Source organism: Molossus molossus, unplaced genomic scaffold (genome assembly GCF_014108415.1).
Source record: "Molossus molossus isolate mMolMol1 unplaced genomic scaffold, mMolMol1.p scaffold_m16_p_20, whole genome shotgun sequence".
Lineage (NCBI taxonomy): Eukaryota > Metazoa > Chordata > Mammalia > Chiroptera > Molossidae > Molossus > Molossus molossus.
In genome coordinates, this window is record NW_023425356.1 from 23,801,434 (window position 1) to 24,084,081 (window position 282,648).

Sequence of the window (282,648 nt, forward strand, 5' to 3'; positions counted from 1 at the left end):
ACTGAAAGCACCCACATTCGGATTCAAACCACCTCAACACACATTTAGAGAGTGCCTACTGTGTGCAGGGTAAGGTAGCAGGTCCCTTTTCATTTGGGTCAAGTTCAAACAAGAAAAGAACCTGGGTTGGATGTGGGATGTGTGTGTGTGCGTGTGTGTGTGTGTGCACACTTGCAAACACAGGTTTATATGGGTATTGATACTGGATGGAAAATGTGGCTTTTTATTTTTCTGGGGTTCCCCCCCATCTAAATTGGGTTTTATGATTGTGTAAGGTATTTAGGGAAAGAATGACTGTTTTGGCAAGTTGTGGGCAGCTCTCTTTCCTTGTCTCCCAGCGGCTTCCTCAGACAGAAGGAAAAGAGAGAGGTGTGCCGAGGACCCCAGCGGCGAGGGGCCCATTCCCCAAGCCTGACGCCCTCTCTCCCGGAGGGACCCTTTGCTGGCGGTTCACTGTTGGCCACTTCAGTGCATTTGACTCCCACCCCCCTGTGAACACCTGAGATTGAGCGTGGATTTCTGGTCTCCACCAACTCTGCAGCAAGGGCCCTGCCAGAGGTGTTGCTTCCTGTCATCTCAGCTTCCTTCTCCCAAGTAGAGGCACCTAAACAGAGATTAGATTTCTGGTTTCAAGGCATATCCAACCAAGCACGCCGAATGAACATGAGTTAGTTAATTAGCTCGGTCTCTCTTCTCTGCGTTCCCTGGTCTCAGCGTTCCTCGATGGCAAAGTGACCAGGAGAGAGTCGGTTTGCGTCTTAAGACCTATGGGTAATGCTTCTGGAGCGGGGAGGTTTATTTAGCAACTGCTCGAACTTGTGTACGGGGTTGGGAAGGAGGTGGAGCTGACCCCGATTGGGCTGTCGGACAGCGGGGTGCGGGTGGTGCCCACCGCCACGCTGCCGCCCCGGGCCTCCAGGATGGCAGAGAGCAGCTGCTGCTGCTGCTGGCGCAGTGTGTCGGCGAGGAGCAAGGGCAGGGAATTGCAGCTGGCAGCGAGGTGCTCCAGCTTGGACTCCAGGCTCCCGATTTGCTTCTCCAGGTCTTCGCTCCGCTCGTTGAGTTCCGTGATTAAGTCATACATGACGTTCTGCATCTGTAGGAGAGGCAGAGAGACAGGGAGATGACAGGTCATCACAGACAAATCTGCAACAGGAAAAATGAAAAACTCCTCCAGATTACAACAGGAGCAACTTCCACTCCAGCCAGGCCTGACGTGGCCAGGGAGCAGCAGCGGCTCACTTTCCTGGAAGCAACGGAGGCTCGTTACAAAAGCATGCATATTAATTACACAAAGATATTAGAGAATGTGTATAATGGGAAATAATCAGCACTTTTTTCTTAAATGGAGTGTTCTTATTATACCCAACCTTTCCGTTCACATGGTGCTAGCCCGTAACGATGGAGGAGAAGGCACTGTGCTGGGGAGGGGACAAAGCAGCAGACTTATAGTCAGTAGGCCAGGGTTCGAGTACAAGTCTGCAGCTCACTCATAGTGTGCCCTCCCTCAGGCCCCTTAACTTCTCTGAACCTTGGTTTCCTTATAAAATAGGAATTAATAAAAACAACACGTAGTTATGAAGCTATTGTCCCCCTGCCCATTTTCAACACAGCAGCCAGGATGTATAATGTATAACGTAACTCACTCCTGGGCCTGGGCCTTAGTGATAGGGAGCTGAGGGGACAGCCCTGCCCTGGCCTGGTCAGTGCGGAGGTATATTGCCTCAGTCAGGGACATCCCTGAAGGGCCAGTCCACCTCCAGAGCTCCACAGGTCATTGAGGACTTTGCCAATCATATCACAGTTTAAACTTTCCCTCTGCCCTGTCCCGCTTCCCTTACTTCCGGACAGGTGCCCCCAGTAACCTGTGCTCAGTGCTATTCTCCAGTGGCCCAGGGACCCACCCAACCATCTGTGCTCCCCGCTGCATCCCATGCTTGACAGCCTGGCCTCCAACAAGCACCCTGCTCAATACCGCACCTTGTCCCACCCCTACTGCTGACCCCACCAGCCCTGCTCAGCTCTTTCTGTCTCCCGTGTCACCTTCGCATGCAGGAGAAAACCTGCTATTGCTTCAGATTATTGCTGTTGTCTGTCACCTTCCACTGGAAGAAAAGCTCCTCCAGGGTTGGGTCGTTTGCCTGTTGTGCCCACTAATGTGTCCCAGGGGCCTCAAACAGCATCTGGTACATAGTAGATGCTCAATGAACATTTTCTGATGGACAAATACACATAACGCAAGGGGGTCTGGTGCACGACTGTCACTAAAAGATGTTGGTAGAGCAAGTGAACAGATCAAGTGCTGGCACAAGTAAAAATCCCCGTCCCCGTCATCCTGTGGCCAAAGCAGCACTTTCAGTGATGGGAACAGACCTTTTCCACCACCAGCTATTTCCATATACTCCTAAGGTTTCTCAGTGTTTACCACCAGGACCTGAGTGTGAAGGAAAGCAGCCCAGGGCCCAGCCAGGGCTTGCTCAGAGCGGGTCTCACGAAGCTTCTGTGAATGGATGCAAAAGAGGTCAGGAGAGCAGGAGAGCAAAACTGGGGTTGCCTCCAGGAAACTGAAAATAAAATAGATGTAAAAGTCATAAAGTAAACTGGCCTTCAAAGTTAAGTCATAAAACCAGGTCAGAGCAGAGCTAAAAAGGGAGCTCACCCCAAGGGCACCATTTTCCTCCCCAAATCTGCTCTTTGCCAAAGCTCCGTCTCCCTGCGAGGCGGTGCCGTCCGTCAAGTTGTCCTGACCAGGAACCTGGACGTTACCCTCGTCCTCGCCCCTCACATCTCACAGTCCAAAGTCCTGCCCACTCGGCCTATAAATATCCCTCAAAGTCAACTCATTTAACAGCAACTAAACCACTTTGTTCCAACCAGAACCACCCGGCAGCCTGGGAGGCACTCAACCCAGTTCTGACTCCACGGTTTGGACTCACTCTTAGCAGGCAACATCCTTGGCTTCCCGGGTGCGTGTGTAGAGCCCTCATCTAGGTGACAGCCACATCTTTCCCACAGATTAGCATTTGATATCAGACTTGGAGCAAGGTTCATAGGCGTCTCCACACTCCCAGGTGTTCCTGCGGCTGCAATAGCGAGGGCCAGCTCGCCGGTGACTTTGTGTGCCCCCACCAGCTACCGTGGCCCTTGGGCTTTGGTCACTGCCAGTGACACCCTGATCTCATTTCATCTGAATCGGCAAATTACTTCAGAAGACGCCGAAGCCTTGGCGCCCTCGGGGCCCAGGGAGTAGGAAATAAGGTGAGAGGGAGAAAGAGGAGTAAATGAAGGTGGCAAACGTGAAAAACCAGAGAGAAGGTGGGGAAGGGAGATAGAAATGTAGCAGTACCTTCCCAGCGGCGGACAGGCCTACGAGGGACTGACTGGGGCCCTGACGGAGCTGTCCCAGAGGTGGAATGAAAGCAGGCTGCCCTCGCGAGACAAGGGTACTCCCCTGGGCGCCCTCGGGAGAAAGGGGGGCTTTGGAAGTGAAAGTGCTTCCTTCATTAATCAACATTAAAGAGCCACCCCAAGGTGCCCATTCTTCCCGGAATGCACAAAACCACAAATAGATCTGACCGCAGGGACACCCCGATGAGTTCTGGGCTGAGTCTGGGCCCCTGGGTCGCGGCCCCAGCTCTGCTGATCGCCGACGGCCTGACCTTGGGATGGTCACTCTGTGCCTTTGGATCTTGGTTTTTCTCATCTATAGTCATAATCAAAACTACCGTTTGCAAACCCTTTACAGTTGGCAAGGCATTTTCGCAGATGTCATTTCGTTTGATCACTTCAGCCTCAGACGTTAGGGATTGTTTTTACATTTCAGTTGAGGAAATTAAAGTTAGCAAATAAAGAGCTCGAGCCCTCCCAGCCCTGCCACCCTGTATTCAGTGCAATGGCCACATGACATTTCCTTCATCTAGAAGGGACCAAAGGGCAGGGCCGGAAGGCGGAGAGCTGGGAGGATGAAGCGCAGAAAGAAAAGCGAGAGAACACAGCATTATCTCCCTGTGGCGTTGCTTGGTGACAGGAGGCCAGGGGGATGCAGACCAAAGGGAAATATGCTAAGCTGCTGCCAGGACCTGTGTGACTCCCTGGGAGGAAGAGACAAAGCTCGGGTGGATGTCAGCAGTCCCCGTTTCTCCAGGTCTTACATCGCACCTGCCCGGCAGCCCTGCAGAGGTCTCCCCTTAACTCTCCCCTCTATCCCCTTTCGATCCAGGGAACTTGCTCCCAGATTATTGATGATTACTTCCCCCATCCCGTTCGCATGAGCCTCTTTCCAGTTCACTGAGGTTTATGCTTCACCCGGTGTTCTGTGCCGGGCTGTGGGCAGACCGAAGAAATGCAGGCTTGAAAGTCCCGTTTGCCTGATGGGCCCTGGAGCACTTCCTACCAGGTGAGAGGTGAGGCAGGAAGCATCACTACTTCTAGAAGAAACTTCTTGGGTTATGTGTTGGGCTATTCCTGCATCACACAGGGTGGGCCCCCGGGCCATGTTAGTCCCTCTTCCTGACCACAGCTGATAGGTCCAAAGGTGGACACGTGACTCAACCAGCCAGTCATCTCATCTCTTCTGAGAGGGTAGAACGAAGATCAACAGCCAGCCAGTTGTCTTTGCCTGGGGCTGGAACAGGGGCCTGCCTCGGTCTGCTGTGGAGGTCACAGGCATAGCAAGATGTCAGGGCCAAGGGGGTGGGGGGCTGAGAAAAAGAGAGAGAACTGAAGCCGGCACTTGAACAGAAGGAGAGAGCAGAAAAGGTGAGAGAAGATTTCCTGGTGCGAGGGCTTTCCAGGTTGGGTTCTAGTTCATTCCTTCCTGAAGTTGGACCACATGCCTGCTTTGAGGTTTTGCCTGGAACGAGACTTTGTTGTAGCTTTATAACAAATGCCTCTATTTTTAAAATGAGTCCTGGTGGTTTTCTGATATGGGACACACCCAAGACCCCAGGGGCTCCCTCCTTCCCTTCACCTGCCCCCTCCTCCAGGTTCTCAGGAGCCCTGCACTCCACCTCAGCAGCCCATCCGAAGGCACACCGGTCTGTGGCTTCTTCCCTGTACTAGCCACGCATTCCCAGGCTGGAGTCGCCTCACCCCTGGGGCTCGGGAGGACCTTTCTCTGGCTTGACCCCTTCCTGGGATAAGGTGCCAGCAAAGGGCTCAACACCTGCAGTTCTGCGATTGCCTAAGGGGGCTTCTCTAGCTCACCCAGGGAGCCATGTGCCATTATTGACATCTGCTGGAATATTCTGCCGGCCTGGCCCTGGGCTGTACACTTGATACACAATTTCTACCAGGAGTCAGTGAGGAGAAGGGCCTGGGTAAGGGGTGGGGGGAGGCCCTCTCTTCAATGGTGTCTACACTCAGCTGCACCAGCAGGACAGACTTAGGTTCCTTCACTTCAGTGATTTGCAGGAGGACAGAGTCTCTTGACAGTATTTATAGCAGTTCAGTGCCAGAAACGCAGAATGACAGTGCGATATCCTGCCCTGGGGTTCTTAAAGGAGGACTCTCATTTTTAGCATCTTTATAGTCATCATAGGATATTTGCCTCTTGAGAAGTAAAGAAATGCACCCCACCACCAATTTGGGGCCAGAAAAGCTGGGTTATAAGGATTGAAGTATGCAAGAAAACAAATGTCCAATTACAGCAGAAAGCTGGAGGGTGTTCCCAGGTGCGACCTCGGCAGCATCATGCCCATCATCACCAGGCGGTTTTCATCAGTGTGCTTCATCCTGTGCAAACTCAAGCTCATCTTAGGAGCCCTCAACGTACAGCTAATAAAGCAACACACTGAAAAGTTTTAGTAGGTCAGCTAATTAATTCCAAGCAAAGACAAACCTGAGCGATTGAACTTAAGAAACAAATACCAGGTTTTAAAAGACAAGACACATGAATAGACTGCAAGTGTTAAGAACTTGAACCTAAATTATGTTTTAACCAAGGAGGAATTGTTCTTTGCTTTCCCCATCCTGCACTCTGTAGTTCGAACACGGTCTGTCTTCATAGCCACACCCGAGCAGTCTAAATGCCAGCATCTGAGGACTCTTTAGGATGTCCTCAGATGTTGCCACTCACCTTGGATAGGTCCACCAGGGTGTTGGCTTGGTCGCTCAGCTTCCTCTGCTCCATCTTGACACTCCTCAGTCTGTGGGAAAGAGTGGTAACAGCCACAGTCTTCAAGTGCATGTTAAGGTTTAGACCTACAAGCAGATTCCTCATTCACATCAGTTCATCTGGTTTTGGAACCCAGCACGGGAACCTTGGTCATGGGTGATGACTGACCAGAATCAAGGGCTTGTCAGTTCCCCAAGAAAGCAAAGAATTATTTCCATGCCTACTTGCCTTGTATCGCTTTGGCTCCCTCGCTCCTCCCAGATCATTTTCCAGCTCCTATGCCTTTGTCTAGGCTACACCTTCCACCTTGAACGCCCTACTCTTGGCCTTTCGGGGTTTCCCCAAAACCTCCAGGTCAGAATAACTGTTTCCATCCTTTACCTTATCACTATACTTTAAAAGTATGTCTCTTATAGAAAGCACTAACCACAATTTGTTCTGCTTCAAGTTGTAATGTGTGTGTGCATGTGCGTGTGCGTGTGCGTGTGTGTGTGTGTGTGTGTGTGTGGACTGTGAGAACCCTTAGAGGCTCTCACTCTAATTTTTACCTTCCTAGCAGCCTGCCCAAAGTCTGGCAGTGGCGGGCACACCAAATGAATAAACAGACTGATCTGGGTCCCATTTACCGCCCCTAGTGCTTACTGAGTGGGAGAGAATGGATTTCTCCTATGCTTCTAAGTGTATAAGGGCTTACTGGTAGAGCTGTGGGCATCCTACCCTTCCTAATGTGGTCGTCTGATGGCCCGATCTCCCCGGCATACTCACTGGTGGATAGCTTGGAGGAACTTCCTCTGGTGTTTCCTGACTTTGGCGTGATCAATCTTCTTTAATAGCTTTGTGTGTTTATAGATGAGCCATGTTTCCCGAAGGACATTGGCTGCAGCATTCTTAATCTAAGGGAAAGTAAACAAAACACGTTGCTATCTGGTTAATATTTTGTTTCACATAAGATCTTTTTCTGTCTGCTTATATAGTCTATCTTATAAGGAAGCAATCTTGCAGTGATCTAATTCCTTAATCAAATCATGAACTCCTAGGATGAATGATTAAAATTCACCTCTTACTAACCCTGGATTGGCTGCAGTACATTGATGCCTGAAGTTCAGGGTGTTTCTTGTTCCTGCCTCGTTGTTTCAGGACTGCCTCTGACTGTTGCTGGTGCTATGTTTAGACAAGCTCATTAACAAGATCTGGGTCCTGGGGCACCTTTTGAATAGATAAATATATACCATTGCCCACGCCTGCAGAGTCCCAGTTCTGAGACTTCCATGGGACATGTTTTGCATTCAGAGAGTAAACAGATTTCCTATCAGCTGGAGATTTTTAGCCTTTGAGCAAAAGCCTTTCCCACCAAACGAAACTATAGGTGTTAACAAGTTCATCGCTTCCTTTCCCAAATGGCCAAAAAATTTACACTGCAATTTCACATGTAACTGGAGTTGGCATTAAACGGAAATAATATAAAGCAGCATCTGAAAATTGGTGAAGATATTTAGGGGTGAAAACAGAGCTGCCTCTTTCCCCAGTCCATCCCCTTCACTGTGCACGGCACCCACAAGTTTCAGAGATGACGCCGCCATCTGTGGACAGGGACACCACTGATATCACCCGGCCTGAGACGGAGCTGAGGCATATCAATGGCATCCAGATGGCTGGGAACAGTTTAGTCCAAACACAGACATCCTGAGCAATTAGTAACAAGAGCAAGAGGAAACATTTCTTATTAAGCACAAGCTAAACAGATTTTTGGTTAACCATTCCCATTTCTGTCAGCCATGCACATTGGCGCAGGCCCACAGGCCGGGGGCCTGAAGGAAGTAGGCCAGCCTAGTGGAAATCAGTTCACTAGCCAGAAAAGATTTTAATAAAACTGGAGAGTACAAGCCAGCTTCTTCAGACTGACACTAACAGATGGGACGTTGTTAGAAGACTGAGACATTCGGGAAGGCTTAGGAAACATTGTTTTGCAGGCTGATAACTTGTGTGTGTATGTTTCAAAAATTTATTGCTAAGACTGGATTACATTTTTCTTTGGTGCAGAAGTGATGTTTTTAAAAGAACAGCTAAGTCTTCTCAGAAATGTCTAAGTGACATAAATGTTGCTTTTTGTTGTTGTTGTTCAGTAAAAATCCCCTGTAAAAATGGTTTTAATGACTTCATGGCCCACCTCTGGTAATTTGTCACTTGAAAGGAAGCAGGTAGTGGTGAGCATAAGCTGGAAACAGTGAGTGTCCAGGTGAGGAGAGGGGAGGGGCCGGAGGGGTGGTCTCGGGGTTCTGTCCAGGGCCTGGAGCAGACAGCAGCCAGGAGGCACAAAGGGAACCGCTTCTCTCTGCGTCCACACACTCCTGCTGTCTTTTGTAGGGAGAGGGCACTCTGACATGTGATCTCCTCAGTCTCCCTGGGTGCGTAGCCTCCAAACAGATCCTCCCAGAAAAACAGTAGGGCAGAGCCCTGCCCCGGCGTGTAGGAAGCCCAGCAGAGCCCCAGCTCCAAGACTCCAGGTCGGAGTACGGATTAAAGGCGCTCGCTAATGGGCCTTTGACCGTCCGCTCTGTGTCTGTGTGGAACAAACATTTGCATTTGAAAAGCCTGCAAGTGTCCCAGCAGTTATTAAGCAGTTGAGGAGTAAATGCTTAATTATCTGTAAGATGGGAAAAATCAATCCTTTCTTCAAGGGTTGATAATGAAGCCCAAACAAGGCAGTGGGGAGGGTGCCGATGGTCTGAGGCTCACAGCTAACACCAGCACAGGTCTGAGCACTTCATGTGTGTGAATCAGTTCATCTGCACAACAACCCCATCGGGCAGGTACTAATATTATCCCCACTCTATAGATGAAGAAACTGAGACACAGACCAAGACCATAAAATTTGAAATGGCAAACTGAATCAAAGTGGATTTAAGTGCTATATAAACTGTAAACATAATGATATTAGTTATTATCATCTAGCCCGAACCCCTGTGTGAAAGGAAACAGCTTCAGAGAGAGGATGTGAGGGCCAGAATCACACAACTCGCTAACAGCGAAGTCCAAACAAAAGACAGGTCCAAGAAGAGCAGACGGTTTTCATGTGGGCTGAAGAAAGACCTGACTGGATTTGATCTCTACACAAACAAAATTATTTCCTGTTTTCCGGGACCAAGGAATTGGAAAGGACATTCGAAATTGCTTTAAATCATCTTGGCCTTCACTTAGCAATATGACAGAACAGGGAGTCCGTGTCCTACACTCCACCCCAGATGTAAAGTACTGAAATCACGGCGCGGCCTGGGCATCTGAGAGACGCTGTCACATCATCTTTATTCGTTTGAAAGGAGGCCCCTGCGTATTCGGGAAACTGATGTTAAATCAAGACTGGGTGCTGACTCTGAAATTAATTGCCAGTAAACAGCCTGGCACAAAGCTAAGTAGATCAATATCTGCAAGAGAAAAAGAAATAGGCTTTTAACTGCACTATACTTTCCCAGGTTGACAGTAACTGCTTCTGCGACCAGGGTCTCTCTTCAATTCACCTGGCTGATGAGCCTCATTAGGCTGGGGAGCCGTTGAGGTCATGTGCCTTTCCTATGATTCGCTGAACCCCTGATGGGGGCTTGGGCACCTTCTGAGCTCTCCTGGTGGATGGGGGCACCAGGGCCAAAAGGTGGGGTGGGGTGGGATGGGGTGGGATGGGTCAGGGCACTGGGAAAACCGGAGCAAGGCTAGACACAATCAGATGGGTTCGGGGATGGTTAGAAGAGGACCTCTGTGTGTGAAAGGCTGGCTATTCTATTCCCCAAACCCATAAGCCTATGAGTTGTTTTCTCTCTATATGTTCTCTACCAAAAAAAAATGTATGCTTTTATTCTGATGAATGCCAGAGATTGGGCTCAGTGACCTACATACTTTAGGAAGGGCTCTAAGACTAATGAGGTTGAGCAAGGAAGTCATCTAAATAAGATCTTGCAAATAGTAGCGACAGTGAACATTGACTGAGCCGGCTCTGTGCCACACATTTTGTGTTTACAGGTTTTTATTGGCCCTCAGAAAAACCTCGCAAGTGGACACAATTATTATCTTCTCCTTGGACCTGTTACTAAATCTCTCTGAGACTCAATTTTCTTCAAAAAATATTTACCACCCTGGCCAGTTTGGCTCAGCGGTTAGAGTGTCAGCCCACGGATTAGAGTCCCGGGATCGGTTCCCACTAAGGGCACATACCTTGGTTGCAGTTTGTCCCCGGCCCAGGTTGGGGTTGTGTGGGTGGCAGCCACTTGATGTGTCTCTCTCACATCAATGTTTCTCTCTCTCTCTCTTCCTCCCTCTCTCCTTTCCACTCCATCTGAAGATGAATGCAAAAAAAAAAAAAAGTCCTCGGGTGAGGATAAAAAACAAAACAAAACAAAAACATTTACCAAGCCCTGACCAAGAGGCAGACACTGTTCTAGGAAGTGAGGAGACGAAGATATACAGACCGATCACATTCAAGTCCTCGTGGAGTTTGTAATCTTGTGAAGACAGAATGCAGTATCAGGTATTAAATGCTTCCAGAGAAAAATACAACAGGGAGATATCTCGATATGATGCTAGTGCTACAGATCTGTAAAATGGGATTGTAGTGCTGATTAAATGAGAATATACTTAAACACTTGGCACAGAGCCTGGCCACAGTACTCTTCAATATATGGTAATTCTCCACCCCCCCCCCAAATAAATGTCACCTACTCTCTCTTCCCTCCTTCCTAACAAAAGAGAACATTGACTATAACACATATGCCTGTTCCTTGAGCTCTTGGCCATTGCACCCAAGTCAATGGCTTGCTCTGGCCACCTCTTTGCACGGTGACCTGCCACTCAGTGTTACAGAGGGGCCAGTGGTTACAGGAGGAGCACGAGGCAGTGTGAGAGAGGCGCCCTTGTTGGACCCCTGCCCCCCATGTCTCCAGAAGCAACAGGGAGACCTGGGAGAGTAATCCCAGGAGTCCCATGGAAGACATCGCTGGCATGTCCACTCGGCTGCCAGGAACCCTGCCCAGGGAAAGGGTGTCCACGGGGAGGTTGGAGAGGGGAGAAGGGAGGAGGGAAGGTCAGGCTGCAGATTAAGTGTGACTTTAAGGAATTACACAAGCTGCTTTAGAGGAACTGAAGGCTGATGAACATCACAATCCGAGAACCTAAAGCCAGCTCCATCTTCAGACACCTGACCGGAGGTGTCCATTGGACCAGGGTGGGGAACAAGGGTGCGCATCTTCCACCTCTACCAGCCCCTCTCCCCTTACCCTCAGCCACACTGACTTTCTGCAGCTGCCACGTCTTTTGTCTCCCTCCTTCTTCGCTCTCTCCTTCCTCCCCGTCCTGCTCCACCCTCCCTTCTTAGGCTTTCCTGCCCCCTTCACCTGGAGCCATCCCTGAACTGGGGCGCCACCCCCAGGCCTGGCAGGACATTTGGGCAGGGAGCAAGAAGAGAGGTATTTCTGTGGTTCAGAACTGGAGTTTGAAGCTCTTTCCCCCCAGCAGTATGGCAATGATGGTGCTGGTTTCTGTAATGCTAGTCATGTGATGCTCAGTGAGTTTGGAGGTAAACTGGCTTTTCTCTCGAGCAGGCCGGAACCCTAGCCTCCATGCTGAGCTTCAAGGGACTGACTGCTCTGGAAAATCCACTGGGTGATGGCTGGAGAGTGGTCGGCAGGCCTGGGAACAAACTAGCCTGGCTAGGACCCAGCTGCTGTGCACCGCTGGGCCCCCCTCGCCCATCACCGGGCCGAGGGGCACATTCCTAAGGATCCTCTCAGCTCAAAAGCTCAGTTTCTATGACTACTGTCCCAACCTGTATGGGACAAAACCCTTGTGGGTAATGAAATGTATAATCCCCTTCTGGGGAGAATTAGCATTCCTGATGACTGCTCAATCAATCACCTGATACATTTTAAAGAGATTATGACCTGTTCTGGGGATCCACTCTTGGGACCAACCAGTTGTCAGCCATGAATCTAGTGTCCTTTAACCAGACTTTCTGTACCTGGTACAACAATGACTACTTGTCTTTTCCTATAAAATATCTTACTATGAATAAATCTTTGAATTAGTCTGCTGGGAAAAAAAATGTTCTGCTTTTTGCGCAGGATTGTGATAAAACTTTGACATATGCTCATAATTCTAAGTTTTCTTCTGCACTGTTCAGTAGGGATGGAGGGATTATTACAGGTTTCTGAGCAGGGTGCTGATAGATTCAGAGCTAAGTCTCAGAGTCTAAGGAGACGCACACGGAGGCAAAGTGGAGGATGATGGGGTAAGGGAGGACCATGGGCAGAAGGGCTAGCAAGCAGCTATGACGGTACAAACTGCGCTGATGGTGGCTTTAGGTGGGCAGAGGGCCCTGAGGGACCAGCGCGTGAGCAGCCATGGCCACGGCGAGGTCAATTCAGGCTCAGACACTGCTCGTACCCCGGTGGGTCCAGATGGTGCTAAGTTTTCAGGCATGAAGACAGTGAAGTCATTAGCTGACCATGAAGTTGGGAGAGGAACTAATTTAGAGAAGATTTAGGTTTGGTTTGGGTTTGGGTTCATGGGAAAATGTACTTGGATGAAGTATTTGGGGCAAGAACCCCTTGTGGCCAGGACAGAGACACAGTCCTCAGCCAGTGGCACACCCGGGGTGCTGTGTGTAGGTCAGATGTGAGGAGAAGGCATAGCAAACAGAACATCTGTCCACAGTGACTCTGAAGCCCAGTGTGGCCCTGGGCAGCCTATCTTGCCTTTAGAAAAGAGAGGTGCTTTCTCAGGGCAGGCAGTAAAGGTGAGGACTGGGACCATCTCTCACTCATCTCGATGTCCCCAGAGCATTAACTGTGGCATCCAGCAGGTGACCCTGTGATGGATGTGTTTAGTTACACAGAACAGAGAGACGGGGCCATGTAGCATCGAGTGGGAGAAAAACGGGGACCTAGTGTCTTCTTTACAGTCTCTCTGTGTGTCATTTACATACATATTATCTAATGGCCTAGAGGTTAGCAATAAATTATAATTATAGAATAACAATGGCAGTAACACAGCAAAGTCAGCGTGAGAAGGTCCGATGGCCTTACACACAGACACAATGCTGCCATCAGGGTTGACAAGTTACACAAGCAAAAGAAGAAAAGCCACGGGATTCAGGAAAACCAGAAACTGAGCTCTTACCCTGTGCTACCCCCACCCCACCCCCGATAAATACATAAAAATCGTGTCTCTGATTAATAGGTACAGTTCCTCGTGGGTGTTTGAAAAATGAAGGTTGCATGTGTTTGTGGAGATTGCTTTGAACTGTGAAATTGAGCTGCCTACCCCTGAGAGGTCTGGAATCATGTTACAACTGGTTCCTCCCACAACTGGATCTTTCTCTGAGATCTTATGAATAGACTGAGCCAAACATCACTTTGACCCGTGAGCCACTGCCGCTGGACACGCTGGGCCATTTGGAGAGGGCAGAGGATAGACCGGGCATGCCCCGGGGAAGGAAGGGGGGCTTCTCTGAGCAGGCCAAGCTCGCAGCCAGCTCCCCACAGTCCAGGTTGTCACTTTGGGAGTCCCAGTCCCTCCAGCTTTGAAATCCTCTCTGCCAGACCATCCCTTGTGTGTTGTTTGGTTCTCTGGGAAAGAAATACTGGACATTAAAGGGACATTTCAACAGATTATGTGTTCTGAGAAAAGTGAGATATTATTCGATTAAAATGATGCCTTGCACTCATGAATGAGCAATAAATATCTGTTGATTTGATTCTCAGTCCTACTTTCCAAGGAGTAAGTGGACTGCCCAGAGGAGGATTTTGGAGAATTATTTCTGAAAGATTAGAATTAGCAACCACAATCTCATCTCCTTTGCAACCGGATTGCAGAAATTGTTTATTTTCCTGTCATGTGAGAGAGCTGGTTTTCCCCGGTTTTATTTTCCTCTGGAGTCTGATTTACAGAGTGAAAAATGGAGAGGGCAAAGGAATAACATGAAATACATAGTATATCCTTGGTTTCAAAAAGCAAACAGAACAGAGAGACTGTCTGTGACTGCTCTAAGGAAACAGCCTCTTTTGCCTTCGGTCCTGCACTAAACGTTTCAGGGAAGGAGATGCAAGTCTATTTGCATCCAGGTGTTCCCATCACTCTTGCAATTGGCTCAGTACTAGACAAAACTTCTGCATGGGTGTGATGGGCTGGAGGAGTGCAGCCAGGTTACAGGCTGTGGTGAGACCCGGCTGGCCTACCCATGGGCACAGTCCTGCCATCTGGATGTCACAAGTTCTGTCTTCTATTGTACAAGGGACAGCTCCGGTCCACTACATACCACCTGCAGTAAGCCCTCACTTGACATGATAGACAGGTTCTTGGGAATGTGACGAAATAACATGCAACAAAGCCAATGTCACCTTCGGCTGACATACACAAGAATTAAGTTCCTACGGCATTTCATCCGTGTTATAACAAAACACCGTTGTTCGAGGACCTGCTATACACCATCTGTATGTCAACAGCATAAAAATATGTGCCTGTGCCCGTTTCGATTAACATCTGTGGAGGCTCGTAGAAAATCCGATGGGTGTAATCAAAGACCAAACAGCCGTGCACCGTAAATAATCCTGCGGAGACACTGGAGGGCCTTGGCTGCCGGCACGCTCCCGCCTTCCCAGGGGCTCGCTCGCTCTCTGCCCTTCTCCCTTCCTGCCTCTGTCTCTGTTTCTAACACATTTGTACTGTGCTGCAACATCGATCATGGAATCTTTTCTCTAGCTTTCAAAAACGCAAATCAAAATGTGGTCACTTATGGGCCTTCTAACCCACTTTCGTCCTAAACGAGAAGCGCTTGCCGGGGCGGCCACGGCCCCAGCACTGGGTTTGGATTCTCGCTCATCTCAGAAAGAGGAGGTTTTGCAGGGAATCTTACCACTGACCCTGGTTCAGCTGGCAGCACCAATGAATGTTCCGTAAGAGCTGTCATCAAACAAGCAGCTCCTGCCTGCTTGTTTCTGTCTCCTCTAAATGGACCTTTTCTTCCCTGACAATTCAAAGGGGTGTCAGATTCTCCGCAGCGAAATGCTCTCCCCGTTCCTGCATGTTTTCAGTTTTCATCCTTCGAGACCACTTTCATAAGGGTACAGATGAGAAACATTAGCCAGAAAACCCAGAAGGGGAACACTGGGTAACGACGTTGTTTGGGGATGCGAGCTCTACAGCAGCGAGCGTCTTCAATGACTTTTTTAGGGGACCGGATTCAGGTGCAGTTCCAATATCATTTTTAAGACTCTCTACTGCCCTTCCTAATGAGAATCATGAAAATGTTGGAGCATAAACAAAACCGTTGCTTCATGCTGGGTGATTTATTCAATTACCATTAGGCGAGGGAGCGAGCCACACCACTGTATGCTTTAGATTTAATGATGAGGGAAATGGTTTGGTTGCCTAAACCACGCGTGGTCATTTAGTAGAAGACAGAACTTGGAATGAGGAGGTACTCGCCCATTTTGTGGAGGCTGTTTGCAGGTGTCTGGGGCTCCCTCAGCCCCCCACAGCAAGGTGTGGCCCTAATCCACACCACATGACTACTTCCTTTCTGATTGGCTTCCCCGTTGGTCTCAAGTCCCCCGTTAAGATAGGAACAGTGGTGTTTTACCCGTTTGGTGAGCTGCGTGTCCATCATGAAGTTGTGAACATGCTTCTCCGCTTTGGTGAGTTCCAGCTTTCGGGCCACCACGGCCACCACAAGGGCAGTGCAGCCTGCACCCTGTCGGGGGACAGCAAGAGGACCAGGGGAGAGAGCACATCATTAAGAGACAAGGTTCAGGCAGAAGACTCAACGTGCCCGTGACCACGGTGGGGTTTCTGGGAGTGGAGGAGGGACTTGAGCTCTCTGGATGGTTAAAGCCACAAAACCTGCTGGGGCCCTGCCTTCTGTACCCACAAAAAGCTCTGCAACACTCTTGGATTAACTGCAAAGCTGACCTCTGGGAGACTGAGTCTCCGTAGAACTTGCCATTTCGTAATGCAGCAGGACACCGAAGGTGGCTGAAGCTTTGGGGAATTTAAAACCACGTGCAGTCACCTGGTCACCACCAGGCTGTGCAGGGATGCAGAGGGTCTGGCACACACAGGCCCCTCTCCCTCGTGTGTCCCCATCCCCCTGCCAGCTCCAGACCAGGGGCCCAGGGGGAACGAAGGCCACACAGACACTGCAGTGTGAGCGGAGCACCTTCTGGTGATGAAGACTTTTCCTGAAAATAATCTAATGAAAAGGCAACGCATTTCCCCCCAGATCGCTTCCCAGGGGAACACTAGTTGGCATGAGTCTGTTCACTGGACTGCTTGCTCCTCAGTTGGGTCTTTTTACCTGCAGGTCTAGGCTGTGACTCAGCATAAGGAAGTGATTCTTGCTTTCACCAGGAGGCTTATGAATACACCATCATGCAGAGATTTTTTTAAAGATGACAACAATCTTGCCTCAAACCAGGATTTTCAGGGAACCCACAGGGGGCCCTCAGTATTTCCCAGAGCAGCGCTCCTATTCTGCCTGGGCAGGCCTATTCCAGGGGGTATAAGGGAGGGTGAATAAAAGAAGCAGGTTTCCCCAGGACTCACGCTCTCTCTCCTGACCCTCTGGGTGTGTGCTCGACTGTCTGAGAAATGCGCTCAAAAAGGAAAGCGGCTCATTCTAACACTCTTCTGATGGGTTTTCAAGTCCCCTCCGCTGTGCTTCTCGGTTAGCCTGTGAGCACTGGGGAAAGTGAGAGATTCACCCCTCCCCTGATTCTTCTGCCAGCAGCAAAACTCTGCCCTTGCCTGGTTCTTAGAAGACAGCACACTCTCCTCAGGGGCCGGCACCTTCTCCCTGCACACTGTGCCCGGACCGCCCTGACCTCCACTCACGGGAAGAGACGATAAGCTCAGCAACAGTCTAATCCTCAGTTGCAACAATAACTAGAGTTGCCACAAAGCCTCATTTGCAGTTAAGGTTCCAGGATTGGAGGACTCAATCAATCACATTTTTAGCCCATCAGGTCTAACAGAATGTGATAGAAATGGTAAAGAATGTTCTCAAAGGTACATTATCTGTACCAGAGTTGGGAGGAATGGATATGGGTAGATCGGTGCCCTGCTGTTTCCTTTACAATCTTTTTTTTCCTCTTCCACAGGTTGACAAAGGCTAGTCTGTGGAAGGTTTTGGCATGGCTGAGGTTGGCAACACATTTCCTTAGCTTTTCACAAGGGTTCCCATGAAAACAATCTCATGTATCTTGGTACATTTGGTCATTTGGTCAGCCACCCATTTCTTTTCCTTTTTTTTTTGGCTACCTTTTTCTAGCACAACAAACTGAACCTTCCTTTTCTGACCTCAATTTCCTCTCTTGTTCAGGGACGGCCGGGTTTTCTTGGCATCTGTGACTTGCAAGAGACTCTGTGCCCAATTTTCAAAGGATATGTATGGGCAGTTGGACAGCCTAGTCTGTAGCTGTAATCAATTCAGCCAGGCCTCCAAAAGCAAAAAATAGCATAAAAGAAGCTGTCCTAGAGGGCAGGCAGGTGTGTGCTCCATTCTGCTCAACCAGATCAAGTATAATCACTCTGCTTTATATGGAGTTCCAAAGGTACTTTGGGCTGCCCAGAGAGGGATATATCAGAGTGGTAAAAATGGAACATCGGGTGGAGAGGGTTCTCCCCAGGCTCCATTCCTCCTCATCTCCTGGATCCAGGCAAAACTCTATTTAAATCACCCCTGAAAGCTGGGAATGGAACAAGCCTGAAAAAGGAGTTGCCCTGCTCATCATGCCACTTAGTGAATTTCATCAAAACAATCTCTCATCCACCTTCCTGAATTTCCAGGGTCAGGACGGAGTGCTCCGTGGTCTTGCCACAGCTCACAGTAGAGCAGTTTGAATGTAAGAGGCTTCCAGTGTATGTGATTAGGATACATTTCTGCATGGAGGCAAAAGGGTGGACTAGATGGCGTTTGTCAGTTTCTTTCTACTTAAAGATGTCAAGACTTCCCTGTGGACATCTTTCTGGAGGATGCTGGGCTCTTAACCCCTAATTCTAACTTGAATAGACAGCAGTGCATATTCCAAATTTTATTTTTCTTTTAGAAAATCCTATCATCTGGATGTAATTAGGGAAGTTGCCAATAAGGAAGCCTAACTTGGTCATTTCCATTAAGAAGCAACCTTGTGAAGCTGGGGTCAGACATCTGCATGGACAGGGTGCTGAAATCCAGACTGGGGTTCTCTCCAGAGTGTGTGTGTGTGTGTGCGTGCGTGTGCATATGTGTGTGTGTGTGTGTGTGTGTGTGTGTCAGAGAGAGGGAAGGAGAGGGGGAGGAGAGGGAAGGGAAGGGAAGAGAGGGGATGCAGAGAAAGAGAGAGAGAGAGAGAGAGACAGAGAGAGAGAGAGAGAGAGAGCGAGCACTGGAGTGGAGACAGAGATGGGAAACAAATTGTCCCAACAGCATGGGACAGAACAGGGAAAGAGGAGAGGAAGAAGCAGAAACATAAGCAAAGAGGATGAGCCAATGGGATTGAGAAAGGAAGGCAGAAAAGCAAGGAGCCTAAGACTTGATCATGGTCAACTATGGCTCTTTAGAGGAAGTAAAGGAAGTGTTATGGGACCCCCTTCCCTCCTGTTGTGCTCGCCTCTAGGTGGTGTAATGATCAACTATGTTCCTTTTGGGACCACGATCCTTTTTACTTACAGTGTATGGGTCTGATGTTCCCACGGTGGCAGCCTGGGCATACTTGTGGGATGTGGGTTGGTTTTAAGAGACAAACTGCTGAGGACTTGGCTGATTTTGGGGTGTGAGAGTGTGTGCTGTCCTGGAGTGGAATCTTAGAAATGGCTGGTGGACAGCGGGGGCATGTGAGGGGAGGATGGACTGGGGCAAACAGGAAAGGGTCAGCAGCTGCTGGTATAACTTCCATGGGGTCAGACTGTGGAGATAATCCATGACTCAGACTTTTGCCTTCAGAGGTGCCAAGCCCTGAATCACAGTTGACACCAGCTAGATTCCCTGGGTCTTCGCTGTCCGACTCCTATTTCCACGGGAGGGTGGTAGGAGGAGGTAGGTCCACCTCTAATGAGGTCAGACTGTCCGAGGTACATGGTGAGCAGGAGCACAGGGGTGAGCAGAGAGAGTAGCTGGCATGGGGTGAACATGCCTAACTTATCTCTAGATTTGGACCCAAATCAGAGACCCAGGCTCTTCCATGCTGCTCCTCCTACTTCTTGTTTCCAAGACACATTTTCCAGCTGGAAAACCTTAGAGTCTGGAAAAACAAGTGCCCCAGGGGGAAAAGTATGAGGTGTTCTTAACTAAAGGAGCATAAAATAAAAATAAAAAACATAAATGAAAGTGACAAATGGAGGAGGGAAGCCTGGAGGATTTACAGTTGGATTCTATTTCCAACTGAACAGATTCCATGTAACAACTAAAATAACATCAATTGGTTTGAAACCAAGGTGTTTTAGGGAGAAGCTCATCTTCTGAAACTGACATTGTGCAGATGTCTTGCTGATCTCTCTTTTTCCCTCCTCCAAAATGACTCAACGTGTTCTACCTTTTACTTCATCATCACTTTCCTTTTGCAGTTCAAAGAAGTATCTGTCATGAAGCCTTGGGGAAGAGCTCAGCGTCCCCAGCAGACATCCTGGGAGCTTTTGTCTATTTGTCCATAATTTATCAAAGGTCCACACGGTGAGTCCAGTTTTAGAAAATGGCTCTATTGAAACAGGGCTCCTACCAAGCAGTCTTGGGTCTTCCAGATGCCTGTAGAACCACAAAGCCTCCGAAGGCATCTCTGTAAGGTTTGTTGTCGTCTCCAATTCTGGATACTAAGTATCGAGAGCTTGCTCTCTGCGTTGTAACTGTCATAAAATTCTTTATGGAAAAAACGACAGACTTTGATGTATCTGCTTTTGCGGTTGAAATCGCTCAAACACGCCAGGTCTGTGCCAACAATGTCAAGTTGTTCAGACAATTATATACCCTGCTTAATGGTTGATAATTACACCGTCACTGGGATTGCCAAGAGAAAACAATGATTAAGACTATTTACAGCCCGCACACACAAATCTTTCCTTTCCCTGCCCGGGCAGGCCCCGTCTCGTCTTGGCCTGCACAGTGGCCATGGTAACCAAACAGGAAGCCATACCTTTACTTAAGGCACTTGCAGTAATAACTGGGAGATGTACACAGTGCTGGGAGCCTGGGGGAGGGGATAAAGGGATTTTTTCAGCCACCAGAAACCCTTGAAAGGAGCGACTCAGGTAGAAAAGTCACATTCTTTAGAAAAATGCCTCTGGGGTTCGGCACTGACCCCAGAGTGAGGCAACTGGCTTTAATTTGGGTAAAAACACTGAGATGAACGGAGGAACCTTCCCTGTTCCTGTGTATAGAGAGGTATCGGTTTATGCAAAGGGTTCATGCAAAAGGAGAAGGTGGGAGGCTATGTTGTATTTTTTATATGGGAGGTGGAATTGGTTCCTCCCCATCCGTTTGTGCTTCCAAGTTTGAATACAACTCTCTCCTCAAGGAACAGACACTCCCTTCCAAGGAGCTGCTGCAGGATGGGAGCAAACAAGGGTGCTGGAGACCACGCTCCAAGGAGAAGGCGGGGAAGGGGCCACCGGGTCCTGCCTGCCCCACTCGGCTTTGTCAGCGACAAGCCAGGAGATGCCTGCCAGAGGGAAAGAAGCTAAGGGGCTGCTCTTTGGATGGGACACAGCTCCTTGCTGAGAGGGAGAATGACTCGTATTTAAAATAACAGAGGCCTCCAGCAGGGCCCGCTCACCTAGTGGCCACCCACCCTGCCTGCCCACTCTCTCTGTGCCTGCCTTGGCTCAGCGCTGGTTCTGAGCACAAGCCCACCCCCCAGGGGTCTCTGAGGCAGGAAAGCGCTGGTCTTCAGGCAGCATGTCATTCCTTGCTGAAAGAATCATTCTCTGGTTTCCTGGTGACAGCTGGAGCTGTGCCAGACACTCCTACTAACCAATGGGAGGTGTTTGTTTCAAGGCCTTACACTCACCCGTGATTTATCCCAACCCTGTGCGAAACCTTTTGTCATGAACTGCTGTTCAGGGGACCTGCCTGCCTGTGTGCACCTGCCCTGGGTTTTAGTGGAAAAGGAGAGAGGACTGTGCCCAGTGGTGAGGTGGCAGCCCTGGGCCCCTCCTGCTCAGAGGGCCCGTGGCCCCAGGCCTCTGCTTTGAGCCCCCTGCTTTGTCACCGAGATCAGTCCCAGGAGGCCACCAGGCGTCGGCGGGGTGGGAGTGGAGAAGCCTCCACACCTGGTGAGGGGTTAATCCCCTTTCTACTGCAGAAAAAGTCATTTCTTTTCCGAAGGAGGCTTGTTTTTTCCTCCTGGGAGAATGAATGAAATCTGAGGGGGACTGAAAGGAAGGATCTCCATGGGAGCATAATGGGGAGCAAAGAAGGCTCCCCGGGAGAGGGCTGTGGGACCACCCATGGAGACCTGGGACAAGCTACAGACATCCTGTCCACCCTCACGCCCCCACCAGACCCCAGCGATGCCCAGGCTCAGATGGGTGCTTTCTTCTCTGGAGCCTGTGTTCTAGGGTTCCAGGGCCTAAAGCTCAACAAGGCCAAGGAGCCTCCTCACCCAGCCAGGGGAGGGGGCTGGGGGTCAGGGACGCTGAGGACCCCACCAACGCTGATGGCATCTGTAGCTCCTCGTGCTGAGGAAGCTCACTGACAAAAGCATTGCCTTGCGTCCTCCCACCAGCCAGTGAGGAGGGCAGGGCCGGCCCCCAGCCTCGCTGTGTACTGGAGGGCGCTGAGGTCCCGCAGGCTGAGTGCTCCGCCCAGGTCCACAGTGAGGACGGCAGTGGGAATTCAGACTCTGGTTCTGACTCCCTATCCGGGTCCCTCCCACACCCAGTGCCACGACAGTCATGTGATGGGCAAGAGTGTGTGTCCAGTGGGGGTGTCAGGACGATGGGCGGGAAAAATGCACCTCGAAAGGATGCAGCCCGGCTGCTGGGCCCCTGGGGGGAGATGGAGATGGAGTCCCAGTCGAGCCAGAGCTGGGAAGGGCCTCGCTCTTGCAGCCCAGCACCCCAAGATGTGGAAGCCAAGTGTGGGGGAGTCAAGAGCTGGCCCAGGGCCATGGAACCAAACAGTGGCCTACCCAGTCCAGGGCCCAGGTCTCCTACGGCCGGTTCACGCTCTCTCCCCAGTCCCTCCCTCCACGAGTCCCAGCTGAGCTTAGCAGATGTGGGGCCCAGGGGCGGAGGGCAGTGAACTAACCTCAGGCCTAGATGCTCACTGAGGGTGGGCACACTGCGCATTCAGACGGCGTGGGTGGAGAGGGCCAGACCGACAGCCGGCTCCACCCAGCCCGTTTTGGGGGCTGGGGGTGAGACCACTAACTGTCGGGAACCAGGGCCTTCTCCTGTCTTGGGAAAGGAAACGAAGCCATCAGAGACCATTGCAGCGCTCACGCCTGCCTCTCTGTGTGCAGGGACACGCATGCTGGCCGGTCCACTAGCAGCTCGCCCCACGCCGACCAGAAAGCCCCTCCAGGCTCGCAGAAAGGGCTCTCATTCGGAGGGTGGGGAAGGGCAATGGGCAGAGGCAGGTACTCACCATGATGCCGGTGAGAAGACAGACACCTTTCCCACAGTATGTGTGGGGCACCATGTCCCCATAACCAATGGAAAGGAATGTGATGGAGATGAGCCACATGGCACCCAGAAAGTTACTAGTTACGTCCTGCTGGTCATGGTACCTGCCAAGGGGAAGACAGGAGTTAGTCGATGGAACTGCCATTTCCAAGTAAAGGCTGTGGGCACATCTGGACGGGGAAGGAAAAGAGACCATTTGCTGAGGCAGAAGCAGCAGCGATGGCGACACACACAGGCCTCTTTGGGCGGCTGAAGGGGCCGCAACTCTGACACCCGGGTCTGCCTGCAGCGCCCTGCTCCCCCAGCCCTGCCACACGCCTGGGCCCAGAGGTGAAATGCTGTGTCATGATTCGCACCACATGGTAGATGTCCTTTTGGTGCTGGTAAAATCGCTTTGGATGAAATCCTGCGGTAATAAAATTTAGATTTTCCCTTTCCAGCTGACAGTCTAAATGTATGTGGATGTGATTAATTTGAAACCACAAGCTCCTGAAAAGGGAAAATGTAAAAAAAAAAAAAAAATCACCAAACATATTTAGCAAGGCTTCTTGAAGGTTGGTGGATCCCCAAGACTGGCACCTCCCGGCGTCTGGAGGGGGGCCCTGGTGGGTTCTCAAGAAGCAGTTTCCAGGGGTGGTTCCGGGCTCCCCACAGACGGGTGGTCTATACCTTTGAGGCCTCGTGGTTGCCTGGCCCTGGAAGGAGCCAGCTGGAAACATATCACCACCACTCCCTCTGCCCGATGCCCATTCCACCCCATCCTTTTCCTCCCTCCCTTTATCCCCAAACACCGAGGTCCACTGTGTGCCAGGCTCTGTGCCAAGTACTGAAATACAGAGATAAACAGGACCGTCCTCGGCCTCAGGGCTCTCGGCCCGGGGCAGGGTCCGTGGGGGACGCAGGCATTTGCAGAAAGGTCAGTGAGTGAGTGGCGGAGGCACCTGGAGACAGAGGAAAGGATATGACCTTTGTCCCACACGCAGGAGGGCTAATCAGGCTCCAGTTCCTAGGCGGGCCGGGGGCGGGTGCTCCAGGCTGACGGGAGCCGTAGGGACGCCCGGCCTTGACTCGAGCCCAGCAGAGGGCAGCGGCCCTAGGGGTGGCAGGGCAATGAACGTGGGTCCCCTCCCAGAATGCTCTCTAAGAAGGTAACCCTGAGTGACACACAAGGGACTCCGCATTTTATCCTGCAGGGACATCACTCCTTGGTAAACCTCTCCATCAGCCTCTGGGAGGCCCCTGGATGGGAGAGTTGAGGTGGGTCCGGGAGACCGAGCACCCCGGTGGGGTAGAGCAGAAAGCCATTCGGAAACTCTAATCCGCAGGTTGAGTTACTAAAGCGCACACATGAATCAATGCATGTGACGAACTGGGCATGCGGCCTGGCAGACGGGGCCTCCAGAGAGTGCCAGCTACTATTGCCAGTGCGCTCCTTGCCCCACAGGGCCCGGTGCCCAGTGGGTATTGGCAAATGTTGCTTTTCCTGCCCTCTCCCCCAGGTCAGGTGTGCAGGGAAGGCTGCAGGTACAGGAGCATCTGCAGACGGGCCTGCGGGAGGCAGAAGCTCTGCTAGTCAGGAAGAGGATGGTGGCACATGAGTCAAAAACACCTGGGACACAGAGTGATGGACACCGTCACTGGCTCCTACTGTACTAGGGGCAGCCACACAGCACATCCTACCGTGTGACTTGCACTTTGTGTACAAACACTCAAATTCTCAAACACCCTGTCAAGCATTTTCTCGGGAAGTAACTGGGAGCCCAGAAACGAAGTGACTTGCCCGAGGACACGCAGGGAGTAACCAAAGCAAAGTCCAAGCTCTTTCCACTGCTGCACTCAGCATGGGGGAGGGGTGGTGCTATGCGCCTTGGGCAACGGTGAAGAAGTTAGAGCAAGAAGATGGCACCTGCGCGCTGGTCACAGGGGACGAGGTGGCTTTGGAGACCAGGGGTCCAGCTTTGGAAGGCTTTGAATTTCAGGATGAGAGCTTTGGATTTGGTCTTAGAGGTTTGGTTCCTGAGCAGATGAATGACAAAGTGACAAGGACTGCCGGGAAGAGTGGTCTGCAGGCGGTGAGCAGGATGTTTACAGAGATGGAACACAGGTGGGGCAGCCAGGTGAGAAACAGGTGTGCAGTGCCAGGAGGGAGGTGCTGGTGCAGCCTGGCAGATCCCAGCGAGCACATCGTCAGTGGGCTGTTCAGCCCTGACTCCGTCCACTACCAGCAACCAGAGGGGGCGGTGTTAGCCTTTCCATAGCTGTCCTCCCAGGACACGCATGCCTGGAACTCCAGGGACATCTGCAGACTTCCCCTCCCCAGGGCTAACTAGTGAGGCACCTTACCTGCCCTCTCCTACCTGCTTCACTCACTCCCCAGTGATGCTTTATTGCCATCCTTAGGGCACCCTGGCTGGCTGCTCCTGCCAGTGGCACATTTTCCCAAGGTTGGGCCCATGTCTACTCATCTGGTCACATCAGAGCAACGAAGACAGATGGTGCCCCGCTTTGATCCCCATGATGGAGTGTGCCTTTCCCCTGACCCAGCACACCGGCCCCCTACCATCCCCACAGCCTGTGGCTCTTCCAGGCTCTCAGCCACCAGAGTCCCCTTGACTCCCGCCATGGCGCTCACGGTCTATGAGGTGGTGATGGAACATTCTTCTCTGGAGGGGTGGACTTCGGAGCCTGAGAAACAACCAGACTCAGTGACAGCTGAGTGTGGGGACCCAGGAGGGAGAAGAATGAAAGCTTCTCCCTGCCACAAGCCAGCAGCACGTAAACACGTTGTAGAGTCAGTCAGGCATCCGTTCATCAGAATGGGTTTCTCGGAAGAAGTCTTGGGTTGGAGTGGTGAGGTTATGTGGTGGGTCGGGTGGAGGTGAGCCAGTGGTCTAGGGCTTGGCTCACCTGGCTGCAGGCCCCAGCGTCACCTCAAGTAGCTCCATGGCTGTGGGCAAGGGATTTAACCTCTGTGTGACCCAGTTTCCTTGTCTGCTGATGGGAGGGTTCAGACAAAGAACCCACGGTGCTCAGCCCACAGTAAGTGCGCTAAGTGCCAGCGGTGTCTACTGTTGAGACGGGCAGGTGCTATCAGTCTGAGAAACAGTCTACAGAAAGACACAGAATAAGGATTTCTAAGTGCAGTGGGAGAGGGTCCCCACAAGGGCGTGGTGAAGACGTTTAAAATTTTGACTGGAGACCTAGATGATAGAGGGATGAAAGGAACCTACTATAAGTTTTTGGACAAAGAAAGGACACAAGACACTTGGCATATAAAATGATTCTTCCAGCAGCTGCATGCAATTCAAGTGAAAGAGAGCAGGAAGACCTGCTAGAAAGTTTGCAGATGCACAAGAAGCGATGAGAGCCTTGAAGGCTGGACCATGGGGTCTGGGTTGAGTTTGCAGCCTCTCTTGCTTGTACTTTCTTGGCTGTGCCGTGTACACAGGTCTCCACAGTCCTCCTTTCCTTGCAGACCCTGAGGCTTAAATGAGTGTCCCTGGCTGCTCAGATGCCCTCAGGACCATGGACCACCCTACTCACACATGGACTCGACGTAAAGAGATTAGAGCTCAAAGTGGAATTAAGCACATGGCAGCAAGTCATCTGTCTCTTTTTACAGTTGATGTTTGATTTACTGCTTTATTTTTCTCTAAATTCCCTTTATGTGCCTTTGGGTTTCTTTTTCGTTCACCATATAAAATCCTGCTGGTGCTGACTATGTGTGTGAGGAGGAGAAGTGCATCTTGAGGAGGTTACTCATTCATCATTTGTCAGACTTCAACAATCTCTGTCCTCCGGCAGGGGCTCTCAAAGACGTCAAGATGAATCGGACAGACATACCCTCCTGTGGCTTGGAGCATCGTCATGGAGGTAGGACACGCATGCAACCCGCCAAGCAGGACATGACGAGTGAGCAAGCAGGCCTGGTGATTCATACAGGGGGTGGGGTGAGGGTGGGGAGGCCGAAATTATTAAACTTATTCACAATTTTACAGTGGCTTACAGTAGTCACAAGTTCACATACGGATTTCATGCTATTTTCTATAATCAATAATTTTTTGGGGGAAAAATAGTTCCCTCTTTTTCTTTAAGGGCTAAAAAGGAAAAGGTGTAGTTTTTTTTGGGCGGGGGCAGGGTTATTATGCTTATTCATTTATCATTAGGATGTGAACTGTGATTTTTTTCACTTTTTAATATTATGAAATAAATGTATGACGGGGTCAAGGTGTTGGATTAAACACATATGCTGCTTTTGCCCCTTTTCAAGTCCCTCTGCAACTAGCAGTTTTGGTCCCATGCTTTTACAAATAAACAGACAGCCAGGAATCCCCAGACAGCTGAGCCAAGTCTCTAGCATCAGGCACAGACCAGATTAGTCAATTAAACAAAGAAACAGAACTCTGGATCAAATACAGGCCATTCACAGAGAACTCTTGGAAAAAATCCTGTAATTAACATCGTAAGAGAGATAAAACAAATATTGGACCCATGGGACCAGAATGGCGCCCTTTCTCAGGAAGCTACAGGAGGGTGTGCGGCACCAAAACAAAGGAGCACCCCCCTAAAAAAGGAAGCCCTAGTCATGTGGGTGGCAGCCACTCGATGTGTCCCTTTCACGTCGATGTTTCTCTCTCTCTCTTTCTTTCTCTCTCTCCCTCCCACTCTATCTGAATAAAAAATCAAAAAATGTCCTTGGGTGAAGATAAAAAAAAGGAAGCCCTAGGGGGAGGGCACTGGAGACAGCAGAGGAGAGGCCCAGGGTGAAGGCCACGCACCAGGCATGGAGGCCACCAGTCCAGACTGGAGCACGTCAGAGGCTCCGGGAGACATTTCTCCAAGAAGATGAAATTGATAGAAAACCTGATGTGCCTGAACATCTGGAGAAGAGATTTAGACAACCACAGAAACTGGAGTTGAATTAGTGATAAATATATAGAAAACTAAGCAAATGAATGAACATGATAATTAACCAGAGAAAAACAAAACTTCTGCAGGAAATGAGAAATCATCCTTTACTACAAAGGCTCAGCTATGAATAGAGTCAAATTAGTGTTGACTGAGCAATGCAAACACTGATTACTGATCTAACCAAAATTATAACATGATTATGAAAGGAGGATGGGGGACAGGAAGAGCTCAAGGGCGGAAAGGGAGCTGACTCCTTTCCAGGGAGGGAAGGGAATGGATCATGCCGAAACCCAGGCATCAAAAAGTAGCAATGCAAGCCTGTCATAGAGACATGGAGATAAACACTAAACACTAAAATCAATTAAAGAAAAAGTATTAGTTATCTATTACTGTATAATAAGCTGCCCCATGACTTAGCAACTTAAATGTTATTTACTATTTCGCCTTTGCTATGGGCAGCTTGCTTGGGTACCTCTGGCTCAAGGTCTCTCATGAGATTATAGCCAACCTCCGGAGAAGGATAAATGGGAAGAACAATGGACTCTGTAGTGTGTGCATGTGTAAATTCCATGACACATACAAAACCAAACCCGAGAGAAAGAAACCAACAATACATGTAATGTAAAATTAAGCTATAAAGCATGAAAATAAAAGAACCATTCCTGAACTCACTATGGAACCCTGCCCTGTTGAATGTACTTATGTGTTTTCTGCACTCAAAGTCCTCCCATGTCCCCCCAGAGAAAATCAATATGCTGAATTTCATGCTTATCATGACCTTGTTTTTCTTCATACGGTAGTGTTTTCACATAGGTGTGTATACCTAAACCACAACCATGTGAGTGAGCTTGGACAAAGAAAGCCCTGAAGTCGAGCCTTGAGGTGAAGTTGCAACCCCAGGTGACAGCTTGACCACAATCTCACGGGAGACCTTGAGCCAGAGGTACCCATGCAAGCTGCCCCTGAGTTCTTGACCCATAGAAACAGTGAGATAGCAAATGCTTTTTTTGGTTCATTTTTTTTTTCTTTTTTTTTACATTGATCTTAGACACAGAGACAGAGACAGAGAGAGATGTGAGAGAGAAACATCCATCAGTTGCCTCCCATACATGCCTCGACCAGGCATCGAACCTGCAACCTGGGTATGTGCCCTGACCGGGAATTGAACCTGCCACCTTTTGGTGTACAGGACAACACTGCAACCGACTAGCCGCACCAGCCAGGGCTATTATAGTCCTCTCTGTAGCCTGTTCTAGGCACCTTCTCAAAGCCTAAGCAGAAGAGTTGCTCAGTGAACACCTGTGGACCAGATGTGGCCGGATGGCGGCTGTTCCTGCCTCCCTGGGAAAGAAATGCTTCAGTAACTCCGTGAAGCTGTTCAGGTTTGCTTCAGCTGTTCTCTTCGGCAGATACACTTTTTTTCCAAGAGGCTGCCAAATATCCTGGGCTTGGAGTCGGTTCTTGCTATCAATAAGAACAACTTCTTGACAGTAGCTGTGACCTAACTCTATTCACATGAATCAGTGATTTGATGTCTCCAGCCATTTGTCCTGTGTCTGGTTTGTTTGTTGGAAATTTGCAGGAACCAAGCCAGGCCTGCTGCAGAACTCTAGCCAAGGGGATTGCTTTGTCTTCATCGTCCAGTCATTCCCCGCTTCGCACAGTAAACCCTTGTCCCCACTGAGCTGTGGGCCCTGCACTTGCTAAGTTCTCCAATGAAACACCCAACATGGACTTGACTTGGCCCCTGGCGGCCGTCGACTCCACTGGTGCCTCCCTCCTCAGCACACTGCCCCGTTGGCACGTTCAGTGTCTTGCTCTGCTGATTTCCTCCTGCTCCGACCACCCTTGACATCTCCCTCTGCCTCCTCCTCAGTGTGGCTGTGCCCCAAGCTTGCCTTGGGCACACACCTTTCTTGCTCCTATCACGTCTGCCACTGTCCTCGCAGGTCCCTTCTAACTGTCCCTTCAAGACCCAGCTCAAATCCGACCCCAACTCGCCCAAAGTGAGCTCTTTGTTTCAAACCCCACAGCACTCAGCCTCACACGGTCTCATGCAGGAAACAACCAGGCTGCTCGGGGTCAGGGCCAGATGCATGGGCTCTGGGGCCAGCTACTCCGTCTGAATGCAGGCCTTGCTTAGCGTCTGCATCGCCTGTCCTCAGCTTTCCCCCCTGCACAGGCGGTAATGCTTGTACCTGGAGTTACCATTAGGGTTAAATAAGCCGATATTTCTAAAACCATTAGAACAGTGCCTAGCACACTCGTCACACCGTGGAATATGGGCTCTAGTCTAGGCTTGGCATAGTGGAAAGAATGCCTTTAACACCCATTAGGTTTGTGACCTTGAACAAACCCACTGTCTCGGGGTCTGTTTCCTCTTCAGGGAATCGGGGCACAATAGCACCCCTCTGCCTATCTCCGGAGGCTGTGGCGAGGAGCCAGTGTGGAAGGGCGTAGTCAGCCTTGAACTTGGGGTACCGACAGAGGCTGTGACGGCCCTCCAAGAGCCTCCCGCCAGTGCCACCTCCCTGGGGCTCCCTCCTGGGGACGCAGGCAGCCACGCGGGGTGTGGAAGAGCAGACAGCAGACACTGCCACGCAGAGGAAGTGTCCCTTGTGCAGGTTCTCCCTTTACTTGTCCTTGTCCTCGCTCTGGGTTGACCACGGCCCTTCCCTGTGTGTGACTTGTGGTGTGAACCCTTCTCTCTATCAAATCCTGTCTGTTTCAAAATATGCCCAGAACCTGCCCCATCCCCACCCCCCTGCTGCTGCCACCGGGCCCAGGCCCTGGCCTCTCACCTGGGCCCCTGCAGGGCCGCCCGACTGAGCTCCCTGCTTCTGCCTGCACAACCCGCCCACCATCTCGTGGACAGCAGCCAGCTTGGTCCTGTCAGAAAGTCGGACAGACCACGTCACCCCTCTGCTCAAAAATTCCTGTGTCCCTCAGAACAAACGCTGAAGTCCTCGTGGGGGCCGACAAGGACCTAAACACACCCCCAACCCCTGCGGCCTCTGCCCATCTCCCGGGAGCGGCTCTTCCGCAGCCAGCCCTGCCCTCCGGTCCGCACAGCCTTGCCCCGGCCCGGCGGGACTCCCGTCGCAGACTCCGGTACCTACCCTTCCTCCACCTGGAAAGCTCTTTGCTCAAACGTCAGCTTATTAGTCAGGCATTCCGTGACACCCTGTGGACAATGGCACTGTGCCCAAGCGCGTCACACCGGCCTGCCCTTCCCGTGTCAAACTCCGCCAGGCGCACGTCACGTCTGACAATATATACGTGCCTGTTTGTGTGTTTATTGACTCTCGACCCCTGTTAAAATACAAACTTCATGAAAGGACGTCTCCTGTTTTGCTTACTGCTGTATCTCTAGTGATCAATAACTACTTGTCTGACGAATGCATGATTCCATCCTGTCTTCATCACAAGCCAACAGGACCAGGACAGCAGGAGAGAGGCTGTTCCCCTGTTTATAGTAGAGCAAAGAGAAGCTCAAGAGAGTTACTGACTTCTCACAGCAAGCAGAGAAAAAAGCTGGGGCTGAAACCCGTAATATTCCTGATTCTTAATGCAACAGCTGCAGCAAGCAGGGCATGGGTGGGAGGCGGTGGCAGCCCGTGCGCCTGGGCAGGGACGCGCCTGGGCAGGGACCGCCTGCCCGAGCTTGGCAAAGCACCTGCTCAGTCCCTGCCAGCAGGGTGATCGCCAGGAGGCCCTGTGTGACTGGCGAGTGCCAGCCTGCACAGGATCCTAGGAAGCTCTTACTAAAGAGGGATATTGCCATGGAGTCCTGGTTTACCCTTACCTCGACCTTTGTCCCTTTATTAGGACCAACTCCTAATTATCAGGTGCCCTCAGTGTGCAAGGGTGAGTCCAGCTTTGGGGAGAAAATCGCCCTTTCTTAAGGGTATTCTAAAGCTCCGTTTGGGAGGATTTCAGGAAATGTTGAGGTCCGTGACAGTGGACCGTTGACATTCAAGGTCAGCTGGGGAACAGATGGCAGATGGTGACTTCGGAGCTACTACTGCTTTTCCAGCTACATCGAGACCAAAAACAAGTTTGTTCTTTTCTTCAAAACAACTTCCTTTCTAGACATGTTAAAATGTGACATAAACGGCTTGGGGGACTCAGGGCTGAGCGTGAGCCTACCGGTCCTCGGGCCCATGATGACACAAGCGTACAAAATGTCACCCCTCGTCGCTTCGCTCCGGTTGCTAGTGTTCTATTTTTGAGTTGGCTTTGAATTTAGGAAAATAAGGACGTTTCCGTCTACCAGGTACTTCAAGGCAACAGCCCTGGATCTTTCCGACGCAAATCTAAATCTAGTCTTTTATTTCGAGCCCAAAAACTAACAGCAGGGGTGCAAGGCCTCGCAAGTTTTAAAAGGGGAGAAAACCACGCAAACACGGCCATTCCAACAAACAGGTTGCAACTTGCCACGAACACACATGGCTGGCTCTCTTTCTGAGCACGGGTGGTGTAGATTCTTCTCACCCGTGGGGTGGTGGCATGCATGCACTGTCGAATGTGGAAGAGTCAGGACATCTGGCTGGGGTCACACATCTGGACGCAAGGTTTCTACAGCCCTTGGTGGGAAGTCTAACCAAGGACACCAGCTCAGCTTTTTTTGAAGTGTGTGTTTCTTTTCTCTGGTTTAGCTAAGATGTTTTGCTCAAAGCCTCACTTCGCAAATGGATACACCATTAGAGGGAAGCCAGCTGCCATTCCTTCCACTGTCCATTTTCTTCATAAAGGGAGCGCTGTCAACCTCTGAATGGTTATTAAGTTAAAAACCAGATGGCTCATCTGGCAAGGCCTTCTGAGCCAGTGTCTCTATTTGCACTATTTTGTTTCTTGTTATTAAAAATATTTCCATGTTTCCCGATTTGGAAATGATTCACAAATGCATGAAAATGGAGAAAAACAATATGTTTGGAAGAAACACGGTTCCCATGGGAAGCGTGTCTCCCACAGTATCAGGGGTGGTGCGGCGGCAGGGAGGGCGGGTCAGATCCCAGCCCAGCCACGGTTCTGCGTGGCCCGGCCAGGGGCTTGTCCCTCCAGGTCTCGGGCTTCCCTCCCGTAAAATGAAGCATGTGGAACCTCTCCTGATGCCATGTTGGTGGTTACATGAGGTGACAGACATAAGACCAGGCACAGCACATGGCACGCATTTGAGCCTTAATAAATGAGTTTATTCTGTAAACAACTACACATGAGCCCCCACTATGTGCTAGACTTCAAAGACCTTACAGTGCGGAGACTAACGCCAAGCAACCCGAAGGCAATAAAATGAAAAGGCTGAGTTACCATGGAGACGAGTGCGTAGTGGGGACCTTCTCAGAGGGTGCAGCACTCATGCCACGCAGGACACAAGGGTGGGGTGGCGAGGGCGCTCCAGATGCAGGGACTAGCTCCAGAGAAGGAGGCTGGGGAAGTGGAGCTCCCGTGGAGGGAGAGGCAGGGTGGACAAAGAGGAGGGTTCTCAAAGCCACCAGCACTGGCTCTGCTGACCTGTACGGTCGCCTTGTACCTCTGGGCTTTCACTGTCCCTCTTCCCCCTCTGTTTTCCTTCCCGTCGCCTCTCTGTTCTGTCTTCTCTCTTGTCCTTCTTTCTCTCCTTCCTCGTCTGGATCACCGCCCTCGCCTCTCTCCCTTCTCATCTCCCGTTCACCGGCTCAGCCTCTTTCTTCTTTCCTCCTGTGAGGACCCACCGTGGGAGCCCCACCACGAGGGGTTGACAGTCCCGGTGGGGACACCAGTCTTGGCTTCCAGTTGGTTTTGCTTATCCAGCAAGCTTGTATTTTGCACCAAGCAGGGGCCAGATACCAGTGGCCTGAGCCGGAGCCCCCAGGGGAGTCGGAGCCCTGTGATGTGAAGTGGGAGGGCTATGCAGAGTTGGGACACACTTCCTTGTCTTCCCAGGGCCACAGACCACAGCACCCTGCCCTTCTGGTGACCATGTGCCCCTCGTGGTTTCTTTGTCACCACCCAGACCTCTGAAATGGCCCCAACCCCTGAGCTTCAGACCTGAGCATCTATCTGACCACGTGGAACACCTGGGGGATAGCAGGTCAATAACCCTGCTCATCATCTGCCCCTTTCCTAACGCCCAGGTCCCCCCCACACTCACCCCTCTTCTTCCTGCATCTCCTTTCTGGGGACAATACCACCATCTAGCCATGTCAGGACGCTGGGCATTGTTCTCCGACTTCCTCCACCATCGCCCCACATCCACCGAGGCAGTGCTGTCAATTTGGGCCCCTCTTGTCTTTCAAACCTGTCCCTGACTCTCCTCCCCAATGGAAGTGGCATCCTCTCCCATGTACATCACTACAGCACTGTCCCCAACTGGTCTCCTGGTCATCCTAGTGTTCCCCTCAAGCCTCCCTGCACATTGCAGCCAGGGAAATCTTTCCAAACACAGACCCTCCCTGCCCCAAACCCACCAGCTCCCAGTAGCCTAGGGTAGGGGTGGGCAGGGGCTGCTCTCCGCCTGCGTGGAGACACGCTGTGGTATATGGACCCTCTATCTAGGACAAACAGAATTAACATTTGTGAATGATGTACTGTTTTGTGTCAGGGTAGTTTCAAGGCCGCCCCTATGATAACATCGCTCGCACTCTCTTGTATTCCCTTTGCTTCCTCCAGCAGCGGGGAAGGGGGGCACTCCAGCTAGCCTGATGGGAATGGTTTATAACCCGGGCACATGTGCAGCACAAGTCAGGTGTCTGGGTACCATCTCTCCTGCATCACTGGATTAAAACATAATTGTTTTATGAACAAGTACATAAATAAGGTTTGGAACTGTTGGCTTAATAGAGGAATAAGCCAAAACTCTTCAAACTGGTGAAAGAGGCCTGGCCCCTGCCTACCTCTCTAACCTCGAGTGCAGCTGACCCGCAAACAACTGCGGATTCTTTCTCCCACCTCTGACTTCTGCTCACGCTGGGCCCTCTGCCTCAAGTCCCCTCAGGCCCCCAAAATCACCTCCTCCAGAAAGCCTTCCTAGATCAAGTGCCCTCCGCAGAGCTCCCTTAGCCCCCTTGTTCCTCTCTGTCCCCTCCCACCACGGGACCTATCGTGTGCTTATTGCTCACACTTCTGCACGGCCGGTGCCAGCCCCGGCGGCCAGGCACTTGGAGGAAGCTCAGCAGATGTGCGGAAGGAGGCAGTGGGTGAAAGACGGCTCCAGGGCTGGCGACGTTGAAGCCTGTTCTTGTCTCCTGCCCCTCTTTGGGCCTCTGATTTCTCTCACAGCTGCTGTCTCTGGTTTTCATTCAGCTTCACAGACAGGGGCCTCAGTCTGCCACCTGTGAGCTTTTCTCTCCTGGTTGAGCCTTTTCCAACATCCATCATCAGTCACAGAGCATGACTTGGAAGCAAAGGGGCATCACAGGTCTTAGTTCTTCTTATACGGAGACAAGAACAACTGCAGTCGAAATTCTTGCAAAATATTTCCTCTACAGCCTTAGAGATGATCTCTTTCTCATCTCATTTTATTTCTGGGACTATCTCTGAGGCAGGCAGGACTAGACACTTCACCCTATTTTAAGAGGTAACAATCACCACTTGGCAAGCATCAGTCATGTGCCACATGGGCCACGTGTGGTGTGTGTTATCGCACCGCATCTTCACGATAACGAGATCAGTGGTGTCGTTCCCCATTTCCTTGGGTTGGAAACTCAGGCTCAGCCAGATTAGGGAACTTGCACAAAATAAAACACCTACTGAGTGTGGGAAACTGAAAGCTCAGGCTCGGTTGGTTGCACACCCCTTTCTTGACCATATTATGATGTTGAGGAAGTGCGGGTCCAGAGGGGTTGAGCGAAGAGATTGCTGAGGCGTCTCCCTTTCTCAGCATCTGATCTTGCGTCTGTGTTGCAATGAGCCAGCCTCACAGGGAGTCGGCCAGAGCCGGGCTTCCCTGTTCAGCAGCAGCGGAGGTGTGCACAGTGCAACTACCTGCAGGGCTGCCTTCCACCAAGACTTCAATGTGAATGGCGCCCCCTGGAGGGCAGTGCTGCACAGGCAGTGGTCCTGGCTGGAGCATCAGAAGAAAGAAGGGGTTTTCTCCTCTCATTCGTGCTTCCTAAAGGCCTGCAGCTCCCCAGGTGAGCAAATATTGAGGAAGGGACAGAGCTGCAGTCTCAAATGGGCGTTAGTGTGGGAGGGAGGTGGGGATGGTCCTGCGACTAAGAACGAGGACAGAGGTTGGAAAAAATTCCTTGGGAAGGAGTTTTCTTATGACTGTTTTCCAGGGCAGTGGGGCTCCCAAGGCAGCATGTGGGAGCTCTGGGTGGATGGCTTCCCCTGCCACTGAGAAGAAGGGGAGCAGAAGAGGAGTCTGGACACAGGGTGAGTGGGAAGAATTCCGACCCATTCAGGCAACCACCCTGACCTGGGGTCACGTCTCCAGGGGGCACTGCAGGATGCTCCCCGGCCACGAGCAGATGCAGGTGGAGTGCGCGTCTAACCTCTGGCCTCTTGCCACAGGCCTGGGCATCCAGGTGGCACACTTCCTTGGATTTGTGGGGTGGACTTTGGCCGTGTGAGGGTGATCAAGTCTGGGGCAGACAGGATCTCAGGGACTGGTCCAGGCCGCCGGTCATACAGCCAAACCACGCAGGCCTTGGTCTGTGTGATTAACTGGAACGTCCCGGTACATATCAGAAATGATGCTAGTTCTGAAGCTCAGAACTAGATGAAGGAAGGAGCGGAGACAGCCAGCTTCCCCCCAAGGGTGCTTTTCGCTAAAGGAACTTCTCTTTATAAATTTTTTTAATTGATTTTAGAGAGAGAGGAAGGGAAAGGGAGAGAGAGATAGAAACATCGATTAGAGAGAGCACTGATTGGCCGCCTCCTGCATGCCCCCCACTGGGGATTTGGCCCACAACCTGGGCATGTGCCCTGACCGGGAATTGAACCAGCGGCCTCATGGTGCATGGGCCGATGCTCAACCACTGAGCCACACTGGCTGGGCTGAAGGAACGTCTAAATCTCCAGAGCTGTTAGGCCCCAAGATCTCTGAGAGCAGCAGCTAGAAGAGGGCTCAAGCTGGGGGGCCTCTGCTCCCCTCCCTGCTCATCTCCACAGCCCCAGAGGGGAAGGAAGGGATGCAGCTGGGGCCAGACTGGCCCTAGCACCAGTATTACTTTTTTCTGCCCCTTGAACTGAGAGATTCTTGCTGGAGGAAAAGAAGGAGCAAGACAAAGAAGAGATGACCCGTCTGGAGATTTCTCTTGTTTGCAGGGCCCGAAGGAAACAGTATAAAATGCCCTTAGTGTCAGCTGTGCCCCCAGAGCTCTGGGCCTCCATCTGCTCACCTGAGAAATGGGGGGGCCTGGGCCACCGGAGCTTTCGGGTCCCTTCCAGCTCTGAGCAGCTGTGACTCTCTAAGCATTTTACTTTTAACAAAAGGAGTTCTCCCCTTTTTTAAATTTTTTGTTCTTTATTGATTGGCCACTTCCTGCATGCCCCCCACTAGGGATGGGGCCCTCAACCTGGGCATGTGCCCTGACCAGGAATCAAACCAGCGACACCTTGGTGCATGGGTCAACGCTCAACCACTGAGCCACACCAGCCGGGCTCCGAGCACTTTTCCTTACCCATTGTCCACGCAGGACGGAGAGCTGGTTACTGGGGAGTAGACAGCTGCAGCTCCCATCCTGAGATGTTTAGGGGCCATGTTTGAAAAGATTTCCAGAAGGATTGCCCTGTGCTGAGAGTCTCTTCCTGCAGAATAGGAGTTCTCCTAGGGAGCATTAGCCCAGAGGCCAGGATTCCCCCCAACTTCTTGGCCTTTCTGGGGAAGGGAGCAAACAACATGGTCAAAGACCTGAGCAGGAGGCGCTTTGCTGTTGGGTCAGCTTTGTCTCTGGGAGTCACTGAGTCTCGGGCTACCTCTAGCCTGACATTGTTTCAGGTAAGGAAACAGAGGCCAGAGGGGAGCGTGCTGGGCCCAAGCCCACTGTGCTTCTCACCTCTGTGCTGTCTGTCCAAACCCCATGAGGCACCAGTCATGTCAACCGGGACGGTCGACCCCAACCCAGAAGAAAAACTCCAACTGGGAGCTCACACTCTCCAACTTGCTGTGTGCCTCTGGACAAGTTGCTTCCCTTCTCCGTGCCTTGGTTTCCTCATCTGTAACATGTGAGGATTTGGTTAAATAAGCTCTAGAGCCCCTTCCAGTCCGAGGGGAGGTGTTTCTCTGCTCACACTCGACCACCTGCCGGCAGCACTCCCCTCCAGCCAGCCTCGGGGGAGCTTGTGGCTGGGCAGGTGCCGAAGCCAGGCCGTTCACAGACTGCGGCCTTCCGGACCCACGGGAAAGAACCTGGAGTGAGAATTCAGCTCGGGTGGGAACCGCCTAGCAGCTGTCACTCAGGGCTAGCCACATCTCAGGGAGCCGCAGCAGTGACCACCACGTTACCCAGAACCTCTGAGCGCCCCTCACCAAGACTTTGGACCACAACACACCTGTGGTCCCTGAATCAGGACAGGAGCGGTGAGCTGGTGCCTCAGCCATTATAAAACAATCAGCCGCTCCTCTTAGAGTCACCGTAAGGCCAATCTGTCTGCCGGTCTGTCTGTCTCCTCCCGTCCTCCTCCCCACCACCCAGAGAAGTCCCCAGTGGCTTCTTAATCCCAGGGTCCCTAGCCCTGGCTCTGTTCTACAGGAAGCAGCCATCACAGAAGACACTTGTTACATGTTGCCAGGCAACAAAATGCTGCCTGAAAACTGCAACCCACCTCTGACACTTCATAGGACTGGAAGCAGCAGATGAGAGGAGGCTGCCAGAACAAAGAAGAGTCGGGAGGGAAAATGCTGGAAAGCAAAATGAAAGAGCCCAGACAGTTGCATAAAGTGCCAAAGAGCAGATGGGAGAAAAACTAACTCACTGAAATGAGGGAGACAGAGAAGGAGACGTGGAGGAAAGTCCTCAGGTGTCAGTCCTCAAAAGGCCTCTTGTTTTTTTGTCTTGTTTTGTTTTGTTTTGTTTGGGTTGCTTTTTGGTCAAATCTGTCCTGATGAGAGTCGAGTTGTTGATAAGGAAGATGATGGTCATGATGATGAATGATAACGATTCCCGTAGCTAAACACTTGTTTGTGGGCTTCTACTTTTATCTGATGAATGATTTTATTAAAAATATCCTCAAGCTATGGCACAATCCTCCACAGACATTTCCAGGAAACACGATTATTCTCTAAAGCAAAGATCCCCGCTGCCATCATTGTCATTCGTTCAACCAAATAAAGGGTCATTCATTCGCTTGTGAGCATTAAGTGACCTTGGGCTCCGGAACTGACAAGCACTGAGTGGATGAAGGAGAGCCGGAGCCAGCCTGGGGGATGCTCAGGCTGGATGACAGCCTCGCTGCCTCCCTCGGGCCCTCGGAGGGAGGTGTGGGACAGCAGGGGAGTGCTGCGGGTGGAGGACTCTCCCTCTCCGGGCGGGAGCCCTGGGCCAGCAGTGACACTCTGCTTCCCTTATCTCTGGAAGCCTCCTTTCCCGAATTTCTAAAATGGGAAAATTACTCCTGCCCTGTCCGCTTCACAGAGTGCTGGGGCACAGAGGGGAAGCTGTGTAGATGGGAACGCTGTAAACTATAAGATAGTTTTCCTTATTTATTCCGAAATCATCACTAACCTCCTACCAGTGCTAGGCTGTCTAGAAGACATTCTCTTACAGACCTACCGCCTGCTGGGGGACAGGCCATTAAACAGCAATCTCCCACAATGCTGCGCGAGTTTTCCCACTGTCCGTGGCCTCAGTTTTTCCATCAGTGAAATGGAGGTAATACTGCAAAAGCTCTTGGAAGGGTTAAGTGGGAGGATGTACGCAGGAAGCACTGAAATGCACTTAATAAATGATGGCTCTCTCCTTCCACGGGCTTTCAGGACCCTGGCTCAGAGTCTCACCAGCCTTCCGGCTTTTACTAACTTGGCCACGGTGACAGTCTGGGAACCCTCAGGAGGGCATAGTCTAATTTCTAAAATACTGAAAAGCCTCAAGACACATTTATTCCCTAAATAAAATGCAAAGTTTAAAGTATAAATAAGAACAAAACAAATTAACTGGGAGCAATTTCATACGCTAAACTTGACAAAATAATTGTAAAGCTACTGCACAGTTAACTGTATTCACATTTACTTACCTCTAAGTTGAAAAATATAGCTGTTTACTTTGTTAATTTTGACATAAACTTTCTCAGAAAATGTCTCGCCAGTCTCCAACCCTGCCCATCCCCCCAAATTGATGTGGCACTCAAGGACAATGGGCTGTTTCTACCTTTGTCCACTAACGGAAAGTGGCTCCCAGTGAAAAATTACTGGTTTACACCCTGGCTGGTGTAGCTCAGTTTTTGAAGCATTGTCTCATGCACTAAAGGGTCGCAGGTTCAATTCCCGGTCAGGGCACATAGCCGGGTTTCAAATTCTATCCCTGGTTAGGGCATGTGCAGGAGGCAACCGATCTATGCTTCTCTCAATTGATGTTTCTATTTCTCTCCCTCTCTCTCAAAAAAAAAAATTATATATATATATATATTACATATATATAAATACACACACACACATTACTAGTTTTCTCTATCACCAATCACAATTTCTGCCTAGGTACAGGATAGCATCTCCTCAAATAAATTATAAAATGACATCATAGTCCAAAATAAAATAAAAAAGCTTACTTTTCTTTGTGCATTATGCTTTCTCCTGTGACCGCTACACAGTCACATAAGACAACTCCTCAGTTTAACAAACACCCAAGAGCCCTGTGGCAGTAAGTAGGTTCCTGGGGTCTCAGACCTCCACTGCCCTACAAGTCAGGGGCTGGGGTAAATCACTGAGCCTCGCTGAGTTACCATGTCCTAATTAACAAAAGGTGGGCTCTGGACTCCATTCTGCCTGCTCACTTCCTAGGGCCACCGGGAGACACAGAGGAACAGTCTTGCATTTCATGGTTGCCTGGCTTCTCATGCCTTCTCATGTCTGAACGTTATGACCCGCCTAGGAAGCATGTGAGATAGGCTTTACCACCAACCTGCAGATCAAAAGAATGAGGCCCGGGAGAGGAAAAGATCCAGTGTTTGTCAAGAACCAGCTACAGTCAGGCACTGTCTTCTTTAATAGAGGGTAAGTGACTTGCCCAAGGTCACATGGCTGGTCCATTAAGCTAGGCTGTGAGCCTGGGTTTTCCGACTTCAGGCGTCACTGCTTTCAATTTTGTAGGCAATAAAACCTTACATTTCGAAATGTGAGCTGTTATTACTGTGGGGGTTCACAACAGTCCTTCTCAAGATGTGCCACTTGGGCATGTGAATTATTTTGAGCTAAAGGCAAATGAAATCCTGTGGGCTCATGAGAAACTTTTCCCTCTCCCTTAAAGAATTTAAATTAGGGGTCTTGTCCATAATATGAGTTATCACCAAAAATAATGTATTCGACCTATCTATATGGCTGTACAAACATCTAATTACTGAACAACTGCTCTTCTTACCGTCCAGTGGATGACCCTCCTCCCCTCTGAAACCCCAGGCTCCTGACCTCATCCTTAGCTCAGAATGTCACACGCATCTCATTTTAACTTTCTGTCTCTTTTTTTTGTTGTTGTTTTGTTTTTTAATCCTCACCCGAGGATATTTTTCCATTTTTTGTACAGATAGAGTGGGAGGGAGAGAGAGGAAGGGAGAGAGAGAGAGAAACATCGATGTGAAGGGACACATCGAGTGGCTGCCACCCGCACGACCAACCAGGGCCGGGGACAAACTGCAACCGAGGTACGTGCCCTTAGCGGGAACCGAACCCGGGTCTCTCCGGACCGCAGGCCGACGCTCTAACCGCTGAGCCAAACTGGCCAGGGCTAACTTTCTGTCTCTTAACCTTTCATGTATGCAGGGTTTCTGTACATACATATGTAATTAAATTAGGTCACTTTCTCTTGTTAATTTGTCTCATGTATATTTAACTATTAGACTAACTGAAAGAACTTTGAAGTATAAAAGCAAGTTTCTTACTCCCCCACATTACAGTCATTGCTAATGTTACTGAACCAAACTGGTTTTATCATGGATTGGCCGGGGCTGGACTGTAGAACTTGGACACTAGAGCAAGGGATATGGACTTAATCTTCTAGAGAAGATACTGAAGGATTTTAGGGGTGACAGAATGTAGGTAGTGGTAGCATAATTAGAAGCCAGAAAAATGATTTTCTTAGCCCAGTATAAGAGGACAGGAATCTATCTCAGTGAGAGACACTGTAGAATGAGAACCACAGGATTTGATGTCGATTAGAAAGCTGAATGGGGTCAGGTGTGGGTCCAAGGATGGTGAATAATTTTGAGCCTAAGAGATAGTTATGGCCCAATAGCCCGTCTCCTCTTCTTCATCGGTAAAAGAACCCAGGAATGAGCAATATTTACCAATAATAAAGACTACAGTTTTCCAGGCATGTGAATGACCAATGGATGTAAAGGGAAACAACATGTGCTACTTTCCGGAAATGTCTTAAAAGAAAAAGAGCACATCTTATTTTGTCCCTTCCTCCTTCCTTCTAGCTGGAAGGTAGAAGGAATGGCTGGAGCTCCAGCAGCCTTATTGAACTGCTGGAGAAGCCGTGTACTAATCCGTCCTAGTAGTTTGCTCACTCACTTCCAACTTCTTCTCCACAAAGATGCCAGAGTGATACCCGTCTGTAGCTCAGATCCTGCCCCACGCACATACCCATCCATTCTACTCTCCTAGTGACTCATACACCGTGCTCTTCACCAGCTCAGGGCCTTTGGACATGCTGTTCCTCTTCCTGGAAAGTCTCCCTCTCTGTCTGGAAAAGGCCCAGTTCTTATTCTTCAGGTCTCAGCTGAAACATAACCTCTCCAGAGAGACCGCCAAGCAGGTCCCAGCTGAACAGGTTTCCTCTCCAACTCCATTACTTTTTAAAAAAATATACGTTTTTATTGATTTTAGGGAGAGAGAAAGGGAAAGGGAGAGAGAAAACAAGAAACATTGATGCGAGAGAGAAACATCAATCTGCTGTCTCCTGCGCCCACCTTGACCCGGGACAGAACCCAAACCTGAAACCTGGGTATGTGCCCTGACTGGGAATCGAACCAGCGACCTTTCAGTGCATGGGACAATGCTCAACCAACTGAGCCACACCAGCCAGGTCAACCCCATTACTTTTTAAAAAATCATTACAACCTTGTTTTTAACTCCTCCACAGATTTGAAATTGCACACTTATTTGTTTCTTGTCTTGCTATCAGTCTTCCCTGGTAGACTATAAGCCCCATAAGAGAATGAAAATCATGTGTAGTTTATTCTCTAAGGCATATTTAATCCCTAACAATATTGTCTGGCAAACAGTCAGGCTCAATAACTATTAATAACATTATTATTATTTAGCAGGAGGTTCCTAACAGCATTTCATGCCAGGGAAGAGGCTTGGCTGGACATTTTGACTGAGGTGCGGATGCGCCCTCGTGAGTGGGTGCATGCTCTGAGGCAGCTGTGAGGAAGGGAAGGACAGAGAAGGTCCACTAAAGGAAGCAGCTTCTGCTAGATCAGAAGGTGATGCTGGAGAGGACCAGCCTGAGATGGGTCCTGCGGAGCAGGGGAGGCCGTCTCAGTACTTGGTGCTCAGGCAATGCCTGTTGAAGATCTGCGAGGGCCTGATAACCACTGCCTTTAGCAGCAGGGAAACAAAGGCAGAGAAATGCCCCCCCATCTCCCAGGCCAGAACCCCTTCCCCTTGCTAAAGCTGGGAGCAGGACATGAGTCCCTCGACACGCAGAGTACTATCTGTTCCCCACATGGCTTCAAAACCCTTCTGTCCTTAATTCAGCTGTGGCTCCTGTCGGGTGGTGGGCCATGTGGGGTTGGGGCCAGTCACCCCCACAGGGCTCAGGCTAAGCAGGTTCTTTGCAGTTGTACTGAGGAAAATTTAACAATAGAGAATGTGGCTATAGAATAAGGGCTGTCAAGGCAGCCTAACCTAACCAGACCTGTGCCCTGGGTCTCACTCCCCACTTCCCAGGCCATTATGCCTGTTCTGGGAGCCCCTTCCCCTTCCTGTGGGTCACTCTCAAGCTGCATTCAAAGAAGAACAATGGTGAGAAAATGAGAAGTTGCCTAATACTTAGACACTATGTCCACTTTGTGGGGACACTGATGACCAGGGAGGTGGGTGAGCAGAATAATGGAGTCTGACAGAGTCCTGTGAGGACTTGAAGGATTAGAGACTATTCATTTGGAGACAATAAAACCTGCTCTCAAATATTTAAGGTCCCTTCAGTGGAAGAGGGAATACCAGCCTGCCTCACCGGGTGCTCACTGCATGCCAAATGCTTTACCTTGTGCTAAGGGCTTCTTGTGAGTGATCCCATTTCCTGCATGTCCTGAGGCTAGCTTGACCAAGGTCATCTGCTAGGAAGAGCATGAGCAAGACCCCGTGTCCATACCTGTCTAGATGGCAAAGATTGAACCGCTAGCCAGTGTCGCTTGAATGTCTTGTGTGTGGATACAGAAAACAGAGGTAGGATTCAAGATGGAAATGACAATAGTTAAATTTTAACCAATACTAGGAAGACATTTCTAAGTCAGAGCTGTCCACACATAGATTGAATGGCCTTTTAAAGTGGCGAGTTCCCTGTCCCAGAGGGTGTCCAATAGAAGTGGCGTGACTCTGGTCAGGTTAAGTACACTTACAGTGTGCAAGGTAAATGGTGGAACCAGGAGCCAAACAGTTCTTTTACCCTGAGCCCAGGCTGAACCCTTCACGGAGCTCAGCCTCTGGTGCACGACGCTACTGCTAGCGTGTTGGCTCAGCTGAAACAGGTTGACATTTTTCAAAGGAAGTTTTATTAAGTGTTGTGGCCCCTCTGCTACGGGGGCGGCAGAGCCTATCAGACCTGTCTCAGCATGTCCGGGCCAGCCTGCAGGGGCTTTGTTAGCTGGCTGCTCCCATGAGCCTCTTGGGAGAACAAAACGACCAGGTGTGCTAGGGCTGGAAGGTTCCCAGGGCCACTGCTCCCGAACCACCAGACTATGGTTGTGTCTAAACTCCTACGCAGTGCACAGAGGCAGGTAGTAGGCATCTAGGCAGAGGGATTTGGGGGTTACTCAATGAAACGTCATTTGGAGTATAGCATGCTCTCACCCATGCCCCTCCCAGCTCGTCTCTGGAGGACTGGGACCAAGTCTCAGGATGAAGGAGTCAGTACTAAATGGAAGGAGGAAAGCTTATGAAAAATCCCTTCAGTGTCTGGGCTGTGAGAGGCGGGAAATGGGGGCTCCAACCAGCCAGGGCAGTGGACAAAACAGGGTGGCAAAGGAGCCCACATGAGACAACCTAGGCCACCGAACACATGAGAAGGCCTGTGGATGAAGGCCCAGTCCCTGCTGGCCGATGCCCGCACTAGAGATGCAGGGTACGATGGGATCGGCTGGGGCAGGCAAAGCAGCCCGAAGTTGACATAATATAGATTTCCTGTCTTGGCTAATGTCAGCCCATAAATAGATGTGGCTGGCTGGTGACAGGAACCCCTCCCTCCTCAGCTCTCTCCAAGGACTCCTACCCTTGCAGGATTTGGGGCTCTGTCTCCTCCCAGTGGTGCAGACCTTTCCACTGGCCCCAGGGGAGGAGGAGTCAGCCCAGATCCCCTTCGGCATCCATGACAAGAGACACGGTACTTAGCTGTGTACCATCCTTGGCAGAATGGGAAGTTGGGCATTCCAGCCCATTTTTGTAGGGCTGAATTCTCTCTCGGATCCCTGGTGGGAAAAGGTTGGATAATCCTTCCCAGCTGGAGAAATAACCCTGCACTTAGAACCTGGCACTTGGCTGCATCTACCTAAGGTAAAGATGCCGGAAGCAGAAAGCTGTTGTTGGTCACTTCCCAGCAGACAGAGTGGAGGGAAACCCAGGGTTCAGTGTAATACAGACGAGTAATTTGGGGATTGACCCGACTGGAAAAATGGAATGGTTCCACAGTGCAATATGGAGTTCGCTTTGCACCCACCATCCCACACTTAGCTTCGGAACACAAATTTTACAGAAATGTTCCTCATTTCCCCTGTTCCTGATTCTCCTAAGATGTCATTCATTAATTAAAATATAATATAGAAGTAATGTCATTCTTTAATATAAATAAAAGTGTGAAGAAACTTGTCCCAAATGAACCACTTCCATGCTTAAGTGTCAACGAGCACAAAATTACTGCAAATGAGAAAGAGGAAAGGACTGTTGACTCAGAAATACAGAGAAAGACAAAGTGGGCTGGGAAGGAGCAGGGATGGGAAAAAAACAAAACCTGCAAAGGAAATGAAACCGGGAGTTCCACTAGAGGCCCGAGTGAGAAGCGGCCCTGGAGCAGCGCACGCAGCCGCAGCCACTCCCGGGGGCACGGGCGCCCGAGCCACAGCGGGATGAACTTGAACTCGCGTGCGGCCCGCCCACCCGCCCGCGTTCGCGCTCCCCACCTGCCCGCCCAGCGCCCCCTGGTGGAGCAAGCCTCGGCCCAGTCCCGCACCAGCCTCTGCTTGGCCTCGGCGGTGCCAGAACCACCCGCAGACACGCGGTTTCTCCCGACCCGCCGGGCCACCTGAGCCTGTCGTCGCTGAGCCGGTGCTGAAGGGCTAATGGGGCCGTGCTTCTGGTCACCCTTCACCTGCAGAGTTTCACCTGCCCGGACACTGATCCTCTCATGAAGTCCCGCGACCACCGAGGGCTCTGCGACACACTGTGGGGGGTGGGGAGGGCTCCCGCCTACGCTCACTTCGTCCCCTTGTCTTGTCCTCTAAGGCCACACTGGCTGCTAGGTCGCAAGGGAACCCCTCAGCAAGGAACATTCGTTGCACTTTGCTGAGAGAATTATGTGAAAACTGAGCCACTGAATGTTACTTTCCAAGCCCTGTTGATATAAAACATGAGTTCCTGTGGGAGATGAAGAGGGGTTTTGTGGAGAGAGAAACAAAACCAATGCTACCTCTTCCCATTAAAGAAAGAAACAAACAAATACATATATATTAAGCCATGTATTCTCATTGTAGAAAATATAATACAATGTAACAAAAAAGTATATATAACATCCCACAGGGGAAACAATCTAATATTTACATACGTTTTCCAAGCATTTCCTATGCATATCTATATATTTTAGATTGATAACATCCTATATAATACTATTTTGTATGCTCCTTTTACAAGTATCACATCACTATCTTCCTACCTTATTATAGTCTTCAAAAGGCTGATTTTTTAAACTGTTGCCTAACTACCCATCATATGAATACACTATAATTTATTTTACCATTTAAATCCTGGACAGTTGCTTGGTTTCTCCACTACTGGAGATAGCATCATGCTAAAGAATCTGGACATAAATTGATTATTGTATTAGAATAGCTTCCTAGAAGAATTACTGAGTTAAAGTTGCAAATTTGTACAGGCTAGCATGACAGACTGTTAAAGTGTTGGTTTTCCTTTCTGCCATCAATGTGGGAGAAACAACTCCACCCATCACGACTAATAACAACTTTTTACGTAGTGTATTGTATTTATTTAAATTTTTCTCAATTCCAGAAGAGAAAAAGTCGTTCTCCTTGCAGTTTTAACTTGCAGTTCTTTGATTAATGAGGCCAAATATGTTTCATTTTACTGCCTTTTTGTATTTCTTCCTTTGTGGTTGTCTATTTTTAGCCTTTTTTTTTTCCCACTGAGAAGCTGAGTTTTTTTAATTGTTGTCCAAGGCAGCTTTGCATAATAGGGATATTTACCTCTTGTCATGTTTGCAACAAATACTTTAACTAGTGTTACGTCTGTTTTTTAAAATGTTTATATTTCTGAAGAACAGAAACCTAAAATTGTACATATGATGTCATCAAATACACCAGTCTTTTCCTTCATGTTTCTTCTCTTCTGACATTTCATGCCGACCAGTTCCTTTCCATCTCAGAACTGATGAGATCTTCACTCTGTTCTCTAGAGCTTGCTCAGAGTTGTTCTCTTACATCGGACTCCAACGAATGAGTTTACTTTGGTGGCTGGTGAGAGATGGGGTTCTAATGTGAATTTTCATCCAAACATCACATCTCCCCCTTAACATTTATTGAGTAATGCGTTGCTTTCTAATTGGGTCTCTTTCTAATACATTGGGTTCTTACATACTAGAGTTTATTTCAGAGTTTTTCCACTAGGTTTCATTGATCTGCCATTACTGATTTTTCAGTAGTGCCATACTGATTTCATTACTTGAGTTTTATAATATATTTTAATATTGAGTAGAGAAAATTCTCCTCAATGTTCTCTTTTATTAAACAACAACAACAACAAAAAGTTTAGCGCCCCCACCAGCGTGGCTCAGTGGATTAAGCGCCATCCCACCGACTGAAAGGCCCTGGTTGGATTCCCAGTCAGGGCACAAGGTGGGGTTGCGGGCTCAATCCCCAGTAGGGGGCGAGCAGGAGGCAGTCCATCAATGTTTCTGTCTCTTCCTCTTCCTTCTTCTCTCTCTAAAATAAATAAAAACATATTAAAAAAAAAAAAAAGTTAAGCTAGTTTGTTTATTAAAACATCCTCAGGCCCTGGCTGGTTTGGCTCAGCAGTTAGAGCATCGGCCTGAGGTCCCGAGAGACCCAGGTTCAGATCCCGCTAAGGGCGAGTACCTCAGTTGCAGTTTGTCCCTGGCCCTGGTTGGTCGTTCGGTGGCAGCCACTCGATGTGTCCCTTTCACGTCGATGTCTCTCTCTGTCTCTCTCTGTGTCTCTCTCTCTCTCTCTCTCCCACTCTATCTGAACAAAAAATGGAAAAATGTCCTTGGGTGAGGATAAAAAAAAAAAAAAATCCTCAGAATCAGTAGTTATTCTCTCTTAAAATTTCTAATTTTGTTTGTGTTTCCTAACGTTTTTCTTTATTAGATTTATTAGACATCAGTATCTTTTGGATTTATAAATTCTGTTTTTCTATTTTTTTAAATCCATTAATTCCTGTCTTTGTCTTTGTTATCAACTTAATCTGCTCTCTTGAAGTTTGTTTTGTTCTTTTAATGAATTCAATTTATTTTCATGCCTTTTTTTTTTTTTTTAACTTTAAGGATATTTTTAATCTGAGTACAACTTTGGTCACACCCTGAGTTTTGATATATAGAGTTGTCATTGTAATCTTTTAAATAGTCGTCTGAATAAGTCTCTTTTGATCAAGTTGTAATGAGGAGATTGCTTTAAAAGCCCCCACAAAAAGGTTTTTTAGTTGAAGTTTTTTGGCCTTGTAGTTAGAAATGTATCTAAAAAAAATTTTCCTGATGTTTTGGCTAAGTGTGTGGCTAAGAAGTTGACTGACTTTTACAAATGTTCCACGGATGCTTAAAAAGGAGATGTATTATTTGTTTATAGGCTACAATGTCAACATTTATTAGTTAATTAAAACATTTCATAATTCAGACTCTCAACCTCATTTATTTTGCATAAAAATTAGAAGTGTTGCTATGTTTAGTCTTTTTATTGCTATTAAAATGGTTCCTTTGGACCATTTAATGCTTTTTGCTTTGAATTCAACTTGATTCAAATTGGTGATTTGTACTTAATTGCCCTTTTGTAATAAATCTGACCTAATAAATCTTTGTTATTCATTTATTTTTCTTGGTCCTTCCATTTAGGGTACTTCTTTTGTAAACAGCATGTAATTACATTTTGCTTTTAAGTCCTATCTAAGTAAGAGGCACTGTCTTCTAATAGGGAGGTAAACTCAATTTTGTTGATTATTATAAATTTTAAGTTTGGTTTTCTCTCATTTTGTTTCATGTGTTCTGTTTTTAAATTCTTCCTTCCCGCTTCCTTTATTTTTCTGTCTGACATTGTGTGTCTCATCCACTGATGTGGAAAGTAGATGTTCTCAGGGCAGGTAAAAGCGAGGCTCTCTGGCAGTGTGTTGGGGCCTCGGGTCGGCCGTACCCTGGCTCTGTGACCCAAGGCACATTTGCTTAACCTCTGTGTGCCTCAATTTCCTCAGAGGAGGAATGGAGAGAATAATAACCCTGCACCTCACAGAGCTGTGGTACTAAGTGAAATAATACCTGGCTGATGCTATTATCATTATTGGTATACTTTAAAAATTCTATCTGGTTACCTTTAGGTTTAAATATGATTTAAACTATATTTCTCTAATTATTAAAACCTAGTGATAAGGCTTTTCAAGTTCTTTTCTACCTAAGACGTTGAATTTAGCATGCTTTTACTAATCCTTTCTAGCCTTCTCTCTCAACTTTTTAACTTGAGGGTTTGCAACCCTCTGATAATTATGGAATTATTGTTGTTGTTTTGTTTTTAGTGTCTATTGATTTTTGAGAGAGAGAAAGGGAGAGGGAGAGAGAAATATAAACATCAATGAGGAAGAACATCGATTGGGCCCACAACCTGGGCATGTGCCCTGACCAGGGAATCGAACTGGCGATCTCTTGGTGCATGGGTCGACGCTCAACCACTGAGCCACACTGGCCAGGCTGGAATTATTATTTTTATTTCATACAGTTACTCTTTCCAGAATCTGCTTTTTCTAGAATTTAGATTTGCAACCATGCTTAAATATCTGAATTTGATGTTACCAGATTTCAATGCTGTCCGCCTGTCTTTCTTTCACATTGTTCTTTTTTGAAGATCTTAATTGTGATTCATCCCTTGGACAACTGGTAGGCGAGCTCCCCCAACGATATAGGTTGTTGACCTTCTGAGTCCATAAAACTCCACGAACGACTTTTGCTTTTCTTGTTTCCTCATGTGAATGGCAGTAATGTCCTAACGTCTCCGGAGGGAAAGTCTGCACTGTGTTGCCTGTGTGCTTCTAGGATTGCTTAACCTGGTGATTCAGTAAATTTTCCAGAAAAAAATACCCTCCGCATTCTGACTGGGAAACAGAAAGCCTTCCTGATCTGCCTAATCTTAACCTCCCCACTGCCCCTCAGCTGGCAAATTCTGGAAACGTTTTCTTCATGCATGTCCTTGATTATGCTTTTACCCAAATTATTCTGTTTTTTTCCTCCAATTCTTGGATTTTGTCTTTATTCTATGGCCTTGAGTTGGGTCCCAATCACTCTCTTCTCTCATGTCTTTCTTCTTGGCTTCTACATTCAGAGAGAACTTTTAAGTTTGTCCTCCACATTCCACATTTTCAAACATTCAGTGGCCCCACTGTGGGTTTTCTTTTTGCTAAAACAATTTTTGTTTTCTGGAACTCTATGCTTGTGTGAAACAGATACGTTTTCATTGCACATCTGCCCAGTCTTCTCCATCACAGAGACCGCATCTTCTTGCACCCTGGTAGGGGTGCCCAAGCATCTTCTGAGGTTGCTTTTTGTTCCTCATAATTAAATATTCTCCTGCATCTCCAGGGTTATTTTCCTCTTTCTTAACACTGCACATCTGTTTCAAAGGCCTCATGTAGGATCCCCTTCCCTCATGTCCTCTCTCCCTTCCTCACTTTCCTCCTACCCCCTGCCATGAAATTCATCATGGCATTACAGTGATCTGTCCAGACCGGGCACTGGGCAGCAGGGTTGCCTGAGGCAGCTCGTCCGCCCTACAGCGAGCTGACTTCTTTCTCTAGCTAGAGGGGAGGGTTCCTGGATCTAGCAGGCTTCATTCAATGCGGCAGGACACACTTGTCAACTAGTCCTCTGATACCCCAAACCAATGGTTTACAAACCTTTAAAATCATGGACTCCTACCAGTGAAGTGTGTTTGAGCATGCACTCCCCCCTGCTACTACATGTATGTTCATCATAAATCGCACCCACATATTACTGTCTACCTGCATATTAAAATATTAGCAGTGCTAATTTTTAGATAAAAATAACTATGACTAGAAGTTCTGATCATTTCTTCCCGTTGCTCTGGGGGTCCCCACATGTGGTCCACAGTGGAGGTTGTGCCTCAAACCCAAGGGGCCGTGGAAAACCACAGTCCTCAGCCCATGGTTCTCAGGGTTCTGCTTAGCTCGGCCCAGCACACAAGCCCTACCTGGGGGCTCGCATTCCTGATGCAGAGTGTTTCATCCTGTAGATGGTCCCCCTACTGCTTCCTCGGAGCTGAAGGCCCCGCCAGAGGTGGGAGGAGTTTGTGGGAGGAGGGAGGTTCTTGCTTCCTGCCTCTGGTTGCTGCAGAGCTGGGTGTCTGAGATGGAGGCAGAAGAGAGTGGAGGAAGGAAGCCTTTTTGTTTCCCTTAGGATGGGGGTGGCTCTGTTTTAATGAGAGAAAGAATGGGCCACTTATTGTTTTTCTCCAGTTCTAGGGCCCGGGTCTCCAGAATCAAGTGTCTCATTATAACACAAGTAACCAGAAAAAGATGAAAATTCATAATTTTCTCCAGAGACCTATTGACAGGCTAGAGATACAGAGACAGCCCATGTGTACAACGCCAAGCCTCAGGAAGGAAGGGTCCAGAGGGAATCCATTCAAGAGGCTGTCAGGTCATTTACAAAGCCTAGCGCTGCTCCCAAGACTCGGCCCGTTTTATCAATGTCACAGGAGGCTTGCTGCTCCTCCAATAGAGATAAACACACACACGAGAGCTGGCAGACCTCCACTCAGGGCGTGCCAGGAAGGCCCGCTTCCCCAGCCTGCTGCCCTTAGGACTGTGGCTGTGAAGGTCCCTCCACCAGGAAGGCTGCTCAGCGTGTGACAGTGTTTAATGAGGAGGTTCCTCAGATAGGCTCTGGGCAGCCTGTGGGAGCCGGGCAGGCGGCCAGGAGAATCCCAGAGTGCCACCACTGTCAGGCTTCGGAACCCATGATGTAATGCCTCACTGGGGTCCAAGGAAAACAGGCTGCCGCTGTCACCGCCCTCCCAGCGACCAGCGGCTGCCCTCCCCACAGCAGGCCATTCTGGGGAATTACTCATTCTCCCTCCCTACTTGGAAGGAGGAAATGTGCAAAACCTTTATTGCCACATAAAAGCCAGCTCAAGACATGAGAAATGTCTTTCAAAATGCATCTTGCCGAAGCAGGATTTCCATAGCAACTTCAGAAGGTGTATATACAACTCGAGATAAGTCCAGGCTGACGGACGCCACCTGGAACGCGAACGAGCCCTGCTTTGAGTATCAGGCAGGAGTCTTCCTAGAACCTGTCATGCTGCTGTGTGACCTTGGGCAAGTCACTTACCCTCTCTGCCGTCTAAGGTGACAGAATCATAATCAGATCAGGCTGAGAGAGATCAAGGTCACCTTGCCCACAGCACCCTCCCACCCAGTCCAATGTGTCCGATGCATCGGTCCCCCGAGCAGCCCCCCTTCCAGTAGCTGTCCAGTCTCAGGTTGATAAATTCCTGTCTCGAGGTTTCTGCCAATCTTGCTTATTATTTGACATTGGGAAAGGACAATATTCATTCTAAAAGAAACTGCTTGGTCTTTTAAAGAGAAGCATGTTGCCTGATTAAGAAAACAAATACTTATTCATACACATTTTCACAGTTCTATAGGTCAGGTTCCTGGGAAAGAGTCTCTGAGACGCTGAAATTGGGGCGCAGGAAGTTTGTTGGGGCTGTGCTGGGATTCACACGGGGGGCGTGAGGGCAGTGGGACCGGGCAGGGGGGTGAGATGGAGCGCCTGCAGCACAGTGGAGGCCTCTGGCATCCCCCCGGGAGCCCTGCAGACAGGGCTGGGGGCCCTGAAGAGCTGTCCTGCAGAAGGGGAAGGGGCTGTGCGCTTGCTGCCCTGGCCAGGGAGCTTGACCTTGGCTGAGGCCACTCCCTTCAGCCAGGGCAATTCTGGGAGAGGGCCGGCCACACAGACAATCCCAGCTGAGGGAATGAGAGCCTGGACCTAGGGGGAGCATCTGGGGGATGCACCGCGGTACCCACTGCGCATGGATCTGTTAGAATCTAACGTGAAGTCAGCCCCGAAGACACTGTGGTAGAACGGTTTAGAGCACAGACATCAGAGGAGACAAAACAGCAACACTGGGATTTCAGTGCAGTCTCGGAGGCTTTGAGATTCTCAGATGGGGAAAGTCGCCGGGGCAGTCTAGGCCACAGCTTCCCTGTACGTGCAGGATTCAGCCCGGGGTGGTGACAGAAATGCGAAGTTCAGAGTCAGAAGTTCAAGTCTTGGCTTCACATTACTAGCTGTGATCTCAGACTGGTGCCTTTACAGGCCTGTCCTCGGCTCCAAATTGGAGAGTCATGCTGCCTCTATCCTAGGTTATTACGGGGGAAACAGAGAAACACATAGGAAGCCTCTCACAAAAAACTCCCGAAAAACAGGAGCAGTGAGAACACCCCCCGTGGCTTTAATATACCTCATGTTAGAGCTAAGTAGAAGCCTTTTGGTCGAAGGGCCTTTCATGAGAGAAAGGAAAACCTGAGGCGAACTTCTGACGTGCTCATTATTTCTCCGGGCCTTTGCGCTAGAATTCGGCTGGGGCTTGTCAGTCATGTCTGCGGACAGAGCCTTGCGGGGCCACTCAGTGCCAGATAAAGTGCAACAGAGCACTTTGCAAACTATGCACTTTGAAGCATGCTGCTTTTCCAGTAAAAAATAGTCACTTCTTGTTATGCATTCAATAAATGACGAAATCGCACTGGCACGCACTGCCCCACGTTCAGCCCATTTTGGGTGACCGTACATGCCAAACAGTGTTGATTTGAGGATGAGGAAGATTTCAACACCTTACTGGGCTATGCAGATTCAATTATTGTTAGAAGACTCGGCTTCAATCATTTAGAAAGGAAAAGAGGAAGAGCACAGTTTGTTCGCATTAGAAGAGGGCACCCACGAAATTCCCAAGTTGTCAAAGGCTCTTCCTATTATTAATTTTCACTATATTGTATTTCAATGTACAGTTCACACACACCATCTTGTTTAACTCTGACAACAAATTCTGTAAAGTAGGTATTACTCTCCCAGCTTGCAGATGAGAAAACTGAGGCCCAGAGAAGTAAAGAGACTGGCATGATGTTGCTCAGCTAGGAGTAGTATAAGAATTTTGGGACCGGATCCCAAGCACACGCTTTCTGGCAGGCAGAAAGAGCATCTGCCTACCAGAAAGGATTCATGGGGCACCGTGAAGTGTGGTCTTAAGTAGAGCAGATGCTGTGATGTCAGCGGCTAAGTAATTGGTAGAGTTCTGAATAAATGATTATTGTGTCCCCTGGGGATATGTATGTGAAAAGTGTTCCCCAATTCTGCACTGGCTCTCAGAGACTGACTCTGCCAGGCTCAAGGGCCCTTGTCCTGCTGCCGAAGAATGCCCGCCTAGTCTGACTGCGTGTCTCCTGGCCAAATATCTGAAAGAGATGTCTGTAAACAGAACATCTCAAAATAGGTGGGAAATCTGGCTCAACTATCCACTTGAGATGTTTTCAGGCAACTCTCCTCCAGACTTCGTTCGCTTATCCCTGCTGGGATGAACACTGTGCATGGAAGATTTGGCAATACTGCTGTATGTGTTGATGAATTAAGAGTGACTACCAGGATCCATGTAAATAACAGGATGCTTGACCAAGCTTCCCAACATAATAAAAATAACCTCTTAAGGGAACATATCTTCCTTTTATCTTAGGAGACCCTCATTTTAAAATAAGGGCACAGAGGCCAGAGAGGTTACGTGACTTGCCCAAGGTCTTGCAGCTACTTAGAAACAGAATCCAGGTTTCTAACCTGGGTGTTTAGACTCTACCCTTGAAATAAGATTAAAATGAATATCCAGGGTCAGCCTGAAAAGGAGAGGTGTCATCAAGGGCAGCTTGAGGGTGGTGGCGAAAGGAGATGGTCCTACCCTTGAGCTTGGTGGTGGCAGTTCTGAGGGGCTGGCATTTTGAGGTAAAGCCCTGGATCTATTAGGCCATACCCCCCTTCTCCTGCTGGCTGCTTCTCCGAGTCACTGCCCAAGCACCAGCCTCCTTAAAACAGTGTTTCCCAAAGTATGTCCCACCAGTACACTTTTAAGGTGCATACAAATCAGCCAGTGAACTTGTTAAAATGCAAATTCCATTCAGTAGTTCTGGGGTGAGGCCTGCAGTTCTGTATTCTAACAAGTTCCCAGGGATGCCGATGCTGCCGGTCTATAGACCAAACTTTGAGGAGTGAGGCATCAGCAGTGTTATACGTTGAAAAGGGTTTGGGGGCAAATACTTTTGAGAAAATTTGCACTAAATAAAGTCAAACCAGTTTCATTACTGTAGGACTTCTCAGAGCCTTTAAAATGTTAATGAGCATACATAGGTCATCTCCAATAGGAAGGGATAATTCAAAAATTATAATGTTATACCTGAGAATGGTTAGTGATGTAACCAGAATGCGCTGATATATTTTGGTTTACAAAGAGGGAACAGAAAATGAGTAATATTATACATGCATTTTTCCCAGCTTACCTTGGTTACAATGTTTCCACGTTGCAGTTCATATTCAGCCTGACTGGGCCCTCCCCTTTCCCATTTTCTCCTTTGAGGTGCGTGGATACATGCCCATCTCCTCCATCAGGCATACACATCCTGGCACCCTGGTCCTCTTCCCTCCCCTCCCCTGTGAGGGCTCTGGTTTCCGAAGACCTGGGCTGAGTGGAGAACGCGACCCGCAGGAATACCTTTCGCAGACGCGGACGGTCCAGGCCGCGATGATCCACAGCGAGATGCTGAACACCAGCAGCACGGTGCCAGGGCAGATGGTCATGAGGGTCTTCATGACGAAGCGGGTGTTGAAGTTGATCTTGTTGAGGGCCCCGATGCTGCGGGACGAAGCGTCTGTGAAGAGCTTGCTATGCAGCAGCATGACACGCGCGATCAGGTACAGGCGCAGGAACATGGGGATGGACAGGATGATGTCCACATCGGCCTCCGCCCGCGAGGGTGTGTAGGAGAAGGCCAGGCGAGCCGTCCAGAAGAACTTGTACTCGCCGGGGATGGGGTGGATGGCGCACACCAGCATCTCCAGGCTGATGTAGAGGATGCGCTCGTAGGTCATGGCTATCCGCCAGTCGTCCGCACCATTGTCGATCACGAAGAGCTGCGGGAGCGGAGAGCATGTTAGTGTGGCTAAGAGGGAACCCACAGTGCTCCGCGGAGGTCAGGCAGCTGACGCACCTCGGGCCCTCTCTGGCGCCCCCTGTGGTGAGCGCCCTGGATGGGGAGTGGGTACACCTGGCTGAGACATTCACTCTGGGGGCGCCCTATTTCTGTACCTTGCTTCCCAAGGTCCCTTCCTGCTCTAAGATGCTCCCAAAATGGCTATTCCATGAGGAGGAGGAGGAACAGCACATTTGTATTAAAACCAAGTTCCTAAGCTCCTGCCAGGCCCTGAACTAAGCCCTGGAGGGGAATCTGGAGATGAAAAGTTATGTTTCCTCTATGATTGAGCTGGTACAGGTTGGCACAGACTCCTGTTCCCAATCAGAGGAGGAACCCACAGTGTCGGCTGGCAGTGCTTTGCTCTCACAAAGAGCACGGGGTGTTAATGCATGGGCCCTGGAGAGGGACTGCCTGGGTCTGACTCCCGATCCTAACACCAACTAGCTCTGTGACCTTGGGTACCCCTGTGAACCTCTCTGTGCCTTAGTTTGCTCATCTGGGACAATGATAACACCTGGAGCTGCATGGTTTCACTGTGAGCCTGCAACCGATGAGCATACACAAAGCTCATGGACTCCTGCCTAGCATCCAGTAAACACTCTGTTCGTATTAGCTATTATTACTTTCAGCATTATTAATATATGGGGTCTCAGTCTTTCTATAAAATAAGTGCTGGACTGAGCTCCCTTCCAGCCCTAACCTTCCATGAGGCTGAGGCTCCTGCTGTCATGCCAGGAGAAGGGCAAAGCAGCTGAAACAAGCATTTACTGAGCACCTGCTGTATGCCCAGCCCGGACTTGTGCTGGGGTTTATTTATGGGGAAGGACCCAGACTTTGTTCTCAAGGAGATCCCAACAGGAGCATTCAGGGTTGAACAAAACAGCTCTGAGCATGAGGATCATGGAAGGGATCCATGGGAGTCAGTGCGAGAGCAACTGGCTGAGGGGCCGGCCTCGCCTCAGGTGGTTCTAATTAGGAAGGTGCACTCTCTAAACAGGAGAGGGTACCCAACACAGCACCAAGCCTAGACACCCCCACCCTCCTTCCCCAGTGCAGCTAAGCCAGACACATGTCTCCACCATCTGTGGGAACAGAAAAGACCTAATGGCTGCTCAAAGGGTCCCCTCTGCTCCTAACTGCCACCAACAGGCCAAACCATGGCAACATAGCTGGCTGGACGAACTCTTTAAATACAAAATGAAAACCACCCACCCTATCTATAATAAAGAATTACATCCGGTTACTATAGTAACTGGGTTCACTCTGGGCAGGAACTGAAGCAACGAGTCACAGATTCCTCTGAGTCCCTGATGGGGAAGGAGATTGTATGCCATCCAAGTTAAAGGGGGGACGCATCACCACGGCCCAACCTGACAGGAATGTTCTGGACTAAACGGTGTCACAGTGTCACCACTGCCTCTCAGGTGCCCTGCTTCTGTTTCAGGTTCCTGGTGCTATGTGGGTGGGGGCAACACGCAGGGTGGAGGGAGAAGCTGGTGAGCTAGACTGAGGTCTCACACATCCATTTATTAGCTGTGTGATCTTAGGCGGGTCACACCATTTCTCTGAGCCTGTTTCCACATCTCTGTCATGGGACTATCATAACCTTGACTCAGCTCACTCTTGGGATTAGCATTAGGATCCAATATTACAGATAATAAGAGGGAATGTGCTTTACTAACTACTCTAAAAATGTGAGGGATATTAAGCCGGTGCCCTGGGGAACATTCATAAACAGCAGAGGGCGGGCAGTACTTGGGGTGGGGGTGGATGAATGGTGGATAACCATTTTATCTTGCACATCGAGAACCTCTGCTTGGTAGGGGCTGGGTTCCCATGCAGGGATTGTGGATCTGCAGGGTGGGCGATATGCCCCAGAAGATTCTACTGCTGAGAACACAGTTCTCTAAGCATATCAGGTAACAGACACCCCACCCTGCTGTGTCCTCATTCAGCAACCAGTTCATCCCTTACACATCACAAATCTCAGTGAATGTGTTTGCGTTCACTTGGTTTCTGTCTCTCTCTCCCCTAGAGCAGTGGTCCTCGGCCTCGCTGCTCATTAGAATCACTTGGAGAACGTGTTTGAGATACCCATGCCTGGGCCACCTAGCTCCAGCAAATCTGGGTCTCTGAGCATCGGCCCTGGCTCTGAGGTTTTCCTTGAAGCTCCCCAGCTGATTCTAAAGTGCAGCCAAGATTGGGACTCAACAGTCACAGGTGAACCTCCAAAAGGATAGGGACCGTGTCTTCCTTGTTCCCTGTGGTATCTCCAGTGCCAGCCCAGCTCTTGGTATATAGTAGATGTTCAATAAATGCTTGTTTAGTGAATTAGTAACTACCACTTACTGAGTGTCTCTAGATGTCTAAGCTCTCTCTCTCAGGCTGTTGCCTCCTCTGAGGAATGAGGGGTAGATTCGATGAGGTATTTCCTGCTCCAAAGAACCATAATTCTGTAGTCTTTTTTTTTTTTATCCTCACCCAAGGATATGCTTATTGATTTTAGAAAAAGGGGAAGGGGAAGAGAGACAGAGATAAGAGAGGCACGTTGATCAGTTGCCTCCTATACAAGTCCCAACTGGGGATTGAATCTGCAACCTTTTGGTAAATGGGACGATGCTCCAACCAACTGAACCACACTGGCCAGGGCAATAATTCTGAGGTCTTATACAGCCCTTCTGGCCTGGTACTTCCCACCTTGTGTATGTTCTTAAGGCACGTGTGCTCTCTGGAGACAGGACCCACGTCTGGCTCATCTTGCCTCTCTCCAATGCCTGAGGCTGTGCCTGGCACACAGTGGGGAGTCAATAGAATTTCAGTGAATAAAGTAGTAAATATGATTGTGTCATGTAAAGAAAACTCATTCCTAAGCCTGTGACTAGTGAAGTCCCCGACGATTCAGCTTATGCCATGGGAAGGACACCTTCCTAGTCCCAAAGAGTGGTCCATCTGAAATCGATTGTCCCGGGAAGTTCTGGAGTTAATCTAGAACCAGGATCTTGAGTAGCTCTGGACCAGAAGAGTGAGGGGGTGTGCAAGCAGCTCCAAGAAGGGCTGTCCTCCCCTACCTCTCGGCCACCCGCCCCGCCCTGGTCTAGAGCAGCCCAACTGTCTGCCCTGGTGGGTTTTGGAAGAGTAACGAGGTGACATGGACAGGATTTGGCACGTTCTGGACTATCATGAAGCAGAAGCCTCAGAGACCTGGGGCTGACAAACAAGGTTTCTCATGACCTGGCCTGGCTTTGCCCCTTGTGTGCTGGCTTCCCTGGGTGGGGAAGGAAAGCCACATTCTCCAAGTTTCTGAGTCTTTCTGCCTTCTAAGCCTAAAACAGTGATTTCACTCATGAGGGGTATGGTCAGCCTGAAGATGCTTCAGTGCCAGGGCCTGTGGTCTCCTGCAAGCCCCACACTTTCCTTAAAGAGTGCCCTGAACAGAGCTGGCTCCAGACCTAGCCCTCCTGCCGCTCAGCTGAGAGCCTGCAGGACGTCAGTCTGCTCGTATCTTTCTGAGAGCTTTGGAAAGGAGACCTGATGTGCCAGTGCAATCCCAAACTTGCCTTCCAGGAGCTTGTAATGAGAAAGCTCCCAACTCAATTCAATTCAACTCAACTCAATGAAAACAACCAGAAAGAACCAACCAGTACTTGAAATGTGCTAAAAGAGTATATCTTGAGTGTTCTCACACATACAAAGAGGCAATGACGTGAAGTGATGGATGTGCTTATTAGCTTTATTGTGCAGATCACTTCCAGTGTGTACATGTATGTGAAATTATCAATTATACACTTTAAATATATACAATTTTGGTTGTCAATTATACCTCAATAAAAAAGAACCAACGAGGTGAGGACCCTGTGGTGATATAAATATGAATCAGATTCATATCCCATGAATCAGCTCATAATTTCAAACAGCTCTCGCGTGGCAGGCACCATTAGGCCCACCTTAGAAAGCTTCTTGGCCAGGTTAGGGTTTCGGTGGCGCCTGGAAGGCTTGTATCAGATGGACCTGGGGCAGCAACTCGTCCACGTGGCCACAGGTTCCCCCCCATCTTGCTTGTTTGCTTCTTCACATGTGACTTTGCCTCTCCTAGTGAGAGGTGCAGTGTCTTTCTTAACCCCTTGAGTCTGAACTTGGCCATGCGCCTTGCTTTGGCCAATGGGACATTAGAGAATGTGCTGCAGCAGAGGTTTGGAAGATGTCACTGCAGTGGAGCTTGCTGTGGACACGTGGCCCAGTTTACAGCCAGGCGCGTGAGCGAGGCCATCTTTGACCAGCCGCATGACAGAAGCACACCCCAGGTGAGCCGACAGAAGAACTCCTGAGCTGAGCCCAGCCCAGGTGGCTGACCCACATCATGAGCGAAATGATTACTGTTTTAAGCCATTACTTTTCAGGGTACTTTGTTATGCAACAAAACTAATGCAAAATAGCACTGAAAGGTTGCCCATTCGATTCCTGGTCAGGGCACATACCTGGGTTGCGGGTTTGATCCCCAGTCAGGGAGTACATGGAAGGCAACCAATCGATGTCTGTTTGTCTTGTCTGTCTGTCTCTCTCTCTCTAAGCATGTCCTCAGGTGAGGATTAAAAAAACAAACAAAAAATACACTAATGCATAACAAAACTAGCTCATGCACTTACTTAGCACATGTATCAGAAGAGTTGGGTAATTTGCCCAACATTTCCCTTTTAGCTTCTCATGCCTCAGCCTCTCAGGAATGCCCACCCTCACCCTCCCACCCCACACAGTTGCTCAGTCAAGGTTGGCCAGTCTTTCTCAAGTAACTGGGTAACTGGATAGGGAGGAGGTCATGATCCAAAGGCAGTGGCCACATCATTTTGTATAACAAAGAATACCTCTAAGGATTTAAAACGTTATTTTGCAAGCCATTTAATGATTTTGCATACAAAGTGTTTCTCACAGGTGAGGAAGTCCACTGGTAGACTGAACCAAGGAACAAAGGCAGAAAGAACTTACTGAGTGTGGGAAAGCGAAGAACAGCAGGGAGCCATGGAACAGTGATCTTGTTGAGAAATTTGGGGAGTAAATTGATTAGTTGGCAGCTAGCAAAGAGGTCAGCTGTGGGTATTCCATCCTTGAATGGCCAATTAGCGATATCAGAGAAAAGAACTCCAGTTATTTAAGGATCTCCAGAAACCCTGGAATTTGAGCTGTGGCACATGGCTATATAACAGGTCGGTCTCTCTCTCTCTCTCTCTCTCTCTCTCTCTCTCTCTCTCTCTCTCTCTCTCAATCTGCACCTTCCATCTGCACCTCCATCAGCCAGACCAGGTCTGCATCCTTCCCTTTTCCTTTCTCACAGCTCCTCATGGGGGCCAACTCTGAAGGGCCATCTGGTCACCTCAAGACAGGAATTTGTTAGCCCACCGTGTTAGCTTCAGGGCCGGGACAGGCCCGGAGCCTCTGGTGTGAAGCTGACAGAGGGCTGAACACCAGGCTCCATGAGCCCTTGCATTTTCCTTGGAAGCACATAGGAGACCTGCCTTTTTTTTTTTCTTTCCTGGTAAATAAGTTTGGAAGTGATTCATTGGATTCAGTAGTTTCCCCCATTCTATTTTGAAAGCCTGATGCCTTTCAGGTTCTTTCTTTAAGCAATATCTTTAATTAAAATGTTCTCGGCTGTTAGGGGAGATCCTGCTTAGACATTCTGACCAATCTGAAAAACGTTCATTCTTGTGCAACTATGAATTTTTTTAAATTACAGGAGAGAAAAGGTCTTTTGTATTCTCTATTGTTCTCTCTCTGTAAGAGAAAAACTCCAGGGAAAATTTCCATCATTAAAAATATACATGTGTGTGCAGAAAAAAGCAAAAGGAAAAAAATGAAAGATTTTCTTAAAATCCAGTAATAATATATTTATTTTTTTCAACCTCCCTGGATCATATATTCTGCATGTACACCATTACTACGAGGGTTTCCATGGAAACAACATCAAAAGTCCTATAATACCTAATTAGGTTTCCCCAAGGACAAGAGCTGATTGCCAGTGATGAAATGAACTCCTGGGTTTGCAGTAATGGTTAACATAAAATTTCCAGTCAGCAAATGCACCACAGAACTAGCTGAAGAAAAGGAGAAAGGGGAGAAGCAAAGGTAGAAAAAGGTACCTCTACAAGAGGCCAGCAGGTAAGTCTCTGACTCTACCACTAAGACTGTCAGAGGGCTGGGGTCCATGCTAGCCAGCGCTGTGTCTTTCGAAGAAGAAATCCTCCCCGTCTGAAACTGCTGGGATTTACTGAGCTGGGATTTACTTGGCCATGCGTGATGTCCCATGGTAGCTCTTTGGCCTGGCCAGGCCAGGGTTCTCCTGCGTGCCCCCTGGCACAGTTCACCTGCAGCCTTCTGCCGTGAGCATGAGAACCCACGGGGACTTTTGAGTCTGAAGTTTGTTTGGGACAGCCAGAGACCGGTGGTGATCACAAATCCTTTCCTGTCCCCAGTTCTTAGAGAATGAAAGCCAAGTCATACCAGCTGAGGAAGCCAGTTCTCTTCTCTGACATAACAAGGATTTATTGACCTCTGACCACAGCCCACTGGGGATTCTGTACTGACCTGCTATGAGTGGGCAAGTCCCTTTTCCTCTCTGGTCCTCAGGATCCTTAACATGAGGGGTTGGATCCGATTTGTGGTTTTCCATTTTCTCTTAGTGGTGGAGCCATTTCTTCTTCTTTTCTTTTAATATCTTTTTAACCGATTTTATTTTATTTATTTTTTATTTTTTTATTTTTTTATCCTCACCTGAGGACATTTTTCCATTTTTTGTTCAGATAGAGTGGGACGGAGAGAGAGAAAGAGAGAGAGAAACATCGACGTGAAAGGGACACATCGAGTGGCTGCCACCCGCACAACCCAACAAGGGCCGGGGACAAACTGCAACCGAGGTACGTGCCCTTAGCAGGAACCGAACCTGGGTCTCTCCGGACCACAGGCCGACACTCTAACCACTGAGCCAAACCGGCCAGGGCTTTTTAAACTGATTTTAGAGAGAGAGGAAGGGACAGGGAGAGAGAGAGGTCCTGCATGACCCCTATTGGGAATCAAGCCCACACCGGGAATCAAACAGGAGACCTTTCTGTGCATGGAATGATGCCCAACCAACTGAGCCACACCAGCCGGGGTGGAGCCATTTCTTCTAATGAGATTTTTCATATACGCCCAATGTGGAAACAGATAAACTCAGAGCTGTCCTAGATGAAAGGATAGAGAGAGCATTCAAAGACCAACTCATTCATCACCTCCTCCAGCCTAGCTCTCTGTGGTGGTCCCGTACCCCTCCACAGAACTGTGTAGTTGGTAAACCACTGGATGAACTAGCTAGCTTCTAGTTGGAATGAGGGATAAGGTGTGGTGCAGGAAATCAAAGTGTTTGGGTCTTGTTCAAGAGATGCTGGATGCACAGGCATGGAGTTTACCCAGATCAATTGGTTCATTCATTCATTCATTCACTCATTCACTCACCCATTTATTCATTCATTCATTTAGTATGGATTGAATCCATACAGTATTATGTGACGATCACCATGGTGGGCTCTAGGGATACAGCAAGAACAAGTAGACAAGGCTTTCGTCGTCATGGAACTTAGATTCTAGTGGAGAAAAACATAATAAATGGGTGAGCCATTTAACTTCATTGAGTGATGCCTCAATGAAGAGACTAAGACAGGGCAAAGGAAATGAGAGCAGTCTGGGTAGAGGCAGAGCTGTCTTAGGCTTGCACCCTGGTCAGGACTTTCTGAGGAGCAGACCTTTGAGCGAAAGTAAGTGCTGCAAAGGTATGCATTAGTGGCAGAGGGGACAGCACCTGCAAAGGTCCAAGGTAGGATGGAGCTTGGAGAGTTTGAAAGATGAAAGGAAGAAGGCCAATGTGGGGAATAATGGGGGTGGTACCAGATGAGGCCAAGAAGGTAGCAGAGCCCAGATCACTGGGACCTTGTAGGCCACGCAAGGGGCTGCATCGAGGGTCAGGGAGACCACAGGCCCACGCCCACGCAAAGGGCCGTGCGTACTTTGTCACCACTTTCTGAAGACAGACTGTCACAGTTTAGATACATAACTGCGTTAGCCTGCTTGGCTTGCCATCACAAAGTATCACAGACTGAGTGGCTTAAACAACAGAACTTTGTTCTCACCGTCCTGGAGGCGGAAGCCTGAGATCCAGGTGCCCTCAGGGTCGGTTCTGGTGAGAGCTCTCTTCCTAGCTTGCACACAGCCACCTTCTCAGTGTGTTCTCACGTGGCAGAGGTCTCATTCTCCCTCTCTCCTTTTTTTTTTTAAATCCTTACTGGAGGATATTTTTCCATCTATCCTCAGACAGAGTCGGAGGGAGGGAGAAACATTGATGTGAGAGAGACACATCAGTTGGCTGCCTCCCGCATGACCCTGACCAGGGCCAGGGACGAACTGCAACTGAGGCATGTGCCCCTCCCAGGAATCGAACCCTTGACTCTTTGGTCTGTGGGCTGACGCTCTAACCACTGAGCCAAACCAGCCAGGGCTCTCTCTCTTTATTCTTATAAGGCTGCAGTCCTATCAGATTAGGCCACTCTTGTGATGTCATTTAATCTTAATTACCCTGAAGATCCTTTCTCCAGATATGCCACATTGGGTTAGGGCTTCAATATATGGATTTGGCGGAACACAATTCAGTCTATAGCAGAGTCCTCGAGTGTCAAAAGTACACCAAAGCCCAACTACAGGCCAAGCCAGGTGATTTTGTACATGCTGTCTCATTTAAACCTTAAAACCTTCCTGTAAGAAAGTGATATCATGCCCATTTTTCAAAAGAAGAAACTAAAATGCAGAGAGGTTAAGTCAATCTTCCAGGGCCCTGCAGCATCCAATCTGGTCCCAGGTCCCAGGTCCTTTCACTGTCAAACAGAACCATCTGCTGGGGATGAGCCAGTTTGGCCTTTACTTGGTTTTATTCCAAAAAAAAAACAAAAAAAAACCCAAGCTCACTCTTCAAATGTTAATTTCTCAGAGGAGTCTTCACTGACCGCAGGAGCAGTATACAGTTAGAATAGGCTGGGTCTGCACCCGCACTGTGATTACAACCCAAGTTGTCCTGTTTGTGGCACTGAGGCGGCTGCTTTCGGGTCCACAGACATGATTCACGCATCATCTCTCCTGACCTCCTTGTCCCACCCCCTCGGGGTAGGTTTGGTGGCAGAGTTCCCACATCTTTGCTTAGGAGCCACCTATATGCCTAAGCATATTTGCTAATGAAGATTCCCTTTGGGCGAAGTCAGTGTGGGGGCACAAGGGACCGACACAAAGCTGCCCTAGAAATGAACAGGAACTTTGGAGGTTGGGACCGTGGGCTGAGGGATCAGGGGAGAGGGGAAATGGCCGAGGAGCACCTGTGGAGTCCCAAGACAGGAGGGAGGATAGAGCCCACTTAGAGGCAGCAGAGCAGTCATGAGACTTTCAAGAACAAGAATGCAAAGTTCAATGCCATGTTGTTTGCTGTGCCATCAGCAGCATCACCCGTTTCCCTTGCTCTCAACCCACAGAAAAGTCAGCCAACCAAAGACCTTGATCGTGGGTCCTATGGAGATAAAGCGACCTGGAGGGGAGCCGGTGCCCACAGAGGTCACTATGTGCAGAATGGAGCCGGAGAATTCAGCAGAAGCAAGAGTTTGCCAACTCATCAGAGGAGCTGCCAAGAGAGAAATAAACGTTCCCAAGAACCCCTGGAGACCTGTGGAGAGACGTGGGTCCCCTTCTTGTGTGGGGTGAGAGTTCACGCCCGATTCTATTTGCAGCAGTAAGGGCAAGGTGACCCTATCCAACACTTGGGTTACAGTGGCCACACCCAGGTATCATAACATGCCCCACCCCATCCACTTTCAACTCTGCTGCTAAAATGAAAACCAAACTGTGTTACTTCCCTTCTTAGAGCCTTTCAGTGGCTCCCCAGAGCAGTCAGTATCAAGTACAACCCTCTAATTGTACTTGACCAAAAGGCCCTTTTCTGAACAGCCCCAGCCACCACCCCAACCTAGCATCTCAATCCAGCCAAACCAAGTCACCCATGATCCCTGAACTTCTGTTCCATTGGCGTTTGTACAAGCTGTTCTCTCTTCTTAATTTCTTCACCAGAGAGCTCCTTCTCCTTCTTGAAGATCTAGATCAAGCATCTCCCTTTCACACGTCTTAACTGGCCTCTTCCCAACCCCAGACAGGGTTAAGTGTCTCCCTGGGGATTCCCCTGTCCCTGTGCTGTCACAGAGCCAATCCTCAAAGAGCAGCTGAATAGCCAGAAGGTCTGCAGCACTAGCCCCAATGACAGGGGAGATGGGAGGGAGCAGGGTGGCCTCCCCATCAGACACGAGGGATTGCAGCCTCACAGAGTCCAGGCCCCATGCCCTGTGCTTTGCAGGCATTGTCTTATTTAGTTCTAATCAGGTCTGTGAGAGAGGTATCATTATTCCCATTATACAGATTGGGAAACTGAGCTTCAGAGAGATTAAGTAATTTTCTAAAGACCATACAATTAATAAGGGGCAGATCTATGCTCTAAAACCAGGGAAGACATCCTCCAAAGTCCACAGCCTTGACCACTGTGTCCTGGTCCCAGGCTGTGTGAGGTGGGCTTGGTGGGCCAACCCAGGGTGTATGCCCACCTCAGGTCAGGCCAGTGGGTATTTCTGGGTCTCTGTGTGCCTTGCAGATCAGGGAGTTAGAAGGTTTCTGGGCACCTGCAAAGTCTTGGGTGAGAAGAATAGTCTTCTCAACAGGAAGTTTCTGGTAAGTTGCTCTTTCGTTTTGACACATGATGGATCCTGCTGAATGTTTGTGGAGTAACAGTGTGATCACTGGGGCTGCCAGACCCCTGCTGATCCGCTGTAACGCCAACCTGGTTGCCCCTGGAGAGAGATTCTTTAACTCAGGCTCAGAGGGTGTTTTTGCAAATAAAAATAAGGAGGTTTCTGGACTTTGTAACAACCTTAGTTGCTGGAGAACCAAGTCAGGACCTGGTGTTAATGGTGGGTGGGGACCATTTGCTTTTCCCCTAATGACTAAAATAACCTTCAGTTCATGCTCAAGAATCAGCTGATCCCCCTCAGAGGACTGTCCTAACCCCCAGTGGAGGGGGCCCTGCACACAGCAACTTTAGCCCACTGGTTGTTCCTACTGCTGGCTAGGTCCAAAGCGCTTTTCTTTCTTTCTTTCTGTTTTTAATTTTTATTTTTTATTTTATTTATTTATTTATTTATTTATTTATTTATCCTCACCCGAGGACATGGCTTTGCATTCATCTTCAGATAGAACGAGAGGGAGAGAGAGAGGCACATTGACTGGCTGCAACCACACGACCCCAACCAGGGCCGGGGACAAACTGCAACTGTGGTACGTGCCCTTAGCAGGAACCGAACCCGGGTCTCTCTGGACCACAGGCCGACACCCTAACCACTGAGCCAAACTGGCCAGGGCAAAAGCATCTTTCTTTACATTAACCCTCTTAGTCCTCACAACAACCCCACGAGAAAAGTACTGTTATTTTCCCTGCTTCATAGATGAACCAACTTCCCCAAGATTGTATAGCAAGTGAGTGGTAGTGACAGGATTTGAATCCAGAGTCCACACTCAGCTGTTAAGCCCCTTGCACTCCCGGCTGCAGCAGGCCTGTCCGCCTGCTTGTCCATGCCCAGGACCCAGCGTCCACATTCCCACAGGGCTCTTTGAAGACAGAATGTCTACTAGGCACCATGTTCAAGAAACACAGGCTGCCCAAATGAATGCAGAAATGGTGGCAAGTAGTCTGAAAAGGTGACAAGGCAACAAAACCATGTCAGCATGACTAAAGAAAAACATTTTAATTGTTCACCATTTCTAGAATTCTCTCAAGGCGGGATAGTCTTTGCAGCATACGCATAAGATAGAGGAAGAACCAAATAACATTTTAAAGAGAATTGCCAATAAAAATTGCTAATAATAAAACAAAACAAAACACACCGACCTGGGAACAATCTGAACACATGTCAATAGGAAAACATTTGATAAATAATGGTACCCATACAGTGGAACATTATTGGCTGGTTTTTGTTGTTGTTGTTGTTGTTAATCCTCACCCGAGAATATTTCCATTGATTTTTAGATAAAGTGGAACGGAGGGAGGGAGAGAGAGAGAGAGAAAGAGAAACATCCATGCGAGAGAGACACATCAATTGGTTGCCAGGGATCGAACCAGCAACCCAGGTATGTGCCCAGGAATCAAACCCAAGACCCTTCTGTCCATAGGACGATGCTCCAACCACTGAGCCAAACCGGCCAGGTCTTGACTGCTTTTTAAAATGAAGTGAACTTCCTGGCCGGTGCAGCTCAGTTGGTTGGGCATCATCCTATGCACCAAGAGGTTGCTGATTCAATTCCCAGTCAAGGCACATGCCTGGGTTTCAGACTTGATGCCCAGTAGGGGGCATGCAGGACACAGCCAATGGATGTTCTCTCTTATAGATGTTTCCATCTCTCTCTCTCTCCCTCTCTCCCTTCCTCTCTCTGAAATCAATTTAAAAAAACATTAAAATGAATGGATCTATTTTTAGAAAATGTTTATGATATATATTAAGGAAAGAGAGAAATTTGCAGTCTAATGAGTACAGTGTGATTCCTCTTTTAACAAAACAAAACAAACGCCAACCTATAAAAAAAAAGTCCCCATATATGTATATATAGCTTGGTATATTTTTTACGTGGATACACACACACAAGGTGGTAAAGCCTTCTGGTTAATCACTAAATTAACAGTACCTCTGGGGAGGTTGGGGGGGGGAGGGCAGGGAAACTATTGATTAATTTTTTCTTTAATAATTAGATCACATCTCTGTGTTAAAACAAGCCCATATTGTTTTTGTAAATTTGAAAACCCAATAAAGTATTTTTTAATTGTCCTGGGGAAAGCCGCTAGTTGAGCCTAATGGGGATGTTTAAAGCACGCCCGTTCGAGGAACAATACTCTCCGGAGTCCTTTCCCCACCCTGTAATTTTCTGTGCAGAGCTGCAAAGCCCCCAGGAGGCCCCACCCCAGGGTTGTGCGAACAAATCCCAGCTGGAAGATGCTAATAACTGACCTCAATGCTCAGGGCTCCCACACCACCAAGGCCAGTTCTAGTACCTGTTTCCTAGCCCTTCTGACTACAGACCACCCTGTGAAATGTAGTCTGAATGTACTTATTTCAGGGCCCACCTCTTGTGCACATTTACACCGTAGGTGCTGAGAGTCACATCCGTCAGCAGAAGACTCACCAGGACTTGGCCACAGCACGCCAGGCACAGCGCCAGACTCCGTGGGTTACCACAGAGATTAGGGCGCAAGTTTCTGTGCGCAGCTGGCAGCTTAGAAGTCAAGAGAAGTAAACAAAGATGAGGCCATGAAAGTGACCCGCTTGGCAATGACAGGCAGAGAAAGGATGATTACTATTTGTAATTCAGGGTCCTGTGACACTGCACTGCAGTGCCCACACCTGGTCCTGCCCTGGACCCAGATGCCAGTTCCTGCACTGACCCCTCCCCACTGGAAGGCTGTGCTCCATCCCTTCTCTGGGCACACCTCTCCCCATGGAGCCAGGAGCCCATAGCATCGAGGGGCCCTGTCACCCCCACCTTGTAATCCATCCTTCGAATATCCAGGACCCCAAATTCCCTATCTGAGCCTGCTTCTAGGATTTCACCACCTCTTCCCCCATCTGTCCTGTAACAGGCAAACCATGGCTGCTTGTAGGTGTAGCCTTAACCCTGAAGGTGGCCACGGTGCTTCTGGGGGTGGGGGGTGGGGGGTGGATAGACCTTGGGCCTGAGTCCACAAGAGTCCTTGGGGTACAGGATAAGTGAGGGCAAGAAAGGAGGGGCATGCTCGGGGCTGAGAGATAGGGGCTTGGGTGCCTCCGTCTGAGGCTGGCCCAGGCCTGAAGATATCAGAGGTGGGTCTGTCCTTAATCCTTGACTATCTGGGTTATGTATATACTGCAGCATCAGCTATATTTTCTAGTCAGTTCCAAGGTCAGATAAAGAAGACCCTGGTGTTTGCCAACGATACATCGGATAAGGAGTTAATATCCAAAATATATAGAGCACTCATACAACTCAACAAAAGGAATACAAATAATCCAATTAAATGGGCAGAAGACCTGAATAGACACTTCTCCAAATACAACATACAAATGACCAAGAGACATATGAAAAAATGCTCAAAGTCACTAATCATCACAGAGATGCAAATTAAAACAATTATGAGGTATTACCTCACACCTGCCAGAATGGCAGCCATCAATAAATCATCAAACAAGTGCTGGCGAGGGTGTGGAGAAAAGGGGACTCTGGTACACTGCTGGTAGGAATGCAGACTGGTGCAGCCACTATAGAAGACGGTATGTTGTTTCCTCAAAAAATTAAAAATTGAACTGCCATTTGACCCAGTGATTCCACTTCTAGGAATATATCCTAAGAAGCCTGAAACACCAATCAGAAAGAATATATGTACCCCTATGTTCACAGCAGTGCTATTTATAATAGCTAAGATCTGGAAACAGCCCAAGTGGCCATCAGTAGATGAGTGGATAAAAAAGCTGTGGTACATATACACAATGGAGTACTATGCAGCTGTAAGAAAGAAAAATCTCTTGCCCTTTGAGATGACATGAAGGGACCTGGAGAGTATTATGTTGAGTGAAATAAGCCAGTCAGAGAAAGACAAATACCACATGATTGCACTTATTTGTGGAGTATCATGAACAAAATAAGCTGTTGATCAAAACAGATCCAGAGTCATGGAAGTAGGAAATATACTGACATACCTCAGAGGGAAGGGGAGTTGGAAAGAGATAAACAAAAGGACGTATATGCATGTATGCATAACCAGTGGACACAGACAATAGTTTGGGGGAAGCAGGAAGAGGGTAGGAGGGGGAAGAGGAGGTTAAAGGGTGGGGGGAATGCGGGACATCTGTAATGCTTTCAACAATAAAAAATGTTTTAAAGATAAGACTGAACCAGCAAATGAATGAATGAATAAATAGATAAACAAACAAACAAGCAAATATATAGAAGAAGACCCTAATATTCCCTCTCAGATAGCCTGGCCCACCTTCTTCCCTTTCCATGGCAGACCTGGGCTCCCAGACTTGCCCTGAAGTGGGATCTGCCAAACACTAGTCCTCTGGGAAGCTCCATAAACAGAGGGTCCTGTGGTCAATGTTTGGGAAATGTCTCTGGGAGATTCACCCAGCTCCTTCACATATTAAAGGTTCTGAGAATTCCCAAGGAAAAGAGAACCAGTCAGCTTTGAAATGCAGTTTTTCCAACGAATCTGACCATGACTCTGGTTTGGGAATAACAGTTATTAATGTTTCAAGGAAAACTGGAGAGCAGAGGGCGGGGCATTCACTGAAACAGATGTTGAAGTTCATCCTTCGGCATCTGTGCTTTATTGGAACCAAACAGTCTTCCTGCGAGGCACCAGCTACTCCCCTGCCTTTGGCAATGGGCTCTGCTGAGCATACCAAAGCCACCAAACCACGCCATGTCCACCTGCGCTGTCCTGTGAGCCAGGTGTGTCCACGTGCCACGTAGGAATCTATGTAAGTACACAGCACCTACTAGGCTCCAGGCACTGTCCTCGGCGCTCTACAACTATCAGCTCCTTTAACCCTCCTAACAACCCCGTGCTGCGGGCCTTATTATTTTCCCCATTTAAAGATGAAGAAACTGAGGCACGATGAGGTTAAGCGACTTGCCCAAGGTCACACAGCCGGTAAGTGATGAAGCCTGGATCAAACCCAGGCAATCTGGCTCCAGAGTCCATGTGTATTACATTCCTACTGCTGCTAACAAATTAGCACAAAATAAGTAACCTTAAAACACACAAACTTAATTCTCTTCCAGTTCTGGAGGCAGGAAGTCTACAATCAGTCTTACTGGACTGAAGTCAAGGCCTGACTATTTTGGAGATTCGGGGGGGCGGGGGTTGTTCTTGGTCCTTTCCAGCTTCCAGAGGCTGCCTGCATTCCTCGTCTCCCAGCCCTGCCTCCCACCACCCCAACCTCTGGCTGCATTTATCGTATCTCCTACTTCCTCTTCTGTAGTCAGATCTCCCTTTGCCTCGATTTTATAAGGACACGTGTGATTACATTTAGGGCCCACCCAGAAAATCCAGAAATCTGACCACATCTGCAAAGCTCCTTTTGCCATATAAGGTAATAGTCATAGATTTCAAGGACTGGGACCTGGATATTTTGGGGGCCTAATTACCCTGTCATACCATGCTTTTAATCACTGTGCTATGTTAGTTTAATTTTCCCCCAAATTCTGGGAGGATGTTGTCATTATCCCTATCTTACAAATTAGAAGATTAAGGCTCCAAGAAGTCATGTGAGCTACCAAGGGTCACCCAGGTCATAAGCAGTCCAGCTTGGATAGATGTGGGTGACTTTGTCTGTGCCTCCCCCAAGACAAGATATGCTCACACACCACATTTTGCATGTAGTTTCTGGGAGTTTACAAACGTTCACTCTTGAAAGCAAAATCTCAGAGAAGTGTTTGCCCACCCATGTTCATAGCAACATCATTCACAACAGCCAAAAGATGGAAGTAACCCAAGTGTCTACCGATGGATGGATGGAGAAGCAAAATGTGGTGTACATATACAATGGAATATTACTCAGCCTTGAAAAGGAAGAACATTCTGACACATGCTACAACCTTAAGGACATTATGCTAAGTAAAATAAGCCAGTTACAAAAAAGTCAAATACTCTACAATTCTACGTATATGAGGTACCTACAGTAGACAAATCTATAGTGACAGAAAACAGCGTAGTTGCCAGGGGCTGGGAGAGGAAGGAATGGGAAATAGATTTTCGACTTTGCAAGATGAAAAGAGTTCTGGAGATTGGTTGCACTACAGTGCAAATGTACTTAACACTAGTGAACTAGATACAGAAAATGGTTAAAATGGCACTTTTATGTCATGTGTATTTTACCACAATTTAAAAAGAAAAAAACACTTGCTTTAAACTGAGAGCTCTTGCAGGGTAGGGATCAGTCTTGTCCCTTCTCGTGGCTGGTGCAGGTAGGGAGGGCTCAATAGACATCTGCCTGTGACCAGAGACCAAGTTGAACAAGTGATTCTCCTTGTTGGCACTTCTAGAAGCCCTACTCACTGGCAATTGAACAATACCCCAGACTTAAAAACAGAAACAGTAAAAGCATTGAGAATTGAGAGTGGGGCGAGGCCATTGTGGTAAAGAATGGGTGGCGGTCACCCAGTCTTAAAGAGGATCTCAAGCCCTGGCCGGTTTGACTCAGCAGTTAGAGCATTGGCCCATGGACCAGAGAGTCCCGGGGTCAGTTCCCGCTAAAGGCACGTGCCTTGGTTGCAGTTCATTCCTGGCCCCGGTTGGGTTGGGGTCGTGTGGGTGGCAACCAGTCAATGTGTCTCTCTCACATCAATGTTTCTCTCTCTCTCTTCCTCCCTTTCTCCCTCCCACTCTTTCTGAAGATAAATGCAAAAATGTCCTCAAGTGAGGGTTAAAAAAAAGAGGATCTCAAAAGCCCTGGCCAGTGTGGCTGCTGGTTGCAGCGTGGCTCATGCACTAAAAGGTCGCGGGTTTGATTCCCAGTCAGGGACACGCCCAGGTTTTGGGTTTGAACCCCAGGCGGGGTGCATACAGGGAGCAACTGATCGATGTTTCTCTCTCTCTGTCTCTCTCTGTCCTTCTCTCTCTCTAAAATCAATAAAAACATATCCTCAGGTAAGGATTAAAAAAAATTTTTTTAACAAAAGAGATCTCGAAAGGGAGCAAGAGACCCTGATATGCATTTTACAAATAACCGGGGCCCCTCTAACTTGAAATTGACTCAACGCCTCTCCTATGGCTTAAAGTGACAGTTGTGTCCCTCGGTTGCTAAATAGTGGGGTTATGAGATTTTTTTAAAAAACTCTGTCTGCATGAATTTGGGAGGAAGAATCAAACCTCTTCCAAGAGCTGACTGTGTTCCTTTGGACATCATGCCAGCCCCTCGGCAATCACCTCCTCTGTCAACCTGTCTGTAATATCCCGTCTGTAAGAGCGTCCTTCCACTGAGCCAGGGGATGGCAAAGGAAACAATGTAATTGCAAGAAAATCCTAGCCAGAGAGCCAGGCGGCACCTGTGCCATAATCAATGGAGAACGACACCATTGAGGGTTCAGCATGGAGAGTGGGTGGAGGCAGACAGCCGGAGAATAAATCCTGTCACCATTGTGGTAAAAATGGGTGACTCTCACTGTGGGAATCTTGAAAGGGAACAAAGAGCCCTGATGTTGCTAATGGGTGTCCCTCTGCAGAGGGTCAGGTGACTCACGCAGCACCCTGGATGGGTTAGCCCCCGTCCCTCTCTCTGCTGTGCTCCTTTCATCAGGACCGTGTTAAATAGCCTTTCAACCAACAACAGAAGGAGGTGGGCTCTTAGTGGAGCCCAGTCTAAAAATACAGGGTAACAATAGGAACCAGAATGCTCTGCAGGAAACTGCTGGGACTGCCCTCCCCGCGCAGATTTTCACAGGGATTTCTGCAACTGTTCTCCCCAGTTATCGTCCCAGAATGGTAATAACGAACTGATGAGTTTATTCATGTAATATCCACAAAGACGTAGGTCTCTTTCAAAGGAAATGGAATTTGCATGTTTTATCTCCATTCTTTATTCCAATCTAACTGGTCCTGAAGAGGCTTTAACTATAGCAAGAGGAATTTTTGTTATAGAGACTGTCCAACCTTAGGGGTGGGGGGACACACACACACACAGAGAATCAGAGAGACAGAGAGAGCGAGATGTTGGAGAAACTCCCCCAGGGAAGTGTTTTCAAAATGGAATCTGGACCTATCAACCTGGAAAAATCCGTGTGGATCCTGAAGTCCTTTCCAGTCTGTTTGGATGAACTACCTTCCCTTGCCTGTGATCCAGATAAAATGTTCACGTTTTTCTACCCCTCAAGGTGTTGGCAGAACAAACAGGTTTCTCGGCACACACTCCCTCCTTCAGCCCGGGTCTCCAGTGACTTCCAGTGTGTCCTTCCCATCACTCCCTCCCAGCCAGGCCAAGGGGGCGTTTCCTGGGTGGTGGTCCTGGGACTTGCACTAAGGAAAGGAAGCCCCGACCAGTGCACTCAGGAATGTTCTCACCACAGGCACCTTCCCATTCCAAATGGATGCTGTCAATCCAGAAAAAAAGGGGTTATTTAAAAGCTGTAATAAATCATGTGCCAAGTGAGGTATCAGACATGCAAACCAGTGAATGAGAAGTCATAGAGCTGCAAATAAAGTGGTGTGTTGAATCGCTCACAATTGTCAGGCTCCATCTGCCCGCAGCAAAGGCCCAAGGCAGGGGGAGCACTGACCCTGCCTCTTGGCCAGGGGTCAAGCGAATGTCTGCTCCTTGGCAAGAGGCTGACATTGAGAAGTCCTCACCTAGATTTCCATCCCTGCACCTTACAGTAAAGGGGGTGGGGGTGGACGGTCTGTGTGGTCATGGGAAGAAGAAAGCAACCAGTGAGGGTGGCAGACCCCAATGCAGCCTGCAGACCAAACCACCAGGCTTGGGCCCTGGCCAGTGTTGCTCAATGGTTAGAGCATTGGCCCACACACTGAAGGTCTTGGGTTTGATTCCCAGTCACAGGCACATACCTGGGTTGCAGGTTGGATTCTCCACCCTGGTTGGGGCGTGTGCAGGAGACAACCAATCAATTTCTCTCTCATACATCAATGTCTCTCTCTCTCTCTCTCTCTCTCTCTCTCTCTCTCTCTCTCTTTCCCCCACCTCCCTCCCTCCCTGCTATTCTCTCTAAAAATCAGTGGAAAAAATATCCTTGAGTGAAGATTAACAAAAAAATTTTTTAAACCCACTAGACTGGGGAACCGACAGACCCCATTTGAAAGTTACAAACCATACAAAAAACTACCTTTAATGATAGTTATTAATGTAAGCTTTACATTCACAATACATCATTAATAATGCTTTTAATAAAAAGAAAACAACAAACCAATTTTAAATCTTACATGTTATTCAAGATACTGAAGACTATTATCCAACTGTTAGAAGGAAAAGAAAGCAGAAGTTGAACACAAAGTGCCTGTAGTGAAATTTCTGTAAGAACGGCCAGGACGGGGACTTAGCTGATGTGGTCACAGAATTGCCGAAGACCTGAAGCTAAGATCTGGCCTGTACCAAATCCCCACACTTAGCACTGGAGAAGGAGGCAGGGGGTGAGAGGTGGGGGCAGCATCTCGTCCAGGGTTTGCAAACCCTCCAGAGAGCATCCATCATCCCGTCATGCTCAGTCCTTCTCTCTGCGGATCCCTTCATCTCTCACTGGGGTGATGCAGCCTTTCCTCAGACACGTGTGTGGCCCTGTCCCACCCAGGTGCTGGAGACACAGAACAGTGGTGCTGTCTGGTGGTTTCCTGCTATGCAGAAGGAAGGCACCTCTTCTCAGGGCCTGCAGGGCTCCAGGGGACCTGGTCCCTCCCCCTTGGCCTCCTTTTGCATGCCATGTCCCCTCGCTCTCCCACTTCAGCCACGCTGGCCACCTTGTGGCTGTCATCCTCATCTTCTCCTTCCTAACACATGCCTTTGTGCATGCTGTTCCTCCAGCTTAGGATGCTCTTCCAAGTTCGTGCCCATTCATTCTCCCATTCATAGGTCAATCCCAGGCTCTCTGTGGTACTCACTATAGATGTCATTTTACAGTTATTTGTGTAATCATCTGACTAAAGTCTGATCTGTTATGAGACTGCAGGCTACTTGAGGGCAGAGGCCATGTCTGTTTCTACCTCCATTGTCTCTCCTGAGCCTGCCCTTAATATGAGGCGCTTAATAAATACCTGATGAATGAAAGAATGAAGCCTACCTTAAAAGAGCTCATGCCCAGGTGGAGAGACCCTCTTTGGTCCTCCATACAAATGACTCCATCAGGTCTTTCAGGAAATATCAGTTTTTAGAGTGAGGAACTGTGTCCTCTGGTGTGGGTCAGGGGCCCTCTGAGAAGAGAAAAGGCTTGGACTGTGGAGGGCAGACTGTTGGCATGCCCAGTATACTTCACTATTGCCTTCCTGGTCTCCCTTTGAATTAGCAAGTTATTCCGCTGCACTGAGTCCCCAGGAACGGGCGCTTTGTCTGCGGTTGAAGCAGTTGCAGGAGCACCAGTGCGTGGGTCTGGGCGTCGGGCACTGATGTGCAGCCGGAGACAGCACTACGCCGGGAAAGAGAATAGGCTCTTCCCTCGTGTCAGCTCCAAGTGATTGGACGTGCTTGCCCAGAGCGCTCCGCGAGGATTCTGGGAAGAAATCTGAGCTCATCTAGAAAGAATGCTGGGATTGGGTAGTCATGCCTGCTCCGGGCTTCATGGGATCCCAGCGGCATGCCTGTCACATGTCAGCCAGCCCTGCTCTGAAGAGGCAGGGGAAGTTGTTCATTGGCCTTCTAGAGAGCTCTCTCCTGCCCAATCTCTGAGGGCCTGTCACTATGTACCAAGGGAGGCCATTTCTCCAGTTAGTGGTCAGGGCTGGATTTCCCACAGCTGCGAGTTCCTTAAGTAGTTACTGAGGCAGGCGTCACCTTAGGTCATTCATATTTTCCACAGAACATTCTCTGAAATGCTGTTAATAAAACCTTGTCAGAGAATAATATTCTAGCATGCCCAGGGGAACAGGGGGTCACAGTGCCCAAGTTCTAGTCTTTGTGGTCTCAGGACACTTGTGCAGCTATTGGTTAAACAAAAACTAAAATTCCGGCATTAGGTCACCTTTGTGTAATCTGGGAAGCCATGTCCCTTTTTCAACTGGCTTCTGAGGAAAGAATTGGCCACCTTGGTAGGCTGACCACCTGCAAGCAAGCACTTTGTAAACATAAGAGGGGACATAAGGGCATTCCACAGAGCCATCTTCACAGTGGCAGGGACAAATCCCTGCCTACTGACCACAACATGAAGAGAAGGTTTCTTTGAGGGTGAAGGCTCAATTCTGGGACCTCCCAAGTTAACATGTGAAAGGACAGTAGTTGTATACAATTCACTCACTTGCCAAACATTCCATGAGACACTTCTGTCAGATGCTGTAAAAGGCCTGGGAGAGTCAGAGAGGCATGGGCCGGGGATGCCCCCAAAGAACACACTAAAGAGAAATAATCATGTAAGCAAAGGACTGTTTTGCATACGAGAGGCACAAGACAGGTCTGTATGCATGAGGCTGAGTGGGGGCTCCGAAATGAGAAGTCGGCTCCAACTAGGGAAGTCAGGGGGGCCTCCCAGCATAGGACAGCTCAGGCTGGAGAGAGGAGCAGGTGTTCATCAACCAAGCAAAGTGGAGAAGGGCACTCAGGGTAGGAGTGGCATGTGCAAAGGCCCTGTGGCACATGCAAAGGCCCAGAGATGCAGGACAGTAGGGTACAGGAACTCCAGGGGTAATGGCACAGGTGTGTGGCTCACAGCAGGGCAGGGCCAGCTTCCCGAGGGCTCTGGAAGCCATGATGAGGATTCTAGACTGTACTCTAAGGACAGCGAGGAACTGCTGAAGATTTTCAGACAAGGACAAGGTCAGATGTGTGTATCTGTTGGATTTCTTGGCAGCAATGTCGGCGGGATGGGGTGACGAAGGGAGGGCGAGGAGGCAGGGATACTGGTTAGAGACTGCCCTAACAGTGCACATGAGACCCAGTGTGGGAAGATGGGTGGAGACAGCAAATGCTATAGTTAAGAGGTGTTCTATCTTGGAAGATATACACCCAGCAACGACAGAGGAATTACTCATAAGTTCTTGGAGAGCCCAGCTTCCCAGCACCCTTTTCCCAGTCTCCACTCCATATCTGAATTCCCGCCTCTTCTCCTGGTCTCCATAGCTCTTTGCTATTAGCGTGTCTCCTTGAATTACAGTCCAGAGTATCTTCTCCCACCCAGGGTGAGGGCAGGAATGGCAATCCACACATCTCTGTGTTCGTTCCCCACTGGCTTAGCGCCGTGCCTGACATCCAACTATATATATGCAGTTTCTTGCATACATGGATGTTTAGACACAATTTTATTGGATTAATTTTGGTGTGCGGACTTCTCAGGCCGCAATTCACCTGGCTGCAAAGGCCCACGGCGAGCCTGCCACAGGCTGTAGTTTGGGAGACAGCCGTGATACAAGAACTGACTGTGCCCATAGAGCAGTGGGTTTGCAAGTGCCTGAGGCCGGGAGCCGAGGGGGAACCAAGCCCCCCACAGCTCAGCACGATGGCTCACAGATCGGTGTGTACAGCAAACACTTGCCCAAGTGTGCAAGGTGCTCCTGGGCACTTGTCAATCGTGGAGCAGGAAATGAGGCAGCGCCCAGAAGACAGAATACGGGTTTTTTGATTGTGTGGTTTGCTTTTGTGATAAATGAAGGTGTTTTTCATATGAAACTGGTGGAATTGAAACAATCACTAAACCAGGAAATGAAAAGGCTTTTGGGAGCTGGGAATCATGCCTGTCAGCCTAGTGTGCGTGCAGAAACAGGAAGTGCTCTGCCCGGCTTCGAGAGGAGCCTGGGATGAAGAATTACCTAAAATATCCAGCCCTCTGACAGTGATTTCACTCCTGATGAGGACAGTCCCAGGAGAGGAGGGGGAAGGCCACCTGGATAATCTACCCTATTCCTTCCCCTAGAACAGGAGCCAGAGAGCCGGGCCATGGGGGTCACTGAAAGCTCATATTAATGGTCACCTTACTACCACGAATATTAGGGCAAGGATGTCCTAATCCCTGGAGACAGTCAGAGATGGTGGGAAAAAACTTGACCTTTGGAGTCAGGCAGATTAGGATTCAAATTATCTCTCTTCAACTGACCAGCTCTGTGATCTTGGGCAAGTTAATTAACCCCTCGGAGCCTCACTTTGTTTCCTTTTTTTTTTTTTTTTTAATTCTCACCCGAGGATATTTTTCTATATATCTTCAGACGGGGGGAAAGGGGGTGACGTTGACGTGAGAGGGACACATCGACTGGTTGCCTCCTGAGCAACCCCCACCAGGGCCGGGGATCAACCACCACTGAGGTACGTGCTCTTGACCAGAAATGAACCCGAGACCCATTGGTCCGCGGACCGACGCTCTACCGCTGAGCCAAACCGGCCAGGGCTGAGCCTCACTTTCTTGAGGAGGTAATATTGCAGTACACAGGGAAAGGAGCTAGTATTAACAGAAATATATCTCACAACATCAAAATCATCATCTCAAAGAGGTTCTTCTTGGAACCCCGACCCTGATCGATTCCCCCCCATCATTCTCCATCACTGTCCTGTTTTGTTCCCTGTCCTCATCTGCATTCGCACTGACCTATGTACTTGCAACTGTCCCTGTCCCTCTCCACTAAACTGGAAGCTCTATAAAGGCAGGGGTCCTACCCGTCTTGCTCATTATTGTACCTCCAGCGACTGGAACAGTGTAAGCACCCCCTACACTCGGCACAAACAGAATGGGGAACACAGTGCCTGGCATATGGTAGATGTTCCAGGGAGGGTGGTCACTGTGACAGACACCTGGAAGGCCCAGAGGCATGAAGCCCACCTCTGGCCTGGAGCAGGTCTTTGTAACTTGCTGTGTGGACTCCAGTGAGTCTCTTCCCCCTGTACGTCAGTTTCCTCATGGATCCATTGGGGAAGACGATCTGAAGATGATCGCTGAGCCCTCTCCAGCTTTCCCTGGCTGACTGTCTCTGACTCCCACATGGGCTCTGGACTTTCTGGACTGAAAGGCCGGCTCTACCGCCAGAGCGTTTGTGTTAATGCTCAGCTCCACACCACCTGCAAAATGAACCAGAGAGGCCCGGGTACAATTCTGGGGAAGAGGTGGGCACTGGGAACAACCAGCAACTCCCACACCCCACTCCTCACTCCCCCTGCCTTTGCTGCTTGGTGGACGTGCCAGGATTCGCCTGTTAGCCTTAGACTTGGTCTGAAAACTGAGGGAGGGAGGGAGAGAGGGAGGGAGGGAGGGAGGAAGGGAGGTAGGGAGGGAGGGAGGGACAGAGAAAGGAAGGAGGGGGACTGTGGGCATGGACAGTGCCAAGCCCAATGCAGGTGCTCTGGCATGTACTCGTTTATCTGGTCCTCACATAGCCTGGGTGATATCATCACCCCTATTCACGGGCCAGGAGGATGTGTTAGTAATACCCATGGAAGCATCGAGTGACGCAGAAGACAAAGCCGAGCCTTGGACTCGAAGTCTCCCGCCCTGAAGAAGATGGTGGAGTTGAGACTCCAGGACGCTCCTCTAGGACTGCTCATCAGGATACACCCCAAGTATAATTTATGGCAAGAAGACACCACTAATTCAGGGGCAGCCTCTCCAGGTAGCACCGTTTACACTGAGGGGATAATAATAGCAGTGAAACCCGCTAACATTTCCAGCCTTTGCTAACGGTGACACAGGCTCAGCACTAAGCCTTTCACAAGCTCTCTCCTGTCTTATCCTCCCCGGGGAAGAAGCACTCCGCCTGCCTGGCCCTGAGAGAGCAACGTAGCTTAAGTGCCTGAGGTCACACAGCCAGCAAGTGACAGAGCCAAAGTTCAAACCCTGGTCGCTAACTCCAGGCGTCCAGTCCCACCACCTCACCACACCCTGGACAGACTGGTGAGACCATTGGGGTAAACTTAATTATATGACATTAACATTTATTGTATTTGTGTTACATTGATACAGTATTTACCAAAGTGTACTATATACATAATGATTTGTACCAATGCATTACCTACACCATGATCGACGTGAGATGAGAAGAGGTGAGCGCTCTCCAATCGGCCGGCACTGACACCCAGTGCACTGGGTAATTCCCTGGGGCAGTCAGAGGCTCGCGGTCACTGTCACTGGAGACTGCATAGTAGTGCTAGGCATCTGCCATGTTCTGGCCAGGGAGTCTGCATAGACTTTTCACGGGAACCATCCAAACAGCTTAGCCAGAGTCTCCAGGGAATGTGGCCAGGTACCTGCTTTTGGAGCCCAGGCAGTCCAGGCACATGGAGTAAAGGTACCCGGGGTCATGACCCTCCCTGCAGAGGGTCATGTAGTAACTCAGCTGTAAGTGCCCTACAGTGAAAGGGCTTCCCTCCTAAAGGCAAAGAGCCTCCACTGCCGCCCTAGGAACACCCAAACCCCTGGGGATGGGGAGACTTGTGGCTGATAGCCAGGGGTCATAGCCTGGAGCTGCCTGGTCAGCATGGTGGCCTCCCCGCTCGAGGGATCAGGCAGCACGGAACCTGGGAAAGGTCACTGAGATGCCTTCGATAGCTGGACTTGAAACAGCTTTGAGTGCTTAAGTACTGGGGCTCTGAACCCCAGATCAGAGACAGCATCCTGCCTTGCTGTCTGGACAATTCTGGGCACGTACCTTGACCCGTTGGCCCCTCAGCTGCCTTATCTGTGAACAGTGGCTAGATATCAGTCTAGACATGTGACTCACATGTGGGAAACAGCTTTGTAGAACGATAGTCCTGAACAAATGGAAAGGACTTGAACTTACTATTTTGGCCCCTAAATCATCACTGTCTTTATGCTGTTTGGGATGGTTTTGTTGGCTGTGTTCTTACAGAATGGGCCATATAAGTAGCTCATTCAAATAAAAAGAGGGCCTCTTCCCTCCCTGCCCACTGACCCAGCCACAGCTACGCCTAGAATCATGAGTAGTCACCTACCCCGTGTGGAGAAGATGCTGTAAGTTCCTTCATGTGTGAGTAGGTATTTGCTGACTCCACTGGGTATTCACTCAGGGCCCTCTGGTGTTGGTACCTCCTTGCCCTCACAGAACTGCTGCTCTACCACAAGACAGGGACACGGGAGCCAGAGCTGGCTCAGGGCGGGTTTCTGGCTCACCTTCACCCAGGAGATGAGTGCTCAGGGCCAGGGATTGTCATGGGCCCCAGCGCAGAGCTGCAGAGCTGGTCTGTCATAACTGGCCAGGTTACAGGACCCACAGAGAAAGCGGACATCACCCAGCCCTGTGCAGAGCAATGCGCGGCACCGGTGTGATGACAGTCAGCCTGGGAATTCCGTCCCGAGACTCCAGGCTTCTCCAGGAGATACCCTTCAGGAGGGAACAGACCAAGGCTCTGTCCACAAAGCTGGCCTGGGCCCAAGCTGGTCAGTGGAATCCAGCCTCCAGCCTCCTTTCTTTGAGATTTTTGGGGAGAGCAGGAGAAGGGAGATGAAAAAGACTCCCATTCCACACAGGGGGGACCTTCAGTTTTACATGGAAAGCCTACTTCTTTGCTAACTCCCTCCAACTAAAGAGAATCGGTAACCTTGGCAAATGGGAGAAGGCCCTTCACATTCTGAAATGAAGTGTCAGCAGGCAGGGACCATGAAAACCCCAAGATACCCCAGAGTTTTTTTTTTTCTTTTAAATCCATGATAATTAGGAGATTTTTTTTTTTAATCCACACAGTGGCAGTTTCTGTAAAACTCATTCACTCGAAGAAAATAAATCAACGAGAAAGGCCCAGCCCAGAGAGGCCAGCACACGCACCCTTCCCGGAGCCCACACCCAAAAGACAAAGGACACGCCTCCCACCCCTGCAGGAAGAGCCGGCCCAAAAGGCTTTCACTAGGGCTCTCTCGCTTATCTTTTGTACAGTAAGAACAAAAGCTCTTTCTGAGAGCAACATATTTTACACTTCAAACAAGTGCAACTTTGCCACGCATGTGAAGTGCACTCGCCCGCTAACGCGAAGGCAGAGAATGCAGGAAGAAGGGCAAGTCGGCGCAGCACAGCTGTTCCGCAGCTGGGTCCCCAGCCAGCAGCTGCAGGACCTGGAAAAGGTTCCCGAGAAGAGCTTGAAGAGCCGACACCCCAAGAGGAGGTGCAATCCAAGTGTGAAAAACTCCACCTCCAGTGCTCTCTTTGTCACATCGGCTCACAGGTGCTCCGAGATGCTCGGGGCAGCTGGGTGGGAGGGCTGAGCACCCGGCCCTGAGGGGGGAGGGGCCACATCCACGCGCGGGGGAATAAGAACACAGCTCAATGTTCATTCACTTATGTATCGATTCTGCGATTATTCGCACCTACTGTGTGCCAGGCACTGGCAGGGACAGTGGGATGAAATAAAATAGCAACAGACTGCCTGGGCTGGTGTGGCTCAGTAGACTGAGCGTAGTCCCATGGTCTGAGGGGCACCAGTTTGATTCCCGGCAGGGCACATGCCTGGGTTGTGGACTCCATCCTCAGTAGGGGGCATGCAGGGGCAGCTGATGGATATTTCTCTCTCTCTTTCTCCCTTCCTCTCTCTAAAAAAGAAAAAACCAATAAAAATATATTTTTTATAAACTAGCAACAAAACTAATAGCAGTCACCATATTGAACTCATACCTTGTGCCATCACGCTGCCGAGTGCTTTCTGTGCATTATTTCATCTAATGGCCACAGCAACTCTTTAAGGAAAGTACTAATAGGATTCCGCTTCACAGATGAGGAAACTGAAGCAGAGAGGCCCAAGCAACTTGCCCCAGGTTTTATACCTAATAAGAGGCTGGGGTCTGTACCAGGTCGCCTTGACTCCCACTAGAGAAGGACACGCCGTCCGTGCACAATTTCTGAGACTGTCGCGTGAACTGGCACCGTGTTTGCCACACACACTGCCCTGCATCCAGGAGCTCGCTCTCCAGCCAGGAAGGAGGAGGGTTCACGTAAATGCAGGCAGGGGGATGGGTGAGATCTAGTCCATATTCAGTGACCACAGGGCAGCTGGCCTGGGCCAGCCCCAGACAGCACGGAGCCCAGCCACGCTGTGCGGGGCCTTGGAGTCCAGCCTCAGGGGTTCAGCTCTATCTAGAAGTCACTGAAGGATGAGTAGGTGAGAGAGGATAACCTACCCAAAGTCATGTTTTAGGAAGACTACCAGCTGCAGATGAATATTTATAACCTGAGAATATGAGGTAAAACATAATATCTAGAATATTACAGAAAAAAAATGGGATTCATTTGCTGAGACCCTCCAGTCAGACTCAACCCCAGGAAACTTGAATTTGCTGCTGACACAGGCGTGTATGGGCCAGTATCATGAGGAGGCCACGGGTCCCAGCCTCCCCTTCCTGTGGCTGCCACTCAGAGGTCCTCCTCGGCCTCACTCTCCAGACTTTTCATGGAGTCGTCTGCCCTGTTGGAAGGGACAACCTGCCCGTATTGTGAGGGCCCTTATCTCACATGACCAGTCACCGCTCTGTCCTCGCACAGCTCACCAAGGCTGGGAAGCGCCTGTTGGGGGCAGAGCTGTCGTTCGATGCATGGCCTCTGCTCCAGCTGTATGCATCGGGCTTTGTCTGTAGCCAGGCCCGTGACATGGCTCAGAAATTCCCTGGGGCCCGACTCACCAGTGAGCCTGAAGGTCCTGCGCAGATTCCTAGAGACTCCGGGGGTTCGGGAACAAGAGGGGACGTTTGTGACCACCAGCCAGGTGCACAGATGGATTACTAGGGCATCCAAGTGGCCCCAGGCAACGGCAAACATTTTGCCATAATCTCATCAGGGCTGCAACGGAAAGGTCAGCAGCTTCGAGCAGGCGGCTTCAACAGATGTGAGGTCTGAATGATGTTTCTGACAGCAAACCCTCTGAGCTGTAGGTCAGGATTGACACCTGTCATTTGGGTAACAGCGGTATCATTACTGGCTCAGTATGACCCTTATAAACACTCATCAACATCCATCTGCCCTGAGACAGGTGAATTTCTTCAAAACAGGAAAACCTACAGCCTATCAGGCTGTCACCCACAGTCCTCTGCAGGCAGACGGGAGTGAGCTTTTGTCTTCCAAGTGCATATTTCATTTAATTTTTTACATATGTTTTTATTGATTTTTTTAGAGAGAGAGGAAGGGAGAGAGATAGAAACATCCATGTGAAGGAGAAACATCGCCTCCTGCACTCCCCCCACTGGGGATCAAGCCCGCACCCCAGGCATGTGCCCTGACCGGGAATCGAACCGGGACCTCTCAGTCCATGGGACAGTGCTCAATCCACTGAGCCACACCAGCTGGGTCAAGAGCACATTTTACAATTTGACCCTGAGGAGGACTGAGTCCTGTTTTTTAGTGTGTTCAACCAAGCGGGGCCTGGGAAATGTGCCGGGGTAACAAGGCCCAGAGGCAGTACACAGCTGTTCCCACAGCTGGCAGATAGGCCTCAGCTACCAGCAATGTGGGCCCACATTGAGCAAGGGAGGGGTAAGCCAAGGGGGGGAGGGGGCCGCCGCCCTCTGGCTGGAGGGGTGGGTGGGCACATTCTGCCAGGGCTCACACCAAGGATGCACCTCTCCTTTCTCACTAACCCCGTGGCCACTTGCCCAGGTGGGCCTCTCCCCCTCTCCTTGGGGGTTGTAAGGCCGCAGGGAATTCTAAGCAGCTTCACATGAACTGCTGCCATCACGCTCGCCTTCGCGTGACATGTCCTCCTTCCTTACACTCCCAGGTGGATCCCCACTGCTCTCTGGGATGTGTCTGGAGGGGCTGTGAAACTCTCCTTACAGGGCCCCGACTCTTCTTCAGTGGCAGGCTTCCCTGCCAGGGGCATTTTCAGCAGGAATGGGTAGCACTTGTGCCTCTCAGGGACACACTGATGCACGCACTGCAAACGCCTTTCGGTTCAGAATCTCGGAAGTGTGCTCGGCCGGGACGAATGCATTCAATTTCATTAGAGCTTAGCATTCACAATACGCCTTCACATCCATGGTCCCAGGGAATCCTCACGTGTGGATGTCCCCTCTTTATAATCCCATAGCAATTTGCTGTAAACTCTTAACATTTAAATTTGGCTGCCCACCTGTTGGACTCCTTCCCCTCCCAAGGCCTTGAGCTACAGGAGGGCAGGGAGCACACTTCCTCTTTCCTGTCCTGGCACTGAGTACAAAATCTGTGCTGATTTAGTTGAATCCCACGGGGCTAGGTTAAGAGATTAAGAGCAGGAGCTGGAGACACAATACTAGCAAATACTTACATAGTCTTGCTAGTTCAAATCCCTTTGACGTAGATAAAGCCATGAATTCCCACACCGACCCTAGGTGAGCCCTAGTACTATCCCTATGTTACAGGTGAGAAAACTGAGGCGCAGAGAGACGGATACTTTGCCCCCAGCTCACAGTCAGAAACTGGCAGGGCTGGGATTAGAACTGGCAGCCTTGTTCCAGAGTCCGGTCTCCAGTCCTCTTCACACGCTGCCTCTCACATTGAACCGTTGCAAACTCCCTGAAACAGTTCATTATATTTTCTAGGAGAGACCCTTGATAGAAATATAACATATACAAGAGGGATATTAATAAAACTCAGTTCTGCCAACAGCCATGCAAAAGGGGCATGACAGACACAGGAAGAGAATATGCCCCGATCCCAAAGGGGAGGGTCCTCTGTGCATGTTCGATGCTGCTCTGCACACAGCCAGGACTCCAGGGAGCCAGCAAAGTCCCAGGGATGGGAGGGGTGTGGCCTGGGCTCCGTCAAAGGACAGGCTGTGCACATAGTGGGGTTTGAGGGGTACAAGGAGCATGGCTGGGCTATGAATGAACTCAGAGCAGTAATTCCCACACTCTACTGTACTTTAGAATCAATCACCTGGGGAGCTTGGAAAATACCCTGAATCCAGTGCCTCCCCAGAGCAATTCCACCCAGTCTCTGGGGTAGGGACTCGACTCCCTGGGTGATTCCAATGTGCAGCCTAATTTGAGGTCCATTAGTTCATAGTCTGTGCACTTGTATTCACCAGAGAAGGCTGTTCTTTCATCACAGACTAAGATGGTGCATGGGGATCCAGCCTGGGTGAGCTCCTTCCATCTTCCCTTCCCCCGCTGCAGGCGCTGTCTGGGGGCGATTCGGGGGGAATGTGTTTTCTCTGGTTTTCTAGGGAGTTCTTTAGAGTGGTGGTAGGTCTTAGATCACGGAGCTTCAGTTCAAGTTCCAGACTTGTCACTTGCCAGCTGCATGGCTTTGGGCATTTTGCCCAATATCCGAGCCTCCGTTTTCTCATCTGCAAATAGGGAACTGTGGCAGGCAGTATAACGGCCCCTCAAATGTCCACATCCTCACCCCCAGAGCCTGTGAATAGGTTACCATATGTGGCGATGAGGAATTAAGGATGCAGATGGAATTATGGTGCCCAATCAGCAGGCTTTAACACAGGGAGATTATCCTGGGTTATCACGATGTAATCACAAGGGTTTTCATGTGGAAGCCGGAGGTGAGAAGGGTCGGTGGAGGGATGTGACGTGAGCAAGGCTTGACTGGCTCCGGCTCTCAGGAGGAAAGTGCAGACCGCTTCTCGGAGAGGCAAGGCGGGGACAGGGACTCTCCCCTACAGCCTCCGGAAAGGAATGCAGCCTGCTGCCACTTTGGTTTTAGCTTAGTAAGACTAATTTTACACTTCTGACCTCCAGAATTGAAAGATAATAAATTTGTGTTGTTTGAAGCCACTAAGTATGGGGCAATTTGTTGCAGCAGCGCCAGGAACGAATACAGGATGGATGGGAATGAATCAGGGATGGTGTGAAAATTAAATGAGATCAATTTTGTAAACCATGTGCTTTTCTGCTGTGAGTATTTTTACCATCACCCTCCTGTCAGGGAGCTGCCACCTGTGGTCCATGCACCTGCCATGGGGCTGCCCACTTTCTGCCCCCCATGCCTAGATCCAGTCCCCAGCTCCTGAGGCGGCTGAGGGGTCCCCGGCCCCGTGTGTCAGCAGCAAGCCTGGTTTCCTGACCTGGACCTGAGCCGGTAGGAACCAGGGCAACAGGCTCCCTCGAGCTCGGCAATGCCCATTAACACAGCACCCACCCATGTTTCTGCTACTGGCTCTGTTCAAGAAACAACAGGAAATGGGCCCTGGGGGAGGGGGGAGGGGGGAGGGAGGGCTCCAGGAAGTATAGGGAGTATTCCTGACCACCAGCTAAGAATGAACCATGGGAATGGTGAGCAAGGGCCTCAGAAACTTCATCTAAAGGGGCTACAGGTGTCCAATAGCCGCCTCCAGCAGGTGAGGGCTGGAGCACATGCCATGCGGTTTGCAACAGTGGTCGGCTTGGCAAGGAGGGTCCTCAGTTAAATATTCTCAAGACCCCACTGTGGTCAGCCCTTTGCCCATCTCCTATAGTGGGTGCGCACAACACCCTCTGGCCACTGTGAACAGAACTGGATTCAAACTCTTTTTTTTTAGAGAGAGTGGAAGGGAGGGAAAGAGGGAGGGAGAGAGGGAGGGAGGGAGAGACAGAGAGACAGAGAGACAGAGAGACAGAGAGACAGAGAAACATCGATGTTGAGAGGGACACATCAATTGGTTGCTTCCCGCACAGCCCAGGTCAGGGCTGGGGAAACCTGCAACCCAATCACGTGCCCTTAACCTTCCAGTCTTCGGGCCCACACTCTAACCCCTGAGCTAAACCGGCCAGGACTGGATTCGAACTCTTGATTCTGAATCTCTATACCATATTTCATGTTCTTCTCAGAAAGTCCCAATTAATATTTTAGTCCTTACTGGTTTCACCCTAAGAACATAAGAACACAGCTACTACAGACTATTTGTCTGGATTTCCACCCTGAAATGTGCCAGCCATAAAAATGTAGAAGCTCCAAGAACTACAAACACTTAGAAAGGGGCTTGAGGGAAATTTGGTGCCAGATGAATACATCTGCGTCATGTCAGGGTTGCCGAAGTTGCACTTCTGCATGACGGTCATAATGAACCTCGGGTTTCCTGTGGCCCCCGAAGCGGACCGGGCAGGTGAGGGAAGACACGTCCACTCCCCACCATGGGTGTCCAACGACTCCCACCAAATTAGAACATTGCACCAGCCCTGGGGACTAAATTTATCCTGCAAGCTCATCCAGATCAGAATGTTCTCTGCTACAGCGATCCTGTCCCTCATTGTCCTCCCCTTTCTCTGTTTCCAGAGCCGGGCAGTATCAGCTGTACAGTTCAGCCCTGTCAGTTCAGCCTGAAAGCCCCACACACGCAGCCAGCCCCCAGCCACAGCCACGGCAGGTTCAGCTAGGAAGGATTGAAGGGAGTGAGAAAGGAGAGCCAGGTGGAAAGAAGCGGGTTTAGATGATGCTGATAAGAGGGCTGAGAAGAAATGGAGAGGAGGGAAAACCACCTCCAGGCAGCTGCTGGAGGCTGTCCTGCTGAGCCAATGGCAGCAGGAGCCACAGACGGATGGTTTCTGTGCCACGTCAGCTGCTTCCTGACCAGCCGCAGGCAGCTCGGCTCCTACCTCTCCCCTGCGGTTGCACCTGTCAAGCCCACTACAAACTGAGAGCCCCCCCCCCCCATCTTGGGTGACATCACTGCTCCCTCAGGCAACAGCCAAGCCCTGAGGACAGGAGCCCATCCAGGCAGCACTCTGCGAGGGTGGCCCTTCTGTTCAGACCAGGGGTCTCCCCAAAGCTGCAGGTGGCTGCAGGCAAAGGAAGAACCAAACTCTACTTGCGTGGACCCCGGTCTCCCAGACCACTTGGGAACAGAGGACTTTTAGGTGGAGGCTGGGTTTGAGAACAATAAGGAAAGACCAAAATTGTAAAATCTTGAGGTTCTTGTACAGTCTCAGGGCAGTTCCCTGTTAAACATCGGAAAAGCTCCGACAGAGCAAACTTGGCTCTCACGGCCCTGGTTCTGGCGGCTCATGTTCCATCCATGAGATCACAGAACCTCGGATTGGGGGCCAGGAGGGGAGTTTTTTTCATTCCTCTCACTCTTGAACAAGACTGTACCAGGTGGCTGTCATTTTTACTGCTAAAGATCCCCTGAGGAAGGAGATTTTTACAACATTTCCTCCAGCCCAGTCGATTCTGGGCTTTAAAGTCAATGCAAGTGCCCGATGGGGAGGGGGTGGTCCACTGCCATCATCTCCACCAGTCTCCCCACCCCAGCCCACCCCTTGGTCTTACGACTGACGAGTGATGTTTCCTCTATCCTATGGAAAATGCTCTACTAACACAACTTGGGGATCAGTCCCCTGAGTCCCTGTTTCCCCTTCAGACTGCCATCCCTGAGCCCCTCCTAATGAAGTTATGCAGCTCCTGCATAGACATGAACTACTAATCTCTCCTGCTCCGACTGGCTGGGATCTGATTCCCGCCTCCCATTTCGCTCTCATGCTTCATCAGTGCCTTTATGGCCAACCGTGTCTCCCTCCTCCCAGAAGCTCTGAGCTTCCCTGGCTCTCGCATCTGCTCAAGCAGATCCCTTCCCCTGAAGCTCCTCCACCCCGTCTGCACCTGTGGGCACTCTGCCGGGTCATCGAGGCCCAGCTCAAAGCCTCTGCAGGGCAGGGGCCTCATTCCACCCAAGGGGAGTCCCTCGCTCTGCCCACCAAACCCTTGCTCCACAGCTCAGCTCTTGGCACTGGGCAGCCAAGGCGGGAGCGTGAGTGCTTATCTCCCTGTTAGATCACAAGCCCATTTAGGGCAGGGACCTTGCCGTCCCCAAGGTGCCTGGCTCAGAACAGACCTTCTGTTCTGAAAACAGCTCTGTGTCTAATGAATTAATCATTTTTTGTCCAGCCCTCAGGGTAGGTGGACAACAGTTATTATTTCTAATAACAGCAGGAAGACAAATATCGCCCTGCCCACCCCCACCCACCCCCACACACACACCCGGTGGTGGGCATTTCTCTTTGCTCTCAAACCAATAAGGTTGCTCGCATATTCTCGCAAGAGGCATCAGAGAGCCTGGAGGAGCCTTGGAAGGCTCTCAGCTCCCTGCCCAGGCTGTACCAATCAGGAAACCGAGGGGAGTGAGGGGCAGGGCTGTGGTCACTGGCACACCCGAGGGTGTCAGGGGCATACCCGACTTGTGGTACTGAGTTCTGAGGCTTCAGCTGCTCTGCAGCTGGCAGACAGCTCCATTGTGACTGCCTACTGATCTCTGGTGCGTGGTGGCGGTCAGTGGCACCACAGGTCAGCCGTCACGGCCACACCCAGCAGCGGCTAAGAGCGACCTTGGGAATGCTGGAGCCACGGAGCGGCACCCCCGTAAGACACAGCCTGCTGGAGCGACACTGCGACAACCCAGCTCTGCCAGGTGGGCAAGCACCTACTTCACCCTTTCATTTCGCAGCCCGTGAGCGGCACAAAGACAGGGTTCGGCCTGCTCTCTCGCGCACCAGGGCACGGGGCTGAGGGTGTGGGGGGCATCTAACCAGAGCCTCAGGGAGTCCACAAAAGGTTTAGAATGAAAAGGATTTGCACACTTTCTTTATTCATCCTCACCCGAGGACATTTTTCCATTTTTTTGTTCACATAGAATGGGAGAGAGAGAGAGAGAGAGAAACATCGACATGAAAGGGACACATCAAGTGGTTGCCCCCCCATATGACCCAACCAGGGCCGGGGACAAACTGCAACCGACGTACACGCCCTTAGCGGGAACCGAACCCCAGTCTCTCGGGACCACAGGCTGACGCTCTAACCGCTGAGCCAAACTGGCCAGGGCAGGATTTGCACATTCTTGAATTTCTTTTTCTCCATTCCTCCTGTCTTTAATCCAACAAAAGGAAGCTGACTTCCCCAAATTCCATTTCTGGTCCCGCATCTGTATCAGCGCTGCTTCAGATGAAGTTATCCGAGTCGGGCGCGTCCAGTGTGGGAGGACAGGAAACACGCGCAGCCGAGTGAGAGGCCCAGAAACCCAGACAGACTATGAGGAAGGGCAGAAACGCACGCGGGGAAACCAGCAGAGACAACAAAAGGGGCAGCTCTTGCCCCCAAAAGCCACTGTACGAGCAAGGGTGGCACAGGGCAGGGGCTGTGGCTTAGCAGCTGTGAAGAACACAGAGGTTTCGGTAAACATTTGACTCCATGTGAACTGACAGGCTGCAGTGAGGGAATGAACAGGCGGGTAGGGCCTCTCCACTACATCCCCGAGTACAGCAGGGAGGAGACAGGGCTCCCAACTGTGCCGGGGAAGTTGCTGTCTCGTTTGGGGAGACCTGAGTGTGAGACTGCTGTCCCCTTACCACAGGGACAGTCAGAAAAAGAGGAAGTGACGGGGGAGGGGGCGAAGCCTAGGGGCTTGCTGACGCCGGCCCACCCAGGCTACCTGCAGCCCAAGGCTGTGTCTAAGGGGAACACCAGAAGCAAACCAGGCAGCCCGGGGCTTGCAGGTGGAGCCAGGTGTGGTCCCGAGGGCAGGTTACTGGCAGAGACACGGTGGCTCCAGGTGTGGGCACAGGAAACAGGAGCCAGCCCCTTGGAGAGCAGGGGGAAGACAGAACAAGACAGCGTGGAGCCCGGCCAGGCAGCCAGGGCCTGTGGGAGACCCAGCCCAGCCAGGAGCAGGGGCGCAGGCAGGGCCCCCAGAGCAGCATCCCAGTGAGATGGCAGCTCCCAACTCCCTACAGCGCTGGCCCCCTCGGGGGCAGGCCTGGGACCCAAGAGGAGGACATCAGGGAAACCAGAATAAGAAAGAGCCTTCTAATGGGCAGAGGAGCCAGCAGAGGGCAGAGCAGAGGCTGGGGTCCCATCTGGAGGCGTGGCTGGGACCAAGGGCACAGGTGCTGGTCCGGGTTAGACCAGCAGTGTCCAAGAGGCTCTTCAGCCCTCGTTTTGTCAGGTTCACTCTTCTCACCCTGTTTTGGAGAGGAGCCCCCTAAGCTCAGCCCAATTCCCGGTGCGCTTAGGGACTGCAGGAAGTAGGGGTAGGAGACAGGATGAGGACGGAGCTCGCTCCCCAAAGCAGTGAAGCCCGACAGGCTTGGAGACAGTCAGCCTGGCTTGAGTCCCGCTCTGCCTCTCGCCAGCCACACGACCTTGACCACAGCACAGAATCCACCTCACCCGGCTGCTGCGAGGGTTCACTGAGGTCATAAAGCGATCAACAAATAGAGGCCGTCTTTATTATCACTTGTGGGGTGACAAGTCATTCCCCAAATCTAAACTTGGAATCAGAAGCCAGGCCTGTGACGAGAGAGTACGAGGCGTGGGTGCAGGGGAGTCAGGGGCTGAGCAGCGGGGTTTGCTGGCAAGAGGTCAATGGATGGAGCAAGTCCGCCATGGCCTCGGGGGCACCTCCACCCACGAGCCATCAAATGACAGGTTACATAAAAAATGACAAAGTCAGTTCTGGAGATGGGCGGTGGTGATGACTCCACCACAGTGGGGATGTACTTGCTACCACTGAACTGTATACTTAAAGAATTATTAAAATGGTAAATATTGTTATGTATATTTTACCACAATAAAAAAAAATGTTAATGACGAAGTCACAACTTGGCCCCAAGTCTACTGATCACAACCCCGGTGTCCCTCCCACCACCAGACAGGTGTGTACTAGTGATATGTTCAGAGGGAATGGAACTCTGAATCGTATTGACTTCCTTTCTTCAACGATAAACCAAGCGCTGTTCAGATCTTTTCCAATTACTGGGTTTGGGACATGTTGAGCACTGGTACATGTCATTTTACCAGATTCTTGTCAAACAGACTAGAACTATTAAAATGTTCTTGGTAGTACAATGCAATGATAATTGTAAAGAAGCCCCCAAACACTGAAAGTTCTACATGCCTTCCAATTTCCCAAATCCTCGGGCGGTCACTCATCTCTAGCCCACGGTTACCATCACTGAGCTCCTACTACGTCCAAGACCCTTCACTGGGCAGCAGGGACGGCCACAGCGACGGCTAAGAGAAGACAGCCGCCCTCAGCTCACAGGGAGCAGGTGTTTCTCCATGGAGTGGACACACTGGAACCCCTGTGGGGCTCTCAAAACACACATCCCCAGGCAGTGGGCTCCCTCGCCTGCAGGGCCCACACAGGGTACAGGGGATCTGATGCATCTCTGATTGAGAACTGCTGTTGTGGGGGACAAGATAACCATTTAAAAATCAGAACAACAACACAAAATGGAATGAATTAACTGAAAAAGTCACGGAGGTCTACACGGGCCCTCTCAGGGAGATAGAATACACTATTAAATTGACACTCGTTCCCCAGTGACTTTGGAGAAGGGGGAGTTTGTATTCATGGAAGGAGGTTGGAACTCGGCATTGAGGAAGGGAACTCAGTCACTGACTTTAATTATCTTAAAAGCTTTAAGATGTCTGACCAGTTTATATTTGCAAGAGTGTTAAGAGGAGTCACCTTTAAACTTTAAGATGTTGGAGCCTAAAAACACTCTTTTTGATTATTTACTGTTTCAAGTTCAAGGTTATATTAAGAGGACAGCCTGATCCCTTACTGGGCAGAGAAGCCAGGCAGTTAGGAGAAGGGACAAGGTTGCTTGGACAGTCCCCCACAGGGCTTCCGGAATACAAACTGTATCCATCATTGTTAGTAAAAAATATTCACAGTGACTCTCTGTTTTTCTCTCCTTATCACTGAGCATCCTTCAGACATGGATACAGTCAGAGGCCCCAGAGAGAGTCTGGTCCAAACTGCCCACTTTCCAGATGACAAAACTGAGGTTGAGAGAGAAGTAGTCCGTCCAAGCTCGCACAGTGATTGGAATCCCGATGGACACGCCCCAGGCTCCTGGCCCCAGGTAAGGGTGGCAGAGGCTTCTGGGCGGAAGCCCCACTGTGGGACAGGCCCTGGGCTGTTCTTCCTCAGAACCCTTTCATTCCTTAGCTGCCCGTGTCCGGAGGACGACATCCTGTACCCGACTCACAGCAGAAGCTTCTTGAGAGGTGTGCCACCCTCCTCCCTTCCCAGGGCCCAGGGTGAGGGCAGTGTGTGGTTTCCAAAGCAACTCACAGATGGATGGATTCATCCTCCACGGCCACTTCGGAGGCAGCAGGGGAGGGGAGTGGGGAGCGAGGTGACGCCAACGTCCCATTCACAAACACGGACCCTCCGGAACCAGCTTCCCCGCTGCCCCGCCTGAGCTCAGGGGAGGAAGACACCTCTGGCATTCTGGACTCCTGGAGCCAAGGAAGCTTCCAGAGGACTTGGCGAGAGGCATTTGCCTGGAAGCCAATACAGCCCAGCAGGCTGACTCCAGAGTCCAGGACTGTCCCTCCTGGCGGGGGCAAGTCTTAACATGCCGGGGCAGTGGTTTGCACACCTGTTAACAGACACTGCCCACACCCTGCTGGGAAGCATGACACAGGGTGACATTTCCAAGTGACAAAACAGCCAGTGCAGGCAGCTGCGCACCCTGGCACACAGGCCCACAGCTCTGCGGCTCGAGGCTCACGGCCTGGCGACAGCAGCAGGGGGCCGTCACACCTCCAGGAAAGGGCAACGGGCAGGAAGCCCTCTTTGAGGCAGAAAAAGTTAAACCCACATGTTTAAATATTTAGCAAATATAACCAAAATGTCACCCAGAGAATGTCAGGGCTGGCGTGGTAACCATGGCAATCCACGGCCAGCAGCAGGCCCAGGGGTGAAGAGGTGCTGGGACTGAGGAGAGCCAACAAGAGGGGATGCGAGGGTGCTGGGGAGGGTCACAGGGGGTGTGGCAAGCTCGCAGGGCCCCCCACAGAGACCAGAGACACTTAGGAGTCAAAAGCACAGGGCAGAAGCTAGGACTTCTCAGACCAGTGTCTCAGCCATTGACTCAGTTTCCTCTTCCGTAGATGAGGGGAGAATAAGCCTACCCCCAGGTTTGTCATCCATTCACTCTTTTTCTTTCTTTTTTTTTAATCCTCACCCGAGGACATTTTTGCATTCATCTTCAGATAGAACAGGAGAGAGAGAGAGAGAAACATGGACATGAGAGAGACACATCAACTGGTTGGCACCCACACGACCCCAACCGGGGCCAGGACAAACTGCAACCGAGGTACGCGCCCTTAGCAGGAACCGAACCCAAGTCTCTCTGGACCACGGGCCAACGCTCTAACTGCTGAGCCAAAGCAGCCAGGGCTGTCCGTTCCCTCTTTACACTTACGGAACACCTGCTCTGTGCCGGGTGCTGTCTCCCGTCAGCCCCCCGACATGGACACAGCTGGGGAACAGGCGCGGGCCAGCCGGAGTGCTCAGTTCCACACCGGCACACAGTGCCCAGGCCAGTGCCCAGGCCATGCCCAGGCTGAGCCTCCTCCTAGAAAGGGTGCTCGGCTCGAGAGGGGGGGGTGGCTGGAAAGGCTCCAAGAGGAAGAAACATCTGTGCTGAAATCTAGAAGTCTGGGAGATGACGTCAGGCAGGCAAAAGGTTTGATAGTACATGTGAGAATGCTCCAAAAAATACGAAGCACTAGACAAGACAAGTTGACGTCATCATCACTGAGGCAGTTGCTAAAGTGCCTGACTCTGGGCTTTCTAGGGTCGTCTGACAAGGACTGAAGGTGTCCAGGCTGAGCGCTGCTCCCCTCCTCTCCTCCCTCGCTCCCCTCCTCACCCCCTGGCTCCCCTCCTCTCCCCCTCGCTCCCCTCCTCTCCTCCCTCGCTCCCCTCCTCACCCCCTGGCTCCCCTCCTCTCCTCCCTCGCTCCCCTCCTCACCCCCTCGCTCCCCTCCTCTCCTCCCTTGCTCCCCAGCCTCCCTGCGTGCAGGCGCCTAGGAGGAGGGTGCAGAGTGTCCTCAGCCGATGCACCGCAGTGCCCGAGCACTATCCCCTGGAACACACTCCCGTTTCCAGTCTCTTGTGTGTGCGGAGACCTGGCCAGGGAGCGTGTGTCAGAGTGGAGCGGGAGGTGGATGTGAGCTTGGCAGAGGAGGCCGCTAGCTGGAATGTTCCCATCAAGCTCTATACCCCTGTGGTCCTGGAGCCACGCGATGCTCAGAGCTCCCTCCTCATCTCTGGCAGCATGCCTGGGTTACGGAGCTCATGTCCTCAAACCAAGCAGGCTGAGAGGGCCATCTGTCTGGAGGTCTCGAAATCTCAGGGGTCCCCAGTCCATTCCTCTCAAAAGGAATGCCTTGGCCTTCGGAGCATCTCTGAGCCCAGTGAAGGCAACTCAGATTCATCAGCCGACCAGTCAGACACTCGCGGGGAATGTCTGCCAGCGGCCTGCAAGGAGGGGGCCCCAGCCTCACGAGGGTTAGGCAGCTGCCACCTGCCCCAGAGGACAAACACACCTTCCTCCTGTCCTCCCTCCATGCCTCTTAAATTCTCAGGCCAGTTTCATCCCAAACACACACTCCTCTTCTATGGCACTCACTAGCCTGGGTCCCAGGAATCAAGTGGAGGACCAGCAGCTCCCAAGGCAGGGCTGGGTCTGAATCACTTCTGAAGTCTCAGTGCCTAACACAAGTAGTCCTCACCTTCCAGGCAAGCTGAGGGTGTGACCTGAGCCCACTGTCTTCTCCAGGGAGAAGGGAGGGTGAGGACACACCGTGAGATTCAGCTGAAACCATCTGCCCATCCCTGATGGAAAGATGCCACTCACCCACTTAGCAGGGGGACCCCACAAGCACCTGAGCAAGTGACACCTCTGCACTCCAAATGCCTGCGTGCTGTCGCCGTTATGGAGGCTTTATGTACCCAGGAGGGTGCTCCGATCTCTGGACATCATGCCACCGCAGGTAAGCCTTTCTGCAATGCCAGCTTTCTCTTGAATAAAATTTATGTCCTATAATTTGAAGTAATTTTCTTGTCAGCTGAGAACACTATTGGTAGTTAATAAAAATATCTACTTTTACGTAGCTAATAAATGAAAAGTCTCCCCTTTTATGGGCCCCCTGTGTTTCAAGCTGATGAAGTCGCAGGCCCGTCTCTCGTCACAACCATGCTTCTGTCAGGTTTGAGGACACGAGAAGCCACCAGAGCCAGTGCCAGATCTGGAGGGAATCAAACTGTCAGACAAGAGTGGATGCCCCACCCTTTTGGTCTAACTGATGATTCTACTTTGCATGTGGCCAATAACCACAAACTGAAATGATGTCTAAGTCTCCATCCACACACGGAACATGGAAGAGCTACCACTGAACGATGTCCTCTCCTGGGCTCCCAGCAGTCCCCCCAACTAAATCCAGCCAACACCATGTGCCAGGTTCTGTCCTGCAACTGCTGTCCCTGCAGCTTCATTAAGGACACCAAGGCTCCTCTCGGGGCCTTCGAGGTGGGTGTGTCTGCACCCACCCTGTCCCTCCCCCACCCCCACACCCAGGCTGTGTGCCCGGCACTTTCTGCCTGGGGCGTGGGACCCCTTCCCTCCCGTATGCTCCTGGGCAGGGACCTGGTTATTTCCTCTCCCTCTCAACTGGCTCCTTTCTGTAGCTGATGGACACATACCGTCTCTCCAGTCCCCACACACAAATCAAACAGCCCTCCCTCAGCGCTGCCACTCGGGTTGTCCTCCATGCACAGCCAAGCTTCTTAGAAGACTGGCGGGCATTCCCTGCCTCCACTTTCTCACCTCCCACTCGGTTCCCCTCCGCCACCACTGCCCGTGACTGCCACTCCCAGCGGTGCACTGAGGAGGGGCACAATGACCTCCCCAGGGCCTAAGGTCACTCCTCGACCTCCCTGCGCACATCCCACACTCCCTTCTCTGCCCCCGGCTTGGTGACTGGAACCTCCTGGGTCTCCTCTGACCTCCCTGACTCTTCCTTCTTCAGATCCTCTGTGGACTCCTCTTCCTCCTCCCACCTCGCACCTGGCCAGCATCCCTGCAGGGATCCGTCCTGGGCCTTCCTGTCATCTCACTCCCCTGCTTACCCAGCCCGGGCCTCTGCGTCACTGTTCCGGAGGTGGCTGGACGCCCACCCCCCAACCTCGAACTCAACATTGCTAAACCCACCTGGTTATCAGTCCCCACCCGACTTCCTGTGGTTTCAGTTTCAATAAGCGGTGCTCCCAGCCGCTGAGTTACTGGAGCAACTCCGAGACGCCTTATCTTCCTACAGATGGTACCTCCATCCTAATTGGTGACCAAGACTGGTCGATTCTACTTTTTCAACATCTCTCATGTCCAGCTCCTCCTCCCATCCTGGTTCTTGTCTTACCCTGGTTCAGCGCGTGACTGGCCCTTACCTAGACTATGGTGATGTGCTTCTAACTCGTCTTCCTGCCTCAGAAACTGGCCCTTTCATTATTTGCCAGCCTGCAGCTAAAATGTAGATTTGATCATCTCTCCCACCCCCGCTGGAACCTCTTCCATGGTGTCCACTGCGCCCTACAGGACAGTTCCAAAACCCTTCAGCAAAACAGACAATTCCTGCCGGGCCTGCCCATGCTCCAGAGTCGACCTGTACGCTGCCCCGACCTTGACCTAGAGCTGTTCCAAGTGCAGCTACGGTTTCCTATCTCAGGGCCTTTGTTTATCTGAAGGCCTCTGCCTGGGATGTCCTTCCTACCCAGTCCGCCAGGCAAACACATTCTCATTTAAGCTAAGGTGTCTTGCATATATTATCTAATTTGATCTGCACAACAACCCTTTGTGATGGGTACTATTATTAGTCCCATTTTGCAGGAAGGAGATAGACTCAGAGGGATTAAGTAATTTGCTAAAGGTCACTATATATATACACTACAGTGTGTCAAAGAGCAGGATTTGGCCCTGGCCAGTTTGGCTTAGCAGTTAGAGCGTCGGCCTGCGGACCAGAGAGTCCTGGGTTCGGTTCCTGCTAAGGGCATGTACCTCAGTTGCAGTTTGTCCCCGGCCCCGGTTGGGGTCGTGTGGGTGGCAACCAGTTGATGTGTCTCTTTCACGTCGATGTTTCTCTCTCTCTCTTCCTTCCTTTCTCCCTTCTGCTCTATCTGAAGATAAATGCAAAAAATGCCCTTGGGTGAGGATAAAAAAAAAAAAGAGCAGGATTTGAACCCAAGCCAAACTGCTCTCAAGTCCATGTTCTCAGCCACCTGCTATCCTGCCCTCCAGGATGGCACCAGAGATATTAATTAGAGCCATAGATTTACTGAAGGTTGAGAACTCCTTGGAGGAGTAAAGGTGATTTCAGAGTTTCTAGCATAGAGAACTGGGCTCCCATCCCAGCTCCGCACAGAGGAGACCCTCCTAAGTGTTGAATGAGTGAGCCAGATGGGTAATCAAAGACTAGGGGAGGGCGAATACGGGAGGCAAAAGGAGCTCCGTGTTTTACACACTGAGCCAGGGACGTGCCACCGGCACGTGAGCCTCAGCCTGGAGGCTGCCACTGCCCAGCTGGGAGTTGGTGACCACCAAGCCACGGGAATTAGTGCGCTCGCCGAGGGACAGTAAGTTTTCCAAAGTTTCGGTAAATTTTTTTTAAATGCATCGTTTTTTGTGTTTTCATTTCTTTCCAGGACACACTGGCCTGAGAATAACAGGTGGCTGGGGCTTCCGAAGCCCCGTGCTCACCAGTGAGAGGAGAGGAGACTGACAGAGCTGGGCTGCCCTCTTCAAATGCCAGAGGCTGCCTCGCGGGACATGTGGGCACCTCCTCGTCCCTGCTCCAGAGCCGGGCTGAGTGGAAGTCGAAGGACGCCAGCAGAATGTCTCAGACCGCCTGCTGCCCGTGGAGAGACAGCCTCCCGCGAGGCAGGGACTCCGTCATGCACAGGCCCGCAGAGGAAGCAGGGGTCCATGCACCAGGGAGAGGTACACTGAGTCAGCTCTGAGAACCTTCTAAGCCGGCAGCTCTCTGACTCAGAGCCAGAGTTTGACTGAGAGCTACCCAAAATGTTTCAGAATGTTTCTTCCTCAGAAACACAAGTTCCCAAACTAACAGACAGGAATACTATTCTAGAGGGCACCCCAGTATCATATGTGTGCAGGACCAGGACCTGGGGCAGGGTTGGGGGAGGTGGGGACACGGTCACCTGGTCCCTGCTAAAATGTAGCCAAGTGACCAACCACTGGTATGGATGAGAGAGGTGATAGGCAGATCCTTAGCACAGCCCCTGACATCACCCACCGGAGGCAGCGAGCTGCCCCCTGCCCCTGCCCCACCCTGCCCCTGCCCTGCCCTCACAACAGATGAGCAGCAGCATCCTCCCGGAAGGTGCTTCCCCAGCCCCCCTGGGGTGAGTGCTGGCAGTCCGCCCTCTCTCAGGAGGCAGGTCTCCCCGACCAAACACCAGAACCCAATCAGAGAATTACAGAACTGGGGGACTTAGGAGCCCCAATTAACAGATGAGGAAACTGAGGTCCATGACCACAGAGCTAAATATTGGTCTAAACTGCTTTTGAAAGCAGATGTCTTCAATCCAGCACCTTTCGTTCAACACACACACTGCAAACACCAGCTCTCTGTCAGACACTGTGAGTCCCTAGACGTGGAAAGATTGATGAATCGTTGTCCCTGAGGTAGAGGAGAAAAACATGGAAGAAACAGGACAGTGTGGCTGGGTGAGGTGCACACTATGGAGACAGGTGTAGGAGCGAGCCCTCCCTGCTTCCCACCCCCATGACAACCTGGGCCCCAAACACCCCCATTTCCCTCTGGCAGGACAAGGTCCATCTACGTGCAGAAAGAACTTTCCTGGGAAGTTAGGAGACACAGAGGGTGTCAGACACTGGTGACTTCCCATGAGACCGTGGGTCCAACAGGATAGGGGCTGGGCGATGAGCGGAGAGTGCCGGCAGGTTTGGCCAGAGTGAGAGGGGGCCCAGCGAGTACATGGACAGGGCCCAGCGAGTACATGAACAGGGCCCAGCGTGTACATGAACAGGCCCCAGCGAGAACATGAACAGGGCCCAGCGTGTACATGAACAGGGCCCAGCGTGTACATGAACAGGGCCCAGCGAGTACATGAACAGGGCCCAGCGAGTACATGAACAGGGCCCAGCGTGTACATGAACAGGGCCCAGCGTGTACATGAACAGGGCCCAGCGAGTACATGAACAGGGCCCAGCGTGTACATGAACAGGGCCCAGCGTGTACATGAACAGGCCCCAGCGAGAACATGAACAGGGCCCAGCGTGTACATGAACAGGGCCCAGCGTGTACATGAACAGGGCCCAGCGAGTACATGAACAGGGCCCAGCGAGTACATGAACAGGGCCCAGCGTGTACATGAACAGGGCCCAGCGAGTACATGAACAGGGCCCAGCTGGAAGCAGTGGAGCAGAAAGGGGATGGAAGTTTTCATTTCGTGAAAGCTCAGTCTGCACTCTCTCCTGTGACCGGCCCTCTTAAGAGTTCAGCAAAGGGGGTGCTGTGCTTCCACACCTCAGATGGGGAGACTGCGGCCCCAGGTCATTCAGGCCGAGGTGTCTAAGCCAGGTCCCAAACCACTGATTTCACTTTGTTTCTCCAAACTGTGAGTGCCAGGCCAAGATAAGTGACTGAAATAGCATCCTCTCCTGCCCAAAATTAGGACAAAGCACAGATTAGCTGTGAGCTGGGGATGGGACAAGGGTGCCCAGCTTGGTGCTGGTCTATCAGCAACATGGCCCTGCCAGGAGGCCAGTGGAGGCCAGATCACGTGTGAGAGCCACGGCTGCAGGCCCTGAGCTGGGAACAAGGACCCCAGGAGAACGGGGGGGGGGGGGGGGGGGACAGCTGGCCCCTTGGCCCCAGTGCCTGCAGTGGGGAGGGGAGGCGGCCAGGCTGAGAGGAACTGAGTGCGGGGTCGTGCTGGGAACTGCTCCTCCCCCTCTCTCAGGCCGCATTGTCAGCCGGGCTGTATGATTCTGCCGTTTTCTTTGGCCTGTGTGACACCTTCCACACGGGTCAGGGTGACATACAGTAAGACAGACTCCCTACCAGTGAGGACACGGGGCTGGGAGGGGCTGTGGGACTCCCCGGTCCATGACTGGTTTGGGGAAGGAGAAACCTGGTCTGAGGCCCACTGACTCCTGGTCCTGTCGGTTCCTGCCCGTCCCTCCTACCTACATTCCTGGCTCCTTTCTGGGGTTGACTAGACAATGGTCCAGGTAAAAGGTCACACGCTTTGTCCAGTTCAGGCTCCATGAGGGAAGCGGCTTGGTAGCATCTGGGACTGTCAACCCTCCGGCACATCTCCCTGAGCACCTGCGACCTCCAGAGACTAAACAGTCCCAGCCTTCTGGATTAGAGTCATCTGGTCATTGACAGACTGGAGCCCTGCCAAGATGGCCTGGAGCCAAGGCCCCTGCGTCCAGGCCAGCCACAGCAGCCCGACATTCAGCAGGAAGCAGACCCACTCTCCAGGAGGAGGTGCTCACACCCACATCTGTCTGCACGGCCCCAAAACAATGAGTAACGAAAGGTTCCTGTTTCCTGAGCATTCGCTCAGATGCTCCTCACCCTGTCCTCACGGCCTGTAAAAGGTAGAATCAAACCCTCATGGTCCAGATGAAGAAAGGTTCACACGTTCCAACCCAGAAAGGTCACAGGACTGGCCAGACACACTGTGAGAAGAGGTCGTGGCCGAGACCTGACCCCGGTCGTTCTGACTCTGAGTTCTGGTCTTTGTCGATCTCTTGCCGCTGCCCAGGTGTGGCTCTGTCTGTGCTCCTCCACCCAAGGAACCAGGATTATATCCAGATTCACACATGTGACAAAAAACACCTAGATACCCAGGTCCCAGCGGAGCAGGTCACCCTGAAGGGCCAGTGATGGGGGAGACCAGCTGTCACAAGAGGATGTCACAGGTCTGCTTACTCCTGCCTGCCCTTTCCAGCCCAGGTCGGACCATTTTCCCAACGTCAGCCCACTGGAAGTGCACCCTGGGGGCCTGGCCAGTATTCCGCTGGGTGCCAAGTCACTCCTGGGCACCCAGATGGAAAATGACTCCTCTCAGCCTGAAAGTATCCAAAGGGAGTAAAGTCTACACTGTCTTCGGTGCAGTGTGTGCATGTGTGTGTGTGTGTGTGTAGGAGGACATGAGGCAGGTCTGTCTCACTGGGGATTCTCTGACTCAGGTTCAGAAAGGATCCAGCAAGAGAGAAGAGTCGAAGGAACTAACTCACAGGGGCTCCCGCAATATAATGGTACTGAATGAGGTTGCTTAGCAGACTGCCCCCTAAATCATACAGCTACCTGTGCCTCTGGGATCCCCCAGTGAAGGTGACATCACGTTGTTCTAAAGCTACAGGGCAGCGTCAAAATTCCCTCTCCCGTGAGGGTCCAAAGCAATACAAGAATCATGATCCTGGACACCAACTTATGAAATCACCCAAGTGGCTGCTTAGGGGGTGGTTTTTGGGGTGAGGACAGGCTCAGCCAGGCAAAAGAAATGGCCACTGCCTGACGGGTAAAGGGCAGGGCACCTACCTGGACTTCACGTGTGTGATAGGCGATGATCAAACCCAAGAGGATGATGGTGGACAGACTGATAAGGCATTTCAGGGCCAGCGAAAACATGGAATCCTGCAGGAGAAACGGAGAGAGAATTACGGAGAGCCAGGAATGGCCCAGGACAGGGACATCTCATTTCCCTCCGAGGATACGTAAAGGTGGAGGCCTGGGGGCACAGGAGGGACCGTCACCAGAAAGTGCCTGGGCTGGGCCCTGGGCTGGCCCCTCCCAGCAGCTGCTCCCCACCCCAGTCTCTGTTCTCTAGGGTTAAATCATTGTTGCATTCCTGGGACGAGCTCTACTTGGGTGTGATGGATTACGTTTGTTATACTGGCTGGATTCCGTTTGCTGATGTGTTGTTTAGAATTTCTGCCTCCATGCTCATAAGTCATCGGAATGTAATTTTTTGGTGCTGCTACGATATGGTTTGAGCATCAATATGTGCCAGCTTAGGTCTCTCCTCTTAACAAGCCTGAACCAGAGGATTCCCGAGGTCCTCCTATCTTTGACCATGTAGAATTTTTTGTTATTATTTTTATTTAATTTATTTATTTTTGTTACAGATGTTTCTCCTCCCCCTCCCCGACCATGCAGACTTTTTTCAGGAATGAATTAGATTGTCCTGGCAGCTGCTCTCGTCTCCTGTTCTAGGTCAAGGGCAGGAAGGGAACAAGGGCGGCAGAGGAGCTACTGCGAGAACGGGGGCTGAGCACAGGAGCAAAGAGGGGTCCTGGGCAGGAGAAGGGCGCCGAGGGTCCCTCCTGTGAGGCTGGGGGAAGTAGGGGGGCCATTCAGCCTTCACTGCAGCCTTCCAGCCCCTGGCAGCTCAGAGGGCCCGCACGGTTGGGAGCAGAGCTCTGGGGCCAGCCCCCCGGGTCCAAACCCTGACACAACCACTAGCTATGTGACCTCACTCCTCCTCTGTGCTCGGCTGCCTCCTGTGCCACATGGGACAACATACCTCACGGGGCTGCTGTGGAAAGGAGAGGGAGTGTGTGTCTGTAAAGTGCCTGGACCGGTGGCCGGGCGTGTAACGATGAGCTACTACTGTCATTTACTTTGCTTCCTCTACAAACTCAGGGCAACTCTGTGCCTTCCTGGGCATGTGAAACGCAGGGAGTAGAGGCGGCGTCCAACCTCAAAGGAAGTCAGGAACCCAGCCCTAAGCACGGGTAGCAGATGAGAGGCAGGTGGCCTGGGCGTCCTGAGAGATGGACGCCTCACAGGAAACAGCCTCTGTGCTCCCAGAGGTGGGGTCATAACGGCGCGACTTCTGCAAAGTGCCTTAGAGTTTACAAGGCGCTTTCAAGTGCTAGTTCTCATCCATGCTCACGACCTCTACCAGCCTCTATCCCAACTTCATAGATATCACGGCAAGGGCACGGAGAGGTCATGCTGTGTCAGAGCTCAAAACTAAGGCCTCTGCTCCCAGGACAGAGCACTCCACAAGCCCTCAGGCACACTCCCCAGTGGGACAGAGTAGACACATGTTCTGAGACGTATCCATTTACACAGACCCACATGACAGCTTATGACAATAATGGAAGGTATTTAAAGGTAGGAAATGATTAACGGCCTGGTGAAACCTCCAGTAAACCGCGTTGGGGTGGGGGATAACGAGAGCAAGCCATCACTGTCAGGATAGCTTTCAGAGACAGTGACAGGTGGCTGGGATCTGCAGGGTTGGGTAATGTTGTCCAACATGGCAACCACTAGTCATGCCCAAATCCATGCTCACAACTCCCCTCTGCAGGCTGAGACGGAGTGGGAGCAGCTCCCCCTGGTCTCTGTCGACCTACCATTTATATATTTGATACAGTTTCCGGGGCCCACTTTATGCCAGGCCTGAGCTAGCACTTGGGGGCGCAAGAGAAAACGAAGGAAGTAGTTCATTCACTCACTGCTTCTTTCGTTCATGACAATTTCAACCACTTCTCACCTCTTGAGCACCTACTAGACGTCCAACAGGGTCCTAGACGCTGTAAGATATTTATAGAGAGCCCTTGCCCACCAGAAGCTTCCCATGTGGTTTCCAAACAAACTCTGACTTTCTGCACTGTGTGGGGTCACCCAGCTGTGGGGAACGGTCTCGTTCTGTGCTGCCTAGCCAACGATCGAAACACGAGCTGCCTTCCTGCGGCCTCTGTCACGGCCTACAACCTAGCGAAGAGCAGCCTGCTGTCATTCGGTCAGCACACAGGCACAGGGGCCGGTGGTGTGCTGCTCCACCTGTGAGCACAAAGGAAACAGACCACAGTTCCAGGCCTAGAGAAGCTTCTGGTCTTCTAAAGCATTTGATGCCTGAGACATGGCCCAAGCCACAGGCCTAGATGGGACTGAAAGATCAGGCAGTGAGTTCAGGGACACGCAGACTGTTTTAGGATAAGACAAACCTCCCGACTGGGATCAACTGGGAAGAGCTCACAATGTTTTTGAGCCAGAAATGACCATGACTTTCTTCTCAAAGGGGTCTGAAGGTGTCTGGAGAGCATCATGCTTCCCCAGGGAGGGGTCTGGGATCAGCTGCACATTTCAACCTCTAATGTATTTCTTTTGGCAGAAATTAACTGAAATCATTATCCAAGTCTATTTCCATCGTTTTTAGAGGAAGAGGTGAAGGGAAGGGGGTCAGATGCTGTCTCCTCTCCTGCCAGCCTCTTCCTATTGTTCTAAAACTTGAGGCCTTTACATAAGAGGCAACTCCTACCTGCTTCGTGGTTTGGGCTGGTGCAGTCTCCTTGCCCAGCTCCAGCCCTGTAGGGAGATGAGCTGTGCACTGGGCCGGCCAGGACACTCACTCCTTTACAGATGTCCTTGCATTCTCTATCACGCATCAATAACAAATAAATCATCAAACTTTTTTTTTATCCTCACCCGAGGACATTTTTCCATTTTTTGTTCAGATAGAGTGGGAGGGAGAGAGAGAGAGAGAAACATCGATGTGAAAGGGACACATCGAGTGGCTGCCTCCCACACGACCCAACCAGGGCCGGGGACAAACTGGAACCGAGGTACGTGCCCTTAGGGGGAACCGAACCCAGGTCTCTCTGGACCGCAGACCGATGCTCTAACCGCTGAGCCAAACATTTTTAATAGCTAGAAAACATGTCAAAAAATTCTGGCTGGATTAGAAATGTTTTCTATTTGGTAATATGTTTAGTTATCATCTTTTCTTTGCTGCCTGAACTCCAATGAAGCTTGAAATTGATATGGTTCTTGGGTGATGACAGTGACTCAGGGCTGGCTAATCAGCTGCCTATAGCACATGTTGGGGGCACCTGCCACACCTGCTCTGCCCCACTCACTCCCATCCAAGGGCCAAAAGGGACTCATAGGACCGGAAGAGAGTCCTATGGTCAACTGGTCAACTCGTCTCCCCTGCAACTCAGAACTTTTCAACAACAAATAATAATCCCTAATACAAAGGAATGCTTAGGAATTATATCTCAACAGATAAGTCATTTTTAAGCCGTTTATTCCTCAATGCCCCAAAATATTAGGATGGGTAAGTAAATTTGTGAACAGCCAGTGATGGAACACTATGTAGCCACTTTAAAACCATTGCTATAGCCCTGCTGGTGTGGCTCAGTGGTTGAGCATCAACCCATGCACCAAGAGGTCTCGGGTTCAAGTCCCAGACAGGGGATATGCCCAGGTTGTGGGCTGGTCCCCAGTAGGGGGCATGCAGAAGGCAGCCAACAGATGTATCTCTCTCACATGGATGTTTCCATCTCTCTCTAAAAATATCACATTAAAAAAAAAAAATGCCATTGCCAAGGAAAATATTTGAAGATGTGAGAAAAGGTTCAGGATGTAATATCAAGTGAAAAACCCAAACCCCAAAACTGTATGTATGGTATATTTCCAATTAATTTTTAATTTTTTACTTTTTCAGTGTAAAAAAGACTGTGCAAATACAGTATCGTGCTATAAAGTGACAGGCAGGGTATCGGCTCACAGCACAAGTTTGTACGCTCCTACCAGGGAGTGACTGAGAATCTAGGAAACACAACATTGATACCATATCACCTCTGACCCTCTGAGTTGAATAAGTGCCTAATAAGTGCTTCCTGAAACTAGTTAATAATAGCGCTTTTATTTTTACCTAACATTTACTGAGTACTGACTGTGTACCAAGTCCCAGACTAGGCCTGCTACACAATTAACTTACATTCTCACTCTACAGGCAAGGTCATAATGTCTCCATTTTACTAATAAAGAAACTAATAAGTGACTTTTCCAAGGTCATACAACTAGCCCAGATTTTAGCTATCTGCCAGACTTTTTATACATATATCATGCTTCTCCCCTTCCTTCAGATGAACTGGGTTTCCATGTGAGATAGTGAACTCCTGTCTTCCCAGTGGAGGCTCTGGCCTTCAGGGGTTCCACGGAGTCAGAGGAGAAACCGCAAGACACCCACATTCACGTGGTCCCTGTTCTGTCCCAGGCCATCAGCAAGCCCTTCACAGATCTGTGATTTCTCATTGATGACAACACCTGTGATAAAGTACTGCTGTAGGGCTGACCAGGCAAGGTGGGCATCACCAACCCACTTTCACAGAGAAAACTGGAGCTCCGAGAAACTGCCTAACTTGTCCAAGGATGTGCCAACAGACGGCAAAGTCAGGACTGAAGAAGCCAGGATCACTCCAGACCTGTCTGCCTCCAGGTCCCAGGCTGCCCACACCAGCACCCCACCATGCCCTGCTGGCCTCCAGTTTCTGCGATGAGATTCTCAGACTTCTCCGGGCCTTCCTCCCCCGAAGCTGTGCAGAGTGTGATGAAGTGTTTCTTGCTTCTGAGCCAGCCATATAAATTGCTCTCCTGCCTGCCTGGTGGCTTCCAAAGACAGGTCAGAATCGTAATGATTACAGTAGCTCTTCCCAGAGACATTGACGTCTTCAATGTGTTTTATTGTTTGGAACATTTGAAAAGAACAGAAAACTATTTTTGCAGGCAGAGTCCTAGAGAGGCACGTTCAGGAGTGAAATATTATCGGAACCGAGGTTAGCAGGAGCAGGTGCCTTCCCCAACCATGCTGATGCTCCCAACGTGAGTGTGTGCATATGTGCGTGTGTGTGCACACACATGCACATATGCACGCACACGCACATATGTGATCTGTTCATGACATTTGTTACTGGCTGCAACCCCCGACGGGAAAGAGCTGAAAACATCGAAAGTCTGTATTTACTGAATTAAGAGCTACGTTTTGTGCATTCGATCGGGAAATAATTGATTGAGAAATCTTTTCTGTTTAATAAGGTCAACTTTTCCTTCAATTTCATGGAGAGGCTCCAGGACTGATTGATATTTACAGCTTAATGCTGTGACTTGGTAATGGTTGTTCTAATTAGACACTCTTGCTAATTAATGCTATGCAAATTAAAGCCTGCCCCCATCCACTGGCAGGTAAGACTGCATCCTGGTGGCTGTTCTCTGTGAAGGGGCTTCTCTCCCCAGCCTAGGGCTCCCCCAGCAGCGTCAAGCCCCCGCTTTCTTCCCTCCTCGGTGCTCACGCTGGCCCTCACGATCGCTCCCGCTCGTCCACTCTGCATCTTCCACTCTGCTCATGTCTTAGCTCAGCCTCAGCCTCCCAGGTTGAGCTGCCTGACTTAGGTACAGTCATGGCACCTGCATCCTCACAGTGACTGCCCCGCCTGGCTCTTCCCCGAAGTCAGCCACCAGAACCCTATTTTAGTCATTCATGGTCCAGAGTAGAATCACTCAGACCTCTGCATCCTTGGACTGTCCAACTCGAAAGCAGGGAAACAGGTGAAGCCCTGGGGGGCCTCAGAAGGATCTCTGACGGGTCTGAGAAGGGACAAGTTCCAAGAACCCAGGATGCTTTATAACCGAGAGGGCTCTGGAGTTGGGCCCGGCATGGCATCAGAGGGCCCTCCATGGAAATGCCTGGCTTTGGATAAGTCACTTCCCCTTCTCGGCCTGGGTCCCCCCAGTAAAATTTGACTGTTGGAACAAATAGTCCCTGAAGTTTGGCTAAGCCTAAGGGCCAATACACACACACTGGCCACATGGTCACAGGGACACTCCAAACCTTCCTTTGCTTTGCTTTTCCCACGCATTTCTGGACCTGGTGACATTGTGAGAGTGAATGGTCAGCAACAAAACTCACCCCATCCCCTCAAAAAGAACAGCCAGCTAACAAAGACTGCCGTCGTCTCTTTCTAAAAACGTGGGATTTAAGAGCAAAATACCAAAATTCAAGTCACATCTCTGCTGCTCACTAACTGTGTGACATTGGGCCTGTCACTTAACCTCTCTGGGCCTTTGTTTCCTTCCCTGCAAGCTGGACTCCTCTCACTGTACTCGCAGGTGCTGGAGGATGAAATAAATAATGCATATGAAAAAAGTACTTTTTTTTCACACAAAGAAAAACTCACATTCCTCTGTAGCCTAACACCTTCCTCTTGCACATGTGTTAGTGCAGGTGAGCTCCATCAGGGGTTGCTGAATGGACCTCCAAACCAGCATTTTAGGGTTGCAACAATTTACAAAGGTGCTCTCCAGCATTTCAGACACTGTTGATAGTCTTCAGTGGGCCAAATATTCGTTCACATATAAATATTTACTGAGCACTTACTCTGCCCAGGCCTTGTGCTAGGTCCTTGCAAAATGCCAGGGATCCCCACCTACTGAGCCTGGATCCCACAGGCAGATGAAGGGGCAGGCCAGCAGGGTCTGAAGGACAATTAGGCTGGGACTGTCAGCAACGGACGGAAGCCAAGGCTGAGAGAAAAGACCTGCAGGTGGCTCCGGAATGAGCAGGGCATGTCCAGAGGGGCTGAGCCTAGAGAGGCAGCTGAAGCTGAACCCGACCCTACATCTTGAATGCAAGGTGAGGACCGCAAACTAACCCAACTCACTCACTGAGGCCACAGGCTCTCCTCACGCGCTATGCAGATGAGGGGTCACAAGGCCTTCTGCTCAGCACCCACCAGAGCTGAGCGCCAAGCCTGGCTACCGCACGCACGTACACACACACACACACACACACACACACGCGCGCGAGGGAGGGTGCATCTTTACCAAGTCCCAGGGACTGGAGATGGGGCTGAACATCCCTGCTGCCTTTTCTGCATCTGAGTCACCTTACAGGGAACTTCTGCCCTGGCTCGTTCCCCTGCCCACAGCTGGGGAATGCATGAGGCATATTCTCAGTGCGGAGAAGCCAAGGTGAAGTCACCCACACAACCCGCTCTGTCCCAGATGCCAGCTGGGACATTCTGAGCCAGCTGACAAGGACCAGGAGGGGTGCCTGCCCTGGACCCATGGGGAGGTGGCTTCTCGGAGGGCCATCCTCAGTCCTTGGGTCCTCAGACCCAGCATCTAAGCTGGGAGCTCTGTTCCTTGCCCAGATGCGACACAGGGTAACCTCAGGACCAAGAACCCCACTATTCTGGCCTGTACCCTTCCTGAACAGACCCCACCTGGTGTCACCCTCTCTTTGCTGGGGTGACTTCAGCACTTATCAGCATCTCAGTCCCAATAACCCACTGGTGTTCGCTGTCTCTCACCCGCCGGAAGAAAGCCCCAGAAGGGCAGGATTTTTCCATTTCATTTGTCCCCCTCTACATCCCAAGCCTAGGACGTCGCTTAGTGCATAGGGCAAGAAATACTAGTTAAATATTGAATATATGAATGAAGGGAGCAAATTTTTGAGATGTATCAAGCAGATAGGCACTTCCATCCTGAAATTCCAAATGGTGAAAACTTAAGGGCTGTGGTAAAATAACAGCTAACGTAGTGCGTGCTTACCATGGGCCAGGGCTGATGTCATTGCTTTAGAGACTCAGAACAACCCCACTAGAGGCCCAGGTCGCTGGAGTCACTCACCCACTGTCCCTGAGCAAGAAAAAGGCAAGATGTGAACCCAGGCAAGTCAGACCCACAGGTCCGAGGTCTCTCTACCAAGCAAGTCTCACAACACATGGGATGTCAGTCATCGGAATGACACCTTTGCAGACCCAGCATTCCAGGGCTCAACGAATGTCCCATCTTGCCTGCTCCCTGATGAGGCTCCAACTCTATCACCCCTAAGCCTGAGGTCAGGGCTGGGGGTCTACATCATCACTGCAAGTGTGGCCTACATCAGTCTGATGTGGGGAGCAGGAAGGAAACATCTGTGGAGTGAAGGAAGCCAATGGTCTTAAAATAAAACTCATAAAGCCAAGTTGGCGTGGGGAACTTCTCTGGTCCTCCGCTCTGTCGCTCCCAGAGGAGATGGAACCTGATGTCTGAGGGGCATCATGCAGTTAATAACAAGGGCATTCGGGTCCGAGCAGAGGGTGGCCTGGTAATGTTTAGCGAAGCCAGCGTGATGACCAGGACGCCAATTAAGAGGAAATGATCCTCCCTAGGTCCTGGCCCTCCCACTGTGTAATGCCACCGGGAAAGAGAAAAGGTCATCTGGGAGACCAAACTACCAACATATCAAGTCAGACAGGTCACCCCTATGGCCACAAACATAACTCCAATTAAGGAGATGGTTCCCTCTACAAGGTCTGAGCAGAGGAAAACTGGTATATCGTGAACTCTCTGCCGCGTGCTTGCTTATCGTTTATTTTCCTGCTCTACTTACAACACTGGCAAAGATCCCATGGGATTCAATCAAAAATGTTATTGTATGTTTGCCATGTGCCGGGCAGTGTGCTAAGTGTGGGACGTAGAAATAGACAAAATGAGGTCTTCCTCAAGGCATCTGGGTGCTTGCTGCTCCTGAGGCATTTAGACGGACCCCCCAAAGCGCTTCCACACACCAAGTAGGCACTGAGCAAAGTCTGCTGGGTGAACGGATGTGGAATTAAAAATAGAGCCTCAGCCCTGGCGGGCTTGGCTCAGCGGTTAGAGCGTCGGCCTGTGGTCCGGAGAGACCCGGGTTCGGTTCCCGCTAAGGGCACATACCTCGGTTCAGTTTGTCCCCAGCCCTGGTTGGGTCGAGCGGGTGGCAGCCACTCGATGTGTCCCTTCACATTGATGTTTCTCTCTCTCTCTCTTCCTCTTTCTCCCTCCCTCCCACTCTGTCTCTGTCTGAACAAAAAATGGAAAAATGTCCTCAGGTGAGGATTACAAAAAAAAATAGAGCCTCAAACTTTTGAGCTCTATCGCAGGACGGAAAGAAACCAGAAGGGGCTGTCTCTCTCCGCCCCATGGGGAGCATGAAGGTGGGAGGGAAGCTGGCCAGGCACCAACACCCAGGCCATTCTAGAACTGAGGGGCCTTGGTCTCATCCCAGAACAATTAAGTCAGAATGTCTGCAGGTGAGGCCTGGGCACTGACATTTGAAAAAATACTTCAGTGATTCTAATATGGAGGCCAGGGATGAGAACTGCTGCTCCAGGGGCACGAGAAAGAAGCCCAGAAGGTTGGGGCCACCATCCACCATCACAGCCTTAAGGAGATGCTGTTGAACAGGCATAAGCAGGGGAGCCCCAGAATCTTGGAGTAAAAAAGGAAACCAAACCATCTAATTAAATGGCCCATCACTCTCCTCTGGAAGATTCCTGGCATGTGGTCATCTAGTCTCTGCTTGATTACCTCCAGGAACAGAGAACTCCCTTCCTCTCAAGGCAGTTCATCTCTACTTTGGAAGGCTCTGACTTTTTCAAAGATCGGGCTTCAGCTTTCTCAGGTGCTTGGCTCCTAGTTAAGCTAAACAAACCAATGCTTCTGTGAAGCCTCACTCTGATGTCCCTGAAAAGTGAGCTCTGGCCCCAGCCGAGTGGCTCAGCTGGTTGGAGGATTGTCCCATACACCAAAAAGATTGCGGGTTCGATTCCCGGTCAGAGCATATACCTAGATTTTAAGTTTGATTCCTGGTTGGGGCGTATACAGGAGGCAACCAATCAATGTTTCTTTCTCACATTGATGTTTCTCTCTCCTCTCTCTAAAATTAGTGGAAACATATCTTCAACTGAGGATTAAAAAAAGAGATGAGCTCTGTTTCCCAAAAGCCTCCATCCTTATTGAAAGTCACCTCCAAGTCCCTCACCTAGACTCTCTATTCCTTCTCCAAGAAACACTCTGCGCCCTGGCCGGTTTGGCTCAGCGGTTAGAGCGTCGGCCTACGGTCCAGAGAGACCCGGGTTTGGTTCCCGCTAAGGGCACGTACCTCGGTTACAGTTTGTCCCCGGCCCTGGTTGGGTCGTGTGGGTGGCAGCCACTCGATGTGTCCCTTTCACGTCGATGTTTCTCTCTCTCTCTCTCTCTTCCTCTCTCTCCCTCCCACTCTATCTTAACCAAAAATAAAAAAATGAAAAAAAGTCCTCGGGTGAGGATTAAAAAAGAAACAGTCTGCCCTGGGTACCTTTCATCCTCCCCTGCTTGTGGAAAGAGTGTTCTTGGCCAGTCAGCAAGTACATTACTCTATGGTGTCAAAAAGCCTCTGCATCCATCCCCAACTTTGATGAAGGAGGACCTGTCACTATACATTTCATTCCGAAGGTCCCAACCCACACCTGCATCTCGGGAGAGGCACATACTGAAGGTCTCCGGTCCCCCCAGCCCCATGTCCATCCTGGCAGCTAGGAGTCCTGAGTTACAGGGAACCACTTAACCTTAACTCAGCCCTGCTGGAGGCTGCTCCATTTGCCATCACCACGAGGGGTTCTCCTTACAAACACCCACTGCTTCCCTCACAAAGGCCATGGTCCCCATATTTCCTCAGCTTGCAGAAGTCTCCATTCTCTTAAATGTTCTAGAATGTTTGAAACAAATAACTGTGTTTCCTGATGGCTTACTTTAAAGTCATTTTATTTTCTCCTATTAAAACCCATCTGCCCTGGCCAGTTTGGCTCAGCAGTTAGAGCATCGGCCCGGGGACCAAAAGGTCACAGGTTCGATTCTGGTCAAGGGCACGTACCTGGATTACAGGTTCAATCCCTGGCCCCAGTCAGGGTCATGTGGGAGGCAACCAATCAATGTGTTTCTCCCTCCTTCCTTCCCTCCCACTCTCTCTAAAAATCAATGGAAAAATATCCTCGGGTGAGGATTAACAAAAAAAACAAAACAAAACAATAAAACCATCTGGCCCCCAAACCCATAAAACAACAGGAAATCATTCTGCTCTGCAGAAAGCTGTGTGGGCTCATTGAATTTCTGGTTAGAACTGAACCGGCCCGGACCTGGGCTCCTGTCTTAACATCCTGCCCTGTGACACACATCACCAGACTCCCAGCTTCTCTGCAGGAGCTGTGGTCAATCAGCTGCAGTGGACTGGGAAAATTCACCTTCAAATGGATAAAACTGGAAATAAGAGGGCTGATTCGATCACCTGATAGCCACAGGGAAGCCTGTGTTGGTTTTAAAGACAAAGTGAGGCCTACAGACTACCTTCCACCCACCCTCATCTCAGCCTCATCACCCCCTCCAACGCATCTTCCCTCGTCTCCCTGCAGACCCTGCCTCTGTCTGCACCGAAGGCTGCCCCTGGGGCAGAAGCAACATGGGGCCTCGCCTGTACCTTCCATCATCAGACAACTCTGGAGCGGACCTCTCCACTCCCAGCCTGCTGCGTGGAGGCAAACCCATCTTCATCCCCGCACGGGGCAAATCATCCCCTGAGCGTGGCAGTGTTTGGATCAAGTGAAAATTTTAAGTTGCCCAGAAATCCCATATGGTGAGAAAAACAATCGCCTAGGCAGCCCTACAGACACCTCTGAAGGCTGCTTGGGAGCCTCCCAGATAAAGAACAGCCTGTCTGTGTTTCCCCTGCCACATTTCCAGGCTTCCTGAGCAGCATTCTGCGGACAGCATCCCCTTCCTGTCACTTCGACACCCACACTCTTGCCAATAAACGTGAGACAGCAAGAGCTCCACCCAACACACAGGCTTTGCTGGAAGAAGCCTTCTGGGCAGTCTAGGCCAACGCCCCCATTCTGCAGGCATGGAAACCGAGGGCCAGAGAGGGGCCCTGTCTCACCCAAGGCCATGAAAGGGCTAATATTGCCCCAAGTCGTCGGAAGGCTGGGCCCGTGTTTTTCCCATGTCCCCATTCTGCCTGTTCATCAGCTGGACCATCCTCCTAAAAGGGGCAGAACCCTGTCTGATTGCTTCCCAGCCCCTTTGCAAATACTCAATTCAGGTTTGGGGAACGAACATTTCTTACACGGCTCATTCAAGGGCACATCAGAAATAAGCGTTACCTGCTCCAGGTTCTCCATCTTCTTTTTGCTTAAAACTATAAAAGCTTAAACATAGATAAAGGGAAATGGTCTGGAAAATAACCAGTTGGCATGGGACTGGCGCTTCGGAGCAGCACGAGATAGGGAAACGCCATTTTCAGAAACTCGGCACAGCCTGAGTTGTTAACTCCTAGACGTTTGGCGCAGGCTGTTCAATTGTTTGGACGTGATGGACGATGTTGACAGAAGTGGTGGAGCCCAAACACGGGCTATTCATAGGACAAACATGGCACTTTTATAAGTCTTTCTTTCCACACTAGCTCTCTGGCTCCAAACTGTTGCCAACCTGCCTACCTTTTGCTTTGAGGTGCCATCAGTTCCAGCAACGAGGCACCATGCCAGCCATGTCCCCTGCCCATGTCCAAGCAAGCTCATCCCTGAGCCTAGAAGAAGGCCGAGGCCCCGGGCCAGCAGGAGCTGCCCACCTGCACAGAGCTTCAAGGGAGTCACAGGACCTGAAGCTGCTTCGCACAGTACATACAGTCGATTAGCCACGGCCCAGCAATCTCTCAACTTCTCCATGCATTTATTTGATCCATTTCCTCCCTCCAAGGACCTGGCACAGTCCCGATCTCAAGGTAGGAGCTCATCCATCCAACAGCACAAGTTAGAGCTATTTCAAGGTCGAAGGACCCCCATCATTCCCCATAGCAGGATGCTTCCGGGAATCCTCTCCAGATTCAAACTCTACAAGGATTTACTGACGACGTAGGACATGTCTGACCCAGAGCCTACCCATTTTCATACAGGATCTCACTGAATCCTCACAGCAAGGGATTACTGTCCCTGCTGGACAAGTGAGGAAACTGAGGCATGGAGCGATGACACAGTTTGCTGAGATCACACAGCGAGTACGTGCAGGAGTCTTCTGATTCCAAGCCCAGGATCAGAAGACTTGGGCAGAGTCATGCTGGACCCGAGCCCTGCGCTCCCTGTGGAGAGGGTCCCTTTGCAGCCACACCACTGAAGCCAGAGCTGCAGATTCTCCCTCCGAGTTCCATGTGTTTCCCCAGACAGCGCTTCCTGCCCTGGCCGGCTGTCTGCCTACACCGGGTCAGCCAGGCCAAAGACCACAGCTGGGCTGGTTTGGCTTCATCATTGTCTTTCACATCCATTAGATGAAAGTAAAAATCCTTCCTTCCTTCCAGAGTTATTGGGAGGAAGACCAGATAATGAATGTGGAAATGCTCTACTACCAAGGGTTCCCATGAGCTTAAAACAGTCTCTGTGAATGGTGACCATATGTCTTGGTTTGCCTGGGGGATCGAGGGATGCCTGTTTTCTGCTATAATTATGAATTCGAATAGTAATTATTAATGTAATACTCTCAAAGGTGTCCCAGTTTAGGCAATGAATCATGTGATCACCCTACATACATAGCATTTGCTGCCACAGGGTGAGAGGATTGAGGCCTCCCCTGTCCTGTCCCCAAATCTCCCAGCGTCCACGCCCACCTCCTGGGCGGGAGGGGTGGGGCTCCATGCTGCCACCAGCAGACCCTTGGCCAGGTCCCTGCTCCCAGGCTCATGGACCGGCATCATTTTGCTAAATCAAAGCAATTATTAGTAGACACTATTTTTAGCAGGGCAATGTCGCAGTATCTGGATTAATTGCAATTATATTTCACCACTTTAAGGTTTATGCCATCAGTTATGGACAATCTCACTCATGTGCCCATGTGCCTAGCCTGCCTTAACCCTTTGTGGCTTGAATTTATCAGCACAGAGGAGGCTATAACCATGGAGAAGACTGAACATCAGAATATGTTTGATACCGAATCATTGTGTCCTGGACGTCAGTTTCCTGTTTTCCTGTTTATGAAGCAAATTCTTGTGCAGTTTCCTATCTGATCCCTGGGAGATAGGGAAAGCTGTTCCCATTTGCCAGATGGGAAAACGGAGGCTCAGCATATTTAAGCAATTACCCCAGTGACACAGCTAGGAACCCCAATTCTTCTAATATTGTGTTGACAAAACATTGACTTCTTTATAGATCGATCAGTATGACCTGCATGGGAGCCCTTGGGAATGTGACCCTCGGGCTCCAGTGGTCTGACACAGCCCCCGTGGCCAGGGACGGTATCTGAGGGGGCTGGAGGCAGGCCTGCCAGCGCAGTCTGTGCACCAGCGATGTGTATTTGCCACACAGACAGTCCTCTACTTTGAGCATTTCAAGTGACCTTACTGACAGAAAGAAAAAGAAAGGAAAGAGCTCCAAGAAGACTGTGTCCACATCAGAAAGCATGTCCATAAACATGGAGACGCAGCACCTTCCTTCTTGCATGTTCAGCTGGGAGAGCAGCAGAAGGCACCTCTTGCTAGTGAGGAGATGGTAGGACTCCCCCAGGCCCACCTGGTGTCTCAGTGTTGAGATGGGAGAAACCAAAGGAACTTCTTCTACTTGGAGAGCCTTTACCTGGGTTTCTGCCCCGTATCCGCTGTCCCCTGCACCGTCACACAATGTTAGTTCAAAGCAGATCTCGGACATCCCCCCTCCAAAGCCTCACTTTACAGATGGGGAAACTGAGACGCAAAGGGGAGTAGCCAGCTACGACCCAGCGTGCCAGGGCAGAGCTGAGGGAGAGCATGGGCCTTTCTCTCCATTAGACCTTGCTAACCGGCCGTGAGCTGCAGCACGGAACTGAGGGGCTGTCCGGAGGGTCTCTCTCCGGAAAGTCTGCTGCTTCCTTTCTTCCATCGTTCTTTCTTTCTTCCACTTCGTCTTCCTCTCCTTGCCCATATTTCTTCCCGCCTGCACCATTTCTATTTCCCTGTTTTATGGGAATAGGGGTTAGGATTGTCATCAGCTGAAGCTCCAGGTCTGCGTGAAGCTCACTGTGCTCTGCGATCCTGCAGCCCCTGCCTTGGTCTCCCACTGGGTGGTCGCCCCAGACTCCAGGCAGCTTGGGGGCAGGGGCACATCCTGTTGTCTCTCTGTCCCCATTACCTCACACAGGGCCCGAACATAGTAGCAGGTACTCAATAAATACTTGATAAATGAGTAAGTGGGTGAATTAATTAATTAATTAATTACCCTGCCAAATTCCCAAGTAGAGGAGAATCAAGCAAAATTACTCCTTTTCAGGTCTGCTCACTCCAGTAGTAAATAGCACTTAGAATTAAGTGAAGAAACCTGAGTCACCTTTAATTTTCTCATCCCACTGACTAAATTTATTTGTTCAGAGCCCATTGTTTGAGCATTTAAACAAAACAGCTGTTTCCCTCAAAGACCAAGGAGAACAGAAGCCCCAGGCCACCCCTCCTCTGGCCTCCTCAACCTGGAGCAGCTCCAGGGCCCAGCACCACCGCTGAAAGGTAGCAGAACAAATGGGCTCCCACCCACAGCTATCTTCAAGGCCTCCTGCAGAAGTAGCCCCGGGGTCCCCCGGCAGGAAGAGCGCATGCCAGGTGTCCCAGGCCACCACTGCAGATGATGACTCGGGTCAGAGCAGAAAAAGACCGCATGGGGCAAAGGCATTGACGTCTCTCCACACAGATGGCCCTGGCTTCCAGGGACCGACTCCAAATCAGCTGCCTCTTTTCCCTTGGGGTCAGGGAGATGGGGTTGGGCCCAGGGGAATGAGCTGTTTCACTAAAGAACCCGGCTGGACAGGGCTATGAGCTATGGGGCAGCCAGGTGAGCTGGAGTCAGGGGAAAGGTTCCTGCGGCGCTGGAGAAGGCCAGGCTGTCCTGAGCTACAGGGTCAGGAGTGCACATGCTTCCTGCAGCTGCCACCAGCTGCTGAGTGTGGTGGGACAGCCAGGAGACGTGCGTCAGGTGGCCAGAGGTGGATGGACAAGGACAGAACAAAAGGCATGGGGCCCAAAGAGAAGCAGTCGTGGGTATGGAGGATGTCAGAGCGGAGACAGGCCTTGGAGTCTTCTCCCATCTTACAGGCCAGGTCACGGAGGTCGAGACTTGGCCAAGGTCACCCAACCGCTAGGTCCAGGTCTGGAATCTAGAGCTAGAATTGAGCTCCATAGACCCCGCTCAGTGCTCCTTCTGCTATGCCACGCAGAGTCCACAGTGGCTAATACATGCACAGAGGGTCACCCCTCTGCCTACCGCCTCTCTATGGCTTCTGCGGCCCCTAGGATAAAGGTGGACCCCCTGAGCAAGGCATCTGCATGATCTGACCCCTGCCCCACTCAAACCGGAGAGTCCAGCCACAATGGATAACAGTCACACGCCTCCAAAGTGCATTGTGCTCTGACGTCCCTGGGCTTTTGCACATGCTCAGTGGGAAGGAGTGACCCTCCTCTCTTGGCCTAGCACATTCCCTGCCAACCTCCAAGACCCAATGTGTTCTCACTGTTCCCACTACCCCCCGCCCCCCCCAACCAAGTTACCTCCTCTGTGCTTCCTCCACCCGGCACATCAGGCGTCTGGAAGGCAACCTAACAGCCTTAAGTATCTGTTTAGGAGACTGAAATCTTTGAGGGTGGGAACCAGGTCTTCTTCATCTTTTGGATTTTTCCCCCACCCCAGCACCTAGCACAGTACAAAAAGTCCATTAATGTCTACGGAATTAATTATCAAATTAAGAAGTACGTGAACCCCCAGGCAGCATGAACAGTGCCTATGTTCCTCGTGGTGCTGCGCAACCTACAGAAAGGCCAGCAGCACTCAGAACACCCCTGAACCTCCATTTTCTTTCTCATCTCCCTCCTTTCCCGTGTGAGAGTGTGTTGGGGTCTCAAGCCACCACCAAGGGTCATGCGAGGTGGGGTCTCTGCTAGAAAAACAGCAGTTGAGACCCGGGGACCCGAGTAGCACCTCCAGTTGACACGCACGCAGGTCACTGAATAGTGAGGGCGGAGCAGCCAGGCTGATAACTCAGTTCATTTATCCATGAAACGAGCCTGTCAACATGTGGCCACTGTCATCTAGTAAACTGCAATTACCAGCCTTTAAAAAGCAGGGTACAGCTGTGCACACCACCCCATCACTGCTCCAAGTCTCCGGGACCTGCCCTGGAAGGGGAGCAGCGAGTCCCCAGAAGACCCCTTGGGGAATCTAAGTCATGTGATTTGATGGTGCACTTGCCTTCCAGATTCTGTTTTCTCTATACGGAGTATGAACCAGCTATTACACCTGGTTGGTATCCCCTGAACATCACCAACTGTTAGGGAAGAAAAGTGCCTAATGCGGCGAGACTACAACAGGGACGTGACCTGGTGGGGGCGAGGGGGGTGACCAAGGGCTGGCCCAGACAGGGAGAATACCCCCGAGGGACAGTATAGGCTCGGACCCCAGTGTGGCTGAGGACTCTCTGTCATGCGCCTCAGGCGGACCCAACCAGCAGAGCATCCGAGTCTTCCAAAGCAGCCCCCGGCACCCCCAAGAGCATTCCGGGGACTCTGGCCACCAGCGGGAGTGTTTTGAACAATGAAATGCAGAGACAAACACAGACAGGACAAGGTGCCGGGAGCCACATACCAGAGCTGCCTCGGAAGCCGGAGTGGCTCTCGGAGGGCCCGGCTACCAGCTCCTGCAGGAGCGGGCACGGGGCGGGCCTCCGGGCCGGTGGTCACAGGGCGGGAAGGGCACCCAGGGAGACAGGGATTTCAAAGGCTTGGCCTGAGAACCTGCAGGAAAGGTGCTGGAAATTACTCTTCTCGGTGTGGTTTGTCTATTTGTCTCTTGTAATTTATCTAGTATTTCCTGAAAGGTCACTGGGTGGTGATTTCAATATTGTAAAATTTGTAGAGATGCTCTAAAAGAAATGTACAAATTTCACAGATTTACGATGGCTTAAAGATAATATATTTTATTAAAAGCATCTATTCTGAGTGCACTTTGGATAGGATTTGGCAACCTATTGGTTAGAGATCCGAAAGGCCTTGTGCTATTAAAAGATTCACTGTGGTTTGGGGTGGTAAAGAACTAGAAAGCCAAGCACTCGAAGTGTGGCTTGTGGATGGAGGAAAGTGGCCAGTGACACCACAGAGTGTCTGTCCCCTTCCTCCCCCCAAAGCTGGAGCTGGGTGAGAAACAGGCTTCCCACCTCCTGACAGCTCCTGGGACCCTTCTCACTTCCCCCTCAGGACTCCTCCTGTTTGCTCCATTCGGTCTTTGTCATTCAGAGGAAAACAAACCTGGAGCAACCACCTGAGGGGAGAGAGCACCGGCCCAAACCCCCAAACCGAGGGCTTCCGCCAGCACCCTCTCCCTCAGCCCCTCAGAATTCTCTCTCTCCAGACGCAGTCGGGTCCCCCCTGTCAGGACGGCTGAGGGATCTGGGAGTGTGTCTTCCCTCACAGCCTGCCTCAGTTTGCCTCAGACGAAGCCAAGGAAGAACCCAGCCCCACTCTGTCCCCACCAACACCCTCCTCTCAGCACCCCCAAATCGGCACCAAATCCAGACTGAGTGCACCACATGCCAGCATCTTGGGCCTCGGACTCCCCGAGACCAGCCCTTCTGACCCCAAAGCCACCAAGAGGAGACTCGTAGGAGGCCTAATCATGGGGGTCCCCTCTCAGGAACCCCATCTAATCATGAGCTCCCGGAGGCCTGCCGGGGAGACTGAGGCCCGCGGAGGGCTGCAGAAATGGGGAGAGGGTCAGGAAGGGGCTGTTCTCATGAAGACGAGCCACTGACAGCCTTCAGGGTCACAGCAAACCCACACGGAGTAGCAACGAGAACGCTCCCTCCGGCTCCCTCCAGACCCCGCAATAACTGGGATAGGAGGCAGGGAGGCGAATAAAAAACAGTCACCTCCATTCACTGAGTCCTCCCCACGTGTCTGCAGTATCCCCTTTAATCCCCCCTAAACAGTGGTTACCAACTTTGCTGCTCATAGTATCATCTGGGGAGGTTTGTTTTTTGGTGGGTTTTGGGGGGGGGGGAATTTTGTAAGAGTTTGAGTTTATATGAACCAAATCGATGACATGCTGGATAGCGAGATCTCAAATGCTCCCGCACCTGGGGGGTTTCTGAAACTCCTAACACCCAGCTTGCATCCCAGACCAGTGAGATCAGAAGGTCAGAAGCTGAAAGCCAGGCATTAGCAGTTTTTAAAGATCCCAAATGTTTCCCAAACGTAGCAAAGTTTAGGAACCACTGGGGTAGGTGTTATTATCACCGCCATTTTATTAATGAGGAAATTAGCGCTCAGAGAGATTCAGGCACTTGCCTGAAGTCACACAGCTAATAAGCAAAGGAGTCGGGATTTCAGTTCACATCTCTGGGGCTCTGACATGGGGCCCGCTGACTCCAAACTTCCTGCGTAAAGTCAGATCTGCCATGTGCTCTCTCCCGCTGGCTCCGCTCCCCAGTCAGAGTACCCTGGGCACCTGTGAGCCAGTGCAAGGACCCCGGGCAGGGCTGGGGACAGTGGGCTGAGCATGTGCAAAGCGCCGGTACTTTCTGCCCCTTCCTCACCTGACAATTCCATTTCAGTTCTCTCCAGAAAGAAGCCCTAAGAGGATCCTGAGAGGCTGGCCGGGTGTGAAGGGCACACAGCAGGGGTGTCTGTTTGGGTGGCAGTGCTTACACCGAGAGGGGAGCGAGCAGGTGAGTGGCACTAGGACAAGAAGCCCAGGCCGTGATCTGTTTCTCACTGGCTGTGTGACTTGGGGCAAGTCACTTCCCCTCTCTGAACCTCTGGTCCCCCCCCTTCCAGCTCTGTCCTCCACAATGCAAAGAATTCCCAGGGTGGCTCTGATGGCGCCCCGCTCTTGGGTCTGGAAGGGTGTGGGTGTGGGTACAGCTGTGCTCTTACCCAGGTATCAGAGTCCACACACAGTTCAGGCACCCCCAGACCCCTGACCCCAGGGCTGCCTGGCTGGGCCAGGGATAGTTGCCCCTGGGGTAACACTCCACACCTGCCCTGCCTGCCCGCCCTGGCCAAGACCCCCTGAGCAGGACTGGAGCAAAGTCGGTCAGCTCCACCTCACACAGCCCCTGCCACACGCACACGCACACGCACACGCACACGCACAGTGAGTGGGGCAGAAGGGGGCTGCGAGCATCAGGAATTACCCTGATGAAAGCCCCCCAACCCCACCCACTAACCTGCAGCCTGCATTGGCCTCTTCCCTGAGGGCCAGACAGAATCTGGTCCCCTGTGCGTTACTGAGGGGCCACCCCTTCTATGAGCCCTCCCTGCCACAACTAAATGCTCCGTGCTACTGCTGTTCCTGGTTCAAACGTCTCTCCTTGCACACATCACACGGACCATAGCCACCATCTGCTTACGCCTCTGCTACCATGAGACCCTCAAGGGAAGGATCTGGGTTGGAGTCGACGGAGGCGGTGAAGAATCGTGGTCCCGAAAATGGACTTTGGAGCCAGAAGACCTGGCTTATGCCCTGCTTTGCCACTTACTGGCCGTGTGACCAATTCTCAACTTGTTCATCTATAAACCAGAGAAATCGTGACTTGATAAAGTTGTTGTAAACATTGAGCTGAAGTATTAAATAAGGGGCTTCGCACAGGGTCTCACATTTGGGGTTGGACCCTAGTAAATGAGACCTATGAGGGCTTTCTTACCTCCATGGTCCCAGCACCTAGAGCGAGCCGTGGCCCACAGTGCTAAGTGCTTAATAAATGCCTTGAACTGAGCTGACCCCCAGCCTGTGTGCAGCTTGCCAGACTGCCCAGCCTTTCCAGAAGCTAGACACCCCTGCCCACCCTCCAGCCAGGGTGGGTCCCTGCATCCACCACGCAGACTGTCCCCTTCCCCAGAACAAGAAGCTGCCCCATTTAGAGCTTTCTGGAGAAGCCATCTGCAGCACCCACACACTCCAGACCAGCCCACCTCCCCAGCTGCTTCCTGCACCCCTTCAGCCCAAGCCACACCTGCCCAGGCTTCCAGCCACCAGGTTCAGGCCTCAAGTGCCCTCATCAAATTTAGTCCTAAGATTAGCAAGGGCCCAGGGAGACAGGGAGGAAAAAGCAGAGGTGGAGCCCCCTTGAACACCACAGGCTAAAACCCTTCAAAGCCATCATGAGAACAGCCCAGAGAGCCACTAGCCAGGTCAGGTGAGGAGGGCTCTCCTCCCGCCATCACTTTTCACCCTCACTTCCCATAGCCAGAGAAAAAGGCACTTGGCAACAGTTACAACTCCAGATGGCACTTAACAGAGTCCACCGTCTCGGTGAGGTGGACATTTGGAGAAGTAATGACCTGGGAGACGTCTCAGGAAAAGCTGCCTGTACACGGAGGGATGGCTGGGAGATTCAATGAAGCTAATTCCACATGAGAGGGGAGCACAGGAGGGTGTGCCCTTGCCTCAGTGACTACCCCTTGGGGGGGGGGGTGCACAGAGAAGCCAGGAGGCAGAGGGACAGACACAGGGCCAGCAGGGAAAGGCTGAGGGTAGACCACCCTGGGGACCAGGAGGGGGTGGGGAGGGAGAGAATGGGTGTCTCCCATTACCCAGATGGGGGCAGGCATCCTCATCCCCACCCCCCTCCAGCCCCTTCATTATGCAAATCAAGTGACTACACAGATTCACATAATGCATGCATTATTAGTATGTGTTCCTGTCAGGCTTTTAGACTGTATAAAGCCATTTCACTATCTTTAATGGAAAATAAATGTCAATGGGAAAGATTTTTCTGTCCTCTTCTCATTAAACACAAAAACAGTCTCTAAATCTTAAATTGGGGAGAGGGTCATTAAAGAAACAAAGTGACTTTCAACTGGACACTTTGGCCCACAGACACTGCATGGTCACACATCATATCAGCTGTGCCTTTTACACACTCAGACCATGGAGAGATCGGTCCTCGGTGAGGCGAAGACAGTAGAGACTGCAGACATTATTTCTAGGTCATTTGGGTTCCTGAGTGATTCAGTAACAACAAAACCCCCCACTCGGCACTTGTATCACCTTTTTGTATTTTACAAAGCACTTTCACTCCACTCTCTCACCCAGTCCCCGCAATAAGCCTATCAGGTTGGAAAACCGACATTTTTACCCCCATTTTAGAGATCGGGAAACGGGGTCCCAGAGTGGTAGAAGTTACTCACCTAAGATCAAACACAGGCTCCCCTTGTTCTTTACCCACACTGGGCATGGCAAATGTCTGGCCACTCCTCCATCCTTCCTTGCCCGGGACAGACATCACAAATCAATCACAGCACTCTTCCCACTGACCTCAGATCGCACCTCAGAATCCTTCTCAACACAGCCCTTGCAGCAGCACACACCGACTGTTCAGAACCTACGCCCGGATAAAACCGGGTGCTGTTCCTGCACTGCACCCTGCCACCTCAACATCCAGCCAATACTGTGACGGTGCCGTGAGCTTCTGGGAAGCGCCGATGGGCTGAGCCTGGCCTGGCTGCTCAGCCCCGGGAGCCCAGACAGCCACACTTCTGGGAGCAGATCCAGAAAAGTCCCCCGACTCCCCTAAGTGCCAAAGGTCTCTGCTTCCTCGCTGCAGGAACCCCACCACTGAGGCCCATCTTCACTAAACCACATCTGCTTCAGACACAGCGGGGACCCCATGTGTCGGACTCTAAAACAGATTCAGGCTTGCTGCTCCTGGCAAGGATCCCTCCTGGGGGTTCAGGAAGAAAAGGAGTCCACCACCACCAGACCTCCATCCCACACGGCCCTGGGGCCCAGTGCCCCAGCCTGCCCCAGGGACAGCCTCCTCCCTCTGTATCCACTTAGCCTCTCCAACCTCGAGAGAGATGCTCCCACAGCCCTGCAAGGAAACCTGCTGAAATCATGGTAATAAAACCCTAAAAGTGCTTGTTCTGATCCTCATGCATATCCTTGTTGTTTGAGGTGGAGAAGTGTGAAGCCCAGGAGACCTCCCGCCTTCCCCAAGCCCCTCCCAGCTCCCCAAGTCCCAGGCAGCCCTGGCCCCTTTTCCCCAGTTGAGGGGCAGCAGGGTGGCACAGCGCCCACACCAGTCAGCACCAGCACCAGCACCCTGGAACCCACAGGGCTCAGCGCTGGCCTCCTGCCAAGCCTGAGGGAGCTGGGATCCACCCTCTTCCTGTCCACGTCCAAAGGGCCTGGACAGTTCCTCCCCAGCCTGAGCGCACAGCCATCGCCTGCACTGCCTGAAATGCTCACCACCACTCTATCTGCCCCCGCCTCCCGGGAGGTCTCCTGAGCCCAGACTTCCATCCCTGCAGTCATAAATGGCTCACTCTCCAGATTATTTCTGCGTCCTCTGTGGGGCCCAATGAGCTTCCCTCCTGGGCTCTTTTCTGGGCGACCATTAGGCAGGGCCTCACCCAGGGCAGGAGGTGGGCGAGTCTGTCCCAAGAGGAGGAAGAGGGTTTTATCACTGATCTTATTTATAAAAGCCAGTGAACAGTGATAATAAAAAGCAGACCAACTTTTAGCCAGGTTTACTTATTTTTTACACTTTCCAGACAATGTAAACCCCTCACGGTCTGCACGGGGGCAGACTGCTCCCCGCCCCTGCCGGGTGCGCCACTGCCCTTGGGTGGCCGCAGCCAGTTCCTATAGGGCAGGCCACAGGTCAGGAGAGGAGAACAAAGGGATGTCAGATGTGCTGCCAGGGCAGAGAGAGCATGTAGAGGCCCCACTTCTCCGCACGACCACCTTTGGGAAAATGCAGGCATTTGGGGCGGCCCGTGAGGGCAATTTTTCCCTAACTGCCTACTGTACTTACTGAGGGAGGATGCGTGTAAATTAAGTACTCAGTGTGGCCCTGGTGCTGTTTATCCACCTAGACCCATCACCATGTTGTGAGAGCCCACACACCTGATAAGGAAGGGGCAGAGCCAGTGTGAATATCAGGCCACGGAGCCCTCATCCAGGGGTCCTGAGCTGGGCCAAGCCGGCCAGAGCCCTGGGCAGAGACCAGCCAGGCTCCGGGGGGAGGCACTGAGGACCAAGCCTGGGCGGCCATGCTGACCAGCTCCTGAGCACCACACTGACATCACCTGCAGGGAGGCTGGTGTTTCAAAAAGTCTATCCCATTAGCTAGCAAGGATCATTCATGTGAACTGCACCAGAGGACCCCCAGCATCGCCTGATGCCTCAAACATCCTCCTGGGACTCCCCTGAGCCCCTCATATCTAGGACAGTTTACTAGCTCAACCATTTTCTTGGTCTCCATCTCCTTTATTTTATTTATTTTTTCTTTATTGATATTAGAGAGAGAGAGGAAGGGAGAGGGAGAGAGAGATAGAAACATCGATGAGAGAGAACATCAAATGGCCGCCTCCTGCATGCCCCACACTGGAGATTTGGCCCGCAACCTGGGCATGTGCCCTGACCAGGAATCGAACTGGTGACCTCTTGGTGCGTGGGTCAATACTCAACCATTGAGCCACACCGGCCAGGCTCCATCTCCTTTAAAGGTAATACCCCACCGCATCATGGCCAGTCCATCCCCATGTCTTGTCAATTAAAAATAGTGGCCAGCCCTGGCCAGGTGGCTTATTTGGTTGGAGCACTGTTCCATACACCAAAAGGTTGCAGGTTCGATTCCCAGTCGAGGCACGTACAGGAGGCAACTTATCGATGTTTCTTTCTTACACTGATGTTCCTCTCTCTCTCTCTCTCTCTCTCTCTCTCTCTCTCTCTCTCCCTTTCTCTCTCTCTAAAAATCAATTTAAAAATTAAAAAAAAACAGTGGCCATTTGCTGAGCTAAGACCATTACACTATGTTCTTATTTAATCCTCTCTCACAAGCACCCCATGGACTAAACATCATTACTCCCATTTTACACACCCATACTGAGGTCTAGGGAGACCAGGCAACTTGGCCAGCTGCACAGCCCGCCAGCGCAGAGCCCCGATGTGAGCCCAAGCACAGCTGGCTCCAACATGCCCTCCTATTCCTCCCATATCTTTGAAAACGAGCAGGAAGAGGGTGGATTCCAGCTCTCTCAGGCCTGGCCGGAGGCCAGCAGGAGCCTTCTGGTTCCAGAAGGAAAGCCCCCAGCCAGGGTGGCGGTGCAGGCGCCGTGCCGCCCGGCTCTTGGGACCGCAGGCTGCGTGAGCGTTCACAGCTTCCCATCCGACACACAGCAAGGGCTGGGGTTTTTTGGGGGGGTTTTTTAGCTGAGCAGTGAGGGGATCAGGCCACAGCACTCACTTTGACCTTCACACACAACCTAGTTATCCAGGGGAGAGATGTGTGAAATCCACACACTAGCTGCTTCCAGAAGCCCCCACCCGCTCCCACATCTGCCCTCCCTTTGCCTCTCGCCTGTTCAAGCTGTCACTTCTCTGGAACTACTGCCATACCCTTCTAACCAGCCCCCCTGCTGTGGGCTTCCTCCTGTTATAATCCATCCTCTGCAGTGACTTGACCACACCACTGTTCTGCTCAAAGACAAAAATACAAACTCCTCAGCCTGGTGTGCAGAGCCCCTGTGAGCAGCGTCCGCGCCCGTTTCCAGTTTTTGCTTCCCAACACTTCCAGGAAAACCCAGCTCCTTTGTCCCTGGCACTCTCCAACTTTGGGCCTCTGCCCAGACTGTCCCTTCAGCTTGGAATCCTCCTTCCTTTTTGCCTCATGAAACCCCACCTTCCTTAAAGGCCCAGCCTGACCCCGGTTCCTCTCAGAAGACTCTAGACCTGCAGGGTCCAGATGTGCCCTTAGTATGACACTACCCCTCTTCAACGGACTTGTCACAGTGTGCCTCGCACAGAGTGGCGGCTGCCTGACCACCCCCTCGACCATGTGTTGTCTATTCTGTGTCTCCCAAGGGGGAACAGAATGGTTGTCGGGGAAAGTCTGCCTGCAGAATGTTCTTGGAACTTCAGTGCATGGGCGCAGACCCTTCCCCGCCAGCAAGCCCTATCTCTCCCTAGTCTTGAGCTCAGAATGAATATTTGCTTCCCGAGGTGGTCCCTGGGGACTCCTGGCCCACCCACCCTGCAAGGATCCTGGCAGTGCCCAGGCTGACGCACTCAGACGTCTCTCCCCACCGGGAATGCTGCCACTCACCAGCTCTGTCTCCCACTCACACTGCACAGAAATAATAGCCCTGCGTTTCCCTGCAAATTCCATCTTCCCCACATGGAGACTTTGGCTCCACCTGATCGAGGAAACACAAAACAAGAAGCAACACGGAGCAGGCCTGGGAACAGCCATGTGGCCTCACGGGGCAGAGAAAGCCCAGGGCTCTCCCTGTCCTACAGTTACCACTGAGGCCGGGCAGAAAGCCCATCATCCCACCCTGTTCGGCGGCACACCGCAGCTGACAAAGCGTCGTCCCCACGCGGGCTCCCACGTGGTCAACACCACAGCCCACCCCTGGGGAAACACCACTGTCTCGCTGACAGAGGAGACCTGCCAGGATGGAAGACCCAGAGACTAGAAAGAAGGACACACTCCCCTGAGTCGGGACTTGAACTTGAGTCTTTTGACTCCTGGTCCAGAGCCCTGGATGACACAGGGCTGCCTCTGAGCAAAGGGTGGGGGCAGAAAAGGATTAGAAGGCTGAACTGATAAGCAGCCTGCTGTGTTCTCCTTTGTCCTCATAACAAGCCTGTGCGCGAATGAGTCATCTAAGGCAGGGTTTCCCAAGTTCAGTGCTAAGGACATTAGGGGCCGGGTAATTCTTTGTTGCGGGGTCTGTTCTGTGAGCTGTGAATGTTTAACAGCACCCCCGGAAATTACCCTTACTAACTACCCTGTAATGAACTTTTCAAAACACCAGCCTCACTGCAGACGACCTCAGCGTGCTGCTCAGGAGCTGGGGTCAGCATGGCCAGCCCAGGCTTGGTCCTCAGTGCCTCCCTCCCAGAGGCTGGCCCACCTTTGCCCAGCATCTACCCACTAGATGCCTGGAATATCCCTCCCCCAGTTATGGCAACCAAAAATGTGTGCAGACATTGTTAAATACCCCCCCCCCCCCCGGATCAAAATCACCCCAGTTGAGGCCCCTGATCAAAACAGAGCGAGATGCCAGGTCTCATGAAAGGTGGGAGAGATCTCCCACAGTTCTCACTTTCCCGGTCAGGCAGGTGCTTCTTTCTCTTCTACTAGTGCTGCTCACCAGGCACCCTCCCCCCAGCATAGTTCTGATGCGGCCTCCTGCACCATCTCCTCCCCGCGGGCAGAGCGCCTGCCCACAGGCCTTCCTGCCTTCACCGAGAGACCGGCAGGGGAAGCAACACTTGTTAATATCGAGGCAATACGCTAAGGGTAACACCATCATCAGTTCACAGAGCTCCTGCAAGGCAGGCGCCATCACCCCATTCAGCAGATGGGCAAATAGACTCAACGATCAGATCGCAGAGTCCCACAGCCAATCAGGCTCAGGATCCAGATCTGGATCCAAGTCAGAAGGCCCAGGCTGCCAAAGCAGTTCGGCCTTGGTCGACAGGTCCCAAGACCCTGGTCCTCCAGGCCCAGGTCCAAGCATCAAACACTGGCAGGGAGAAGACCTTAAAGCCACCCCTGCACCCTTGCTCCCCTCTCCTCCAGCCACAAAGGAAACAGGTGCGATGGCTCCCTATGGGGTCCCTGAGAGCCCTGGACTGGTGAACATGAGGTCGGGGTCCCCAGTGGCTGGTCCTCCCCTGCTGCCCCTGGAGAGGTTGTTCTAACTTAGTGCTGCAGCATTAATCCCTTCCCCCCACACTTCTGCAGGGTTGAATTGCTAGAAAATCCAGAATGCATGTCCTTAGAGCTTCGTATAGTTTCAGTAACTTCCTATAAAAGCAGGCTTTCCAGCCATGTTTGGGGAGCTTTCCACCACGTGTCTCTCTTTTTAGTGCCTGTGGTTGGCCCCGAGCAGGGAGATATGACCTTGAAATGTGAACTGACCCACAAAGACCCTAACAACTTCCAGTGACCTTCGGAGAGGGCGTACCTTTGGTGCTGGAAATAGAGAACTTATTTGAATTTTTTTTTAACGTGGCCAGCTATGCCATGGACTATCCTCTGGAAAGGGAAGGGAGCCATCCCTCATGGCACAGGCACCCAGGCGGAAACTCTCCATGCCCGAGGCCTCTGGCCTCCCGTGACCTCTGGGACATGTGCTACCCACGTAATATTGAAACTGACACCCTTCACACCTGGCGGGTCCAACCCCAAACACCCATCTTCTCCCCAAAACTGCTTTTCTCACAGTCTTCTCCATCTCAGTTGACTTGGTCCTTGCATTTGTTCGGGCCAGAATCTTGGCCTTGACTTCCCTCTCTCTCCCCACCTCCCCGCCACCCCCACACCCCCACATCCAATTCATCAGTAATGCTTTCCTTCCGAATATTCCAAGGATCCAAGCACTTCTCACCACCTCACTGCTCCCGGTCAGAAAATGTATGCACTCTAAATACAGGTCAGGTATTTCCAATGAAGATTTACTCTCCAACTGAGGTGTCCTGTAAGGTACATACTGGACTACAGAGGCTTAGAATGAAAAACAGAATGTAAACTATCTCGATAATTTTTTTACATTGATTAGATGTTGAAATGGTAATATTTATACTATTCTGAGTTAAATAAAAAATATTAACATTAATTTCACATTTCTCTTTTCACTTGCCTTAATATGACTACTGGGCACTTTAAAACTCCAGATCAGCCCTGGCCAGGGTGGCTCACTGGTTGGGCGTCGTCCTGTGCCCCCGAAAGTCGCCAGTTCAATTCCCAGTCGGGATGCATGCCTGGGTTGCGGGCTCAATTCTTAATAAGGGGCATGCAGGAGGCAGCCAATCGATGTTTTTCTCTCTCTCCTTCTCCTTTTCTCTCTCTCTAAAAAATTCAAATAAAAAAATATATATTTTTAAGTATAAATAAGAATAAGATTCCAGATGCAGCTCGCATCCTATTTCTATTGCACGGAGCTGTCCAGACCTTGCCAGGCACAGTCCTGACTCGCTGTCTTCCTGTTGCTACTTCCTCTTCCCCTAGGTGCTCGCTCCACCCACCCTGACAAAGCTCTTTGCTCAAATGTCACCTCCTCACTTACTTAAAAGCATTGGCCTTCCCTCAGGCTCCCTGCCCTCCCCTCCAGCTTTGTTTTTCATCATAGCATTTATCATCATCTAACATAATGTATAATTAACGTACACAGTTTAGTCAGCTTTACCTACTAAAAGGTAAGTTCCTTACAGGGCCTTTTATCTTTTGTGTGTTTTTTCTGCTGCCTGCGGTGCCTAGAATAGTCCTCACACCTAATAGGCACTCAGTAACTATTTGTTGAAGGAACCAAGTTATCTATTTCCTGCTGGGCTCCCCGCATAGCTGGAACTTTCTTAAGAGCAATGCCAAGCACATAGTAGGTGCTTGATATACGGCTGTTGAGTGGCAGGCTGACCTGTCACCAGGATAACTGGGGAAACAGAGGCAGCTTAGCTGAGTCATCCCATGGAAGGCAAAGGCAATTACCAAGGTCCTTGAATTGTCACTGTGTCTCCTCCCCCGTCACCCTGGCTCCTCTCTCCCCACCCCCAGGAAAGCTACCCCCACGGAGGTGGGTACTTCAGGGGAAGGTACATTTCCTTTCCTTCCCATCAGTTTTTATTCTCCCAGTGAGAAGACAAATCTGTTTCCCCTCAGCCAGAAGGCTCTGAGCCACACTCCTTACATTATAGTAATTAAATTCCCGCTGATAGGAGGGTTCAGGAGCGGACAGGCCCCATGCCAAGGGCTGGCCTGCGGGAGGAGACAGCAGGCAGGGAGGCTGGCCAGAGGGGCTGTCTCTCGCTGTCTCCTAATGGTGAGAAAATCCCCTTAGCTACAGCACGCCTCTCCGGGTTTCACTCATCTCCCCCAGCCCAGCCCTCGGAAAGGCACCCACTGAACAGCAAAGTGCTGCTTCAGCTCAGGGTGTCAGCTTTCCTCCCATTTGTCTGAATTCCAGCTCATCCGCATGACCCTCCCTTGCGATGGCCACTGGAGGAATTACCATCATCCTCAGCCTCACTTTTTCCCATTTTCCAGATGACAAAACTGAGGCCCAGAAACCAAGTTTCCCCACCCTTAGTCCACGGCCTTTCTCTTCACCACAATCTTTACTGCTGCTCAACATGGGCCCCAAACTATGTCAGTGCTTTACATACAGGGGTGTCTTGTTTAATCCTCACAGCTGCCCCTAGAGAGAGTTATGATTCACCCTCAAGAAAACAGAATCAAAGGGCTGAAGCAGCCCTGGCCGGTTTGGCTCAGCGGTTACAGCGTCGGCCTGCAGACCGGAGAGACCCGGGTTCCGGGTTCGGTTCCCACTAAGGGCGCGTACCTCGGTTGCAGTTTGTCCCCTGCCCTGGTTGGTAGCCACTCGATGTGTCCCTTTCACATCAATGTTTCTCTCTCTCTCTCTCTCCCTCCCACTCTATCTGAACAAAAAGTGGAAAATTGTCCTCGGGTGAAGATAAAAAAAAAAAAGGGTTGAAGTAACCTGGCCAAAGCCAGAGAGGCAGCAAACCCAGATCCGCCGTGGTAAAGCCTGTTCTCCTAACACAGCTATATTGTTCTCCTAACGTCAGGCTATATTGCACGTGTGAAAGAACAGAGGGCAGCTGGGAGAGACATATGAGGGAAGTTGAAAGAAGTGAGGGTGAGATGGACCCACTGGGGACCAAGGGCATGGGGACAGGCAGAAGGACACCTCCCATACTTGTTGAACACCCACCTCCCCACCAGCCTGTGAGGGCCATGTCATGCTCAGTGTTGCACCCCAGAGCCAACCAAAACACCTGGCACCTGCTGGGAAAGAGAGGTGGATTGGGGGTGGGGGGTCCTGGGATGGACATGGAAAGGGACCAACAGAGGAGAAGGGGACAGTAAGGCACTAGAGTCTGCACGAAACTAGACTGGGGGTAGAAATGCGGGCCATATGGGCCCCGGGAGACGCCTGCTGGCCAGGCCAGCAAACAGATGGTCAGGGAGCTCAATCTCGCCTGCTGGGTATGGAGTCTACAGAGCTAGACAACGAGAAAATTAATGATAAAAATAGCCAGCATTAACCAAGCCCTTTACCATAAGCTCAGTGCCTTGTCTTGCCTCATTGGCTCTTCACAACACAGATCCCCATGAGGGTGAACCCATCATCATCCTCATCACAGATCTGGAGACTGAGGCTCACAAAGTTCAATTTTCTCATCTAGGTTGCACAGCCAGGAAGCCGCAGAGCTGGGACCATGACACCAAAGTGTGCACCACTGACTGCTCAGCTGACCCCTGCAGAGCCCACAGGAGACCATCCTTAGCTCCAGGGCCCAGTCCTCCCTGTCAACATGCCCAGAGCTCCTGGAGAGTCAACAACCCTCTGCATCTAAACTGATGGTCTCCCCCACCTCCCTCCAGAGCTCAACTCACCACTGAGGCTCTGGGTGAGGCTCACAGGGCAGTGAAGGTGGCACAGTAAAGGGGTGGGGGAGCAGGTGGAGAGCTCCGAGACAGCAAGAGCAGCCTTTGGCTCAGAAGAGCCCAGGTCAGGAGGTGATCTGGAAAAGCACGTCTTGCATGGGGCACAGGGCTTTGAGGACGCTCCTGGGTTCGAATACCAACTCTGTGAGACCCGGGGCAAGTGAAAGGAAGATTGTTGTAAGAATTAAATGAGATGAGATGAGATGAGTGCATAGTAGGCCCTTAATAAAAATGCCCATGTCCTCCTCCTCCCCTATCTATCCCTCTTTTCAGTTCTGAATAAGACTCGGTGTTGCCTTGGAGTCATTTCTATGGAAAGGGAAAGATGGTTCCATTTTATGAGAGCAGCACGTTCTCCCGAGCTGCCGGGGACCAAAGCGTTATATATGATCCCATCCACCCACGAGGAAACCCTCATGACTCAACCTCCACCCTAAATTTGTTCTTGACTCAAATCAACTTCATTTCACTCCTGGGAAATCTGTCCATTGCTGGCACACAGCATGGACCCAGTCTGGCGTCTTCTGCCAAAATGTCCACCCCCTGGCTGGGCACCATTACTCCCCAGCAGAAGCGGGGGAGTGCCAGGTCCAGCCTGGAGCGGGAGGGGCAGAGAACCAGGGTCCAACTATGGGGGACCTCGTATGACCCCATGGCCACTGAGCTCTCAGAAGAAGCCACCAAGGCCCTGGCCGGTTTGGCTCAGCGGTTAGAGCGTTGGACTTCGGTCCAGAGAGACCCAGGTTCGGTTCCCGCTAAGGGCACGTACCTCAGTTGCAGTTTGTCCTTGGCCCTGGTTGGTCGTGTGGGTGGCAGCCATTCGATGTGTCCCTTTCACGTCGATGTTTCTCTCTCTCTCTCTTTCCCTCCCACTCTATCTGAACAAAAAATGAAAAAATGTCCTCGGGTGAGGATTAAAAAAAAAAAAAGAAGCCACCAAGGCAACACCTGCCCTGGGCCAGCACAGATCAGAGAGCCCTGGGACCCCGTTGGTGCCATGGCGAACCCTTCACCCCCCCATCAGCAAAAGGAATCAGAACCCCACTTTCCCAGTGAAAAGGCCACTGCTCAAGGCCACACAGCTAAACAGTGCTAGGATTTGAACCAGGTCTGTGTGAAAGCCTGCGCTCCTTCAGGAAGAATGGGTGGAGAGCGCCACGTTCTGCTGAGGACAGACCCCCATAGCTGACTGGAGCCCTGAGGGCTCAGACCTCTGCATTCCTGGGATGTAGAATGGGGCCTGCCACAGAGCGGCTGTTCAGTGGGACTAGAACCCCGGGATTCCGGGATTCCGGCTGCACCCTTGCATCTCACAGTCATAACTTCTCTGGGTCTTGGGGTCCTATAAAGAAGAGAACGGTTCCAGCCTTGCCTTCCTCACAGAGGTGGGAGGATAAGCAAGGGGTCCTGCCCACCCAGGTTGGCACACCTGGTAGGCCTGTCAAGTTTGGCCATTCAGAGAGGTAGGGCGCCCAGATATGCTACCAGCTGCCCCCAGAGGAGGCCTCCTCTGGGTCATCCCACAAATGCCATCCAGTTCTGAGCCCCTCCAAAGGCAGTATAAGACCCAGAGCAACACATTCACTCCAAGCCTCATCTTGGAAGAAGGTACCATCACCTGTTGGCGGCTCTGGGCACTCCCACATGTGGGAGCTATTCGGGGAACAGCTGAGCAAGCCAACATCCTACCCAATGGAAGCCAGAAAAGAGAGAAAATGGCTAAGCCCCAATTTGTTAAAATCAGAAATCTTCTTAAAAAGAAGAAAAGGCTCTGCAAAAATCCTTGCTGGAGAAACCTTACGAGGGTACGGGCAGGTGCCAACTCAGCAAAGGCGCGAGGAAGAACTGCCATTTGTTGGCAGTCTGGAATATGCCAGCCACTGGGCTGGCCACTTGCCCAACCATTATCACATTTAATCTCACCAGACTGGTGAATGTCGCTATCTCCATTTACAAATGGGGAAACTGAGGCTCAGAGAGTTCGAGACACTGACCTATGGTCACCTGGCATCGAGAGGCTGGGCCAGGATTAGCCCTCAATGCAGTCTCTTCCTCCAGCAAATCACTGGCCTCAAAATAAACACCAAACAACAGATCTCAGATGCTGGCGGCTGGACGGTACTCAGGAGATCACAGGGGCAGACGCAGCCCATTCAGTCCCTGTGAGAGAGTCCTTTAAGGCAGCTTTCCTATTCATGTGACACTGAGCACTATGCCTGTCCTTTAAGAAAAATGCCCAACAAGCTGACTCAAAACTAACAGATGCCAATTTGCATATTATTTCACACATCACTTGCATGTTGTTCATTTAGCGTCACCAAGGCTCTACTCGGAATACAACTCTAGTTACCTTGTGACCAGGCCTTGTGAAAATAAATGGCCCCTGCACAAGGCCAGCCCTGATCCCCTGGCACGTCCCTCCCCTACCATGGCTCTTTGTGCCCCTTAGCGCCAGGTGGGAGAGTTACCACCCGCTGGAGCAGGAGGGGTAGGAAAAACCTAGATCCACAAGCCCCCACAACCTTTTGAATTCAAGAAGGTGCCCTTTTGCAAGGCTTGAAAGAAAAATGTGTTCTCTTGAAAACACAAGAAGGTTCTAGCATTTCTTTTCCTCCCTGGTCTGTCCCGGGACTGCTTTCTGGTGGCCCTGTTCCATTGTCCTGTGCTCCCAGCTCTCTGCCTGATCATCATGTGTCGCCTGACCGTCCTCTGGGCTGGCCTTTTGGGCTTATTTCTGTTCTCCCTCCACCTGTCCCATTCCCATGTCCACACCCAGTGACTGTGCCCAGGCCATAGATCGCTGACTCTGAGTATAGAATACCTGGGTCCTATGAAGTAAGGAGGCTCCAGAAGCCCAGGCCAGACAGCCCCACCTTCCAGAGCACACCCTCTCAATGTGCTGACTCACCCATGGGGACCCATCCAGAAACATGACTGGGTGCTTTGCCACCCAGGTGAGGCCATTTGATTTTATGAGAACAGGGGCACGAAAACATGTGCTTCCCTCTTCCAGAGCCTCTCTGCACCACCTGTGTGGAGGGTGACCTGTGCATTCGTGCCCCTCTATGGTCGATGGGGTGGCTAAGGGGCAGCAGGAGCATCTTCTACGCACTGGTCTCATAAAAGCAACAGCTGACAGACATCAAGGGTCACTGTGTGCCCCGCTTTGGACTGGGTGCTATGCCTTAAGCAGAGACTATGATTCTCTCTAAACATCTGGGAGACAGGCTTCAAATTCAGTAAACTCCCTGAGGACCCACCACTGGTATACAACCAATCCCGGATTTGAACCCTGAGCCCAAGCCCTCAACCACCACTTCAGGCTGGTTGTGCCAACTAAGATCGCCTCTTACAGAAGAACAGAGTCGGGTCTCCAGAGCCTGAGGGTGCAGAAGTCTGGCAATTATAGATATCAACTAACTATCAAGTCATCCCTTTGCCCTCCCCCTGGGCACGGTGCTTTGCGCCCTGCTCAGAACCTCCCACAATGAGACCAGCCCCATTAACTTTCCCAGGCTCCTCTTCCCTCCCCCTCCTGCCCCTGCGCACACCAAATGACAGGAACAGCCCAGTTCCATTCCCTACCCACTCTGCCCCCTGCCCAGGCTCCCCACGTTCCCCTACTCAGTAAGGCCCCTGTCTGTAACCCTCCCATCTTGATCTGTCTAATCCTTCAGGGTCCACCCTGCCTCCTACAGGGAGCCTCCCCAACGTTCCAACTGATGGACTCCTTCCTCAGTGCTTCCAACACAACCACAGAAACCACAGCCCACCCTGAGTGGACGGCTCCCAGGTGCAGGCCTAACTCCCCTCAAGAACTTGAGTTTGAGGACCATGGTCACTATCTCTGTGATGAGCATGACAAATGTATGCTCGGCGGAGTCAGACAGCTTTGGAGCAGGAAGGGCGTTCAGCATCAGAGTCTGGCCTCATTTTTAAGCTAGAGAAACAAAGGCCCAGAGAGGCAAAGCGACTTGACAAAGGCCCCACAACAAGTCAGAAACAAGAGGTGGAAGCACCTCCTCAGAGCTCCTTTAAAGCAGAGATAGGCTTCTCTTTAACACTAACTGCCAGCGACAGAGCTAAACAAAACTTCACCCCAGGCGAGTGGGAAACTGGGACTCAAGGATGAAGAAGAAAATTCTAGAACCAGGGATGGAAAAGTCCTTGGAGGTTCCCTCACTCAAACCCCAGCAGAGGTCCATGGTAAGGGTTGGAACAGGAGACAAGCCCTGTACTGGAAACTTGAGCTCTGGTTCTAGAACCATCTCTCCTGAGATGGGCACCTGGAGGGAGCAACTCACCCCCTTTGTGGTTCAGTTTCCTCATCTGTGACATTCTGCTGATTGTATTAACTCCTAGGGCCATGGTGGGGTCCTGAGAAGCAACAACATGAAAATACCTTGTGGGATGTAAATGCCAAGCCTCAGGGGGTCACCCCTCGTAAGCAGTCCTGCAGCCAATGCTAGAGAAGGAGAGGTGCAGTGGGGAGGGAGAGGTCCCAGAGCTGTGTGCAGAACCATCCCACGCAGTTTGGGGCCTTCTGGCTCACCAGGGGTGGGGCTGCAGGGTTGTGGGGAAGCCTGCAGTAGCCCAGACCTTTGAAGGATGGGCTCCTGTTCTCTCTGTAAGCCCATGTCTACCCATTCCCAGCTTTGCCAGCACCACTCCAGGGCAGACAGCATCACCAGACCTCCAGGTGGGAAGGCATTCTGAGCATTGACCAAGGGCCTGCCCATAATCTCATTCTGGACCCATGTTGCCCCCAGAGCACTTCCTTGCCCTGGCCACCCTCCAGGACACTGTCTTTTCTGGGTACCAGCACTGGTCTCTCCCACCTTCCATCAAGCCCTGTCTCTTGGTAAAGTTCCTTCTGTCCCAATATTTCATATCACTGGTCTCCAGCCCATAAACCTTAATTTGTCTCTTTTAAGACGGATAAGCAAACACGCAGCATCTGGCCTCAGTGTGTCCCATACCTCTTGCTAAGTGGCCCCAGCCCAAGCACTAGCAATAGCTGGTCTTGGTTCACAGATTGGCCTCACCTGGGTACCTCCAAGCCCAGCACAAGAAGCAGCCATCTACAGGTTGCTTTGTAGCTCATGACAGGTGGCCCTGGGCAGAACACAGGTGGCAGTTGACCTTGGCCTGCACCTCCCTGGAGGTCCCAATGCCAGCACACCCAGTGAACAGCTTCAGACTACATCGAAGCATCACCACCCAACCACCTCCACAAGTGACACACTCAAGGCGTGGACTCAGCAGGTACCAGACTGAAGTAACAACATGCTCTGAGGGGTAGGCCCCTGCACATCTGATCCTCCACTGTGGTCAGAGATTGGTAGTCAGTAGTAACAGCCAGTCCTTACGGCTGATCAGCTTGGGGGTTAATCCCTCCCGTTGATGTGCTAACAGCAAACAAGGTTCAATTACAACAGGAGGGTGTGCACAGCCCACATGATGGTTGGGGAGGGGGTACCTTGAGGACCCAGCTTGGGTAGCTGGGAAGGCTGTGCCACTGGACCCTGCAGAACACCTACAACATTAGGCCGCTCTACCAAGCCTGGGAGATGTAGCAGTCCTACTTAATACACAGAAACAAACACAGGGAGGCAGCCAAAATGAGACAAATAAACATGGCCCAAATGAAAAAACAACAAAACTCCAGAAAAAGAACTAAGCAAAATGGAGACTAGCAATCTACTAGATGCAGGGTTCAAAACACTGGTTTTAAGGATGCTCAAGGAACTTAGTGAGAACCTCAAGAGCATGAAAAAGAACCAGTCAGAAAGGAAGGATATACTTACTGAAATGAAGAATAATTTACAGAGAATCAATAGTAGAGTAGATAAAGCCAAGAATCTAATCAACGATTTGGAATATAAGGAATCAAAAAACACCCAATCATAACAGCAAAAATAAAAAGAATCCAAAAATATGAGGATAGTATAAGGAGCCTGTAGGACAACTTCAAGCATACCAACATTTGCATCATGGGAGTACCAGAAGGAGGAGAGAGAGAGCAAGAAATTGCAAACCTATTTGAAAAAATAATGACAGAAAACTTCTCTAACTTGGTGAAGGAAATAGACATACAAGTCCAGGAAGTGCAGAGTCCCAAACAAGATGAACCCAAAGATACCCACACCAAAACATATCATAATTAAAACCCAAAAGTTTAAATACAAAGAGAGAATCTTAAAAGCAGCAAAAGAAAAGCAGTTAGTTATCTACAAGGGAACTCCCATAAGACAGTCAGCTGATCTCTCAACAGAAACTTTGCAGGCCAGAAGGGATTGGCAAGAAATATTCAAAGTGATGAAAAGTGACAACCTACAACCAAGATTACTCTACCCAGCAAAGCTAGCATTTAGAATTGAAGGACAGACAAAGAGCTTCCCAGAGAAGAAAAAAATTAAAGGATTTCATCACCACCCAACCAATATTATATGAAACGTTAAAGAATATTCTTTAAGGAAAAAATAAAAAAGATCAACAAAATTGCAATAAATAGATATCTATTAACAATTGAATCTAAAAAAAAAAAAAAAGAACAAAATAAACAAACAAGCAGAACAGAAACAGACTCATAGATACAGAAAACATTTTGACAGTTGCCAGGGAGGGCGGTTGGGGGGATGGGTGAAAAGGTGAAAGGATTAAGAAGTACACATTTGGCCCTGGCCAGTTTGGCTCAGCAGTAGAGCGTCGGCCTACGGTCCAGAGAGACCCGGGTTCGGTTCCCGCTAAGGGCATATACTTAGGTTGCAGTTTGTCCCCGGCCCTGGTTGGGACGTGCGGGTGGCAGCCACTCGATGTGTCCCTTTCACATCGATGTTTCTCTCTCTCTCTCTTCTTCTCTCTCCCTCCCGCTCTGTCTGAATAAAAAAATAGAAAAAAGTCCTCAGGTGAGGATAAAAAAAAAAAGAAGAAGAAGAAGAAAATAAAGAAAGAAGTACACATTTGTTGTTCCAGAATAGTCACGAGGATATCAAGTAGAGCATAGGGAATATAGTCAGTAATAGTCTAGTAACCATATATGGTGTCAGATGGGTGTGAGATTTACCAGGATGATCACTTATTAAGTTATGTAATATCTAATCACTGGGTTGTACACCTGAAACTAATATAATAATGTATGTCAACTGTAATTGAGAAATAAAAATGGTTTTAAACTGGAGAAAGAAAATGATAAGCGATTTATCCAGCAGGAGCAGGCGAGGAAAAAGGCATAAACTTGGGAGTCAAATGAGCCTGGGTTCTTACCCCAGTTTGGTCACCCGCTGGTGGTGCCGGCTTGGCCTGGTGACTTGATCTACAAAGGTGCCTCGACCACCACCTACTTCCAGAACTCTTGAGTGTAAAGCTAGTCTAGAGCTTCGAAAACGGTCCCTGCCTTCCTGTCTCCTGTCGCCCAGCAGCCTTCATGGGCCCAATGCAGCAGTCCCTGCCCCCAGCCCTTCTGCCTTTCTCCCTCCTTCCTCAGCTGAGCTCCTGGGGGAGGAAGGACAGAGTGGGGAGGAGCACCTAAGAACCCACTGGCCTCCTCCTGACTTTCCGCACCAGAATTTTCCTCCCCACAGCTCCTGAGAACAGCATGGTCTTAGAATTCCCCACCCTCACTATTTAAAGCAAAATAGGTGGCTTTCTTCTCTTCTCTCTCTCCCTTTGGGGTTTTGAAAGAAAGAAGAAAAACAGCTACAAATGAACCCACTGGTCTGCCTGCCACTGAGTTGAGCAAAGCGGAATCCATCCATACACAGCCCCTCCCTCACAACCCCTCCTCTCATGTTCTCACTCTTTCTCACACGCTCATTTTCTCCTCCAAACGCGCGTTACAAATAACTGCAACAAAATCAAAGCTTTCTGTTCTGATTTTACATTTCCATCCGGGCCTCAGTTTCACTACAGAGGTTACTCAAATCTCGTTTCATTTTGTCTTCCTTTACCCTGTGTTACTTAGAGCAGGTCTTTGGACCATGGCCTCACAAAAAGGCTCATTGAGAGGAATACAAGGCCATCGCCAGCTTTCTAATTGACCTGCACCACAGATAAATGCCCCAGCGCCGGTGCCAGTGCCCAAGCAGGTGACACTGCCTGTGGGGAAGGGAAGTCCGGGAGTATTATGAAGTCTTTCCCGAGGACAGTTATAAATAGTGCGATGACACGCAAAGGAGAAGCATGTATAAAAGTTAGCTGTCCCCTCTGTGGGTTACAAACGGTTGACTCATTGCAGACTGTCCAGTTTATAAATAAAGTCACCACCACCCTGGGTAAGAGAAGGGCCTCCTTTTCACCTTCCCAGAGCTGCACTTGCCCTCCACGGGCCCAGACACTCACTGTGAAGATGAATGTTCTTCTGGGGGCCTCTGATGCTTGGTTCTCAGGCTCCTGCCTGCAGCCAATGGCTTATAGTGTCCTGCCTTCTGCAACCCTGTCCCACAGATCATCCCACATGGAGGGTCCATGAAAAGGGGTCTGGCCTATTCCTACTTTCCCAAAATACCTGACACCACAGACACAAGTGCCCTCCGGCACCTCCTCCCAAACCTCGGGACATTCCCCACAGCCATGAATCTATCCCACCGGGGCTCCTGAGTCTGTCAGAAGGTGAGGCCATTCACCCAGCTAAGCCCAGCTGCTGCTCTGCCTTTGTGCTGACAAGACCCCCATGACCAGTAGGGCAAGGATCAGAGGAGCTGAAACCGGGGATCCTACTCCCTCATTCAGACTAGAGGCTGGGATGGACTCACTGACCCCTATGATTTGGCCCTAAGGGACCCCATTCTTCTTTGAAGAGTGAATGGCCAGGGGACCACGCTCTCTGGGCATGCAGAGAGGCCAGTCCTCACAGCAGCTTCCCACAAGGTGCTCTGAAGATGGAGGGAAAACTAGAGAGGAGAAAGAAAGCCATGGCCCGGCTGGTGTGGCTCAGTGGATTGAGCATCATCCCATGGACTGAGAGGTACCCCTTTGATTCCTGGTCAGGGCACATGCCCGGGTTGTGGGCTCCGTCCCTAGTAGGGGGCATGCAGGAGGCAGCCGATCGATGTATTTCTCTCACATTGATGTTTCTATCTTTCTCCCTTCCTCTCTCTCTCAAGAAAAAAATCAATTAAAAAAAGAAAGCCATGCATGGGGTAAACAGGACAGCCAGGTAACATGTCACACCATCTCTTCTGCCCATGGCCTGGGTGACCCCAGCAAAAAGGCCAGGCTTGGGGAGTGGGCAGAGCAGAGGGGCAGAAAGTTGGTGGAGCATGCAGGGGTGGGCACAGGGCAAGGCAGAGAACCCACTCTGCCTGGGAGTGAAACTCAGATGGATTGTGAGGACAGGAGCAGGAAAGTGGTTTGAGCCCTGGCCGGTGTTGCTCAGTGGTTAGAGTGTCAGCTTGGGCACTAAAGGGTCACAGGTTTGATTCCCGGTGAAGGGCACCTACCTGGGCTGCAGGTTTGATCCCTAGCCTCAGTGGGGGCATGTGTGGGAGGCAACCAATCGATGTGTCTCTCTCACATCAATGTTTCTCTCTCTCTCTCTCTCCACCCCTCCTTTCCTCACTTCCATTCTCTCTAAAAAAATAAAATAAAATCAATGGAAAAAATATCCTCGGGTGAGGATTAACCAAAAAAAAGAAAAGAGGTTTGAGGATGTGCACAATTGGAAACAGAGAACCACCTGCTGCACCAGCATTTCCCAGCCTCCCCTGAGACATCTCCACAGCCTGAGGCCCCTGAGAAACAAGATCCACCTGTGACTAGCCAGTTGGACAGACTGAACAGAGGTACCAGCTCAGCAACCAGCAGGATGGCAGGGTGAGGTCCAGGAGTCCACAGCCGAGGGAGGGCAGGGAGGGCGGGCCGGGCCTTGCCCATCCCCGACTCTCTCCCGATCCAGTGGCGAGAACCCAGCCGGCAGTGTAAGACAACAGAACAGGTGTGCCTCAAACCGCTCTGGGGGAAAATAAAGAATGCCAAGAAGGACTCTCTAAATCCTCACTGCCTGCTCCTAACTGGCACTAGAGACAATGTCACTGAGATTTCTCAACAAGCTCTCTAGACCTTGTCATGATGTCTCTGGTCATGTCATGATGTCTAAGCCCTCAGAGTAAACTCACCTATTAAAAACCAACCAACCAACGTGGAGTCTCATTCAGCTCAGGGGGAGTCCAGAACCATTAGGAGCCGGTTTGGGCCATCTCTGGCACGTCTCTGCAATGTGCATAAGAATGAGCAGCTCTCCTGTTATCTGAGCCTCACCTCAGCCCATCTCCCTTCCTCTGTCATCGCCTAGGGCTGGTGAAGGGGGAACCAGGATGGCTCTGTCCCTATTTCTTACCTCCTCTTGCTGCCTCCCTTTTGCATTAACTTTGAATGTGCTCAGGGACATGCCATGTTGATCTCAAGAGCCAGGTCTCATGGTGAATTTCTCCCCAAGTAACAGATACCCGTCAAAGACAGGCAAACAGGAAGTCCACAGCTTCATGGGGAAAAGCAGAGAACTTCAGAAAGCAGCAGCTCGGGCACAAGGTTAGTCGTCTTCGATCACTTGGGGGAAAAGTATGTCCCTCTCCCCAGGGACCTGTGAGTGGAAACTGCCATCAGTGCAGAATTACCCACTGGGGTGCTTGAGGCTACCCTGTCCATCCTCCTGTTTCCAGACACACAAAATTCTCCAGCGAAAGAAACCATCACCCATCCAACCCCTGAATCTACTAACAACTGAGTTCTCCCAGTTGGTGGTTCTTCATTGTCACCCAAACCCTCTTGTCACAATCGTTTTCTTCACAAGGCTGGAGAACAGATGATCACCTCCCCTCCAACAGACCCATGTGGAGAGATGTTTCCAGTGAGACTACCCAGCCCCTTCTCAGAACTTCTCCCTCCAAGATACAACTTCTCCCTCCATCAACAAGCCTTAGTTCCCAATCTGTGAAGGGCCCAACTAGTTCTGGAGCCAGAGTTAGATAACAGGAAAAAGACATGTCTTTTCCTCTCCTTGGTATCATCACTATCAATCACAGTAACAATAGGCCCTGTTTATGGAGCAGGCACTGTAAGAGCACCCCACACTTAGTCTAGCTCACTTCTCTCCACTTGAAAGCTGGGGAGACAGGCTCACAGAAGCCACAGGACTTGTCCAAGATCACACGACAGGGAGTGGCAGAGCTGGGATTCGAACTGCAGTCTGATTCTGGAAACCTAACCTATTTGCCTCTAGAAGAGAGGGATAGTGCCTTGGCCCCTCCTGGGTCCATAAGGCCTGACAGGAAACCCCCAGAGAGTCCTTGTTCCACAGTGACTCAATGCATGACAGGCAGACGGAGGGGCTGATGCGTGGGTGAGGGTGAGCCCTGCTAACATAACCAGTACCAACTCCGAGATGCACAGGAAGTGGCCGTCTCACCAGCTGAAGCAAGACCTTCCCAGCTGCTGCCCCCTCCATGCTGCCACCAGCCAGAGAGGGTCAGCAATATAGAAATGGATAAAGCCTGGCCCCTTGGATTACTTCACCCTTCCTTCACACCAGAGTCTGCTTTTCTCCAACTCTGGGGAAGCCTCTCTCCCTGAACACTCCATCAGCATGGCACCTGCTCCCAACCCTTTCCTGCCCAGCAGCAGCCCTCCCATTGCATTAAGATAAATGTGCACCGACCGATCACACAGGGAGCTGTCTAAGGAAGAGCTCTGACCACGGCACTCACTGAAAGAGGAGATGCTGCCTTGCCTCTTCCCCTCACCCCAGCACTAGGGCCTTCGTCAGTTTCCCAGCAAGGGCTCCTGGTCCCCAGTGGGTGACTGAAAGGAGCCAGGGCTGTGCTCACGGTGGCTGCCAAGGCTACTGAAGGTGGCAGCCCCTTTCCCTGAGTGCCCAGAGGGCAAGTCGGTTCTAAGAAGGCAGCAAGCAGAAGGACCTGCAGACTCAGAGGCTCATTACAGGGAATGACTAAGTGAGCTGCGATTCCAGGGGAAACCCCACTTGCTTCTGCTTACAGAGGGATTCAAATCCTTGAGCTATTTAGATGAAGGCAGCTTCTAGGAGCTGCTCAGCTGGGCAGCCCCCTGTGAGAAGCCAGGTTCCTGGGGGAAACCCTCCACATGGAAGTCTTGGCACTGGCTAAGAGGTCGTCACACAGGTCTGCCCAGCCCAGGTCTGCCCCAGCCGTTTTCAGAATGGCCAAGTCTGCCCATCCCGTTAGAGCTTGAGGCTGGGAATGGGGGAAATCTGATCAGCACCTCCTAGGTTTTAGTGGCTGGATTTCAACAAGGAATGTGACAGTCTCGCAGCAGCTGTGCCCAGCCTGAAACAAGCTCTATTTGAAACCTCTAACAGCTGAACCCCTCCCAGCTACGGCAGCCTGCCCAGCCACCCCCTGCCCAAAATGACAAATAAGTGAGAAATGCAAGCAACGAGGCACACACACACACGCACACGCACACACACACACCAACAAACTGGGGGTGAGGGATAGATGGGAAAAAATCCACTTGTCCCATGACTCCCCAGGTGTCCAAGCCTTCGAGCCCACAGCAGGCAGAGCACGAACAGAAACCCACCTTCCTCAATCCCCACCGCCTTGGAGGACGCAATTGCCAAGCCCCCTCGGGGAGGGAACCCCATCCTCCGTCTCCTGCTGGACTGAGAGGCTGGAGCCGTGGGGCCAGCTCCCCCACTAAAGCGCGTGCTGCCGGTCTCCATCAGCGCGCACTCGCACCCTGGCGCACACACTCAGCCTTATTTATCCCGGGAGAAGGCGCTGGGGTGGGAGGGGAGAACCAGGGCTGAGCTGGGAGCGGGCTCTCAGGGATGCCTAGGAAGCCCTGTCATCCCATCTGAAGGAGAGGCGCTATACCACCCCCCAGGCTGGTGCCAAGGCGGCGCCCATCTGCTGTGCCCGGGGAACACCTGTAGCCATTTTTATCAGATGTTTATAAGGCAGCAGCAGGTTTATTCTGAGTCCTCTTTCCTGCGGGAAGGAACCGCTGATTTCCTCCACCTATATTTTTATCCCAGGCCCCCAGGAGACTTAGGTCAGGGGTGCTTTTTGATTTTGCCCTAAGTCTCTCAGGAACAAGGAGGGAAACAGAAACTTGGGAGGAGAGGGAGCAGACTGAGAGAAGGGACTGGCATGGAATCCCCACCCCCCACCCAGACATTTATTTCTTTTTTATCCTCGGGAAAATGGAGTGGAGCAAGGAGGGGAGGAGAGGAGGGGAAGTCGCAGAAACTGGCAAGCACATCAAGGCAGAGTGTAATTAATTGGTGCGTTAAGCTGCTGGTTTATGCTTTAGTACCGGTGAGCCAGGAGGAAAAATGATTTCTCCGAAGGGATTCTTTAATCCTCCCTAACACATAGTCTGCAAATTAGACACAGTGTATGGGGATGTCCCCCCACCAAGAAAGCGAGGAATGAATTCTCCCAGGATTAAGAAGGAAAGCCATGGGAAGTTAGAGTGTTCAATATAATTGAGCAACCGCCTCCCACCACCACCACCACCACCTCTCTCCCCAATCTATCTCTTTCGTTCTCTCTCTCTCTCCCCCTATATACTGCTTTTGTTCAAGGTATAAAGAGAAACCATAGCCCCTACCTTTGAGTACAAACCCCAAGACAGCTCGGTCTCTATCACCATAACAACAATTCCAAACATCCCAAAAATCAGAGCATAGTCACTCAGTCGCTTTCTCTTTTCAAACAGGGCCCTCCTGTGTCCCAGCTTATAGCCAATGTTTTGGTTTTTCCGCTTGTTGGCTTTGGGGAAGGTGCTGCTGCTGGGGGTGGTGCCGGCATGCTGGTGGTTGTGGTTGGCATTGGAGTGATGGAGCAGGGTCTGGTGGGCATGGTTGTCCTCCCGGGAGGAGATGACGATCTCTGGGGGGTTGCTGGGGCTGAAGAGCTGGAGGGGTTGGCCCTCAGGCTCAGCCTCGATGAGGTTCCTCCGGGAGGCGCTGAGGCGGCTGAGGGGCTTCATGACCCCACCACTGTACTTGCAGGAGCTCATGGCGATCTCTGTGAAGGGGTTGCTGTCCCGCCGGTGCACTAGGGGGCTGGCCTGCCGGTGCCGGCTGCCTCCACCAGGCCCACTTGTGGCTGTGGAACTTGGAGAGTGGCCAAGCAAGTGGTCATTGAGATTGAGCTGGCTGCCTTGCCTGGAAGAAGGGTGGAGGATGGTGGTGGAGTTGGACAAAGGGGGTGCCCTGAAAGCAGTGGGAGAGGAGTGCAGCAGGCCGGGGTGGATGGGCTGGCTCTGGAGTTGAGCGAGCTGAGACAAGGGATGCGGTGGCTGCTGCTGCTGCTGCTGCTGTTGCTGCTGCTGCTGCTGCTGCTGCTGCTGCTGCTGCTGCTGAGGCTGAGGCTGCAACAGGGGTCCGGGGGGTTGCTGGGGGGCTGCTGGTGGTGCTGGCGGCGGCGGTGGTGGCTGCTGCTGCTGCTGCTGCTCATCCCCAGAGGATGGACAGGGGCACTTGGGGTCTTCATCCAGGTCCCCCACCCCCGAGTCATGGAAGTGCCCAGAAGTGTCCATTTTGGGGCCTGGCTGGATTCCCTGCAGCACAACCCCCCACCCCAAAGCCACCCTTGCTCCAGAGATGTCCTCAAAGAGAGCCAGGCATCCAAGCTCCCCACCAGAGTGTCTTGGCTCCAGTCCTCTCTCTGTGGCTTGTTCCGGCTCTCTGGGTTTCTTGGAGTCCAGACGCTGCCAGTCAAGAATGCATTGTACTGGGCAGGAAGGGAGGGCAGGAGAGAAGCTTGGAGAAAGAAGATGAGGGGAAAAAGAACTCTGTCTCAGGAGGTGGTCCTCTAGGAGCATGCGAGGCCAGGCTCAGCTTAACTCCTCGCTGGCTCAATAGCTTTGCTCTCCTCCTCCTGCCACTGTTATATTGTAAGCCCAGCCCACTTATTAGCAGCTGGTCTCATTGGCTTGGCTTAACTCTCCCACCACCTTCTAACTCCGCCCCCTGGTAGGCTCCGCCCAGGAGGTGGGGCCTGCCGTTCTCCGCTCCCAGACCCGCAGCCGCACTGGGCTGGCTGGGAACTGTAGTTTGCGCTCCCCACAGGGTAGCTGAGCAGCTGCCCCTTTCCTCCGACAGGTAGAAACCGGGAGCCCAAGACAATAAGGGATGTTCGCGCACGCGGGCAATGGGGAGGAGGAGCAGAGGAAGGAAGCTGTGCACCCTTATGCAAGGGCAGGAAGCGGGGGAAGACAAACAGTTATTAATGGCCAGGCTCTACGATAGGTTGTTTCACACATATTATCCATTTACATTCTCCAAACACCCCAGGAGGTGAGCATTATGTTCTTTCTTTACAAACGGATGCTAAGAGACGCTGAGTAACAACTACAAGGTCATAGAAGCAGAGGGGATCCACGTCCTCCTGACTCCAGGTGGATAAGCTCACCTACTGAACGCCTGCAATGTGTGGGCAGGCACCCCTCTGTTATTTCTAACCCTCACATCAACCCTATGAAAATATCATCATTCTCCTTTTTCAGAAGAAAACTGTAAAGACAAAACAAAAAATCACTCAGGCACAGATAAGTAATTTACCAGATGTCACCTAGCTTGTAATTAAGGGTGCTAGGACTTGAACCCAGGTCAGTCTGACCCCACACCTCCTATACCATCTCTCGGGATGCCTTCCCCCTATGTGGCTCAGTGCAAAGTGGTTGCTCCATAAATGTTGCTCAAATGATGGGTGGGAAAGAGCCAGAGCAAAGCTTGGAGGAGTAACCAGACTCCCCAAAGCAAGATGTGTGAAGTGGATCATGGTTCCAGCTGGGCATGGAATCACCAGAGGGTCTGGCAGGAAGACTGAAGACTCCCCATGGTCAGTCCCCACCTGATATGCCCCATGGGGCTTTAAGAGTCAAAGTTGGGAACAGCTGCTGGCTTCCCAGGTTCAGAACCATCATCAAGTATTTATTAAGCTCCCACTGTGTGCAAAGGGAGTTTGAAAGAGATGGGACCAGAGCTGAATTCATTTCCATTTCTATCTGCAGCAGTCCTGCTTCCTCATCAGCCCTTGGCCTCTGCCCAGCTGCTCCCTGGATAGGAAAGGGGAAGAGTAGGAGAGCCACGCATACACACACAGATACACGCATGCAGGTGCACGCATGTACACAGGTGTGCATACACCAGCCCTCAATCATGCGTTGGCCCACATACATGGACGTGCACATATACATGCACACATATGCACACATTCAGTGAGCTTCTAAATCAGCTCTCCTGAATGGTGAGCAGCAAGTGGCCAAATCAGGAAGGGGCAGAGCTCCCATCAAATCAGCCCATAGTACACTCTGTATACCAGTTCACTTTTTTTTAAATCCTCACCTGAAGATCTTTTTCCATTTATTTATTTATTTATTTATTTATTTTTTAGACAGAGTGGAAGGGGGAGTGGAGAGAGAGAGAGAGAAACATCAGTGTGAGAGAGATACATTGACTGGTTGCCTCCTGCACAACCCCAACTGGGGCCGAAATCAAACCTGCAACTACGTGCCCTTGACTGGTAATTGAACACGTGACCCTTTGGTCCAAGGGCCGATGCTCTAACCTCTGACAGGGCAAGTTCTCACCTCTTCAATCTCCTGTCAGCCCTGATGATCGAGAGGTAAATACTACTTCTTATATAAGCACAACCCCAGAAACCTGAATAATTGCAATTACTTACACATAATAATCTTGTTTATTATTATCAATGACATGTTCATTCCTTCTCCTTCCTCCTCTACCACTAGAAGTCATAGCACTGGGACTCAGACACAAGCCTGGGGTTCCATGTGTTTTCCAATGACCACCTACACACACACACACACACACACACACACACACACCTTCAGCCCAAGCTGAAGCCCCTCTCAGCTACGCAGTGACTGTGTGACTTCAGGCAGGATCCTCAGCTTCCCACTCTATGAAATGGGAGCAATAGGGTCCCTACCTCGAGAGGTTTGGGAGGATTAGATGCAAGTCAATGTGAGTGGGCTCTCCCACAGGCCCATATATGATGGCCTTGAAGCCCTCAGTGGTGTGCTAGAGCTGGCTGCTACTGGCTCATAAAAGCCAACTGTGTATATATCTTCCAAGTCCCCACACCCAATGATGTCCACAATGATAGCTTGAAATCAGTGATGGTGAGAGTATTTACACCACAGAAATTGGCAAACACTTCACAGCAGAATTGACCTTTCCTGGCAAGCCAGTTGCTAAACATTTACTGGCTATTAAACATTTACCAGCACACTTCTGTCCTTTATTCCACATCATTATAATGAGCACTCTACCCTCCTCTAACCACTATCCAAGCACTTCCTCTCCTCCCTCCCTCTCACCAGAACAAGCTTTGCCACTTGCTCTCTGTGTGACTTTAGGCCAATTGCTTACCCTCTCAGGACTTTAACTTTCTTAGCTCCAATGAGGTAGCACAGATCAAGTACTTTGTCACTGTAAAGTGCCTAATGGGTTAGTAAATCAACTGAGAGCCACTCAGCCACAGGGCCTAATCATGTCAGGTTTTCCATCCTGCCCTACAGACCCACTGCCTCAAGCCTTTGCCCACTATTGCTGCAGGTCCAATCCTCACTGTTGGGAAGCCCCTGATGCTCCCCCTAGCCGCTAGCTAAAACCACCAATGAGTTGGAGTCATCACTGATGTTATAGATGAGGAAACTGAGACATTAGAAAAGATTAAAATCCTTGCCCACGGGTACTAACTACTAACTTTTGGCATAGCAGGAATCAAACCCAAATCTGTCTGACCCGCAAGCCCAAGCACTTTTCTGAAATGCAGATCAACAGGATTCAATCTTATTGGTATTTATTTAACGTGGCCATGCGACTCACATGGCCAGGCCTCAGGAGTTTATGATCTCACTATAGAGACAAGCTTATGATACTCACATGAGATTCTCAAAGTGTGGTATGGACAACAGAGTTCACCGAAGGCAGAGAGTAGTTAATGAAGGCTTCATGGAGTTGGTCGGATTTTAGCCACACCTTGAAGGATGGGTTCTTCCTTCACACAAATTAGGCCTCTTCAGCCACCTATAAAGATGAAGGCTTAGGAGGTGTGGTGACGTTTCTTAGCTCAGAGAGTACAGGGAAGGCGAACAAGGACATGCTCACCAAACCCAGTAAGGCGAAGGTAGCTTTTGGCCATACCAGCTCCATGTCAGCCAACTTGGCCCCTGGCCTCCTTTCTACACCCATTCTTCCCCATGTCCCTCTTTAAGTTCCAACACCAGCTTCTTATATTTCCTCTGATAAACCACGCTACCTCACACCTCCATGCTTTTGCTCATGTTGTTCCTCTTCCTGGCATGCCCTTCCCCTACATCTTCACCTGCACATTTCTGTTTTTTTTTTTTTTCTTAATTGATGTTAGAAAGAGAGGAAGGGAGAGGGAGAGAGAGACAGAAATATCAATGAGAGACAATATCAATTGGCTGCCTCCTGCACACCCCCCACTGAGGATTTGGCCCACAACCTGGGCATGTGCCCTGACTGGGAATCAAACCAGTCAAATCAAATCTTGGTGCACAGGTCGACACTCAACCACTGAGCCTCCCTCAAATTCCCCAAATCCAGATTAGGGTGCTTCTTCTATATTTTCAGTACCTGGTGCTCACCTCTATTCCTATCTTTATTAAACAGTACAGTTGTTATCCCTGTATGTCCTGTTCCCCTAGACCTAGACTATGACTGACTTGAGGGCAGAAATGATACCTGTTCCAGCACTGTATCTGCAGATCTTGCAGAGAGCCTGGCATCTAATAGATGCTTAATAAAGACTGATTGAACTGAACTGAATTTGAAACCTGGGAGAGGTTATTTAGAGGCAAATAAGAGGAAGTAGTTGTACTTTCAACAACAAATAATAACCACAATTCCCCCATCAGTAAAATGAATGACATAGAAAAGATGATTCCTAGGATCACTCAGCTTTAAAATCCATATCTGTGGTCTGTGGAACTCGTTGCCCCCAAAGGTAGAACGAACTGAAAATGGGTTTAAGAAGAGGAATGATCTGTGGTTTATATGGTTGTCTTTCCCACTAGGCTGTGAACTCCTCAAGCACAGAGAAGGAGTCTAATTTTCTTCTGTATCCCCAGCACTGAGCAGAGTGCCTGGTCAGGGAAACAGTCATTAAAGGTTTATTAGAGCCCTGGTCAGTTTGGCTCAGCGGTTGGAGCGTCCGCCTGCGGTCCGGAGAGACCCGGGTTCGGTTCCCGCTAAGGGCACGTACTTCGGTTGCAGTTTGTCCCCAGCCCTGGTTGGTCGTGCGGGTGGCAGCCACTCGATGTGTCCCTTTCACATTGATGTTTCTCTCTCTCTCTCCCTTCCTCTCTCTCCCTCCCACTCTATCTGTACAAAAAATGGAAAAATGTCCTCGGGTGAGGATAAAAAAAAAAAGGTTTATTAGATGGATAGATGGATGGATGGATGGATGGATGGATGGATGGATGGATGGATGATGCATATATGGATAGAAGGGTAGGTGATGGATCAGTGCCTGAGTGGATGGGTAAATGAACAGGTGGGTGTATGGGTAGATGGGTGGGTGGGTGAGTGGATCAGTAAATGGGTAGATGGATATATGGGTGAGTGGGTGTATAGGTGAGTGGGTGGGTGAGTGGGTGGGTGGAGGGGCGAATGGATAGATTACTAGATGGGTAGGGGTATAGATAGATGGCATTTAGATACAATAATAGATAAAAGTGGGATTTTTATCTTTTTTAAAAATTCAGTGGTGTTTAAGGGAATCCTGAACCTTGCAGGATAGACAGTATCATAAAATCAACCACACCCTCCCTCAGACCCTGGATGGTTGGATCAGAGCTCTGGGCTGAAGAACTCATAGTCAACCCAGGTTCAGTAATTATTGGGTTCTTATCTAGGAGCTTTGCTACTGGATCAATTAATGCTTTAATAATAAATATAACGCCCATGCCTGCATAGCCCTCTATAATTTTCCTACTACTTTCACATAACATGTTCCATTTGCACCTCCTGGCAGTCCTGGGAAGGCAGGCCAGAAGGTTCTATTGTTCCAGCCCTTACACTCTCACCCCAATAAAGTTTAAAAGGGTTTAAGTGACTCACTCAGGGTCACCAATCAGTTGTAGATTTAAACCTGGATCTGCTGACCTCAGACTTGCACTCTTCCCCATTTGTGCTGAGTGGAATGCCTTCCCCCTGGCTCTGTGTCCAGGCCTACTAGAATCGATGCTGCCTCCACCCACAGCCTTCCAGACCCCCTTCCTCTGCCCTTTCTCCCCAGTTTGACAGTGTCCCCCTCTTCTGAATCCCTTTAGCACTGGATCTCTCTGGGGACGCTTTTCACCTCTTGCCTCTTATTGGAGTTGTCTGTGCCTATGTCTTTCTCCTCCACTTTTAATTTACACTATAAGCTCCTTGGAGACAGGAGCTTATGGTGTAAATTTCAAAACACACATGCACACAGTACTGCACCTCCCCCTGCACTTAGACTGTGCACTGAATCAGTCAGGGAGGGAAGGAGTGTGTGCTTGAGTGAGTTCAGGGCCCTTACCTACACCACTGGCCATAAGAAGAGCAGATGGGTAAGTGTATGTCTTTTGTCTGACTCCCTGAATGTCCAGACCCTGGGTGAGGCCTTTCCTAACTCAAGCTCATCCACCTCTCCCCAAACCACAGTAGAAAGAGTGAGGCAGGCCTACAGCACAGCCCACCTGCCTCCAGGCCACACTCCAACAACTCTTAGCCACCTCTGGGCGCTGAGGCTTCTTTAGCCTCATCCTATCACTACCCGTAGCCTGCTTTGCTGGAGAAAAAGATCTGAAATTCTTGTGTCTTATCTTGGCCTTCTGTAAAGGGGACACAGCCCAACATCCTACACCTGGCACATTCATGAAGGGACTGCTCCGTGCAGATGTGGCTCCAACAAGCCGGTGGGCTAAGGGTAATGTCCCTGTTCTACGGATGAGGACATTGAGTTAAGTTTCAGAGAAGATAACTAGCTTGTTCTTGTTCTCAGAGGAGGTAAGAGGCCACACCAAACAGGTCTGTCTACTCCCGCACGGGTCACCCTCTCCACTCAACCACTGCCACTGGGCTTCTTCCCTTCTTGAGAAAGCATCCTTCCTGCCCTCTATTCCTGTTCCAGGTTCTCCGTAAAACCCCCTCTGGGGAAAGGAATGGGGGGGATTTCACAAAAACAGCCCTATGGAGAACTGGCTGGGAGAAGGGTGGCGATTCTGCGCCTAAAGCTCTGCGGTAGGCCAGGCAGGTTCTGGACATGGAGAGACAACAGAGTGGAGCCTCCAGGCAGGGGTGCCGGGAGCTCCTTGGGCTAGGAATCGGGCCCATCGGGTTTACCGTTGCCATTTTCCTGCCCCTGACCACACAAGCAAGTAGCACCACTCTGAGCCTATCAAACTAGACCCATTCATACTATTTGTAAAAATCAAGGTACATTTTTAAATGCTTTTCCCAGATCCCTTCTCCATAGCTTTGGTGTGAGAACTTGCTATTCTAGCCAGATGAGTCAGTCTCGATGGAAATGTTTATTTATTTGAGGTGTCAAGGGTTAAATGAAAGGTGCTAAAACCATGACTGGAAAGGAGGCTTGGGAAATGGGCACAAGATGTCAACATTCTGTCACCACGATGTTCTACCAGGCTCACAAGGAACTGGTTTAGCTACACACACTTTGCAAATTGTAAAGTACAGCCCGTGTCTGGTGGGCAAGTGCAAGAATCTTAGTGGATCTTGGAGCTTACGGTGTAAATTGTAAAATTTACAGTTCTTTTCAGTCATGGTTTCAGCACCTTTCATTTAACCCTTGACCCTTCAAATAAATAAACATCTCCATCTAGACTGACTCATCTGGCTGAGGGAGGGCCCTGTAGTCACTCACCTGCTGGGCCAGAGCTCAGCATCTGAGCCTCAACCCTGTCTGCTTAGGGCAGAGTCAATGGAGCGAGCCCATCGCCTGCGTGTCCTGGGTCAGCGGTGTGTCCACTCCCAGCCCTACACAGTGGTGTAGATTATGGCACCCTTGCCCCCACCAGAGATTCAGCTTCATGAGGATGGGATTTTTGTTTTTTTATTTGTTCACTGCTGAATACCTAGTGCCTAACACAGTGCCTGGCACAGATCACTCTCTTAATTCAGATTTACTGAATAAATCAGCTTCCTGGTCCCAGTCAGAGAAAACAAATGACCTCTAACAGCTTCCCAGTCCCAGACCAGGCACTTGAGCTGCCCAAGGGAGAGCTCAGAACCAGGGCAGCCATGGGGTCTGGCAGAGAGAGAAGCCGAGAGCACTCTGTGGCCCTGGATAACCTCCTCTCCTACAGTGAGGGCAGCAGGTGACTGGCATGGTGGGGCCTGGCTGGTGATTGACGTCTCTAGCCGGTCCTAGGGGCTCCTGCTCAGCTGGCTGGTGCTCACCCACCTGACACAGCAACCTGGGGTGGGTTTGTGAGGAGTGTGGCGACCTCTGCTGGTCGCACATGCACATAGCTCTGCACTCCAGGCACCTTGGGGCGCTCGGAGGGAGATCACAGAGTCTACTCCCAGCCTTAACTTTCTGCCTCCTCTTGTAGAGGCCCAGGGACTGCACCTGGTGCCAGGACTCACCTTTGCTAACACTTTGCAAAGGTAGCTCCTATTTGGCAGCTTCCTTGAGTTTCTCCACCTTTGGGAAAGAAAATATTGCCCCTGTCACCCATGGGTCCTAGGTGAGGCAGCCTGGTCTTTGAATGAGAGGGCTCAAAGGGACCCCAGGGCCCATTCTTATTAGCAAGAGAAAAAGAACGCTCAGAGTTGGCAAGTGGCCGGCCTAAGCTCACATGTGAGTTAAGGACAAAGCTGGTACCCGAACCAGGGTCCCCTTTCAAGGGGCCATCATCTCTCAGCTGCTGTTGTTCACCCACAGCACAGCTCACCACATCCTCTCCCTGCTGCTGTTTCAGCACATTCACCCAAACCAAAGCTCCCGCTCCACTCCCTGTCATTGCTAAATGAGAAAAAGTTCCCTCTCTTGCACCACGTCCACGGGCAGACTCAGCACCCAAGGCCCTCCGTGCCCAGCACTTTGATGTGAATAATGCAAAAGGACAGGCTTCTCGCTCACCTCCCTTCCTTTCTTTGTCTTCCTTCTTCCCAGTAAAGGTGAAAGCTGGAGGGTTGCTATGGACACTGCACTGGGGCTCTCCCTCCTCAATAATCCTTAGCCGCCCTCCCTGCTGGAGTCTGAGTCTCTAATTGCCAAGCCTTGGAGCCAGCGGGATACCTCACAGGAGGTACCAGGCAGGCGGAAAAACCAGGAATAGATGGGCTAAGGGTAAGGAGAGAGTGACAAGATGGAAATCACCCAAAATTGGAAGCAACAAGCTTGACCTGTGTAGGTAGATTGACAAAACCAACATCGATTTAGCCAGAACTAGAAAAGCAATAGTGTCTTATCAGACAATCACTGGGGCCAGCATCTCTCCAGCAGAATACCAAAGGGGAGGGAGAAGGGGGAGGCCCGACAGCAGTGCCCTCAGGAAAGACCTTGACAGACCTTTTGCTGTTATATAAGAACAACCACGGGTCCAGGGACTTTTCTGAGCTGGACTCCTGGCCACTCGAACTCCCCACTGTGACACAGCCCCCTCGTCCTCGCCAGGAAATGAGATCATTATCACCACTACTAGCATCCCCAACATGAAAAGAGAATGCTGCCCTGGCCGGTTTGGCTCAGCGGTTAGAGCGTCGGCCTGTGGACCAGAGTCCTAGGTTCGGTTCCCACTAGGGGCACGTACAAAAAAAAAAGAGAGAGAGAGCATGCTTCCCCCATTAGGCTCCCACCATGTGACCAGAGAACTAGCATCTCTAATCCTAACCCATTCATGAGGACCATAGTATATCACCTCTATGAACATCCTCTCCAGGAGACTGTCATTGTTATGCTTGTTCCCACCATGAGACCAGAGCTTTTTCTCCATCATTGGACTCTCCACCATGAAATCAGAACATTGTCACCTCTATACATGTCTCACAGCTGCCCACCTACACATCAGACCAGGTCACCAAGACCACAAGACTTGGGTCCAAATGGACAGCAAGGTCCCGTGTGAAACATCCTTCCTCTGTTTCCTTTGGGAAGGACACTCCAGAGCCCCCAGTGGCCACAATGAACTTTTAAAGAGAGGGCCTATAGGAAAGCATGTTGAGCCCCACAAGTCACTGGACAGATGTATGGTGGCAGGGTAACTTCCTGGAGGCTTTGTCTGTCTCAGCATGACCACAGGAAGTACAAAGTTAGCTTTTCTCTACCCTGACCACACCATACAAACCCCACCCCACATGCATTAATCCTGAAGAAAGAGTCTGCCTGGACTAGGGAAGCCCTTCTCCATCCCAAAAGACTCTTGAGATAGATATAAATATAGATGTAGAAGCTGATATGGACATATATACATACGTACAGATGTATGCATATATATGTGTGTATACATGTATATGTATAAAGAGATAGAGAGCCCAGCCGGTGTGGCTCAGTGGTTGAGCGTCAACCCATGCATCAAGAGGTCACCGGTTCAATTCCCAGCCAGGGCACATGCCCAGGTTGTGGGCCCAATCCCAGTGGGGGGCATGCAGGAGGTGGCCAATTGATGTTCTCTCTCATCGATGTTTCTATCTCTCTCTCCCTCTCCCTTCCTCTCTAAAAAAAAATAATAATAATTTTAAAAATTTATGAGATTGAGAGAGAGATGGAGGGAGGTGATCAAATCCCCACATTTGCCCTGGCCAGTTTGGCTCAGCGGTTAGAGCGTCAGCCTGCGGTCCGTAGAGACCCGGGTTCGGTTCCCGCTAAGGGCACGTGCTTCGGTTGCAATTTGTCCCCGGCTCTGGTTGGTTGTGCGGGTGGCAGCCACTCGATGTGTCCCTTCGCGTCGATGTTTCTCTCTCTCTCTCCCTTCCTCTCTCTCCCTCTCACTCTATCTGTACAAAAAAATGGAAGAATATCCTCGGGTGAGGATAAAAAAAAAAAATCCCCACATTTACCAATATCTCTCTTATTTTTAATCTCTACTATTAAATACAATGAAGCAGAGAATTATTTCTCCCCCAGACCCTGTCATGGAAACTCCAAGGCTTATCTTGGAAAGAGGGCCACAAAGTCACCCCAGGAAGTGGGTACAGGGCAGTCAGCTAAGCTCACTCTAACACCAACAGGTAGAACTCCAGCCCATACCTCAGGAACACCACCAATCACAACTGACCCTGGACCGTGGATGAGCAGTCCTTATAGCAAACTTTGGGGCCAGAATGCTAAGGATCTGCAGGACTAGACAGGAGGATTCCAGGTCACTGCTGGCCTAACATTAACTGCAGTGAAGAAATCCCCTTTAGGTAGAGCCACAGCCCAGCCTGGGACTTCACCTTTCCACTCCAGAGCCACTAGCAAGTTTTTCTAATGAAGGAGACACTGAAGAAGTGGGGAGAGCTTCATTTTGAAAAATGTCATGAGCAGCAGCTTGGAGGGCATAAAACCTCCATGAGACCAGGTGGGGCTGCTGCCCTCATCCTTCTGACTTGGCCTCTGCCCTCCAATGTGGGAACTTCTCTTCCTGCTCATCAGCTCAGGAGGGTCTCTGGAAGGTCAAGAGAAGAGAAAACATTTTATTCTGGATGGCCAGGTGGCCTGTCATTGAGCGGGGGGAAGAACCCTCCCTCCATTAACCCAGTGCCAGGCCTGGACTATAGTTCAGAGTCAGATTCAACTGACAGTTTTAGAGCATCTACCAAGCTCCAGGCATCAGGCAACTGCTTCCCATTGACCCTATGACATTCTGGGAGGTGGTTATGTTGTCCCCACCCTACAAATAGAAACTGGGACCCAGAGAGGCCTAGGAACTTGCCCGAGATTAAATAACTGAGTTTCAGACTCAAAGGCCCAGCACATTCACCTTGGCTACTTTCCCTTCTGGCATTTGAAGGCCACACATCAGGATGAGAATGGGATGAGGCTGCACATCTCAGGTGGAATGCACACCAAAAATAAGCAACTATTCTAACCAGGGAGTTTACCTACAATTTAGGAAACCTTGCCTGCCTCTGACTGTTTCCGAAACGGTGTTCCCAGCATTGATTTTATGACAAGCCGTGGCTCCAGCAATCCCTATGGCCCATTGTGGGAGCTCCTGGGAGGCCTGGTGAGCGCTAATCCTCTTTTCTTAACACAATACATGTTTCCTCCTGCAGGCCCAGTGATTAAGCTTCCTGATAGCCCCAGGAACTGGCTGATGCGAGCCCCAGAGGGAAGGGAAGGCCAGTGGCTTCCTACTTCCTTCTTGTCACTTTCATAAGAGAAGCGTCAGAACAAGCTAGGAGGGTCAGAGAAGGGGTGGGGAAGTGATGAGAACCTGCCCTGGCAGCCGCAAGATGTTACTTTTTAAAAAATTGATTATAGATAGAGGGAAGGAGAGAATGAAAGAGAGGAAGAGAGAAACATCGATGTGAGAAAAACATCAATTGGTTGCCTCCCATTCGTGCCCCAACCGCTCTGACTAGGGATTGAACCCAAAACCTGGGTAGCGCCCTGACCAGGAATCAAACCTGCCACCTTTCAATATATGGAACAACACTTCAACCAACCAAGCCACACTGGCTAGGGTGCCCCCAGATCTCATTTAAGCTGCTTCTGGCACTGTGACCCTTGACTGTGGGCCATTTCTGCATCTCCCAAGAAAGCTATCAACTCCCACTTGCCCAACAAAGAAGCTTCATGTTGCCCAGGGCTCTCAGACACATGGAGCTTGGCTGATAAAACTTCTAGTACAGAAAGAGAAAAAGAGACTTCCGGTCAAGATGGCGGCGTAGGTAAACGCGGTATCGCGTCCTCCCACAACCACATCAAAATTACAACTAAACTACAGAACAACCATCATTCAAAACCGCCTGAAATCAAGCTGAATGGAAGTCCGACAACTACGGAATTAAAGCAGCAGCCACATCCAGACTGGTAGGAGGGACGAAGGGGGACGGGCTGGTCCCACATCCACATGTCGTGGATAAAAATCAGGAGGACACCTCGGCTGGGAAGGTCCCCCTGAGGACTGAGGAGTCCCCGTCCCACACCAGGTGCCCCGCTCAGGGTTCCAGTGCCAGGAAGAGAATCCCCATAACTTCTGGCTGGAAAAACCAGCGGGAACTGAGGCTCAGGGAAGCTGACGCAGCTGGAGCCCCAGGCAGCTCCCTAAAGGGCCCGCGCACAGACTTATCGGACTCTCTCCCTCTAAGCTCAGAGGGGAGGCAGCTCGAGGGGCGCCAGAGACATACAGGGAAGAACTGAGCTGTTTGGCACTGGAGCGAGGGCTGGAGAGGGGGCTTTCTCTGGGACAAACGTGCTGTCAGAGGCCTTTGTTCCTTTGGTGAGCCCTTCCCTGGGGTGGCAGATAGCCGCCATATCTGGGACTCCAGCAACCTGGCTCACACTGGTAGCCCTGCCCTGGTGACTCCCTGAGGCCCCGCCCCACCCCACCCCACTTTCAGGCCCACCCAAGCTGTTGCCAGTTGCTTAACCACAGGATTGGCCTGTATTGGATCCTGCTTCAGGTTTTCCTAAATTCTTTCAAAGAAGCAGCATCTGGTCTCAGCGAGCCCCATACCTCTCATTAAATAATACATAGAAACAAACACAGGGAGGCAGCCAAAATGAGGAGACAAAGAAACAGCTCCCAAATGAAAGAACAGAACAAATCCCCAGGAAAAGAACTAAGCGAAATGGAGATAAGCAACCTAACAGATACTGAGTTCAAAATACTGCTTATAAGGATGCTCAATGAACTTAGTGAGGGCCTCAAGAGCATAAAAAAGGACCAGTCAGAAATGAAGGATGCACAGTCAGAAATAAAGGAGGCACTAACTGAAATAAAGAATAATTTACTCTTCAATAGTAGAGTAGGTAAAGCCAAGAAGCAAACCATCGATTTGGAATATAAGGAAGCAAAAAACACCCAATCAGAACAGCAAAAAGAAAAAAGAATCCAAAAAAAATGAGGATAGTGTAAGGAGCCTCTGGGACAACTTCAAGCGTGCCAACATTCACATCTTGGGGGTGCCAGAAGGAGAAGAGAGAGAACAAGAAATCGAAAACCTATTTGAAACAATAATGACAGAAAAATTCCCTAACTTGGTGAAGGAAACAGACATACAAGTCCAGGAAGCACAGAGAGTCCCAAACAAGATGAACCCCAAGAGGCCCACACCAAGACACATCATCCTCAAAATGCAAAGTTTCAAGACAAAGAGAGAATCTTAAAAGCAGCAAGAGAAAAGCAGTTAGTTACCTACAAGGGAGTTCCCATAAGGCTGTCAGCTGATTTCTCAAAAGAAACTTTGCAGGCCAGAAGGGAGTGGCAAGAAATATTCAGAGTGATGAAAAGCAAAAACCTACAACCAAGATTACTCTATCCTGCAAAGCTGTCATTTAGAATCAATGGCCATATAAAGAGTTTCCCAGACAAGAAAAAGTTAAAAGAGTTCATCATCATCAAACTGTTATTACATGAAATGTTGAAGGGTCTTTTTGAAGAAAAAGATAAAATATATGAACAAACAAAATGGCAATAAATACATATGTATTGACAATGGAATCTACAAACAAAATGAACAGCAGAACGGAAACAATCTCATAGATATAGAGAACATTTTGTTGGTTGCCAGATGGGAAGGGAGTTGGGGGAATGGGTGAAAAAGGTGAAGGGATTAAGAAGTACAAATGGGTTGCTAGACTGACAAACCTCAAAGGGTAGGGGGTTTGGAGGTGGGAGGAAATAAACCAAAAAACTTATATGTAACTAATGGACACAGACTACAGTGTGGGAAAAGGCAGGATGGGGGTGGGAGTGGGGAGGAGGGGGTCAATGGGGGAAAAATGAGGAACATCTGTAATACATTCAACAATAAAGATAAAAAAGAAATAAAAAAAGAAAGAGGAGCCCTGGCCAGTTTGGCTCAGCGGTTAGAGTGTCGGCCTGCGGTCCAGAGAGACCCGGGTTCGGTTCCCGCTAAGGGCATGTACTTCGGTTGCAGTTTGTCCCCGACCCTGGTTGGTCGTGCGGGTGGCAGCCACTCGATGTGTCCCTTCACATCGATGTTTCTCTCTCTCTCTCCCTTCCTCTCTCTCCCTCCCATTCTATCTGTACAAAAAATGGAAAAATACCCTCAGGTGAGGATTAAAAAAAAGAAGAAGAAAGAGGAAAAGAGGAAGGAAGGAAGGGAAGGAAGGGAAGGAAGGAAGGAAGGAAGGAAGGAAGGAAGGAAGGAAGGAAGGAAGGAAGGAAGGAAGGAAGGAAGGAAGGAAGGAAGGAAGGAAGGAAGGAAGAACAGCCCTGGCTGGTTTGGCTCAGCAGTTAGAGTATCAGCCAGCAGATCTAAGGGTCTCAGGTTCGATTCCAGTCAAGGACACGTACCTGGGTTGCAGGTTCAATCCCAGCCCAGGTCAGGGTTGTGTGGGAGGCAACCAATCTATGTGTCTCTCTCACATTGATGTCTCTCTCTCCCACCCTCCCTCCCTCCCTCTCTCTCTCTAAAAATCAATGGGGAAAAAATATCTTCAGGTGAGGGTTAACAAAAAAAAAGAAGAAGAAGAAGAAGAAAGAAAGAATGAGACAGTAAGAGATACTGGGACACCTGAATCCTGGGTCTAGAGGGGTAGGAAATTGATTTGTATTGTTGGTATCAAGGCAGGAATTTTCCAGAATAGATCACCAGAAACGTGCAAGCAGCCAGTATCTCCTACTTCAGGCTGGATAGGTTCTAACTAGAAAGATCTGGTTCCCCATGAAATAATAGAGGTGAAGTGCTCAGCACAGTGCTGGCGCGTGGTAGGTCCTCAACAAATGTTCATTTTCTTCTCTCCTCACTTTCCATCCCTCTTGTCCAAAGGTGTTTCACTGACTGAAAGGGGGCTTTGGAGGGTCTGTTACCTGGATCAAGATTCCAAAAGCTGGCTGCCATTAACAAGTCCTTGAACAACAAGTGTACAAGGGTGTGAAGAAAAGGAAACCCTGGCACACTGCTGGTGGGAATGCAGACTGGTGCAGCCACTCTGAAGAACAGTGTGAAGTTTCCTCAAAAAATTAAAAATTGGACTGCCATTTGACCCAGTGATCACACTTCTAGGAATATATCCTAAGAAGTCTGAAACACCAATCAGAAAGAATATATGCACCCCTATGTTCATAGCGGCACTAATTACAATAGCTAAGATCTGTAAAAAGCCCATCAGTAGATGAGTGGATAAAAAAGCTGTGGTACATATACACAATGGAATACTATGCAGCTGTAAGAATAAAGATGTCTTACCCTTTGAGACAACATGGAGGGACCTGGAGAATATTGTGCTAAGCAAAATAAGCCAGTCAGAGAAAGACAAGTACCACATGATCTCACTTATGTATGGTTTATCATAAACAAAATAAACTGTCTATCAAAATAGATCCAGAGTCATGGAAGTAGAAAACAGACTGACAAACCTCAGAGGGATGGGGGATGGGGTGGGAAGAGATAAACTGAAGAACTTATATGTATATATGCACAACCAATAGACACAGACACTAGTTTGGGGAACACAGAAGAGGGGTGGGGATGGGGAGAAATGGGTCAATGAGGGGAAAGGGGGGAGAAATCTATAATACTTTCAACAATTAAAAAAAAAAGGAATCCAGAAGCTCTCAATTCAATGACCACAGTTAAAAGTTGCTCAGGGCAGGGAAGAGGGCAGACACCGGTGGCTCCAAGGAATGTGCGCCATGTGGGAGGAGCTGTGAGCACGGAAGTGATCTGTGCCCTGGGGGCCGGAGTAGGGTTCAGGTGAGGAAGGAGCTGGTGTTCTTTCACCTGTAGGGTCCTTGTACCTTCTTGTCTTTGTCCTCCAAAAGAGCTTGGAGAAACTGAAGTCAAACTAGCCCAAGGGGTAGACAGAGCCCAACTCCAAGGCCGAGCTCAGTCATACAGCCTCCAGGCTGTTCTTGGCTGCGGAGGTGGTGTTAGCCCCCTTGCTTTCCTCCATCGCCCTGGCCTGGGCCATTTTTTGAAACAGCTTGGTCAAGCGATGTTCCAGAAGAGAGACGAGGAGAGCTGTGCATCCATGTGGCAATTTGTCAGCTGCACCAGAAAAGTGATGGTGGGGGAGGCAGTGGAAGTCAGTGACTCAAAGCAGGCTCAGGGATTATCTGCTGTTTTCAATTATCCATGTCCCTCATCACCATGGAGAATTGAGAATTGGGTGTATTTGCCACCCCCTCAACGCTGTTGCTGGCATTAGAGATGTGATTTGTACTGGGAGCAACTGTGGGAAAAGGACTCAGAATGGTCTCTATATAAAATTCTCTCCAGCACTGAAATGTCATTAAATAAGTCTCTGCACCTGGCCCTTCTTGCTCCCTTTAAAAATAACTGGACCCTCCCTGGCAGGTGTTGCTCAGTGGTTAGAGCATCGGCCCATGCACCAAAGGGTCTCAGGTTCGATTCCCGGTCAAGGGCACATGCCTGGGTTGCAGGTTTGATCCCCAGTTGGGGTGCCTTCAGGAGGCAACCAATTGATATTTCTCTCTCATCTTTCTCTCTCTCTCTCTCTCTCTCTCTCCTCCTCCTCCTCCTCCTCCTCCTCCTCCTTCTCCTCCTCCTCCTCCTCTCTCTACAAAAATCAACAAACATGTCCTCCAGTGAGGATTAAAAAAAACAATAGCTGGCCCGGCTGGTGTGGCTCAGTGGTTGAGCATCGACCCATGCACCAAAAGGTCGCAGGTTTGATTTCTGGTCAGGGCACATGCCCAGGTTGTGGGCACGATCCCCAGTGGGAGGCATGCAGGAGGCAGCAAATCAATGTTTCTATCTATCTATCTATCTATCTCTCGTTTCCTCTCTCTCTCTAAAATCAATAAAGGAAAAAAAAATTCTTTAAAAAAAATAGCTGGAAGAGAAACACATCTAGGGAGAAGAAAACTGACAAGCATCTGTGTGGTATTGAATATTCGTTTTTAGTCCAGGAAACTTCAGCTCAGAGAGGTTAATTGACTTGCCTGTGACTTGTTAGAGCGCAGAACAGAGCTGGTGCTCCAGTGCAGAGTGATTCTCACCTCACGTCTTAGTGAACTCATACTTCCCTTATGAAACATGGTGGGCCCATCTTGGACCTCCCTGTCTATATCTGCTAAGATACTTCAGTTGCCAGTAAAGAAAACCCAACTCGAGAGTTTTTAAAACAAGGACATTTATTATCCCACACACTAGGAACTCAAGAGGTAGGACAGTTCCAGGGGCCATTCATTTGGTGGCACATCACCATGAACATAGGTTCTTTCTGACTTTCTATTTTGCCATCTTCAACATGTTGGCCACTCCCTTATAACCACAAGATGGCTGCAGCACCTCCAGGCATCCCATCATCACTCTTCACAGTCCAAAGACAATAAAGAGAAGCATTTCTGTCTTAGATCTCTTTTTAATAATGAGAAAACTGTCCCAAAAATCCCTAGACTTTCCTCCACATTGACCAGTCAAAAACGAGTTACATGCTCAGACCTAAGCCAGTCACTGGCAAAAGATGGGTGGGATTACCATGCTGGTTAGATTGAAGCAGGTCTTCCTATGTGACTTAGGGAGTGTGGACAAAGTGGGGGTTCAAGGAAGAAGGGAGGCAAATGCTGTATCTGCCAAGCCAGCCAGAGGTCCAGATGCTCCTCATTAAAGGATTCTTGCCCCAGGGAGCTCCCATGTGGGCCCTGAGGACATATGTCAATTCGGCACCCTTAGAACTCGGAAAAGAAGGGGTAAAGTGCCAGCCTGCACCAAAATAAGAACACACTAGCCTTATTGTGAGCTTGCTTATCTAGAAGACACACACAACCGACTTCATTAGCCAGATCTAGGAAAGAAATCTCATTAAAGATGTACTCTATCACCTACCAGCGAAGCAAAGCTTTTCATGAAACTTAACAGGCCACGCTGGTGACTCGAGCAGCTACACAGTGCTGAAGTCTTTAATTTCCTGTAGGAAACCTGGTGATTATCTGTCTGGAAATGTTTCTGCTCAAGTAGGGATCTGTGAGAGCCAGAATGAAAGAGTTCTTTCTATTTTCATGCTATAAATTCAGACTCCTTAAAAAGAGATGCTTGTTAAGGGAGGCCAAACAAGTTCAGAGCATCCCACCACCTCTGCCCTCTCCAAATACACTCAAAGGCAATCTAGGGCTCCCTTAAATGGAGAGAACCAAGGGCTTGACCTGAAGATGGGCAAGAGAGATGAGAAAGAGAAAGGTGTGAAAAGCAAGAGAGACAGAGAACTCCATTAGAGAAACAGAAGGAGTCAGAAAGTGAGACCAAGAGACTAGAGAGAGAGGAAAAAGAAAGAGAAAAGAAGGAAGATTGATGTGGCAAAAAAGGAGAAATAGAAGAACACTGAGAAAAGGAAGGGAGAAAGAACTAGACAGAGAAGAGATGCCTAACCATCACTTTTTCAAGTGATGAAACACTGAACAAGGTTTCTTGTTAACACTAACATTTACCACTGGAATTTCCAGCCCTGGGTCCTCTTGTAGATGTCACTTACTTTCTGCATGAGGACAGAAATCCAGGGGTCACACACTGTTTTTCCAGCCCAGCAGGATCCAGATGTTTCCAGTTCCTGGACCAAGCAGTCCTGATGGGTCAAGGGAGTCATTACTCTAAGAGGCCTTGAACAGGCATGACTTTTAGTTAAAGGTGGGGGAAGAAACAGCCAGAACTCAAAGGAGTTATTCTAACTTTGTGAGTTCAGACCTTTGAACTCACTTCTCTTCCTGACTTCCGTGGCTGGGATGAGGACAACTGTCTATAAACAATCCACTATTTTATCTACCCTCCTAGCACACGTAGGCATCTCCAAAAATAATTCCCATCACAGCATAAGCTCCATTTCCCTTTGCTGCCTAGAGAATTCTTACTCATCCTTCAAGGCCCTGTTCAGATGAGCCACTTTTATGAGGCCATTCCTGACTCCCACAGCCCCAAATAGGGTCAGCTGCTCTCTCTGCTGTTTGAACGCCAACACTTTGTAGAAACTTCCACTGAGGCACTTCTTACATGGTATTATAATTATGCATTTATGTTCCCCAGCATCTGGGATAATGCCAAGGACAGAGCAGGAACTCCATAAACATTTGTTGAATTAATGAATGAGTAAATAACTAAATCTGCTTCCCTGACTGGATTGTGAACTTTTCAACTTATATGAAATTAAATTGAATCACAGAACTTTGGAGCCAAAGGGCACTTAGCACCCACCTAGCCCAGCTCTCAGATGTCAGTGTGATCAGAATCGAGTGACCCCCAAGCTCTTCTCACTTCCCTGGGGGTGCTTTCCTGACCTGGGCCAATCTGTAAATATAGGAGGGGTTCCGTGTTTTCATAGTAAATACTTGCTCGTTATAAAAAGTTAGGAAAGAATCGAAAACAATAAACATTGCTAACATTTGACACATTTCAGTCTTTTGCCGGGCATTGTGTTTTCCCTACGGTTGAGACTATGGTGCTATACATAGGTTTTTACCTGACATTTCATGTTCTGCTTTTTCATTAAAGAAAATCTCACAGGTACATTGAATCTCATCTTATTAATACAGCAACAGAAGCCCACCTACTTGTCATTTTAATTAGATAACATCATGCTGTCCCATCACATGTCTATAGTTTGCTCAGCCATTCACTATTCTTGCTCACTCGTCAGTTTCTGGCCATTGTAAGCATCACTGCTCTGAACCTCCAGGAAGTTAAAGCTTCCTGGAACAGCATCACCCATGGACTCTGAAAGTGCTGTGTCTCAGCCGGCTAAGAGGGGAGTGAGGATAAAATGTCTAGGAGACTCTACAGGTAGCTGTGGTGGGAGTGGCACCCCAGGCATCTGGATACACCTGAAGTGTGTGAGCTCAAGGGGGCCAGGGCTAGGGCCAGGTCCATCTTGTTGCCGTGATATACCCAGAGCCAAGTACAGGGTTTGACACATGACAGGTGAGTGAATGAGTGAATGAATGAATGGTGGATGGATGAACTATGCTCAGATACCTGGGTGGTGTCTCAGCCTCTGTTGTACTTCCTGACTTCAAAATGGAGCCCCAAGCCTCTGGGGAAATTTGGGAGTACTATATGTTAGTGATGGAAAAGCGTTCCAAGTTCTTGGACTAAATGCCCTGCCCTGCAGCCAGACCATGCCCCCAGCTGAGCAAATGGTGACGAATGATGATGAGATGCTGAGTACGACACTATTCCAGCTCCCGGTATCATCTTTCTCTCTTATACCCCCTACACACACTCCGACCCATGGGTGCCTCTCTGCTCTCCTCTGGGGTAACTGCCAGAGCAGTCTGCTTGGGCAGATAACCTGCTGAGTCAGAAAGAACATAACAGCACTTTTCCCTTGTCAGCCAAGGAGCAGCACCGTGTGCTGGCCAGTCAGCTGTCAAAGCAGGTCAGCAAGACTGAAAGCATCTGTCTGGTTGTTCACAAACAGTTCTTGGGCCCCTGCTGGGCCCATCACCCCAGAATTAGAGGTGAATAATAGGTGTGTCCATCTTTGAGGAACTCACCCTTATGTCCCAAAGAGCTCTTGACTTGCTCCCAAAACCATCCCCTTGTCCAGTACCCCCCACCTCAGCCAGAGCCCCCTCACCCCCTAGACGAGAAGAGCCATCCTCAGCACCTGCTTCTCCCTGATCCTGTTGACCCAGCCTCATCAACAGCTCCCAACATCATTCTTTTTTCTTTCTATTTCTCTTGTTTAAGTTATGACACTAACACCTCCTAACTGGTCCCACTACTACCCCTCCAGTCCTCAGCTCTATCCTCTACATAGCAGCAGAGAAATCTTTAGAAAATGCAAATCTGCTCATATTGCTCCTCTGCTCCAAACTCCATAATGGCTTCCCAGAGCTCTCAGGAAAAAAGCTGAGTCCTGCTTAGTGAAGCTCCACCCCCCTGGGCTGACCTCACTCTCCTCCCTCGTGTCATCCTGCACCACTCCCTAACCACTTGTTTGTTTGTTTGTTTTCTTTTGTTTGTTTTGTTTTTATAGCAAGGCCACCAAAAATTCTTGGTTGCCTCCCACATGAAAAAAATGGGAGCGAGAGAGAACATTCCCTAACCACTTTGAACACCAGCCACACCAGCTCCCTTCAGCTCCTCAAAGAAGCAGGTGACCGCACCACTCGGGGCCCTCCCACGGCGCTAGTTCTCTGCCTGGAATGCCACCAGCACCCCCTCCCACCACCTTCTTTATTTGACCACCAACTCCTCCTCATCCCTAGCATTCCCACGCAGCCATCAATTACTACTTCAGGAAAGCTATCCCTCACTCCTCAGTCTAAGTCAGGTCTTCTGTTATTTACTTCATTAACATCCTCTACCTTTCTTCCCTGGCACTGTCTCAGGTGTTAACTAATAGTATGTGCTTAGTGTTGGAGCCCTCACCCTGACTCCCACGGAAACAGAAGCTCCAAAGAATGAGAGCAGGTTACCCCAGGGCCTGAAGCACAAAAGTTGCTACAAAACATTGTGAAGTGACAATTATAGTATAGAGTTAGGAGCTGTGACAGTGGAGGGCAGAAGAGATACCTGGATCAACCCCGGAAAGCAGGTGGGGATGAAAGTTTCCCAAGGGTGGTAAACTTGAGCCGAGTCCCGAGGGATGAGGAGTCATGAGCCAACAGGGGGCAAAACTGAGAACATTTGCACTCAAGGCAGAGAGAAAGCTTTGGGGAATTACTCTGGAGAAACTGGAAATAATCCCACACAGCTTGAGTTCATATAAGTATAAGAGTACTTTAAGAGATATAGCTAAGTAAGTAGGAGGCCGACTTGAAGAATTTTACAACCAAGAAAGGTCGTGTGATAAGGGAATGGAGAGCATTAAAGGATTTAAGCAGGAGAATGACCTTAAAAAGCACTCTCTGGCTACAGTGAGGAGAAAGGATAGCTACAGTGTGTCTACAGGTTGGAGATAAGGAAATCAATTTGGAGGCTGCTGCAGGAATCCAGGGAATTAATAAGAGCCTGAACTAAGGCAGTAAGAAAAGAGAGGAGGGAAAGAAGGAAATTAAAGAGGCATTTGAAGATAGGATTGACCGGGCTTGGTGACAAACTGGATACGGGTTAAGAGAAAGGGTCATTCCCAAATTCCTGTCTTGAGCAGCTCAGTGAAGGTACATCTTCTAAGATAAGAAATGCAGGAGAAAAAAGAGATCCGGGCAAGATGATGATATACCACTTATTTGATATTTTGAGATTCAAGTTTCTCTGGGACAAGCCAAACACACATGTTAAACAAGCCTGGAGCTCAGGAGAGAGGCCAGTAGGGGCTAGTGGTTCGGTTCAGAAAAGGTTTATCGAGCACTTGAAATGAATGAAATGAAGGGTTGGTACTCAGAAACGTCAATGTCACAGAGGACTAAGAGGAATGTACAGGTGCTATATGGACCCACAGAGAGGTTCTTGGACCATCTGCAAGTGCCAGAAAGCTTCCTGGGGAACAGCGATGCCTGATCTGAGCACTGAAGGATAATGGTGTGCTCTTGATGCCCAGTGGAGATGAGTGGGAGATAAGGCTGGTGGAGAGGTAGATAAAGGTCAGGTTGTGGAAGCCTGGCGTGCCATGCTAGGAACTTGGAATTTAGCCAGTTGTTACTGTGTAGCCATTGAAGGGTTTAATCAAAGCACTAATGTGGTCAGTGGCCTGACCACATTGAGGGACAGAGTCAGAGAGAGGGAAACAGACATAGCTGTCTCCTTAACAGTCACTGATCCCCATCCTGCCCCCCCTTTTTTTTTATAGCAGAGTCAAAGATTGGTTCTGGTACTTCATCTCTCATGTGATATCTGTCTCAGGGAAGGAAAGTGACATTTCTAGTCCCAAGGATTGAATCATAATTGATCTAATGCCACCATGGTGATCCTAACCCTTAACAGTGACTGGTTTGGGCGTGGAAAAGTGATGGCCAATAGAAAGAGAAGGGAAGTCTGTGAGAAGCTTCTGAGAAAGTTTTACTTGATGCCGGACATTTTAGGATCTGTATGTAATGCCTGAACCTATGGGAGCTAGCTTGGGACCATGAGGGGAGTTCATTTGAACTCAGTAAGACTGGCAGAGCAGAAAGATGGAAGGAAGCTAGGTGCTGGACGACATCTCTATGTTGCTGAATCAACCAACTCTGGAGCTGCCCTCTTCCAGTCTTTTTAATATATGACCTTCTTAAAAGGTGACCCTTATGTTGAAGCCAACCTGGGTTGGGTTTTCTGTTACTTGCAGCCAAAATCGTTATCACCAACACATAGGAAAAATAGGAGCCATGACACTGGTCAGGAGAGCCATAGAAAAGCGGTTGTGGTTGAAGCTACATGTGTTGATGAGATGTCCTTGGGAGAAAGTATATGAAGTATGTAGAGTCCTACTTTGGGGAGGGTAGGACAAGATCCTGGGGAAACAACAACTTTAGGGCAAGGAAGAGAAACCCACATGAGAGACCTAGAAGACGTGGCTGAAAATAAGGAAGTATAAGAGAGTTGAGCATCAAGAGCTAGAGAAAGAAAAGGAGTGATCAACAGCATTCCAGACAGCAGAGAAGTCTAGATAGAGGGCTGTAAAGATGCCCCTGGCCACAAAGAATTCACAGATGACACTAGTGAGAGCTGAATGGGTGGATTTGGTAGAAAGGAGAGTGATAGTAACTTGATTGAAGTTGGATAGGGACAAATGTAAGATAAGAAAGTAGAGCTAATCATGTGTTAATGACTCCGTTCTTAGAACTTGATCATAAAAAGGAGAGACTTATACAAGGAGAAGCTAGAAGAAAATGCAAAGAAGATGAATTAGTTATCTATTGCTTCATAGAAAACAACCCCAAAACTTGGTCTTTTAAACAACAAACATTTATTACCTCAAAGTTTCTGTGGGTTGGGAATTGGAGTGCAGCATAGCTGGGTGCTTGTGGTTCATGGTCTCGAGGTTGCAGTCAAAATGCCAGCTGGGTTCATTTTTTTTTTAGTCTTTTTTTTCTGTTTCATGTTGGGTATTTCTATTTCTCTGTCATCAAGTTCACTAATATATGCTTAAACTTACCCAATATACTTTTCTCAGAGCCTCAGTAAGCTGCAGGACAACTTCAAGTGGCCTAATGGATATGTAACTTGAGTCCCAGGAGAAAAGGTAGGTCTGGTCAGTGTGGCTCAGTTGGTAGGGCATCATCCAGTGCACCAGGAGGTTGCTGGTGCAATTCCCAGTCTGGGCACATGCTGGGTTGTGGGCTCAACCCCCAGTAGGGGGCGTGCAGGAGGCAGCCAATCGATGTTTCTCTCTCATCAATGTTTCTCTCTTTCTCTCTCCTTCCTCTCTTTCTAAAATCAATAAAAGCATCTATAAAAAAAATTTAAAAAAAGGAGGGAGAGAACAGAAAAAATATTTGAATAATGGCCAAAATTATTCAACATTATATGAAAACTATACATGTACAGACCAAGAATCCCAATAAACCCAAAGTACAAGAAACATGAAGAAAATTATAGTACAGCACATGGCTCAAAAGGAGTGACAAAGAGAAAATCTTAAAAGCAACCAGAAATAGCCCTGGCCGGTTTGGCTCAGCGGTTAGAGCATCGACCTGCGGTCCAGAGAGACCTGTGTTCGGTTCCCGCTAAGGGTATGTACCTCGGTTACAGTTTGTCCCCAGCCCTGGTTGGTCGTGCGGGTGGTGGCCACTCAGTGTGTCCCTTTCATGTCGATGTTTCTCTCTCTCTCTCTCTTCCTCTCCCTCCCACCCTATCTGAACAAAAAATGGAAAAATGTCCTCGGGTGAGGATAAAAAAAAAAAGCAACCAGAAATATAACATACAGAAGAAAAAGATAAGCATGACAGCTAGCTTCCTGTCATAAACAATGCAAGCCAGAGAAGTATGGAACAACATCTTTAAACTACTGAAAGAAAAACACTGTTGACTTTTAATTCTATATACCCAAAGAAAATATCTTTCAAAAATGAAGATAAAGCAAAGACTTTTTCAGACATACAAAACCTATAAGATTTTATCACCAGGAAACCTAACTATAACTAATGTTAAAGGAAGTCCTTCCAGCAGAAGGAAAATGATAACAAATAAACATATGGACCTATACCAAGAAATGAAGAGCATCACAATTGGTAACTATGTGAATAAGCAAAAAAGAGAGATAAAATGGAATTATTAAGAATATTGATTAATTCAAAAGAAGGCAGAAGAAAGAAAAAAAACAACAAAGAGTAAAAGGGACAGCCCTGGTCAATGTGGCTCAGTGGTTGGAGCATCAGCCCAAAGGGTCAGAGGTTCAGTTTCAGGTCAAGGTCATGTATCTGGGTTGCAGGTTTGATCCCTGGCCCCGAGGAGGCAGCCAATCAATGAGTCTCTCTCACATTGATGTTTCTCTCTCTCTTCCCCCCTCCCTCCCTTCCACTCTCTCTAAAATGCAATGGAAAAAATATCCTTGGGTGAGGATTAACAAATAATAAAGGGGACAATAATAATAGTAATAATAATAGTAAGGATATAGATGCCTTAAACAACATGATCAACCAAGTTAACCTAATTGGCATTTGTAGAATCCTCCCCACAACAACAGGAGGATACTGTTCTTTCTTTCTTTCTTTCTTTCTTTCTTTCTTTCTTTCTTTCTTTCTTTCTTTCTTTCTTTCTCTTTCTCTCTCTCGCTCTCTCTTGCTCTCTCTCTCTTTCTTTCTTTCTCTTTTTTTGTTTTAATCCTCACCTGAGGACATTTTTCCATATTTTGTTCAGATAGAGTGGGAGGGGGAGAGAGAGAGAGAGAGAGAGAAACATCGACATGAAAGGGACACATCGAGTGGCTGCCACCCGCAAGACCCAACCAGGGCCTGGGACAAACTGCAACCAAGGCACGTGCCCTTAGCAGGAACAGAACCCGGGTCTCTCTGGACCGCAGTCCGACACTCTAACCGCTGAGCCAAACCGGCCAGAGCATACACATTATTTTTAAATGCACATGGCACTTTACCAAGACAGACTATATCCAAAGTCATAAAACAAGTATCAAAGAATTTAAGTCACATAAAAATATTCTCTGACTATAATGGAACTAAATTAGAAAGCAATAACAGAACTATCTCAGCAAAATCCTCAAACATTTTGGAAACTAACACACTTCCAAATGATCCATGGGTCAAAGAAGAAATCAAAAAGAGCAATCGAAAGTATTTTGAATGAAAAGAAAACACAGCAGTCCTGGCCAGATGGCTCAGTTGGTTGGAGCATTCTCCCATACACTAAAAGGCTGTAAGTTTAATTCCTGGTCAGGGCACATACCTAGGTTGTGGATTCAATCCCCAGTCAAGTATGAAAGTCAACCAATGGATGATGTTTCCCTCTCACATCGATGTTTCTTTCTCTCTCTCTCTCTCTCTCTCTCTCTCTCTCTCTCTCCTCCCTTTGCTCTCTCTCTAAAATTAATAAAAATATATCCTCAGATGAGGATTTAAAAAAGAAAACACAACAAATTGTTACTTACCACAAAAGCAGTACTTTAGAGGATTTATATCACCAAACACCTATATTAGAAAAGAATAAAAATCTAAAATAAGTGACTTCAGCTTTTATATTAAGAATTTTTTTAGCCCTGGCTGGTTTGGCTCAACGGTTAGAGCGTGGGCCTGCCGTCCAGAGAGACCCGGGTTCGGTTCCCGCTAAGAGCATGTACCTCGGTTACAGTTTGTCCCCAGCCCTGGTTGGTCAGGCAGTAGGCAGCCACTCGATGTGTCCCTTTCACATCAATGTTTCTCTCTCTCTCTCTCCCTCTCACTCTATCTGAACAAAAAAATGGAAAAATGTCCTCGGGTGAGGATAAAAAAAAAAAGAATTTTTTTAGCCCTGACCAGTTTGGCTCAGCAGTTGAGTATCGGCCTGCGGACCAGAGAGTCCCAGGTTCAGTTCCCGCTCTGGGCACGTATCACAAAAAAAAAAGAATTTTTTTAAAAGAGAAAAAATTAAACAAAAGAAAGGAATATCAGAGCGAAAATCAATGAAACAGAAAATATGAAAAAATATTAAACCAAAAGTTGAATCTTTGAGAGGATTAACAAAATTGACTAATCTCTAATCAGACCAACAGGAAAAAAGAAAAAAGACAAAAATTAATCAATATCAGGAAGTAGAAGGTAACATCCCTACAGAGTCTTAGATATTAAGAGGATAATAAAGATTATTATAAACAACTCTATGTCAATAAATCCTGCAACTTAGATGAAATGAACAAATTCTTTGAAAGACACAACTACCAAAGTTCACACAAAAAGAAATAGATAATGTGAATAAACCTATATCTATCAAAGAAATCGAATGTGTAGTTTAAAAAGTTCTCAACAAAGAAATCCCAGTCTCAGATAGCTTCAATGGTAAATTCCACCAAGTATTTAAGGAAGAAATAATACCAGTTCTACACTAACATTTCCAGAAAATTGAAGAGGAGGAAATATTTCCAATCTCATTCTATGAGATTAGAATTACTATTATACCAAAACAAGACAAAAACACAAAGAAAATGCAGACCAAAATTACTCATAAACATTGATATAAAAATTCTAAACCAAAATTTAGCAAACTGAATCTAACAATATATTTTAAAAGGATAAAGTGCCATGATCAAGTGAGATTTAGCCAAGAAATGCGAGACTTTTAACATTTGAAAAAGCAATCAATACAAGTCACCATATTGACGAATTAAAAAAGAAAAAAATAAGATGATATCTATAGATGCAGGGAAAGTAGTTGATAAAATCCAACACACATTCTGAATATGTTGGAAAATCTTTAGTAAACTAGGAAGAGAACAAACCTCCTCAACCTAATAAAGGGCATCTACAAAGAAACCTACTGTTAACAACGTACTTAATGGTTAAATACTAAGGGTTTTCCCCCTAAGATTGGTAATAAGTCATGTTCACTCTCATCACCTATTCAATATTGCATGGAAGTTCTAGCCAGTGCAACAAGACAAGAAAAAGAAATAAAAGGCATCCATATTAGAAAGGAAGAAGTTGTCCCCCCCCCTCTCTCTCTGTCTCTCTCTGTCTCTCTCTCTCTCTTCTCTCTCTCCCTCCCTCTCTCTCTCCCTTCCTCCCTCTTGGGAAAAAAAAAAAGAAAGGAAGAAGTAAAATTGTCTTTATTCAGAGATGACATAATCATCTATAGAGAAAATTTTATTAAAATCTCCAAAAAAGCTACTATAACCGATAAATGAGTTCAACAAGGTTGCATGATACAAGGTCAATATACAAAACTCAATTTTTTTCTACTTATTAGCAATGAACAATCAAAAACTGAAATAAACAATGCCATTACAATAGTATTGAAAATATGAAATAGTTAGGGATAAATAAGATAAAAGACATGTAACATCTATACACTAAAAATTACAAAACATTGCTGAGAAAAATTAAAGCTCTAAGTAAATGAAGAGATATATACCATGGTCATGGGTCGGAGACCCAGATTGTTAAGATTCCAATTCTCCCCGAATTGGTCTGTATATTCACTGCAATCCCAATCTAAGCCCCAGCAGGCTAATACATATATAGGCTTATTCTAAAGTTTATGTTAAAATGCAAAGGACCTACAGGAATCAAAACAACTTTGAAAAAGAAAGTTGGAATATTTATACCACTGGATTTCAAGACATGATCAAGCTAAAATACTTAAGGCAGTATAGAGTTTGCATAAAAACAGACCAGTGGAACAGAATAGAGACTCCAGAATTAGGCCCACACAAATGTGATTTTCAGCAAGTGTGCAAAGGCAGTTTAGTAGAGAAAGGGTGGCCTTTTCAACAAATGATGCTAGAACAATTGGATATCTATCTGCAAAAAAAAATTGCACTTTGGGTGCAGTGGGCCAGATCATGTCGGGGGTGGGTACCGAGGCCCCAGCTGTGACACCAGAGCAGTGAGTGCGGAGGTCCCTGTGCCCTGGTGAGCCGCCCCAGCAGCCGCCATCAGCATCAAATTTTTAGAAGTTATCAAACCTTTCTGGGCAGTTCCACCAGAAATTCAAAAACCTGAAAGGAAAATCCAGTTTAGAGAGAAATTACTATGGACTGCTATAACTCTCTTCATTTTCTTTTATTTATTTATGTATTTATGTATTTATTTATTTATTTATTTATTCATTCATTCATTTATTCATTTATTTATTTATTTATTTTTATCCTCACCCGAGGACATTTTTCCATTTTTTACTCAGATAGAGCGGGAAGGAGAGAGAGGAAGAGAGAGAAACATCGATGTGAAAGGGACACATCGAGTGGCCGCCACCCACACAACCCAACCAGGGCCGGGGACAAACGGCAGCCAAGGTACATGCCCTTAGCGGGAACCAAACCCGGGTCTCTGTGGACCGCAGGCCAACGCTCTAACCACTGAGCCGAACTGGCCAGGGCACTCTCTTCATTTTCCTAGCATGTTGTCAGATACCACTATTTGGAATCATGTCATCAGATTCTATAGATCTTTTCTGCTGGATGAGATGTATTCTTGCATCCAACAGAGGAACTTGAATGGAATTGGGTATCTCCCCAAATGTAATATCTGGTTTGATTATGTAGTTGTTAGCTGGAGCCAAAATCATGGAAGTTGGAGATACACCCAAAAATAGAGCTTTATTCAGTAGATCCCAGAAATTATTTGGTATGATCATTACCATTGGGCAAGCCATTGTATATATCATGACGGACATGTATGGGGATCCTGTTGAGATGGGTGCTGGAATCTGTCTCCTTATTATTCAGTTGTTTGTTGCTGGTTGGATTGTGCTGCTGTTAGATGAACTGCTACAGAAGGGTTACAGCCTGGAGTCTGGTATTTCCCTCTTTATTGCCACCAACATCTGTGAAACCATTGTCTGGAAGACCTTTAGTCCCTCTACTATTAACACTGGCAGAGGTACCAAGTTTGAGGGTGCAGTCATAGCTCTCTCATTTACTGGCCACCAGGACCGACAAAGTCCAAGTTTTAAGGGAGGCTTTCTTACCCAATCTCATGAACCTCATTGCTTCCGTTTTTGTGTTTGCTCTTGTGTATTTTCAGGGATTTCGTGTTGACTTGCCCATCAAGGCAGCCCAGTCTCAAGGACAGTACAGCAGCTGTCCCATCAAGCTCTTCTACATCTTGAATATCCTTATTATTCTTCAGTAGGCCTTAGTGTCAAACCTCTATGTTATTTCCCAGATGCTATATGCTCGATTCAGTGGCAAGTTTTTAGTTAATTTATTAGGACAGTGGGCAGATGTCATTGGGGTGGGACCTGCTCACTCTTACCCAGTGGGAAACCTTTGTTACTATCTCTCCCCCCGAGTCCATGAGTGCCATATTTGAGGATCCTGTCCATGTGGTTGTTTACATCACCTTCATGCTGGGATCATGTGCATTCTATTCAAAACGTGGATAGAGGTGTCTGGTTCCTCAGCCAAAGATGTAGCTAAACAGCTTAAACAATAGCAAATGGTAATGAGGGGCCACAGAGATACCTCTGTGGTTCATGAGCTTAATAGGTCTATCCCCACAGCAGCTGCTTTGGGCAGTTTGTGAACTGGCGCCCTGTCAGTGCTGGCTGGCTTCCTAGGGGCCCCTGGCTCTGGCACTGGAATTCTGCTTGCAGTCACTTTTATTTATCAGTTTTTTGTTTTTGTTTTTTTTGTTTTTTGGTACATGCCCATAGCGGGAACCGAACCTGGGACTCTCTGGTCCACAGGCCAACATTCCAACCGCTGAGCCAAACCGACCAGGGCTTTATCAGTATTTTGAAATATTTGTTAAGGTACAGGCTGAAGTAGGTGGGATGAGTGCTTTGTTTTTCTAAATGTTCCAGTACTTTGGGAGCAGAGTGGCTATTCGATGGTTGCATACCCACACTCTTTCCTAAAACTTTCCCTTCGGGAACCACTCCACCACACATTGTAGCAGCTACATGTTTGGGTGAGCTTAATCTCACCAGTGGTCCCTGCCTGGCACAGTGACATTCAGGAAGAGAAGACAATACCAACCTAAGTCAATCAGTGCTTGAATTCTCTTATCCAATTCAGGTTAGTCCAACCACAGTGAGGCTTAGGGCTTTTGCTCTGTGGCTGAGAGAGAAGACATGCTTTCTTTCTGCTGTAAACGAGCAAGAATGGATGTAGGCTCCATGCTGCTGGCAGCCATCTTGCCTCCTTAGAAAACCTCAGTCTGAGAAGAAAGCCAAGAGAAGGTGGAGTCTAGAGAACTAATGATAAACAGAGCCAGAGACCTGATCAAACCATACCTGAAACTAAATTACTTCTAAAATTCTCAGTCATCTGACAAAATAAATTCTCTTTATTGTTTAAGTCCATTAGAACTGATGTTCCTCTGGCACTTGCAACCAAAAGCAACCTTACTGATACAGGAGCATGGAAGGGGGCCCATTTAATTGTGTCTGGCAACATTGGGGGACGTCTTCCCAGAGGGGAGATCACTTGAGCTTTGATTTATAGAATGAGTAAGAGTTTACCAGGAAACAAGAGAGGTAAGAAAATTGAGGCTGAATCTGTCAGGTGGCTGGATCAGTTCCTACATGACCTCCAGGTGACCTTGTGGGCAGCCTGACTTCCCGCCAGCCCTGCTGCTGAAATCCTTTCTCTCAGTTCTCCCTCCCCCACGAATCTGTACATTCTGGTCTCCATTCACCAGGCAGCAGCTTATCACCAGTGAGAGGAGATATTAAAGTCAACTCCAGCCCAGGAAATGGAAAGAACCCATGAGAATTAGCTGGAGAAAACCTATTAAGCAGCAAAGAACATACCCAGCTGTCGAGTCATCTCAAGAATTTTAAATCATGCAAGTTGCCTTCTCAGTGACTTTGCCAGCCTATCAGGGCTCTCCACTTCAGGAGGGCCTTGGAGACCAGCAGGGTCTGAAATGTTCCCGGCCTGGGCACCCCTCATCCGTCTCCCCTGTGTGCCTTTCTCTAGCCAGCCACAAGACTTTAACAACAAAATCCACATAGTCATAAACCCCCAAATAAGTACAATGAATCCTCTTTCCTTTTGAAAAGCAATCCTTTCTCTCTTGGGCTGAGATTAAAATCCAGCCTTTGACGTGGCTTATGAGCTTCGCATCGATAAGAGTTTCTCCTTGAACAGCACTCTCTGGCAGTTACTCATGGGAGCTTGACAGCAACCCTGAGAACCAGGGGAGGGGGTGAGGGGAGATTACTGGCCCCAGGCGGCAGATGAGGACCCAGAGGCTCTAAGAGATTAAATGTCTTGTTCAAGTTCATGAGGCTAACTTCTGGTGGGGCCAAGATTTGAACACAGGCCCTTGGGACCTGTTTCTGGACCCCTGCATTGCCTCTCTTCTTAGAAAATTCTCAGAAAATCATCTTCACTGTGCCTACCCAGTCTGCCATGCACACAGCAGCAAACCTCACCAGAACAACAAAACATTCTGTCCTTCCAGAAATCTAGGACTCCCCTGGTGGACCATGACAGCTCAGATACCAAAGTGAGGCCTTGGGCAATCATTCCATGTGTCTGAGTCTCAAATCCCTCCACGTGAAATGGAGATCAGCTGCCTCGCTGGCAGCAGGGAAAATCAGCTGGGGGTCACTGTGTTCTTCCGACAGGCTGGCACTCACCCGGGGCCAACCTGAGAGCCCGCTGCAGAGACAGCCCCTTGACACACACGGCTGGGGCTAGGCTGGAGCAGGCCTGGGAGCTGAGGGGTTCAGCTGACCTGACAGCATGCTCAGTAAAAGCATGAAAAAGCCACTCATGGCAGAAAGGGGTCAGGAGAAGGGCAGCTTCCTACCTGCTCCGTGGGAACCAGAGCAGAGCCTCCCCAGGGCCGAAACCTGAACACCACGCTCAAAGTTTCCATCCTTCTCACACAGTGGCCACGCTTCCTTTCCCACACTGGTATCAACGCCTGGAACTGCCTCCCCTCTACTGCCCAGCCTAGCCCAGAACAATAGGACCAGGAGGCCTCCTAAGATTAGCCAGCTCTGCCTCCAGCCCTGCCCAGGTAGGGCCAGCCAGGTCTCCTGCCACTGCGCAGGGTCACAGTGAGACTTCCTGAACTGCGGATGAGGAGCCAGCTTGGTTTTATTCCACTGTGTGTACCCACCCTCCTTGCCTGCCTCCTCCTTCCATCCCCGTGGTTCAGACGCCTCTGAGGAAATGAATGAGCAAAGCTACGGGCGTGGGAAAGCTAGCCCTGGAAAAAAGACAGGAGGCTTCCCTCTGAGTAAACAGCTGGAGACAGTTAAAGTCAATGTGGAATGGACACCTGCACGCCCAGTGAGCCCAGCACACTACTGTGGAATGGACATTTCCCAACCCCAAAGTGACGAGTTCATCCCTCCCCCTTGCTCCTCGGACTCCTACATTCTCCCCACCACCACAATGACCTTGCTTCATACTTGCCAGGGAAAAAACCCGGTGCAATCTGACCACCTGAACCCCGTCATCTCTCTGCCACCAACCCACCAGTTTAGCCATATCAAGACCACCCTCTGCTTCTCCCCTGTGAGGCGGGAACGTGTCTCTGCACCATTCATGTGTCCCAGTTGCACCTCCTGCATGTAACCTCTCTCCTGCACCAATAGCTTCTCCATTTTTACTGAATCCACTCATCGCTATGTAAACATGCTCTGGTATCCCTTATCTTTAAAAATCCCCCTGCAATCTCATATTTCCTGCCAGGTCCTCCCCAATGTACCTCCCCTCCCTTCACAGCAAACTTCTGTAGGACAACAGCTGCAGGTCTGGACTTCCACTCATCCTCCGCTCTACAACACCCCCCACTGAGGCTGTGCAGGTCAAGGAGGTGCATGACTCCTACGCTGCCAAATCCAATGGTCCCCTCCATCAATATTTTACACACTTGACCATTTCCTCATTGTGTCACATTATTCTCTTCATTTCTCTGCTCCATAATTCTCTAATTTGGCTTTCCTCCTGCCTCCAAGACCACTCCTCCTTTGTAAGTTCTTCCTCCTTTTCTTGACCTTTTAGTGCTGGAGGACCTCAGGGCCCAGGCCCAGGACCCCTTCTCCTCTCTGTCTGTATACTCTGCCTAGGTGACTACCTCCCATCCTAAGGTTTTAAATTTCATCTATCTGCTTATGGCTCTCAAACCTACATTTATAGCTGTGAACTCTGGATTTCCCTGGAATTTTAGACCCCAATATGCACTGCCTACAAGACTTCTCCATGTGAAAATTTAACAAGCATCTCCAACTTCTCCTTGGGCAGAATAGAACTCTGATATCCTATCCCTCAATCCGTTCCTCCCTCAGTCTTCCCGTCTCAATAAATAATACCACCATCTACCTAGTCACTCCATCCAAAATCTGTTCATGTCTCTCCATCTGCACTGGCTTCACTCTTCTCCAAACCGCCACGGTCTCTCCTGATGGGTCTCCTTGCTTTCACTCTTGCCCAATTACAATCCATCTTCCACACCCAGTAAGAGTGATCTTCTGAAAACATAACTCAGATCAGGTCGCTTCCATGATTAAACTCTTTCAATGGCTTCTCATCACACTTAAAATTCAAACTCCTTGCCCTGGTTCACAAAACTGTACCCCTCTAGGCCCAGGATAAGCCTCTATTGTCACTACGTCCCATTCTGCCCAACCCCTTCCACTCCACTCCAGCCACTCTAGCTTTTTTGTCTCCTTACTATGCCAAGCTCCTTCTTACTTTCTGGCCTTTGCACATGCTGTTCCCTCTGCTTAGCATGTCTTCCACAGTATCTGCTCTTATCCTGCAGAGCTCAGTTTAAGTGTTTCTTCTCAGAAATTCTTTTCTTGACCACCCAATCTCAACCAGCCTCCCAGTAACCATCACATTGCCCTCTATTAATTCTCAAAATAGCACTTATAACCCTCTGATAGTTTGTTGCTTCTTTATTTGTGGTCTGTCTCCCACCACAAGAATTAAATTCCACAATAGCAGAACCCTTACCAGTTTTGTGCAGTGCTGTGCTTTAAACAGTGCCTGGCACATAACGAGTAGTCAATAACTATGTGTTGATTGAAAAAATAAGATATCCTGGACAGGCCTATTTCAATTTTTCTAAAGGGCATTTCAGTTGGCATGGTTATAATTAGAATGAGGTATTTGACAGGTTAATATGAAAAAGTAGAGAGAGAAGGTGGGCATAGAGGGACCTTTAGGAGGCTGATGGAACAAAAGAAGCAAGCGGGCGTGCTACCAAGACTGGTCAAGGTGACAAAATTCCATAATATCCAGTGTTAGAAAGAGCAGGAAAATCATCATTCTCATGAACTATTGATGAAAGCATAAACTGCATAATGCTTTTGGAGGGAAATTTGGTAGTATCTAATTGAAATAGTCAATGTTGCCCTGACCAGTTTGGCTTAGTGGTTAGAGCATCAGCCCGTGGACAAAGAGTCCCAGGTTCGATTACGGCCAAGGGCACATACCTTGGTTGCAGTCCATCCCCAGCCCCAGTTGGGGTTGTGTGGGTGGCAACCAAACGATGTGCCTCTCTCACATCAATGTTTCTCTCTCTCTCTTCCTCCCTTTCTCCCTCTCACTCTATCTGAAGATAAATGTAAAATATCCTCAGGTGAGGATAAAATAAATAAATAAAATAGTCAATGTTTATATCCTCTGACCAATATTCCCACTTCTGGGAGTCTATCCTACAGAAAACACCCACGAATGCATAAAGAAGTATGTGGCCCTGGCTGGTTTGGCTCAGCAGTTAGAGCATTGGCCCATGGACCAGAGAGTCTCGGGTTCGGTTCCCGCTAAGGGCACATACCTCGGTTGCAGTTTGTCCCCGGTCCGGCTGGGGTTGTGTGGGTGGCGACCACTTGATGTGTCTCTCTCACATCGATGTTTCTCTCTCTCTCTTCCTCCCTCTCTCCCTCCTGCTCTATCTCAAGATAAATGCAAAAATGTCCTCAGATGAGGATAAAAAGAAGAAAGAAAGAAATATGTGTACATGCCCTGGCCAGTGTGGCTCAGTGGTTCTAGTGTTGGCTCACGCATGGAAGGGTCATGGGTTCAATCTTTGGTCAAGAGCACGTACCTGGGTTTCAGGTTTGACCCCCCGCCCAGTCCAGACACATGCTGGAGGCAACCAATTGACATCGATGTTTCTCTCTCTACCCCGCCCCCCACCCCCACCCCGACCTCTTCCACTCTCTCTAAAATCAATGGAAAAATATTCTAGGGTGAGGATTAACCAAAAAAAAATATGTGTATAAAAACACTCATTGCAACATTGTTTGTAATGGCAGAACTTGGAAACAACCCAAATGTTCATGAATAGAGGACTGGCTATGCAAAGTATTGTATAACCACACAATAGACTATGTTTAGCTATTTGAAAGAATTAAACAGATTCATATGTATCTTCATGGACAGATGTCTAATGTATCTTGAGAAAGGAAAAAAACAAGTTGTAAGATCAATAGTATATACAACGCTATGTTATTTTGGTTTTTAAAAAGAAATAAAAATATTTTAGTATGTACATAAAAATTTTGAAAAAGCATACACTAAACTGTTGATGGTTATTCCTCGGGGATTCAATATGGGGGTTCTACTTTCTATATTTTATATGTCTGCAATGTTTTGGGTTTGTATGTCTGTGCATTACTTCTGTGATCAGAAAATATAAAAGTCAAACAAGAGCTACTCTGTGATGGGAGGCTAAGCTAGAACCGTGGCAGAGGGAGTGGAGAGGAGAGGATAGAAGTGAGGGCCGCTGATGGTGAAGCAGGACTCACAGAACCTGTGCCAAGAAATCTAGGCTGTGTGATTGGGAGAGCGCTGGCCCTATAACAGGTATGCTAATATCGCGTCAGACTTAGAACCACAAAATAAGGCCACGTTTCATGTAAATACCCAATTACAACTGGCCATCTCCCGTAGGTGACAGCCACCACTCTGGCCCTACTCTTTTCTGGCCACTTGGCCCCAGTGTGACAGAAGTGTCTTCCTTCATTCCCCACTGCATAGCGGAGGCCAGGCTCCCAGCACCACTCCTCAGTCTCGAACACACACACACACAAATTGTTCAAGAACATAGTGACCTTGCAATTCCACTCCTAGGTATATAGTCCCAAGAAAACAGAAAATGTATGTCCACACAAAAATGTGTACATGGCACTGGCCAGTTTGGCTCAGCGGTTAGAGTGTTGGCCCGTGGACCAGAGAGTCCCGGGTTGGGTTCCCACTAAGGGCTTGGTTGCAGTTTGTCCCTGGCCCCGGTTGGGATTGTGTGGGTGGCAACCACTTGATGTGTCTCTCTCACATTGACATTTCTCTCTCTCTCTTTCTCCCTCTCTCCCTCCAGCTCTGTCTGAAGATAACTGCAAAAATGTCCTCAGGTGAGGGTAAAAAAAAAATTTGTACATGAATGTTCACAGCAATATTGTTCATAAGAGTTAAAAGGTGGAAACAACCCAAATGTGTATCAACAATGGAAGCACAAAATGTGGTATATCCAATCAGTAGAATCTTATTCAGCCCTAGCATGCCTCAACATAAATGAACTTTGAAAACATTATGCTAAGTGAAATAAGCTAGTCAGAAAATGCTACAAAATATGATTCATTTATATTAAAGGTCCAGAAAAAACAAATCCATAGCGACAGAAAGTAGATTAGTGGTTGTCAGGGACTTGGGGGAGGGGAGAATGGGAAGTGACTGCTAATGGACAGAGAATTTCTTGAGTGACAAAAACACTCTGAAATTAGTGGTGATAATTGCACAGTTCTGTGAATACACTAAAAGCCACTTTTAAAATTGTTTTAAATAGTTTTTTTTTTTACTTTATTTTTTAAAATCTTTATTGTTGAATATATTACAGATGTTCCTCATTTTTTCCCCATTGACCCCCTCCTCCCCACTACTGCCCCCCTCCCACCTTTTCCCACACTATTGTCTGTGTCCATTGGTTATGCATATAAGTTCTTTGGTTTATTTCTTCCCACCTCCCACCCCCTTTCCCTTTGAGGTTTGTCAGTCTAGCAATGAATTTGTACTTCTTAATCCCTTCACCTTTTTCACCCATTCCCCCAACCCCCCTCCCATCTGGCAACCAAAAAATGTTCTCTATATCTATGAGATTGTTTCTGTTCTGTTTGTTCATTTTGTTTGTAGATTCCATTGTCGATAGATATGTATTCATTGCCATTTTGTTTGTTCATATATTTTATCTTTTTCTTCAAAAAGACCCTTCATCATTTCATATAATAATGGTTTGGCGGTGACATCTTTTCAGGATAGAGTAATCTTGGTTGTAGGTTCTTGCTTTTCATCACTCTGAATATTTCTTGCCACTCCCTTCTGGCCTGCAAAGTTTCTTTCGAGAAATCAGCTGACAGCCTTATGGGAACTCCCTTGTAGGTAACTAACTGCTTTTCTCTTGCTGCTTTTAAGATTCTCTCTTTGTCTTGAAACTTTGCATTTTGAGGATGATGTGTCTTGGTGTGGGACTCTTGAGGTTCATCTTGTTTGGGACTCTCTGTGCTTCCTGGACTTGTATGTCTGTTTTCTTCACCAAGTTAGGAAAGTTTTCTGCCATTATTGTTTCAAACAGGTTTCCGATTTCTTGTTCTCTCTCTTCTCCTTCTGGCACCCCCAAGATGCGAATGTTGGCATGCTTGAAGTTGTCCCAGAGGCTCCTTACACTATCCTCATTTTTTTGGATTCTTTTTTCTTTTTGCTGTTCTGATTGGGCATTTTTTGCTTCCTTATTAATGGTTTGCTTCTTGGATTTACATACTCTACTATTGAATCTGTGTAGATTATTCTTTATTTCAGTTAATGCCTCCTTCATTTCTGACTGTGCATCCTTCATTTCTGACTGGTTCTTTTTTATGCTCTTGAGACCCTCACTAAGTTCATTGAGCATCCTTATAAGCAGTATTTTGAACTCAGCATCTGTTAGGTTGCTTATCTCCATTTTGTTTAGTTCTTTTCCTGGGGTTTTGTTCTGTTCTTTCATATGGGAGCTGTTTCTTTGTCTCCTCATTTTGGCTGCCTCCCTGTGTTTGTTTCTATGTATTACTTAATGAGAGGTATGGGGCTCGCTGAGACCAGATGCTGCTTCTTTGAAAGAATTTAGGAAAACCTGAAGCAGGATCCAAGACAGGCCAATCCTATGTTAAGCAACTGGCAACAGCTTGGGTGGGCCTGAAAGTGGGGTGGGGTGGGGCGGGGCCTCAGGGAGTCACCAGGGTGGGGCTACCAGTGAGAGCCAGGTTGCTGGAGTCTCAGATATGGCGACTGTCTGCTGCCCCAGGGAAGGGCTCACCAAAGGAACAAAGGCCTCTGACAGCACGTTTGTCCCGGAGAAAGCCCCCTCTCCAGCCCTCGCTCCAGTGCCAAACAGCTCAGTTCTCCCCTGTATGTCTCTGGCGCCCCTCGAGCTGCCTCCCCTTCAAGCTCAGAGGGAGAGAGTCCGATAAGTCCATGTGCGGGCCCTTTAAGGAGCTGCCTGGGGCTCCAGCCGCCCCAGCTTCCCTGAGCCTCAGTTCCCGCTGGTTTTCCAGCCAGAAGTTATGAGGACTTCTCTTCCTGGCACTGGAACCCTGAGCGGGGTTTCTGGTGTGGGACGGGGACCCCTCAGTCCTCAGGGAGGACCTTCCCAGCCGAGGTGTCCTCCTGACTTTTATCCACCACACGTGGGTGTGGGACCAGCCCGTCCGCCTCCGCCCCTCCTACCAATATCGACGTGGCTGCTGCTTTAATTCCGTAGTTGTAGGACTTCCATTCAGCTCGATTTCAGGCGGTTTTGAATGATGGTTGATCTGTAGTTTAGTTGTAACTTTGATGTGGTTGTGGGAGGACGCGATACCACGTTTACCTACACCACCATCTTGACCGAGAGTCCTAAATAGTTTTTATTTATTTATTTTTATTATTTATCTTCAGATAGAGAGGGAGAAACAGAAAGAGAGAGAGAAACATCGATGTGAGAGACACACATTGACTGGTTGCCTCCCGCACGACCCCAACCAGGGCTGGAGACTAACCGCAACCAAGGTACATGCCCTTGACTGGAATCAAACCCGGGACTCATTGGTCCATGGGCTAATGCTCTACCACTGAGCCAAACCGGCCAGGGCCTAAAAGCCACTTTAAATGGGTGAATTGGACACAGCCCAATGGCTCAGTTGGTTGGAGCATCATCCTGTACACCAAAGGGTTGTAGATTTGATTCCCTGTCAAGGCAAATACCTAGGTTGTAGGTTTCATCCCTGATCAGGGTGCTACATGAGGCAACTGATGTTTCTCTCTCACATCAATGTTTCTCCCTCTCTCGCTCTCTCTCTCACTCTCCCTCGCTCTATAAAAATCAATAAAAACATATCCTCAGGTGAGGATCTTTTTAAATGGGTGAATTGTATGGTATGCAAATACTGTTACAATAAAGCTGTTATAATAAAACATACACATACATACACACTCTCCGGAGCACAGCCCAGTGCTGACACACTGTGACACACAACCCATAAACATCCTCTTGTGTGACTGACATTTCTCCACATCTCTTCCCCTATGGTTTCCACACAAAGGCAAGACGTTGTGTGGGTTGTGGCACGGCTAATGCCGGAGATGAACCTGCTTTAGAGCACAGGAAGACTTCAGTGGAGGAGTGCTTAGGGAAAAGAAAAGACAAATTAATTTATTTGTCGCATCCTTTCTTCCAGATAGCACAACAAAATATCCTTTACCAGCAGGCTGAGTAGCTTCCCTTTCTGTTGCCATCATGCAGCATGGAATTCTGTGGAAGTATTCATGTGTTAGCAGAGTATTCGTAACTGTTGCACTTGATTGTTGAGAAATATTTTCAATATTAAGTCATTCATATCACTCTTAAATTTGTAAATGGGTCTAGATGTAAATGCATAAAGCTCAACACTTATTCTTTACGTTGGCCATCAGAAGGATGTTAAATATTAGAATGGGAAATAGTTGTATGTGGATTTTTTGTTGTTGTTGTTTTTAATATTTTTTCTTTATTGATTTTAGAGAGAGAGGAAGTGAGAGGGAGAGAGAGCTAGAAACATCGATGAGAGAGAACATCAACTGGCCGCCTCCTGCATGCCCCCCACTGGGGATCGGGCCCACAACCTGGGCATGTGCCCTGACCAGGAATTGAACCGGTGACCTCTTGGTACATGGGTTGAGGCTCAACCAGTGAGCCACACCAGCCAGGCAGTTGTGTGTTTTCTTAAATCCTCACCAATGATATGTTTTACTGATGAGAGAGAGAGAGAGTAACATGGATGTATGAGAGAAATATTGATTGGTTGATTCTCATATGCAACCCCACCAGGGATCAAACCCATAGCCTAGGTATGTGCCCTGCCCAGGAATTGAACGGGCAAACTTTTGGTGTATGGGAAGACACTCTAACTAAATGAGCCACACGAGCCAGGGCTAGTGTTATTTTTACAAAAACATGTTATAACATTTAATTAAATTTTCATATAATGAAATTTTAAATTATTAACTTTATTTTAAAATTTTTGGTTTAAATGTTTTATATTAATTCATGTAAACTAGTATTTGCCTTTTAAGTTCATAGATTAGAAGAAAAGAAACTTCTTTGAAAACCTATGAAAATCTATTTTAATTTTTTTTTTTTTATCCTCACCCGAGGACACTCTTTGACATTTTGTTCAGATAGAGTGGGAGGGAGAGAGAGGAAAAGAGAGAGAGAAAGAGAGAAACATCAACGTGAAAGGGACACATCAAGTGGCTGCCTCCCACACGGCCCAACCAGGGCCCGGAACAAACTGCAACCAAGGTACATGCCCTTAGCAGGAACCGAACCCGGGTCTCTCCAGACCGCAGGCCGATGCTCTAACCGCTGAGCCAAACCGGCCAGGGCTCTATTTTAATTTTTTAGTGTTTTACATTTACTTCAATTTACATTTTAATGAAAAAATTCAAATTCTGTGGTTTTTGCAGTGTTCTTTGAACTTTTATCTTTTGGATCACTGGTATCAATAGCACACAAATTAGGTAAAATCTTGACCAAATCAATATAATTTGTGATTTTAATAAAATAAAGGCAAAAAAAGTTTGTGGGCCCAGGGTGTGGCTCAGTGGTTGAGCATCGACCCATGCTCCAAGAGGTCGCTGGTTCAATTCCCGGTCACGGCACATGCCTGGGTTGTGGGCCAAATTCCTAATGGGGGACATGCAGGAGGTGGCCAACTGATGTTCTCTCTCATCAATGTTTCTTTCTATCCCTCTCTCCCTCACACTTTCCTTCTCTCTAAATAAACAATAAAGAAAAAAATATTTTTTAATGTAGAAAATTATATAATTTTTAAAAGATATTTCTCTTTATTACTTATCCAGTTATCTTGGCCCATTAACAGAACACCCAGACATGCACAGTAATAATTAAATTCAATCAATTTGGATATTTTGCTAACTCTTGAATTACATTATTTTCCAATTTTGCAATATAAAGGTATATTTGTCAAAGTAGGAGGTTAGAATATATTTACTTAATAGTTTGTTAGTTTCATTTTTAACTTTTAAATACTTAGACATGTAGTATGTAGTATGTGGGCCTCTCGCCCCAGCCTCACAAACCTGAGGGGTAAGCCCACTGGCTGTGCCTGCAGCCTCTCACTGAGGATGATAGAAGGAAAGCAGAACACGGAAATAAACGACCCAACTACTAGAGATGGGGTCTCTCCTGGGGCCTGTAGGCCCTTCCATGCCACAACGCTAGTCCGCCTGCAGAGGGAAGAAAGAGGTTCCCCAGTAACCTGGTGAATACCTGCCTTCTCCACCTAGGATCATCCTTTTTGCAGAATGATGAGCCCTACCAAGAGAGGGCGCTCTTGCTCTATGGCCTCAGGCACAGCCGAACACAATATTTATTCATCTGTTAATATGAGGGACACTGGCTGATGTGCCATCCCTGACCTCATGTTGCCTTTGTTCTAGTGAAGGAGGAGACAATATGAACACACAGATCAGCCCAACTGGTCCTCCTTGAAAGATGTGAGCACATCCATGGGTGCTGCCCACGGTTCTCTTCACCCAGCTCTGGATGCCCACATACCACTGGCCCAACCAGACTCAGCCCGCAAGGACAAACAGGAGTCTGCAGCTCAGTGTCCTCTAAATTCACACAGATTTGAAAAAGACTTCTCCCCTACAAGCCCCAAAAGTGAGAAGGTCTCAGAGGCAGAGTTCTGGCTCAACTACACACAACAGCTGATATTACCAAACAGAAGAGCTGAACCACCATGAGTGCACTCAGGTAACCAGTGACCAGTCCGCCCCACGAAATGGATAAATGCTTACTTCACATGTTGGCAATGAAAGCGCCCCTTCGGGCAATTTCCCTGAAACAAAGAACTGTCTCCTCCAGATGTGAATTGAAGTCACCACCTCTAGAGACAAAAAACTTTCTGTGACTTTTCAGTGACAGTTTTTCCCTTTTTAATTCATCAAGTTTTCAAAATCTGAGGGTTCAGCCTCAGCAGGGCTCCGTTTCAGTATGCGCAAATGGCGCACAGAAGGGACGGAGCGGGCCCTGGGGGGTGATACATGAGTAGTGGAACACCTATGTGGAGAAGCAGGAACATTTGGGAGTCAGCCACATCAAGGTGAGCTCACCAAGAGAGGAGGGAAGAGAGAGAACAGAGAGCAAAGGCCCAAGGACAAAGAGAAAGGGTGAGTCAGAAATAGACAAGACAGGAGCAGAGAGCAGGAGGACCAAAGAAGTGAATTCAGGAAAGAGAGAGTGTGTGGTCATTGACTGCTGCAGGCAGGGCCTGATTGAGAATTGAAAATGCTGTGGTAGGTGACATTCAAAAAACAGTTTCAGTGAGGAGTTCGTGGGGGCCTACACGTGTGCAGGACACTGACATCTCTCTCACCCCGATCTGACGGCAGCCGGCCAGGGCACAGATGCAGCGTGCCCTCGGGGGCCTGACTCAGGTTGATAGGCTGGATGAGGCATCGGTAACCTGCTTTCGCAAGCTTGTTCAGTGAGCAAAACTTCTGAAGATTTCAAGATAATAACTCACGGACTTCTGGTCAAGATGGCCATAGGCAGACGTGGTATCCGCCTCCTCCCACAACCACATCAAAATTAGAGCTAAACTACAGAACAACTGTCATTCAGAACCTCCTGAAATCGAGCTGAATGGAAGTCCTACAATTACAGAATTAAAAAAGAAGCCACATTGAGACTGGTAGGAGGGGCCCCATAACAGTTGAGAGGGGGAGAGAGAGAGAGAGAGAGAATGAATAAAACTCAGGAAAGAGACCTGGCCGGTTTGGCTCAGTGGTTAGAACATCGCCCTGCGGTTCAGAGACCCAGGTTCGGTTTCTGCTAAGGGCACGTACCTTGGTTGCAGTTTGTCCTCGGCCCTGGTTGGGTCGTGCAGGAGGCAGCCACTCGATGTGTCCCTTTCTTTTTTTTTTAGAAACTTTTTTTTTTTTTAATCCTTACCCGAGGACATTTTTTCCATTTTTTGTTCAGATAGAGTGAGAGGGAGAGAGAGAGAGAGAGAGAAACATCAACATGAAAGGGACACATCGAGTGGTTGCCACCCACATGACCCAACCAGGGCCGAGGACAAACTGCAGCCGAGGTACATGCCCTTAGCGGGAACCAAACCTGGGTCTCTCAGGACCACAGGCCAATGTTCTAACCACTGAGCCAAACCGGCCAGGGCCGATGTGTCCCTTTCATGTCGATGTTTCTCTCTCTCTCTCTCTCTCTCTCTCTCTCTCTCTCTCTCCCTCTCTTTCCCTCCCACTCTATCTGAACAAAACTGGAAAAATGTCCTTGGGTGAGGATAAAAAACAAAACAAAAAATCAGGAAAGATATCTTGGTTGCAGAGGTCCCCCCTGAGGAGTGAGGGCTCCTAGTCCTACACCAGGCCCCCCAGCCCAGGGTTCCAGTACCAAGAAGAGAAATCCCCATAACTTCTGGCTGTAAAAACTAGCGTGGATTGAGGCTGAAAGAGACAGAGGCTTCTGGAGTCCCAGGCAGTTCCTCCTAAAGGGCCCGTACATTAGCTTACTCGGATTCACTCCTGATATCCAGCATGGGGGCAGCGGCTTGGAAGGCACCAGAGACATAGGAGAAGGAACTGAATTGCTTGGCATCAGGGTGAGAGCTGGAGGGGCAGCTTTCTCTCAGACAGAAGTGCTGGCAGAGGCCATTGTTCCTTTAATGAGCCCTACCCCCACAGAGCCAGCAGGCAGGGGGCCACATCTGAGATTCCCTAAGGTTCCGGTACCTCCAACTTTTGAACCCACCCAAGCTGTTTCCAGTGGCTTTTCCATAGTATGGCCCATCTTGGCTCCTGCTTCAGATTTTCCTAAAATCTCTCAAACTAGCAGCATCTGGCAAGCCCCCGTACCTCTAGCTAAGTGGTCCCAGGCCTGGCACTAGCAGCAACTGGCCTCGGTTCACAGAGTGGCCTCACCTGGGCACCTTCAAGAAGCAGCCATCTGCAGATCACTTTGTAGCTTATGCAGGGTGGCCCCAGGCAGAACATAAGCAATGACTGACCTTGGCTTGCACCTCCCTGGAGTCCCAAAGCTGGCACATCCTATGGACAGCTTCAGACCACATCGAGCATCACCACCCAACCACCTCCATAAGCAACACACTCAAGGGGGTGAACTCAGCAGGCACCAGAGCCCTGCTGAAGCAAGTCCTGCTCTGTGGAGTGGATCCCTGCACAGCTGATCCTCCACTGTGGTTGGAGGTCAGTAGTGAGCAGCCACAGCCAGTCCTTGCAGCTGATTGGCCTGGGTAAATTCCTCCCACTGAAATGCCAACAGCAATCAAGGTTCAACTACAAGAAGAGGGAAAAGCGCCCACATGGGGGGCACACTTTGAGTACCCAGCTTAGGTGATAGGGGAGGCTGTGCTGCGGGACTCTATAGGACCCTACAGAACACCTAGTACATTAGGCCACTCTACCAAGCCTGGGAGACATAGCAGCTCTACCTAATACAAAGAAACAAACTCAGGGAAGCTGTCCAAATAAGGGGACAAAGAAACATGGCCCAAATGAAAGAACAGAACAAAACTCCAGAAAAAAAAGTAAACAAAATGGAGACAAGCAATCTATTAGATGCAGAGTCCAAAACACTGGTTATAAGGATATGCAAGGAACTTAGTGAGAACCTCAAGAGCATGAAAAAGAACCAGTCAGAAAGGAGACTATGCCCTGGCCGGTTTGGCTCAGCAGTTAGAGCATCAGTCTGTGGTCCAGAGAAACCCAGATTCGGTTACCACTAAGGGCACATACCTCGGTTGCAGTTGGTCCCTGGCCCTGGTTGGGTCACGCGGGTGGCAACCACTCGCTGTGTCCCTTTCATGTCGATGTTTCTCTCTCTCCCTCTCCCTCCCACTCTATCTGAACAAAATATCAAAAAATGTCCTCGGGTGAGGGTAAAAAAAAAAAAGAAAAAGGAGAATATACTTACTGAAATGAAGAATAATTTACAGGGAATCAATAGTAGAGTAGATGAAGCCAAGAATCTAATCAACGATTCAGAATATAAGAAAGCAAAAAACACCCAATCAGAACAGCAAAAAGAAAAAAGAATCCAAAAATATGAGGATAGTGTAAGGAGCCTCTGGGACAACTTCAACCTTACCAACATTCGCATAATGGGGGTACCAGAAGGAGGAGAGAGAGAGCAAGAAATTGCAAACCTATTTGAAAAAATAATGACAGAAAACTTCCCTAACTTGGTGAAGGAAATAGACATACAAGTCCAGGAAGTGCAGAGAGTCCCAAACAAGATGAACCCAAAGAGGCCCACACCAAAACACATCATAATTAAAATGCAACATGTTAAAGACAGAGAGAGAATCTTAAAAGCAGCAAAAGAAAAGCAGTTAGTTACCCACAAGGGAACTCCCATAAGACTGTCAGCTTATTTCTCAACAGAAATTTTGCAGGCCAGAAAAGATTGGCAAGAATTATTCAAAGTGGCCCTGGCCGGTTTGGCTCAGTGGTAGAGCATGAGTCAACAGACCAAATGAGTTGTGGGTCTGATTCCTGCCAAGGGCATGTACCTCAGTTGCCATTCATCCCCGGCCCTGGTCGGGGTCGTGCAGGAAGCAATCAGTCGATGTGGCCCTCTCACGTTGATGTTTCTCTCTCTTTCCCTTTCTCTCCTCTCTCCCTCCCATTCTATCTGAGGATAAACAGAAAAATATCCTCAGGTGAGGATTAAAAAAAAAGAAGAAGAAGAAGAATTATTCAAAGTGATGAAAAGCAACAACTTACAACCAAGATTACTCTACCCAGCAAAGCTAGCATTTAGAATTGAAGGACAGATAAAGAGCTTCCCAGAGAAGAAAAAACTAAAGGAGTTCATCACCACCAAACCAATATTATATGAAGTGTTTGTCTTTAAGAAGAACATCAGCCCTGGCCAGGGTTTCTCAGTGGTTAGAGTGTTGGCCTGTGCACGGAAGGGTCATGGGTTTGATTCCCAGTCAAGGGCATATATCTGGGTTGCGGGTTCAATCTGCAGCCCCAGTCAGGGCATGTGTGGGGGGCAACCAATTCATGTGTATGTGTCTCTCTCCCTCCCTCCCTTCCTCTGTCTCTAAAAATCAATGGAAAAAATATCCTTGGGTGAGGATAAACAGACAAACAAAAAGAACAAGAAGACAAAAATATGAACAATAAAATGGCAATAAATACATATGAATAATTGAATCTAAAAACCAAAATAAAGGAACAAGCAGAACAGAAACAGAATCATAGATACAGAAAACATTTTGGTGGTTGCCAGATGGGAGAGGGTTTGGGGAGTGGGTGAAAAAGGTGGAGGAGCCCTGGCCGGTTTGGCTCAGCGGTTAGAGTGTCGGCCTGTGGTCCAGAGAGACCTGGGTTCGGTTCACGCTAAGGGCACATACCTTGGTTGCAGTTTGTCCCCGGCCCTGGCTGGTCATGCGGGTGGCAGCCACTCGATGTGTCCCTTTCACGTCGATGTTTCTCTCTCTCTCCCTCCCTCCCATTCTATCTGAACAAAAAATGGGAAAAAATGTCCTCCAGTGAGGATTAAAAAAAAGTGAAGGCATTAAGAAGTACAAAATGGTTGTTACAGAATAGTCATAGGGAAGTAAGTACAGCTTAGGGAATACAGTCAATACTATTCTAGTAACTCTGCATGGTATCAGATGGGTGGGAGATTTATTAGGATAATTACTTATTAAGTTATGTAATGTCTGATCACTGGGGTGTACACCTGAAACTAATATGATAATGCATGTCAACTGTAACTGAAAATAAAAAGTTATTTTATAACAAGTGAAGGGGAGGAGAGAGCTGAGACTACACTTGAGGCCTCAGCAGACAGAAGGGAAGTTGTTCGGGACAGGAAGGTGGAGAAACTGGGAAATCCAAGGGAGAGGGGCTAATTGATGCAGCGAAGTGCTAGTTGGGGGTATGGGACACTAGTGGAGAGTGACCATTGGCAAGAAGCAGAGAGGCTTCCCACCACCAAGGCAGGAGGAACAGCAGGAGAAGATGGAGTCGAGGAGGGGAGGTAGCGGATGAAGGCTGGGGCTCAGCCACTCCGATGCCTAGAAAGTAAACAATGTCAACAAGGCCACACCACCACTGTGTCTGGGATCTGAGCTAAGGCACCCGTACGCCCCAGAGCCCAATCACTTTTGCTGTCATAATCATAGGTTCATGCTCTCACCCACTCATTCAACAATAATTACTGCCAACCTACTATGTGATTGATACTGTGCTAAGTGCTGGGACTTATGTAAGAGGGACCAGGCCCCGACCTCACAGAGCTCCAAGGGCAGCAAGGAACTCCATCAAGCCAACTTTCACAGGGGGTGGTAAGGCTAGATAGAAGGTGCTATGGATAGCTCATCTTGGGGAGGGGCCATGGGGATAGTGAAACCAGGGAAGGAGACATAAACAGAACCAAAGCCAGAGGAGGAGCCAGGAGAACAGAAGGGGCAGAGGGGTTCCGGGCAGAGGGTACAGTACACTCAAAGGTGTGGAGGTCAACAAGAACCTGGTGATTTCAAGAACTGGGATCCAAAATCAGGATGGCAGGAGAGCAGAGCACGGGACGTTCATCCAAGGGATGGGGCTAAAGTCATAGGAACAGGGCCTTTCGGAGATAGTTAGCAAAGAACACAAACTATAATAATTACCTAAGTATGAGTATAGGCCTCCATAGGTCACTATATCCTAGAACCGAAATAACTGTATACATTGTGTACTGAATAAAGTCCATTACCCCTGCAAAGTAGAATTGCTGCAGTGGCTAAATCAGTGACGTCAGAAGCATAACAGGAAGGAAGGAAGGAAGGAAGGAATGGCTCATACTGGTCTGGCTTAATGGAGCTGAACATAATTGACTATATTGTTTTTTTGAACTGGTCAAATTCAATTTCACCAGATGTCATGAAAGGGAGGCCCTATGGAGAATGATTGACAGAAGGAAACCAGATATGAACAAGCCCTGAATTGCACCTGACTCATGCCTGCATGCCCCGTACCACCATCCCAAGTGTGGGCCTCCCAGATGTACCATGTCATCAATTAAAACACCTGCACGTGCCCAGCTATTTTGACTCAGTAGTTAGAACACTGGCCCATGGACAAAGGGTCTCAGGTTCAATTCCTGGTCAAGGGCACTTACCTGGGCTGCAGTTTCAATCCCTGGCCCCCTTCGAGGTCATGCGGGAGGCAACCAATCAACGTGACTATCCCTCTCTCTCTCCCTCCCTTCCACTCTATCTAAAAATCAATGGAAATAATATCCTCAGGTGAGGATTTTAAAAAAACACCTGCATGCCAAGGAGGGAAGGGGTTTGAGTCTTGAGCTATGCTGAGAAGCTGCTCTGAGCACCAAAGGGCTGATCCTGGCTGGCCACCCCCTCCCAGTTTAAAGTGGGCTCAGACCATCTACCAGTGAGCCTATCTTTAAAGCCCTCTCTCAGAGCAGGTGGAAGAAGCTTCCAGGAGGGCCTGAGGACCTTCCAAGGGGCCTTTGCAAGTCTAGATCATCCAGACATGCTGGGAGGGGGCAGAGGAGCAGGGACAGGTGAGACTGAGCCCCACACAAGCCAGCCTGAGACTCGGCATCATGCAGATTTGGCATCAGCTCCTCCCCCTTTGTTTACATGTTCACTTAGATAGTTCTATATTTCCCTTTATTTCTTAATAAGATTTCCTTTTCCAAAACTGCTAAGTTTATCTCACACATACCAAAGAGTAAGTGGGCGGAGAGGGGGGGACACTAAAAATGGAATAGCAGCTCAGTTCCAGGCCCAACTCCACTCTTTCCGGGAAAGGAGAAAGGCATGGTGGCTGAGCTCCCGGAGGCGAGCACAGTGCTGCCAAACAACCCCATGCGGGGAGCAGCAAGATCCCCATTCTACAGGCAGGAACCAAGGCTCGGAAAGGGAACTAACTTGCTCAAGTTCCCACAGGTAGATACTGGCAGGGGGGATTCAAACCCGACTACTACGAAGCGTGCTGGGCAAAGTCACTTCACCATTCTGTGTCCCCATTTCTTCCATTTATTTTATTTATTTATTTATTTAGCAGTTACCTTCAGATAGAGTGGGAGGGAGAGAGAGGGGGAGGGAGAGAGAGGGGAAGAGAGAGAGAGAAACATTGACGTGAGAGAGACACATCGACTGGTTGCCACCCACACGACCCCAACTGGGGCTGGGGACAAACTGCAACCAAGGAATGTGCCCTTAGCGGAAACCAAACCCGGGCCTCTCTGGTCCACGGGCCGACACTCTAACCACTGAGCCAAACCGGCCAGGGCCCCATTTCTTCCATTTAAGATGGGAATGATGATAGGGCTACTGCAAGAATGAAGTGAATATGCATGACAACTCGTGGTAGACGGTACAGCGCGTTAATGTCTTCCGCAGGACCCTTCCTCACGACCGAGGGCAAGGGCAGCCCCTCCCTCCCTGGGGCTCACTGCAGGAGGGCAGCTGAAGAGAAGGACTCTGCCAAATGGCTCCCTACCCTTCCTGGCTCGCTTGGCCAATACGCAACAGGATTTACCGCATGGTTCCTGGAACATCCCGGATGTGCTAGAACAATGCCAGCCCTGGCCAGCTGTCCTGAGGCCTCCGACCATCCTGCAGGACAGCCAACTGCTGCAGCAGGAGACCCAGGGTGCCAAAACCACCACTAGCTCAGGTCTGGACGTGCCTGGAAATTCACTAGAGCTGTCACGACAGAGGAACATTGCTGGGAAAGTCTCCACTCAGTAGACAATCAATGCCCAGATGGAAACCGCCATGGGCAGGCCCTCCACCTCCAGAATCCCAGCCCGGCTTCTCAGAAACAGCAGGTCTAAGTCTACACCTGTCTCCCTCCTTGTCTCTCTACACACCAGGATTGGTCCCTTCTGGGAAGTGGCCTCTGTGGCCTTCTCATCCTGGTACAGCTTGATCCACCTAAACAGGACATGCCAGGTGGCAAAACCAGGTAGCCTGACCTCCTCGGGGAAGTCTGGAAAAACCCAGGGAGCAGGGAACCAGGCCAAGGTCCCCAGGGCTCAAGCTAGGCCTTCTCTGCCACCCTCCAATAAAGGGTACAATGCCGATACTGTCTCAGAGACACAAAGGGCAAGGGACGAGCCCAGGGTGGGGAGTCAGGCACCCTGAGGCCTAGTCCTGGCATTGCCACCTTCCAATTGCTATATGACCTTGAGCAAACCACTTCCCTCACAGGGCCTCAGTGTCCTCATCTGTAGGTGAAGGGTGTGGAGCTAGATCACTGAGGCTCGTTCCAATACTTGCTCTCTGGCATCACTTGTCGTGGTGACCTCTCAGAAAGCCTCACAAAGTCCCTAACCCGGGCCTTCCACCAGCCCTGAAATGGGAAGCCATGTAAGACAACCACTCAGCCAGTAGGCAGCAAGTCCACCTCTCACCTCCTGGGGGAGCCCTCGCCACCCTCAGTTTGGGCTCCCCAAGAACTCAGCTTTGGACTCATGTGAAAGAAAACGCTTAAACCCCTAACGGTGAAGAGGGACTCAGCACTTCACTTGGCTGTCAGATGAGGCACTGTCCAGATCCTGGGTTAGGCCATGGAAATGACAGCTGCTGATGCCCATATAATAAAAGCTGCTAAATTCCCTGTCCCCTGTTTATCAGGTCACAAGGGAACATGACAAAGGCCACCATTCACAGCTCAGCTGCATGCTAGCAGGGATGTCCCAGGCCAAGTTCAGGGTCCTTGGGTCCAGGCAGCCTCACCTCAACACCAGTGAATAGAACTGGGCAAAGCACACAGCTCTCCTCATGGTCCGGGCAGTGAGCTCCAGAGAGAATGAACCCAGGAATAGACAAGAAAGCTTGGCCACCTTGGAGAAGTCTCTTAGTCTCTGGGCCTCATTTTACTTGCTGTAAAATGGGTATAAGAGTAATGATTGGATTGATGCAAGGGATAAAATATATAATACATAGAGATGTGCTGTAAAAGCAGAAAAAGGGCCACTTGAATGAACCAGTAATCGTGAAAAAACAAGAGGCGTAGAATTTTAGCAGTGGTGTAAGGAAGCTAGCTTGCAAGAGCCAATTTTTTAGTGTGCAGTAATTTTGCTAGCCAGTTGACCTCACATTGGTAGCTTGAAATGATCTATAGTAGGAGTATATATACTGGAGAAATAGTAAAATCGAAATATCAGGGCCTTTTTTCCCCCAGAGAGCCAACTGTTTAGCATTTACCAGCACACCACTGCATATAGATAAGAGCAATGCAACGGGAGTTCGTTTGTTGCTTCAAACACATCACAGCTGTACACATCCAAATGAATGAATGTTGTCTACTTCAAGACAGTAAGCTTGGGAGGTCCTATCATTTCCTAACACTTAAAAAACTTCTCAATGTCTACATTTATTGAGACTTACTATGTGTCAAGCACCAGATTTAAAAAAAACTTTCTTGAAATGCTCACCAGGTGGTGGAGGGAGAAGACACATACTATGAGACATTGTGGAAGACAGAGCTCCAAGCCCCGCTGTGGGGTCCAAGTCCAAGCCACTGGGAAGGGCACTTTAGGCAGAGAGAATGTCAATATGCAAAGGCACAGAGGCCTGAATGATAAGACAACTTTTTAAAATTCCTTTCTAAGAATTGGCTTTAAGGAAGTTTGAGTTGTTACATTATACCATTCATTCTAGAAAAAAAAAAATTTGTATCCCTCACCCTGTCCCCTTCACCAGAATTTAGCACCAAATTCCCTTTGACTGTTTCCAAAACCCAAATCCACTTTCGGGGGTGCAATTTACTATCCCTGAGATAAGCACCTCAAAACAAAGAGTATTACTAAAAGATATTTGATAGCCGCAACATCCCTGAAGTGCCTGAGCCCAAACTCCCAAGGTGACTACTTCAGGTTGCAGCAGGCACTTAAATGTCCAAGACCATTTAAATTTCCAATACTCGCCCTGGCCGGTTTGGCTCAGCGGTTAGAGCATCGGCCTGCGGTCCAGAGAGACCCGGGTTTGGTTCCGCTAAGGGCACGTACCTCGGTTGCAGTTTGTCCCCGGCCCTGGTTGGGTCGTGCGGGTGGCAGCCACTCGATGTGTCCCTTTCACGTCGATGTTTCTCTCTCTCTCTCCCTCCTACTCTATCTGAACAAAAAAAAAATGAAAAAAAAAAAAGTCCTTGGGTGAGGATAAAAATAAATAAATAAATAAATTTCCAATACTCAATAATACTTTACAGAAAACAATGAGCACCAACTTTTTTCTCTTAAGACATGTCCACATTCTGCCTTAGAGAATGCCAAAATTTGAATTTTAAAAATGAAGGCAAAAATTTTTTTTAAATCCTTGACGATGTCTGTGGGGAAAAAGGAGGAACATCTGTAACAAAAATAAATTGATAAATAAATAAATAAAATCCAAAAGCATCCAGATGGAGAAAAGGAGGTTACCTTCAAAGGAACGAAAGTCAAGGTGACCTGAGACTGCGACATTAAACACTATCAGACAGTGGAACCAGGTCATGAATCCTAAGCCAGCCAAGGCATTGGCCACGTTTAGAGGTAACAGAATGTCACTGGCTCATTCACAGAAGTTCAGAAATACATCCCCATCCCCACATGCCCTTTTGGAAAAAAAAAAAATAAAATAAATATATATATATATATATATATATATATATATATATATATATTTATTTTTTTTTTTTTTTTTTTTTATTTTTTTTTTTTTTCGAAGGCACATCAACTGTCCGGAGAGGAATTAAAATACAATATTTTAAAAGTTGAGGTACCATATGAGGATTGAAAGTGAGCAGCAAACCAATTATGTCTAAAAAATAAGTTGTAAATTTGGTTTAAAATTGAATGTTAACCATTTATATAAAATCCTAGAATAGGCAAACTAGTCTATGGTGAAAGAAATCAAAACAGTTATTGTTTCCAGAAGGGTTTTACTTCTTTCCCAATTTCAATGCCTTTTATATGTTTTTTTTTCTTGTCTTATTGCACTGACTAGAACTTCCAATATAATGGTGGGTAGGTGATGAAAGTGGATATCTTTGCCTCACTCCCAATCTTGGAGAAAAAACACTTTGTATTTCACCATTAAGTATGCTATTATCTGTAGAGTTTTTGTAAATGCTCTTTTTCAAGTAGATGATGTTCCATTCTATTCCTAGTTTGCTGATTTTATCAAAACTGAATGTGGGATTCATTGTCAAATAAATAATTAGGGAAACGCAAATAAAATGCTGGTGAGATACCACTACATACCTACTAGAATAGCTAAAAGTAAAAAGAATACTCATACCAAGTATTGGTGAAGATGTGAAGCAATTGGAACGCATTCAGTTCTAGTGGGCACATGGTACAACCACTCTGGAAAATAGTTTGACAGTTTCTTTAAAAGTTAAGAAGGTAACCCTGGTTGGTTTTGCTCAGTGGTTAGAGCGTCGGCTTGCGGTCCTGAGAGACCCAGGTTCGGTTCCCGCTAAGGGCATGTACCTTGGTTGCAGTTTGTCCCCGGCCCTGGTCGGTCGTGCGGGTGGCAGCCACTCGATGTGTTCCTTTCACATCGATGTTTCTCTCTCTCTCTCCGTTCCTCTCTCTCCCTCCCACTCTATCTGAGTAAGGAATGGAAAAATGTCCTCGGGTGAGGATAAAAAAAAAACAAAAACAAAAACAAAAAAGTTAAGAAGGTAACCCTGGTTGGTTTTGCTCAGTGGTTAGAGCGTCAGCCTGCAGCCCATAGAGACCTGGGTTCGGTTCCCGCTAAGGGCACATATCTCGGTTGCAGTTTGTCCCCAGCCCTGGTTGGGTTGTGTGGGTGGCAGCCACTCGATGTGTACCTTTCACGTCGATGTTTCTCTCTCTCTCTCCCTCCCACTCTATCTGAACAAAAAAAGGAAAAATGTCCTTGGGTGAGGATAAAAAAAAAGTTAAGAAGGTATTTATCCAGAAGAAATGAAAGACATGTCCACACAAAAGCTGGTACATAAACGTTCATAATTGATTTATTTGTCATATCCAAACACTGGAAACAACCCAAATGTTCATCAACAGGTGAATGGATAAACAGTTGTGCCATATTCATACCACACACCACAATTAAAAAAAGAACAAACTATTGATACCTGAAATAATGTGGCTGGATCTCAAATAATTATGCTGAGTGAAAGAAATAAAACCAAAATATAATATATATGATATGATTCATTTATTTAAAATTATTAAAAATAAAAACTAGCCCTGGCTGGTTTGGCTCAGCAGTTAGAGCGTCGGCCTGTGGTCCAGAGAGACCCGGGTTCAGTTCCCGCTAAGGGCACGTACCTCGGTTGCAGTTTGTCCCCGGCCCTGGTTGGTCGTGCGGGTGGCAACCACCCGATGTGTCCCTTTCACGTCGATGTTACTCTCTCTCGCTCTCTGTTCCTCTCTCTCCCTCCCACTCTATCTGAAGAAAAAATGGAAAAAATGTCCTTGGGTGAGGATAAAAAAAAAAAAGAAAACTAATCTAGAGACAGAAAGCAGGCGAGTGGTTGCCTGAGGACAAGGGCAGGGGTTCAGGGAGAGGTGAGAGAAGGGGAAATGTGAGAAAGCTTTTGAGGGTGATGGCTATGTCCATTGTGGTTGATGGTTTCATGGGTGTATAAAAAAAGTCAAAACTCATCAAATTATACACTTCAAATGTGTGCCATTATTACATGCCAATTATATCACAATAAAGGTGTTTAAAATGGAATGATAAAATAATGTTAAGAGAATGTTGGTGCAGCCCTTGCCGGTTTGGCTCAGTGGTTAGAGTGTTGGCCTGTGGACCAATGAGTTGCAGGTTCGGTTCCGGTCAAGGGCACATATCTCAGTTGTGGTTTGTTCCTGGCCCTGGTCAGGTCGTGTGGGAGGCAACCAGTCGATGTGGCTCTATCACGTCGATGTTTCTTTCTGTCTCTCTCTCTCCCTCCCTCCCTCCCATTCTATCTGATGATAAAATAGAAAAATATCCTCAGGTGAGGAATAAATAAAGGAAGGTTAGTGCAAATCATTATTAAAAGAACATATACATAATATTACAAAATAACTTAATAGTAATACTCTAAGATTATAACCACAGACAAAATTAGCAAAGATTAGTAGAGTGGAGAAATGTCCTGAAATAAAAGCAGCTAACGTTCTCATCATAACATAGGGTATCAAAAGTTGGGGCTACTCTTGATTTTGATATTTAGAGAAACAGCAGGTTTTTTTCTGAATTTTTTTTTTTTTTTAATCCTCACCCGAAGATACTTTTTCATTTATCTTCAGATAGAGTGGGAGGGAGAGAGAGAAACATCAACGTGAGAGAGACACATCAACTGGCTGCCTCCTGCACGACCCCGACCAGGGCCAGGGACGAACCACAATTGAGGTATGTGCCCTTGACCAGAATCGAACCCGTGACTCTTTGGTCTGTGGGCTGACGCTCTAACCGCTGAGCCAAACCAGCCAGGGTGAAACATCGGGTTTTTTTTTTAAGAATGGAGGAAACTCCAATCCAGCAGAAGTGACTCTGGTTAGCCCCTGGGGCCTCCCACTTTAAGTCATCAGTGCCTACCTGCCAGAGAGTTGGGGGTGGACCTGCTGGCTTCCCATGTCACATCCTGTGACTCTTCCAAATCCACAGAGCCAGGAACCAGGAACCCCTTATTGATTTTTAGAGAGGAAGAAAGAGAGCCCAGCCAGTGTGACTCAGTGGTTGAGCATCAACCCACCAAGAGGTCGCTGGTTCGATTCCCAGTCAGGGCACGTGCCCAGGTTGTGGGCCGGATCACCAGTGTGGGGCATCCAGGAGGCAGCCAGTTGATGTTTCTCTCTCATCGATGTTTTTCTCTCTGTCTCCCTCTCCCTTCCTCTCTCTCTAAAATCAATAAAGAAAAAAAAAGAAAGAGAAACATCGATGTGAGAGAGAAACATGGATTATTGTCTCCCATACACATCCCAACCAGGACTTGAACCCACAATAAGGGTATGTACCCTGCCCAGGAATCAAACCCACCACCTTTGGGTGTACGGGATGACGCTCCAACCAAGTCACACTGGCCAGGGCTATTATTATTATTAAAACTATCATTTGGTGTGGCTCAGTGGTTGAGCATCGACCCATGCACCAAGAGGTTGCCAGTTCGATTTCCAGTCAGGGCACATGCCCAGGTTTGGAGCCAAATCCCCTGTGGGAGGCATGCAGGAGGCAGCCAATCGATGTTCTCTCTCACTGATGTTTCTATCTCTCTCTCTCTCGTCCTTTCTCTCTAAAAATCAATCAAGAAAAAAATAAAAAAACTATCATTGAGGTGATGGCTGTTAAACCAGTACCTAAAAGCTTTAAATGTGGTCAATGTTTTTTCTTTTATTCTCTCTCTCTCTTTTTTTTTACACTAATTCTGAAAGCTCTTTCCAAGGATGTAGCATTTAGAATCCCTGACATGACGTCTGGCTGCGGTAGGCAGTAGTCATTACTCATCGCCTGCCATCACTGCCCTTGCCTCGTGGCAGGCACTGGGGGCACAAAGATGAACAGGGCTCCGGCCCATTCCCCAAGGAGCTCTCAGTCCAGGGGAAAGGGTGCCAGGGAACCTGAAGTCAGTGCCACAGAGATGTCTGTGGGGCCTGAGGGAAGGAGACTGGGATTCCACAACACCTGGGGCTGATGCGCCCTGGCGAGCACCCTCCCGCGTCCTCGGGCACAGCCCTTGCTGCCGGGAGGTGCCCTCTGGAGCCCACTGCAGAGGTTTTCGAACAATCCCAGTCACAGGAATGACCGACAGTGGCTGGGGCCAAGTCTGGGGAAACAGGGAGGTAAACTCTTTGGGTCACAGACCTGGGATGAATACCAAGTGCTCAGAGGAGTGGGGCAGGCTCACACAGCCTCTGCTGGCACCTCTGTGAGGACCCCCGAACAGTGCACCACGTTGGAAAGGGCCCCAGCAGCAGTTCAGCCAGTCCTGGCTCGAGCTGGCAGGGGAGCAGAGGGTCCAGGCCCGGGAGCTGGGACAGGGCCTCCTGCATGAAATGATCACCTACTAGATTCCAGCGTGACTTCGAGAGTCCTGTCTCACCATGCATCCAATTGCATCCATTTTCTGAGCACCCACTGTGGGCCAACACAGCTCTGGGAACCAGGGACAGAGAGACAAGGCCCCAGCCATCAGAGTTGTTTATCTTCCTGTGAGACTCCCAGGGACACACAGGCAGGGCAGGTTAACAGAACCTGGTGACCAATTAGCCCCAGGAGTCAGGGGACCCAGAGGAGTCTATGACAACTGTCAAGCGTTCAGGCCTGGTTCACTGGAAAAGCCAAGGAACTAGGATCAGAGACAGGTGATCTAAGGGGAGGAGATTTGGGCAGGAGTGTGTCAAGTTTAATTTTGATCATGTTGAGACTGATGTAAATTTCTTTGGTCAGTCCCTAATCAGTGAGAACAAACAGAATGTGTGGGAGGAAAACAAAGCCAGGGCCAGAGTGTGGGATGCTTAGGCTAGGCCTGAGGATGGCAAGGAGCCGTGGACGTGATACTGTACCCAAAGCCCTGTGGCACAGGGGACCTGGTCGAGACTCAGACAGCCGCCTGTGTTCTAGTCTGAGCACTGGCACTGACTACCCTCGCACGCCGGGCAAGCTGTTTCACTTTCCTGAGTTCTTGGCATATGTTAAATGCAGATGAAAATATCTCCCTGCCCATTTCACAGGATGGCTTCGAAGAATCTAGAAGAAATGTACAAATTGTATAAGGCTGTCTAAATGAAAGGGTCAAGTCCAAGGTCCTCTGTGGGAAAGCTGAGACTTATAGTGATGCCTCTCGCTCAGAACCACTCAGTGGTTATGAGGAGCCACTGACCTCTGGTGTGCCTGCCCCTCTCCGATACCTCTGTCCCTCGGGGAACCTGCTGCACTGAGCCTCTTTTGGGGCCATCCCAGAAGACGAGACCCTAGGACCTCAATGCTGTCTCTGACACAAGCAGACCTCTTGCCTGTATGGCCCAGGCCAAGGTCAGCCTCTGCAGGGTACGTCCCAGCCCAGGCGGCAGGCAGAGCAAGAACCACAGCCGCCTGGAGAACCCAAGCCCTCTGAGCCCCACACAGCGGGGGCTGGCACCTGGGTAGTGAGAGATGTCCAGTTCTGGGCATGTGTCCCAAGGAGGTTTATTAGTGTCCACACCCTGGCCCAGAACAAGGGGCTGAAGGCATCCTCATGAGGAAGCAAGGCGACCACAGGCTGACAGGACAGGCACGGAGATGCGGTTTCTGCTTCAAGCACAGCCCTTTGCCCCTAAGTCTCCTCCTAAGAGGCAGGGAAGTCCAGTCTATAAAGAAATGAGGTCCGCCTTGGCCGGTTTGGCTCAGCGGTTAGAGTGTCCGCCTGCGGTCCGGAGAGACCCGGGTTCGGTTCCCGCTAAGGGCACGTACCTCGGTTGCAGTTTATCCCCAGCCCTGGTTGGTCGTGCAGGTGGCAGCCACTCGATGTGTCCCTTTCACATCGATGTTCCCTCTCTCTCTCTTCCTCTCTCTCCCTCCCACACTGTCTGTACAAAAAATGGAAAAATGTCCTCGGATGAGGATTTAAAAAAAAAAAAAAAAAAGAAATGAGGTCCTGGAGGTGTCTTGACTTGTCTGACATCTGCTGGCCCCCCACAGATCTGGACCCAGACCCTCTGTATGCTCCCCACCTAGGCCAGCATCAGCAACCACATGTCGGGCAGAGTCAGCCCATCCTCACTCAACCCGCAGCTTCTGGTGCCCCAGAGCCTAACAGCTAAAGTCTGGAGTGGACAAATTCTACCAGGTTCTCCAGCTGCTCCTCCAGGTGCTGCTCGTCTCCGTGGTTCTCGATGACCCAATCAAAGTCCCCAAAGTTGTCCAGGCCACATTCCGACTCACCATCATCCACTCCTGTGGAGGAAGCATGGCAAGGTCAAGCCCACTCCTCCAGACAAACACGGGGCATCGGGCAGGGAGGCCTGCTGGCCCCAGACGGAGCCACCCTCTCTCGGCCTCTCCTCTGCCACTTCGAAGCCAACCTCCACCCACCCCAAGGAGAGTATTTTTCTGAGCTCCTGAAAAACCCTGAGAGCAGGTTCAGTAGCCCACAGCCACCTGAACCCGCAGAGGATTCTGCTAACTAAAGTCTTCACTCTCCACTTCCTGCAGAGGGTGAACTGGGTCACCTAAAACCACAGACGATCCAAAGTGCATTTCCACTCATTGACGCTGGGCATGTGGCTTGCTTCCTGCCTCCAGGTCTCTGGTCAGTGCTCTCGGGAGGCAGTGTGTACCAGCCCCATCTGCCAATGGCAAGAGCAAGTGCTGCACGACCTGGCAGGCCTGCCGTGTCTGTAAACGGGGTTTCCCAGCGCTCAGTGCTAACGCAGCCCGTGGAGAGAGCCAAGGAGAGGAAAAGCCCACTGGATCTGAACTTCCCCAGGTCACAGTGAACTAGGGCAGGAGGAGGCCCGAACTGTCACAGAACTGGTCCTGGGCTTGTACCGCTAAGGCAGCCTGGTCCAGCTTCCTCCGGCCCCCACCCCCACTCTGTTAATCAAACAGGAGTGAGTTTTCAGGCCCCTCTGACCCACTGTCAGCCCCCACTGGACTGGGCTGGTCCCACCAGGCCTTCAGAAGCCCACTGGCCTAGAAAAAACAGCCCAGGGAAGTGTACCAGGCCAAATCAAGGGCAACCGCTAAGCCCCCAGGACACCTGCCCCCACCCCACTCCACTTTCTAACCTGCGGGTGCCCCTGAGTCTCGATTCCCTTTTCTAATGCCTCGCTCACTCCCCCACCGCCTGCCAGGGAGAGAGCAGATGACCTAGAACATGGGAAAAGGTGGCCTGGTCTACAGGTGTGGTGGCCAGACTGTGTACCAAGCCCTGAGGGCAAAGGTTATGAGCAGCTCACCTGATGTGAACACCCAGCCCCGCTGCTGTCGGCTCTGCTCCGAGGCCACCACGCGGACTGTCTGTGTCACAGCCCCATAGACCTCCCGGAACCACTGGATATCAGACATCCTCCGTGTGTCACTCACCAGCTGCAGGGAAGGGACACAAACAGGTGACCAACAGGAAAGGTCACTGAGGTTACGGGGAAAGAAGGGGAAGGCCCAGCCCTGCTCAGAATAAGCAGGAGCACAACGAGGTTAGTTCGGGACGACCAAACCCAGACCAATGTCCCCCAATATCACCCAACCAGCTGAGACAGATGTCTCTCCTCCTCCAGGAAGCCCTCGCCGACTGCTGCAGCCTGCAGCCCACTCTGCCCACACTCTCTGTCATGGACACACGTGTGTTCTGTAGCCGTGCGGGTCAGCGCTGGGCTGAAGAAGAGGCCTCGGGCTTTGAAATCAGTTCAGCCAGTTCAACACACTCATTTTACAGATAAACAAAGTGGGCCAGAAACAAAGATCTCTAACTAGTCCCTGCCCACCCACAGCCAGCACCTTTAAAACATAAATGTGACTTCTCTCAGCTCCCTGCCCTAAACCTCTCAAAGGCTTCCCATCATTCTAATAAAATCCAAAGTTCTCACCCCAACATATAATGCCCTATAGCAACATCTGGCACCTGTTTCACATCCTCTTCCCCTCATTCATTCCACCGCAGCCACTGACCTCCTTGCTGTTTCTCAAACATGCCAACCAGGTCTCCTCCCTGGGGCTTTTGCATGTCCAACTCCCTCTGTCTGGATAAGTCCCAGATAGGCTCCCTCACCTCATGGACATCTCTGCTCAAATGTCACCTCCTCAGAGAGGCTTTCCTACCACCCTGGTGCCCTTTCTGTCCCTCTTTTATTTTTTTTGGTACATGCCCCTAGAGGGAACCGAACCCGGGACTGTCTGGTCCGCAGGCCGATGCTCCAACCGCTGAGCCAAACCAGCCAGGGCTGTCCCTCTTGATTCTGATATGCTACTTATTTTCCTCTGAGCACTAAGTATTCTTAAAATCATCACCATTTGTTTGTCTGTATGTCTATTATCTGTGTGCCCTACCCAGAGTCAGCTCCATAGGGAAAGGACATTGTCTCATTCACCACTATGTCCCTGGCCCCCAGTGCACTGTGACACATGAACACTCAGGAGCACATGTTCAATAAATGAATGAATCAACGAGTGCGATAGCAAGTGCCTACAGTGTGCCAGGTGCTGGAGACAGAGCGGTGCAGGACAGTCCTGGCACTTGCCCTCTCAGAGCTTAGAGTCTTGTGGGAGACACACACTAAGCGAGCAGCTTCACTAATACTGTGTGATCACGGCGCAGATCCACCAGCATCTCACCCTCACCACTGCCAGAACTGGGCTCCGGACTTTCTCCCCAAACCTGTTCCTCCCACACCTTTCCTGTCTCAGAAAACGACAGTTCTGTTTGTCCTTGGCACCATCTTCTGTCCTCACACCCACAGCCAACACACCAGTAAATCCTATTGGTTTGATCTTCAAAATCTGTGCAGAATCAACCCCTTCTCTTTCCTCTACCACCGCTCTGAGCCAGGCCATGGCCACTCGCCTATCTGACAGAAAGCTCGCTCCCTGGCTCTCTGCTTCTACCCTTGCCCTTCCCCCAGCAGCCAGGGTGAGCCTTTATTTTTTTTTTCTTTATTGATTTTTTTTTTACTGCTCACCCAAGGACATTTTTCCATTTTTTTTTTTTTCAGATAGAGTGGGAGGGAGAGAGAAAGAGAGAAACATCGACGTGAAAGGGACACATCGAGTGGTCACCAACCGCACGACCCAACCAGGGCCGGGGACAAACTGCAACCGAGGTACATGCCCTTAGTGGGAACCAAACCTGGGTCTCTCTGGACCACAGGCCGATGCTCTAACCACTGAGCAACCGGCTAGGGCTTTATTAATTTTTTTTTTTTAAATCCTCACCCGAGGACATATTTGCATTTATCTTCAGATAGAGCGGGAGGGAGAGAAAGAGAGAGAAACATCGATGTGAGGGAGACACATCAACTGGTTGCTACCCGCACAACCCCAACTGGGGTGAGGCTGGATCGCAACAGCGGTACATGTCCTTAGCAGGAACCGAGCCCAGGACTCTCAGGTCCACAGGCCAATGCTCTAATTGCTGAACCAAACTGGCCAGGGTGATTTTTTTTTTTTTTTTTTTAAATCCTCACCCAAGGACATTTTTCCATTTTTTGTTCAGATAGAGCGGGAGAGAGAGAGAGGAAGAGAGAGAGAGAGAAACATCGATGTGAAGGGACGCATCGAGGGGCTGCCACCCGCACAACCAACCAGGGCCGGGAACAAACTGCAACCGAGGTACATGCCCTTAGCGGGAACCGAACCCGGGTCTCTCTGTACCGCAGGCCGACGCTCCAACCGCTGAGCCAAACCGGCCAGGGCCAGGGTGATTTTTTTTATTATTATTTTTTCTTTATTGATTTTTAGAGAAAGGGAGAGGGAGAGAGAGATCAATGAGAGAGAACATCGATTGCCCGCCTCCTGCATGTCCCCCACTGGGAATTTGGCCCACAACCTGGGTATGTGCCCCAACCGGGAATCAAACCGGCGACCTCTTGGTGCATGGGTCAGCACTCAACCACTAAGCCACACCGGCTGTACCAGGGTGAGGCTTTAAACCTCAGATTACATCATTGCCCTAATCTGTTCAAAACCCTCCACTGAGTCACCATCTCACACAGAGAAATATCTAGGCTTTTCCAAAGAACCTGCATAATCTGACCTCACCTCCTGCCACTCACCCCTCCCCCACAAATATCTATTCAGCTTACCTCCTTCAGGTTCAATGTCATCGTATCAGAGAGGCCTTCTTATACCCTTAATAAAGCGGCAAACCAGCCTTTCTCATCCCCCTGGCCTGCTTTATTTTGCCCCTTAATATCTATCTCTACCTGACAGATTCTATTATTACACTAGGGCCTACCTCCCTCTACCCCTAGCTGCAATGTAAGCTCTCTGAGGACAGGGATCTCATTGCATGTTTGCATTAATGTTTCCCCAAATCACCTGGAACCAGGCTTCATACAGGAGACAATGCCAAAATGAATGTGGAAGGAAAAAGGGGAGGTACTGTGGGAGCACAGGATAGGAAGCACCAGTACGACCTGGGTATCCGGGAAGGCTTTCCTGTGGAGGGCTTGAACCAGGGGAGGTGGCAGCGGAAACAGAGAAATGGACACATCTGAGATTTATCTGGGGAAAGGCGAGGACCAGAGAAACAGGGTTTTCTTAATGCTGCCACACAGCACTCTTACCCAGACCGGCTGCGAGACGCCCTCCACAACCTTCCTGCAGAAGAAGCCTGGGTCAGCCTGGCGCTTCTCCTCTCCCCAAAGGATCATGTCCCTCCGATAGGCCTCCTTGTAGGTGCTGGCATCCAGGAGTCTCTGGAAGTTCAAGCCGTGCTCCTGCCCAAAGCACATTATGTGTATGGCCCAGCCTCCCAACCTCGATGGCCTCTCCTAAAATACAGGAAGGGCCATCCCTTCTCCCACCGACCCTCCCCCAGGGCAATGCAAGGACCAACGAGGTGCCCGCCAGGGCCGAAGCCTATGAGGGAACGGGCTCTGGAAATAAGAAACCCCAAACATGGACAGGAGAAAACTCTCAGGATAGTCCAGACATTTTTCCACGTTGTCTTTTAAATGTGTAATGTGGTTTTTGTTTGTTTGTTTTTGCAACAGTTTTACCTTCCCAATCATTTCTGACTTAAACAAATCCTGAAATTAGTGTGGACCCCCTGGGCACAGGCTTAGCCTTCCAGTGAAGTTGGAAATCTGAAAACACTGCATTCCATATCCTCCCACTGCCCCTTGGACCTCGTCCACCCCTATCCCAAAGCCCAGGGGACGTGGCTTCCCTGACTCTCTCCTTTCCCCGTTACCCCATCGGCATCCCCAAGTCCCTTGAACTTCTGCTGAGACAGCATCACTCCCTTTGGCCCTGGGCACTCCTGGGGACTCCCATGCCCAGAGGACCCCTGGAGAAGGATGGGCCGCGCTCATCCCCTGAGGAGCTGCTTCCAAACCAGGGGTCCCCTTCTCCAGAGGCACTGACAAGCACGAGGGGTCCATCCAGAGGATCCCAGTACAGGAAAGGTCTGAAAAGCATCACTCAGTTCAGGTCCAGTTCTCCTACTAACTTACTGCAACAAGTAAGCCCCTCAGACTCTGTTTCTTCATCTGCAAACTGAAGGGCCAGACCTGGCCAGTCAAATCACTTCCCCTGCACCTCCTGTTCCAAGGTGACTCCAGCAGCCACCTCTTGCTTGTAAACTGGTTAAACTGCTCTTTACCACAGGGGAAGAGTGGCCACTAGGAGCATTATGGTCTACTTGTCAGTTATATTTCCCACTGTGACTTGAATCAGCGCATTAACACTGAGTGTTGTTTTTTGTGTTTGGATGGGAGTGGAGGATGGGGTGCTGCTGGACCTCCAGACAGCAGGGGCAGGGTGGTCTAGCAGAGTCTCCTACTAAATTTTCAAAAACGCAAACTCCTGCCCTCCAAGCCCACCCCCACTCCCCTCAGTCTGGCTAACAGTCTGAGCCAGGCCTAATCTGAGACCTTCAGAAGCACATCATGGTTGTCAAACTCCTCCTCAGAGCCCTGGGGTACTTCAGAGGTGCCCAGGTCCCACTGCGGAAGGCTGAGTGCCCTCCCCGTCACCCCAATCAGTCACTCCTAGTCCATCTACTGAATGCAAGGGACTTCTGCATCCAAAGGTTCCCACTAAAAAAAAAAAATTGTGAAAACTACTGACTCTGTTATCCCCAGGATCCCTCCGGCTGCAAGTCTGTGATGGGGTGTGTTTAGCTGGTGAGAGAAGACTCAGTGGTACAGGAGAATGCTTCCCATGAGGAAAGGCTGTCTGTCATATTGAAGAGGGGGACAAATGCATCCTGTGTGGCCCCAGAAGGCCAAGGGGCCGGGCCTGGAAGGGTGCACCTAGAGGTCAAGGACTGAAATGCAAACCACAACGGGGCTCTTCATTGTATAGAAATCTCACCCTCCACATTTTCTTTCTAAGTCTAAAATTCTAAGAGTTCCTGTTTATTTTTTTATATCCTATTTTAACAATCCTATTTATTTGTATAAAACCCACATGGTTCAAAATTCAAAAGATACACATTCATCTACAATGAAAAATCTCTCTCCCACCCCTGTCCCCCCAGCCCACAGCTTTCCTCCTTGGAGGCCATGAATGGTACATCCGTGTCTTATGTGTCTTTCCCAGCTTTGAACACATCCCAAGCACCAGAACAGTGTTTAACACAATGCAGGCACCCCATAAATATTTGTCGGATAGCTGAATATACGAGCAGATATATTTATAATTTTCCCCTATTATTATACAGCATTCTCTATACACTGTTCCAAATCTTGTTGTGGTTGTTTTTTTACTTAATATTATATCTTGACCATTCATGCAACTCATTGCCTTAGGGGAGAGAGCTCTAGGGGTGTGCGGGCCAGCTGAGGCAGTGACATGTGGTGCTACACGTTCTGAGTAAGAGAATGTGTGCAGAGCCTTACTAATTCCACAGCATCAGAGCTTCCAGCTCGCCTCTCCAGCCTTTCTTGGACATGCTTTCTTGGACATGTTCTGGGAGGACAGCCTGAAGTGAGTGAGGCCAATGGAAAAGAAATGTAAGCTAAAAATGCCCCCAAAAAGTACACCCACAGAAAACCGAGAGTTGGCTACCACCCTGCCGACAGTGGTCACAGGGACCCTACTACTGAACCAATGCCAGAGAGCTGGCTCCTTCCAACCCACCAGATGTCACAGAGAGCCACCACCTACCTGAGCATACTGCTCCTTGAGTGGACTGGAGAGCCGGAGGACAGCACAGACGTCAGCTCCGAGTCTGTGGGACAGAGATCCAAACCAGTTAGCCTGGATCTTCCAGGCCCCAGAAGAGTCTTGAGGCCTGGGTTGAAGTCCCATTTCTGCTCTGGTATCTATCTAACTTTGTCAGGTCTCAACTTCCCTGGCCCTATTCTCTCATCTGCAAAAGGGGGATACCAGTTTCTGGTCTGTCTCCCACAGGATTATTATGAAACTTAAATGAAGGCGAAAGAGTCCTGAAACTAACAGGTAAAACAAATAAAATTATAATGACAGTGTGATATTCTGGCTAGATTAGGTTACTGCTGGACCCCTGACCTAGTCTCACAGCAAGGGTATCTCAGTCTCAACTGCTTTGGTCACCACATTAATCATTCATTCATTCATTTTGATTTATTCAACCGTTTATTGTACTGTACTGTATGATCACAGATTCAATTAAACACTGGCAGAGAGAGGTAGGTGTTCTCATTTCCACGTTTCAGATGAGAAAACAAAGGTCGAATGAGAAGAACTGACTTGCCCAAAGCAACACTGCAAGTAATGAAGCCAGTGTTGGTAAAATAAAACTAATAGACAACCTCTCAAAAATTGTTCTAAACCCTTCACATGCATTATTTCATTTAATCCTTACAACCACCCTTTTTTTACCCTGTCTCACAAATTACAAAACTGAAGCACAGAATGAATAAGAAACGTATACAAGATCACAAACTAATAAGTGTGAGTCAGGATTTGAATCTCAGCCGTCTAATTCCAGAGCCTGTGCTTCTGACCACTATTTGACTTCTGTTTGCAGTAAGGAAAATGCAACTTAGGAAAAGGTGGTGGATACTTGATGGATCTTGGCCCCGGGCTCCCCCACAACCTCTTAGAACCCCTGTTTTGCCAAAAGCAACCTCCAGGTATCCTGACCACACTGATCTTCAAGAGGAGCCCGGCCCGTCCAGTGTGGCTCAGTGGATTGAGCGTTGCCTCATGGACTGAGAGGTCCCGGTTCAATTCTTGGTCAGGGCACATGCCTGAGTTTCGGGCTCAATCCCCAGTGAGGGGCGTGCAGAAGGCAGCCTATCGATATTTCTCTCTCTCGTCGATGTTTCTACCTCTCTCTCCCTTCTTCTCCCCCTAAAAAAGCAATAAAAACATTTAACAAAAAAAGAGAGAGCGAGAAGAGGAGCCCCACCTGCCTTCTCCCTGGCAACTCTGTTCTCCCAGCCCCAGCCATGCCTCAACAAAAATGTCCCCACACAGAACATCTTGCTTTGAGGGAAAACACTGAAAGAAAGCTATTATTTGGGGAGACAGTAAGGTAAAGCAGAAGTACTCATTCCTTGGAGCTAGACTGAAGTTTAATTTGAGTCCTAGATCTAACGATGACTTTGCAACCTGGCAAGTCTGGGTTGTGTTTTGTTTTTTTAACTTTTCAGAGCCTCAGTCTCTTCATCTGTGAAATGGAGATACTGACTAAGAACACATACTACCCAACAAAGAGGTTTGGAGGATTAAATGAGATAGTATATATACACAGTGCCTGGGACATAATAAAGGCTCAAGAAACCCCAACTATTAAGTGGTGTGATGGGCAAGGACTTGTCTTTGGAGTCAGACAAAATTGGGGTGTGGTCTTAGGCAAACCCTTTATCTGTGACTCAGTTTCCATATCTGTAACAGTTACCTTGAAACACTGTTGCATGGATTAGAAACTATATGCAAAAAGTGCCTTACTAGTAACTGTTATTAATGCTTCTTGATGAAAGAGACCTACAGTTTACAGTCTTAGTGGAGAGGTGGTTGCTCGGTTCTTTCAGGTAGATGGGTATAGACTGTTGTCTTCTGTTTTGTTTTATTTAACCTCACTGAAGGATATTTTTCCATTGGTTTTGTTTGTTTGTTTGTTTGTTTGTTTTAAGATATAGTGGAAGGTCCGATGGTGTGACTCAGTGGTTGAGCATCGACGCATACACCAGGAGGTCACGGGTTTGATTCCTGATCAGGACACATGCCCACGTTGTAGGCCCAATCCCCAGTGGGGGACATGCAGGAGGTGGTCAGTCCATGTTCTCTCTCATGGTTGTTTCTGTCTCTCTACCTCTCCCTTCCTCTCTCTCTAAAAATCAATAAAGGGGGGAAAAAAAGATAGAGTGGAAGGGAGAGAGAGAGACAGACATAGATTGGTTGCCTCCAGCAGGATCGAACCTGCAACCCAGGTAACGTGCCCCTGACCAGAAATCGAACCCACGACTCTTTGGTCTGTAGACTGATGCTCTAACCACTGAGCCAACCCGGCCAGGGCCAGAATGCAGTTTTAAGTGCAGGTGACAATGCCCCACATCCCGAAGCTCAGTGCTCTCCCATCTGTAACCCAGGACCCCTACTCCAAAGCTCACTCCCACTCAAACACACCCCGTCGTGTCACGTGATGCGGGATTTCCCCTCTTCTCTCCCTCTCCTCCCCTTCGCACCCCCCTCCCTCCAATACACACACACACACACACGCACACGCACACACACCTGCTCTGCAGCGCCTCGGTTACGAAGTCCTTCCCGGATTTCCTCTTCCCGCTGAACAGCAGTACCAGCCGGGGGCCTCCCCCTAGCTGAGCCATCGGGCCCCCACACTTTGCGATCCCTAAAGATGACACTACTCCCAACCCTTAAATTGGGCCACCCGCGAGAAATGGATGAGGCCACTAGGTGGGGCGGCAACAGGGAGGGCTTCCGCACGCGTCTTCGCCACAGCTGTAAAGAGGACCGCCAGCCGCACATGCACTGCCGTCCGCTTTAATTAACGTCTAATAAAATAAATTAAATATGGAGGCAAAGAAGGCTAATTCCCAGGGCGGCCTTCTCCGCTGAAGAAGCTCCCCTCCCGGCGCTCATTTAGAACAGTCCGGCCCCGCCCAGAGCCTGACGTCATAGCCCCGCCTTCTTAGCTGACGGTCGAAGGTGGGGACTGGATGCAACTATTTTCCTCCTAGGGAGGCGACCTCTTAAAATTTTCTGACATCAACCTCACATGCCCTTCCTCACAACCCTACGAATATTGTTTGAAAAGAATAAACATGATCATGTGGAAGTAGTCTTCCAAACAGCCTTGGTATTCGTGCATTGCAATGCATGTGCTAAAGCAAATCTATATTTGCCCCGCAGTGAAAATAGGTCTTTTTGGAGATGATAGGAGAAGTGACACCAGAGGGTGGTCTGATGATGGCATGTTGGGGGAGGGGCTTAATCACACACGTGCTACTATATTGTTAAACAGGTTTTTATAACTGGAGAGGCCACTATAGTGCGGCCCTTCTAGCCGAGCGAAGAAGTTTACATCGCTTTTCTAGCCGCAGCCTCCTCTCCAAAGGTGTTCGGAAGCGAGAGAGCTTGGAATGACGTGGTGACATCAACAGTATAAATTAAAAGGGGGCCTTGGCCCTGGCCGGTGTGGGTCAGGGGTTAGAGCGTGGGCCGTGCCCTGAAGGGGTGCAGGTTCGATTCCCAGTCAAGGGCATATACCTGGGTTGCGGATTCGATCCCCAGCCCTGTCGGGGCGCGTGTGGGAGGCAACCAATTGACGTCGACGTTTTTTCTCTCTCTTCCCTCCCTCATTCCCTTCCACTCTCTACAATTCAGTGGGGAAAATATCCTTGGGTGAGGTGTTTTTTTTTTAAGTAGAGTGCAAGAAACATTCTGAAATTGAAGAAAGTGATATAAATTAACACTTGCAGGATGCCCTGTATATGCTGTAACCGGCTCTAATTATGCATTCACCTGTTGTTCCCGCTGCCTGAAACACCTTTCCCATCTTTTGCCTGTGAAAGAAGTTCCAACTTGTACTTTCTTTTTTCTTTTTTTTTCTTTTTTTGGTTCGTGCCTCCAGCGGGAACCGAATCTGGGACTCTCTAGTCCACAGGCTGACACTCCAACCGCTGAGCCAAACTGCCAGGGCCCAACTTGTACTTTAACACCTAGCTTGTCTTACCTCCTCCAGTGAGCCTTCCCTGACTCCCAACCCCGTCTGACTTAGATATCTGTTTTCTTTGCTCCTGAGACACTTTGCACTTGCCTATATCATAGCATCTTACACTACACTATAATTATCAATTTACTCTGTCTCTCCCCTCAGATGGCTCACAGTTAATATTTATTGATCATTTACTATGTACCAGGCCTTTTCTCAATTATATGACATAAACACTACCATCATCTATTTAAACATGAGACGCCCTGGCCGGTTTGGCTCAGCTGTTAAAGCATCGGCCTGCGGTCCAGAGAGACCCGGGTTCGATTCCCGCTAAGGGCCTGTACCTCGGTTGCAGTTTGTCCCCGGCCCTGGTCGGTCGTGCGGGTGGCGGCCACTCGATGTGTTCCTTTCACGTCGATGTTTCTCTCCCTCTCTCTGTTTCTCTCTCTCCCTCCCACTCTACCTGAACAAAAAATGGAAAAATGTCCTCGGGTAAGGATAAAAAAAAAAAAATGAGACAACTGAAGCTCATTATAGTTAAGAAATTTACCCAGGTATTTATCAAAACTATTGTACAGTCCACCGGTGTGGTTGAGGGTTGACCCATACACCAAGAGGTCACTGATTCGATTCCTGGTCAGAACACATGCCCAAGTTGTGGGCCTGATTCCCACTCATCGATGTTTCTCTCTCTCTGTCCTTCTCACTTCTTCTCTCTCTAAAATCAATAAAGAAGAAAAAAAAAACTATTGTACATATGCCCCCTCCAACCTGGGATTCCACTCCAGAGAGAAGGAGCAAAAAACTTCCAAACAAACAACAGCGTCAGAAACTTTTATTTTATTATTGATTTTTTTTTTTTTTATCCTCACCCGAGGACATTTTCCCGTTTTTTGTTCAGATAGAGTGGGAGGGAGAGAGAGGAAGAGAGAGAGAGAGAGAAACATCGATGTGAAGGGACACATCGAGTGGCTGCCACCCGCACGACCAGCCAGGGCTGGGGACAAACTGCAACCGAGGTACGTGCCCTTAGCGGGAACCGAACCCGGGTCTCTCCGGACCGCAGGCCCGACGCTCTAACCGCTGAGCCAAACCGGCCAGGGCTTATTATTGATTTTTAGAGAGAGGAAGGTGCGGGGGACATCAATGTGAGAGAGAAACATTGATTAGTTGCCTCCTGCATGCATCCCGACCAAGGATTGAACCCACAGCCTGGGTATGACCCCAGGAATCAAACCCACCACCTTTTTGTACATGGGACAACACTCCAACCAAATGAGCCACACCAGCCAGGGCAAAAGTCAGAGACCTAGATTCTACTCCTCTCATGAATCCCTCCCCCCAAATTTGTGAACTACTCAGTGAGACAAGTGACTACTAGACTTATTATAGTGATCACTTTGTAAAGTATGTAAATGTTGAATCACTATGTTGTACACCTGAAATTAACATACTGTTGTATGCCAACTATAATTAAAAATAAATTAAACTTTTGCCCTGACCGGTTTGGCTCAGCGGTTGGAGCGTCGGCCTGTGGACCAGAGAGTCCTGGGTTCAGTTCCCGCTAGGGTCACGTTACAAAAAAATTAAATTAAATTAAATTAAATTAAATTAAATTAAATTAAAAAATGAAGTTTTAAAATCCCCCAAAACATCAAACAACAAGTGTTGGCGAGGTTGTGGAGAAAAGGGTACTCTAGTACTGCTGATGGGAATGCAGACTGGTGCAGCCACTATGGAAAACAATATGGTGTTACCTCAAAAAATTAAAAATTGAATTGCCATTTGACCCAGTGATCTTACTTCTAGGAATATACCCTAAAAGGCCTGAAACACCAATCAGAAAGAATATATGTACCCCCATGTTCATAGCAGCACTATTTACAATCTCTAAGATCTGGCTACAGACCGAGTGTCCATTAGTGGACGAATGGATAAGAAAGCAGTGGTACATATACACAATGGAGTACTATGCAGCTGTAAGAAAGAAAGATCTCTTATCCTTTGAGACAATATGGAGGGACCTGGAAAGTATTATCCTAAGCAAAACAAGCCAAGCAGAAAAAGACAAATACCACATGATCTCACTTATTTGTGGAATATAATGAACACAAAAGTCTGAGGAATAGGGTAGACCCAGAGACGTGGAAGTAGGGTACAGACTGACAACCCTCCGAAGAGGGGGTTGTGGGGGGAGAGAAGAGATAAACCACAGAACTTATATGCATGTACACATAACCAATGAACATGGACAACAGAGCTGAGTGGGGGGGGGGGAGGATGTCAATGGGGAATAAAAGGAGAAACATCTGTAATAAAAATAAAATAAAATAAAATAAATAATAATAAAAAAGCAAAAATAAAATAAAGAAATGAACAAATAAAATAAAATAACCCCAAAAGTCTGCCCGGTGTGGTTCAGTGGTTGAGCATCGGCCCATGCACCAAGACGTCACCAGTTTGATTCCTGATCAGAGCACATGCCCAGGTTTTAGGCCAAATCCCCAGTGGGGGCATACAGGAGGCGGCCAATCAATGTTCTCTCTCATCAATGTTTCTATCTCTCTCTCCTTCTGCCTTCCTCTCTCTCTAAAATCAATAAAGAAAAAAACATAATAAATAAATAAATAAATAAATAAATAAATAAATAAAAGTTTAAAAATAAAATACCCCCAAAAAAGATTATTTTAAAAAATCGGTGAGGGTGAAGCCAGAGAAACTAGAAGGTACTGGCCAGCTCTGTCTTCATAGGGTTCTCCAGCTTTAAGAAATGCCGGCAGCCCATGTCCCTTCAGGTGTGAGGCTGCTCACGTGAGGAGGCGCCAGGGTGGCTTCCAACCTCTCAGGAGCCAGTGTGCCCCTCCAGCAGACGCGTGGCAGGTTGGATTCTCCTATTCAGTCTCTGGTCTACAAATTATTTCCATCATTATGAGGTAGATATATTCCCAGCACTTTTGTTCCTGAGGAAACTAAGGCACAATTCCATGAGTATTATGCAGCCTAGATAAAATTTGAGCAATCTGTAAATTAATAGCAACTTATATGCAGACATGCCTCTAGCATTCCAAGAGGATTCACTATAGTCTGAAAATACTTTTGAGTTCATAAGTTCATACTCTTGTTCTATCACACCCATAATGTAGGCAAAGCAAGGGTCCGCCTATTTTCAAAATTTAACTACTATACTCAAGGATGGTAGCTATGTTCAAATCTGAAATACAATGAAAGAACAGAGAAGTTTTCTTAAACAAAGATTCATGATTTAGAGAAATATTTTTGTTTTTCTGTTAGATTCTTTTTTTTTTTTTCCTCACCCGAGGACATTTTTTTCCATATTTTGTTCAGATAGAGTAGGTGGGAGAGAGAGAGAGAGAGAAAAACATCGACGTGAAAGGGACACATCGATGGCTGCCACCGGCAAGACCAACCAGGGCCAGGGACAAACTGTAACCGAGGTACATGCCCTTAGCGGAACCGAACCCGGGTCTCTCCGGACCGCAGACCGACGCTCTAACCACTGAGCCAAACCGGCCAGGGCTGTTAGATTCTTTTGTAATAAATGTAAACTTTGGAGTTGGGGAAGTAACCCCACTTCAAATACTAGTAAAGAGTCATGTATTGATTTCATTCTACTGTTTTTAACAATCTTAGTGATGAAGATTGATGTTTATTTTTAAAAGGAGGTTGAGAGACTTGCCTCAAAGTCAGGAGCTACAACTGGTGGAGCCGGGTCTGTGTGTCTCCAAAGCAGCCGTTTCCCAGGACAGGGCATCCTTCTAGACATGCAGGCCCTGCCTCAGCATGGGGGGCTCACTCCTTCCCTGCGGTCCTCCCCTCAGCCCTGCTCTCAACACCGCACAGACTGCTGGAGAACATACCAAATGGTACTAGCTCAGGGCTAGGCTCAGGGTAAGTACTCCATCAATGATTGCTGGGTAAATGAATGAGCAAATGAATGGGGGGCCCTTGGGGAAAGCTGGAAGGTCAAGACTTCACTCCTGAGGCTAGAAGGGCCCTTTGTGAAATCCTCCCAGCTGAGCCCTCATGTCAGACCGAGTTGCTCAGGTTGCTGGGGCAGCTCCTAGAGACCCTTCTCTCCCTCCCATCCCAGACCTTGGCAGTTCCAACTTCCCGGTTCTCTTGCTGCTGCCCCCCTGTGGCCACCACCAGAAGTCTCTGCAGAGCTTGGAGAGCCAAAGAGGGGAGGGGAGGGAGGGGAGGGAGGGGAGGGGAGGGGAGGGGAGGGAGGGAGGGGAGGGGAGGGGAGGGGAGGGAGGAGGAACAGGGGACTCTTAGTCAGGGGTCAGCAGCCATTTGCTCTGGTCCCCACTTTGTCCCTAGCAAGCTTTTTTTTTTAAAAACAATTTTTTTCTTTCTTGATTTTAGAGAGAGGAAGGGAAAGATAGAAACATGATGAGAGAAAACATCCATTAGCCGCCCCCTGCCCGCCCCCTAGTGGGGATTTGGCCCACAACCTGGGCATGGGCCCTCACCGGGAAATGAACCAGCGACCTCTTGGTGCATGGGTCCATGCTCAACCACTGAGCCACACCAGCCGGGCTGTCTCTAGCAAGCTTTGTGACCTTGGACAAGTCACTTCCCTGTCTGGACCTCAGTCTTCGCCTCTGAACAACAGAGGTGGATGCGATGCTCATGAAGAATCTTTCCAGGGCTGGCCTTCCCCTCACAAGCTGGGGCTCACAGGTGGCAGCTGGTGGCCAGAGAAGAAATGCCTCCTGGACCAGGTAGCTGAACTGGGGTACACACAGGCCCAGGGAGGAGGAATCAGCTAAAGAGACACACAGATGGGACCTTAGATATTGCTTCTGAACTCCAGGTCAGCTGGCAGGGAGGGAAAGGGGTGAACTGCAGTACTGGACATTTCAAATGCCCACTGGTGTCCTAAGGGCTGCCTGAGGGCCGGTCTTCCTACACTGTCACTGTCCAGTTATGATTGGACCTAAAGCAAGTCACCTCATCTCTCTATCTCAGTTTCTTCACCTGTAAAATATTTATAGTCATACCTTCTTTTTTTTTTTTTTTAAGCTACCTATTTTATTTATTTTTTTAATCCTCACCGGAGGATATTTTTCCACTGACTTTCAGATACAGTGGGAGGGATGGAGAAAGAGAAACATGGATACGAGAGACACCGATTGGCTGCCTCCTGTATGACCCAACCAGGGCCAGGGATTGAACCTGAAACTGAGGTATGTGCCATTGAGTGGAATCAAACCCAAGACTATTTGGTCCATGGCCCAGTGTTCTAGTGCTCTAACTGCTTAGCCAAACTGGCCAGGGCTGGTCATACCTTCTTTTTTTTTAATCCTCACTTGAGGATATTTTTTTCCATTTATCTTCAGATAGAATAGGAAGGAGGGAGAGAGAGAAAGAAACATCAATGTGAAATTGCCTTGTGTACAACCCCCACGAGGAACGGGGGCTGAACCACAACTGAGGTACATGCCCTTGGTCAGAATCGAACCCGCGACTCTTTAGTCCAGGGGCCAACACTCTAACCGCTGAGCCAAACCGGCCAGGGCTGGTCATACCTTCTTTAAGGTCTACTTCTCAGTAAGATAAAAGGCATAGAAAAGTTCATAGCCCGAGTAGATGAGTAGGTGACCTCCTGGTTTCTGCACTGGTCCCTCCCTGCACAGCTGCGTCAGCAAGGGCCCAAGGCTGCAAGGGCCCTCCCTACTTTCTTTGTAGGCTCCTGGTTTCTGCACTGGTCCCTCCCTGCAAAGCTGCGTCAGCAAGGGCCCAAGGCTGCATTCCAGACGAGCAGGCGTTTATGGCGGGTCTGTTTGGCCCATAGATAGTTGACCTTGGTGTGGGGGTGGGGTGGGGAGGGCTTGTAACATTTTCCTCTTCACAGCTTCAGGTTTCTGCCTGTCCTGCCACAGTCCCATGACCTGTCCCTTTGACTTTGGAAAGGGTCACTCCCTTCTGCTGGGCGCATCCCCTCAGGCTTAGGCAAGGGAAGTGTCTAAGGCTGGTAAGAATTTCTCCAAAGGGGCCCTGCCCTGGAGAGGAATTGGGGGCGTGATGAGACACGCAACTTGGTGGAGTAGAGAGGTGACAGGCTGGGAAGGTTGCTCTATCCCATCCCATATCCTGTAAATCAAGCTCAGCAGCTTCCCTCCACCTACCCCCTACACAACCAGCTTGGCCTTTCCTCCTTCTCTCCCAGCATTGCATGAGGATGTAGTCATCCCCTTGTCATGAGGCTGGCAGCTGAGGTGTCCTTGACTCCTCCCGCTCCCCTGTCCTTGTCCCACCAAAGGCCAGTCCATTCTGATTCACTGATCTAACTCAGGCCCCTGCCCACTCTTCCTTCCCTCTCAGGCGTACATCTCCTCAACTCTACGGACCCCAGACTTGCAACCAGGAGAGCAATGAACAGCAGCAGACTGTCCTGGGCGAACCCCCTGTCTCCCTTCCCAGGGAGCCCAGCCTAGGCTCTCCTGTTGCTGCCTCTTTTTTTTTTTTTTTTAATTTACCAACCCATTTTATTTATTTATTTACTTATTTATTTGTTCTTTATTGATTTTTAGAGAGATGAAGGGAGAGGGAGAGAGAGATCAATGAGAGAGAACATCGATTTCCTGCCTCCTGCATGCCCCCCACTGGGGATCAGGCCCACAACCTGGGCATGTGCCCTGACTGGGAATCGAACGGGTGACCTCTTGGTGCCTGGGTCGACACCTAACCAGTGAGCCACACTGGCCAGGCTGCTGTTGCTTCTTCTATCCTAAGCACTTCCTTGTTTCACTGTCCTCAGCTTTAATAAACATACCCTCAGTAATCAAAATAAATAAATAAATAAAGAGGCCCCTGTTATCTTCCTCCTGGGCCGCTGGCGGACACTCCATAACCACCTCCAGCTTTACTTCTCTCCATTCGATCCTTCTGACCACCAGCAACACCGCACCCATGTGTATCTTCCTGCACACAGGTGCCCCCACACCCCTCAAATGCCTTCAGTGGCACCCCTCCCCATTTCCTACAACAGAGCACCCCCTTAGACATACAGGCAGTCCTGTGGGAGAATTTGCTCCCTCATGAACATGAGCTTAACCCTCTGGCCACACCTTTGCCCGGTCTGCAAACCCCTCCTCCATCACCAATCCTATTATCTCTTAAGGTCCAACTTGAAGGCCACCCCCTCCTATCTCTTCACTTCCTCAGCTGACTCCTCCCTGGCACTATTAAGAGAGTACTTTTAAAATTCTGCTTTGTATTAAATTAATCCAGTTAGCCTCAGGGCCAAGGACTGGGGTTCCCACAGCACCCTGTGTTGGGACTGGGGTGCTAGTCAGTGTCATTGCCCTGCCAGCTCTTGCTGCAGGTTTGGGAGGCGACACTCTCCTCCTATAGCAGTAGCTCACAGAGGTCCCAGCTTCCCCCTTAGAGCTTAATAAGATAAAAATAAATACTATTTTTAACAGTACTCTACAATTTGAAAAACCTTTTCATTTATCTTCGAATGACCTAATTTATCTTCACAGCAACCTATGCAGGACCATCTATACTTTCCACTTCAAGGAGGAAGTGAGGGGCACCTTGCCCAAGGCCCTCGATCGGCACTGGTGGAGCCCCAAGTCTGGGTCTTCTGCTCTCAAAACCTGCCCGGGCCAAAGGTCTGGTTAGAAGAGAGCTGGGCTGGGCCGCCATCTGCCCCAGATGAAAGAACAGGTGAGTGGGAATGGGGCCTGCTTCTGTCCTAACGGGCGGGGCCCATTCTGGAAGCCAAGAACTGCCAAAGAGATGGGCAGCAACCTCAAGGCAGAAAGCCCACAAGGGGAGGGATAGGGAGCTCAGAGAGTGCAATAAGAATTGGTGACAAGGGCTGAGTGGTGAAATGGGTGGGGAGAAACCTGTTGTTGTCTGGACGAGGACAATAGCATCCCCACCTCCACCCTGCAGTGTCCCTGCTAGACCTACTATGAGCCTGTGAAGTGTGAAGGATCAGGAACATCTATCCCAGAACAAGACTGAATGAGATGTCCTGCATGGGGGGGAGGGGCCTTGGGAGGTTCCCATGGCAACAGCCAGTCAGTCCAGCATCTGTCCTTGGATCTGGGGAGGGGGGATGGCACTGGGGAGCACTTCTCAAAAGGAACACATGCCTCTGACCCTCAGTGAGCTTATGGGAGTGGTACAAGCCTGAAGGTGACCCACCACCAAATTCTAGCCACCACCCTCCCCTGACAGCCTGAGATGGGTGGGAATGGAAACAGTGGGCAAAGGCTGGGGCCTGGAGGACCCGGGAGACAGGGAGAGCCTGGGCAGTTAAGGGCTGGAGGGGGTATGGTGAGAAGGCTGAGCTGAGGGCAATGGGGAAGGGCGCCTGGAGAAGCTGAGGAAAGGAGGTGCAGCTAGAGAATGAGGGAGAAAAAAATGCAAGTTGGGGAACAGCAGGGAAAATGAGTATTGGGAATGGGCCGGAGGAAGCAGAATTTTTCCCATTTGAGAGGTAAAGGCACAAGAGGGCCACCCCCTACTCCATTGAATCCCCCCAAGCACCTGGAGCTGAGCTCTTAGCTAGAGGATTCCCAGAGTAAAGGGCAGAAAAGCCAAGTCCTCAAAGTCCCAAGTGCTTACACCGGAAGGGCCCAGAGCAGACCCCAGGAGGCCAAGCAGGTCTAGCCACAGGCTTCCTGTTTCCCCCAGCCAAGGGCTGTCCTCAAGCCCTATGGGAAGGGAGGAATGCTGTCATCCAGTTCCAGCCTCTCTTGGCTCATCTCCACACACTGGTCCATCATCAAGAGAGCATCCTAGCCCTGGCCGGTTTGGCTCAGCAGTTAGAGCGTCGGCCTGTGGTCCAGAGAGACCTGGGTTTGGTTCCCACTAAGGGCATGTACCTCGGTTGCAGTTTGTCCCCGGCCCTGGTTGGGTCGTGCAGGTGGCAGCCACTCGATGTGTCCCTTTCATGTTGATGTTTCTCTCTCTCTCCTCTCTCTCTTCCTCTCTCTCCCTCCTACCCTCCCACTCTATCTGAACAAAAAATGAAAAAAAAAAAAATATCCTCGGGTGAGGATTAAAAAGAGAGAGAGAGCATCCTATGATCTGGGATGTGGGGCCCCCGTCTTGACCGGTGCTATTGTGGGTGCATGGGTGTGATGGAGAGAGGAGCCCAATGATCTATAATGGGCATGAGGATTACCTGCCTGGGCACCCCAGAGAGAGGGTGATCAGAGTAGCCAACATCCCTGGTGTCCTGGCCCTCCCGAACATACCCCTTGGGTTTCTGGATCTTTTTCTCTCTGATTCAGCAGTTTGAGAAACCTCTAGCTCAGCAAATCTACTTCCTGAGTGGGAAAGGAAGGCGGGGTGCTTGGGGGAACTTCCTAGCCTCCCTGAGAGTCTGTTATGCAAACGAAGGAACTGGGCCGTAGAAGTGAAACTGAGAAGCCCCAAGTGGCCCAAGGTAGAATCAACACCCTCTGGGAACCCAGGGAGGCCAGGTTGTGTCCCCTTCCCTACAACCCACCCTCCTCAAGACACAGAATCCTGCCTACCTTCTAGCCTGAATCCCGCTCCTGGAAACCCCAGTGTAGTACCAGCATGCATTTAGAGCACGGTGAACAGGGTAAGATGGCTTCCTGGTGAGGGACAATGGTCCACAGAGTTGGGATGCCATCTCTAGACCCTGGCCCTCCACCAACCTGTACTTGCTCCTTCCAACCCCCTCTCCAGAAACAGGACATTCTTTTCCTAAAGCACCTCCAGCCCCCATCATGGACTCTCTGCCTAGGAGGAAACTCTTCCTCAGGTCTCACTGCAGTTCCTGCGGCTGCGGAGAGCAAGCCCAACAGACTAGAAGTATTTGTTGTATGCATGGTCCGTGTTCTATCCCAGCCAGCCCTGCCCCACCGCACCCCCAGCTGAATTAAAGGAGCTGACACACTCACAGCCCTTTAACCATGAGTGGTAGTTACGTTTCATAGGGTTAGATAAGCTATCCATTATAGCCCCTCTGGAGCCTCTCCCTTTACTAGTGACACTTCTGACCTGGCCTGAAGTCACACCTCATCCTGCCCCCTAGGGGATTCCCAGGGTATCAAGAAAAAGAAACCCTGTCAGGATGGGCTTCCTAAAGCATAGCCTAAGGGAGTCTGGGTCTTCTTGGGAAAGCTGGCCAGTGAGCAGGCCAGGGGCCCTGTAGTGGGGTGGGGGATTCCGGGCACTAAGGAGGGGCGGGGACGGAGGGGGGGGGGCAGACAGGTCTGGAGCAAATATGGAGCCAGGGCGCCACCTAGTGGCTCCCTCACCTCCCCAACCGGAAGCCTAGTTGGCGGGAGTGGAGGTGGAATCCTCTTCTCCCTCAAAAGGAGGGAAATAACTTTTTAAAATTTTTATTGTTGATACTATTACAGATGACAGATGTCTCCATTTTCCTGCCTTTTGCCCCTTCCATCCACTCCCACCACCCTTCCCTCTGGCCATCACCACACTGTTGTTTGTGTCTATGGGTTGTGCCTGTATGTTCTTTGGCTTGAAATAACTTTCGAGTGCCAAATACTGGGCATTTTGCTTATATTGCTTTATTTAATCCCTCCCCCAGACCCCGACTCCCTTTTATGAGGATAAGAAACACAAGTCTCCTGGAGATTAACTTGCCCAAGATCACTCAGCCTGGACTTGAGCCCAGGGCACAGATTCCAAAACCCACATTCATTTTTTTTTTCCTTTATTGATTTGAGAGAGAGAAGAAAGGAGAGAGAGAGAGAGATAGAAATACCGCTGAGAGAGAACATCAAATGGCCACCTCCTGCATGCCCCCCACTGGGGATCAGGCCCACGACCTGGGCATGTGCCCTGACCGGGAATCGAACCCTCAACCCCTTGGTGCAAGGGTCGACGCTCAACCACTGAGCCACACCAGCCGGGCCCCACACTCATTATTTTTACATCTCCCAGGGGTACAGTCAAGGCAGCTGTAAGCAAATGGGGTGTTTCAGCCCAGAAGGCCTGAAGTTGTGAGGGGGAGGGGAGGGGGAAGGAGTATATGGGAGAAGGCAAGTACCAGTGCCTACAACGTGGCAGGAGTGTGTGTCCCTGCGCTTAGAAACCACCCGTGACAGAGCCCCACCCAATGTCACAGCTCCAATAGCTCTTTTTTTTTTTCCCCCTTTATTGATTTCTAAAGAGAGAGAGGAAGGGAGAGGGAGAGAGATAAAAACATCGATGAGAACATTGACCACCGCTTCCTGCATGCCCCCCACTGGGGATCAGGCCCACAATCTGGGCACGTGTCCTGACCAGGAATCGAACCTGCAACCTCTTGGTGCATGGGTCGACACTCAATCACCAAGCCACACTGAGAGCCACACGGGCTGCACTATTTTTTTTTTTTTTTTTTTTTGAGAGAAAGAGGAAGGGAGAGGAAGAAAAGAAGAGAAACATCAAAGTGAGAGCAGAACGTGATTGGCTGCCTCCTGCACGCCCACTGGGGATCAAGCCTGCAACTCGGGCATGTGCCCTGATGGAATCAGCAGGACAACACCCGACCAACTGAGCCTGACCGGCCAGGGCTCCAACAGCTCTTTATTGTGATCTGAGTCTACAGTTCATAGGGGAGGGGAGGCCACGGGAAAAGCCAGGGTAAAGGGGACTTCACCCCCTAGGGATAGCTGCTTCCAAATCTAACAAACCCCAGGGAAAGTCCGGATGCTGGGCCTCTAGCCAGCAACTCTCAAACCCCAGGGGCACGGGTCAGGCTGTGGCACCCAGGGCCCACTTTGAAGCAGAACACATACAAGAGGAAAAAAGCGCTTTGGCTTCAGAATCAGAATACCATCCCCCACCGCCACCCCACCCCCAAAACCAGGCTTTTCTCCCAACCCTTTCACATTTGGCGTGACACAGTCAGACAGACTGCCAAGGGTCCCAGTCCAGGCCCGACCATTCCCATACGTGTGCACAGACAGCAAGGCAGGCCCCACTAAGGCCTTTTTCTAGTGCAAGTGGCATCAGCACAGGGCTGAGGGATTTCGCTCTCCTCTGTGAAGGACATCCTGGGACACCAACCAGGAGAGACGGCCGTTCAGCAGTCCCCAGGAGTAAGGTAACAGCAGGCCTCAGCCTCGGCGGTGGGGACTGTGCTCCTCCCTCGGCCCCACCACTCGGGGGCTCCCAAAGTGTCTGTCTTTCTTCCCGGACCTGTGGGGAGGTGGGGACAGGGCAGGAAGAGGCCTTTAGAGGACAATGCCATGTGATGAGCAGGGGTTCCCTGAGAAGGGGATCCTGTTCCTCCTAAGGCAGCCACCACAGCCAGCCACCACCAATCATACTGGGGGCAGACCTGGTCTCCTAGGATGAAGACCCCAGCTGGAGGGGGGGGCAGGAAGGTGGAAGAAATCTCCCTTCCCCCCTGAGCCATGCAGGTGTAGGTAGGACAGGACAACTGGGGAAGAAACCCCCCAGCCCAACAAGGACTCCCTTTGGGTGAGCATGGGCAGCTTCCTGTTGTCAAAGGAAGATGGGAAAGTACCTGGATGCCTTCTTGAGTGAAACCAGTGGGGGACTAAACGTGGAGATAAGGACTCAAACTGGAAGACCCTGGACTCAGGACCCTTCACACATATCCCCACCTCTCCTGTATCTCCCCCAACCCAACACCCTAACAGCTACCCACCTCTTCCTCAGTGCTTTGTCTCCAAAGAAGTGGCTGAAGATGAAGTCCTCAAAGTCATCCACCTCGTCGTCATCACCTGTCTGTCTCACCGCCACCTCCTCCAGGCTGTCCTCCAAGGCATCCACAAAATCCCGAAAGCGGAGGCGGTCATGGCGGAAAATGCCATCCTCACCAAAGTAAGCAGGTGAGAGGGGTAGCTCCGTGGTCAGCTGCCCAGCCCAGGGCAGCCGTGCCAGGTATGTCCTCAGCAGAGAGGCCAGCTCCTGTTGCTGCACTGGGGCCAGCTCCTTGCCAAAGAAGGCCAGGCCCTCCTGTCGGGCACACTCGTGCACGCTCGAGCAGCCCTGGGGTGCCCGGTACTTGTGCCTTGATAGCTCTGCCCAGAACGGCAGGGGGTCGTGTCTGTCTTTAGCCCCTTCCTTCCACTGAGGGTGTTTGTGCCTTTCCCCAGAGGAGTGGGGGCTTCCTCTCTTCCTGGGGGGCTCCTTGGGGCCCTGTCGCTTACCATCCTTCTTGCCCCTCTCCTCCACCCTCGGCTTGCCCTCCTTCCACTTCCCTGCCAGCTCCCTGTCCTCCTGATCCCCCCAGCTCTTCTTCCTTTCCCAGCCAGCTTTCTCCTTTTTATGCTTCCAGTGCTCAGCCTTCCGGTCCCCATGCCTATCCTGCCACTTTTCCTTTCCACTCCACTCTCTAGAGCTCTGGAAGTGGGGCTCCTGACTCAAGGCTTCTGAGGCATTGGCAGGCCCCCCAGGGTGCTGGCCCCAGTTCCCCCGGCCCTGCAGCTTCTGAGCCAGCCTGTGGCCCAGCTCAGCAAGGCCAGCGTGAGCTGGGTCACCTTGGCCTGCATTCCTCAAGCTCTGCTCCAGGTCCCGCTGCACAGACCCCAGCAACCGCTGCTGCCTCTCCAACTCTTGCCTTAGTGCTTGGGCCTCAGCCTCTAGCTGTTCCCTCTGCTTTAGGAAGCCAGTGCCGGGCTCCTGCCCCTGAGGACCTTGCTCCTTAGAGACCTTGCCGTCCTGTGGGCCTCTGCCCCAGCCGAGGCACACCCCATCTGTTCCCCGGATACAGTCAGCCTCCAGCCCCTGGAGACGGGCCCGCAGCTGCTGCAGCTCTAACTCTAGGGCCCTCTGGGAGGCCTGGCCGTGCTGCAGGGCCCCTCGGAGCTGGGCATTCTCCTCTTCTAGACCTTTGGGCTGGTGCATCAGGCTCTGAAGCTCTTCCTTCTGGGCCTGGGATGGGTATAGAGATGGAGGGTACCACAGGAGGGTCTTTTCAGGATGGATCCAGTGCCTTCCACCCCAATTCTACTCCCGCATAGTGGGCAGATGGCCCAAGCCCCTTTTATGTCCTGGGACACTCAGAGGATTTGGTTCTAGTCCTCCCCATCCGCAACTTGCACCAGACCCTGGAATCCCCAAACTCCATCACAGGTCTCAGCTTCTATGTCCTGATATAAGCACCCGCTTCTTCACCTAAGGATGCCAATATGTGGCTCTCATCACCTTATTTCCACCGCCCGTGCCCAGACAGACATTACTAATCATTCACAGTACTCTTTCCCATTGAGCTTTGGCGTGTTTTTCAAATCCTTCTCCACATAATTTCCAGGCAGACCATCCCAAGCGATCAGAGGTGGCATGTCCCCTGAAACAGGCATGCCAGCCCTGGCCTACACTTTAGCATGAGGGATGCGAGTAGAAAACTAGGAAGATGATCTGACTATAGTGGGAAAGGGAGAGGGCCAAGGTGTGTGGTAAATGAAGGAATTTTCCCGTGGGGGAGGACACTAGGACAGACACCTGGCCCAGCCTACCCCTTCCTCCCTGTGCCTACCTGCAGCTGGGCCTGCAGCAGCCGGATGTCCTGGTTCTCCTTGGCCAGCTTGTCCAGCAGAAGAGCCATGCTCTGCAGGCTGGGGACACTGTCAGGGGCCGCTGAGGCCTGCAGCTGCTGCCTTAGGCCATCCTGAGGGCAAAGGAACCAGTTACCCCACCCTGCCCCACAGCCTGGGCAGCTCAACTCCTCCACCAGGCCCACACACCGATGGATACATTCACACATACCTGCCCATCCCCCACAGCATCCGCCATCTCATTGTCCAGGGTGGCATCTGGAAAGACCTGCAGTTCCACTTCCTCCATGGGCTCTGTGGGAAAGTGAAGTCCTGAATGTCCCCAAGGCACACAAAGGCACTCCTCACACACACACACACACACACACACACACACACACACACAGTCGCCTGCCTGTCCTGGGCCCAGCTGTGACTGAGAAGTCCAGCCAGGTAAAGGGCCACGGGTTACTCTGAACAAGGCATAACTGAGCAGCACACGTTCAGCCCCCAGCATGCCTCCTTCTGACCCAGAGCCACCCCATCGGCCTCCCTCGGCACTGGGAGGAGACAGACACGAACAAGCCAGGGTCCTCCCCACTCACCGCTCTCAGACTCTGAGAGGCCACCTGAGAACAGAGACAGAGCAGAATGGTGAGGCCTCAGAGGAGGGGTGGGGCGAGGTGAAGGGCAGAGGGCAGAAGGGGCCAAGGCAGAGGCTCAAGGCCCCAGGAAGGGAGGCAGCACTCACCAGAGAAGAGGAGGATCCCCAGGCCCAGCAGAACCAGGGCCCCGAGGAGGCACATGTTGAGGGAAATGCCCAGCTCCCCGCTTACAGCCTCGCCTCCGGCCTGGTCCTCTGCGCCCAGGGGCACCGTAGGCCGAGGAGTGCTGGGCTCCCGGCCCCGCCGTCTCCGCAGACCCTCCACATCCACGTCGGTGTCATCCTCACTGCTGGTGCAGCGGGCAGCCTCCCTGATCCAAGCTGGAGGAAGGGGTGGGGACAAGGCAGTGAGGCAGCTGGAGAGACGGGACACAGGGAAAGAGGGGGCATGAAGGAAGACACGGGGAGTCCCTAGCCCTGACCTCAGAGAGGGGCACGTGGAGACCCTGCCCATGTCTGCCTGGACATCAATGACCGCCCTGCCCAGTCTGGAGGTGGGAGACCAGTCCTTTCAATGTGCCAACTTCAAGAGCAGCTGCACTTAAAAGCACCCTCTGTCCTCCCTCATGTGCCTCAGATCAAGCTCCTACAGCTATTACTCGCCTGCCAGGTCAGTCCCAACTCTGGCCACTCCTGCTCAGTCCCTCTCTGGCTCTTTCAGGTCCTAAGGGTGGTGGTCTCTTGACACCATTTCTGTTCTCTGCTCTCCTCACTGTGCACACAGTCACCCAGCATCTCACTCACAACGCCGACAGCTCCCAAGGGCAGATGAGTCTGTAAGGCCCGGCCTGGCCTCCCTAGAGCTCTGGGTACAGACGTCTGCCTGCCCACCTTCACCTCACATCCAGACTATTCGACACTTAAACATCTTAACATCACACACCCTGTATCTGCCTTAGATCAGGTCTTCACCAGCTTTGCCTGACCACGGCAGTTACCTCCCAAACAGCGCGAGGCCCTGGCCTCTCCCTCCAGCCTGTCACCTTTAACAGAGACGGATTCACACTCCCCTGCTGCAAACCTTGGATGCAGCCTCCTTAGCACAGGACAGGTGGCCCTCAGCCCTCCGCTGATGCTGCAGCCTTGGCCTGGATGTTCTCTTCCTCCTACCCTATCTACCGAAAAGCCTACTCTTGCCCTGGCCGGTGTGCTCAGTGGTTAGAGCGTCAGCCAGCGCATCGAAGGGTCACAGGTTCAATTCCCGGTCAAGAGCACGTACCTGGGTTGCAGGTTCAATCCCCGGTCAGGGTGCAGACGGGAGGCAACCAATCAATGTGTCTCTCTTGCACTGATGTTTCTCTCTCTCTCTCCCCTCCCTCCCTTCCATTCTTTCTAAAAATCAGTGGGGAAAAAATATCCTCAGGTGACAAGTAACAAAAAATTAAAACATTTTTAAAAGCCTACTCTTGCCCAGCCGATGTGGCTCAATGGATTAAGCATTGGTCCATGGACTGAGAGGTCCCGGTTCAATTCCTGGTCAGGGCAAGTGCCCGGGTTGTGGGCTTGATCCCCAGTAGGGGGTGTGCAGGAGATAGCTGATGGATGTTTCTCTCTCTCTCTCCCCCTTCCTCTCTCTTTAAAAAAATCAATAACATATTTAAAAAAAATTAAAATAAAACAAAGCCTACTCTTTGCTCCAGGCTCCATTTCCCCAACTATCCCTGTCCCTCCTTTCCCCTCAGCCTGTCCCCTAACTAAACCACCCTCACCTCCCGTGGAAGCAACTTAATTATACCTTCTTTTTTTTTTTTATCCTCACCCGAGGACATTTTTCCATTTTTTGTTCAGATAGAGTGGGAGGGAGAGAGAGGAAGAGAGAGAGAGAGAGAAACATCGACATGAAAGGGGCACATCGAGTGGCTGCCACCCGCATGACCAACCAGGGCCGGGGACAAACTGCAACCGAGGTACGCACCCTTAGTGGGAACCGAACCCGGGTCGCTCTGGACCGCAGGTTGATGCTCTAACCGCTGAGCCAAACCGGCCAGGGCTAATTATACCTTCTTTTGTACCCCTCACAGATCTGACTTTCATCTTGGCTCAGTCTAGTCTGTCTCTTACATAGGCATGAACCTCCCACCCATCCCCCAAACAGAGTTAACACATGGAAGGGACTCAGAGGATAAGACTTGAATCTAGAGGCAAGAACAGAGGAAGGAGGCCCAAGAGTCAACCAGACCTGGGCCCTGCCACTTACTAGCTGTGTGACCTTGGTCAAGTCACTTAACCTCTCTGAGCCTTAGGGGTAGTGCTGAGTACTCACTGATAGAATTCACTGATAGAATTTAAGGAGGCTCCAAGCTACTGAGTCCTAGGGCCAAGACCAGAGCTGTGCTCAGCAGTGATGGCTACTCCCTCCCACAAATAAACCTTCTAGAAAAACGGTGCCAAAGGGAGACAAGGAGGACTCTCACCTGCTTTGGTGGATGAGGGCAGGCTCTGCTGGGGGCTCTGATCCTCCAGGTCCTGTGTGTCTGGTCCCAGGTCTGCCACCACAGGGGCCTCCTCCAAGTCTCCCTGGGCCACGATGTCTCCTGAGTCAGGGAGCTCCAGTCCAGGACCATCACCTTCCAGGACACCCTGATTCAGACACAGCTGTGAGCAGCTCCCGGTCCTTCCCACCTCCTTCCCTTCCTCCAGTGAAGGCCCTCACCTTGGCCTCAGTCTCCTCTGGCAGAATGGGACCAGACTGGGAGGTTTCACTCTGGAAGAGGGTCTCTGTAGTGGAAGAAAAGGCCCAGGAAAAACACCTCAGCCTCCCAACTACCTATGCAGCCCTCTGGCTCCCGCAGGTCCCAACCAGGTTGGAGGAGGCAGGAAAAGGCCAGGATGGCATGAGGAAAGAATATCTTCAACTGAGATTAAAGTGGGAAATAAGACTAACCAGCCTCCCCCTCCCTGATGAAACTGGGAACCCTAGAACATGGAGGAAATATGGCTGCACCCCACCCTCAGCAAGGCCCTTTTACCTTCTCCATCCAAGGTCCCAGCTAATTCTTCATCTGCTTTGGCAGGGCTCCCAGGGCCCTGAGGAGCTCTCTGAGGTTTGGGGTCCATCGTGGGTTCTGGGCCCAGGGTCTCCACAGGCAGGCTCTGGGAGAAGGGGCACAAGCAGGAGGTGCTCCAGTGGAAGGACAACAGGACACATCCTCTGCCAGGGTCTCTGGTCCTAGCTGCACTGCTCAGGGACCCCAACCCACATGTCACAGAAATCTAATACATTGAGAACAAGCTGAAAGGGGACAGCTGGCACCACGGTATCACAGCTCAATAGCATGTGTGGCCCCTCCTTACATCACCTGCTGCTCTGAAGAACTTTCAGAGGCTCAATTTCGGTTAAACGAAGAAGCACCACTGGACCAAAGCACCGGACACTATACAAACCTGCCGGCTAGATAGAGCCGGGGCCTCACTCCCCTGCAATATAATCAGCACTTTTCTCCCTCCCCACAAATGACCAGTGATTGGTTGGAAGGTAGGAGGATGGCAAGAAAACAAAGTCCCTAGGTGCCTCGGGGTCACAGTCGTGTTCCCCATGGGCTTCCCTGCAGTTGCACCCACAACAAGCTACCCACTTCACTCACATCTTCTAGACTTTCCTGGCCTTTCCCACTAGCCCATACACCCCTCTCCCAGTAGCTGCCCCCCCACCCGCCTGTCCTCTATGGTGTTCTCAGCCTTGCTCTCCAGGCCCAGCCTCTTCTCTCTCTACACGCTCCTTCTCAGGGGGCCCATCATCCACTTACCCCATCCATGGCTCCCGCCATCCCTCTAAGAATAATTCCTGGCCTTATTGTGTTTGTCTGCAATTTTCCAATCACTTTTTTCTCATGGTCCTCTCTACAACGCAAGAATCACCACCACCACCCCCTTTACAGGGGAGGACAGCGAGGTGAAATGCCCAGCTGTCAGCAAAGGTACCCCAGGACTCTGGCTGAGTGAGAGCAGAGTGTCCGCCCTTTTCCACTGGCCAGACCCAGTCCACGTGTCGTGCTCCAGCATCATCCCTGAGGTCGGCTTCCTCCCCTCAAGTGGGCTCCTCCAGGGCATTCGAACGTAAAGTGCCTAAGTCGAGCTCCTCGCCTTCTCTCCTCCTGGCAGTTCTAACATCCCGAGCGACTGGGGCTCGGATCCCTTTACAATTTCTCCAGCAGCTCAGTCCTCCAGCATCCTGCCGGACCGTTCACCCTTCTCAGTGGCTTCAGGAGAACAGCAGTGCACTGGGCCCCGCCTCTCCAACTACTACCTGGACTACAGGATCTTTTTTTTTAACCTTCACCCAAGGATATTTTTCTTTTATGTTTTAAATATGTTTTTATTGATATTTTATAGACAAAGGAAGGGAGAAGGAGATAGAAACATCTATGTCCAGCCTGCAAGCTGGGCTTGTGCCCTGACCCGGAATTGAACCAGGACCTCTCAGTCCATGGGACTTTGCTCCATCCACTGAGCACACCAGCTAGGTAAGAATACTTTTCCATTGATTTTTAGATAAAATGGGAGGGGGAGGGAGGGAGGGGAGGAGAGAGATATCGATGCAAGAGAGACACATCAATGACTGCCTCCTACAGGACCCTGACCAGGGCCAGCGACTGAACCTGCAACTGAGGTACGTGCCCTTGACCGGGAATTAAACCCGAGACTCTTCGGTCAAGGGCCAACACTCTAACTGCTCAGCCAAACCAGCCAGGGTAGGACTACAGGATCTTTTTTTTTTTTTTTTTTTTTTTTATCCTCACCTGAGGACATTTTTCCATATTTTGTACAGATAGAGTGGGAGGGAGAGAGAGGAAGGGAGAGAGAGAGAGAAACATCGACGTGAAGGGACACATCGAGTGGCTGCCACCCGCACGACCAACCAGGGCCAGGGACAAACTGCAACCGAAGTACGTGCCCTTAGCGGGAACCGAACCCGGGTCTCTCCGGACCGCAGGCCGACGCTCTAACCGCTGAGCCAAACCGGCCAGGGCGGACTACAGGATCTTTAAAACCGCTCTCCTCTGTTTCTACCCAGCGCTCACAGTGGCTTCACCCTCTGCCCAGGCAATGAGTGTCCTGACTCCTTCAGACTCAGGGCCCTTCAGGGATTCCCTAAGAATGAGGCCTGAATGCCTGAGCCAGGCCCTTCACAGGTTCTTTTCGAGGTTCCCAGGCTCTGCCCCTAACCTCACTCCAACACTCCAATGAGGAAGCTTATCCAATGAGCTTCCTCATAGTCTCCCCTAGAATGGCTTTTCCACTGTTGCCTCAGATCTGTACTCGTACTGGTCTCCCCACCAAAATTTCTTCCTGACTTCTCACAGCTTACCCCAGTGGGCATGGTCCAAGTCCTAATACCTGACTCCTGGGGCCTGATTTCCTTCCCCTGCCACCAGAGTTCCTCTCACAGCAGGAGGTGGTGCAGGTGACCATCGGGACCAAGGAAGGGACAGACCCAGATAGCAGCCCAGTCCTGTAGGAATCCCCCTCCATGTGGTTCCCAGGCCTGCTTTTCCTACCTCTGAGCCGGCAAGCACCCAGCTGTTGTCCGAATCCGGGCAGGAGGCCATCGTTGCTGAGGTCCTTGAGGCTGCTGTGGCTGCCACCTGCAGAGAAAAGCTTCAGCAACCCTACTTCCTTCAGGACAGGCAGGATGCAGGGAGCAGCCTTGGCTGGGGTCCAAGGTTTAAGGACTGGGCAGCAGCTTCCAGAACTAGCCCGGTTCCAATCCTCTGACCCTAACACCTCAACTCTCTGGGGCAGTATTTGCCTTGCAAATCAGAACCTGTGGACAGCCACAGAGAAGCTCGCCTCTCCCGGGGACCAACAGCCTTAGGAAACAGAACTGACCTTGAAAGGTCAATGAAGCAGAGGACTGGAAAGGCTTTGGGGGAATAACCCAGCCAACTCTCTCCTGCTATGGTCAGGGCAGATGAAAGCCAGAAAGTGGCTGATCTGACTTGCAAAGACAAACAGCTAAGAGTGAGAAAAACAGCCCAGCTCTCCCTTCACCCCTGACAGGCTCTCCCACAATCATTACCTTTTCTCTCAGGGCTAGAAAGAGAAGACTCCACAGCCTCCTTCAGCCCCAAGTCTCCCACTCACCCACCCACCATAAGTCCTTTGTATGGCCTTCTAGTTCAGGGGTTCTCAACACTGGCTGCAGCCCTGGCCAGGTAGCTCAGTAGGTTAGAGTATCGTCCCGATACTCCAAGGTTGTGGGTTTGATCCCCAGTCAGGGCACATACAAGAAGCAACCAATGAATGCATAAATAAGTGGAACAACAAATCAATGTTTCTGTCTCTCTCTCTCTCAAATCAATAAATACTGGAATCACCTAAGATTCTGATTCAACTGACATTAGGGTCAGGTTCAGGTGTGAATCTTTTTTAAAACCTCCCAGATGATTCTCACCCCAGGCAGGGTTGAGACTAACCGGCATAGCACAGATCCACCTCAATGTACCTTTAGTAAATCTTCTGTCACCCTCACTCTCCATTCTAAATACTGTTCCCTTATTAGTAATCCCCAGAGTTTGAGGGTGACTGAGAAAAGGGCCTTATGGCAACTATCATGTATAAAGACTTTACAGTTTGCAAAGCATAGACAAAAATCAGGGCTGTGGGCTTACCCCTGATCTGCTCTGACTTGGGAGAGTAGGGGTGGGAAGTCCCTCCAGCTTCCAAAGCCTGACACTAAGCAGGGTAAAATAGAGGGACCTACCCCTTCATCCAAGGCCCAGACTGTCCCCTCAGGCTGGGCAGCTGCAACTGGAACCTGGCAAAAAGGTAAAGGAATAGAGGGGCTGACCTCCCAGAGTCTTGAACTGTGATCCTTCAAAGGAGGATAAATAACTCCTTACTGAGGGGCTAGAAGAGTGGCAAATGGGAAAGGACTCTGTAAGAAACCCTGGGGGAGGGAAGGGAGAGCGGGGAAGATGGATGGCAGACCGTGGGAAACCACACGCTGCCCCCTTCCATCTGAGCAGGTGTAAGGTGCCCAGTGCCCTAATAACCTCTTATGGTCCTTCAAAATCCAAGCCCAGGACAGATGAAGCACCCTCACAGTATCTTTCCCAATGCTTATGCCTCCCAGACACACACACCCATCCTACAATAAGACAGGAGAATGGCTGCAATGACTACCCAAACCAAGTCCAACAGGGCACCCCTGACCAGCTTCTATAGGCTTCCACAGAGCCATCATCATGCAGCCTTCTGCTCTTAGGCCCCTCCTCTGATGCATCATCATCTCCCCATCCCCAGTTGCTGTGTGTGACTATTAACAGGTGGTGGCAGGAAGGAAGTGGCAGCAGCTTGGGCTGAAGTCCCTATTTATCCTTGGCTGTGTGCCGCCTGCTCAGGTCCTCCAGAACCAAGCACCATGGCAACCAGGGTGATGTCAGACCCACTGTCTCATGGAAACCAGCAATGGTATTTGGGTCAACAAGACAAACACTCCTGAGACCCAAACAGGAGACAGTTCTGGGATCTCTGTACTCAGGGTTCTAAGTCCTGGTACCTCTCTTGGTTGGGTTCATCCAAGATTCCAAAAGATCCCCCTGTTATCCCCAAGCCAGCATCTCACTGCCTTATTAGGAAGTTCCTTCTGCTGTCTAACCTCCACCCTTTCCCTGTCTTTTTAGATCTCTTTCTTATCATCCACCTCTGGGAAGAAAACCCACCATCACCCCTCTCCCCCTCCCATCCCCCCCTCTTTTCATTGAGGCTGGAGTCAACAAAATCGTCCTTTAAGGATTGTCAGACTTCTGCTATTTCTAAAAGACAGCTAAAGGGGGAGCTCTCCCACTCTGCACAAAGCTGGGAAGTCTGGTGCCGCTAATTTCAACCCCTCTAAGAGTTGTTCCCTCAAACTTCTAAAGCAAAGGACCTAGGGCCACAGCATTTGCCTGGGGGACCCAGAGCAGTTCCTGTTTTGGAAACAGTCACCCACAGTCCCCCTTCTGACAAGCAGTTCCGTAGATCCCCGATGGAGCCCAGCCCTTTGAGTTCTGCCCTCCCTCCCCGCTACCCTCCTTCCCACAGCAGATCTTCGGTCCCTCTCCCCGCTCGGGCAGTACCTGATCCTTCAGTCTTCAGCTGAACTTGTTGTGGCTTCCCCTAGTTCCCAGCCCCAGAAAGGATGGAGGTCACATGACCTGGCATTGACCAATGGGAAGTCAGTTTCCCTGAGTGGGGCGGAAACTTTTGACCAATAAGAGCTGGAATTGAGAGCCCCGGGAGGAAAAGGGGGGACCTGTACAGCCCACAAACCTAGGCATAACCCCCGGTGGGAAACAAATTCCAACAGACTGAATTTTGGGTGACCACCTCTCCTTTTTCAGTATCTAGGTATTAGGAGGAAGACCTAAAACTGAAAGACAAACGGTGGCATCTCCGGAGACGACAGGGACAGAAGCCAGATTGGTCCCAGGATAGACACAGGCAGCTGCAGGATGGGGGAAGGGAGAGCGGCAAATCGTGGGTTGGAAATAGCCCTCCTGCCACCCTCTCCACCCTGTTCCAGTGCGGGCTGTTTAAGGATGCCACTGCTACTTCTTTAAAAGGGGATGGGTCTGAAAAGCATTCAAAGCTGACATCTGCTGAACCAGGTGTAGCCCCTTCCCCCACCCCTGGAGCTACACTCGACTCCTAAGCCAAACAACTGGGGGTTGGAGGGTGGGCGCTAAACCCAGAAACGCTACATGCACTTGTTTCCCTGAGGCCTAACAGCCCAAGCTCCCGCTTGGCTCCAGGCCCGGCCCAGGAATGTGCTCAGAAAAGAAGCTCTAGCCCTGACCTGGCCGGTTTGGCTCAGCGGTTGGAGCCTCAGCCTGCAGACCAGAGTCGCGGGTTCAGTTCCCGCTAGGACCTAGCGGCTAGGAGCACGTACCATATAAAAAAAAAAAAGAAAGAAACTCTCATAGCTGGGACACAGGGGTAGGGTGGGACACACAGGACTCCCTCCGCTCAGGTTCAGCAGCTTGAACCCAGAGTCCTCGGCCCTGGGAAGGATCTTTCCGCCAGTCACACCAACTGAGGCCCTTTGGGGCATACATCTCCAACCCCTGCCCCCCACTCAATTACCCTTCCAGCACCCTTCCCAGCAGTAAGGACAGCTCATTCCAACCATTGTGCACGTAAAACGAGTCCTCGTCTGGATTTTTCAAGTCATTTTATTAATCCAACCGTACAAAAGACCCCTCCCCCATCACATCTCTGTCCCCCTCCCCCCCTACTTTCTTCCAAAACAGTGCAGTGAAAGAGGAACTAAGCAGACATTCCCCCAGGAGTCACTTTACAAAATGCTGAGATGGGGGAAGGCAGCACAAAAATAGCAACAGATAAAAGAGGGGTGAACAGAATCACAAACACAAAGTTGAGCAGTGGGGGCGGGAAAGGGGTGCTATCTGCGCCTTGGAGTGAGCGGACACTGGGACAGAGGCGACTCCTTTCACAGCCTCGAAGGCTGCTGGCTCCACCTGGGCAGGCAAATGGATTCTGGTGTACCTGTCTTCTCTGCACATGCTTGGGTCCAGGCAACCACTAACTCCTCTCAGGCCCGCCCTCCCCACCCCACTGAGGAATGTATGCATGAGCTGTAAGAAACAGCAGCTGTGAGGGGCTCCTGATCAGGCCCAGGCCCAGTGCTTTAAAAATAAAGAAAGCCCAGTACAAAACTGAGAGGAGTGGGAACTGCTAGAACACCAGGCCTGAGACGATAGAACAAATAGCAGGGAAAGAGAAGAAACACCCAGGCTCTGAACTGCATTTCAGTACCTCGATGAGAGTCCTGGCGCCTTTCCCACCCACAAGCTGTGACAGGGATCCTTTTATCAGAAGAAATGAGGTATAAGGGCTCTGTGCCCTTTCAAGCTTTCCTTCAATCAAGCCAGGGAGGCGGGGGAATAAGGGCACCAGAAACTGAAGACCAACGCTGAGAATAGTGTGCAACAGATGGGCAGGGTGGGGGAAGGTGGTACACTACACAGAATCCAGGCTTCCAGGACTGTCCAAACTTCAAATATTCTGGTCAGACCACATATCTCAATTTTTGGCAAAAAAAAAAAAATGGTCATTAGGAGAAAAGTACAAGAGAGGCTGAGAAAGGACCAGTGACTTTGGTATGAGGGAGATATGTCCCGACAGCATTCTCTTACCTACTGTCATGAAGCCCCAAATCACCAAGAAAACTGTCATGGCCAAGAACTCTCCTGTTTCTTCAAGCTATTTGGTTCTCTGAAGGGAGAAGAGTTGAGCAAATTTTGGAGGCAGCAAAGGGAGAATAGGAAGAGGGAAATCCCTTTTCATTTCCTACAGCTGCCTCAGAGCCCACGGAAGGGCTATTGCAGGGATGGGAAGAGACCCAAACTCCTCTGGCCAGAAACCTTTAACACTTGACTCCAAAAACTAAGGCTGCAGCTGTGAAGCCAGAGAGGCGTGTTAGGCACAGGTGTTGGGGGCGTCCATCACCTACAGAGGGGACACCCCTGCCTTCCTGATCTTCCTCCAGCCTCTTTTCTCTTGCAGCCATACCCCTAGGCCTCCAGAAAGAGCCACCACAAAATGGCTCTGCTCGGCAGGGCTTTGGTTTCCTGGATCTCTGTAGATCTCAACGTGCAAGTTTCCAGAACAGTGAGCGATCCAGGCTCTCCTTCCTGCCCACCTCAGTTCCTCTTCTGTCCCCAGGAGCCACTGCATTTCCGCTCCAGGGGATGGGAAGCCAGTGGAAGCCAAGGACCAAGTGCCAGACACGGAAACAATCACCCTGGGAGAGCAGGGAGGAACATATGCACTTCCCTGGGTCACCTCGCCAGCATCACCCATCGTTTGCAGCCACCAGCTGCCCCATGCCCTCGCGGATGTAGACAGACTGGATCTCCTTGGTCTTGAGGCAGAGATCGCAGGCCCAGACTGCAGAGGCCTCAGTGGTCAGCAGCCCATAGGCACTCTCAGTCATGCCTGTGCACTCTCGGTGGAACCACTTCTGGCAGGAGGCCTCACACAGAATGGCATCCTGGTCGTCGTTCACCTCACTCCGACAGGCACCACATGGATACACCAGGCCTGGAGGAGGCTGGGGCCCTGAGCCCCCACCTGCCTTGCCAGGGGGTGCCAGGCTGTTGGCATCTGGAGTGCCCCCACCCCGCCCACTGCTGTTCGGGGGGAAACTGGGTTGATTTCCATTAACAGCAGCAGCTGGGGAGCCTGAGTGGGGCTCCTGGGGGAAAGCAGTGGGAGCAGGTGGATTCAAGGGCTTCCCATCCTCACCACCAGGGCCAGGAAAGCCAGGGTCCGGACCAGGGAAAGGACTTGTGTTGGGGGGCAGGCTGGGGAGCCCCTGACCAGGTCTCTGAAGAGGAGAAGGACCAAAAGGCGCCCCTGGCTGGGCAAAGCGTTGGGGGAGAGGAGGGCCCAGCTCCCCTCTGGAAGGTTGTCCCATGGTGGGTGAGATCATGGGGCCAAACCCCCCCACCGGACCTGGTATCATTTGCCCACCAGGAGGGCTAAAGTTTTGACCCAGAGGCTGGTTGAAGGGTTGGCTAGAAAAGTTCATGTTGGCTGGGGGTGGGTAGCCAGGGCCCTGGGGGGGCATGTTGAAAGCAGGGCCTATAGGGTTGGGAGGGAAAGGGGGGTGCTGTCGACGAAGAGGCTGGGGACCCCCTGCACCTCCGGTGCCGTAGCCTGGGGGCACTTGGCCTGCCATGCCCCCCTGCACACGGAAGCCTCCAAAGGGAACAGGACTGCCAAGGAATGGAGGAGCTGTGCTCCCCACCTTAGTGGCTCCGAAGTCATCCTCAAAAGGGTTGGATGCAACCAGGTGATCCACCATAGGCGTAGGGGGTGGCGCAAACTCCGTCAGATGTGAGTATGCAGGGCCCTAGTGGGGAACAGATGAGGGAAAGAAGGTTAGAGAGGGAAGCACAGAGCCAAACCAGGAGAACACCAGAAACACACTACACATTTTGGGGGCTGGTTCCAGCCAGCTCAGGTCTAAAATCAAGATGGACCTTAGAATACAACAGAGAAACGGGTGGAGCACAGTGCATTAATTGTGTTTGGAAAACAGGTAGAACTACGCTGGAATCCCAGCTCCGACACTGAATAACCTCAAGACCCTGGAGCAAGTATTTAACTTTTTTAAGCCTCAGATTCTGCATCTGTAAAATAGACAATTGCCCACCCCCCAAAACTATTCGAGCACAATCCCTGGCACTTAGAAAAAGTAAGCCGTAGGTGTTATCATGAGGGAACCAGTACAGGGAAAATGGGAGAGGAAGATTCTAATACTGACTGATACAATCTTTGGTCAAATCACCTCATTCCCCCCACCACCACCACCACCAAATTTGTTATGAAGTTGAAGGAAAGGACAAGAAACACAGAGAGAGAGAGAACTTTCTCTTCTCCTTGTATCTGACCAAGATACAGATACTACAGGGACAGAATGGAGAGTGTAGGAGGGTCGTGCGAGGAATTCTCCCTCCCACCAACCACCATTCACCTGAGTATTTGACTTTCTTCGCTTCTTTTCTGGGCTCTTCATTTGCAAACCTGGAAGAGCAGCAAAAGACAAACACAAACAAGTTTCCCTGAGGTTTCCCCAATCTCCTTTCTCCCAGCCATTCTCGGGGGAACTCTTCTTACTTCAATATACACTTGCTTATTTACTTAACAAATAAACACTAACATAGGTGTAATATGAAAAATAAATTGTATTACCACATTCTCTGCTGTCTCTTCCTTTAAATGAGACACAGCCTATCTCTTGATACCCTCAGATTCCCAAGTGGCTCCTGAATTCCACGTGCCTCCAAACCCTAAGGTCTTCGACCTATGACACATGCCCCCAACCCCTGGAGGACTTCACCCACCCATCTTCTTCAGGCCCCTCGGCCTAAGGACCCCAGGCCCCCTCCGAGGTCTGCGAGGTCCAGCCCCCAACCCTGTGCGGCGCTCTCACCGGCCTTGCCCTGCTTCCTCCCGGTGCTGGGCGGCGCAGGGGGCGGGGCGGGGCCGCCACCTCCCTCCAGCTTGTCCGGTGGGGGCGGCGCCGAGGCGGCCATGGAGTGGGGGACCCAGGTCAGCGGCGGCGGGGGATGGACGCGCCCTTGGGTCGCACCATCGCCCGGAGAGGGTGTCGGGGACAGCACTGGCCCCCGCGCTGTGGCCGCCCCGAGCACGGCGAGGGGCAGGCGCCGAGCCGGAGCGCCTAGCGCGCGCTCTTCCCAGCCTCACTGCCTGCCCGCGGCCGCAGCCACCGGAACCGGAACTCGGCTCGGCCGCCTCCACTGAGCCTGCTAGGGGAAGCGGGGACTGGGCTAGACCCTCCCAGAGCCCCGCGAGGGGTGAGGGCCGTACCACTGCACGACGGGGGGGGCGCCTGCCGCGAGGCCGCGGCCGGGCCCGCTCCCGGGACAGACGGGAGCCGGCTGCCCCCCTACCGGGCCAGACCGTACCAACTGGGGCCGGAGGGCCACCGCCCGGGACCGCGGGCCCCACTGCAAACGCGCACGGTGGTCCCCGAGGTGCCGCCCTGCCGCACCCTCCGGCGCTCCCCAGCGCCCGCGGGCGGCCGCCAGCTCCAGCAAAGCCAGGCGGGTCCCGGCGCCCCAACTCTCCGCCGCGGCGAACAATAGGTAGCGAGAGTGACTGAGAAGCCGAGGTAGAAGAAATACGGACTTTAATGAAGATTCTTTCCCTTTGGTATAAGTGAGACCCGTGGAAACATCCAAACAACAAAAAGGAGGCGAGGGTTCAGGGCAGGGAGGCTTCCACGTCGCTGTGGCCGTCCCAGCCTCCCTGGGAGTCGGCCTCTGGAAGGTGTCAGTCACTGCAGGTTTTAAGTACCCCCCCAACCCCGTGAAACTAACGCTCATTCGGGAGACTTCCCCTTGCCAGCCTTACGATAAGAGGCCCAAGTGTCTCTCATCCTAGCTCACGACAGACTTCTGACTTGGGTCTCTCCTAGAAAAGATAATGCTGCTGACCCCAACTGCCTCACAGGTTGGGGTGAGGAAAATGCCAATAGTTGTAAAAGGGCTTTGAAAAGTCAGAGGTGATGTATAAATGTAATGATTACCATCATTTTGTGCTCAAGAATAAGCCATAGAAAACAAATCAGGAAAGTAAATCTACAGCCTTAAAATATATGCATAAAAAATAAATGCAGTTCCAAATCTACAGATGGTATTTGGAGATTGTCTACTGCTTTGAGTCCCAATGCCCCATCCTGCCTCCAAAAAATCCATCTAGGAGAGCTAACAGTTCAGGAGGCCCAAATTCAGTCATCCCCCCACCACCCTAGCTCGGGGACAGCAGGGAGGATACAGGAGGAAGGGCTACACTTTGGCTGTAGAGTATAACATGCATGCAACATGGAAGGGGTGGGGTGAACATGTATATACAAACCCCTAGGGCCAGGGGCCCCGGCCAGGAGGCACTGAGCAAAGAAGGGAGCCATCTCCCCCCTGGCCGGACGGGGGGCTCTGAAGCAATGTAAAGGTGGCATATGCCCAGGGAGAGGAAAGAGCTGCCACTCCTGCTTCTGTTCTCCTAACCTAAACTGGAGGGGTGCTGAGCAAGGAGAGGACAGGATCCCAGGAGCCAAGGTGTCAGCACCCCTATCCTTGACCTCAGGGGCCTGTGAACTCTTTGCATACAGTATCTTCAGAGCTAGGAGATGGTCAAAGGCACAAAGTTTAAACACTGGGAAGGGAGGGCTATTGAGAGGGGCTGGAGTACCCTGAGCCCAGGGGTAGACCACAGGTGTGATTTGTTCCTCGTTCCCTGGAAGGATGACTGCCTATCACCACAGGACATTTTCCATTACGAGGCACACTGCCCAGGCCTTGAGCATCCGCCTTCTGGAGGAAGCAGGTATCAGGTTGGCACAGTAAAGGCCCTGAAAAGGGGGCCACTCTAGGTTAATACTTTGGTGAGGTTTGGGGAGAAGTAAGATTCTACCCCAGGCTCCTGACTCAAACCCTCTCCCTGAGCTGGATGCTGAACCCAGTGTTCACACTACCCCCAGCTCCTACACAAGGCCAAGCCCACAGAACACTCCAAAGTGAGGTCCTGAGAGTCAAGGAATAGTGGACGGGTTGAAGGGAGTCTTCTGGAAAGCACCTGGGACGGATCATAATTTCCGTTCCACAGGTTGCTGTAGACACAGTTCGCTGCCCGCAGAGATGATGGGTAAGTGATTGTCCATGTGGTAACTGATGAGGTGACTGACACTCTCAAAGCGGTGATCCTTTGTCCGAACCTGGGAAGTGGGAAGAAGAGGGTCGATTCAGGTGAAGAGTCAAATAAGACCTCAGCCCCCAGGTCTGAGAAAGCTGCAATATTCAAAAAGGTTGAGGAAGGAGAAAAAGATGACAGGGGTGGGAAGGCTGTCCATCCTGATCATCGAAGCTTCTCTAGAATAAGAAGCTAGAGATAGCCATGGGAATGGGAAGGTCGTGAACTGGGAAAAGTCCGAGGGGACACCAGAAATTGGGAGGAATATCTACTCCTCCCTTGACCTGGAGGAAAGTGGCAAGTCTCAGCAGAGAATACACAGTACAAAAAGGATGTGGAAAGGAGGGTGAGACTGCTGTAGAAGAGAGATCAAAGTTATAAGAGACGGGGGCAGAGCAGATAAGGAACAGGACACTGGTCTGAACCTCTAGTCTAGAGGAAGGAGGGAGCCCCTAGCTCTGCTTGTAAGAGAAGACGTGGGGTATCTAGCCTGTAACAATCTGACACTGAGCACAACCTCTCCAGGATGGTTACCTTGTCAAAAAAGGGAGCTCAGATAAAATAAGCACCTTCTAGCTCTCCTGAGCATGAAGTAAGCGGATTTGAGAACTGACCAGGACTGAAGGGAACACAGCTCAGGCTTGGGAATGTGAGAAGAGAAGAAACTAAGCCGCTGGAGGGAAATGCCAGGTATCTTAAGAGCAAGGGAGGCCCATATAGAGGTACCCAGCTGAGAAAATCTAAGAAGTAATAAGAGAAAGAACAAGGCTGCACAGGAGGGCACCCCCACCCATACCCCTGCCACACTCACCACACCCTCAGGGTCCACCAGTAGCAAGTGCTTGGGCTGCCCACTTTGCAAGCCAGTGAGGACATATTGGCCAGGTGTGGTCGTGCTTTCCCGCACCAGGAAGTCCCCGTTGAGCTGGAGCAAGGCCTCAGCCTCCCGCCGGCTCAGCTTTCCGTGGAACCAGGGCTCCCCTCGGAGCTGCTCAGCCATGGCAACTGACTGGGGAGGTGGAGGCACCCGAAGGGCATCTTCAAAGGGCTCTGGGGGTGCAGAGAGAGGACTAGGAGAGGTAGCTGGCACAATACATGCCCAGGACCCAGAATCTTCAGGGAAGGGAGTCAGGAAGGAAAGAGCAAATAGGCCAGGGAAGAAAAGGACTTAAGTAGGAAGACAGAGATGCAGAATGGAAAGCAAAGCACTTACTCATGTCAAAGAGGTCTCGAGGCGCACTGCCATTGACAGCAAGACTGGGGGGCCCGGCCCCACCCCCTGCTTGCCGGACCTTGTCCAGGTTCTGGATGTTGACATAGGAAGGATCATCAAAGAGCTCTCTGCCTGCTGAGGATAGGGAGGCTTTCAGTGACCCTAACCCTGCCTCCTGCACCCCTGGCTCTGTCCCTCTCAGCTTCCTCCATACCTGGGCAGGGTGGCAGAGGTGGCATCTGCTTGTGGACTTCTGGGTCTCCCCCAACAGGCTGTCCCACAGGCTGAAGGAACAAAATAAGGTGAGACCAGAGGCCCTAACCAGCCACTCCTATCCCAGTCCACCTCTGTCCAAGCACCTTACCAGCGTAGCTCCCAGGTGGCTGGGGGTCTGGGCACTGGGCAGAGTGGGTCGAGCAGGCCCCGGGGGGGGTCCTTCCCGAAGCCTCATGTCCACCACCCCCCCAAGAGGGGGTTCCTTTCCCGGAAAGTCATTATAGTATTGATGGTCAGGTGGCTCCTCTTCCTCCTCATCCCAAGCTGAACCATCAAAGCCAGCCATCCTAAGAGGAGGAACAGGAGGGAGTATGGAATGTGGGTGGGAGGATGGAGGGAGGGGATCAGAACATTGGCCGTGCATTAGGCTTTCCTTCAGGGTAGGCCCTAGGTTAAGGGTTTTATATGATCATTTCATCCTCTCCACACCCCTATATGGTGAGTAGTATTTCCTTTCCCAGCTTTATAGATGAGGAGAATGAGGGTCAGAGGTGAAAAGATTTATCCACGGTCTCCCAACAAAAGGCGGTTCACCTGAGATGTAAATTCAGATTTGACTTTAAAGTTCATGCCCTTGATCATTACACTGTCTCCTATGAGGGGAACACGGAGCAGCAGGGAGGCGGTGCTCTAGAATATCTTAACTTCCTCTGAATACTCAATGCCTACTGGCCTGAGAGGTAGGGAACTCAGGAAAAGAGCCATCCACCCTCACTCAAACTTTCATTGGCTTCTAGGGGAAGGAAAACAAAGAACTAAGGATGGAGAAACAGGCAAGAAAGAGGGACAGGCCAGAGAGGAGGCAGCTGGGAATGAAAAGCCCATCTACCCGAGATGGGCTGCGACATGATGTCCTGGACTACAGCTCCACAGTGGGCAAATGAGGGAAGAGCTGGCCCTGCAGCAGGCAGGGCCTCAAAAGACTTTCCTGATAGCCACAGGAAACTTAAGAATAGCAGGAAGTGGGAAGCAGGGGCACACAGGTTATTTCCTTCCCTGAACCATTCTGAGCTCAAGCGTGGGAATAGCAGACCTACTTTCCCAAGTCTGGACTGGAGCCCAAGAGCTGGCTGCCCCACACCCTCCTCACCCGCTCACCTGTCATGGGGGGTGACCAGCTTGGGCGGGTTCCTGAGGTATTGTTTGAATCGTAACTCAAAGGCCTGGCCAATGGTGCTGATGACGTCCTGAGCAAGCCCTTCGGGACACTCCAGGATGTGGCAGGCTGGGGGTACAGCAGAGGCTGTCGGTGAGCTCTGAGGCAGAGTTGCTGGGAGGAGGTGAAGACCAGAGCCCTCGTCCTCCTCAGCAGGAGCTCCTGCTTAGCTCCCCTGGGTCCTGCTCACCTGCCTCATGGCCAGCTGGCCCCACCCAGCGCTCCCCACCACGCCTCACCTCTCTGATTCACCGGGTCTTTGGCAACATAGGCGACATACTCAGCTGTGTCCTAGAATGGACAGAATCAGAAGAGGCCAGTTAGCTAAATTTGATAGCCCCACCTCACTTGATCCCTAAGTACCAGGCCTTTTCAGATATCACCTCCATCTAGCATGCCCATTTCTCTGGCCAGTACCTTCCCAATCCCTGTCCCTTACTCTTCTCCCACCACCTTTGCTCTGCTCCCCGACTCACCGGGTCCCCGCCGGACGCAAACGAGATAGACTGCATGTGGTGGTTGGCGATGATCTGAGGGTTCGGGTAGGAGATGGAGAAGGAAGGGAATGACGCATCAGGCAGCCTCAGGCTCCCCTGAGCTTCCCCCACCTCTAACCCAGAGCCTTGGAGACTCAGTCTCATCCTTTTGGCTTCTTACCTCATGTCCTCCTAATCTCCTCCTTCCCTACTAGCCTGCCGCTCCCAAGCCTTCTCTCCTAGTTTCTCACCCTCACAGCCAGGTCCCCACTTAGCCCTCCCATCAGTGTTTCTGGTCCCCCTGCCCAGCCCCATTAACCTGTTTGCAGTCTGCGGCCATGAGGTTGAGGCTGCTGGTGGAGACGGTGAGAGTGATTGGCATTCCAGCAAATTTCAGGTTACTTCTCCCCAGAATGGAACTGAGTGGGCGGCTACAGGTCTAAGGAAGTGCACAAGGGTCTCAGAAGGTGGGGGTTCCCAACACCCAGAAACCCCCACACTCCTGCCTTTTGGCTTTCTCCCCACATGTCCCACACTTGCCTTTGCCCCGCCCCTCCACATCTCCCAGCAGCATCCCTAACCCCAATGACCCCAGGTACCTTTCTCCTTCTTGTAGCCCCCTTAGCACCCGGCACAGCCTCACACACCAGACTGATGGCCTCCCTGGGGAAAAAGGGGTACTCAGACCCAGAGCCCGCCTCTCACAGGCTGGGGCTACCACAGGGTTGGGGGAGGGGAAGGCCAGGCACGACTCCTGGGGCACTCCAGGCTCTTTGTCATGCTGGATTGAATTAAGGGCCTTTAATATTTGATGACACTGAGAGGCTACTTCCTGGCTGATTGGGTTAGGGCCTCAATAGACTGGCCCCACCTCCTTCCAGCTACCAAATGTCCCATTCCCTTCCCAAAGGCAGCAGCAACCTTGCATCTACCCCCCATTTTCTACTCAAGCTCCAGCTGCCAGCTGCCTCTGCCACCTCCTCCCACAACTCCCAAGGCTAGAGGAGTAAGAAAAATCCAGGCCAGAGTTGCCTCTTTTCATTCAGACTTCAGACTCACTCCTCTAACTTTCTCTCAATTCTCTTTACCACCCACAGATAAACTATCACCAGCACCATCACCAAGTGACCCACTCCCCTCCTCCCTTCACTAGCCCCAGGATTCTCCCATTCTGACCCCCTCCCCACTAACCTGGTGACCTGAGTCCGGGTGTTGAAGTCTAGGGCACGCATTGACTGCAGGACCTCCACACAGCCCATGTACTAAGGGAGAAATGGGAGGATCATGAGTCAGCCACCTCCCCCCAATCCCTTCCCAAAGGGTCCTAGGACTTCTCTCCACATGGTTTCTAAGGGAAGTAAAGATGAATAAGTTCTGCCACAGCCCACACATGCAATACAACAGGGAATGAGCAGAGAAGGAAAGGGCAAAGTGGGTGAAACTCACACATCTGGGAAGAGAATTTGGAAAGGAGTGACAGGCATTGGGTGGGATGAAGTGACATCTCTAGAAAGGGGGAGGAGACTGGAGGGAACAATCAAGAGTAACTCATTCCAGCACTTACTAAAGGCCTACCATGGGCTGGGCATTGTGTTAGGCATGGCAAAGTGGGGGTGGGGTGGGGGAGTCACAAGAAGGAAAGGGGGCCCAGGCAGAGCTGGAAGGGCTGCAGAATCAGAGAAGCAGCAAGACAGGTTTAAGAAAAAAGACACTGAAACCAAGGGAGCTGCTGGGGAAGAGCAGGAAGAACAGAGACTCCAGCAAAGCCAGAGTGAGCAGAGGAACTGGAGGGGTCTAGAAGGAAGGATGTTCACTCACCCGAACCAAGTAGGAAACCCCGGGTCCCATGACTTTGTCGTTAGGATGCAGCCAGCCCCGCGTGGGCTTATTGACAAAGCTCCCGTGGCGGGTCCACTCCTCGCCCCCCAGCTGGCCCCCTTCCACCCGAGTCCTGCGCCCGCCGCCTCCACTCAGCTTGTTCATGTCCTGGAGGAGGGGCAAGGGGCCTGAGTCTGGCATGGCTGCCCCTATGATCCCCTCCCCATCCTCGGCCACCCTGCCTGGCTCCCCCTTTGGCCCCGGGCGGCCCCCGGCTGGGTTTGCCAGCTTCAGGTTGCTCATCCGAGGGAAAAAGGAGCACAGGGTAGTGGGACTATCGTCCCTAGGCAGAGGTGGCAGGATGGGCCCCAGGGAAGAGGCTGATGGGGAAGGCAGCTCCTCCGGTGGGGTGGACCCTGAAGCCCCCTCCTCCAGCGATGACAGAGACTCATTCCGTAGTGGGTTGTACTTGGGCTTGGGGGGCAGGAGATCCATGGCTGGAGTGAGAGGGAGGCTGCTGCCCAGCCTGGCCCCCCTGCCTGTCAAGGCAAGGGGGCCAGGCAGGGGGCATTCCCAGGCCCTTAGCCTGATTGGCCCTTTATGGCCCAGGGATCTCAAGAGTCCTGGGAAGGGAGAGGGACAGAAGGTTTGGATTCCTCTGGTTCCCCCAGCTCAGACCCAGACAGTTTCACACCCCATCCCCGCCCAGCGTGGAGCCTCTTCTCTGGCTGAAGGAAGAACGGGCTGGACCTACAGCTGCCTGGCTCCTCCCCAGGGGCGGGGAGCTAAGGGAAGAGACCAATCCTGAAGACAGTGCTGACTCACAGGCTCTGAGGGACTGAGCCCCCACAACTGCCCCAACCTAAAACTCCTGCAGAGGTAAAGCTATCCATGCCCACCCCCACCCTACCCCATACAAACAACGAGTAATCTGGGGAGGAGTAAAGTGGGGGCGGGAGGAAAGGATGGAGAAGTGAGAAGGAAAGGAGGGAGATAAGAGGAGGTCTGGGTCTGGCTCAATCCAAACCGGACAAGGACAGGCCAAAGGGAGCAGGAAGCTGAGGGAGGGTAGGGGAGAATAAGGGAGGAAACAGAGGCAGCTGGGGGTGGAAAAGGGAGGGGATCCCTGAGCTCAGCATTTCCCTTCCTGTTCTGGTTGAACACTCAAATTCCCCCCACCTTCCAGCCCAAGCCCCACCACCACCACCACTATCACACAGTGGGGTGGTAGCCCCATGGAGCCTAGGACATTAGCAATAGCTGCTACAATAGCTGTGGACAAGGGCTAAAGAAATGGGGAAAGGAGCCCTGGCCAGGTGGCTCAGTTGGTTGGAGCGTTGTCCTGTACACCAAAAGGTTGTGGGTTCGATTCCCAGTCAGGGCATGTACCTAGGTTGCAGGTTCAATCTCCGGTCCTGGCACATACAAGAGGCAACTGATTCACATTTCTCTCTCATCAATGTTTCTCTCTCTCTCTCTCTCTCTCTCTCTCTCTCTCCATCCCTCCCCCTTCCTCTTTCTCTAAAATCAATTAAAAAACATATTCTCAGATGAGGATTTTAAAAAAAGAAGAAAATAAATGGGACAAGGAGCCCTGGCTGGGTAGTTCAGCAGCTCAGTTGGTTACAGCATCATTCAGATACACCAAGGCTGAGGTCAGGGAACATACAAGAAGCAACCAATAAATGCATAAGTAAGTCAAACAACAAGCAGATGTCTCTCTCTCTCTCTCTCTCCCTCCCTCCCTCCTTTCGTCTCTCTCTCTAAAATCAATAAATTAAAAAAATAATTTTTTTAAAAAACAGGGAAAGGAAGAAAGTGGTCCCAGTAGATGCAGAGAGGGGCCAAGAGGAAGGGCACAACTGGTGTGAAAAGGGGAGAGGAGCTGAAGCGGAGGGCAGGCAGGTGGCATCTACCATGTCAAGGAGCAGTAGGCCAGAGACGAGCACTGTTCTGCCCCTTTTTCCATAGGCCTAGTTAGTAAAGCCAGCTGTCAAGGGTAGAAGCAGGGCAGGGCACTGGCACTAAGGTCAGGTCCCTCTCCTTTTGCAGTGGTGACTGGTGAGGGCCCATGTATCCACCAGGGGACACAGTTCCTCTCATACTAGGGACAAAGTCTGGCTGGAGGAGGTAGGAGAGTGAAACAGAGACCATGAAGGGATACAGGAGCAGAAAACAAATCTGTGCTAAGCACAGGAGAGAGGAGTGTCAGGAGAAGATAGGCTGAAGCTGGACACAGGGAAACCATCCCAAAACCATTCCTTCCACCCACAGCTTCCTGCCACAACTCTGCTTAAGGGGGCCATAGAGGAAGTTGGAAAAAAACCAAAAAGGAAGTAGTAAAATATATATAACCCCTAAGCTCACCTCAGATTACCTACCCTTAAATTACTTAAAAAGATGCAAATAATCATATGATTATAGTGATTAACAATACCAGCACTTAAAACGTGTTAAATACTATGCTAAGCTCTTTGTCTCTTCTTAGGCCTCATCAGAGGAGAGCTTTGTCATTTCACCCACCACTCCTGAGAAGGAATTCTATTAGTCCATTTCCTAAGGCTCAGCGCTCAGGCATAAAGACCATGAGTAAAGGATTCTGCCATAACCTTACACCCCTGACACTCACAAACACACACCAGGAAGTCTTCATCTTTAGAGATAGGTGTTCTGTAGGAGCCTGCAGCGACCAGAGGCAGGGAATGACCAACAAGCGTGGGCATTTGGTAGAAAAGAAAGAGGAAGTAGGACTCATTCTGCAGAAAGAAAGGGGATTGTCTACTGGGAATCGGGGTGGTTGAGTGTGGGGGAGAACCTGAATGTGCCTTCTCAGACCAGCAGGGAGGAGGCAAGAGCAGCTGGAAGTAGCAGGAAATGTGGAAAGCCTCAGGAATGTTTCCAGAAAGGAAGGTTGGGCAAACGGGACCAGAAGGAATGCCTAGGCAAGAACTCTGATTAGGGGGAGGGTAAGAGCCAGAGACGTGGTGGAGGCTAAGCAGCCCCTTAAAAAAAAAAATCAAACAGAAAAACTTCACTATCACCTACACCCACCCAAGTCACCGTTTTCTGATGGCAGAAAACTTTCGCTCCTATCAGACATCAAATAAATGGCCCTGCTCAAACCCTTTGGTACAGGTATGAGACGTAACAGCTGTTTCTGGGGTAGGTGGGTCCTGGGAAGGGAAACTCAGGGAGTGGGGCCAGAAATCTACCCCAAGTTCAGCCCCCTTTGGAAGAGGGTAAGGGAGAGGAAAAGGGCTGTCTTTATTTTTATTTTTGGTACGTGCCCCTAGCGGGAACCGACCCCAGGACTCTCTGGTCCGCAGGCCCATGCTCCAACCACTAAACCAAACTGGCCAGGCAAAGGGTGTCTTTAATCTCTCCTCAGACTGAGATGGAATTTGGACTTCCCACCTGGCGGAGCCTGCGAAGCTCAGGAAAACTGAGCCCAAGGCCCAAAAGAGAAAAAGGAGAAATTTGAGCAGATAGAGTTTCTACGGTTGAAGACAAAGCTTCTGAAGTGAAGACCTGGGTTCCACAAGGATAAATCTCCTGGGGGGGAGGGGGTAGTCCCCTAGGGCCCTTGCTTTGGAGACTTGTAGGAGGCGAGGCTTCTGGACAATCCGACGTGGGTTAAGAAAGGGGCGGGACTTATAGAGGGGCGGAACCCCTAGAAAGGCGTGGCTTCACGTATTCGAATACTGTTGTTCATCGAGGGGCAGGGTTTTGCCCTTTTGGGAGATAGGCTTTTTGGTAGGCAAGAGTTAGAAGAGAATCGTCGCGCTGAGGCGGAGTTTCGGGGAACTGGAAGGACTAACGTGGGGATTCTTTATAGTAGGGCTTGGAAGCATGTCTAGGGGTGGGGCTTCCAGGAAAGCTGGGCTACAGGGTGGGGTCGGGGACAATACATAGAAAACAAGTCAGGGTTCAGGGAACCCCCCTGAGGCTGGGAGGTGGGACTTCCGGGGAGGGGGTCTCAGGGGGCGGAACTTATAAATAAAGACCGGAAGTGGGGTCCCGGGAGAGGGGTTCCGGGGTGGAGGAGTGGGTCACCTAAGGGGAAAAAAAATCCCAACTCACCAGGGCCTCATGGAGTCTTCGCACCGCACCGCGGGATGATTTGGTTCTTGATCACGCCACTGCCTCCTTGGGTCGCTGCTCCAACTTTCTCCCCGGGCAGGCCTCCCTGGAGAAACTTTATTGCACTCACTTCCGGCCTCTCTAACCCCTGACCCTCTACCCCACCGTCCCTCCTTCACTCGTCCCACTTTCCTGAATCAGCCAATGGAAATGCTAGAACGCTCACAGAAGCCGTTCTAGCCAATAAGAGGCCTATTTTTTACCTACGATCGTTCCTGAGAAACGTAAGACGTGAGCTCCAATGAGGACTGGACGAGAAGCAAATCTAAGCCAATGAGAGGCTTGAAGGTGGAGTTGTCCCGCCTTAAGCCGAAGGGACCAATAGCAAGTGCGGGCGGCGTGTTTGAAAGTGAGGCCAAAGAGGGTGGGCGCGCGTGCTGCTGGGAATTGTTTGGAGGCTGGCGGTGCGGTGCTGACGATCTTCAGGCTGAGCGATCATGTCGCACAAACAAATTTACTATTCGGACAAATACGACGACGAGGAGTTCGAGTACCGGTTAGTGTTGGCGTGGGGGCTATAATGAGGGCGTGTGCTTTGACAAGTGAGGGCACGAGGAGTTAGTAACCAGGACTGAAGAGACAGAATCGGCGCATGCGCCGCAGGTTAACGGGACAGGGTTAATAGTTGAGAGCGTAAAGCGCATGTGCAAAGGGTAGGCGGTGCTAGTAAAAGTAACAATACGGAATCTGGAGTAAACCCTCTTCGGGGAGGTGTAAGTGGGCATGGTCAGTGTTAACAGACTGCTGACCACCTTCATCCCTTGAGGTTCCTGTATAATTCTAAACTTCGTTGAGCAAGTTGAACTTGCTTTCTTAAGACTGCATATTATGGCAACACCATAGAATCGCGGAGCCTACTGGGAAAAGGTGTCAAAGGCGGACCTCGAATTTTTCTCACGTCTTCAGTGCAAGGGGTGTTAGAGCCTGCAAGTCTCTCTAATTCACGGGAAAGGGGCGTGGTTGTCCGGGTTGTTTTAGGAGGGGGGATTCGAGGAAATGGAATGTAATAAAACTGGCCGGGAACATTGAGAAAAGACTTAACATAGACCTAATCGATACCTTTCAGATATTTGAAGGGGATTTGTTTAGGAAACGATTATGGAATGCTCATAGGTTCTACTAAAGTTCAAGGGTAAGCATGGTCTCTGCTTTCAACAAACCTAAAAAAATCTGTGGAAATACAGACAGGCTTCAAAAAGAATGTGATAATTGGTATGATAGAGGTATGTACAGATTGTGATGGGAGTACATAAGTCTTGCCAAGGATGGTGAAGAAAGGAATCCCTACAGAGTCTGCATTTGATAAATCCTGAATTCATAATTCTAGATTAGAGAATTAGGGAAAACAAGAGGGTTCTATAAATGCTGCCATTCCACTAATTGTATTGTGTCATATTTAAAACAACTTCCTAGTTTGTATATTGACCATAAAATGGCAACTTGGCTTGTGTTTCTTCTCTAGCCTAGTACAGGGCTCTGGGCCCTCTGGAGAGCGCCATATATGCTGACAAATACATTAATCATCTATATGCCAGGTCCGTTGAAAAAGATCCCCAGGCCATGCTTGGACCCAATTAACTAATTTTTCCTCAGCTGTTTTTCTCTTCATCTGAACTGAGCTAACTAAAGTTATGTGCTTATAACACATTGCCCGGCTAGTTTCATCCTCTGGAAGATATGTGTCTTGGCAGTGGTATTTAGGTTTAAGAAAGGCTTTTGTTTTGGGGGGGGGGGGGGGGGTTGGGGTCTTTTGTTTTTTGTCTAATTAGGTATTGAAGCCAGTCTTTGTGCCAGGGGCTTATTAGAATGTAAGCTACTTTCAGACATTTAAACTAGAATTATGTTATCTCTAGAAAAAAAATCTCTTACTAATACATTTTCATCTAGCATGATAACGTCTATCTGGGTTAGACCGATTCAAATCAGAGTAATAATTTCTTGGCCATGAAAGGAGACTTATTCTTCGTTATAAAAGCATGGAGTTTCCCAAAAGAAGTCTCATGGCACATCCCCTCAGAGTTAGGAAAATGAAATTGAGAATAGATTTTAAAGGCTAAGACATTGACATTATTTCATCCTTTGTGATGGCTCTTCTACACAGCACTACATAATAGCCTTTCTTCACAAAAGTCACTTCTCTTTCTTACCAACCCTGTTCAAAACCACCCTTAATTATGCCCTGGCCGGTTTGGCTCAGTGGTGGAGCATCGGCCTGCGGACCAGAGAGTCCCGGGTTCGGTTCCCACTAGGGGCACGTACCAAAAAAAAAAAAAAAACACCCTTAAGTATTATGACTACTATGTGTGCTGTGGGGACCCCATTATATTGTTTTTAGGATAATCGGCTAGAAGACTAAGCTCCAGGAAGGCAGAGGCTTTGTATCAACAGTGCCTGGAATTTAGGTGCTCGTTCACTTGAGTTATTTACTAATTTGTACTTTTTAATATACTTTTGTGAGGATTTACTTAAGTTGGCCTTTATTTCTAGCTGCCTGTACCCCACAATAAGATAATATAAACTCCTTGCCATCAGAAACTGTTTCTCTTTTCTTTCCTCTCTTGGCTTTGTATGCAGGCTCTTGCCTAACAGACTGTACCCAGTACTGACACACATTCCCTACCTTCCCATGTTTCTGTTACAGGCATGTTATGTTGCCCAAGGACATAGCCAAGTTGGTCCCTAAAACCCATTTGATGTCTGAATCTGAATGGAGGAATCTTGGTGTTCAACAAAGTCAGGGATGGGTCCATTATATGATCCATGAACCAGGTCAGTGCAATGGCTGAAAGAACCAGGTAGGGCTGCTTCACAGAGGAAATGATAGATCACATAACCCAAAGAAATAAGGGAAAGGTGGGGGCGGTTTACTGGTTTCTTACCCCACAAGTCACCTAGAAAAACTGGAGTGACCAAAAATAAGAATAAAATATATGGGAAGTTCAGAGACAGCCTGTCAATGAAAAACCTCCTTTAATATCTAATTCAGAGGGTACTCTCTTTTCAAGGCCACATATACCCTGGGAGAGAGATTATGGTACCTACTTCTCCATCAAAATTCTTGGATGTGTTCCAAATAAGCCAAAGAAAGTATATTTCCTGATAAGACAGCAGACACCAAGCTGTCAGGCAAAACTAATAAAAGAACACCCTGGGGCTTGACAAACATAGCAAAAGAACTGATATTAACAATTCTGTACTTGGCAGACAGGCCAGGTTTATGGGACTGCTTCTAAGGCCATATGCTTAAATGCTAATTTAGTTATTAAGATCTGGGTGGGTAATGGCTGGGAAATGGGAGTGGGGTACCTTATAGACCATGCATAGAATGGTGTCAGTTTGTCTCTTAGATTTCACTCATTCTTTCAGAACCTCACATCTTGCTGTTCCGGCGGCCACTGCCCAAGAAGCCAAAGAAATGAAGCTGGCAAGCCACTATTCAGCCTCTAGCTTTACACAGCTGTCCTCACTTGCTGACATCTTTCTGATAACATTATGTTGCCTTCTTGTTTCTCACTTTGATATTTAAAGGATGTTTAAAATACTGTTTGAAATGTGCTGGTGACTGCTTTGCTTCTTGAGCAGAGCCAATAGCAGCATGGCCCAGCCAGAAGAGTGCTCTTTGGGCTGCAGCCTCTGCTGAGTGTGACCCCAGAAACCATGGTGAGCTCTGTATCCAGAACACACTTCGCAGATGGAGGAAGCATCTGAGAATAAGACCATGGCTGTTACAGGGATTGTATAAACTTGCTTTTTGTTATTTTCCAGCCAAGAGTATGTATGGTGATTTACGTTTCATTGTTTTGGAAACTTTCCATTTTATTCAAGAACCCTGTTTCATGTTAAAAGCCTTGATTAAAGAGGAAGTTTTTTATAATCTAATTCTCTACTTGTAAAGGTCCCCCCCGCCTCAGGGTGAGCATTACATTCAACATCATGGTTCTAATTATATGCCCTTAAGTTAGATGATGAAGCTCTGCTCTTTGCTGATAATGAGGTTTATTTCAACATTCAGGTAACTGGTTTTTAATCTAATCTTAAAAACAGACTTGCTGTCAAACATCCACTGAAATATATTTTGATCTAACTACTGGCCAGAGGTAGAGGTTATATAGGGATAACACCATCTCATCAAAACAAGTGAACTGCCCAGCTGGTGTAGTTCAGTGAATTGAGCATCCTCCCATGGATTAAGAGGTTAGGATTTGATTACCAATGGCACATACACGGTTGTGGGCTCAATCCCCAGTAGGGGGCATGCAGGAGGCAGCCCATCCATGTTTCTATTTCTCCCTTCCTCTCTAAAAAAATCAATGAAAACATTAAAAAAACAACAACAAGTGAACCATTTCCCCCAGGCCCAACGTTTGAAGGGCACATGGTAGAGGAGGTGGGGATTGGCTATCAGCCAGAGGCTGCATGTGTGCTCCACTTTCTACTGGGCCTAAGGCTGGGGTACACCTGTGGCCCATTCACTGCCCACATTGGGAGTTATTTTCAGTGGTTCTCACTTTGGCTAGCATTGGAATCACCTGGGTACCTTTAATAAAGTACTGATTTGTAAGTCATTCCTTGAGATGTTGACTTAATTGGCCTGGAGTGTGGCCTTGATGTGGGGATTTCAAGCATCCGTATTCAGGTAGTTACAGCACTAACTTTTGAGAAAACAGGTGTAAACTGTAGCTGGTCAGAAGACATTTCAGCCTGGCCGGTTTGGCTCAGCAGTTGGAGCGTTGACCTGCGGTCCAGAGAGACCCGGGTTCAGTTCCTGCTAAGGGCATGTGCCTTGGTTTCGGTTTGTCCCCGACCCTGGTTGGGTCGTGTGGGTGGCAGCCACTCAGTGTGTTCCCTTCACATCAATGTTTCTCTCTCTCTTTTCCTCACTCTTCCTCCCACTCTGTCTGAACAAAAAATGTCCTCAGGTGAGGATGAAAAAAAAAAAAAACATTTCACCAAATCATAGCTTACCCTCTGCTTTTATTTTTTTATCCTCACCCGAGGACACTTTTTCCATTTTTTTGTTCAGACAGAGTGGGAGAGAGAGAGAAACATGGACATGAAAGGGACACATCGAGTGGCTGCCACCCGCACCACCCAACCAGGGCCGGGGACAAACCGCAACCAAAGCACATACCCTTAGTGGGAACCGAACTCAGGTCTCTATGGACCGCAGGCCGACGCTCTAACCGCTGAGCCAAATCCGCCAGGGGTACCCTCTGCTTTTAAAAATAACAGTAGTGCCCTGGCCAGTTTGGCTCAGCAGTTAGAGCATCGGCCTGCAGACCAATGAGTTGGGGGTTTGATTCTAGTCAAGGGCACGTACCTCTGTTGTGATTTGTCCTCGGCCCTGGTTAGGATCATGCGGGAGGCGGCCACTCAGTGTGTATCTTTCACATCGATGTTTCTCTCTCTCCCTTCCACTCTATCCGAACAAAAGTGGAAGGATGTCCTTGGGTAAGAATAAAAATAAATAACAGTAGTAAATAAGGGATATTAATCTACCACCTTTTCCCTGTCTTCCATCCATTTATTCCAAGAGCAGTAGTTCAAGTGTGGTCCCTGGACTGGAAATATCAACATCATCTGGAAACTTATTAGAAATGTACATTTTGGGGCTCTACCCTAGACTTACTGAATCAGAAACTCTGAGGGTTGGGCCCAGTGACATTTTTTAAAGCTCTGCAGGTGATTCTGATGCATGCTTATGTTTGAGAAACCACTGTTAAAGGATTGGACCAGAACTGATTCTTGTTTGTTTTTTTTTGGTGGGGGAGGTCACCCTCAAAATATCACCATTATTATTAATAAAGATAATAGAGTACATGGCTAATGTCATTAGGCAAGTAGGCCTTTATTTTTTTAGTGCCGAGGTTCTTTTAATTGGAAAAATACAATCTTTTTTTTTTTTTATCCTCACCCGAGGACATTTTTCTATTTTTTTGTTCAGATAGAGCGGGAGGGAGAGAGAAAGAGAGAAACATCGATGTGAAGGGACACATCGAATGGCTGCCACCTACACAACCAACCAGGGCCGGGGACAAACTGCAACTGAGGTACGTGCCCTTAGCGGGAACCGAACCCGGGTCTCTCTGTACTGCAGGTCGACGCTCCAACCGCTGAGCCAAACCAGCCAGGGCAGAAAAATACAATCTTATTACTTGAGAAAAAATGGTCTAGAAGCCTGGCTATACCATTCACTTTGTTTTGCAGTTGTGTGGCATCCCTTCACCTTTCTGAGCCTGTTGCCCATCTGTAAAATAGATATCATATCTATCTTAGGTTTTTAGGAGAGTCAAATGAAACCTGCCAAGTGTGGTTCAGCAGTCCTCCAAATGATGAATGCATCTTAAACCTTTACTACAGAAACCAAAGTCCACAGACCAGTAGCATCATCATGACATGAGAGCGTGTTAAATACAGATCTCAGGCCCCACCCAAGGTCCCCAGATAATTAGTACAAACATTAAGGTTTGAGGAGCACTTTTATTTTTTTTTTTATTTTTTATCCTCACCCGAGGATATTTTTCCATTTTTTGTACAGATAGAGTGGGAGGGAGAGAGAGGAAGGGAGAGAGAGAGAGAAACATCGACGTGAAGGGACACATCGAGTGGCTGCCACCCGCACGACCAACCAGGGCCGGGGACAAACTGCAACCGAAGTACGTGCCCTTAGCGAGAACCGAACCCGGGTCTCTCCGGACCGCAGGCCGACACTCTAACCGCTGAGCCAAACTGGCCAGGGCGAGGAGCACTTTTAGACCAAAGGCAACTGAAATGAGATGTAGGGAGAGTAGTCCAAGTGGACACATGGCACTCCCTAGTCGCTGTCCCCAATTATACCTGCAAGAGCAATAATTGGGAGAGGTGATGCTTAAACTAAGCACCATCTGGAGCAAGGTGGAGCAAAGCTCTGTCTAGTCAATGAGATTTAAGTTATTCGCTTTATTGTTTATAATAGACCAATGAAAGTTCTACACACTAAAAGCTCACCTCCAGGGTATTCCTACCTCACAGGCAATGCTGACAGTTATTCTTGGTGTCCCTCCAACTTCCATTTGCTACAATATAAAATCCCTTCTGACACTAGTACCAGCCTCTGACCCCTTAGCCTATAATGCAGCCTTGCACACAAGAATCTGATACGGAACTAAGGTTAGAGTCAAGACTCCCTTTATTTCCAGCAGAAAGGAGCACCCCACAATCCTTAAAGCACCTCCAGATACCGCTCTTTTCGCGCCCCAGTCCTGACCCCCACCCCCGGAGCCTGGCCTCCACGTTTCCGGGTGAGAGGTGTCCACGTGGTTGTCGCTAATAACAACCCAGCACTGCTCCCGCCCTCTGGCTAAGGCTCGCGAGTGACAGTCAACTTCACCAATGAACCCGTGGATGTAGTCTGAACGACAGTCAAAAAGGCCAATTAATATGAGGTAGGGTGGGCCTAAGGCGGGACTGTGACTACGGAAGCTGCCTTGGGACAGGAGGAAAGGAGAAAAGGAAAGACCCAGTGAAGGGGCCAGAAGCAGGTGAGAACCCGAGAGAACTCAGTAGTCGGAGGAGTGATGAGAAGAGGTGGGATTCCAAGCTAGAAAGGATGCGGAAGGCTGCAGAAGAAGGCGGCTGAGTTCTGGTCGTGGTGGAGGGAGGGAACGCATTTAAAGGGACAGGTGCCCCAAAGAGAAGAGACATTTAAAAGTGCAGGTTCCCAAGATAGAGCAGACCCGAGGAGCCGAGCACAGCTGACACAAGATTTTAAAGTAGTAGCTGCCTGAGAGAGCAGGACATTTTAAGAAGACTAGTGCCGGGCTTAGAAGATATTTAAAGAGTCATGGGCTGGGGTTTGAGAACACGTTTATTGAAGAGGCAGGGATAAAGGAGCAGTTGTCAAGGGCCTGGTGAGGAAGACCATGCCCTCCTGCTCTCCCCCATTGTCCTTTCTGGCTCCTCCAGGTTCCCTCGACTCCGGACCCCCTATTTCAAGTCTATGGTCCCCAGTGCCCTTTAGATCTGGCGGGACTCCCGTGCTTACGACCCCTATTTGGGGGTCTGGGTTGCTACTTGAGGGCCTTGCAGAGGGGCAGAGAAGGCAGGACCATGGCATCTAGGGCCCCTGAACCTCCCCCAGGGCGCAGCGTGACGGCGGGCATCATCATTGTTGGAGATGAGATCCTCAAGGTGTGTCTGGGACAGAAGAGGGGGGAGGAGGGTGTTCTCCTGTCCTTAAGAGTCTGCTCCTCATTGTGTTAAGGGAGGGTGAACCAGGGTGGTGGTCCCCTTGCTGCAGTGGGATCCTGGAGTGAGTCCCATGTGGTGGAGGAAAAGTGACCTTCACTCTTTCAATTACTCTGTTGAAATTATAGCAAAGTCCTGACAATTTGCCAAGCATTATGGTATGGGGATGAGGGGCTTTACAGAAATGACAAGGAGTCAGCGTGTAAAGGAAGTACAGGTGCATGTATTATTTAAGAGTTAAATCCAACCTAACTGGGAAATGATCCAAGGCCCTCAGCAGAGTGGATAAGTAATGGTAGGCATCAGGTGTATAATAGTAATAGTGCTTACTAGGACCTGGCAGTGGGCTTATTACATCCTATATGTGATTTTACCAATCCTCACAAACAACCCCATGACATTGGTACTTTTATTATAAATCTTAATATATTATGAGACTAAGGCTCAGAGAGGTTGAGAAGCTTGCCCAAGGGAACACAGCTAGGAAGTAGTAGATGGACTTTCAACCTGATTCTCATACTCCAGAGCAACCACTTAACCACTAAACTCTGTAGAAGAGTAGCAGAGGTGGGGCTGGAAAAGACTGTATACACACTGTAGACAGACAGCCTCAAATATTCTGCAAAAGAATTTGAATTTTGCCCTAGCCGGTTTGGCTCCGCGATTAGAGCGTTGGCCTGTGGTCTGGAGAGACTTGGGTTCGGTTCCCGCTAAGGGCACATACCTCCGTTGCAGTTTGTCCCCGGCCCTGGTTGGGTCGTGCGGGTGGCAACCACTTGATGTATTCCTTTCATGTTGATATTTCTCTCTCTCTCTCTCCCTCCCACTCTATCTGAACAAAATATCAAAAAATGTCCTTGGGTGAGGATTAAAAAAAAAAAAATTTGAATTTTATTCTGTCTATAGTTGGAAACAACAAATGGCTTTTGAGCCTGAGAGTGATGGCAGTCACAGTGACACATTAGGAAGGGTATTTAGGAGGCCCCAGGCTGAGTACTTTGGCTGGAGGCTGGGAGCCTGGCCAGGGGGCTCTTGCAGCTATCCAGACGAAAGGTGCCAAGAACCTGCTTGGTGGCAGTAGGGACAGAGAGAAGAGAACAGATGAGAAGAGAACTTTCAGAAGTGGAGTTGATGGCCTGAGTGGCTGTGGAGAGTGTCTGGGGATGCCACAGACAGGCAGGAATAGGGTGAAGATGCCCAGTAAGCACTTGGACCAGAGGACGGAGACTGTCTGGGTTGGTGAGGAAGTGGAGGAGTTGTCAACATAGAATTGATCAATGAATTCATAAACACAGATGAGGTCAAGGTCATAGTTAGAGGAGGCCCAAAGTATATCACATCATCACTGACTCCATTCACATGGATCTTCTCACTCTTCTGCTTAGTCCAGAATTCTTGGCAGCCTGAGGTGGTATCCCCCAGGGAGCAGAGTGCCCCATCATCAAGCAGATGCAACTTTCACCCCTGTCCCCTTTGCCCTTCATCCCACAGCATTGATACTCTCTTCTCCCCCATTCCCAATCTTCCAGGGACACACTCAGGACACCAACACCTACTTCCTGTGCCGGACACTGCGCTCCCTGGGGGTCCAGGTGTGCCGAGTTTCTGTTGTACCTGATGAGGTAGCCACCATTGCTGCTGAGGTCGCCTCTTTTTCCAGCCGCTTCACTCATGTCCTCACAGCAGGAGGCATTGGTCCCACTCATGATGATGTGACCTTTGAGGCAGTAGCCCAAGCCTTTGGGGATGAGCTCAAGCCACACCCTGAGCTGGAAGCAGCCATCAAAGCCCTAGGAAAGGAGGGCTGGACAAAGCTGTCACTGATTCCCTCCTCTGCCCGCCTGCACTATGGCACAGATCCTTACACCGGCCGCCCCTTCAAATTCCCACTGGTGTCGGTTCGCAACGTCTACCTCTTCCCAGGTATCCCAGAGCTGCTGCGGCGGGCTCTAGAGGGGCTGAAGGGACTGTTTCAAAACACAGCTGTTCAGTTCCACTTGCGGGAGCTGTATGTGGCAGCTGACGAGGCCTCTATTGCCCCCATCCTGGCTGAGGCCCAGGCCCACTTTGGACAAAGGCTTGGCCTAGGTTCCTACCCTGACTGGGGCAGCAACTACTATCAGGTGAAGCTGACGCTGGACTCAGAGGAAGAAGGGCCTCTGGAGGAATGCCTGGCGTACCTGACTGCCCGTCTGCCTCAGGGATCACTGGTCCCCTACATACCCAACGCCATGGAGCAGGCCAGTGAGGCTGTATACAAACTCGCCAAGTCAGGTAGGGGCCTCCTGGGGGCAGGCAGATGCACCAAACCACCCTAGGTCTCAAGAATGCAGGGGCTGTTGGAGGCTTCCCAAAACTCCAGGAGAAGGTAGAGGATAGCTAAAGTTGATTCATTCATTCTTCCAATAAATATTGGTTGAGTACCCACTTTCACCAGCATTGTGCTGGGTGTTGAGGAGATAGCTGGGTATACAGGACAGATGTACACTCAACTCTACAGACCAGTAGTTTAACAGGAAAGGTAGCCATTACACAGGTAATTATGCATGAGATGTCAGTGATGAGGGGGACTGCACAGCAAGATCAGCCTTGATCTGGGATCAGAGAAGGCTTCTCTGGGCAAGTCACATATAAGCTGTACAATAAGGAGGATTTGGCCAGACCAGGAATGGGGCAAGAGCACACAGTATGAGACAGGGCATAGAAGAAAGCAAGAGGTTTAGGAGAATGGAAAGAAACCACGATCCCAGAGGGGAGACACTGAGAAGAAGTGTGGCTAAATGGCAGGCCAGGAGCCTACCCTCCAGGTCTAGTAGGCAGCATGAAGGAATCTGGACTTTATCCTAGATGCACTGGGAAGATATTGAAGGGTGTTAAGCAAGGGCATCATGGCCCCAACTTCCCTGTGACAGCCATGTGTGTCTGTCTGATGGCCTCTTCCCTACCTGTCTGGCAGGGTCTTCTCTAGGGAAGAAGGTGGCAGGTGCCTTGCAGACCATTGAGACTGCCCTGACTCGGTACAGCCTCACCCAGCTCTGTGTGGGCTTCAATGGGGGCAAGGACTGCACTGCCCTCCTGCACCTCTTCCATGCAGCTGTGCAGAGGTGAGCCTATCCTCGAAGGCAAGACCCCAGAGATACCAAGATACTGATCTGCCCCATTTTCTGGTTTCCCATCCTAGAAAGCAGGAAGGAAAATGGGTGTCTGGATGGAGTTTGGGAGGGAGGTAGCCATAGTAACCTCTCAGTTCCATTTCCCCACCCTATTTATTGAGCATCTGGCACATGCTTGGCTCTGGGTGTGGATGTGCAAGCCACTATCCCTGATGCAGGGAGGTTCCAGTCCTGTTGAGGAGGTGAGATTTACCTACCTGAAACAGCATATGTGCTCTGGATTTGAGAGGTGCGATATCAGAGTGGGCTTCCCAGAGGGAGTAGGTTCTGATGGATGGGAAAGACAAGGAAAGAGGTGGAGGGGAGGGTGTGCATCCCAGGGGCCTAGGAGAATAGTGCAAGCTCTCTGGAGAGCATTTCTCTGCCCGTGCTGGCAAGCCTGTGATTTCTCCCCCTCCCCAGGAAATGCCCTGACACTCAAGAACCCCTCCAGATCCTATATATCCGCAGTATCTCCCCTTTCCCTGAGCTGGAGCAGTTTCTACAGGACACCATCAAGAGGTACTAGGGGCCTGGAGGTTTGGGCTCCAAGAGGGGGATGGCAGAGCCTGTTCGTGACTTCCAGTCCTCTTCCTTCCTCAGGTACAATCTGCGGGTGCTGGAGGCTGAGGGCGACATGAAGCAGGCCCTGAGCCAGCTACAGGCACAGCACCCCCAGCTGGAGGCCGCCCTGATGGGCACCCGCCGCACAGACCCCTACTCCTGTAGCCTCTGTCCCTTCAGCCCAACTGACCCAGGCTGGCCCTCGTTCATGCGCATCAATCCGCTGCTGGTAATGCAGAAGAGGACTTACTATGTTCAGTCTCATGTCCCCTGTCAGTGCACCCTGGCTTCCTAAGGTAGGGACATTGGAGCCTGGGGCTTGGATGAAGGGGCCCCATCATCCAAGGAAGGCTGTGCTGTTTGTTCATTCAGCCTCTTGACCAATATTTATTGAACGCTGATTCAGTGGCAGGCACTATGCTTTTTTCTGTGGACAGAACAATGACTCACACCTGTGCTGTTCAATATGGTAGCCATTAGCCATTTATTTACACTGAAATCATAATTAAAATAAAATACAAATGACTTAAAAACACTGTATTATATATCTTAAAAGGATGAATTTTGATGGCATGTGAATTATATCTCAATCTTAAACATTAAACACAATTCAAAATTTAGTTCATCAGTTGCACTAGCCACATTTCAGGGGCCCACCACGTTAGCACAGAAAGAGAACATTTTCACCGCTGCAGAAAGCTCTGCTGGACAGCTGTAGCTCACACAGACAGCCCTTTCCTGTCTTCCTGGAGCCGACATGCCAGTGGAGGGTGAGTTGGGAGTAGAGAGGGCACAGGATGAAGGCTTCTTTCTCACTGCTTGGCCTACACCGGAGGATGCACCAGTGAATCAGATAGCAGGCCCTCCAAAGCTAAGGAAGCACAAGAACCCTGAATGGGCCCCTTCCCAGGCAGCAGAGGGTAAAGTGGGCAAGGGCAGTACTTATGATTCTTCTCTGATTCTGACCTCCCAGGACTGGACCTACAGAGACATCTGGGACTTTCTGCGTCAGCTGTTTGTGCCATACTGTATCCTGTACGACCGAGGGTAAGGGTGTCAGAAGAGAATGGGTGTAGGGAAACACATGGGTGCTGAAATAGGGAGAGCACCTCACCACACACTGGCCCTCTATTCTCCCGCCTCCAGCTACACATCCCTGGGGAGCCGGGAGAACACGGTGCAAAACCCAGCCCTGAAGTACCTGGGCCCAGGAGGACAGCCCACCTACCGTCCAGCCTACCTACTTGAGAACGAAGACGAAGAACGGAACTCCCGCATGTGACCTGTCACTCCCGCCCACTCCAGGAGAGAAGGAGGCTGTTCTGGGGTGTGACCTCTCAATAAACTGCCTCTCCTCTCGTGTGTCTGTTGCTCTGGCTGCGTCTTCCTGCTCGCAGGGGATGGAAAAGCAGAGTGGGCCAGGCCTTGCCAGCTCTGAGCTGGCAGTGCGCACTCTGAGGGGCTGGAAAGTGGTGATTCTGACTGAATGCCAACCTAGGCAGCAGCCCACCAGAGGGCAGAAGCAAGGATTGTGCCAACCATTGGGAGTCCCGGCAGCCAGGCAGGACACCCAAAGTTTCTAGGTTCGGGCTGGAGGAAGGCAAGCTGAGGTGGCCTGGCTGTGGAGGATGCCAGGTCCTCCTCCTCCTCCTCCTCCTCCTCCTCCTCCTCCTCCTCACCCCACCCCTCCTTCATGGCTGTGCATAGGGGCTGACTCAGCCCATTCCTGGGTCCAGAATCTTCCCTGCGTTAGACCCTGGGGCCTTTGTCCCTGTAGTCATGAGGCCTGAGGGGGTGGGGACAGTGTTGATAAAAGGCACCAGAGGCAGCTCCCACACCCTAAGAGCTGCTGCCCACATGCAGGCCCGGACACAGCCCCTAGCCCAGGTCCTACCTTTCTCTTTCGGAGGAGCCCTTCGAGATGCTGGGCTCCAACTGCCTGTTGTAAAGGGGGGTGCCAGGTGGAAAAGCCTGCAGCGCACCCTGAAGGAAGTTGCCTACATCCTCCTCTGCTGCTGGTGTATCAAGAAGCTGCTGGATTAATGGCAGGAAACTGCCTCCCCACCAGCACCACAGGTGGCATAGCTCAGGTGAGGGGGGAGGGGAGGGCAAACAGGAGGCATGGCTGCTGCTTCTGTGGCAGAGCCTGTCCCTCAGCTTTCTATTCTCTTTAGTGCCCAGCTCAACCCCCATTAAGACTCCTGGGGCCACTTGTGTTTGACCAAGGATGAACCACAAACAACGCATGAAGTGTGGACCCTGCTTTGAGTTGGTGCCATCTGTCAGAACTGCCTCATCTCTAGACCTCCATTCCCAGCCCCTACCTCTGTGGAATTGCTAATGCGTAGGACCTTGGCCTGCTGGCTAGGACCCCAACGGGACTGCAGCAGGACCTGGCAATCCTCCAAGCCTGGCACAGTGAGCCCACCAGCCAGATGGTTGATCTTACCATGCCCTCTTAGTGCCAGGAATGGGTTGTCCCCTAATATCTCTGTTTGAGAATCACTGAACTATATATATAATAAACAGGGCTTGAGGCTAAAAGTTCTCAGTGTCTAAAAGGGAATCAGAAAAAGTCAGCACTGAAAAAAAAAGAAAAAGCACTGGAAGGGTCTGGGAGCCAGGGTGTTGACCATGGGGGGGGGGGGGGGGGTGTTCTAAATGGAACTGAAACTGAAAGCCAGGTTTCCTGACTCACTGGAGCCTAAGTGGGGAGGGTGGAAAGGCCAGGTTCCACCCAACTTGTGGGTAGGGAGGGGTCAAGATTGGGCAGAGTCTTCTGTGAGGACCTGTGCATTAGGGTGGGAACCCAAATAGAAGACCGGATCTGGCCAGCTCCTGCCTCTGAGGATCTTGGGGAAAGCCCTGGGCTGATGCTAGCCCCCCCTCATGGAAGAAGTAAGGGCCCTGTTCCTCCAGGTCACAAAGTTGCAAGAAACAGCACCTATGTGGCCATACAGGTTCCTCAGGCTCATCACAGGACACAAACCACAAGAAGGAGCAGAATCGACCCTTCACTTCCCCTTGGCAGCCAACAACAATTCCTTTCCCTGAATCGCTCCCAGTGGTAGGTACTTGTGAGCCATTTACATCATCTTGCTTGTGCTTACTGACTGCCCACTCAGCCCCTACAGCCTCAGGGCCAGCCATAGGGCCTGTTCTAAGCATCCCTGGATCTCTGGATCTCGACCCTCCATTCCCTGGTCCCTCCTGGAGCCCAATTATTGCCCCCCTCTTTCTCTCCTGGGGAACTGGCCTGGAGATGGTGTATGAGGCCCTCCCCCAACTCATAGGGACAAGCTCTTCCTCAGCCTTGTTCTTAGTTAACTGCTTTTTCTCTGGACTTATTTTTTATTTTTGTAAAGGCAATATATGCCTAGAGTAAATGATTCTAATAGTAAAAGGTAAAGCTCCCTCCTACACCTATCCTCCACCCCCAGCTCTCTTCCCTGGAGGTAACTATGGTTACCAGTTTCTTGGAAAGCATGATAGAGATAGTCTCTATACATATATCACATATTTATTCACTTAACAAATATTGAGCATCTATACATACCAATCTGGGTGCTTTGAATACAGCAGTGAACAAAAGAGATCCTGTATTTGTGGAGCTTACATTCTGGTGGGTAGACACAAAATAAAATATAAACAAAAAAATAAATATAGAGATGATAGGTAATAGGTGCTATGGGAAAAAAGTTAAACTGGGGATGCGAGTGGAAGTAGGTCACGGGGGGCCTAGTAAAACATGGTAAAAACTTGAGATGTTATAAGGAGTTATTGCAGGGGGTTGAGCATGAACTGATTTTGTATTTAAAAGGTTCACACTGGCTGCTGTTTGTTGTTGTTGTTATTAATGCTCACCTGAGGATATTTTTTTTTTCTATTGATTTTTAGATAGAGTGGAAGGGAGGGAGGGAGGGAGGGAGAGAGAGAGAGTAAAGCATTGATGAGAGAGAGAGTAAAGCATTGATGTGAGAGAGACACATCAATTTGTTGCCTCCCGTGTGACCCCAACTGGGACCAGGGATGGAACAGGTATGTGCCCTTGACCGGGAATCGAATCCTTGACCCTCTGGCTCGAGGGTTGAAGCTCTAACCACTGAGCAAAAACAGCCAGGGCTGCTGTTTTGAAAACAGACTTAAGGGAGGAAGGTTAGCATAGGAGAGACCTATTAGGAGGTAATGGGCACAATCCGGGCCAGACATATTGGTGGCTCAGAGTAGGCTTACATTAATAGCAGGGATAAAAAGAGGCTGGATTTGCATACACTTATTTTTTTATAATAATATACATTACACTATACACGGTTCTGTGCCTTGCTTTTTCCCCCCTTGTACAGGATTCCACATCTGTACATTTAGAGCCTACCCACTCTTTTTTTGTGTGGCAGCATAGTACTCCAACACAAGATTATTTCTTTCTCTTTTTTTTATTTTTTATCCTCACCCAAGGACATTTTTCCATTTTTTTGTTCAGATAGAGTGGGAGATAGAGATAGAAACATCGATGTGAGAGGGACACATCAAGTGGTTGCCACCTGCACGACCCAACCAAGGCCAGGGACAAACTGCAACTGAGGCACATGCCCTTAGTGGGAACGAACCCTGGTCTCTCGGGACTGTAGGCCAACGCTCTAACCACTGAGCAAAACCGGCCAGGACTCTTTTTTCTTTTCTTTTCTTTTTTTTGTGGTACATGCCCCTAGTGGAAACCGAACCCGGGACTCTCTGGTCTGTAGGCCAACGCTCCAACTGCTGAGCCAAACCGGCCAGGGCTCAAGATTATTTCTTATCCCTGGCAGCTCAGCACGCCTCTTTAGACATCCACAAAATACAGGTCCATGTTCTCGCCTAATCCCTTCAGATCCCCACCCTCATCCTAGGGCACATAAATGAGAAGGGGTAAGGTCCTGAATCTAACCAGAGTGGTTAGTAGTGGAGGTGAACACAGAATTTATCTTCCCACCTGAATCGGGGGCTCATAACCTGTTCCCTTCCATGCCAGCTCCAGCCTTCCCTGGCCTTCTGCCTCCTTTTCCTTTCTTAGGCCTCACTCCCACCAAGCTGAGCAGTGCCTGGAGGTGGATCCTGGAGTCTGAGCATAAGGGCATTGGCCAGGGGAGAGGATATCTGGCAAAGACCACTGGGGAAGTGGTAGGTGGAAGAAGTCAGAGTAGTGAGGAACTGAGGGAGAGTAGAGACTTCCAGTGGCCCAAGGAGGGTGTCGGAGCTGAAAAGAGAGCTCTGAATGTGGAAAGCCCTGAATGGCAAGAACATGGACCTGCATTTTGTGAGAGCCCTTTTCACACTACAAAGTGCTTTGAGCCTTACAAAAGTCCACTTCAAAAGTAGACAGGCCCTGCCCTGGCTGGTTTGGCTCAGCGGTTAGAGCATCAGCCCATGAACCAATGAGAGGCAGGTTCGATTCCAGTCGAGGGCATGTACCTGGGTTGTAGGTTCCATTCCTGGTTGGGGTGCATATGAGAGGCAACTGATCAATGTTTCTCTCTCACATCAATATTTCTCTTTCCCTTCCTCTCTCTCTCTTACTCTAAAAATCAATAAATAGCCCTGGCCAGTTTGGCTCAGCGGTTAGAGCGTCGGCCTGCGGTCCGGAGAGACCCGGGTTCGGTTCCCACTAGGGGCGCGTACTTCGGTTGCAGTTTGTCCCCGGCCCTGGTTGGTCGTGCGGGTGGCAGCCACTCGATGTGTCCCTTCACGTCGATGTTTCTTTCTCTCTCTCCCTTCCTCTCTCTCCCTCCCACTCTATCTGTACAAAAAATGGAAAAATATCCTCGGGTGAGGATAAAAAAAAAAAATCAATAAATATATCCTCCGGTGAGGGTTTAAAAAAAAAGTAGAACAAAGGTAATTACCCCATTTTAACAGTGAAGGAAACAGGCCTAGAGAGGTAAAGTAACCCATCCAAAGTCATATTCACAGCACACTGTAGTAGGGTAGTCATTTAGTGAACCCAGATTTCCTCATCTCAAATTCAGGGCTTCTCTCAATTAGCCTGCCTTCCTCTTCTGCACTGGGGATGGTGGCCTAGGTGGCCTGGGAGGCAGGGCCAAGCAAGCAACAGTGTTGAGGGGACTGCTACCCCCACTCTGCTCCCACTCCATGCTTTCCCACTTCCATCTCAACCCTAAGCTCCCCTTGTTCTTGGTCTCCCCAGCTCACTTGGGAGCCCCAGCTTCCTCATTTTCACCTAATCCATACAGGCCAGGAGATGGTTCCCTGGTCTATACCACCCCACTCCTCTAGAAGGGAGAAGAGATACAGCAGCTTCCTTGCAATGCTCTCTTTCCTGTTAGAGTAAGCTGAGATTTAGTGTGTCCAAACTACTCTCTCAGTAACTCACTAGAGGACGGGGGGGGGGGGGGGGGGGGGGGGGGGGGGCAGGGCAGGTAGAAGGGCTGTAGGGAGGCCGGGGTAAAGGGAAGCAGAGTGCCAAAATAGGGAGGGATGGGTAAGATCTCACCTACCCTTCTGCGCCCTGGGCCGTCTAGTGGCCACAAGGGGTAGGAGAATGGCCGGGGTAAAATGGGATAGGAAACTAGGCAAAGCTGGAAGCAACCCCAAGGCCGCCGGCCTGAGGAGGAGGAGCGGCTTGACACCAGAAATCCCAGCTGATTTTGTAGGATATAAGACCCTCAGTGGTGTAGGAAAAACAGGTGGAAGAGAGGGGTCATAGCAAAGTGGTCTGGGGAGCCACATGCCATAAACTGGATATTATAGTAACGATCTTGGGAGGGTCCCACGTTTTCCCAGTAAGGCCACTGGAAGGGGGAGGGGGGTTCCAGTCCTTCCACCAGCGCCAGAGTGCACACACCTCCAAGTGTATTGGCTCTTATTTGTGTCCCTATTTGCATTTCGTTTGCATATGAGTTATTTCCCCTTCAAAAGGGAGAAGTCGGCAGCCCCTTTCTCAATTACTTCCAGCTGAGGCTTTGTACTCCAGATTCTCAGGGCATACCCATTTTTCAGGCCATTCTCTGGAAGCTCTGACCTCCAGCCCTTGGTACTCCTCCATATTTCGCCTTCAACTCTTTACCTATCCCAGTTTCAAGGCACACCCCAAACTCCTAGCTGGGTTCCAGAAAGCGGGGGACCTGCGCCGCCTGGTGGCTGGCCAGAGGGAAGCTGAGAGCAGAGAGGTTCTGATTCGCCTTCCCTGGGACGTGGAGTTTTGGAAAATGTTCCCCCGAGTTTCCTGAAGCTAAATTTATCTCCCCCGGCCCTGGGGGGCGCAGAGATCCTGGCGACGATTAGCGCTGCTCTGCAGCCTGCTCCCGCCCAGAGGCCCGGAATAGGCGCCGAGTTATAAATAGTGCCGCCCGCAGGTGTGGGGGGAGTCGACGGGAGGGGGCAACCCTTGCAGCCACGGGCCCTTCAGGTGGGTTGGGCGGTCGCGGGTAGGGGCTCCGGGGGTGCTGCGGTCTGAGTGCCCCCAGCGGTTTCCTGGGCGGCGGGTTTTTCGAGGGAAGCGGAGGCAGCAGGGGGAAGGGGGGCAGTAGGGAAGAGGTGGGCGCCTGGTGCAGGCTCAGGCTCCACTTACAGCTCGCCCCCCTCCCCACATTCCAGAACAGGCCCCCAGACCCACTCACTCAAGACCCCGCCCAGGCAAAACCTGGCC

At 50.0% G+C, this 282,648-nt stretch overlaps 8 protein-coding genes, 1 long non-coding RNA gene and 1 pseudogene across 13 annotated transcripts; 5 read left to right on the forward strand and 5 right to left on the reverse strand.

The window, feature by feature from the left end:
• Positions 1 to 782: 782 nt before the first annotated feature.
• On the reverse strand, positions 783 to 151,776 carry KCNN3 (potassium calcium-activated channel subfamily N member 3). Of its 2 annotated transcripts, XM_036273620.1 has the most exons (9): positions 150,844 to 151,776; positions 105,751 to 105,846; positions 56,231 to 56,649; positions 52,543 to 52,551; positions 22,713 to 22,854; positions 15,738 to 15,848; positions 6,881 to 7,008; positions 6,077 to 6,146; positions 783 to 1,096 (listed from the first exon to the last, which is right to left on the reverse strand). In XM_036273620.1, the coding sequence occupies exons 1-9, from the start codon at positions 151,774 to 151,776 to the stop codon at positions 800 to 802; spliced, it is 2,205 nt and encodes a 734-aa protein (XP_036129513.1). In that variant the 3' UTR covers positions 783 to 799. The 2 variants fall into 2 exon arrangements, with proteins under 2 accessions (XP_036129513.1, XP_036129511.1); XM_036273618.1 differs by lacking the exon at positions 52,543 to 52,551.
• Positions 96,081 to 102,159, forward strand: LOC118637929. Its single transcript, XR_004960985.1, has 4 exons — positions 96,081 to 96,227; positions 96,314 to 96,372; positions 98,940 to 99,153; positions 101,855 to 102,159. It is a non-coding gene; the product is annotated as an uncharacterized LOC118637929 (long non-coding RNA).
• Positions 151,777 to 181,309: 29,533 nt separating the features above from the next.
• LOC118637877 lies at positions 181,310 to 183,166 on the forward strand (annotated as a pseudogene).
• Positions 183,167 to 212,456: 29,290 nt separating this feature from the next.
• On the reverse strand, positions 212,457 to 222,429 carry PMVK (phosphomevalonate kinase). The gene is made up of 5 exons (XM_036273116.1): positions 222,182 to 222,429; positions 219,626 to 219,689; positions 217,078 to 217,230; positions 213,757 to 213,886; positions 212,457 to 212,752 (listed from the first exon to the last, which is right to left on the reverse strand). Exons 1-5 carry the CDS (start codon positions 222,274 to 222,276, stop codon positions 212,616 to 212,618), a joined length of 579 nt encoding a protein of 192 aa, XP_036129009.1. The 5' UTR covers positions 222,277 to 222,429; the 3' UTR covers positions 212,457 to 212,615.
• Positions 222,430 to 235,078: 12,649 nt separating this feature from the next.
• Positions 235,079 to 246,882, reverse strand: PBXIP1 (PBX homeobox interacting protein 1). 2 transcript variants are annotated; one of them, XM_036273194.1, is made up of 12 exons: positions 246,824 to 246,882; positions 245,467 to 245,520; positions 244,262 to 244,348; positions 241,733 to 241,856; positions 241,417 to 241,481; positions 241,178 to 241,343; positions 238,851 to 239,084; positions 238,705 to 238,728; positions 238,332 to 238,414; positions 238,102 to 238,233; positions 236,269 to 237,497; positions 235,079 to 235,793 (listed from the first exon to the last, which is right to left on the reverse strand). In XM_036273194.1, exons 3-12 carry the CDS (start codon positions 244,310 to 244,312, stop codon positions 235,712 to 235,714), a joined length of 2,190 nt encoding a protein of 729 aa, XP_036129087.1. In that variant the 5' UTR covers positions 244,313 to 244,348; positions 245,467 to 245,520; positions 246,824 to 246,882; the 3' UTR covers positions 235,079 to 235,711. The 2 variants fall into 2 exon arrangements, with proteins under 2 accessions (XP_036129087.1, XP_036129088.1); XM_036273195.1 differs by lacking the exon at positions 245,467 to 245,520 and having other exon boundaries at positions 246,824 to 246,878.
• A 1,920-nt stretch (positions 246,883 to 248,802) lies between these two features.
• Positions 248,803 to 252,011, reverse strand: PYGO2 (pygopus family PHD finger 2). The gene is made up of 3 exons (XM_036273621.1): positions 251,707 to 252,011; positions 251,248 to 251,297; positions 248,803 to 250,623 (listed from the first exon to the last, which is right to left on the reverse strand). The coding sequence occupies exons 1-3, from the start codon at positions 251,807 to 251,809 to the stop codon at positions 249,562 to 249,564; spliced, it is 1,215 nt and encodes a 404-aa protein (XP_036129514.1). The 5' UTR covers positions 251,810 to 252,011; the 3' UTR covers positions 248,803 to 249,561.
• A 398-nt stretch (positions 252,012 to 252,409) lies between these two features.
• SHC1 (SHC adaptor protein 1) lies at positions 252,410 to 263,234 on the reverse strand. 3 transcript variants are annotated; one of them, XM_036272959.1, is made up of 13 exons: positions 263,005 to 263,234; positions 258,925 to 259,092; positions 258,298 to 258,368; positions 257,706 to 257,769; positions 257,426 to 257,545; positions 257,107 to 257,160; positions 256,870 to 256,921; positions 256,573 to 256,699; positions 255,563 to 255,761; positions 255,413 to 255,482; positions 255,199 to 255,333; positions 254,797 to 255,035; positions 252,410 to 254,010 (listed from the first exon to the last, which is right to left on the reverse strand). In XM_036272959.1, the coding sequence occupies exons 2-13, from the start codon at positions 259,087 to 259,089 to the stop codon at positions 253,882 to 253,884; spliced, it is 1,425 nt and encodes a 474-aa protein (XP_036128852.1). In that variant the 5' UTR covers positions 259,090 to 259,092; positions 263,005 to 263,234; the 3' UTR covers positions 252,410 to 253,881. The 3 variants fall into 3 exon arrangements, with proteins under 3 accessions (XP_036128852.1, XP_036128851.1, XP_036128850.1); XM_036272958.1 differs by lacking the exon at positions 263,005 to 263,234 and having other exon boundaries at positions 255,199 to 255,330; positions 258,925 to 259,774; XM_036272957.1 differs by lacking the exon at positions 263,005 to 263,234 and having other exon boundaries at positions 258,925 to 259,772.
• A 202-nt stretch (positions 263,235 to 263,436) lies between these two features.
• On the forward strand, positions 263,437 to 266,943 carry CKS1B (CDC28 protein kinase regulatory subunit 1B). The gene is made up of 3 exons (XM_036273003.1): positions 263,437 to 263,560; positions 265,706 to 265,833; positions 266,431 to 266,943. Exons 1-3 carry the CDS (start codon positions 263,502 to 263,504, stop codon positions 266,481 to 266,483), a joined length of 240 nt encoding a protein of 79 aa, XP_036128896.1. The 5' UTR covers positions 263,437 to 263,501; the 3' UTR covers positions 266,484 to 266,943.
• A 3,596-nt stretch (positions 266,944 to 270,539) lies between these two features.
• On the forward strand, positions 270,540 to 276,350 carry FLAD1 (flavin adenine dinucleotide synthetase 1). Its single transcript, XM_036273647.1, has 8 exons — positions 270,540 to 270,584; positions 271,009 to 271,233; positions 272,820 to 273,564; positions 274,247 to 274,394; positions 274,866 to 274,964; positions 275,046 to 275,235; positions 275,980 to 276,053; positions 276,153 to 276,350. Exons 2-8 carry the CDS (start codon positions 271,153 to 271,155, stop codon positions 276,286 to 276,288), a joined length of 1,473 nt encoding a protein of 490 aa, XP_036129540.1. The 5' UTR covers positions 270,540 to 270,584; positions 271,009 to 271,152; the 3' UTR covers positions 276,289 to 276,350.
• A 510-nt stretch (positions 276,351 to 276,860) lies between these two features.
• On the forward strand, positions 276,861 to 277,239 carry LOC118637845 (lens epithelial protein). Its single transcript, XM_036273456.1, has 2 exons — positions 276,861 to 277,096; positions 277,181 to 277,239. The coding sequence occupies exon 1, from the start codon at positions 276,864 to 276,866 to the stop codon at positions 277,047 to 277,049; it is 186 nt and encodes a 61-aa protein (XP_036129349.1). The 5' UTR covers positions 276,861 to 276,863; the 3' UTR covers positions 277,050 to 277,096; positions 277,181 to 277,239.
• The last annotated feature ends 5,409 nt before the right edge of the window (positions 277,240 to 282,648 follow it).

Bases quoted from the DNA above. Each gene is read 5' to 3' on its own strand.
- KCNN3 (XM_036273620.1), bottom strand. From the start codon at position 151,776: ATGGACACTTCTGGGCACTTCCATGACTCGGGGGTGGGGGACCTGGAT. The intron at 56,650-105,750 runs GTAGGTGCCCTG...CCGCTCCCGCAG, and splicing joins ATCACACACGTGAAGTCCAG to CTCTTCGTGATCGACAATGG. The intron at 1,097-6,076 runs GTGAGTGGCAAC...CCTCTCCTACAG, and splicing joins CCCTGGTGGACCTATCCAAG to ATGCAGAACGTCATGTATGA.
- FLAD1 (XM_036273647.1), top strand. From the start codon at position 271,153: ATGGCATCTAGGGCCCCTGAACCTCCCCCAGGGCGCAGCGTGACGGCG. The intron at 273,565-274,246 runs GTAGGGGCCTCC...CCTGTCTGGCAG, and splicing joins ATACAAACTCGCCAAGTCAG to GGTCTTCTCTAGGGAAGAAG. The intron at 274,395-274,865 runs GTGAGCCTATCC...CCCCCTCCCCAG, and splicing joins TTCCATGCAGCTGTGCAGAG to GAAATGCCCTGACACTCAAG.
- PYGO2 (XM_036273621.1), bottom strand. From the start codon at position 251,809: ATGGCCGCCTCGGCGCCGCCCCCACCGGACAAGCTGGAGGGAGGTGGC. The intron at 251,298-251,706 runs GTGAGAGCGCCG...CTGCTCTTCCAG, and splicing joins GAGGAAGCAGGGCAAGGCCG to GTTTGCAAATGAAGAGCCCA. The intron at 250,624-251,247 runs GTGAATGGTGGT...GTTCCCCACTAG, and splicing joins GAAGAAAGTCAAATACTCAG to GGCCCTGCATACTCACATCT.
- PBXIP1 (XM_036273194.1), bottom strand. From the start codon at position 244,312: ATGGCCTCCTGCCCGGATTCGGACAACAGCTGGGTGCTTGCCGGCTCA. The intron at 238,729-238,850 runs GTGAGTGCTGCC...CTCTGTTCTCAG, and splicing joins GGGGATCCTCCTCTTCTCTG to GTGGCCTCTCAGAGTCTGAG. The intron at 235,794-236,268 runs GTGGGTAGCTGT...ACCTCCCCACAG, and splicing joins GACAAAGCACTGAGGAAGAG to GTCCGGGAAGAAAGACAGAC.
- SHC1 (XM_036272957.1), bottom strand. From the start codon at position 259,419: ATGGATCTCCTGCCCCCCAAGCCCAAGTACAACCCACTACGGAATGAG. The intron at 255,483-255,562 runs GTAAGGTGCTTG...TTGTTCCTTCAG, and splicing joins GCCACCTGGGAGCTACGCTG to CCTGTGGGACAGCCTGTTGG. The intron at 255,036-255,198 runs GTAAGTGCTTTG...CTGCACCCCCAG, and splicing joins TCGAGACCTCTTTGACATGA to AGCCCTTTGAAGATGCCCTT.
- PMVK (XM_036273116.1), bottom strand. From the start codon at position 222,276: ATGGCTCAGCTAGGGGGAGGCCCCCGGCTGGTACTGCTGTTCAGCGGG. The intron at 213,887-217,077 runs GTAAGAGTGCTG...CCTTCCCTGCAG, and splicing joins GCGTCTCGCAGCCGGTCTGG to CTGGTGAGTGACACACGGAG. The intron at 212,753-213,756 runs GTGAGCTGCTCA...CTTCCTCCACAG, and splicing joins GGGCTGGGTGTTCACATCAG to GAGTGGATGATGGTGAGTCG.
- LOC118637845 (XM_036273456.1), top strand. From the start codon at position 276,864: ATGCAGGCCCGGACACAGCCCCTAGCCCAGGTCCTACCTTTCTCTTTC.
- CKS1B (XM_036273003.1), top strand. From the start codon at position 263,502: ATGTCGCACAAACAAATTTACTATTCGGACAAATACGACGACGAGGAG. The intron at 263,561-265,705 runs GTTAGTGTTGGC...TTTCTGTTACAG, and splicing joins GACGAGGAGTTCGAGTACCG to GCATGTTATGTTGCCCAAGG. The intron at 265,834-266,430 runs GTCAGTGCAATG...TCATTCTTTCAG, and splicing joins TTATATGATCCATGAACCAG to AACCTCACATCTTGCTGTTC.